This window comes from Camelus ferus, chromosome 3 (assembly GCF_009834535.1).
Source record: "Camelus ferus isolate YT-003-E chromosome 3, BCGSAC_Cfer_1.0, whole genome shotgun sequence".
NCBI lineage: Eukaryota > Metazoa > Chordata > Mammalia > Artiodactyla > Camelidae > Camelus > Camelus ferus.
This window is the reverse complement of record NC_045698.1, coordinates 86,203,854-86,492,211: the sequence shown is the minus strand read 5'-3', so window position 1 is coordinate 86,492,211 and position 288,358 is coordinate 86,203,854. Positions and strand designations below refer to the sequence as shown.

The following is a 288,358-nucleotide window of genomic DNA, read 5'->3' as shown; positions in this document are numbered from 1 at the left end:
ATACCATACACAAAAATTAGCTCAAAAGGAATTAAAGATTTGAATATAAGACCTGAAACCATAAATTCCTAGAAGAAAACACAGGTGGTAAACTACTTGACATCAGTCTTGAGGAGGATTTTTTGGATCTGACTCCAGAAGCAAAGGCTACAAAAGCAAAAATAAACAAGTGGGAAGATAGTAAAACTAAAAACCTTCTACACAGCAAAGAAAACCATCAACAAAATGAAAAGGCAACCTACAGAATGGGAGAAAATATTTGCATATCTTACATTGAATAGGAACTAATATCCAAAATATATAAAGAACTCATCCAATTAACAACAACAACAGACACAACCCAATTAAAAAATGGGCAGAGAATCTGAAAAAACATCTTCCCAAAAAAGACATACAGGTAGTCAACTGGTACATGAAAAGATACTCAGTCTAACTAATCATCTGGGAAATGTAAATCAAAACACAATAAGATACCTCCGCATACCTGTTTGAAGGGCTATTATCAAAAAGATAAGAAATAACAAATGTTGGCAAGGATGTGGAAAAAAGGGAACCATTGTGGAAATGCAGACTGGTGCAGTCACTATGGACAGCAGTATGGTGGTGTCTCAAAAATCTAAAAATAAAACTACCATATGATCCAGCAATTCCACTACTGGGTATTTATCCAAAGATAAATGAAAACTTACAATATGCATCCTCATGTTAACTGCAGCATTATTTACAATAGGCAAGACATGGAAATAGCCTAAGTATACACTGATGGATGAATGAATAAAGAAAATGTGAGCTAGAGAGATGGACGGATGGATACATAGGTAGATTCACACACGTGCATACCTACATGTATATGTATGCAATTCAGCCATAAAAAGAATAAAATAGTGCCATTTTTGAAAGCATGAATGAACATTATGTTAAGTGAGTTAAGTCAGACAGAAAGACAAATACTGTATGATCACATTTACTTGTGGCATCTTAAAAAAAAAAAAAATTGAGTTCATGAATACAGAAAACAGATTAGTGGTTGCCAGAGGCATGGGTCGGGGTCGGGGGTGGTGAGCAAAATGAGTGAAGATGGTTGCTAAGAGAATAAATCTTTAAAGTTCTCATCACAAGGGAAAAAACCCTGACTGAGAATGGATGTTAACTAGGCTTACTGTGATGATCATTTCACAGTATATATCGAATCATTATGTTGTACACCTGACACTAATATAATGTTATGTCCATTACAGTTCATTTTTTAAAAATTGAATGCCCACAAGTTGCCTGGCTCCTCTGGAAACACTGCTGCTGGGCTTGTAACTGACTAGGCCACGAGGAAGAGGCCCTTTTATACTATACGTGGCGTTTTACGTTGTCACTCTTAGATCCCAGTCACAGCTCGTGCAATATTGGTTTCTCATTCTGTGCCTGTACCTGGGTTGATGTAAATGACTGTGTTACAAGTGTTCCTATATCCATGTGATTTGAGAAAATTACTAACCTCAGCAGCTTCATCTCTGAGATCCCAGGGGTGCTCTCCCAACTCCAGGAGACAAGTCTCTTTTGAAACCAGCTGAGGTTTCAGGGGACAGGGCTTTGGCTGTCTATCTGTATTTAACCTCTGCCTAAAAACACCACCATGGAAACATTTTCACATTCATGCCACTGTGCAGGTTTTGGCAATAGATGGCTACTTTGCCCTCCTGGTACAGTGTGGGCCCTATGGCACCAGAAGAGCACAGTCTGAAAATAGAAACACGGACTGTTTTGTGGCCATTGAATAGGAAGGCTAATAATAGCATTGTTTCATTGTTTGGCAGAGACTCAAGGCTACCCTAGCCAAGGAGCAGCACACACTACAGTAACCAAATCATAAAATTTCTCCAGGGAATGGTGCAGCTTTTCAGAACATGTTTTATATTCTAGGATTGCTAGGGAAGGAAATAGTTCGGAAGTTGTTTTGACATCAGCGTGGTTTGTTTCCAAGTTGAAGGCAGGGGGGTGGGTAGGGGGCGGCTGGAGAGATGAGCCAGGAGGTCTGTGGCAGAAGGGATGCAAAAATGTGTGGTTAAAGAGTTCCTGACAGGTGGTGAGAGGGCTGTGGCTCTGGCGGGGAGTGTGTCCCTGTCAGGTTCCCAGGGGACTCTCAGCATTGCCTTTCACACTCCCGTTCTGTTTATTTCTGTTGAACTTAAAGAGTGACCTTTTGCGAACTACAGTTCAGCATTGACCCACATGCTTTTCTGAGACCTCATTTCCCTGAATGCCTTCCTTGTTCCTGCAGAGGACAACTCTGTTCGAGAAAATAGGAAGAGGCTGAGAAGAAAGAGCACTGGAATGGAAATCTTTGAGGCATGGAATCCTGCCTGCTATTAATAATTTAGAAGTGTTTTTAATGCCCTGATATGGAAAGAAGGGTTTGTTGTTGTTGTTTTTTTTTTTTGACACCAAAGGCATCTAAATATTAATTTCAGAGGAATTGGTTGTTACAAGCAGTTAACATCCATTTTGTTAGTTGACCTCCCAAGGAAGGTTAATGCACTAAAATCTGGTCATTAAGTATAGTAACAAATGTTTTTTCAGGGAGGTTATTACTATCATAAACTCTAATCCATGGTTCACAGGCAGCAGCCTCTAGTGCGGTGCTCTGACTAATGAAGAATTAACTATTTCTGAGCACTTAATAAAGATTTTTTTTCTCCCACCAATCAACATACTCTACATGATCCTTATAATTACTAAAAGCATTAAGCTCCTGGTAAGAGTTGCCCACATGTCAGACCGGAATTCTGCTCTGAGTAAATGACAAATGGCAAACCTAATCCCATTTCACTTAATTTTTTTTTCCTAACATGTTCACTGAAATAAGAAATAATGGAATTCCTAAGTATTAGAAAAAGATGGTCTGGTATGAAGCATGTGCCAAATGAGAATTGATGAGGTCTTTAGTCATATTTTATGGTGATAGAAGATTTTAGCTGTGGTTTAGTTCTTGCTAGAATTCAGAAGTTAATGGGCTACAAACAACAGTTTTTTGCTCATTGTTTGTTTTATTTTGTTTTTCTGTTATTAAAGAGTACGCTTACCCACAAGAATGCAGGAGGCAGAGTTGTATGAGAAACACTAATATCTACATCACAACAATAAGAGGGAAAAGGTACAACCTAACCTTTCCAAAAAGCCTTGGGGCAGTGTTTTGCTTTTCAATGGAAAGGTCTTCCAGACTTAATTAAAGTCACTTTCCCGCTGAGGACGGAGCACTGGGCTTTACTTTGAAGGCTCAAAGAAAGTTGCTCAGACCAATTTCTTAGAGACCCGAATTTAAAGCAACACAGCCAAACCATGGGTCAGCCTTTAAGAAGAAGTAATCTTTTGGAATCAAAAGTCTGAGCAGTTAATACACTGAGGCGATAGGTGCCTCTAAAGACATAGGCCAGACTTGATAGTGTAAAATTTAAAAAGAATCGCTTACTTTTCCCTCAGACGATCAGCTCTCATTCACGTAGAATCAGTCTTCACATTTCCAAATAGCCTTTCCCCTCCTTATTTTTAACCTCAGCTAAGTCCTGTCTTTGAGACAGATGCCCCTGTATTGAACAGGGAAACCTTACTTAGCCAAAATAAAAGGGACACTGTCTTGGGGGGGGAAAAGTATTTTGGAAAGGTTTGCATTACATATGAAAGCTTTAAAGAGGCCAGATACACTGCAGTAGCTCCTCATGTTGGAATATTTTTTGTGGAAGATTCACTACAGTGTGCCCAGATAAGTGACCATAACCAATAGGGCTGGATCATCTGCACACATTATGACTGTATCATTGGCATGCTTGGCAGTTTGCTTGCTTGAAAATAACTGCATTAATTTCCCACTTCCCAGTGACGGCAGATGACTTAGCCTTTCTGAGCCTCAGTCTCCCCATTCGTAAAATGATATCCTAATATCTTTGAGGAATAGTTGTAAAGATGAGTAATTATACCTGGTAGAGAGGGCCCTAAGACATACTAGTTAAAATTTGCCTTACACTGTGTCCATTGCTTTATGTATTTTACATTTTATGAAAGTGACTAGAATCCTAAAACATGCCACAAAAAACCTTTTGGGTTCAAAATGAGAAGCAAGGGAGGAATAACACATTAGCCTGACTTCTGAGAACTGGGCTTTTACTGAGTCCAGCTCATCGATCACAGCCCCATCACTGGACACAAAGCCTCCCTGGTTCCCTCAGCCAGAAATAAACCTTCCAGCCTCTGTGTTCTAATTTGCTTTGTACTTCGCAAATACCATTCTTCACGCTCATTCTTTGCTCAGAGTTATTTGTAGACAGATCTTGGATCTGTATTCCCAACGCTTAGTGCAGTGTCTCAAACACAAGGACTAAAACGGATTCATGAATTTCACTAACCTCTCTCCTGGGTATTTTTCCTGCCTAACCCATGGTGGGTGAGTGAATGAATTACTTTGGAGGTCATCTGCTCTTTCTTTACTCTCTTATCATCTATCCTCCCTCTCACTTTTTTTTTTTCCCCACTACTAAACGGAGTCTCTAGAATTTTGCCCTCTCCTTCCCTACTATTTCTCCTCAGTTGATCAGTTGACAGTAAAAAGAGAGCCAGAAGGCAGTTGTTTGGATGGCTGGATCATTTCTGAGCTGGGTGTGTGCAGATCAGGGGTTTCCTGCACTTGGAAAAGGATTCTAAAGTGAATACAGTAAATAGGAGCTGAGACTCCATAAAGATGTATCAGAGTGTCTTCTGAAGTCACTGGGTCCCCCGTATCCTTATTGCTGTATCTCTCACTGCCCACAGAAATCACAGAAAAGAGAGGTTAACATTCTAGGATTACTAGTGATTTGCTGTGCTGACCTTTGGTATGCTCTTCAACCTCTTTCAACTCTAGTTTTCTCATCAGTAAGAGCTTACCCAAATTCTAACAACTTCATAGGCTTACTTAGCAAGTCACAAGGGAAGGGAGGTAAAGAACTTAGTTGAGACAAAAGTATGATATAAAAAATATTACCACTGGACCTGGACATTCAAAGAGGATCAGATAAGCTGGTGTAACTTACTTTTCCTTAATGATTAATATAATCTGAATCAACATCTTAATCATGAAAAAAAATTAGATTTGCTTGAAAACAAAATAATATTAAAATCAGGAAGGAGCCATGGAAAGAAAGTTTGATTCATTGTCATAATAGAATAAGAATATTGCCATGGTCACTCTCATAATGCTCTGTGCTCCCCACCCTCCAAATGAATATCCAGTTCATTTGGAATAATCAACATGGTGAGATGCTAACAAATTACAATGATTTTCTTAGGTAGATAAGTGGTAGACATTGAGTCTATCCACTTAATACCCACCCCCTTCGCCTCAACATGTGCACGTGGTCGTTATTTCAAGGTGAGCAGATGGTCTCAGTGACTCTTCGCAAACCTGACCATATGTAATTTCCCTTCTCTCCACCAATTCCAGTCAAGGCAGTTCTGAAATGGAGCGAATGAATTTAAGTACAGAGTTGACACTGCATTGAGTACCGGTACTTCCTTCTAAGGAAGAGGAATGGGAATGCTTGGAAACACCCAGTCGAAAGAGTAATTGAAAATATGTTCAATGTCTTCATTCTCTGAGACTACGTGTGAGCAAGTGTGCATCTGTAGTCGCTCTTTCATGAGATGTGTATGTTTCTGTTTTGATTCTGAAGTTTCCCTCTGCCGCGGGTAGATTTCACAGAGGGGTTCCAGCTTGTAAAGGTTAACGGTGCAGAAATCAAGGCTTTGTGCATTTTTGCAAAGGTCACACTCATCAGCTGTTCCGGAAAGACTGCTGGGCTGGGCCATGGTAACCACCCCACGACTGAACCATGGCTCTGGGTTTCATTTCCTTGAGAACCCCTCCACAGTCCCTGGTTGTGTCACCGAGAGATAGAGAGGCTGCTCAGTCACTTGAAATTCAATTTGTACATTACTCAAATCCAGCCCATCTCTTTCCTTCATGGTGTTTGGCAGCTGCTTGCTGGCACTCTGCATTTCTAATGCCTGAGCTGCAGGAAGCTGTTTAATAAATGGCATAGGTTTTGATTAATGTAACAAGCTGAAAATAGACCATGATGTAATGCATATCTCAGCAAGAATCACAGATCAAATTGGACAGTTTCAAGGGACCGTGCTGTAGCAGAGAGTTTTCTCCAAAGAAATGTGTTTTATGTTTCTGTAGCACCTTGAAGGGTCAGACTGGAGAATGTGTACATTTTGGACCTGGAAGCCTGCCCTGGGGGTCTACGAATAGCAATTATAGTTTACCACACAAGAAGCTCCAGAGAAAACGAGATACTTGACACTGACTCGGGTCTGTGAAGGATTATCTATACTTCACTGGAAGCCCTGATACTATTATTTTTTTAAACCGCAGATAGTAACAGAAATGATAGTAAAGTTCTGGTGGTATCTGTAAACTCAGTTATTTAAGTCATGCACTTAGTTTCATCTAATGATCTAAACACCTCACATAGCCCTATTCAGCAAGGCATTGATTTAAACTTTCCTCAGTAGGTAAAATAATTGGGATTCATGTTGCTCAGTTTTAGAGAGATCAGTGAAAAGAAAAACAATAGCCTCATATGCCAAGATCCCCTTATATTTGCTGAGAAATGGTGTATTGTGTAAAAGAAATGTGGGTCATTGTTCTCAATTAAATGTGCAGTATTAGGGAGTGAGGAATAGCTCAGTGGGAGAGCACATGCTTTGTATCCACAAGGTCCTGGGTTTAATCCCCAGTTAAAAAAGAAAAATAAAATAAAGAAAAAGAAAGTTAGCAACATTGAAAGGTTAGAAATGAGTCTAGAACATACTAAAAGGAAGCAATAAAGGAAAGGACTTCATTGCCCTTAATTACTGCTTACTGAATTCATACATTGTGAGTTGCTTGAAATCACTTTGAGTAGTGAAAGTGTGGTGTGTGTGTGTTGGTGTGGGGATAAGAGATAGAGATAAGGTAGAATAGGGATAGAATAGGGGTAAGAGATGAAGGCAATCATTCTCTCTTCCTACAAACGGAATTAGATTTCAGGAAAATTTTTTACATTTCTATTTTCCCTCCAGGTTAATTTCACTTTGCCACTATGAGAATTTGTATAATTTATAAATGATCTCACACTCTGGTTACTGTAAAGAAGTTGGCTTGTTAAGACTCACACTGCCTGCAAGGGAGAGCCAAAATTAATATTGTTGGGCCTTTTGAGTCATTTTTTTTCCTGAACTTGCCTGTCTAACCAAAGTACTTTCTTATGGGATATTCAACTAACACAGCCAAGGTCATAGAATCAATAAAAATAAGTTAACTTAAACAGAGCAAAACTCTCCCAGCCACTGACCACAGGTCTCACCAAGCCAATCATTTAACAAGAGATTATCAGCAATTAAATAAAATCTATCATCATGCCATGAGGAACAACGAAAATTGCTTAAACCATACTATCCAGACACACCTTGTTTTATTGTACTTCACTTTATTCCACTTCACAGAAATTGCATTTTTTATAAATTGAATGTTTGTGGCAACCCCACGTCCAGCAGGTCTGTCAGCGCCATTTTTCCAACATCATTTGCTCACTTTGTGTCCCTGTCAAATTTCTGAAATTCTCACAGTATTTCAAACTTCTGTTGTTGTTGTTGTTAGATTTGTTATGGTGATCTGTGAGCAGTGATTTTTGATGTTACTTTTGTAATTTTGGTGGGGAGGGGGCGCCATGTACCACATCTGTATCAGATGGTTAACATAATCGATAAACATTGTGTGTGTGCTGACTGCTTCACCATCCAGCTGTTCCCCCACCTCTTTCCCTCATCTCTGGCCTCCCTCTTCCCTTAGACACAACAGTATTGAAATTAGGCCAATAAATAATCCTACAGTGGCCTCTAAGTGTTCAAGTGAAAGGAAGAGTCACACATCTCTCACTTTATATCAAACACTAGAAATGATTAAGCTTAGTGAGGAAGGCATCTGGAAAGCCAAGACAGGCTGAAAGCTAGACCTCTTGAGCCAAACAGGTAGCCAAGCTGTGAATGCAAAGACAAGCTCTTGAAGGAAATTAAGAGTGCTACTCCAGTGAACACACAAATGCTTTGAAAGCAAAACAGGTTTATTGCTGAAATGGAGAAACTTTTATTGGTCTGAATAGAAGATCTAACTAGCCATGACATTCCCTTAAGTCAAAACTAATCCAGAGCAAAGCCCAAATTCTCTTCAATTCTGTCAAGGCTGAGAGAGGTGGGGAAGCTGCAGAAGAAAAGTTTGAAGCTAGCAGAGGTTGGTTCATGAGGTTTAAGGAAAGAAGCCGACTCCTTAACGTCAGAGTGCAAAGTGAAGCAGTAAGTGTTGATGCAGAAGCTGTAAGTTATCCAGAATATCTAGTGAAGATGATTAATGAAGATGGCTACACTAAACAAGAGATTTTTAATGTAGACAAAATAGCCTTATCTTGGAAGAAGATGCCATCTAGGACTTTCATAGCTAGAGAGGAGAAGTCAGTGCCTGGCTTCAAAGCTTCAGAGGACAGGCTGACTGTTGTTAGAGGTTAATGCAGCTGGTGACTTGAAGTTGAAGCCAGTGCTCATTTACCATTCCAACAATCCTAGGGCCCTTCAGAACTATGCTAAATCTACTCTGCCTGTGCTCTCTAAATGGAGCAACAAAGCCTGGCTAGCAGCACATCTATTTGCAACTGCTCAGAAAAAACATTCCTTTCAAAATATCAGTGATCATTGGCCATGCACCTGGTCACTCAAGAGCTCTGATGGAGTGATTTGGGGTGAACACATATAGAGGGAGACACAAGGCCTGCTAACACAGCATCCATTCTGCAGCCTGTGGATCAAGGAGTCATTTTGACTTTCGAGTCTCATTACTTAAGAAATAGATTTTGTAAGGCTATAGCTGCCATAGGTAGTGATTCCTCTGACGGATCTGGGCAAAGCCAATTGAGAACCTGCTGGAAAAGATTTATCATTTTAGATACCATTAAGAACATTACTGATTCATGAGAAGAGATCCAGATATCAACTTTAACAGAAGTTTGGAAGAAGCTGATTCCAACCCTCATGAATGGCAGTGAGGCGTTGAAGAGTTCAGTGGGGGAAGTTACTGCAAATGTGGTGGAAATTTAGAATTAAAAGTAGAGCCTGAATTGCTGCAATGGCGTGATAAAACTTTAATGGATGAATAGTTGCTTTGTATAGATAAGCAGAGAAAATGGTTTCTTGAGATAGAATCTACTCCTGATGAAGGTGCTGTGAAGATTGTTGAAATGACAACAAAGTATTTAGAACATTACATGCACTTAGTTGATAAAGCAGCAGCAGGGTTTGAGAGGACTGACTCCAGTTTTGAAAGAAGTTCTACTGTGGATAAAATGCTATCAAACAGCATTGCAGGCTACAGAGAAATCATTCATGAAAGGAGGAGTCTGTGAATGTGGCAAACTTCATGTTGTCTTATTCTGAGAAATTGCCAAAGCCACCTCAACCTTCAGCAGCCACCACCCTGATTAGTCAGCAGCCATCTACATCAAGGCAGGACCCTCCCCCAGCAAAAAGATTATGAATCGCTGAAGGTTCAGATAAAGGTTAGCATTTTTTAGCAGTAAGTGTTTTTAATTTAGGTATGTACATTATTTTTTAGACATAATGCCATTGCACACTTAATAGACCACAGAATAGTGTAAACGTAACTGATATATGCAGCACTGGGAAACCAAAATCAGTGTGCCTCACTTTATTTCGGTATTTGCTTTATTGTGGTCTGGAAGTGAACCCATAAGGTGTGCCTGTAATGGTTTGAATGATGCACCTTAAAAAGTTATGTCCCCTGGAACCTGTGAATGTGGCCTTCTTTGGAAAAAGAGTCTTTGTAGATGTATGTGAGTTAAGGATCTTGAGATAAGATTATCCTGGATTAGGGGGGTTCCTAAAGCTAATGTCAGATTTTCTTGAGAGGAGAGGAGGGGAGAAGACAGATGCACAAAGGAGTCAACTTGAAGACTGAGACAGGGAACGCAGTGATGTGTCTACAGGCCAAGAAGCACCAAAGATTGCCAGCAGAGACTAGAAGCTAAGAGAGAGGCATGAAATGGATTCTCCCTCAAAGCCTCCAAAGGAAACAACTCTGAATGCCTTGAGTTTGGACTTCTGGCCTGCAGAACTGTGAGGGTATAAAACTGTCACCCGGGTTGTGGTCCTGGGAATTCATATGCATGACTGAGAGCATTATGTTTGTACGACGAAAAAGAGAACAAGCTGGTAGAAAAGTGGATTGGTGACACATTGCATGAGGTGTGTCTGCAATATATTCTTCTTTAAATATGTGTTATTGTTCACTTATACCCTGCTTACCTAAAATATGTAAATGAGATGTCTTACCATCAAAACACAGGTACATTAAAAACAAAGATGATTAACAAAGAATAAGGAAACCCCAGCCTGCAACAAACTAGAGAAGTTGAGAAGAAAACCATAGGTGAGAAAAAACAAAAACTGGGGGCGCAGTGATCTCAATATCCAGCAAAAGGAGTACCGAGTTTTTAGCTAAATTTAATAAACTTTGTTTGAAAGGCAGTGATTCTCATCAGTAAATGGTTATAGAAATAAGCATACACACTTAGAAGTGACATGCAGTCTGTTCTGGTGTCACACATGCCTCTCTGATGGACACAAGCTCATATGCGATTGTAAATAAGGAAGCAATGCGAACCTAACTGGGAAGTCCTACTAGTTCTTATGTGAGTTTTTCCTAGCTCACTCTGTTGGTCAGGGTTCTCCAGAGAAACAGAACCAATAGGAAATATATGTTTATATTTACATTTAATTTATACCTATATTTATATAGAGAGATTTATCACAGGAATGGGCTCACATCATTACGGGGACTGAGAAGTCCCATGATCTGCCATCGGCAAGTTGGAGACCCAGCAAAGCCAGTGGTGTAATACGGTCTAAGTCCAGAAGCCTGAGAACCAGGAGTGGGGATGTCAGAGGGCAGGAGAAGATTAGATATGTCAGCTCAAGCAGGGAATGAATCCACCCTTCCCCTGATTCTGTGTTCTGTTCCGGCCCTCATATGATCGGACCACATGATGAAGGTCATCTTCTTTCCTCCTTTACTGATTCAAATGCTTCTCTCTTCCAGATGCACCCTCACAGACACACCCAGGTATCTGGGCGTGCCTTAGCCTGGTTGAGTTGACATCCAAAAATAACTATCCCTCACATGAATGCTTTATGTCACTGCGTAATAGGAGCTGAATGCAGCAAACCACCTGAGGAGAGAGTTCTTCCCGGGGTGCCCCTTCACTGCCTGGTCTTCCTCTTGGCTCAGTTTATTCTGAACTTCATGTAGGGACTTTGGACTTGGTTCTTCCTCAATCTTCATATGTTTTTTCTTATCACTATAATTTAACAAACTTGGCTCTTCCTTGTACTCTCTTCTGTAGAGTATGCTTTACTTTAAAAAAAAAAAAAGGATAAAGTCCTATGTTTGCTAAGGTATTTATTTCTTAGAAATTTGGAATGTCTTTTTAACTGTGTTAGTACTTTAGGATTATTATTCTTGGTGCTCTGGTTATAAAGTTGATCTGTTTGAATGATCTGACCAACCCTATTTAGCCAAAAACTCTATTATTTTCAGGGTATGATTTTTCAGAACATGAAGACTTTCAGGAACATGTATATTATGTAAGAGTAGAAAAGCTTATAAGCAACACCTCCCTTTTTAGACATTATTCTCTAAGACAGGCAAAGCAAGTGATCTCATTTTAGTTCCACTACTCCCCACCCACGCCAATAATCTCTACGCTTTCTCTAACCAGCAGCAAAGACACTACTTTTTGCCAAGCTGATTATTCAGGAACTAATAAATAAACTTATGTTTCAGGACATCACAGTTATGATTGCAGAAATCATCTGAGTTCAGCTCACTCAGATTTACTTAATATGTCTATAAATCTTTAAACTATAAATATATCTTTTAAAGGGCAGCAAAATTTAGGAGTAGGAAAGAATTAAATTCATAATGTGAAATAAATTAAATGTAGTTGACTCCATTTTTATCATAGTCTACACTATGTCGTTTTAGTGTTAATTTCAGTATTTCACTTGTAAAATGGTGAAACCCTGAGTCACCTGTTGTTTGGGAGAAAATAATCTTGTTTGTTGGTTGCTCCCGATCCCTTTGGGTTGCATACTGACCCACGCCCCACAGTGATTCAAGCTAGACTGTGGACTTCATTGTACCAGGATTGGCATACTGATTGCAGAGGATTTTCCTTTATTCAGTTTAAAGTTAATTTTTAAAAGTCAAAGTTTTCATTGACTGTATTAACAAACTCAGTGACCTCAGTTTATATTTGAAAAGCACCATAAATGATACAGTGTCATATTGGGACAGGCTTAAGTTTCCATCAATGTGATTAAAATAGTGATAATATAACTCCAATAGGCAAGAGGCTCACGGCGGACCACGTTCCATCAGTGTAATGGTTCCTAATCCAAATCATCCGATAATTCAGCTAGAATTTTGAATAAAGATTGCATTCAAGTTTTCAGGCAAAAAAGGTATACAGAGGCTCATTTGTGCATGCATAAAATATAATTGACTTGATAATAATTGTCTGATGCTAGCAGAATAAAATATAACCACTTAAATGGCTTGCCTGACCACATAGACCTGACAAAACAATCCTCAGCCAAAACCAATCATTGTCGCAATAGTCATGCATTGTGGACTCAGTCAAAGAAATGTGTATGCAGACTTGATGGCCTTTGTGTTTACTAGGACTTTTCTTCTTCTTTTTCCGGGTCCTGCAGAGCTGACTCTAACCCCCTTTGAAGTCTGTGGTAACCCTATGATCAGAACAGATGCATTGGAGTGGGATAGGAAGGAAAGGAGAAGGGAGCTCATTAAGTGCTCACATTTTTAGACCATTTTCTGTGGATTACAATGATTGTTGGAAGAGTTCTAGCTCTCTATTCAGAGATTTAAAAGTTAACATTTTAAGATACTAACTTACTATTGTAGTAACATGGGGGCTAGTGTCCTGGAAAGGAATAAAAGATTTTCCAAAAATAAAAATAATTAATATAATATCAATGAATTTGAAAAATAAAAGTATCTAAAATGTATTTAATATGTTCCTTGCTCCTTTTTGAAATCTTTGATTTATGAACATGAGCACATGACTGTATGTTTTTATTCACTGTGCACTTACCCAAGTAGCACGTTGCACAGGGTTTATTTTATTTTATTCATGTAAACAACGTTTTTGAATGCCTTCTGTGTCCAGATTCAGTATGCTAGAAACTTCAGATATAGTGACGAGTCAGATAGTTTACATTACAGCGAAAGAGACAGAGAAAAATTGGAAAATAAATGAGAATTTGAGATTGCACTCAGGACTATGAAATAAAGAAGAGAAGGCAGTTGTATGGACAGAGCAAGAGTGAGCATTTACTTTACATCGAGTGGCCAAGGAAGGCCTCTCTGGGTGTACCATCCTGGCAGAGGCTGGAAGAAGCCAGGAAAGCAGAGGTCCAGGCATCAAGAACAGCCAGTGCAAAGGTCCTGAGGAAAGTATAATTTAACTTGGTAATTCCTAGTTTGTGTGCCATCTCTATCATATTATCAGCAAAAGCATTATGTCTTCTGGGAAGTAGCCATTCTGTGTTTATAATTAAATAATAAATGAGGATAAAAAATATCATGATTACTAATTGTTAATATTTATTGCTCTTCATGTACTCCAGAATCTATTCTAAATACTTTCCCTATATTACTTAATTCTCACAACAGCCTTGCAAAGTAAGTGAGGAAACTGAGGTTCAAGGTGGGTAAGTTGCCCCTGTGTTACACAGCTGACATTTCAAACTGGCTGACCTGGAATTTGAATCCAGGATTTCTGACGTTAATGATCCCCCACCATTAACCACCTGTTATGGTGGTTACTCTGAATTGTGTTCCTCCCCAAATCCGTATGTTGAAGCTATAACACCCAGGACTTCAGAATGTAACTGTACTGGGAGATAGGGTCTTTAAAGAGGTGATGGAGTTAAAATGAGGGCATCAGGCGACCCAATCCAGTATGATTGGTATCCTTACAAAAAGAGGAGATTTCACACCGAAACACACAGAGAGGGAAGACCAGGTGAAGACAGGGAAATGACAGCATCTATAAGCCAAGGAGAAAAGCCTCAGAAGAAACCAATCCTGCTGGTGCCTTGACCTCAGACTTCCAGAGAACTTGCAGAACTGTGAGAAAAGAGGTCTCTGGTATTTCTTATGGCCACCCTAGCAAACTAACACACCATCCTACAAGGCTAGCAGAACAGAAATGTAGAACAGTTGTTCAACAGCAATGTTATGAGAAGAAAAAAGTTGACTTGAGCCCAGGTCACTTGTTTGTGTTTTTAGCTCTGCCATGTACAAGAATTTTAAAAGGAAACATCGATAATGCTCTATTTCTTCATTTTCTGTGGTCTGAGTATGATGTTAATGATGTAAGAAGGCTGATTGAGACTTTTGTAGGTAAATCAAATGATTTGATTTGTCTTGCCCACACAGCTAATCTTTATACTTTTCCCCTGAGTAGTTGTCTCATGAAGATGGAAAAGAAACTCACAGTATAAGAATCATCTCATTATTCAAAGACCCTCAATGTTCAAATTTTCAACTTAAAGTATTGTGATGATTCTAAATGTGTATTTGTGCCAGTGAGTGATTTGTTTCTGCTCAGCTCCAAATTAACCCTTTTTGCCTGCTCTTTGAAAATGGACCTGTGCCCTTTAACTATGTTCCCTTTACTGACAAGTATGATGCTAAGGGGCCGTGTTGTCAGTAGAGAGCACTGGAGACACATTGCAGGAGGAGAAGGATTTGCTTCCTGGTTCAGGTGTCCTGGCACCTCAGACTCCTGAGCATGGGCATTTTCTCCACACCTGGCACCTGCAGCACAGGTGGATTCTCCAGGTCCAGCTCCTGCAGTGCACACTGCTCCCTCAGTGCCCAGCTCCTGCAGCACGGCTGGCTTTTCCAGCACCAGAATCTTTGTGTGCTCACAGGTTCTCCAGTGCATGGTCCTTGTAACCTCCTACAGCACCTGCCTCAGGTGGTTCTACACTAGAGTACCTCCAATGGGACATCTTCCCAGGTACAGCTTTCCCTGGCATCCTAGAGGCTGGATTTCCAGAAAGTTCCACTAGCAACTTTTCTTCCATCTAGCAGATGAGCCAAAGCCATGCGTCTCCAACAAGACATAGATCTCAGCTCTGGGGGGTTTCTTCCTTGTTTTTTTTTTCCCCTCTCAGCCATAGGGGTAGTAATATGTTACATGCTTTATTTTATATTATTATATACTAGTCTATCTACCACTGCTTCTTTCTTTAGAGTTCTCTCTGTTCCCTACTAGCCAATACCTCAGTACTCAAGTCTCTTAAGTTAATAGTTTCTACAGTAAACTTTCCCTGTTCAGATTCCTGTGTGGTTTCTCTCCTGATTGGACCCTGGCTGATAACAGTACTTAAGGTTTTGTTTGATGTTCCAAGTTAGATTGTCATAAGAACAAGAATCATATTATAACATTACTTTTTACTTCAAGGGCAGTAAAAAAGTAACCCTCCCTCTCATACTGGTAACCCTGGAGAATACTAGCCCAGGACCATGGTACCTTGACTGGCTTGTGGTTTGTACTCTGCAGCACATGGCTGACCATCTGTGGTGGACCATAGCTCACAGTGTTCATGAAGTTGATGTTCCACAAACATTAAGATGAGACCCCAATCCTGATAGTTCATCCCATTTCTCCTCCTTCCCACCTCCCCCTACTTCAGACCTTCCTCATGTCTGCCCCTGTCCCCAGCCAGGAGAGCCTTTTATTTTGTCATTAAAATCTTAAAAGACAGTTGTCTCCTGAGCTACAATCATTTTGGTGATTATTTTGACTGTACCAGAAAGGATTTTTTTCCTCTTCAGTCCTAATTTGTGGTCCCCACTCTTTGTTTATCATGAGCCCCTGCTTTATATTCTAGGACTATAAAATTACATATATACATATAAATACACATACACAGGCATACCTCAGAGATACTGCAGATTTGGTTCCAAACCACAACTATAAAGCAAATAGCACAATAAAACGAGTCACAAATTTTTTTTGCTTTCCCAGTACATATAAAAGTTATGTTTACACTAGGCTGTAGTCTATTATGTACACAATGGCAGTAAGTCTAAAAAAGGGACATAGGGACATACCTTAATTAAAAATACTTTATTGCTAAAAAATGCTAACCATCATCTGAGCCTTCAGTGAGATGTCATTTTTTCTGCAATAGTAACATCAAATATCATTGATCACAGGTCACCATAACAAATACAATAATAATGGAAAGGTTTGAAATTTGGAGAGAATTACCAGAATGTGACACAGTGACACAAATTGAGCAAATGCTATTGAAACAATGGTGCCAATAAACTTGCTCCTCTCAGGGTTGCCACAAAACTTCTATTTGAAAAAAACAAAAAGGCAGTATGTATAGTAAAACAAGGTGTGCATGTGTATAAATCTTCCAGTGCTCTCTTTTCTTGATGATTTCATGTTGGTCATCCTTTTGTAGTACTATGTCTTACATCTTCCTGCATTTTTAAGTCCTCTGAGAAAGTAGAAGTGCTAGCTTTATTTCTTCCTTACTGCAGATGTTCACAGTGGCAAACTGCTGTAAACACAAATCCATTATCTGAGTCGGATTCAGTCTGTTGGTAGTTTACTGTGTTGTCAGCACAGGATCGATCTGCAAGTGCTATGTCTCCTTGCCAAGATCCTCCAGTTTCCACTACATTTATATGATGATTTTGCTGTGGGAAAGCTTAGATCTGAAAAGGTGCATGGAAATGATGTCTCTCTATACCTCACCGGGTCAAGCTCCTGTTTAATGTCAAGAATTGGGTGTGTTTAATACTGAATACATCAGTCCCTTCCATCTTTCAGTGTAAATTTATTCCACTGAGTCCAGGAAAAACGATATAAATTTTCATTAAAGAAAACACTCTATTATGACAGCACTAAATGAATCATCTACAATCACTTTTAAAAGGCTTGATTTATTTCCTGCACTTGGGAGGCACTATGTTGTAAAAATATTTTCACTAACAAGTATGAAATATTGCAATATATATTTTTATACATACTGCCGTGTGCTACTAATGTGTTTCATTTTTGTGTGTATCTACATGCACGTGTATGTCTGTAGTGGGCCCTCCAGGTAATTTTTTGGTCACATTTACCTCTTTAATAAAAAAAAAAAAGGAAAACAAATTGGCCAAGCAGCCCAGACATACATCATGTTCATCAGAGCGGAAGATAATATTTTCCTGAAATGATTCATACTCTCACCTTCCTGCAGGAGTGTTCTCCACCCAGTGACATAGTGACATAGTGAAATGTCACTGAAGTGAAGGCTATTTCATTTAGCCTTGAGCAAACACAGAAGCTGAACTGTGGATATGCAGAGTTCTTTTTCCTTCTAGGAGACATGGTTTTTAATGCATGTGTAACTGGAGCTCAGCTGAATCCAGAGAGCTGCTGCCTGATAAGAGCTTGCTTTGAAAACATGTGCAACGGAATGACTTGAATAACAAAATCCTGGGCAGAGTGTTCCTGAGCTAACTGCATTTGCACTCTGCAAGGAGATCAGTGCTCCCCCTCATTGATTTTCCTCAGTGGCAGAGCCAGGATTATGCACATTGTGAAGCTGTGTTCCCAGATTCATCCAATCTGATTTCCTAGTCAGCACTAAAAAGGCATAGTGCTCAACTGGAAACTGGAGGTTATACAAGTATAACCGGATCAAATTTGTCCCTCCGCTGCCTGCACAGTGAACAGGAGCACACTAACGTATTCCTGGTGGGATTCAAGGGCTGCCCAGGACAGGACGAATTCTGCTTGTGTGCAGCTTCTAAATAAATGACAGAGATGCTGAAGATGCCTTGCATACTTCAGCGTACCTCCCAAGATATTTTCCAAATGCGCCAGAGCTTCTTTCTGGAAGACCTGGAATGCAAAGTAAGCATAGAAAGATATTATTCTCTTCCTAAATTCACAGATTGACTATAGTCATTCCGATTTTGAAATCGCCTTAACATTTATAATTGGAGAAGGTGGATGGTTAGAAGGCTGGAAAACTTAAGGGTCTACCAAAAAATTGAGGGTCTTCTTCACTGTAAACAGTTGGTAGCTCTAATGGTTAATGGGTTTATTTTGCAGTTGCCACCATTCTTACTTTCCTTAACTTCATGGAACTTAATGTAATTCACTTTAGCACTAACAGCCAACTGTAGTGCTAGCCAAATGAAAATACCCTGAAAAGATGACTTCAGCTCTTCCCCAATTTTAACCTGTTAGTAAGGGGTGGTGGAGGGAGGAGCACTGTCTCCTATGTTGAATTTTCCTCTCTTCACTCCGCTTTGAGGTTGGGGAAGGTGTCTTATTACAGCTAGAACTTCACATTTGCTTTTGAAAAAATGATGTAAAATAAGCCATTTCCTACCAAGACTAGATAAATGATTACACAGCTGCTTGCCTTTCAAACAGAATTTGCTTAGAATCTGGGCTTGCCTGGGTGCTGGCTTCATTATCAAAGAGTGCTGTCACAGCTCACTCTGTGTGTACTGGGGAGCAGGGCGCTCTCTCACATGCCCACCTCTGACCACTGCTTACTCTAGGGAAACGACGTCTGGGGGAGAAGGAAGGAGGGTGAACACCAGAGACCTTCGGATAGACCCACATTATCCAGGATGAACAGTTTCCACTTCACAGACTTAACACACACATTGACCTGGCAGATCTCCCCTGCTATCTAGGAAGTAAAAGCATGTTTCCAGGTTACCTAATCAGTGGACATTTTCCTAGTAAAAGATTAACCAAGTTGATCAGTTTTTCAGTGGCAAAGTAAAAAGTGAATTCTCTGTTCCAAACCCCAAAACTTACCCCACAGATCATCCTTCCTCTGAATCACTCACAAAGGCTTTTTATCTTTATTTTTTAAGCAATGCATTGCAAATTCATTCATTTATTTACTTTTAAAATTGAAATCTGATCGATTTACAGCATTTTATTAATTTCTGGTGTACAGCATAGTGATTCAGTTATACATATATATATTCCTTTTCGTATTCTTTTTCATTACAGGCTGTTACAAGGTATTGAATATGGTTCCTGAAGCTATACAGTAGGACCTTGTTCCTTATCTGCTTTATGCATAGTAGTTAGTATCTGCAAAGACTTTTTAAAGATTAAATAAATATTGTTTCTCCATATAAATGTTAAAGAGACCAACTCAGCCTTAACCACTAAAAGCTAACACAGCTTGGTTTGCTTATGTATTTCTGTACTGCAAGGTGCACAGTATGCATTTTACTTGCTGGCACTGACAGTAAAATGTATTTTTCCATTTATTATTTACAAGTGTCAGTGATTTTCAGGTAACTGTGATGTTGGATTAATTACATTCATTAAAAAATTTTTTTACATTAGTATTTAAATGATAGTAGTCTAAGTACTTTTTAACTAAAGTAACTTATATATATCCCCTATAGTAATTTTGCGATATTTGAAACTTACATCAGAATTGTTTTCCTTGAGTGCAAAAGAACACATTCTTCTGTTCCTCCCCAGGGAACTTTCCCGTTGGGAGTGGTCTCTTTAATAACGTCTTCTCAGAAAGTCGTGTTGTTATAACTGGTGCCGTTGATTCAGTGATAGTAGTCTAAATAAACATCACGAAGTAATTTGATAATGAATAAGGAGGAGGAGATACCATTGTTTAACCTCCAAACTATGCTAATAAGTAGGGTGATAGACTGGCCATACTGAATAATGGGACTGTTATTCTAGCCCAGGGGGCTGTCTCCTGGGCCTCCTGGGAGGATTTGCCAGGCCAGGCTGTGTGTTGTTCGCGAGTGCACTTTGTGGAGACCCCAGTATCTGGTTACAGCACATTTATTAAAGGAAATCACAATTTGGAAGAAAAGCACATTCGCTTCTCTTTCAAATAAGAAGCATCCCTGTGTGTTACTTTCTGTTTACTTGTTTTACCTAGGTCAAACCGAAGACTAATTGGAAAAATAATTATTCAGACAAAGAACTACAGCATTGAGGGAATTTCATTCCTTTGAAATTTCTGTTTTAAAGGGGTCATTTTAACACCGTCAGAAAAAAAGATGTTTTCTATGTAAAGCCTGAACATGCTGATATATTGTTATACACAGCATAAAGTTAGGGGTGTTTGAACAGTGGAAATAGAAATCATTTGTAGTTATTCAACCCTGAATACTTAGGACATTTCATTTCTTTTTACAGCAACCATATTCAGTCAATAAAAGATCAAATGCTTTTGGTTACTGGACTGAAAAAAATCAAATCCTCCGAACTTTTAGCACTTGATGTTCCTTGAGTACTTGCTCTCAGCTATAGCTCATTAAATGAACTGATTCACCACTGAGTCTATAAATTGAAACAAAAGCAAAGACCTTTTTTTTTTTCTTCACTTTTCAAAGTAGATGGCACCAAACTGAAACACACCTAAATCTGGGTTGTTTACACATTTTTTCTGTGCCTCTTGCGTATTCTGCAGAATGAATACATGTCCATTAATCTGGCAATTTTTCAGTACAAATCCAATTAGGAATTCTCTGGCTAGGAGTGGTAAACCTGTGATTATTGATTGATAACCGGAGATTGAGGGGAGATGATACAAAAGGTAAAGGAAGGTAGATAAGCTGGGTCTTTTGTAATGGCATGACTTGCATTTACTTAACAGTTTTTATTGAATTTTGTTTATTTCATTTCACACAAAAAATACAGCATTAGGCACGATTCTAGGCATTTTATAAATATGGTATGCAGACAACTCTATGACATGGATGTTACCGCTTATCCTTAAAGGGGATGAACCAGGCCACAAAGCTCACAGAGCTAATAAACAACAGAGTTGGACTTGAATCCAGGGACTGTTACCTAGAGTTGATCCTCTCAACCAGTATACTACACAACCTCTTGCCTCTTTTTTAATGGATGCTAAGTAAAGAGCTTTTTTTTCCTGTAAGGGTTGCTAAATGAGGAGTCCCAAAGAATTTGAAGTGGATTGCCCAAGAAATATAGTAGCTAAGGTATTCACACACCCATTTCTGCAATCTCCTTGTAGTGTACATCTCATTAGATAAGATGCAAATCTAAAACCCTGTGCATTCTGGCACATGTGAATGCTGATTCACTCATTTTAAACCAAATTTCCACCTGAGAGGTAATACTGGTAATATTACTGATTCTCTATTTCGATCTTATTTTTCCTGTAATTTGTATCCTAAATCAAAGAAAAGGTTAGCAACAATTTTGGGGTCTTAAAAAAAGCCAAGATGGTATTTCATAACAGCTCTGCAGTACTCTCTAAACAATCTCAAAACAATCTTGAAAAAACAAAGTTGGAGGACTCGGACTTCTTGATGTCAAAACCTAACCACAAACCTGCAGTTATCAGGACAGTGTGAAACTGGCATAAGGACAGGCATATAGATCAACGGGACAGACTTGAGGTATAGAAATAAACCCTCATAATTGCTGTCAGTTGATTTTCAACAAGGTACCAAGACATTTCAGTGGGGAAAGCATGGTCTTTTTCAAAAAAATGATGCCAGTACAACTAACTAGCCACATGCAAAATGATGAAGTGTTGGACCCCTACCTCATACTTCACACCACATACAAAAAACAACTTCAAAAAGATTAAAAACTTTATATAAAGGCTAACCTATGAACCTCTTAGTTGAATACATAGATGTAAACCTTCATGACCTTGAATTAGTTGATGATTTTCTTAGATACAACAACAGCACGAATAACAAAAGAAAAAGATAACCTGGACATCATCAAAATTAAAATTTTATACTTCAAGTGACAACATCAAGAAGCTGTAAAGACAGTTCACTAAATGGAAGATGTTTGCGAATCATATGTCTCATAAGGGACTTATATCCTGAATATATAAGGAATTCTTACAACTCAATAATAAAAAGATAAATAACCCAATTAAAAGGAGCAAGAGATCTGAATAGACATTTCTCCAAAGAAGATATTCAAGTGATCAATAAGCTCATGAAAAAAAAAAAGCTCGACATGATTATTCATGAGGGAAATGCAAATCAAAACCACAAAGATAGACCACTTCACACTCATTAGGATGGCAAGAATTTTTAAAAGTATGTTGGCAAGAATGAGAAGAAATCAAAACTCATACAGTGCTGCTGGGAATGTAAAATGTTGCTACTGCTTTGGAAATCATCTAGCAGTTTCTCAAATGGTTAAGTACAAAGTTGCCATACGATCCAGCAATTCTAATCCTAAGTATATACCTAAGAGAATTGAAAACACAAAAACACGAATGTTCATAGCAGCATTATTCATAATAGCCAGAAAAGAAGTTTACCCAACTGTTCATCACCTGATGAATAAACAAAGTGTGGTTTAGCCATACAGTGGAACCGATACATGCTGTAACATAGATGAAACTTGAAAACACTATGTTAAGTGAAAGAAACTAGTCACAAAGGACCACGTATTGTATGATGCCATTTACAAACAATGTTCAGAATAGGCAAATCTATACAGACAGAAAGTAGGCTGGTTGACTGGGGCTGGAGGTAATTAGGAGGATGGGGGTAATGGCTAAGATACATGGAATTTCTTTTGGGGGCAGTGACAGTGTTCTAAAATTGTAATGATGGTTACATAGCTCTATGAATATAATAAAAGACACTAATTGTGCACTTCAAATGCATTAATTGTATAACATGTGAATTATGTCTCAATAAAGCTGTTTTGTAAACATACTGAGCTATACAGATAAAATCGCTGCCTTCGTGGTGCTTACCTCCTAGTAGGGGTAAGAACATGTCAAGTGGTGACAAGTGCTATAAAGAAAAATACGAAGTTGGAGAGTGATAGGGAGAGGTCATGGTGAGATACCATTTTATTCAGGGTTGCCATTGAAGTCCTTTCTAATGAGCTGAACTGAAGAATTCTGTACGGAACATAGAACACTGTAAGGACTTTTTACTTTAGATCAGATGAAAACTATTAGAGAGGGATCAGAACAAAGAATTGCTGGGACCTGACTTCTGTTTAAAAGGACCATGCCATCTGCTATGTAAAGAATTGGTTATAGGTTTGCAAGAGAAGAAGCAGTGAGACTGATTAAGAAGTTATTTCAGTAATCAAGGCAGAAATAATGGTGACTTGGATCAAAGTGGTAGTAGCAGAGATGATAAAATGAGTTGACATATATTTTGAGAGAAAGAGATTTTGAAGATTGGGCTGGCATAATTTTGGATGTGAAAGGAAAGAGGAGTTAAGGATGACTTGAGCTATACAAAACATGGACTCATCATTTACTGAGATACTGCCTTTGGTTGGAATGGGGATAGAAGAGTGAAGGAAAAGATCAAATTGAAACGATAAATTACATCTAGAACATTAATTATGACATAATCAAACTGACTAGTCAGATGAAAGCAATACAAATACACAGCACATGAAGAAAATTCTATTCCAAAAGGGAATTCAATGACCACAAGATTCTTCAAAATAATATCATATTGGACCACATAATTTTTTTTTACTATTTGTAATTCATGTTTTATTAAAGTAATAAAGTAATTTATTAAGTAATAAAGTATTATTAAGTAATACTTTTTTAATTCAAACAATATGAAAACTAAAAATGAAATACTGAAGTCTTTCTCCTCCCCCAACAGGGGTAACAAAACGGTGTTTTGTTCTTACCGACCTTTTTATGAACATATATTGAAGTGTTATATGCAATATAAAGGGATATATTTAAATGGAAATTAAAATGTTCAGATTGTTGTAGTCTTTCACAAATGTAAGAAAAACATGAGTATTTACAAAAATTCAGTTGTCACACAACTTATTGGAAAGTGATAGAATCAGGTTATGTAAAAAAATATAAAACAAAAAAGAATGCATTTCCAATGCCCAAGATCACAGCACAAATTTAAATATAAATTTTAGAGGTAATGTTAGTTTATTTTTTTAAATCCAGATAACTCTCAACTTCATGATAAATTCAGTTCTTTATGCCATTTTCTGTGAGTTATTGGACTTTTTCTTTTAACGAACTATTTCTAGGTTCATAGCCAAACTGAGTGGAAAGTACAGAGAGTTCCCATATACTGCCTGTCCGCCCATACACACAGCCTCTCCTGGTAATGACATCTCGCACCAAAGTGGTACATTTGTTACCATTGGTTAACCTACACTGACACATCATTAGCTCCCAAAGTCTGTATATTACATAACTTTTCTTTCTTGCTTTTATATATTCGTGGGTTTTGACCAATGTATTGACATGTATCCACCATTATAATATCATAAAGAGTAGTTTTACTGCCTTAAAAATCCTCTGCGCTCTTCCTGTTCATATCTCCCTCCCCTCCGAATCCCTGGCAACCACTGATCTTTTTCCTCCATAATTGTGCCTTTCCCAGAACATCATCTAGGTAGGATTATTCAGTGTGTAGCCTCTCAGATTGGCTTCTTTCACTTAGTACTGTGTGTTTAAGTTTCCTCCATGTCTTTTCATGGCTTGATAGCTTATTTCTTTTGAACGCTGAGTAATACTCTATTTTATGAATGTACCACGGTTTATCCACTTACCTACTGGAGAATGTCTTGATGGCTTCCAAGCTTTTGTAGTTTTGAATGAAGCTGCTATAAACACCTGTGTTTCAGTGCAGGTTTCTGTGCAGACATAAACTTTTGAACTCATTTTGGGGAATACCAAGGAGTGCAGTAGGGAAGGAGAGTTTTTTCCAACTTTTAGGGTCCCTGGCTGGGCCTAAAATTAAGTGTCATAAGATAGATTAACAGGAGAAAAGTGTACAAATTTATTTGATACAAAATTTTACGTGACACAGAAGCCTTCATAAGGAAATGAAGACCCCTAAAGAAATGGTTAAACCTGAGTGTTTGCATGCTAGTTTTGATGAAGAATGGAAAGTCGTGGAAAGATAGGATGGGGCAAAGAGTATGAGGCAAGTGTAGTGAACTGGGGAAATTTAGCAAAGCCTGTCCCTTCAGATTCTTCTGTGTGTCCCTCCATCTTTACCGATAAGGTTGTTGCCTTCCCCCCAGTCTAGGGAGGTCACCTCTCATATGAGGGCTTTGGGACCTGTCTCAGGGGAAGAACAGAAAGTCCTTTCTGCACTTGCCATTTCTCAAATTCCTCCAGCTTGAAATATGCAATATGCCAAGGTGCCATATTTTGAGGTAGCGCGTACTGAATCCCATCATCGTTATTACTGGATTATGTGGTAAGAGTCTGTTTAGTTCTGTAAGAAACTGCCAAACTGTTACGGACTGAATGTTTCTATCCTTCCCAAATTCATATCTTGAAACCCTTCGCCATCTCCATCCCCTTCCGCAGTGTGATGGCATTGGGAGGGCCTTTGGGAGATAATTAGGATTAGATGAGGTCTTGACGGTGGAACTTTACTGAATGGGATGAGTGCCCTTATAAGAACCTCGTAAGAGAGAGCCTGCTTCCCCTCTCTGTGCTTTGCCATGTGAGGATACAATGAGAAGTCAGCAGTTTGCACCCCAGAAGAGGGTTCTTATTAGAACCTAACCATGCTGGCATCCTGACCTTGGACTTCCAGCCTCCAGAACTGTGAAAAATACATGTCTGCTGTTTACAAACCACCCAGTCTGTGATACTTGGTTATAGCAGCCCAAATTGATGAAGACACTTCCAAAGTGGCTGGACCATTTTGCATTCCCACCAGTAATGGAGGAGAGTTCCTGTGGCTCCACATTCTCATCAGCATTTGGTGTTTTCAGTGTTTGGGATTTTGGCCATTCTCATAGGTGTGTAGTGGTGTTATTGTTTTAATTTGCAATTTCCTGATGACATATGATGTTGAACATCTTTTCATACATTTGTTTGCCATCTGTATATCTTCTTTGGTGTGGTGTCTGTTCCTGTGTTCTACCTATGTTTCATTTGGGTTGTTCATTTTCTTGTTTTTGAGTTTTTTGTATATTTTGGATAACAAACTTATTAGATGTATCTTCTGCAAATATTTTCTACCAATCACTAGCTGGTCTTTTCATTCTCTTAAGGCTCTTTATTTTTAACGTTTAAGGTGTTGGGTTCACTGAAGTGACAAAACAGTTGGAAATTTTTTAAGTTCTATAATAAAATCCCATTTTCTCCCTTACATATTAATTAAAGTCTTGCTAGTCTCATTCTCCCAAACTTAATTCCTTAAATTGCCTAGAGTCATCTTATACTCACTTCTCGAAAAGTCTGAGTAACTAGATATCCCCCGTAAGAACGCACCTCGTGTATGTTGCCCTTTGCGCCTTGAATGTCTGACATAAACATACAGGAAACTTCTTCACTGTTATCTGCCTATATTCTTTGTTTAATTTCCTTGTCTTGAAATTTCCTTTTCAGCTTCCCATTTGCTTCAGTAGTTCTCCTATTCCCCGCGGAGCCATAAATTTAAAATGTACCTTAATTTCACAACCAAGGGGGACAAAGAATGGAATGTGACTTTTTTCACATAAAATATAGTGCTAGGGCCAATAGCAAGGCACATTCACTTGCTCATTTGTGTCATCGTTTTCAGGCATTAGCACCTTCTGTATTAATATATGACGTAAGGAAATTGGTGGAAGAAGGGCCTGTGTAAAGACATTTATTTAGATTTCAAGTGGTTTGAAAAATTGAAGCAGAAGTTTAAAGCTCAATATCAAAGGTCAGTATTTTCCAGGCCTGTCTGTGGATCAGACATAAAGAGTTATGAGAACTCCTGCTCACTTAGGGTGTTGGTAGAAATCATAGAACAGTGGAAACCACTGTTGTCCAGGAAACAGTGTTGCTTTTGAAAGCCTCATCTCCCAGAGACCTGTCTCTCTGAAACAGATGGAAAAAGCCAACTTGGCCATTGTGGTGAAGCTTGAATATCTCAATGCTCAGCACAGGCGAGAAGACACTGTGGAAGCAAAAATGACTAAAGCCAGCCTGCCAAGCCAGGTTGGTTTTCTGATTTTAAGAGTAATTTGCTCATCCAATAGATGTTTATACGTTCCCTACTTTGTGTCACTTAACTCATAGAGAAGGAAAAACCTGTTTATATGAGCACATAAAAAGACACCAAGAGCTGTGACGTGAGAGGAACAAAAGTAATTTTATGAGTTCTCAGATGGAGAGGGTACTCTCCATTCAGTAGACGTGATCAGACCGACTTTAAGGAAGAGATGCACCATGAGCTGAGTCTTAACGAAGGTGAGGAGGAGATGGCAGGAAAGGGTAGTTTGGATGGAAGAGCATCTTGAGGAGAAGGTGTGGACATATAAGTCTAAGTCCTCTGGTTCTCTTTGGGGAAGGAAGACCTGTTCAGTTTGGCGGGAGCTTCAAATATATATGAGGATGTAAGAGAGATGAGAAAAGAGGTATGGAAAAGTGCATCAGGACTGTTGTATTAGTTATCTTTTGTTGCATAACAAAGTACCCAAAACTTAGCAGCTTTAGGCAAAAAATAATGATTGCTGCAGTTTCTGTTGTTCAGGAATCCTGGTGCAGCTCAGCTGGGTGGTTCAGGTCAGGTCTCTCATGCGGCTGCAGTCACTGGGTCTGTGAGTCTGGCCTGCAGTCACCCAAGGCTTGTCTGGGGCTGGAGGTTCCATTTCTAAACTCATGTGGCTGTCAGCCAGAGGCCTCAAGTTCACCTCCATGGGAACCTCTCCAAGGCAGCCAGTTTCCCCTAGAGTAAGTCATGAGAGATGTAGAGAGATACAGAGAGAAAGACCAGAGCAGCAGTTTCTAGTCCCTTTCGTCACCTGTTCTTGGAAATTACTGCCATCACTTCTCCAGTTCTATCCATCACACAGACCAACCCTCCTACAATGTGAATGGACTACATAGGGGCATGGATATCAGAAGGTGGGGATCATTAGGGACCATTTTAGAGTCTGACTAGCACAAACATCATTACAGTTGTGCAGATGGGGCCCGGCACATCTCTAAGGCTTCATTCATATTGCAAATGTGATGGGAGAATTTTTGAGCAGTGGAGTATATGATCAGATAAACAGAACTTTATGCCTCCCACGATGTACTTAGTGACATCAAAACTCATGTGATAGATAAATGATAGAATGAGTAAACGGCTGGGTGAACAGCTGGAAGGATACTGCAGGTCCAGATGAGATCTCATCAAGCCTCAGCTGGGATGGAGGTGGTGGGAGGGGGAAAAAGGGCCAGATGCCCAAGTCAACAGCACAAAGGCTGAATCAGCAGAACTGAGTACCTTTCTCCAAAATAGTTCAAACAGAGGGCTAATGATGTCTGATGTACATGCTCTATGCATATGCATATGCATATGTGAGAGATACCGAATGTTTAATATTTAGGTGGCTGGCAAACAGAGAAATGAGATCTTTATGAAGATCTATATAAAAAGAACATAGTTTCAAGGACTAGCAGCTCTGATGTCATCTCTCCTTCTTGATTTCCTAGGAGGTCATCTAGTTTCACGAAAACACAGAAGGGAAATAATAGCATACGATGTACTCTTTTCAGTCCTGCACATTTCACTCCTCACCTGCTCAGAAAGCCAATAAGCCAGCAAACGCCTGGGCCAGGGCCCAGAACTGGCATTCACTGCAGCCCTTAGATGCAAGTCAGACCAATTACAGGTTGTGAAGATACTGCAGGTTGTTTGAAAATATTGAGTAGGTCAGATCTTCCTGTGAAATGGAGGCTGCCAACTTCTTTATTAGTAAGAAGACCCTTTATTCAATTATTAATGTATTTGACATCTGTTTCTGGAGTTCAAGGCAGTTTGATGGAGATTTTGAGTCTTACCAAAATGAGTCAGAGGCCCCGTCCCCTGGGGATCCAGAGTTTACAAGGGAGATAGACTCGAACAGCTAATACAGGGCAGCAATGTTACGTGTCATACAACACAAATTTCACAATAACACCGTTTAAACTGCTCATTGACATTTTTTTGGATCTCTCACTGGCAGCGAAGTTCAGGAATGGTAAAAAAAAAAAAAATGCAGTAAGACTTTGCTGTCAGCTGGGAAGCAGTATTTCTGGGCCAGCGTCCAACTGCCAAGCTGGCCTATGACACTATATATAGTTTAGTTGTTCCAAAACCATGCTCCAAGAACTTAAAATATCACACCCCCTTTTTTTAAATCATGTTCAGAAAAATTAGTTAAAATCCCAGGAGCTCCTTGGATGAAGAGAGTGTTAAGACGATCTGAACTGGAATCAGTGAAAGGCATCCACTCATCCAGAGGTAGGCAAAAATACCAAAATGTGCCAAGGGGCAGGCAGAAAGGGAAACATCACAGGAGACTTTAGAGGTCAAGGGTGGGTCAATGCCACTCTGCAGGCCGCCTGAGCAGAGCTTTGGCCATCAGGCTGATGAGTGGGCAGCTTCCCTGTGAAGAAACTCAGCTGCAGCAGAGCAGTAGGAGAGCAGAGGCACAGATAGTGGAGAGGAGTATGAATAGGAAATGATCACCTCCTCGGACTCACAAGAAAGGGTTAGTGCTGACTTCCTGCCACCCCACAGGAATGTGCTCTTTACAGATTCTAAAGGCAGCGTGTAAGATGGACACGCTGAGGGTGCTAGTGAACATGCTGGTGGCAGGACCTAAATAGGGCCCTGGAGTATAGAAGAGTCAGTAGTGTGGTTTCCTGGGTGACCAGAAGAGGTGCGACAGTGCCAGCAGGACTACCTGTTCTTACTCGACCTAATTTAAGGGAAGAAATCACCACCACAACTCGGTGATGATTTCTTCCAACCAGAATAACTTCCCCTCGTGGACATCCCCAGAGCATCTTGAGTTTACCTGTCTCACAGCACAGGGTTAGAATCACCTGCTTATTGTATGTCCCCCTGCCCAGACTATAATCTCCTTGAAGTAACCATTATTTATTATTTTCATTGCCCAGTACAGTGCTTAGCATATAGGGATTATTAAATGTTTACTAAATGGGACAGTGATTAGGTGATTCATTGTTGGGCTCTGTTAGAGTGTAGGATGTTACATTGGAAAGACAGAGTAAGCCTGTAGTGAGTGTTTATCATTGACCCAGATTCTATCCCCCTAATTCTTTTCCTTTGAGGAATTCCCAGTTTCCTTTATGGAATCCACCACTGTTGAGTCATGGAAGGAGGCAGATCTATGTCCCAGTAAAGATGACCAGTTTGCCAACTGTACTTTCCCAGCCTGCCTTGCAGCTAGAGCGTGGACGTGTGACCTAAGTTCCATGCCCCCTGCCTGGTTTTTTAATAAGGAGTTTGTAATGCAAGCAGCAGGGCCTGAAAAAACTTCAATTTTTTTTTTTTTTTTTTTTTTTTTTTTGGCATTGTGTGACAGTTGCAGAATTCGTGCTTGGGGCAGCAGCAGGATGATGGCTGCAACAGAAGATAGTGCCCATGGCAACAAAGTCAGTGATAGGAACCACCTCTTTTGGTGGCGGCGGCAATGGTGTCCTCAGACAACCAGGTCCTTGGTGTGATTATGAGAATTAGCTCTGGCAGCATAAACTAAGCCTGGTTCTTCAGCCCTCCCAGCAGTTCTGTGAGTTGCCCAATACCCTTTTTCAGAAATACCTTTTTTGCTTAAATCAACCAGAGTCGGTTTCTGTACCTTGCAGTGTTGGAACCCTGACTGATAGAAGACTACATCCTGGGAGACCAGGTTAGAGCTTTCTGATACTATCTGCAGGCAGCAGGGATCCATTTACAAGTTTTAAGGGAATTGTGGCAATCACAGAAGGGCTCTGAGAAGATCAAACTGTCAGCACATAACACAAACTAGAGGAGGATAAGTCTGGAAGAAGAGAGGCCAGGCAGGAAGTTTTGCACCTATACAGGTGAGAAGCAATGCAATAATGAGGGGCTGAGCTAGGAGATGTGTAACTGCCCAGACGGCAGGCAAACAGAAATCAGTCTGTTTCTGATTCCCTTTCTAACCAGAGTTTTCACAGGAAGTTTAGTCCAGTAAGGGAAAAAATGTACTTCAATGGGAAATGCATTTTGTTAGGTCACACCTTTTTGATTATCTGATTCTAGTCTTTCATTGTGTTTGAACTCTTTACAACTCTGTAATTTGTAGACAACTGATAACAATGCAAAATAATGCTTGTCTCCAGATGTGTAAATTCTCCCTAATAGAAGTTCAGCTGACTTCCTTCCCCATGTGGAAGAGGCCAGTTTTGCCTCTCTTTGCATGTTCATGTCAGCATTTCTGATCAAAAAATGTAACCTTAAAAAAAATTCTCCCTTGAACTGGTTGAAACAGCTCACTGGTTGCCTCATTAATGAGGTAAATAAAATCTAACTTGTGTCCCTATTTATATCTGTATTAAGACTGAGATTTAATCTTTTCATTGAAAATTTTAATAGCCATCCTTTCTTTTTTGTAAGTGGATTCTTGAAGCCAAAGCTCTAAATAGAGGTGAATGACTGTTACTTTGCTGGTGTTTAGCACTGGAGGTAAATTTCTAGTAAATGATAGAATTACCCTAAAGAGACCACTTGCCAAGTGCAAAGGCCAGTGTTTTGAAGGTTAAGTACAAACAAAATAACAAAGGCATTGTGCACTCTCTGCCTTCCAGAAGACTCTTACCTTATTGCAGAAAAAGCAACTTCCTGTCAGGTGGCAGAAAAAGAATCCCAATTGCTTCCATTTTATCAGGAGTTACCACAAAGAAATGAATATCTAGTTTTTAAGAAATGGAAACAGGCAAATATTTCTTTTTCACAAAGCAGGCCTATTCATATGTAAAGTATGCTACCCATGTTCTAAGTGCATAGAAGATCCAGTAGAAGTGTGCAAGGTGTTAAAACCGCTGTAGATCGTTATCCCTGTAAATGGACAGCTGTTTATAGTGCCAGTCTTAGAGCTGCGTGCCACATCCCTTTCAGTGAACTCCAGAGAAATGACCCGATTCTGTGGTTATGTTAGAATTTTTTTGTATGTAATATTGCTTAAAATAAATGGGCCACCAACTGAAAATAAGAAATCTTTGAATCCATCTCATTGGAATGGAATTTGGTTTTGTACTACAATCATAAAATGTAATCTCGCAGTGCAAGATACCCTTCTCTGAGTTCAGGAATACTAATCTACTTTTTACATAGATGTATCTCAGAAGCTAACATTCGGAAATGTGCTCGCACAATATGTCACAATATGTTGTTTAACAAAAATATAGAAAAAAGTCATATCTGCCGCAAGTGAAGAATGTCATTAATGCATCAGCTGCAAGTTGTTCACAGGCTTCTGACTTGGCAGTTGGCTGAAAAGAACCACTTACTTAAGCAATTCCTTACAATTAGATTCTGCTTGTTGCTTTTGGCTTCAGCACAAAGCTGCTTTCAAAAGCAGGTGACAAAATGAATTCTATAAAGGCTGAAGTCTACGACCTTATTTTGGGTCATTTGCAACTTCACAGATTGTTAGTAAAAAATGTAAGAGCATTAATAGGCTGGTATAGTTTTCTTAACCCCCCTGAATAGAGTGATTCGCAGAAAGACCCTTGCCATTCTTAAAGCCAGACTGCCGGAGTAGCGGTGGAACCAGGTCACTTCCCCCCGGGGTGACCCAGGGTGCAAATCATGGTTCCACCATCTCCTAGCTGTTTGACCCTGAGCAGATTACTTAAATTCACCATGTCTTGGTTACTTATTAGTAAGTCCTAGAGTCCCTGTGAGGAGTGAGTATGTAAGGTGCTCAGAATCAAGTCCGGTCTGTAGAAATGCTGTATAAGGGTTGTCTGATGGTATTAAGATTTATTTAGTGGTTGAAAGAGCATTCCTACAAACTGCAGTGGTTCTAGCTACTTTCCAGTGTACGGAAGAGAGGAAACAATCCTCAATTTTGCCAGCAGCTGGAGAAGACTAAGACGGCTGACAACCCACTCCTCTGTTCTCATATTTCTTCTCTCCCCTCCTCATTTCTGGGAAGAGTGCCCAATAATGAGAACGATTTGTTTTCAGGAGCCTCCCACAAGCTGTGCAAGGGATGGTACCTGGTCTGAAGCCCATCCTTCATGGGAAATTCCCTGACTCATCTCAGCTCAGTGGGAATGAAAAAAATTTCTTTTGATCATTTTCTGTCACATCCCAGCTCATAAGCACAATAAAAGTGGATACCATCTTCTTTTCTCTCTCTTGTGAGATAGTAAGGGAGTCTGAGAGTGGTTCGCACATCTTCAGGCTTGTCTTCATAAGTCAGCCCTAAAAGAGGTCCACAGACTTCCTGTTCCAGGAACAGGCTGTGTTCTGTTAGCATTCCGCTAAGAAGGTTAGCATTCCGCTGATAACCCCACTAGTGCGCTCAGTAGGGAAATGGGCAGTGCCTCACGGATTCCATCTCCCCAAACAGGAGGGTCTGAAGAGGCTCAGGGAGCATTCACCCAGAGCATGAATGGGTTATATCACTTCAGATAACTCGCAACTCAACCTTTGTTTAACATTCAAGGAGAATTACGGGGATGAGAGAGAAAGAGAGAGAAAGGGAGACAGAGAGAGAAACTTAAGTAAGCTATGGTGAGGACAGCCTAAAGGTCAAAATTGTAATATTAAATAAATCTTACAAGATTTTATAAACCCTAATTTATTGTCTATGTGCAACTGACATTTTAGCTCTTGGTTTAATACCAGACACTTCAAAGTATTCTTGTAGAAGAATGGTTGATAACCCTCTTACACAGTATAATTGGAATTCTGCATGTTAGAACATTTGGTTTCTGAAAGATTTCTGTAAATGTTAATAGCTGTCTTTTAAAATGGTGTAAGTGTGAAATGCTATGAAAAGCAAAGGTTTAAATGTCACTCTGTCTGTAATTTTCATATTGTAAAAACTAAGTAAGTTTTTTTAAATGGAAAACCTAAAAGCCTGCTACAAGTTTGAAGATATAACGCATTCATCCTTCCTTTTCGACACGGATATGACATTTAGCCAAATGAGCCAATTTTAGAATTAAAGGTAATCAGTTTTTTTCCTAAAGTTTACTATTGAACACTTAGCCTAGACTGAGAAGCAATTATATTTAGAGTGTCTCCCACTTTCTCCCAGATTATGAGATTATGGCTAAAGATCTGTCTTTCAAGCTTGTACCTGATGAGCCACCCTGATCCCCTTGATCATTGCCAACTGGGGTTTCGTTCCTGAGTACAGGCCGTCAGGCTGAGGCTTTCAGAACAGTGGTGGAACCAGGTCACTTCCCCCCAGGGTGACCGAATGTTTGGCCATTACAAAAACTGAACATCTTCCCCCCGCTCTTTTCCTCTTTTCTTTTGCTCTCTGGTTAGCTTTCTCTCACATTAAAATATTTACTGCACGTGAGGAAAGAATTTTCATTTTCCTCCCTTTACTCTGTTTGGAAATCCAAATTCTACATCACCTCCAGTGATACAGTCTGAGTCTGCAGTTCAAGACTAAGTTCCCTATAAACAAAACAGTTAGTAGGCCTGATTCACCCAGAATAGGGTCTGAACGTTACTCAGAACCCCTTTTGGCCTACATACTGTTTAATGAGCTAGCATAATTCTGAAAAGTCATGTTGGTTATGTGGGTGCTACTAGAAATCTGTTACTTTTCATAAAGTACCAGAGGTTTCAGAGGAATCAATTAATAAAAATGTAAATGAGATGGCATTTAAGAATTTTCCTTCAATACATCACACTCATTACTGCATTTCAACGTTTCGCTGGTTGAAAGAGAAAGGAGCCAAGTCGCAGCTCAGACCCCAGGAAACACACACAGCTCACTTCCCGCTGCCCTTCTCTCCTGTGCACACAGGCCCTATGTCTCAGCATCCTGACATAATAGAAGAAAGCTGGCTAGTAGTGCTGGTTTAATATCCACTGGGCTGTTTTCACAGAACCATTTGTAGCATCTGCTGATTGCCCACAGCCTTTACCTCTGTGAACAGAAACTAGCTTTAGGCTAAGCCAGTAGTAGAGTCAGGGGCTACAGAACTGGCCAAATTCAGTCTTTTCCACTGGGATAGATTAGAGATGAATGTAGTCTTACCCTCTTTGATACTAACATTGACCTTAATAATATCCCTTATCGTGATAGCACCTGAACTGTAAACTGGATACTCTGCTTCCTCCTTCTCCATAAAGAAAGAAAAATAACCATCCTTCTATGTGAAAATGGGACTTTTGCGGGGGGAGGGGGATCATATCCTGGGAAAGACCTTAATAGATGATTAGCCTTGTTATTTAATTAGGATACCAGAGCAGTGATTCTCAAACTTTGGCCAAAATCAGAATCACCTCCAGGGCTTGTTAAAACAGATTGCTGGGTTCCACCCCCAGAGTTTCTGATTCAGTAGATCTAAGACAGGACTGAGAATCTGCACTTCTAGCAAGTTCCCAGATGGTGCTGGAGCCGTAGATTCGAATTCTACACTTTGAGAACCACTGAAATTGTGTGCTTTTCCAGCACGCGAGCTGAAAGATAACTGGGTTATAGCTAACGACCCTAAATAGCAAACTTACTGAGTCACCTAGGGACATATTTTATATCCTGCTTTTCCTGGTTTACTAGAAAGATAAATTACATAAAAATAGACATTCACTAAATGACTCACAAAGATCATTTCAAATGGAATGGGTCACGGAGTGGCAAAACTCCTTTAAAATTTTCTTACTAAATTACCATGGACATGCTGTCTTTGGGACCTTCATTACTTTTTTTTCCCTGAAAAACAAAAATGCTAATAACTTCCATTTGTTAATTTCTTCTTACAACATTCCTGGCTCTGCATTGTGTGGTTCCCATGGGTTGACCTCATTCAACCCTTACTGCAGTCAATGAGGAAGTTTTATAATTCCCATGTGACAGATCTGAGCACTTGGCTGAGGGAGATTTAAAAAAAAAGTTTTGGAAACAGTGCATTAGATACTCTACAAGTGAACCTTGGAGCAAACCAGATGACAGAGAGCATTGTCACCAGCTGACTGATCTCTTTCTACACCCTGTGCTTGGGCATGAGGCCATCAGCCACATTGAGAGACCTCGTAAGAACAACCCTGTAGCTCATTTGCTGTTTTCCTGTAAGGATGTTGTCAAGGACATCATTTACTTCATTACAAAGCGTCTTCTTTGTGAGGGTCTGCTGGAGAAACTTCATGGCTCTCAGTGCCAGGACGAGTTGTGTTTCTTCTCAGCCCTAGGTCTGATCTACAGACAACATCAATCATGTCCCCAGGCATGTCCCCTTTTGGCTTTACTTTTTCATCTTCCAACATCCACATAATAATATTTACTTTTTTAGATGTTCTCAACAATAAATATAACGAAGACAATTTGAGGAAACCGGTAACAAACTTGGTGTCAGCTTAGTTGAGCATGTTTCCTGCAGGAAGATGCCCCTGTTCCCACTGAAATGGAAAACAATGGCAGGAAGTAGGAGTAACTGTGAGGGGAGGAACAAATGACCTAGGACCTGTATATGTTGCAAGGGCCACAGAGAATTTGTGCACATCTAGTTAACGTGAGCAGACGTCGTAGACTGTCGTTGTCATTGTCATGCTTGTAGCATGTGCTTGTAGCATGTGCTTGTGCTCCCCATCCTCTCATTCCTCTTCCTGTTTAATGTTTCCTTACATCCCTGTCACCGTTCCTCACAGAATCTGGAGGAGGGAGGAAGTTCCTAGATTATTTGTCAACAAAAAATAAGCTTTGTGTCTTGGATAAGGTGGTAGACGGGGGGAGGGCACTGATCGATTCCGTGCAGGGCTGTACATCACAGAGTAAGAAAAAAATAAGATCCTATTATGTATAATCAGCATGTTTTCTAAACTGTTTAAGAAATCTTATCTAGCCTTCTCTTAAAACATGTGAGAACAGCTTCTGGCAGCTTGTTGCTCAACTATGCAAATCCTAGAGCAAAGTCAACAAAGAAAAGTAGATGCTCCCCTCAAAATTTGCTAATAAATTGTAAAAGGAAAACTTTACAATGGAAAACTCTGGCAGGTGCTGCCTTACCCAACTCAGCATTACCAATAATGGGATCAACAGCATCGTGTAAAAAGGATACACGGACACAATAACACTTAACACTTACCTCATACTCCTTAAAAAAAAAAAAGTGTGTGTATGTGTGTGTGTATAAATGTATATATGTGTGTATATCCTGAACCTAACGATAATAAGATAAACCCAAACTGAGGCATGTTCAACAAAATAAATGACCTATACTCTTCCAAACAATATAAAAACAAAGAAAGGTCAAGGACACATTCCAGATTAAAGGAGAAAGAGAGTCTTAGAGACTAAATGAAATGCAAGATCCCGAAGTGAATTCTGAACCAGGGACACAGTGACTCTAAAGGACATCATTGGGACCATTGCCAAAATTTGAATAAAGCTCTGTAGATGAGATAATGGTATTGTATCAATGCTCAACTTCCTCTTTTTGATTATTGTACCATTGTTATGTGAATGAATATCCCTCTTCTTAGGAAGTACACGCTGAACTATTTAGAAATAAAGAGACACTGTGTCTACAACTTAGTCTCAAATGGTTCAGAAAAATCATTTGATCATTATATACATATGTATGTATTATGTGTGGATTTAGCCCATGTTCATTTTGCAGCAGAGTAAATATATATATATACACACATATATATGAGTTAATATCTATCTTTCTATCTCTCTATATAGATATATATAGAGAGAGGGAGAAAGAATATTAAAATAATGAGGTAAAAATGTTTAGAAATTCCAGTATCTGGATGAGGGGTATCCTTTGTACTATTATTTGTTCTTTGCAGTTTTCCTTTGTGTCTGAAATTATCACGCAATTAAAAATTGTTTTGTTTTTCTAAAGAGAGCGGCTGGAGTGTTTTGCTAAGCAATAGCAACTGAAGTGTTGTTTGTGTTGTGGCACAGAACATAGCTGCAAAACAAGGTCATTCGCGTGACAAGCATCGTCATCTTGAAAGCACGATGCCTAGTGAAAACATTTTTTTTCATGCATAGACTTGAATAAATCCTTTAAAATTTTTTTGAAGCACTGGGGTCTGTTATTTACAGCACAGAGTGCTCTTGTGATAGCAGTGTCATGCATGCCACGTCCAGACATGCTTAGACCTCAAAAAGCCTTTCCCCCATCCTTTAAAAGACATCGGAACATACCAGAGCATCCACGTTACCAGCTGGAGTCATATGTCTGTTTTCTCTGACAGGGGTAGTGTCATTATAATCCAGTAGGCTCTTGTGAATGCGGGGCAAACGTTAGCTCTGATTTTTATTGTGGAGCTTGAGGGAAGAGAACATTTGTTCCTTTTCATTCCTGAATATTTTTATGGTGACATTTCTCAATCCATGGGTTTAGGGATGGCGCGTGCGCGTGTGTGTGTTTACTGCTTTCTTTTCCCTCAAAGAGACCATCCAGTGACCTTGAAATCTGCACTGGCATTTTGCTGGCAGGAAGGGAAGCTCTCTCTTCTCATTTGCAAAATGAATAACAATTTGATCATCCTTAAACTTCTAAAAGGTTAATTATGCTCTCTCCATGAGTACTGAATAAAAACCTGTTTTATCGCTGCCCAAATGAAACCCACAGGGTTCACCCTCCCTCTAACTCTGCCGGGAGACCAAGTCCTTCCAGCTGTCAATTAACCACTATCTACTCCTAGATCTGTGTGAGCTGCAGTAGATTTTCTCATCCCAAAACTATGACAGTCCTCATTTACTAGACTGTGTGGTGACTTTAAAAATGTCTCAGCAGGAAAGTGTTATCTGGCTGCGGGCAGGATGGAAAGAAAAGGGAAGCAAGAGGAGCGAGCCAGAGAGAAAGAAAAAGATAAAAAGGTGTTGGATTGCTGAAACTTGTTTCACACAAGAGCAAAACAGCAAGATGAAAAAGCATGCGCCAAGATATAAAATAAAAGATAATAAATAAGATAATAAAAATAACCACCATTAAAATTAAAAGCACATTTAAAGTGTTTAAGCTCTTTTGTTCTCAGAGGCAGTAGATTTCTGCTGATCTAAGACTTCTCAAGGAGGGTCCCTGTCCCTGTACTCACGTGTACAAGCACCTGTGGTTCAGCACTTATGGGTGGGGTGGTTGACAAACCTTGTACAGGACAGGTTCAACATCTGCCCATCTCCTGTGTTTAAAATTTCTAAGTTCCTATTCTTTCTTGGCCATAAACAGCCTCTTTAGTTATAAGTCATAAACGGTATCTTAAAAAGAAAGTCTGAGTTACATTTCATTTTTATTACAAGAAAACCTCGTTTTTCAAAGGCAAGGAATGTCAGACAGTGGAGGTGGGTGGCTGGGGCAGGGATTTCTGCCTTCTCCCTGATATTCATGGCTCCTTGTTTTAATTTGAAATTTTTCACCTAAGCCAGCCAAGTGTTATTATATGGGAAAACAAGAGAAACAGGAGAAAAGATGGAGCAAGCAATATATTTTTTTTCTAAAAGAAATATGTTATTCTGTACAACACTTGAGATGTTTTTAAGAGTAATGTAATTATTGAGATGCCACGTAGGGCCTGATCTTTTAACCAGATTGAAGTGGGTTACTGAATGTGTATAAAAGGGCCTCTGTGTAGCTTTACCCCATGTTCAGTATGCAATAGAGTAAATACTAGTGCGGATGGGGCACCAGGTCTCTTATTTCTCTGTAAAATGATCTAGTGGAGACTACAACTTTCCAATGATTTCATGAAAACTGGAATCATTTTCACCAAAAAGCACTCATGCAAAGTGTATAGTTTTTGTTGTTATTCTTCCTCAGTGTGTGTGTGTGTGTGTTGTAAGATATACATAACATAAATTTACCAGTTTAACCATTTGTACAATTCAGTGGCATTAAGTACATTTACAGTGTCGTATAACCATTACTGCTGTCCAACTCCAGAACTGTTTCATTATCCTAAACAGAATCTCTGTCGACTCAACAACTCCCTGTTCCGTCCTTCCCCCCCATGCAATGGCCTGAATATTTGTGGCCCCTCAAAATTTGTATATTGAAATCCTAATGCCCTATGTGATGGTATTAGTAGGTGGGGCCTTTTGGGGATCCTCAGGGGCCCTCATGAATGGGATTAGTGCCCTTAGAAAAGAGACCTCACAGAGCTCACCAGGCCATCCTGCTGTGTGAGTGTACAGCTGGGAGTCTGTGATCAGAAGTAAAGAATCCCTCATCCAACCAAGCTGGCATCCTGATCTTGGATTTCCAGCTTCCAGAACTGTCAGAAATAAATTTATATTATTTATAAGCCACCCAGTCTGGAGTATTTCATTATAGCAGTCTAAACAGCTTAAGATACCACAGTCCCTGGTCACCTCTATCCTGCTTTCTATTAATTTACCTTTCTAGGTACCTTATATAAGTAGAATCATAATGTTTGTTTTGTGTGTGTCTGGCTTACTTCACTTAGCATAATATTTTCAAGGTTATCTATACCATAGCGTGTGTCCAAATTTTGTTCCTTTTTAAAGGCTGAATAATATTCCATTGTCTGTATATATCACATTTTGTTTGGCCTTACATCTGTCAGTGGACATTCACGTGGTTTCTGCCTTTTAGCTATTGTGAATAATGCTGCTATGAACATTGTTGTACAAGTATCTGTTTGAGTCCCTACTTTCAACTCTTTTGGATATATACCTAGAAGTGGAGTTATAAAGTATATAGCTTTTGTCTGCAATAGTTGTGTTAGCTAGGTCATTATATGTGAGGTAAGAAATAGAATAGAAATTTTACTTAGCAAATATTGGATATTAGTTGCTTGGATTCTATTCTAAGATCTTTTACATTGTTGTCTTTTAATTATTTGAATGTTTGCAGGGAGATTTTGAAACTTCAGAAAATGGGGAAAGAAATGGAATCCATAGAATTTTCTTCTAGCAGAGAGTTGAGGTCTAAACTAAAGCACTAACATGGGTGAAGGATACCTTCCTCTGAGTTGTGAACAGAGCAGGAACATTGTTTTTCTTAAGAATAGTGTCATTTGGGAGGGTCAGTTGACAAGAGTTCCATCTCCAGCTTCCTGTGTACCTTTTCTCTCCTAGAGTCCTAGAAATGTTCTCCACTGCCCACCTACAGTGTCCTTTGGCAAACTGCCTCCCTCTTCCTTCTCTCTTCCCTCCAATCTGCTGTGCCCTCATGAACCAGATAATCCCACTGCTCTGCTCCCTGCCAATGCTAGTTTTTCTAGGATTAGGCCCATGGTCTAAAGAGGATCTGTCTAGACTTGTTCATTGACCAGTGGCTTACAATCCAGCATTTGTATTACAAACATGAGCTGAACTAGCTGGGATCCTTTCTCAAGAATTAAAAATCAGGAAACAGAGACTGAGTCACATACTCTCTGAAGCAAAGGGCGAAGATTGTCCTAAGAATGCTATAAGGACTCCTTTGAAGAGAATGTTTTAAGTCAAAGTCACATGTAGACTGAAGTTATGAGAGAGCAGAAAACGTTAGATACTAGTGGGGGAAAGTGGCTCAGATACACAGAGAGTAGAAACATCATGTGAGAAAGAGAACACGCAGCCTGTGAGGAGGACGGCAGAGCTGCTTGTAAGATCTGCTTTATGCCCAAGTCTTGCCATTTCAAGGTCTCTCCATGTGTTTCTTTACCAACGGACCCTTTTGTCAAGCTAACTGCAGTGACTCACTGTTCCTTGCAGTTTAACAAGCCCGACTGAAACGCTCTTCTGTTGCCTTTTCTTCTACATCTGCCTCCTTCCAGTATCTCTTTTTTTTTTTCCTTCTAAGCCCCCTTCTTTCATTTTTTCTCTTTTCCTTCCCCCTCCCTGTCTATGCCTTAGGCATCCTGTAATTGCCCTTCCTTATAGAAGGCCCAAGAGAACTGAAGAGAGATAATACAGTGGCTTTTTTTTAAAAAAATAGCAGCTTTATTGAGATATAGTTCACATACCATAAAATGTAATACTTTCCAAGTGTAAAATTCAATTAGATTATTAGTTGTATAATCATCACCACTGCCCAAGTTTGGAACATTTTTATCACCCCAATTGAGTCTTCCCGCTTACCCTCCTCTCCCTAGTCCTAATGTACCAATCTACTTTCTGTCTCTGTGGATTTGCCTGTTCTGGATTTCATGTAAATATGCTATGTACAAAATACAACCAATACAATATGTGACTAGCTTCTTTCACTTACCATAATGTTTTCAAGATTCATCCATGTTGTTGTGTATATTGGTACTTCATTCTATTTTATTGTCAAGTAATACTCCATTGCATGGCTATGCTACATTGGTTTATCCATTGGTCAGTTACTGGGCATTTGGGTTATTTCCAGTTTGGGGTTATTATGAATAATGATGCTGTGAACGTTGTGTACAGGTATTTGCGTAGACATATTTTCAGCTCTCTTGGGCGTACATCAAGGCGTGGAATTGCTGGATCATATGGTCTAATGCAGTGCATATAATTGCCTTTTGCTCCCTTTTTCTTTCTGTGATATTTTAAGACCTTCAAGTTTCACTACTATCATTCTCTATTCTTTTTATCTTCTTTGTGTGTTACTGCTTTCAGTACACTTTTCCATTTTTCTCTTCTCTGCACTTTTACTAATTATTTGAGTTCATTTTTTAAAAATCATCCTTAAGTCCCTTTACTATATTTCTTTTATCATTCCTTCCTTCTCTCTCTCTATCTCTGACAGTGCTTGAGGAGAATCCGCTTCACCTCAAGGAAAGTAAGGCTTGTGTGAAATATAATTGCATAAGGCCATTCTATAGAGTAAGAGCTTCAGAAACAGAAGCAGGACATATTCAAGGGTGCGTAGACATAAGATGATAATAGCTTACATATGAACGACTACTGTGGTTCTATTTTTATTCCTCTGTTTGCCAAATCTGACCACAAAACTTGATGTTGGCCTGCAGTCTCTTCCATCTCTCTGTCCAAACAAGCTGCAAATATAATGTGACTCCCAGGTAATTGCCGCAGCCGCTGCTGTAGGGTATGTCACCCTTGGCAGCACTAACCCTCTGCCTCGGGCACCATATGGACAGTGACAGGCAAATCACCCTGATGAGATGAAGAGCTGTAAGTGGATTGAGGGAGGCCTTTGACTTGTCCCAGCCCCACTGCTTCCCACCAGGACATGCCTCTGTCTTAGTCTCACTATAAACTCAAGTTTGAAGCTGAAAAGCACCAGTTTTGCTCATGGAGATGATTCAGTGTTTTCCAAGATTTTGACAGCTGACCAATTAAAAACTAGATGCCACAGTTAACAAGCTCTCAGTAAGCCGGATGTAGTGCTCTAGAAGGCACCAAAGCACCTACTACACAGCCATTCTCAGTGTGAGCTTGAGAGAAACTCACTGATAATGACATTGATGAAGATGCTGATGACCTCAGGGATACAAGGCAATATTCAAGTCATTAACCAGAGGGCAGTGAGTGCTGTTTCTTCCAAACATTTCCAGTGAGCCTTCCATTTCCTCTATTTCAGGATTTCTTGTCTCCAAAATTCTGAAATTTCATCCGTTAATGATTTGAATCCTGCCCAACATCCCTAAAGTACTCATCATCATCTTCACCAGCTTAATTGTCACTGAACATTTCTCAGACTTATACTAAGCATGGACAGATATTGGATAAAGTAACATGGCCAATTTGGTGTGTAATTTGAAAAGCATAGTTTCATTCATTTTCAGTCAAACCACAGAGTTTATACCATTACTAAGATGTTTGTTTACAAGCCCATCATTTAACCTTTCAGACTATGAAAGAGGACACAGGGATATGTTTCAAAAGGGAAAGCCACACAAAGTCATATTCCTGAAATTCGTGACGGTTACCTTTTTGTAAAAGCTTTGTAAATTTTCCAGGATCAAGAACAACACAGAGAGGCCTGGGTCCCAGATCGATTGGCATTGTCCTTTACTTACCGTTCTGATCAATATTTAGTATGTCAGGCAATAGTTGGGTGCCTATAATGGATGTGAACCATGTAATGGTTTTTATTTTTATTTTGCTCTCCTTATTAGCCAATGTACCAAACCCCTTTCCCAATAAGAGGTGGAACCAATAACAAACAGGAATTTTTGCTTAGTGAGTACGTCCTTTTCTCTGTGTGATCAGACTTTAGCGAGAGAGGTCTAAAGCAGTGGGCATGGGCTGCTGGACTTTCTAAGTTGCTATAAAAAGTGCACATCAGAGAAGTTCTGGATAGCACAGCATGATGCAAATTGCTACCATACGCATCACTTACAGGACCATGCCTATCTCAGCAGTGGTGGTGGGAGTGACATCACTAATGCTATGACTTGAACTGCCCTCAGGGAAACAGAGCTGATGCACCAGCAAGGGTGGTTAGCAACACACAGAGACCCAGCAGCGCACACTAGATGAGGTCGATCTTCCCGATGGGAAGCTGTTGCAGGGGTTCTCAGTTTGATTTCTCAAGTTTTTTAGCTAGTCCACATAAAAAATTTATATGAAAAACCTGGGACGTTTTTCAGTCAGTGAGGGGAAGTGGCACAGTGAACAACATTTTATTTCGTTCTTATCAAGTAAGAAGTCAACAGAAATGAAAGCTTTTATGGTATCTGTGTTAATAGCTAACGATTCCGGTCACCAGTTCCGATAGATGGGTTTTTCCCCACATCAAGCAATTCTCGGACACCAGCTGGGCATCCTGCAATTCAACTCAATTCTGACATGGTCTGCCTAGAGATAGCATCAGATCCCATAGGTTAAGGGCTCAGTCCTACAAAACTGTCCCCTTCCTCCCATTTTGGATGCCGCTTACAAGTCTAGGTTGTCCCCTGTGCTTCTAACCAGTCAGTTGTAGATCGGAAGTTCCAACCACCCCATCCTTGGGTTTGATTAATTTGCCAGAGCCACTCACAGAACTCGAGAAACATTTTACTTCCTATATTTCAAGTTTTATATAAAATGATGTAACTCCAGAACAGGCAAATGGAAGAAACACAGAGGGCAAAGTACAGTGAAAGAATGTGGAGTTTCTATCCTCTCTGAGTCAGCCACTCTACCCACACCTCCACATGTTCACCAGCGTGGAAGCTCTTCACATCCTTTCTTTCTTTTCTTTTCTTTTCTTTGGAGGTTTCATTACACAGGCATGATTGATTAAATCACTGGCCATTAGTGATTGAAATTAATTTCCAGCCCCTCTCTCCTCCCTGGGAATCTTTGGTTTATTAACTTACTATGTTTTTCCCTACTCGTGCAAATTCGTGAAAACAGAGAGCTAACTGGGCTAACACTATGACGAAAAGCCAAGCAGAGGGAACAGCATGTGGGAACTCCTGAGACAGCTGAGAGCTTGGTGGGCTGAGCTACTGACAGCCTCTGCGGCGTTATGATTTATCTGGAACCACTGATGCCTCCAACTCTGAAAACTGAAGCAAGGAGTTGGACAAAAGAATGAAAACACCGTTAGGAAAGAGAGTCCCCAGTGTGCAAATTAGCCCACATACACAGAGGAACGGTAGGGACTGAGAAGGGAGAAATCGACTTCCACTGCTCTGCAAGGCACACAAAGAGACATGTTCTCATTAAATTTCATGCTTATTTTTTGTTCTTCATTTTCTGTATAAGATGGAATGAAAAACATCTGCCTTTACAAAATTCAGAGAGAAAGTTGTAAGGAAAGAAATAAGGTGGTTTCAGCATGAATCAGCAAAGTCTAGACTCTCAGTAACTTTCATAGTTTTTGCTATTGGCAGGTACTTGGTTAAGCTGAAAATGTCATTGTGATAAAAATGAACAAAAATACGTCACGAATGACTATCCTTTTACTTAACATTGTTCTCTGGATGTGGTGGTCATTCAAAGAAGATTACCTAATTCATCAGTTAAAACAGGAAATACACCAAAAAAAAAAAAAAAAGCACAGGCATATCTCAGTCATTTTAACACTCATTTGCCATTTTTTCTGATATAAAACTTAGATCAGGGACCTCAACACTCACTTTCTTAAATCACTTGCAAAATGCATCAATTATTTTTCTGTAGAAGAAACTTAAACATATTTATGAAGAAATTTGAATGCAAATTGCTTCTAGATTTCTAGGGTCTCATCCCCACAATGTTCATAGTTGTCTTTACCACACCCAATCAACTGTAATTCCTCTATAACAACTCTATTAAATATTTCTAACACTTTAAACTTAGTTTTCATTGAAATATCAAGTTTCTTTTCAACATCTTGTTTTATGGTTCCCATAAATTTGAATTAAACTTTATGCTTCCAATAGCCTTTACAACTTGCTTAAACAGGTTTGGGAACAAATGTAACCGGCTTCGTGGGAAAAGGGTACTGACCATATTGGAACTAGCATTTGGCCAGGAACTAACCATGTTCACTCTGGGTGCCTCTTCTTGACATTTAGCAATGAACATGGGACTGTATATATCCTTCTGAATTAGTGTTTTCATATTCTTCAGATAAGTATCTGAAAGTGGAATAGGTAGACCTTTTTTTCTTAATGTTTTGAGGAATCTCCATAGTGTTCTTTACAGTGGCTGCCCCAATTTGCAGAACCCACCAAAGCACGAGGGTTCCCTTTTCTCCATCCTCTGCAATATTTGCTATTTCTTGTGTTTTCCGTAACAGCCATTCTAACAGTGGTAAGGTGATACCTCATTGTGATTTTGATTTGCATTTCCCCAATGATTAGTGATTGTGAGCATCTTTTCATGTGCTTATTGGCTATCTGTATGTCTTCTTTGGAAAAATGTCTATTCAGACCCTCTGCCCATTTTTCAATTCAGTTGTTTGTTTTTTGGTGTTGAGTTGCATGTGTTATTTTTACATTTTGGGTAATAACCCGTTATCAGATACATAATTTGTATGTATCTTCTCCCATTCAGCAGGTTACGTTTTTTTTTTCTGATGATAGTTTCCTTCTCTGTGCAGAAGCTCTTTCGTCTGATATGGTCCCATTTCTTTATATTTGCTTTTGTCACTCTTGCATCTGGAATCAGACCCACAAAAGCATCACTTAAGACTGATATCAATGAAGTTACCAACAATGATTTCTTTTAGGAGTTTTATGGTCTTAGGTCTTACGTCGGATCTTTAATCTGTTTTCAGTTAATCTGGGTTATAGTGTAAGATAATGATCTAGTTTCATTTCATTTCGTGTGGCTGTCGAGTATTCCCAGCACTATTTATTGAAGAGACTATTCCCTCTCTACTCTGTGTTCCTTGCATAACTATACATTTGAAAACTCATCAAACCACATTTAAAAGAACAAGTTTTATCGTATATAATTGTTTCAATAACGCTGACTTAAAAAAAAAGGAAAAAGATAAATAAATCCCCCTTAAATATGGTGTGTGATCTTTTTTTTTTTAATGTGTTGTTGCATTTGGTTTGCTAATATTTTGTTGAGGATTTTTGGGTCTACGTTCATCAAACGTATTGGATTGTAATTTTCTTTTTTGTGGTGTTATTGTCTGGTTTTGTTATCAGGGAAGTTCTTTGTAAAATGTTTTAGAAGGCTTCCCTTGTCTTCATTTTTTTGGAAGAGTTTGAGAAGGATAGGTATTAAATCTTCTCTAAGAATAAGTATTGATTCTTCTTCCTTGAATGTGTTGTAGAATTTACTAGTGAAGCTGTTTCATTTACCTTATTAGTAATTGGTTTGTTGAGATTCTCTGTTTCTTTTAATTCAGTCTTGAAAAATTGTATGTTATTAGAAATGTATCCATTTATTCGAGGTTGTCCAATTTGTTGGCGGATACTCATTCAGCCACTCCATGTCTTTTGATTGGCTAATTTAGTCCATTTACATTACAGTAATTATTGATAGGTATGTACTCATTGCCATTTTGTTAATTGTCTTCTGGCTTTTTTTGTGTGATTCTCCTCTGTTGCTTTCTTCTTCTCTTTCTCACTTGTCTTTTGGTGATTTTCCTTAGTGTTATTTTTAGATTCCTTTCTCATTTTCTTTTGTGTATTTACTATAAGTTTTCTTCCTTACATTTATCATGAGGCTCACATGTAGCATCCTATGTAAACAGCCATCTGTTTTAAATTGGTAGCAACTTAAATTTGAACACATTCCAAAGCTTTATCCTCTTACTCCATCACCTCACATTTTACACTTTTGATGACACGTTGTACACCTTTGTATTTTATGTATCCCTTAACTTGTTTATTGTAATTTTAGTAAATTTTAGTACTTTTGTCTTTTAATCTTCATGGTTCTTTTACAAGTGACCAATCCACTATCTTTATTATGTATTTACCTTTTCCAAAAATATTTCCACTTTTGTATGTTTTCTTATTATTAATCAATGCCATTTTTTTCAGCTTAAAGAAGTTCCTTTAATATATCTTGTAAGGCTAATTTACTGGTGGTAAACTGCTTTAACTTCTGCTTATCTGAAAAACTCAATCTCTCCTTCAATTCTGAATGATAATCTTGCTGGGTAGAGAATTCTTGGTTGGAAGTTTTTTCGTTCAGCACTTTGAATATGTCATGCACTTTCTTTTGACTTTAAGGTTTCTGCTGAAAAATCCATTGATAGCCTTATGTGGTTTCCTCTGCACATAAAAAGTTGTTTTTCTCTTTTAGGATTCTCTCTTTATCCTTAACTTCTACCATTTTAATTATAATATGTCTTGGTGTGTACCGCTTGAGTTCTTATTCTGCCTGGTCTTCCTAGACCTAGCTATCTGTTTCCTTCACCAGATTGGGGAAGTTTTAAGATATTATTTTTTAGAGTAATTTTTCTGGCCCTTTCTCTCTTTCTTCTCCTTCTCGGCCCCTATGATATGAATGTTATTCCACTTGATATTGTCCTGAGTTATATACCCTTAAGATATATTCACTTTTTAAATTCTTTTATCTTTTCAGTGCTCTGTCTGGGTGAGTTCCATTGCTGTGTCTTTCAGTTTGCTGATTTGTTCTTCTAGCTCATCCAATCTGCTTTTGAACCCTTCTGGTGTATTTATAACTTCTGTTTGGTATTTTCTTATGTTTCTTTTGTTATAATTCTCACTGTTTGTCTATTCTTCTTCTAAGTTCAGTTAGCATCTTTATGACCATAACTTTTAACTCTTTATCAAGTAGACTGCTTATCTGTTTTGTTTATTCCTTTTTCTGAAGTTTTGCCTTGTTGTTTTGATTGGAACATAGTCCTCTGTCTCCTTATTTTGCTTAATTCTGTGTTTGTTTCTATGTATTAAGTAAATCAGTGAATTATCTCAGTTTTGAAGAACTGGGAGATGCCTTGTGGGACTTAAGCAAAATTCTGTCTGGACACACAGCCATGAACATAAGAGGCACTCTCTATGTGGGCTGTGTGTGCCCACCTGTTGTGGCAAGGTTGTGTTAGCGGCTGGGTATTGGTGGGCTGGGCTAGCCCCCAGAGTAGCTGTGGGACCTGGCCATGGTGGCTTGCAGACACAGTAGGCAGAGTTATCACCCAGCAGGCTGGAAGGCCGAGCTGAGGAGCATAGGTGGGCAGAGTTCTCAGCAGGGCACACCCCGGCAGTAACAGGTGGGATGGTGATTTCCACAATGGCTCATGCCAGTGCTGGTATTAGCACAGTGGCCTGCAATCACAAAAATGAGTTTCTCCAGTGTCTCCGAGCCCAGGGAGCATCTCAGCTGGTTCCTGTCTCTCCAGCATATGCTTCAGGAATATTAAGTGGGTCCCCTTTACCCATGGTCCATGCACTTTCAGTATGACATTTTTATGCTGCTTTTCAAGTCAAGTGAGTGTGCACATGAGCCGTTAAGAGCGAAATTTTGGTTGCCTATAGTTCTGTAGTTTTTTTGCATGTGTTCCCTGTTGGTTTACAAAGCCAGATATTTAGGGGGCTCATCTCTCCTGTGTGAGATCTAGGGGTTAGGTTGCCTGATGTGGAGCTCAAATCACTTGCTCCTCAGGGAAATTAACTGTACCTTTGTGATTATTCCCAATTGTGTTTCACTGCAGCCGGAATGTGGCTTTTTCCCTTGGTGTGATCATGTCTCTATTTTTCCTACCCATCTCAGTGTTGTCCCTTTACCCTTTGTTGTGGAGACTCTGTTCATTCAGTTTTCAGGTACTTTTCTGAGAGAATTTTTCCACATGTAGTTGTGGATTTGCTGTGTCTGTGGGAGGAGGTGAGTTCGGGATCTTCCTACACCACCATCTTGAACCCCTCATCACATTATGCTTATTTTATTAGGTCTTCTTTTCTCAATAACTTTAAAGAACTGGGTAGCATAATTTTTTAAGAGGTGGGCAAATGAACAAAGCAAAATATTAAGTAGTAGTTGTGACCTAAGACATCATTAATTTAATACCCAAGTGTCTTTAATAATGATGGTCTACTGCATTCACACATTTATAATAGATAAATAATGCAAATTCATTGTAAGTATTTCTAATCATGCAGAAAAGTGTAAGAGATATAATAAAAGCACTAAAATCCCCCAACCCACTGACAACTACCATTAACGTAAATTTATGTATTATCTTCTGCATGCATAAATAAGATTTTGATGGTGTACTGACTTCTTTCCCTGTAAATAACTCTGTACTCAGATTTGCACTTCTGCAAAGGAGTATGATGTATATAGATGGGTCTTCAGATGGCATCTCCTGGGGACCTTTCAGGGACTCCCTTCCACAAATCCAATTTAAAGTAAAGTAAATACTGTGAAACAGATACAATGATGTCCTATTACAAACATCTTGGCATTTGGATATAGTCTGTCTCATATTTTTTCTCTTGGTGCATGTATGTGTACTTCCTAAATAAAATGGTCTCTTTCTACCCCCTCTAAAGAATTGATAAATGTTTAATTATACTGCATTCCATTGATTTATTGCAGTGAACTGAATGGAGGTGAATTAAAGAGAGCCATATGGGAATTGTTGAGTGGTTGTTAAAACATGTCTCTACTCTTGTGGCAATGTGGTGCCTTCAGTCTCCCAGACATAACAACAAAATAAAAAGACTTGTAATCTTCTAAAATAGCAAAATCTCTTAAAGTCCCATCCAAGTGAAAAATGTACTGCTTTATCAAAAATGCCCAAAAATAAATAAATTACACCCCCATGACTCTCTCAGTATTTGAATAAACCAGAAACAAAGATTTTTTAAACTATCTTGATAGGTATACATGTTCTCTTTATTCTCAAAATTATCACTCCTTCGTACTGTAATCTATTCTTGAAATCCTATTACTTCTAGGAATAGAACCACTGCTGGTAAGTATTTTAAATACCAAAATCTACCATTAGAAGTCAGGAAATGTGGCATTAAATAGTTCAGTTGTTTAGTCTATTACGATTTCTCACTGATGGGCCACTGTGGGTCACTGGGTAGGGGGAGGCGCTACAATTCGGGCTCTTTGAGAAAGCAGCAAGAAGACGTCATCACTCTCTCTGAAATGAAAGGTTCTCCTGTGCCTGATAATTGCCACTAATAATCCCTAAGGTGTATTCCTTATCCAGCTAGGGGATTTTTAAACTTTTTTTTACTGGAATGACATTTTTTTCCTCCTCTAGTTAGAAATCAGAGCTTTTTAGTACGTGTCATGATCAAGCTATTGGAATGTGTCCCACAAAGGGATCTACACTTTGCAAAGCACCCCAATAATCTTCAGAAATAACCAGGTATCCAGCATGACAGGGGAAGAAGAGGTGTAGCCTATCGGAAAAGCAATTCCACTAAATAGAATGGGGCCTAGGGTAAAAAAAAAAAAAGATAAATTAGAGCCCTTTCATCTGTAGAATCAAGATAAACAAAAGCAGTGGAGAAAACTTAAACCCCTATGGTGGCTGGTAACTGGCCACCATCTGGCTTCCATAAATCCCTTGGAAGTGGAGAAAGCATTTCAGGTGCTAAATGGGACAAGGCTTATAGCCCATATGTTGAAATCAGTGCATTTACAAATAAGCATACCGTTAATTACAGTTACTTGTGAATGGTAGCAGCAACAGCTATTGCTTCCCAATAATCGTTTTCCTGTTATTTAGTACCAGAATCCTGACTTTATCTGAGCGCATCTATAAACTAGACATAGAACTCTGTTTTTCCACCACCTTTCAGTTAGATGTGACCACATGATGAAGTTCTAGCCAATGATACAAAACCAAAATGTTATCTAGTATTTACAGAAAGTTTCCTTACACGGCAAGGACTGAGCCTTCTTCTGTCTTTCCTTGTCCTGCTATACAGAATAAGAAAATGTAGACCCGTAGTAAGGAACATGGAACAGAAAACTAGAGGGAACCATGCCAGTCCTTGACTCACTACCTCCAGATTTACTTTACTTAAAAGAGAATTAAACTCTTGTATTGTTTAAGCCACTGTTGTTTGAGGGCTCACTATTATTTGCTGCTGAAATGAATCCCAGCTAATACAGGTTGAAAATGAATAGATTTATATAATGCCCAAATGTGCTGGCAACACAGAGGGATCAGCCAAGGTTGTTCACACAGGCTAATGGGAAGGACTTCAACCTAAGTGCCCTTGTAAGTAAAAGGGTGAGAGGGTGGCACTGGGACCAGAGGTGCCATGCCCAAAGTCCAGGAAGACAGTTACTGTATTTGCTCCCCACTGAGCCTGAACACTGTCTCCTAAGACTTCTCAGTTCCATGGAGATTCAAGCCACTTCTACCAACCTTTGGACTGGACATAAGCTGAGAGAGACATATAAAGGCCCTACAGCAGTGTTTCTCAGCCTTTTATTTGACACCACTTCTGGTAAACATAAAAAGCTCCAAGCCATCACTCTTGAGATAATGATACATCCCTGAAGAGTTAGTACCCCCACACACCATGCCCTTTGGGAATAACTAGAACAGAGCTCCCATCAGCTGTCTGGGCGCTGCCAAAGGTACTCATTAGGGGGTTTTGTTCTTTGTGTATAAAGCAGTTCTCAGTGTTTGGGTTTTTTTTTTTTTAATCTGCTTCAAGAAATAGAGTAGATGATATTCACAATGTGAAACACCCATGGGCATGCCCAGAGTGAAAAGAAATTCCCAGCTTGCTCACTATAACGCCGTCATTTTCTATCCCACTCGGGAAGGCATAAAGGAGTTGGGATAAGAAGGATATTATTACAAACTGTATAATAATGATGTGACAACTTTGAATTCCCTTTAATATATAAAGATATTAACTCATATCAAATTTTTGTAAATAACTGGTCTCAGTTAAAGATCATCTGTAACAACGCTCATGAATACAGCTTCAACATGCCGTGACACCTCCAAGAAAGTGGCTCATTTATAAAACTCTTCTTTTGCTATAATCCGTACTGAAGACTCCAGACTCTCCTCTGTGATTTCCAAGCCTGAGAGAGGCTTCCAATATAGAAAACTATTCACCAGGTAAACAGCTGAGCAAGCTTCCCTATGCAAATGAGTTCTGAATAAAAATCTCTTTAATGATAATAATGAGGATGCTGATCAGAGCCAATTATTTGAAGCTTCATAACTTGTATATTAACTAAACATCCTCATAATTAAGCAAGTTAGCCTAGGGAAATGCTATTCATTATCAGCTCTAGTGTATTTTGGTTTTGAATTTTCTGCTCTAAAATAGTCCCATGAATAGGAAGTGAGCTTGTATGTGAGTAACTGGAAGCTGAAAGGAGAGAGCTTAACAAATCGGGGGTGTGATTATCATTATTGTCATTATTTTAACATAACCAGAAGTCTGGAGGGAAGCTGTCCAAAGCTGGTACTGTGGCCCCAGGTAGCTAATAGGGATCCAGGCTCTTTTCTATTTCTGCTCATCACATCCTCAGGGTGAGGTCTCATAGGGGGCCAAGATGGCAGCCCCACCCCTCCTTCATGCCCCATTTCAAGCAGGAAGGGGATGGCCAACGGCAGCCACCAGTGGAGTCAGCTTATTTTCTAAAGAGCTTGCCTAGACATTCTACCTGGCAACTTCCACTTACACATCGGTGACCCAACAGATCACATGGTCACCTTTAGCTACAAAGTGGGGCTTGGGATGTACTATGTTATGGAACCTGTCTGTGTTTTTTATTCATCCCTAATGCATCCTTGTTGTTTTTGTTTAAATGTCTCCTTTCTCCTTTTTTATGATTAAAAACATTCTGGAAAGATGCTATCATCATACTTTTTAATATTTTTCCTAACCTACAATGTTCTGATCAGTTGGCCCTTCTTCACAAGTCAAAGGGTGCAGGTTTTTATTTGTAAGTAATGGAAGCCCGCTTGACATCTGACAGTCAGGCTCACTGTGTCCTGCTCTACACGTCAGTAACAACTGGAACAGTTCTGGAATTAGCACTTCGCTGTCAGTTTTGTTAATGATGTTTCAGGCAAAGAGGAACACAACCTACTCTTCTGGGGATATGATATATTGACTCTGCATAGCTGACAAAAGGCAAATGTTGGTTTAATGCCAAATTCACCTTTCAGATATGTCATAAGTTCTAAACAGCTGAAAAAAGAATTAGTAGTGCTTAACTCTATATTAGAAAGTTGTGTAAAGCTGAATTTGAAAGTTAGCTTAAGAAGAGATTTTTTAATTATTATCAGTCATCAGAAAATCTCCATTTCAGGTGACATACAGAAATGAACAATAGAAATAGTTTCTCCTCAGATAACATTTTCCCAACCAAAATGAGAATTGACAATTGCTAATATTTAAAATGACCCTTGAAATAAGCCTAAACAAAGATTATAAGCTTCAGGAAATTGACAGAATGGTTGACAATGGTCTGTGTAAATTATACACTATAATCATTTTTTGTAGGAAAATGGGTCTTCTCCTCATAGTCTGTGGGTCCCATGCTATATTTTGTCACTTTTAAAGCAGCACATTATGATGGATTGTTTTCTTGTCGTGAGAGCACAGATCTAAGAATTCAAATGAAGCCTCCAGCTTTCTTGTTAGAATTTCTAACTGCTGATTTGCTAGTAGAACAGCTCAGGATATACTGTGATATTCCTTGAATCTTTGCACAAAGGCATGCTGACCATATTTGTCCAAAGTGTACAAGCACAATAAGAGCACACACATAAGGTCTGGGAAGCTACCAGACCTTACGTGCTGAAACGCCTGTTCTGTCTGTCCACTGAAACAGATGCACTCCTAATCTTTCCCCCTTAATCAAATAGATTTAATAAGTCTACAGTATAAACAATTCAAGTGGATCAAGAACATATTCAAAATTTTTATAGGTCCGTTTGATATGCTAAAAGCATCACTCTCTTGAAACATTATGTTAAAACATAAATCAGGCATAGTTTTCAAAAGAATGAAACAATGACACATCATAAGGGCCTTGTCAGTCTTTTCACTTAGAGCAAAGATAACTACTTTTTCCCCATGCAGTTTTTGGGATTTTTTTAAGTAATTGTTTTCAATTGTGGTGAAATACATGTAATATAAAATTTACCATCTTATCCATTTTTAAGTGTACAGTTCAGTGGCATTAAGCACATCCACATTGTTTGCAACTGTCGCCAGCATGCATCTTCAGAACTTTTTCATCTTCCCCATTTGAAACTCTATACCTGTTAAACAATAAATCCTCATTACCCACTCCTGCCCAGCCTCTGGAAAACACCATCCTACTTTCTATCGCTGTGAATTTGACTCTTCTAGGAAGTTTATATAATTCGAACCATGAAGTATCTGTCCTTTTGTGACTAGCTATTTCATTTAACACATGTCCTCAAAATTCATCCATGTCATAGCGTGTATTAGGATTTTCCTCCTTTTTAAGACTAATATCCCATTGTACGTATATACCACATTTTTATCCATTATCTGTCTGTGAACCCTTGGGTTGTTTCCAACTTTGTTGGTTGTGAGTAATGCTGATATGAACATGGGCACACAAAGAACTCTGTGAGTCCTTGCTTTCAATTCTGTTGTTTCCCATACATTTTTAAATAGTAAAGCCGAGTACTGGTGTTAATTTCCTATGTGCGGGGAAAAAAAATTTCATAAATGTTCAGGAAGAAAATTCAGTCTCGTGAGTATCAGAGAAACAGAAGATAGTAGGAAGAATAGGCTCACCTCGGTGACTTCCCAGCTTTGTAACCAAAGGACCTTGTGGGAGACATTTGAGCTCTGGTTTCCTCATCTGTAAAATAAAAGCCTCTAATTATGTGATTAAGGCTCCATTCCAGTCCTATAATTCCTTGGTTTGATGGCTCTAATCAGCTCAGGACTTCTCACCAAGCCTTACGTGATAGTTCATAACGCTCCAGGACCTGATCCAAAGTTTGTGGGATTTTTATTTTTAAGTTTACTTTTTAAGCTCTGAAATTTCTTTCCCACTTGTAGGGAAAGGGAAACAAGACATTCATTTGAAAAGCAATTGGCATTTTTCAAAAGTATTTAAGAGAAAAATGAGTGCCCCAGGGCATAATCCTTGTGGGTTATATTCTTTCTGAAAGGAAAAACGTATTCACTTGTAATATCACTGTAAGTGTTGTGAGAATTTGCAGCATATTATCGCGTTGTTTTTCAAAATTGTCCACTGGTGTGCTCTTCTTAAGATACGGTTTAACTCAAAGAATCTCAACTAGTATGCTACCCAAGGGAGGTTTTTCCGGTTACCTTTTACTTCAGCGAGGTGGTGTGCGGACGTGCGATGGTCGGGCGAGGGTAACCGTTTTCCTCTCTATTGTGTAGTGAACACCTTCAACTCGTCCCCCAGTTTGGTTTATGTCTGAGAGTTGAATTACCAGTTTGGATGACTCTTTGGTTCAAATAAGCTACATTATTGCAAACTTTCCACTTCGTTTTCTGTTGAGTAAACACAGAGCTTGCGTTCAGGCTGTGGTTTTGCAGTCTGACCGAGCCCACTCTCGTCCTGGCACAGAGGCTGCTGACCGCCTGCCTCCTGGGCCTGGCAGAGCATCAGGGACGGCAGAAGGGGCTGGTGGTGGTCAGACACATCAGGGCTGCGGCAGATTGCTGGACTGTGGGCCTTTATGTTCTGTGATTGGTTTGCACCCTGACAGGTAGCACGTAGGAAGCGTGTGATTGGAACAGAAAGTTAAGCTTTATGCTGGATGTTTTATTTCTGGTCTACACACATAATTCTGCCTCTCCCTCCTCTTCCAGTCCTGTGGAATTCAAGCATGCCTGCCCACCCAGCCTTTGAGCCACTGCCTAGTGATGCCTCTCTGTGCCTCAGCTTCTGCATCTGTAAAATGGGCATTATAAGAGTGCTACCCCTTCGGTGGGTTGTGAGGATTAGATGAATTAATACAGGCCAGATGCTAAGATGCTGTACCTGGCACGTGGTGAGCTGTGGGCACGTGTCCATGAGAATTAATATTCTCCCTTGATCTTGGGCCCCTGACCACCTTCACAAGTTATCTCAGTGCCTGGATTTTCCATGGAACCTCTTCCATGGTTCCAGGCCCTTTCAGCTTGCTTCATGCTTTGGGACATCTATGCCTGAGTCTGACCCATTTCCAAACCTTTCTTATCACACACTCCCAGGCCTCCACCCTGCGTCTATGACCAGCTGCCCCATGCAGTTCTAGCATTAACAATAGTCAAGGTTTGATTGGGATGAAAAGCTTTCTTTTTACAGCCTGACCTGAGGGGAGATTGGCAGGGGCACTTGTAGCCTGGACATTGTCTACTGGAGAACCTTCTAATCTGCTGAAAACTGAGCAGGTTGGAGCCCTGTACCAACCCCTGCACCCCTCTCCCCTCAGGTCCTCCTTGATAATGCATGTGGGGTGAAGCCGTGTCTCTTGTCCTGAATCACACAGGATGTCAGTAACAGAGCCAGAAATCGGGGCTAGCTCCTGGCTTTCCCATAGTTATATTCTACCCACTCAACTCAAATGCCAAAAAAAAAAAAAAAAAGGCACCGCAGACATTTCATCAACCTGTCTCTTCTGTCAAATTACATTATTCTCAAATTGTGTAAGCCTTATGTAAACAATATCGCTTCACACATGGGGTTCCATAAGTACATTTTCTGCGTGTTTCTCACGCAGCAGGTTTTCTATGGATGGGGATATAAAAAGTGCCAAGATTTCAAACTTAAGAAAACACTTAAAGGGCAGCCGTCCAGCAGCATTAGAGTCATGTTTTGCCCCGAGGCACAGGCGTGTAAGTTTTGTGCAGCTGGGCTGTCATAGGTGGTACTCATTACCCCGCGCTCAGAGCGGGACCTGTTCCTGCTCCGCTGATTCACTGAGACCCCATGGCTGATGGACTTCACTGCCGTTGGAAGCACATTATTTTGTACTTTCTTGCTGCCTCTTTCTTCTTTTTGACACTCTTCTGCTCACTTGCTGTTTCATTCACTCATCAGAATAACCATTAGCTCTCTATTCTCCAGCCGTCCCCCCCACCCCGCCCCAAACATCTTATAATACCACATATTCACACATGTTTATTTGAAGTTATTATATCTAGGGAAGGAGAGTCCCTTTTAAAACTCCCTTAAAACCCCCAAATTCATTACATAAAAATGGTCCTCCTATCTATCTGATTTGTGTTTATAGGCTTGCTGAATTTTTATCGTATTTTGTGTAAAAGATGGTGTTTCCTCCAACTAGTTAACTAGCTACAAGTCCTTCAATTAGCTTTCACTATAATAAAATGAAAGCATTTAATTGATTGTTAAATAATTGAAAGCAGGCGCACTAAGGTGTATTGCCACAATTTAATATGTTGTACCATAAAATGATGCTAAAACCCTGACAAAGAACAGCTTTGGAATTTAGCAGCAGGTATTATAATTTATATATTATGCTGATGAAGACATTATGTTAAAAAAAATAGACTTTTCTGCCTCCAATCCTTTCTCTAGCCAATCTATCTAACCCAGAGTTGCCAGCTTAATCTTTGGAAACACCACTTTGTAAGCATTACATTACTTTCGGGAATCTTCCGTGGTTTACCATAACTTAGAGCATTGGTTCTCCACCTGGAGGGAGGGCTGGTTAAAACAGATTGCTGGGCCCCACCCCAGACTTTCAGATCTGGTAGACTGGGGTGGGGCCTGAGAGTTTACATATGTAACCAGTTCCCACATGAGGCTGAAGCTGCTGGTCTGAGGCCCAACCCTGGACAACCATTGACATTGAAACTCAGATTTTAGTATGACTTTCAATGTCTTTTCTTATAATAACAGGGCCTTTTTTATCTCTTTAAATTATTACCGAGTCCATCTCGTTCTGCTCACCGCACGACAGGCCAGTGAATCAGGAGACAAGGTGTTGGGGCAAGGAATAATGACTTTATTTAAAAAGCTAGCAGACCAAAAAGATGGGGAAATTATGTCCTAGAGAACCATCTTCCCCAAATCAGCATTCAGGTTCCTTTTATACTAAAGGATGGTTGTTGCAAACTTTACGTCGGAATCCTATGTTCTTGAGCTGTCCAATAGGTCAGGTCTTGGTGTCCCTGTAAACCTCCAACAAGACAAATATTATTTTCTATTCTGCAACTTTTTAAAATCTTTATGTGAATGGGAAAGTGTTATACCCTTAAAGGTCAGAGCCTTGAGAATAAGCTATCCTGTGTATTTCAGGCTCTAGGCAACACTCTTTTACAAAAGGTGCAGAACCAGCAAGACTAAGTACAGGAGATAGAGCACAGGGTTAGAGCCAAATGAACAGATCTAATACGGCATCAGGTCTGTTCTTCCCTATTACCAAATGGTCATCCATGAGCCCCCTTCACAGGAAACTGCTGTGTCAGTGAAATTCTCTTTGTCTTCCCCAAAATTGATGCTTCCATCTGTATTGAAATGGTTTCTGCTGCTTAAAACATATGCCTACCCTGGGGACCTTCGCATCCTATGGGGTGTCAGGGTTTCTTGCATCTCCGATTATGATAAACATTGGTTTTTCTCTGCTGTGTATTTGCCCCCAGTACAGGTTACCTTGTATTATTACTTATTTACCTATAAATGTGATCAAATAAAGTAGTTTGCTGTGTGACACAACCAAAAAGTTTGAAGATCTTAGGCAAGGTTCACATAACAAAGCCAAAATTGACTGCTTTTTTATTTTTACTTAAAAAAAAGAAAATCATGATAATGGTCAGTCACCAAGCAGTCTTTCTGTTAGAAGCAAGTCGGCGATGTAGTTATCCCACAAAGCTCTCTGCTGCACGCAAAGACCTTTTGCCAATCCATTAATATGGATATGTGACTTTTTTCTCATGGCATGACTGAAAAATAAAACTGATTTCCACAAGCCTTACACAAATCAATCACCTGGTGCTCTTGATGGGTAGATTTTTTCAGCTTCACGTCCCAGTTTTGCTGCGGATGTAAGTCCAGAGGTGGATTTCCTGTGAAGACAATGGAGCTTAAACGTCAAGCTCCTCACGTGTTTGATGGAATGAGCCCTTTCTGTGGCTTGGTGAGGAGCCCCAGTGTTCTGTTCGTGAGATCATCTATTCCTGTAAAATTTGCAAAAGTTAACTATTTCTTAGACTTTTTTTTCCTAGAGAGGGCCCCCCAAATTGTATAAGCATCAGAGCCTGGGTTGGACTCTGGAACCAATTCAGAAGCAAAATTAAGGCTCTCAAAAATAAATGTTTACTCTTTCCCCTGGTTTTCTATTTTGCTTTTAATCCATAAGTATAACTCTAGAACTCTTTAATCAAATGAAGACACATATTTTGCCATTTGGAAATTTGTGACCATGCTATTCATTTTTGAAAATGGACAATATTAATTTGTATTGATTTTATGTGATCATATCATAAATAACATTATTTGAAATACAGGCAATTACCATTTAACAACAGTTATCTTTGTTAAATCAATATGGAGCCCAGGGAAGTAATATCATATTTTTATGAGCAGTGTGAAGAACGAAAAAGCCTAAACCAATCAACAAAGCATTGCACATTTGCATAAGAAGAAAGTGTGAAGGAGTGATGCTTTGGTAGCAATGATAGTACATGACACAACTCTTGCTGTCACAAAGAACACAGGTTTAGAAAGATTAAAAAGTACAAACTGGAAAAGTTAAAATTGTATTTTCTTAAGTTTATGATGTGAGAAGAAGACTTAAAGATACTAGAATATTTCTAGGACTTAGGTAGATTTGTTTCAAAAACAAAAAAGTAGTGTTTGGTGTTTTCTTTCAAAGCCATTCATTGTGAGCAGTTTGTCATCACAACCAGCTCTGGCACTTGGCCAGTTCTTTTCAGGGACTGGCTTTAAAACAAGTGGCCATTAAAATCTTACCAAGTCACAATAGAAAATTCTTACTGTGGTTCATTCTTGATGCAAAATTTCCTTCAATTACTGTATTCATTGAGAGATTATAAAACTTCATTTCATAAACCAAGTCATTTTCATAAGCAGTAAGTCATAACTTAGATTTCTCTTTACTTTTATCAGATACATTTTTGGTTTTCCAGGGAGAAGTTCCTAATTGTTTTTCTTCAAGCAGTAAATAGTTGCTAAGAGCAAGGATTTTCATTGTTACCCCTCATTTCTTGAAGATATAATGGAAATGAAGTGAAATTTACATTATTGAGTACATTAAAAATTAGGCTTACATTTTTAAAGCCAAGAAACACAAAATGTTAAAGTTCAGGGTACTAAAAATTACTTAAGAAGGCACATTATACTTTTGATGAAATAGACACTATTCAATAATCGTTATGTGCACAGTGGCACAGAGAAATTGTTCCATAAATGCTGTTTGAATGAATGGTAGATGAATGTGTAAGTTACCAAGGATGAAAGTAAGAAAATTGTGTTGCCGTATACAACTGAAAAGGCTTTAATACATTAGTAATTGAAAGACGGCTATTGACAACACATTTAAATGAAAAAGTTCGGACTCATCACTGGAGACAACTTGAGTCTGAGTAACAGACCTTACTAACCAGTCCTCATCCACCGTGCATTTCCTAGTCAGCTTCCCCAGGTTTACTGTCCCAGAAGCCCAAACTACACCCCTTTTTCTCCCTGTCTAGTTATTTCTCCAAAATTTATTGTCCTTTGTTAAAATGGTACATGAGCCATTGGAGCTACCAACTCTTTGGGGTTTTACTTTTTTCTGAAGTCCCCATGCATGCAAAAATGTTGACATAATTTGTATGTCTTTTCTCCTGTTAATCTGTCTTTTTCAGTTTAATTCACAGGCCTCATTTAAAGACTCTAAGAAGGGAAAAGAAAAGTTTTTCCTCCCCTACTGCTTTGGGGGTTGAGTTTGTGTCTTAGAAAGGGGCTTAATGACAGGGAATGCTTTCAGGTTTGTTTAATACTTTAAATCTGTGTCAATTAGGAGAACAAAAAAATGTTTCTGCTCCACTGCAGCATTGTTTACAATTTGTTATAAAATTTCTTCGCACATTGGAGTACAGTGAATGTATGCACTTGGCTTCCAAGCTGACTGAGCCCAGGTCCAGGAACCAGCAAAAACTGTAGTATTTGAACAGAACTCATCTCTGAATTTAGAACAGAGGCTGCTGTCTTTCTACTGTGTCAGACTTCCTGCTGGTAGAGAGCATCCCTTGGTCCAGAGATATTGATTATAGCCGAAATAAATCAGAGACTTCTTTGCCTGCTTGTGCTAAGAGAAATCATACTCCACACTCTTGACAGTCTGCCTGGGCTGAGATCTGTGCCCAGCCAGCACGAATCATTTGTAAAGAGAAGTGGAAGGGCAGTCTCCCAGCACAGCCACAGTCCTTGAAAGCCTTATGCTGAAAGAGTGGCTCAGGCCCCAGATTAGCAGCATCAGCAGCATCTGACCACACCCAGACCCACTAACTTAGAAACTGAGAGGGGTGGGACCCAGTAATCAGCGTCTTAAGCTCTCCTGGTGGTTATGATGCAAGCTAAACACTGAGATAAACGAACCCTCTTCTCCTGTATACTGAGCACTTCCTACTACCAGGCACAGTTCTAAGCCTATCAGTACATTCAGTCTTCACACCAACCGTATATGGTGGATACCATTTTTACCCCATTCTGTAGATGTCAAAAGTGAGGCTCAGAGCCCCATCACAAAACTGAACAAAACTGAACCTGGTCAGGTGCTGGCACTGTGCTATATTGGGTACTTCAACACAATAAGGGTCAAAAACAGATATGTCTCTATGCTAATGGAACCCATAGTCTAGAGTAGCTACTAAAGGCATAGACATATGAGAAGGATGAGGCAAATTTTGTTGCATAAAGAGATATCTGAAGCATAAAAATGGTTCCAAGGTGACTCTCACTCAGGCAACAAGGTGGTGCTGGTCAGTGATCAGAGGCCTCAGCTCCTCTTCACATGGACCTACCCACAAGGCTGCTTGAGCATCCGCACAACGTGATAAACAACCTAAGAGGAGAAGGTGGAAGTGGAAGGGGCAGATTTAGCAAATAAAAATACAGGTGACCCAGTTAAATTTGAATTTCAGAGAAGCAAAAAATAATTGTTTAGTGTTAATGTGGCACATGCCATATTTGGGACATATTTATAGTAAAAAAAATTTTATTGATTTCTGAAATTCAAAGTTAACTAGACATAGTGTATTCCATCTGGCAACTCAACTTTCATGACCTGGGTTCAGAAATCATACACCATCACTTATTCAATACTTTTTGGCCACACAGAGCAGCTCTGATTCAGTGCGGGAGGAGCCTGCAGACAAATGTTAAAATTAGGACATAAGGGTCACTGAGATCTTGAAGGCTGACTGAGATATCAGATCTGCGACCTTGTCACCGAAATTTTTCCCTAAGGATCCATTCAGTTTTCTCAAGTTTCCCAAAAGGAAGAGTCATCTTCCAGCATCTACTACTACAATTTTATAGTGTCAATCACAAAATAAGAATAAGAGTAATTTCCCTTGAAGGAAGGAGGTGAACAGTGTAAGACTTTTTCAAGCCACTTCCCCAACAGTGAGATCAATGTTTGCATATGTGTCTTACTTTAACATCTATTAAAAATTATGTCTCTACCTACATATGCAAAAGGCTTTCAAACAACAGTGGATATTTTTCTTATATTCCATTTACAGTCTTAAATGACCACTGTGAGTATTTTAATCACCCTCTATGTGGACTTCTTCATCCCCTAAAATGAAATATGACGTTTCTTTGTCTTTTTCAAGATCTTTCTCAAGTTCTTTTGAACCTTTATTTTCTAGCCTCATAACATCATTAAATGAGAGGCTTCTGTATTTTCATGTATCGGGACCGTACTCAGTGCATCATATTTTATTGGCTCTTTAGACTTTGGAAAGCAATTGAGCAGAAGGGGAAATAGAATTAGCATTTCTTGAGGACCTGCTAATGTCAGGGAACTCTTCATGCCTTTTAAGCCTCATTGAAAGTCTGCAATGTAGGTATCATATCTTGGTTTCCTTTTTCCCACTGAATTTTATTCCACCAAAATACAAGCTGAATGCACCATTTTATTGAAGATTTTCAGAGACCAGGATTTAAATACCTATTTTCTTCTGCCCAGCTATGGGCATTTAGGAAGAGCAGGACCTGAGCCAGTCAGAGCAGAGGTGGAAAGCAGTAGCCTGGCTTTCATGATAAGGCTGGCCAGGACCAGAAATTGAGGATGTGGAATACTGGAAAACGTTGTAGGAGCATCAGAAGGCAAGACACAGCTCGATAATGGGGTGAGGGCACTTGTATTCTAGTGATCAAAAACAAGCGTTGCCTTTTCCATATCCTAAAACCTTCAGTTAGAATTGAAAATCACATCTCAACTCCTACAAAAGGATTCTTTCCCTTTTTTACTCTGCATTTTATTATGAATCGTAGTAAAAACTCTTATTCATTGAGCATGTACACGGGTGAAGCATCTTCCTAAGTGCCTACATATAGGGGCGTGCTCCCACATGGGTGCCCATATAACCCTAATCCTGACACCAAAATTGGCTTTCTTCCTCCCATTTCACATATGGGAAAACTGAGGTTCAGAGACACCGAGTAACTAAGCCTAAGTTTTCAAAATGTTAGGTGTCGCAGTTGTAGCACAACCAAATGTTCTGATTTGTCCAGGGAGGAAGGGTTTCCTGGGATACAGGACTTTCAATGCTAAAACCAGTACAGCCACAGGAAAGCCCCTGAGGTTGGTCACCCTACATAGTTGGATTCAGACTCCAGATCCTTCTGAATCCGAAGCACGTGTCCTTTCCATTACTAAACACTTTTTGTTGTTGTTGTTGAGTTGTGTAGCACCTATTTACTTCCATTACTAAAATGTTTAGCACAGCGCTTGGTACGTAACAGCACTAGTAAACACTGAATGAATGAAGGGATGCGTAGGTGATTTCTTTAAGGGTGGTTGTGTAATGATCATGGCTGTGGTATTGGTGGGAGAGGATAAAGTCATGGGGTTTTTTTTTTTTTTTTTTTTTTGGCCAATTTACTTTAAATAGAAAGCTGTTAAATGTGCTGATAAATGCTTAACGACTCTTGAGGACAGGAGAGGATGAATGTATGGGGGAGGGAGTGGGTTGGCAGCTCCAAATTGTAACGTTTGTTGATTTCCTATGATGGCCAGGTTTAAGGTGCTCAGGCGTTGTCACTGAACATGGAATTGGGAAGAGATGAAATAGCACATCATTATAATTCCATCCTACAGGTGTGATAAATGTAAATAACCTTAAAACGATAGGTAATAGAGAATAATTAAGAAGTGGTAAGTTTTGATGTATTAACTTTGAGTGTAATTCATTTAATTGTAAGTCTACATAATTTAATTTTTAGGAATGACTATGTTTAAAAACCAGCTCACCAAATCTTAAAAACTGAACAGTCCATTCTTAGAAATAATTGGTTCCATTGGTTGCAATGCTCCTGGCCCACGTAGCAGCCCCGAGATTTCTCCCACTGGAGAAATTACTAGTAAATGAGTTGGCTCAGGCCAATACCATCATCATGCCTGGACTGAAAAAAGAAAAAATACAGACATCTCTCTATGTGGTATATAAAAAGAGCAGGACATATTTTCCAGAGATAAAGTACCAAAATCAGTGGGGTGAGACTTCAGAGGATTTTAGAAATTTGGTGGGCAATTAACATTTATGAAAGTATTTCTAAGGTTGGCTAAATTTCATAGAAGAAAGCAGTATTTCCACATAATTTTGGTTGACTGATGAAAACAGACCTCAGCCAATTTCCAGGAGAAATGTGATGATATAACTCAACTGATGTGTATTTTTGTCGGCAGTGCAAGGATTTAGTTATAATATTGTTATATCTACATACTGAAATATAAATAGCTGGAGAAATCTATAGTGCGTGTGATAGTCTGTTCAGTTCATACAGCTATTTCTTGAAATGAATGTCACATCGTAATATAAATTCATAATTAGGAATAGAAATAATTAGGAAGAAGAAACTACAAATACTTCTCTAGCCTAAAGGAGACTTATATATCTTTGTCAAAACTTTGACCTCAGGTATAATAAGATTTTTTTCCATTGTTGTTGTGAGCTGAGCTTTATTTTGAAGAATAATTAACTCTAAAATTATGTCTCTGCAAGTAAAGTAAAATGAACCCCAAAAGAAATCATCCTTCACTATCTAAGCAGGAGGAACAATGACTGAACAAACATGCTTTTCCAGGTAGATCAACTTTGCTCCTCATTTTTTCTAGGCTAGGTTCAAGGTACATGTGATTTTGTGTTTGGTGACAGTTATGTCCTGATTCTTAGCTGCCAGGAAAATGGGCTTCCAGAGCATCTCTGTGAGAACTCTCAGGATGAAAAAGGATCATCTCCAGAAGATCCAATCGAGGTTATGTCATGGTACTGACCAGTGCATGACCAATGCCACCAATACCTATGAAGATCTTTAGGACCTTAAAAAGCAGCCAGGTTTATAGGGTGCCTTTGGCTCAAGAACAACATGGACATAACAGGGCCACTTGAGGCTGTGCCCCCGTGGACTAGCAGGAATCGCCACGATTCCGTCAGTGGGTACAGATGCGTCCTGGACACATGCGTGATACTGTGCTAGGCACTGAGTTTCTATCCCAAATCAACCAGTTGAGTCCCCCCACTCACTGCATTTCAGAGAATCAATCAGACCCTGCCTGGGCTTAACATTCTTCAAGGGAATCAAACATAATCTTCTAGCAATATCTTCAAGTAAGATTATACAGTCACAGGAATCCACTGACAAGATGGCAAACTTTTTTTAAAAGTCGGAGTTATTGAGGTAGTTTATATGTTTAAAGAAATCACCATTTTTAAGTGTCCACTTGATGAGCTTGACAATTACATACAGTTGTGTGACTGTTAACATCACATTGGTTTGAGCTATATTATACCGTTACTAGACCACTTCACCTGTTAGGGAGAATATTTTTAAGCCCAATGAGTTGCATAAATACGATCTGCATTTAATATTTTGAAGGTAGAAGCATTAAATGTGTTCAGTGGAAGTCTCTAAATATACTTGAAGGATTTTAAGCCTGTATTGGCCATTCTTCATTTTTAAAATGCTGCCGGGGCCTTGAAAAAAAGCGAGGTACTCCTGGTCTTTCTCATATGCTGAGAAAGCTGAGCCTGGTTTTGTGGCAGGTTTTGTGAACAGCTCAAACACTATGAAAAAGAAAGCGTACGCAGCACTTTTTTGCAGAAAGTTGAGTTGGATTTCATTTGCATTATCCATGTTGTACCCCCTTTCTCTTGTCACCCCAAGAGTAACAGTGGCAAGAAGTTAAGTTTCATAAAGTAGTATTTGAAAGCTAGTGGGTCCATGTGTTTTAAACATCTGAGACAAAGGAAAGAGCCAGACACTGGAAAGTCAGCTTCTCCTCCCCCTGCCCGCCTCACCCCACTTCCCTCTCCTTGAAACTAAGTGGGGAGGGGGGCATATTATTACATATTATTGAGGGTTTTCAAGGCTGTTGTATGTCTGCATCATAAAAATACTCCACCTCAAAGAAATTGGGCCCAGCATAGGAGGAAAAAAACCAATCACTTGGGCAAATGACCAAGCAAAAATTATGCAAAAGATCTGGCAGAGAGTTGCAGGTATGGATAGTAGTGAAAAAATAGGACCTTTGGTGAATCTTTCCCCAGTTCAGTTTCCAGTGACTCACTATGGGAATTGGTGCTGTGTACTTTCCCTTTCCCTGCTCCTCTGTCAGATGTAAATAGGATGTATCTTGTGAGGTTGTTGGGAGAATTCACTGAGAAGAAACTCTTTACCGAGCAGAGCCTCCAGCACAGGGGAGACACTCAGTTACTTTAGTTCCTTCCACCCATCCTCCTTAAAAATTAGTAACAAAATCCACTTGAAATATTCAAGACCATTTACAGGCCCCCAAATGCACATTTAAAATCAACCATATTTAGTAAGAAGATTGTCAGGAATGCTGACTCTTTGCAAAAGTACAAGACTATTTTGAAAGTACCGATCCCCTCTGGGTGGATTTTGTGTCTCATGGCTTCTTATTTCAAGCAAACAAGAGCCTTTTGTGGTAATCTCTCCCACATGAGCCATGGGAACAGATTGTCTTCAATCGAAAGCAAACGAGAAATTGCTTAAGTACAGGTAGTGACTATATGAATCATAAACCACTTTCTCAGATAACAGCCATTAAGTAAGTCTGTGTACAAATTTGACAATTTTTATTTCACTACCTTTTGACGGTGCTTTCGAAGGGTTTCAGAGAACAAGCTCTGACTATAGCTTTCAAAAATTCGTCACTGAATGTTTGTTAACCTTGCTCCTGGTGATAGCTGGAGAACTAAGATAATGCCTTTCAAATGGAGATAAATTACCATCTTTCAAAAGATTATCACGGTCTTAATCGAGTTTGCTCCAACAGCCGAACAGCCTGTGACCTTGTTAGTTATACAACAAACATATCTGTTACTTTATGATTCTATAGGTAGTAGGGTAGAACCTTCCATGTAAATGTTTTCTTTTTTTTTTTAATTGAAGTATAGCCAGTTTACAATGTTGTGTCAGTTTCTGGTGTACAGCATAATGTTTCAGTCATACATATACATACATATATTCATTTTCATATCCCTTTTCATTATAGGTTACTGCCAGATACTGAACATAGTTCCCTGTGCTGTATAGTATAAACTTGTTTATCTATTTTATATATACTAAATGCAAATCCTAAAATATTTTCTGTGTACCAAAGGATGGATTTACTCCAGTTAATGCTTTTGGAGATAAAATAGAAGATTCAAAGTGTTTAAAAAGAGTATATCACGCTAGTTCAGATACTGTTCCGATTTTTTTTAGTGTTTCATGTTGACGTAATTTCAGAATCAGAGAAAATTTGAGAGAATAATACAAAGATTATCTGGATAGCTCTCCCTCGGATTTCCCAAATGTTACCATTTTCTAGATGCATAATGTGATTTAAAGGAAGAGGAAGGTAATTCCAAGTTCAGAAATAGGCATTGTGTTATAAAATTCTGTGCTAGTGTGCTGTCATACGTATGTATATATTATATATATATTGTATGATAAAAGCATAGGGATTTCACAATTAAAACATTCAAGAGACTGTTAGAGCGTCCCCATTCTTAATTTCTTTGAAAGAAATCATTTGCCAATTTTTACATATAAGTGTAACTATCTGCAGGTATATGAAAAGATTCCAACATATGGCCCAGTTTATGAAAACTACAATTACTACATCTTGGGAAATTAAAGTACTTTTATCCTGAATATAATGTTACAATAGCATGGAAATCAGCACGCCGGGTGTTTCAGGATGTCAGCACATCAGTGGTGCCGACTTTCAACAGAAGGGAGGGAGCGTTTGAATGGTATTAATTATTAAATGGTAACATTTAATCCTAGATCCTTATTATCTGTGCCAAGAGAAAACATCTGTGGGTGCTTAGAACAGGCAGATTTTGGAGCATCCATACAGATTCTGTTAGGTTTTGATGAAGCCTCCCAGGGAACAAGGTAATTTGGGAAACTAAGCATTTATTCTCTGCGTCACACTCCTAACCTCTCCGCAAACAGATGACTCTGTGGTACCGAGAAGGGCTTTATGGGTTACCCACGTGGCAGGGAAGGAAAGGAGAGGCCCTGCCTTTCCACTCCTGCCTTGTCAGGGCTATTTGAAATGAATTCCCTGTCAATCATCGCAGGAGAGAAAACTCAGTATCACTGTCTCAGCTCCTCTCACAATGGCCACCATCTGTATGACAATATTCATTCATGCTGTTTCCTGCCGCCCCTTGCCTCTCTGTTTTAATGGTCTTTTGTAAGTCTTCCTGACATTTTATCTTTCTTTTAAACATTCTGCCAAGATTATGTCTGAAAAGAAGAGGGGGGAACCCTCCATTTTTCACTTGTTAAATCTGTGGCAAGGAAAACAATTCAGCACCATTCTCCAAACACTAAGACTGTTTCAGGACACTCAAAAGTCTCCAGCAAATGGCTGGGCCCAATCAGGGCTGTGGTCCAAATGCAAAGGGACAAAGTGAATACACCTACTTCATGCTCCTCAGACGAAATCAGACTTTTAATTGATAATCTGTTTTCTCCTTTGCTGAAGTGACAGTCTTAAGGAAAAATACATTTCCCTCTTAGCCTCACACTCCTCTCTTGAAACTAATGTATCAGTGTTCATTTCCTTAGGTTTCAATGACTTGCCTAGCGACAGTCACCCCAAATGTAGTGCTAAAGATGCTGTAGCTGATCAACAGAAGGAAGTTTATGAAAAAGTCAAAGGAAATTGTGTTTCACAAGAGAGTCCAAAGAGTGCTTTTGAACTTTGGACTTAATTCACCATTGTAAGTCTGATTTCCATGTTAGCAGATTTCTTGTCCGCGATTTTCGTTAGCTAGATTAGTTGGGTGTGCAACCTCTCCCCCATTTCTGACCTTTCCTTGATCTTTTCACTTCCTCATATTTGAATCTTGCTTTTCCCCCCAAGATTTGGATAATACTTAGGAGACAGAAAACTCCCAGCACCATGTCCAGAATTTTTCACTAATCTCTGTATAGTGTTCATAAATCCATGACCAAGACTTAGACCACTCTGCAGATGTATCTCAACCCAAAACAGAAATTCCTAATCTTTATTAATATTCTTATCAATCACTGAAGAACATCCAAGAGTGTAGTTTTTATAAATTCACTTAAAATCTCCTAATCTCACTTGAAAAGTCTGTAAACTCCTGGGAGCCTTTCTCTTCATTGTCCCAATGTAAAGCTCGCTGTTATCAGAGTATCTTGTCATTGTCACCTTTGTCATTCCATCTTCTCATCCCTCATACTTTTGTTGTCCCATGTGACATGTTCTCAGTACATTAACCCCTGTCCCATCAAAGCCCCTAAGACAAGCTTCTTCTGTTCTAGTTATTCTACCAAAATGTTCATGTGGCTTTTATCATTTCTCCACACCACCCCTACTAGGCAGGGGATCTCAAATAGAGCCACATTAATTGTAATAGATTGTTTCTTCAGCTTTCCTGTCTACCTGCTATTACAAGTTGTAGACCCCCATACAAAGCCCACAACTCAACTATGGGAACTCCCAAAGTTTGTCTCTAAATTTCTTATAAACGAATATAGTTTGTAATTAGATCTTGACCTTAAGTATACTACTTCCTGACCTGCAATAGAGGGTTAAGCAGTGTCCCTCGAAAATTCATGTCCACCTAGAACCTTAGAATGTGATCTTATTTGGAAATAGAGTCTTTGCAGATACAGTTAAGAGAAGGATCCAAATGAGATTCTGCTGGTTTAGGGTAGACCCTACATCCTATGAGAGAGTCCTTATAGGGAGAGAGGAAGACACACAGATTCACAGGGGAGAAGGCCATGTGAAGACAGAGGCAGAGGTGGAAGTGATGCTCCCACAAGCCAAGAAACACCAGGAGTGACCAGGAGCTGGAAGAGGCAAGGAAAGACTCTCCCCTAGAGCCTTTGAAGGGAGAATGGCCCTGCTGACACCTTGATTTTGGACTTCTGGTCTCCAAAACTGTGAGAGAATATTACCTAACTCTTGAAAATGTGGTATAGATTAAATGAGATAATGCATGTGAAGAACCTAGTACAAGACCAAGTTCAAGTCTCTGCTTAGTCACTTGCCAGTGATGCTAGGGAAGGTTACTCAAATTCTCTAAGCCTCAGTTATCTTCTGAAAAAAAGGAGATAAGAATTTCCACCAGCCTTCACTGAAGAGGTTTCATGATGAACAAATGACGTATAAATATGAAAATGCTGACATACAAGGAACGATCGTGAAACGTGGGAATCTGTGCTCTTTCCACCTCCTGCCCCTGAAATGACAGGAGGTGGTAGAAATGGGGGAGAGAAACCAGATTATCAGGCTTCTCTTCACTAAGCTGTTTTGATAAGAAGAATGACCATCAGACCAAAGAAGAGCTCTGGCAGTATCTTTGGGATGACTTCTGGATCTTATTAAGCTATCATCCTCTAAATGTAGTTTCCAGAAGTGTTGATATTGACATCAGTAAGCCATCACAATCTCTGTGTTGGTAGAATTGGTAAATTCATGCAGCCAGTCCAGATCTTCCTCCCTCCCTCTCGTCTTTCTTTCCTGTTTGCCAGTATTGCTTCCCACCCTCTCTCCCTCCCTATTACCATGCTGCTCTGACATCATGACTGGGGATAACTCTGAAAAGAGGGCAGCCCCCGTCCGCTCCCGGTGATTCATCATATTCTAGACTTGACTTGTCAGGGAGTACTCTGAATGTGTGGACCTGGGCATGGTGGCAGGCTTCACTAAGAACTGGGACAGATTGCTTGAGAGAAAATATGCGGCATGGAAACCAGGTAGTAGGTATTGGTGTACTGTTCAGGAAATCACAATGATCCCTAAGACCGAGGTGGTGGCTGTAATTTCACAGGTAGCAGCCACAAGACCACTAAAAGTATCATAGACGAATCAAGCCTGGGAAATATGTGACAGGAGCACAGCCTTGTTATCAGCCTTTATTCAGTGACCCTGAGTTTCCCACCGTCACCTGGGAGAGGGGCTGGCATCTGAGGGGCTAGAGGAAAAGCACAGGAAATACCCAGAGATGGAAGCCAGAAGGCTGCCCAGGTGATGCCCACCACTGCTCAACAAAGAGATGGTCTGGGGGGATTACAAAAGTCCAAAAACCCTTTCAGGGGGAGAGAGAAAGGGCTAAAAATATTTAAGTGTGGAAAATAGATGGCTGTGGAGTTGGACTGTCCTTGGTGAGAATCTGGCTCTGACACATGAGTGGCCTTGAGAAAATCATTTCCTTTCGGTTCGGTGGTCCCAAATGTAAAGTGGAGATTAACCTACCTTGCAGGCTTGTTGTAAGATTTAACTGAAGTTATGTATGAAAGCATCCTGGGATGAAAGATTCAGAAAAAATGGATTCTTTCCTTCCTTCTCTCCTTCCTTCTCCTTTTGCCCTGAGTTCCTATAAAATCACCTTCCCAAGATAAAGATAAAAAAAAACTTTATGTTCCTCATGAAGAGAACAATCTCTTTCTTGTTCCTTTAGTATTAAAATTCAAATGGTCTTTTTCTTAGTAAAAGCTAGAAAGGGACATTGGTAACATCTCTTGTAGGCACGCCTGTATTTCTAAAACTGGCAACCGTCTGATCATAAGCTCCCCCTCCACCTGTCACTGGGTGAAAGTATCCCTTTACTGTGAACAAGACCTGGGCCATGTATATTATACGTACACTTCGATGCTCCCAAATGCTAATTTGTGACAGACCAAGAGTACACAGAAAAGAAATGGTAAAAACGGCAAATTAATAGTTACCTAGTTATCTAGGGATCATAAAGCTGAAAAAGATATAAAGAAAGACAAGGTAAATGGCCAAGAAGTTAATGAAAGTTACCTGAGAGCAGGGAATGAATTAAGGCCTTGAGTGAGAGATTTAGACTTAAAGAAGATGGATTACTTAGGAAGACTTCAGTTTCAGGTAACAGAAAACTCAACTCACATTTGCTTAAACAATAGATTTATTTGCTCAAACAATAGATTTATTTGCTCATCTATCGGGAAGTCCAGACAGAGTGAGGGCTTCAGCATTGTTGGGTCCTGTGGTTCAATACATTGACGTGAGTTGGGTTCTTTAGTCTTTCTACTGCAGACTGAGTGTCAGCTCAGCACCGTGGCTCAGTCCACAGGAAGGATGGCCGCAGTAGCATCAGAGCTATATTCACAGTGCGTGGGAGAGAGAAACAGGCTTCTCATAGTTCAGAAACCTCCCGCCAATCTGTCTTCACTTTTTATTAACTGGATTTGGGTTATATACCCATTCCGAATGAGGGAAAGACTCATCCTTCAACCAGTCAGGCTCTCCCCTGGGCTGTGTTGGGGTCAGCTTCCCTTGAGGAATTTGAGCTGCATCAGGGGGCTTAGAGACCAAACAAAACTGGAATTGATCAGGAAAAAGAAAGTATAAATAGGTCGAGGATCGGCCACCAACCTATGGAAGGTGAGAGGGGGTGAAATTTACAAATTTGAGGGCCAATTTTTCATACCTGGGGCAATGTCACCGAGACAATTACCAGCAAAGTCAGATCTGGATATTTTTCTTAGTCGCAAGCAGTATGTTTGCTTTATTGTTACGTTGTTTTGTTTGAACTATACTACACTGCCTCTTAAACAAGTAGTACAGAACCCCTCCCTCACAAGCACATACAAGAAGAGATTTCCTATCCTGAAGCCCGTGCACTCAGTCAATTGCCAAGTCCCTGCATCATAACATGAACCCACTACAGCGGGAGGTCCTGGGAGTGCCGTCACCCTGGCAAGGTCCGTGGTTCCTAACCTGGCCGAGCAACAGAATCATCTGGGAAGCTTATTAAATACACACCTGCCAGAGATACTGACTCAGTAGGTATGAGATGAGGACTGGACATCTATGTATTTTTTAATCCTGGATGAGAGGGAGTTGGAGACTGGAAGCCTAAAGACTGGGATGGGAAGGAGCATTATTTCACTGTGTGTTTCTTTTTCTATGCTTTTTAACCCTTTATTTAAGATTTTGCATATATGGTTAATCTTTTTTTTCTTTCTTTATTGAAGTATAGTTGTTTTACGAAGTAGTGTTAGTTTCAGGTATACAACATAGGGATTCAGTTATACATATATGTGTAATATGTATTATTTTTCATATTTTTTCATTATAGGTTATTACAAGGTATTGAATATAGTTCCCTGTGCTCTCCAGTAGGACCTTCTTGTTTATCTGTTTCATACATCGTACACTGTGTACTTTTCTGCGTGGTTTGCATTTTTTTTATCATGTGTACATTATTCTATATTACTCTCTTCCTTTCCCTTCCTTTCTCTGTCTTCTTTTAGGCCCCTGATGTTTCTGAGGTGTAGCCAGGGCTGAGAACTCTTCATCTATGTGCTCAAATAGCAAAACTTAGGATTCGATACTCTTGAGGCCAAAAGTATTTAGAACATTTTTTCAGAGTCATAGTGTAGTCACTGCCTCATTAACAAGAACCCTGAGGCCAACAAGGGAAGGGGGTCCGTGCTGATGCCTGACTCCGGGTCTTGGACTCATTTCTTTTCCGGTTTCTGCAATGACCACAGAGTCTCAAATACACCCCACTTCTTGAAATGGAGACTGTAGATGACCAGAGAGTTTTGTTGACAGACACAGAAAGGGAGAATTCTACAGGAAGTTGTTCAGCTTCCTTTTGAAAAAGTAAGCAGAGGCACCACGTGTAAGCAGAGGCCACAGACACAGATGTCTCAGTGACAGAGACCACAGTAAAATGATGCTGTTTATTTCTTTTCTTTTCCACATCATCCTGTATACTTTATTGAAGTACAATCAGTTTACAATTTTGTGTCAGTTTCTGGTGTACAGATACTGTTTATTTTAAGATCTTATTGTAGGTGTTTTTTTCCAGAGTCTCTTCTAAGTGACCAGAGGCACTGCTTCTCTTTGAATTACAACCCCAGAAGTAAGAATCGCTAAGTGGATGTGTTATAAAGCCTTTCTCACTAGCAATGTGAAGAGATTAGAAGGTAGATGGAGAGAGATGTGTTTAGGAATCATTAAAATGGTGGACATTGTTTTCAGAAAGGGACAGCCTTTGTTCACTCTTTTGTAGCTAGTTATGGTCTGATGAAAATCAACCACAAAGGCAATTCAGCCTAATAGTCATTTTCACAAGAATGGACCAGACCACTTGTGGACACAGTAATTACTCTCTCATACACCTTTACTTCATACAGGATATTTTTTAACCGGCATATAAATTGTCTGGCAAATTTTGAGGTATGTCAGATATGGGAAATCGTTCTTTCTATAAGGTCAAAGTCATAGCTTGTCCTGAACAACCAACTAAAAACCGTTTAGGTGCACAGTATCCCTCCATCCCTCTCTGTATTTACACTGCATTTTCTTTCACAAGGGCTTCCTCTCCTTATCACCCCTGTGTAGACATTCCTCATCAGCCCAGCTTTAGAGGAAAGAGCTTGTCTGTTTGCAAGATGCAAATGCCAGGTAATTCTTGAGTAGGAGAGTCCAGATGTCTCACCCCTAAAATTTGTGCAGTACAGTGAGTGACTCAGTCTGAGGAAATGTTGATCTGAGCATTTGGCACCAAATTTCCTACAGCTCCCTTAAAGTGGCCTAGCCTTGGCTTGGACTTGGGGCCTGGGGGTTCATCCAAGATGGACAAAGGGTCCAGGTTAGCTTCCAGGAACTAAGAAAAAGATAGTTGAAGAAGGGATACCCGCATTTTCCTAAAGCCATTTTCCCCATGAAGCGCCAACAGGAAGAAAGCCAAATTTCATTTTCTTATTTTTTCTGTTCCCATCCATCCAGCTGGGCCTTAAATTTCTCAGTATACCAAATATCATTATTTTTATGAGCTAACCGAGTTCTTCAGAGTACATTCTTCTTATTAAGTGAATTTGGTATTAAGCATTCTACAGTGCTTTAAAAATTAAAGAGTTTTTTTTTCTTTAGTCCAAAGAAGAGGGTAGAAAACTAACTAGTTCCTGTTGTGATTCAGATACATGTTGATTTTTATATTATCTCATTTCATTCTTGTAACCATCCTGCAAATTAGTTACATTGTATTATTCAATATTAATGTCCAGATAGGACCTACTGCATGTCTTCTCTGTTCTCAGGACCCTTGCAGGTCCTGGGGACTTTGTGATCCCTCCAAGAACAGTCTGGTGGGCAGGACAGCATAGAGTGGTCATTACAACACAAACAGAAAGGTGCCACAACAGATACATGAACAGAAGACTGCAGGAGCATGCCTTTTTAAAATGTAAATCTCTTTTATGCATGCACCAGTCAAAATAGTAGTCTTCACCCCAAAACAAATTCCCAGGTATTTGGAAAGGACTCCAGTATTTTGATACAATCAACTTACTGAAAAACAGAAAAGTAATTAACTAGGAATATAAGCTGCTTTTTTTTTTCTTTTAGGGAACATTGGAAAAGTTTCTGAATCAATCTCTCTCTCTCTTTTGTTTTTCTAATGAAGTAACTTAAAATGTTCTCAAGAGACTTCGTTTATTCATTCATACTCCTGTGTTGTTTTTTAAATAATTTAACATAGCTTACCAAAGTGCATACAACAGCACAGGGTACATGAAAATACTCAGTACCAAAGTGATTCTCTCTATGTCAGTTTCCTCTTAGTATCCACTTCCTGTTCCCCACAAAGAACCATTTCCTTCTTTCTGGATTCAGTTCTGTTTTAGGTCACTGTAGCTATCCTGGCAAGCTTGGGTTTCCTCTGGAACTGATTCAGGGCCTCACATAGGTCCCAGACTGCCTGACCTGTCTCCCCGTGGGGTCTGTGTCGCCTCTTCCACCGGCACAATTAAGTCTCCAAACTACTTAGACAGGAACTTCTGTCCCAAACAGATCTGTTTATCAGAGAGCTGTTGGATTGCATGTACAGAAGCCTCAACAAACAGGATATTCCATCTCAAATTTATGGCCCCTTGGCACACACAAGAAGGCTTCCCAAGGAAGCTGTGACTCTTAAGACTGCCAGACTCCATCATCCACCACGTTGCCAAAGGGAACAGGCTTGGCATCCGCTTGACTGGCACTTCCTGGTTAAAGTACGACAATGAGTGCCTTTTTTGAATTTGTGCAGCTTTTGGGTTATTAATTTCAGGATGGGAAATCATTAGTATTCTTAATTTAAAGAGGAAATCTTTGGACAAGAGTCTGCAGCTATACATCAATAATAAAGATTTTTCTCTGAATTATGATGTTTCTACCTGCCTCTGAGATTGGATTTTTTTCCCCCTTTTCGTTTCTAAGCCTTGAGATTTACCTTAACATACTGACTCTGTCAGGTTCCTGTGGTGAATTGATAATGAAATTAGGAGAGACAGGGTCCATTGACTTAGAAGACCTGGGCCATTAGTTAAGTCTTCTCTCTGTTTCTGCAACTGGCTTGACACCCGCTTAGTCACCTTGGTTTTGGCACTTGCCTCTGACACTAACACTTAAGAGAGCAGAGCTCAGAATGGAGATGAGGAGGAAGCATGGTAAATAGATGCTATAAAAAAGAGGTGAAAATCAATACTTCCATTAACATCTAGAAGCAGACTCTTCAAAGGACATTTATATGTTTAACTGACAGTAATGTGCCAAGAAGACTAGTTCCTCTAAGGACCACAAATTATGTAACTATCACTGTGATATTATTTCGTTTTCTCTTTATTTTGACAAGAGATTTCACCAATAGAATTTAAAACTAAAACAAAACAAAACAAAAAAACCCCAAGCAAACCAAAAAGCTCTGCCTGGGAAAAATATTGAAATAAAGATTACATTTTTCAAGAATGTAGCTACAATAAAAATTCTAGTTACATACATCAGAGTTACTAGTAATGTGCCACAAAATAGATATTTTCTTGAAGTTTATCATAATAGGATTGATTTGTACCTGTATCTCCTTTATAAGACCATTAGTTTTGTAATATGTATATTAGCAGTGAATGGTTAATTTTCTGTTTTGGTGTTATTGTATTATCCTCTCATCCTCAAGTCTAGATTTAATTCCTGGCTTCTGCATTCCCTGTGACTTAGAGAAGACAGTCAACTCTTAAAATGTGTGTTAATTTCCACACATGTAAAAATGGTGTTGGGAGGAATAGAGAATGGGTGTATGTGAGTACCTAACACTGTGCCTGGCACACAATAGAGTTTCAGTAGCTCTTACCCCCCCCAACCTCCCCCCTCTACTTGGTGTTCCATTTCCCTCATGTTAGTCCTCCTACCTCCTCTGCTTTACCATCTCCACTCTACACCTTCAGAGGGAACACCTCTGGACAAAGGATGATGGTATTCAGTGACTTTGGATTAGGGATTGAGCTGGTGGCCTTCCCTCCAGTGAAGGAGGCTGGGTATCTCTCCCGAGGCTGCCACCACTTCTACTCCCCTTTCTTCCTTTCCTCTTGCCTGTGCACAGGAGCCAGAGTTTGGTAGGCTCACCCGTCCTCATAGACAGCGTGGGGCTTGGGGCGTTTCTCTTTCTGAGGACAGAGGTATTCAACCCAGCAGATCAAGAGATGTAGCTTGTCAGCTTGGATTTGAAGGACACAGTTACTCTAAACTTGATTCTGATCTTCAAGATAGGGCAGGTTTAGAACAAAGTGCTGAGAACCTTGGGAGAAAACGAGCAAAAGACAGGAATATTAATCAGTATCTGACATGCATCCTAGACTATGGAAAGCACATTTCAGAAATTTCAAAGAAAATATATGAGGATTTTCTGAAAGGGTATAGCTAGGTCCAGAAGGAGTAGAAAATGAAATTCTAACTACATAATAAAAAATAAGCCAAATATGGAAGAAAAACTAAAAAAATCAATATGGTTGCCCAGAGAACTCTCCTTTGAGCTCAGATTTTTAAAAGCATGTTTGAAAGATCAAAGACCTTGTAGGCAAGAACAAAAGCCATGCCACAGCACAAACCTAGAAGAATAGTGTCATAAAGACTAAAGTGAAAAATAAGCTCAATTTTGCTCAGGAAAAAAAGGATAACAAAAAAAAAAAAAATGACATTTACCAATGTGTAAGAAGCAAGAAGAACTAGGAACTGTTAGTCACATTTCTAAGAAATTATGATATAATGTTAACAAGACAAAGAGAAAATAGAATTACTCGGCTCCGATTTTGCTCTGTCTTCTATACCAGAAGAATGAACTTCAGAGTAAAAATGTAAAGATGCCTGGCAGATGTACCTGAGGACTGAAAATAAAACATGATAAAACGCAAAGCGGGATGATTTTCCATGGGAGAACGCAGCTGTGTCAAGGATCACAGAGGTAGCATCAGCCAGAAGCTGGACCACTCCTGCAATGGTCTCTCCAAGAGATGATGAAGGACTGAAGGGAGGCATTGCAGAGCGTCAGAGAAAGGTCTGATGGAGGGAGGCTGAGGAGGTAGAACTGATGAAATAACCCACTGCACTTCAGGAAAGATGTGGACGTGCTGTTTGAAGTGAGCACAGAGGAGGAAAGGATTTCATCTGTGGAAACAAAGCAGACAGGATGAGGGGAGTAGAGACTGTGGGTGGAGAGCAATCACATGAACCTAGTGGTGGAGACAAAAAGTTGGCATGTGTTTAAGACAGGAAGAATCCAGGTTTGCCAGAATCTTAGGTAACGTTCAGGGAAATAGCTGGGTATACAGGAGACATGGAGGAAAGGATACAGTCTAGGTGCAAAGGGTTTATTACCTATCAGAAGTTCAAAATGAGGGCTCCGCACCTGCTGAGGAGCTGCAGGTGAATTTAAAAAAAAAAAAAAAAGAGCTATTCATATACCTCGTCCTGTGGACACCATGTAATTAGAATATGTAGCTCAAACCTAATGGAATCAGAGGTCTGTGAATTTCTTTGTGTTTTTGTGTGAGATTGACAGGTTAACAGTAAGACTGTTGAAAATGGACAGTACCACTCCTATTAAAGAAGGTATCTGGGTTATTTTGAATTGCAGGATGCTAATGTGAACAGAGAAAGCTTCCTGGTCCCACCAGAGCTTACGATAAGGCTTCCTCAGTTAGACCAGGGGTCCAGGATGGCCTCTCTAAGAATGTGGCTTGGGCTGAGAGCTTGCAGATAAGTGGAAACTAGCCTGAAGAAGTACTGCACACACTGGGAGGATTAAGGCTTTAGTCAGATCTGGGTGCCTCACTTTCAAGAGAAATGTTGCTGAAGCTCTGTCGTATGGGGAACCGGAGACGGCTAGCCAGGAGTCACTGACTTAGGAGGAAAGCTGTTTTATCAATTCTCTCTTGCCTCGAGGGAGAATCTGATCCAATTCTTAGGTGATCCATATCAAGGTCAAGCTCAGAGGCTCCAGACCCAGATATCTAGATTTGATTCCTGGCTCTGCCATGAATTACATTACTTCCTATGTATAACAACAGAAGCAACAACAGTAATACATATGGCACAGGACTGCTGGGAGGATTAAATAAATAAATACTGGTCGTGTCTAAAACAGTGCCTGGAACACAGCAGTCATTTAATACATGTTGGCTATTATTATTGCAAAACAGATGGGTATGTATCATTTTGTAATGGAATGTTTTAGTTATCCAAGTTGTTGTGCAATATTTGAAAAAAAAAGAACCTGAAATGTTTAGCCAGGGATGAGACGCTCATTGGAAGAAACCAGGAGGAGCTGACACCTGCCTTGAGTGGGCAGATAAATTGTATGACACCCACTCTTTTTGACTTTGAGATTCCACAATTTCATGTGCAAGAATTGGTCTTCATTTCAACTCATAGATGTGTTCCTGGTAGCAAATTATTAAATATCCTGTAGCACTTTCCTTGTTGGGACCAAATATCTGTTCTTTAGATTCATAAGACCCTAAGTCTTCAGTTAGGACATAGCTGTGTGTTTCAATTTGTGATGAGTCAAATCTCTGGGAAAACTATGTATTCAGTCTATAAGATGGAAACAGAGAACATGGGATTTTTAATACGCTTTCATTCCGAAATGTAAAATCAGGGACTTTTAACTTATTGTCAAATTGCCACAACCATCTTGTAAATGCTTCTTGATTGTTAGTAAAATGATGATACTTTATCATCAATCAGCAATGAGCAATAAGGGTCAGTTAAGAAATACAGATTTTTTTTTTTTATCCTTTCAAGGGTTTTCCTCAAAATTCTCGATCTCAGTGAGAGCACTGATAATCTGTGAATTATCTGGGCTCTCAAAATGCAGAGAAGAATCCAAAAAGATTTAGAAGAAAACATTGGCCCATTTTACTGCGAATTCAGCCAGGCTGATTTGCTCAATGGTAACAGAGGAACAGCAACTACACTAAACATCAGAATGGTCAGTGCAATTAATGCAATTAAAGTAATTAGTCCTGGCAGCTGTGAGGTCAAATAGAGGTAGCTTTGTAACAACAATCTGCCACTGCAAAATTACTGACATTTCCAACTAAATTATATTCTCTAAATTGTTGCCTTAATGCTAAATAAATAAAGTTATGCTAATGTAGGGACTGATTACAGATTGAAATTAGCACAATTGCTTGTTATACAGTCTGCTAGGGTTAACATTTTTAAAAAACATAATTAATAGCCTTTGCTTACTGTCTCTGGTTATAGATCCTGCAGCTCATTTGCATTCTTTTGCAAAATGCTGACAGTGCTAAATGTCTAAGAAGAAAGATCTCATCTGGAGGTGGAAAATGCATTTTGCACATCATCAAGCTAAAACTTGTTATGGTTTCAGGCCAACCTTCATAACAGAGATGACCAGAAAGAGAATGGATCAGAACGAAGCTAGAATCCGTTTTTCTTTTCAGCCTGGTGATCCAAGCCTTTTCTGGAGTCAATGTGAAATGTAATTGCTCTTTTGACCTCTATCTTCTCTCTCCCCAGGTCTGAGGAAGAGCTACACTGGTTGATTATTGCAAGAATGAAAGGCACTCTGACCTTGTGGACTGAACGCCTTGCGGCTTTCAATGTTGCCCATTATACTGAAGGCAGGCAACTCCTAGAGAGAGGCGGAATCGACAGGAGAGCTGCTTCCTGGGCAACCTGCCAGAAAAGGCTTCAGCAGCAGCAGTTTAGACACCACCAAACAGCTCAGGCAGCAAAGGAAACAGCTGGGGAAGGGGGGTGCGGCTGGGGGGTGAGGCAAAGACAGAGTATATAAAAATATTGTTAGCACACAGTTTAAAGAGCTCCCGGGCATCCGTGCTATACAGCGCCTTTGCTAATCCTGCCCCTCATCATCCGCCTGAACTGAAAACCGACCTGGGAAGGAAAGCTGAGGAAGGAAGCAGCAACCAATGTAAGTGCAGCTACTGATTTCCTAAAATAGGCCGACACTCACTCAAAAGACCTTATGATCATCCTCCCATGTAAATAGGAATGTAGTGTGAGTTTCCAGCAAAAAGTAGGTCAGGATATGGCATTCCGATAATTGTTCTAGACTCTAAATGATTCACTACAAACCTGGTGGGATTATTTTTAGAATTTATGATTCACAGAAGGATTAGGGTGCCACTCGGGCTGAAAGCAACACACTGGCTCCTTCTGGCTCTCTAGTTAAACCTGATTCGTTTAAAATCAGCTGTGGGTTCTTTGCATATCTGCTAGTTCTACTCCAACAGTTCTATTCAACAAAATTTTATCGAGCATTTATTACGTGCTTAAGCCCTGTGGGAGAATAACTGACATGTGGCACTTGCCTGTGCATTAGTGAGACCATCTGGTTGACCAGTCAGACACAGCAGTGGTGCTATTTGCTTTGATATTTCATTCCATCCATGGAGGGAGCAAGGCATGGTGTTGGATATTCTAGATTCAAACTTTCATTTAAGTCTTATAGTAATCTTCAAGTTCATACTGTCATCCCCATTTTAGGAAGAGATGATTTACTAGAGTTTTAAAAGGCTTTGTAGTCTGGAATTAGCCAGACTTGGGTTCAAACTCAATTTTGTTACTACTCAAAATCTGCAATCTTTAAAAAAAAAAATGTCCATTTTTCTGGGCTTTGGTTGACTTAGTTTCCATAGTGAAGGAGACTAGATGGACTTAAGACCTTTCCCAGCTCTGTGTTCTATACGAAATATTGTTGAGGAACCACACATCCTAGATTTTCTGGAACACCCCAACTCCAAATATTATGGTCCATTATGCCTATGAAATTATTTATGCCCATCAAATGCTGAATTTGGGCACCACAATCTCCCTATCTATACATAAAAAGAACTATCAGAAGTAGGGAGAGAATAATGAGTAAAGGCAGGGGAGAATAGTGTTAAAAGATACTTTTCAAAGAATGGCAAAATTGTGACCCTTGTACAGAGATAAAAATGAGTACATGTTAAAGATTTGATTCTATTCATTAATCAAAGAGGGAACCGACAGATGTTATAACCTGTTCAAGAGAGTCTAAAGAGACACATTTAAAGATCAGGAATATTGAAATGAGTACACAAATGGAACCAAACTGTTTTTTTTCCAGAGGAGTGGAGGGAAATCAGTTGAACCTTTACCATACAGGGAAGCATTTGCATGTCTATCAGTTACCTGTAACATATAAGTTGTAAAATAGCTCAAGGACAGTGAAGGCTAAAATCAGATAATGGGAAGGGTGTGCTGTGTGCAGACAATGCATAGGTTCCCATGAAACACAGTTTTTTTTTCCTGAAGGGGATATAGCTTGGAGTCGAACATGCTTTCATTGTGGTTTCCGATTCTTCAATAGCTTTCAGGGGAAGGATCTCAGTGGGGGCGTGGGTGTGGACCAGGATCACCTGGGGAACTTTCAGATCAGAATCACCACCTCCAGACTGCATCGAAGAGTCTAACGAATGTTCTAAACAATTAGAGGGTCTCTTCAACTGCTTTTTGAGGTTGAAATTATGATCGAAGGAGACCTGGAAATTCAGCTTTGTGCAGTATTTATAGGTGTAGTATTTCTTCCTGATCCTTTTGTGACTTTTTTTGATGTGGTTTAAGGGTCTTGAAACTGTTAAGAGTTCAGTTCACCAAGGGCTAAGGACTGCTGTGCACACTGGAGGCACAGCAAAGTCAAAAGGAGAAAAGTGAGAATTAAAGAAATAAAAAGAGGGAAAAAGCTTTTTTGCAGTGGGTTTGCTGCCAGAACACAGGGGTCATAAAAAACCACTGCTAAATCTAAGGCAAAATGGGAAAGGAATAGTCTTATATCAACATGGTCATCATTGGACATGTAGATTTGGACAGGTCTACTACTGCTGGCCATCTGATCTACACATGTAGTGGACTGACAAAAGAACCATCAAAAAGTATGAGAAGGAGGCTGCTGAGTTGGGGAAGGGCTTCTTCAAGGAAGTCTAGGTCTTGGATAAACTGAAAACTGAAGGCTAGCGTGGTATCACCGTTGTATGTCTCTGCAGAAATGGGAGCCCAGCAAGTATTATGTGCGCATCACTGATGCCCCAGGGCACAAACACTTTATCAAAACCGTGATTTCAGGCACATCTCAGGCTGACTGTGTGTCCTGATTGTTGCTGCTGGTGTTGGTGAGTCTGAAGCAGGGAACTCCAAGAACAGGCAGACCCCTGAGCATTCCCTCTGGCTTGCACGCTGAGTGTGAAAGAACTAATGGTTGGTGTTAACAGAATGGATTCCACTGTGTACTCTAGGGCCAGAAGTGATACAAGGAAATCATAAAGAAAGTCAGCACTTACATTAAGAAATCTGGCTCAAGCCCAACACAGTGGCATTTGTGTCAGTTTCCGGCTGGAACAGTTACAACTTGCTGGAGCCACATGCTAACATGTCTTGGTTCCAGGGATGGAAAGTCACCTGTGAAGATGGCAATGCCAGTGGAGCTTGGGATCACACTGCTTGAAGCTTGGGATCGCATCCTGCCACCAACTCGTCTGACTCACAAGCCCTTGCCTCTGCCCCTCTAGGACACCTGAAAAATTGGTGATATTGGCACTGTCCCTGTGGGCCAAGGAGAGACTGGTGTTCTCAGCCTGAGTGTGATGGTCATCTTTGTTCCAGTCAATGTTACAACTCAAGTAAAGCCTGCTGAAATGCACCTTGAAGCTTTGAGTGAAGCTCTTCCTAGGGACAGCGTAGGCTTTGATGTCAAGAATGTGTCTGTCAAAGATGTTCGTCAGGACAGTGTGGTTGGTGGGATGGCAAAAAAATGACCCACCAGTGGAAGCAGCTGGCTTTGTGGCTCAGGTTAATATCCTGAACCATCCAGGCTGCATCAGTGCTAGATACACTCCTGTGCTGAATTGTCACACGGCTCACATCGCTTGCAAGTTTGCTGAGCTGAAGGAGAAGCTTGATCATTGTTCTAGGCGCAAATTCTTGAAATCTGATGAGGCTATCTCGTGGTTCATGACAGCCCACTTGTATTGATGGCTTCTTTGACTCTCCTCCTCTGCCCTTTTGCTTTTGGTGAGACTTGAGACAATCTGGTTGCCACCAGTGTCATCAAAGCAATAGATAAGAAGGCAGCTGGAGGTAGCAAAGTCACCAACTCGGCCTAGAAAACTCAGAAAGCTAAATGAATATTATCCCTAGTGCGTGCCAGCCTGCTCTTCATCAGTGGTGGAGGAACAGCCTCAGAACTGTTGGTCTCAGTTGGCCATTTAAGTTTAATAATGAAAGACTGGTTAATGTGAATAATGCATTGTAAAACCTTCAGGAGGAAAGGAGGATGTTTTGTGAACCATTTATTTTGTGTGTGTGTGGCAGTTTTAAGTATTGGTATTTCAGATCGGTACTTTTTAATGGGAACACGTTGACCAAAACTCTGTCACAGAATTTTGAGACTCATTAAAAGAAAGTTTATTGAGGAAAAAAAAGTGAGGGGTAAAGAATAAAATGAAGAATGGAAACAGGGAAAAGAAGAATCAGCTGGTACAGGGGTGGCCATGGATGCCCCTTCCCTCTCCATAGAGCTACTTTGTTAATAAAAATACCATTTCAAATTCATGCCCATAAAGAGTGGGAGTCAAAAGAAGCTTTATTTCCAAAGCTCTGCTTTGTAGATTTCCCACTTCCACGGACAATCTAACATGGTCATAGTTTTCACGAATGTATTGGAGTGTATGTATTCTAATTCCATTATAATAAATGAAATACATGCTGTTCTTGCAGTTTTGCACTTTGAAGATTTTTCCCCCTCTCTCCCACACTTCCCTCCCTACATAAAAATTAAAAATAAAGGGAGTGATCAACTGAACATCTAAATTGAAGTCTTTTCCATTTGCATGTATTTTTAAAAACACAATACTGTATTGTAACGGTACTGGACTAAAGAAGCTATAGTTACTGATAGTTCCAAAAGGAAAATTTGTGAAAATACCAGTTCAAGTTTTTAACTCAGCAATGAAAATGAAATGCAAAAGAGAAATGAAACGTGGAATGTGGAGAACTCTGGCAGTTCTAGGAAGACTGTGAGAATCGCTAGAGAAGGAGCATTCAGCAGGAGGAAAGCTGGCACAGGGTCAGGGCACACTAGACCTTCTATCTAGTGAAGCTTTGTAACCTCCCAGGATATTATTCTGGAGTCACTCTTGAAAGAAAATTTGAAGAAGCTCAGTAGCTGTCACACTCAAAGAGGTCAACTCAGAAGGTGTTACCAATCTCAGATTAGGCTGCTCACCATTCAAAAGCCAACCAGTTGAGAAGTGTCGGTAGAAAGGAAAGATGCTTTAATCAGAAAAAGCTGGCAAGCTGGGGCGATGGTGAACTTGTGTCCAGAGACCATCTCTGAAGATTTTGCTCAGCCATGAGTGTTCTAAAGGGAAAAGGGGAAGAGATCTGTTAATCATTGAGATAGGGAGTCAGAGTGGTCCCCACCCCCCACCATGTGCAGGCTTGTGGGAAGCAGTATTATCTTGACTAAATTCTCTGGGAACTGTGGACTCCAGGAGAGGAAGGAAGGCCCGTGGGCTTTCAAAGTGACAGAGTACAGCTGGGCCAGCAGACTCCCAGTTGGCAGGGAGATCACTGTGTTTGGACAAGGCCAGAAGGGTTCAACCAGCCAGCACCATGATGCTAATGAAAGAATGCTACTTGAACCTCTCTAAAGTCAAAGTTTCATAAAAATTCAGTCCTACCGAATAGTTCAGTCCTACCGAATAGTTTCTTTCTTTTCATTGTTTTAACCTAAGGGATGAAGAAAGTAAATCAGTGTCAGATTAAACCAAAAAAAAAAAAAGATTCTGGTAGCTCCACACAATATATTAAAAATGAAAATAATCGTTTGCTTGTGGGAAGAAGAGAAAGCTCATAAAACTTATAGACGCTTCCTTCTAATCATACACATTGTTTAAAAGAAACTTTAGAGCTATTATTCCTTTCGATCTTCCCCCAAAGCTACAAGGTGTACAAAATCTACTGAAATTGCACTGCTTTCTAGCTGTCATGGTTTAAATAGTAACATACGCATACCTTCCAAGTTTTGAAAGCCCATTCAATTTTTATATAAAAGCAAGTTACCAGAAATGGGCAGAGAGTACAGTACTAAATATAGCAATGTAATTACTGTCATATAAATAATCTCCTCTCTATAGTGTTAGAACAATGAAATAAAAGGTTTATCTTGACAAAGTTTGAGTAAGTAGAGGTGGAATTGATTCAGAATCTCCATAACTTCTCCATCCACTGGCATGGGAGGGGGCAGAAAAGAGCTCCTTTAATTTCAGTATCAGCACGTCCTTCCTGTTCATTTGCATTTGGGGAGTTTTTCCACAATGTATTCATTTGCTAGTGAGATAATGTGTCCCCGCCTGATCAGATAAGAGGCGGATAGAATTACTAATGATGAAAAGAGGCAGCACAAGGGCATGAAAGCAAAGCAGCCCTTCCTTTTCTCACCTCATCTGGATGGATCTGAACTTCAACCATCTCTTTTTTTTTTCATGGTGATAGTGGGGCCATTTTCCAAAACTGGGCTAGGACATTGCAAATTGTGTTCTACAGATTCTTTTCTCTGTAAAGTGCCATTCAGAGAAGGAATGTGATGTCATCATGCTGTTCTCTTCTGATATTTGTAGGGACTTGTCAGTTAATAAATTGAGGGCAATTTAAATCAACTGTCACTCAATATGCATCAGCTGTTTCCAGGTACTGCGGAAATAGCACCATGGAGGTCCGCTCCTTTGAAATAATTCTAGAAATATATCTATCTAAAAACATTTCTAATAGAAAGTTAGAAAGCTTGGATTCCCAGAAATGTTTAAATTACTGATTGGAGTAACAGGGTGTTACTAGTAGCTAAAACATAGAATGTAGATAGAAATACAGGTTAAATGGAAGGAGTAGAGGTGATGTCTTATCCTGCACGGGTTTTAGGTAAATGTACGATTTATGTAGAGTGCTCAGTGGATTCCTTAGGACAAGTCCTAGTTGGGAAGCCACCACTGGGCATGGAGCAGCAAGTTTTGAGTTCAGGAGTCTCTGGCCTGAAAACCAAACAATCCCCTTGGCCCTCACTTTCCTTTCCTGCAAGCTTCCAGAGTCTCTCGAATATGAAAACTGTCCTTTTTGGAAAAATACGGGAGAGCAACAGCTTCTTGATCAGCATTTCATTGATACGGATAACATAGAGACCAAGATCAGACATTCTTACAGAATGAAAGGGGTGCAGGAGTACACGCCGAGAAAAGATGGTTTTGCTTTGACTTACCTAGGAGACGCTGTGAAGGTAGCTTGGAAGCGTGAAGCGCTCACTGGCTGACTTGACTGGGGAAGGCTTAGATTCCTCTCATCTCTTACCTGCTGCCCTTTGGGTCGAGTACTACTCTGGGATAAAGGAGGGCTCTAGAGTGAGTAAAAGCATGCCAGATTTGAAGTTCCTCTGCTCTCCATCACCCAGAAACACCATAGCTCTGAGATGGGTACCAGTCCACTGTTGTTCCCCCTGCCCGCCCGTGGTGGTGAAGCCTTGTTTGGTATTGAAATCATGCTGAATAACGATGCCCTGCGTGGCCTTGTCACCCACAGAGAGCGAAAGGAACTCTGAAATAGTCACAGTCTCACAAAGAAAGTAGTGTTCCTTTAGTAAAACGCCAGTGTCCACCAAACAACTGTTACAAAGGAGATGTAGCTCCTATGACGGGAGAAATTTTTCCAGGGCTATTTGGCCAAAGATGATAGTATAATAGCAAGAATCCTAAAAATGAGAATGCAATTATGAAGGAATCCTTTGGAACCCTGCACCCCCATATTCTAACTGTATTCATTTCCCAAAACTATCAGACCATATTCTAAAGACTAACACATCAACCGAACAGCATGGTACCACCTTTTTTCTTTTTTTTTTTAAATTTTTTAATTGAAGTATAGTCGGTTTACAATGTTGTATCAGTTTCTGGTGTGTAGCATAATGTTTTAGTCATACATACACATGCCTAAATTCCTTTTCATATTCTTTTTTTATTATAGGTTATTACAAGATATTGAATATAGTTCCCTGTGCTATACAGTATAAAAGTGTTGTTTATCTATTTCATATATAGTACTTAGTATCTGCAAATCTCGAACTCCCAGTTTATCCCTCTACCCACCTCTTCTCCCCTGGTAACCATAAGTTTGTTTTCTGTATCTGTGAGTCTGTTTCTGTTTTGTAAATAAGTTCATTTGGCTTTTTTTTTTTTTTAGATGGGGCTATGATGTCAGCATGCCCAGTGCAATATTCAAGAAAAGGTAACTAGATTTTTTTTTGTTTTGTTTTGCATTCTTTCTTATTGAAGTATAGTCTGTTTACATTGTTGTGTCAATTTCTGGTGTATAGCATAACAGTTCAGTCATACATATACATACATATATTCATTTTCATATTTTTTTCATTATAGTTTGCTACCAGATATTGCCTGCCTTGAAGCTCGGGAACTAACATTTATTGATGGCTTTGCAGGTACCTAGCACAAGGCTTAGCACTTTCTCATATGCTAGGATGCTAGAGAGCAGGCTACTGTAGGACAGCTTTTATTCTCTCTGTATCTACAGGACAAGGACACTGGCTATGATTTAAAAAAAATAGAGATCAGGTTAAAAAGATGGATACATCTGAGGGTGTGCATTGGGGACTGTGAAAGAAAAATGACTAGGGATGAAAAAGGAATGCAAAGTAGGACTGAGGGCTGGACATGCATAGGTCAAGGTCTTAATTTTTTTAGACAAACTGAGTGCCCTGTGGACATAATCCAGGGTCTCTAGAAGTTAGAATGGAAGCAAATTGCTCTCTTCATTCTAAAATGGTTATTTTCTTTAAGAGCTAGGCTGAAAAGAAGAACTGAGAAAATCAAAGTTGCTAGCATATTTCTGAGCCAGTGCTTGAAAGTATGGAAGATTCTTAAATCCATGCCCTTCCCAGGTCAATAGGTTCAAGACAAGCCCGTGTTACATTGGTTCAGAGTCCCTGCGGGATTCCCAAGAGTTTAATCCTACACATTAGCAACACTGGGAGTTAAGATTCTTGCCTGACTCCATGAGCTCTTTTCCCAAGTGTTTTGTAAATCTCTGAGCAGTATGGTGGAAATGAATAAAAGGAATCTAGCTGCATTTCCTGAAAATGTTCCATATTCTAGCAAAAATAGTTATAATAAACTTTCCTGTAATTCCCAGTGAACAAGTTGGCTTATTCAATTGAATAGACCTTTACTGGGCACCCCAGGTGTGAGGCATAGTGCCAGGCGCTGGGGTGGGGGGTGTACTGTTGTGATGATAGTGGTGATGGGCTGCTGATGGTGAGAAAATTACTTCCTGGGGGCTTACTGTGCACCGAACATTGTTCTAAACTCCCTATGCGCGTCCGTCTGAGGAAGTGTTTATGACAACCTTACTAGGTAGGTCTAACCCCCACAGTACAGAAGTGGAAACTGAGGCATGTTGGTGACTCTACTTCCCTGAGGCTCAAGGTGGTAAAAGTCAAGTCTTGAGGAAAAACTCCCTGTCATTGCTTTGTTTTTCCCACTCTCATTTTATTTATTTTATTTAATTCTTTTTTAATTGAAGTATAGTCAGTTTGCAATGTTGTGTCAATTTCTGTTCTACAGCATAATGTTCCAGTTATACAGATACATACATATATTTGTTTTCATACTCTTTCATTATACGTTACTATAAGATATCGAATATAGTTCTCTGTGCTGTACAGTATAAACTTGTTCATTTTTTATATAGTAGTTAGTATCTACAAATCTCAAACTCTCAATGTATCCCTTCCCACCCTGTCCGCCCACTGGTAACCATAAGTTTGTTTTCTATTTCTGTCCCACTCTCACTTTTTAAAAATTGTAAATTTTTATTGAAGTATAGTCAGTGTCCAATGCTATGTCAATTTCTCCACTCTCACTTTTAAAAGTATGAGCAGAGAAGTTGAACTCAGAAGTTACCAGGGAAATAAAGTGGACTTTTACAGAAAGTCTAGATGTTGAGAAAATAAGCCAATTCTTTATTATCACATCATATCATATGAAATCATATCCTATTAGATTACCTTGATAGTCATAAAGATATATTTAGAAGTGTTGCAAACAGCCATGAAAAAAATTCTCTTGGTTGTTGATTTGTATTGGTTAATGGGTAGCTGCTGAAGCCAGCTGGAGGCAGCAATAGACACAAGACAAGCAGTCTTTTTTTTCCCCTTAAACCTTAAAAACCTTAAAATGTCTGACAGAATGCTTCTAATGAGAAAATGGAAGTGAATGTGTAAAAATAAGCCTGTTTGAAAACATCCTAATGTGATTATTCATATTGTATTTGAGTCTCCTCTAGTTTAAAAAAAAAAAAAAAGGAAATTATGTCTACTGTGAAACCTCCAGAAATGTTGTTTGTTTATGTCCTAAGATAGTTTTAGGAGCATCTCTCTTATCAAAATTTTTAAGAATCATTTCCATCTTGGAACCATTCCTTCATTAAAATGTCCATATATCCTTCCATTTAATTTCCTTTAATCCCACCAGAAACACATCAGGTACCACTCACAGCCTCAAGAGTATATACAAATTTGTTACACCATCTTTAGGGAAAAGCTTGTCGATTTTTAAAGTGTTTATGCTTACTTTATTAACATTATTTAAATAGTGACATAACCAGTGTTGATTTGCTGCCACTACCTTGGAAATGTTTAAACATTATTACAACTTAGCTCCACATTCCAGTTTTATCTCTAAAATTAATGCTTTTAGGCTCAATTTATGCCTGTCAACAAGTAATGATCAGAGATGTGAGCTGGCTCATAATCCAGAGGTACTAGGTTACAATGTGTTACCATGGAAACTGTGTTTTATTGCATTTTCTCTTCTTGATTTAAGGCATTTGACAATCATAGCAACTGTTTGCCAGTCTTCCCACATCATAAAAAATTCAAAAACACAACCAATAGAGAAAAAAAAAAAAGAAAAGAAAAAGAAGATGGGAGGAGTCTCTACTGTTCTTGGACCTCATTAGAAACATAAAAAAGAAATGACAGCCTAATATTTAACATGGACCTTTTGTGAATAGTTTATCTTTCAGAAAGTCCAGGAGTGTTGGAAAATTCAATCAGTGGTTAGTCATAGAATGGACCTGTCTGCCTGTGGTTCATTTTGTTTATTGCATCATATATCTTTTATGATCACTGGGACTTTAGCCTGAAACAGCATTTTCTTTAACAAGAGCCATGTTTCCGTTAACGTTGTTTATTGCATCTAAAACATTACTCTTTGAAATCACGGTACATTTTCTATCGAGCAAAGGTCTGCAACTGAATCGTGCATGAATGTGTTTATTCAGAATCTAGAGTTTAAAAAAAAAAAAAACCTCATCCAGTTCATGTAACATTAATCACTTTGCCAGTGTTCAGCTGAGGTCATTGCCACATTCCTAGCAGTATTAAGGCAAGTCGAGATTAATGATTAATCACGTACATTAAACCTTGGAAGGGGAGCACGTGAAAGGGATCTCACGTTAGACCCTGTTTAAAAGACAGAGAAGGGACTGTGGTGAAATGGGCTAAGTCTGCTGCAGCTTGACTTTACAAAGTGCTTGTTTTTACTACATGGGGTCAGTACAACGTCTGTGAATCTCAAGGCTTCCTTTTCCTATTTCTTCTAGTTTATAGGTCAGATTTAAGGTCTTTCTGACTGTTCAAAATGAAGACTCATTCACTAAACTTTCTTTTTTTAGTACATGCTGATCACCAGGCACTGGCGAGGAACTATCCACGCAAAGATGACCCAGACACAGCCCTCCCTTCCCTGCTCCCCCCAAGAACCACACGATCCACCCAGGAAGAGCGGTACCAGATGTGCACAATCTGAGCAGAGTTTTGTGGGAGTACAGAGGAAGGAATGATTAATTGTGAAGGGAAGTCAGGAAAGACTTTACTGAAGTTAACTTTACAGGGGGAAAGAGGTGAGCAAAGCTGGCCAGGCAGAGGGAATGACATAAAGATCCTGTGAGTATTCTCAGACTAATTAGTGATTTGATGAGATGAGAGCAAAGGCTTTTGTAGAAGAGCTGAGAAGGGACAGGCAGAAGATGAGATTGTAAAGTAAGGGGGAGACACATGGCCAAAGTTTCTGAATGTGAACTTTATTCTAAAAGCGATGAGAAGTCTTTGAAGAATTTTAAGCAGGAAAATTTGGAGCATCAGACTGTAGTAGAAATTGGATACAATTTCGGGTGAGGGCAGGTTGGATGGCAGATTAGTGGGTAAAAAACTAGAATTACTGTCTTCAAAAAGGAGGAGGATACAGTCAGCCATTAAAGTGGTAGCAGCTTAAGTTTGGCCGTAGAATGGAGAGAGACATTATGGGACCAGATGTGACAAGAATGGTCAGCTGAGTTCTTGGAGGGAGTTAAGGATAGATGACAGAGAAAAAGGAATCTAAGATGGTGCCAAGGGATCTAGCTGGGGTGAAGAAGCAGATGGCAATGCCATTAACCAAGGCACCTGAGGTCATGGGACCATTAAAGTGATAACTTCTAGTAGGATGTTGGACAAACTACTATGTCACTGAGGAATGACATTGGTACTGGATACGCTGATTTGGGGGCCATTAACTTATACTTGGTTGTTTAGGTCATAAGGGAAGGTGAGAATGTCCAAGGCAAGAAGGTAGAAAAAGAAGAAAAGACAGTCCGAGGAAGAGTTTCTGGGAGAGAAAGTATTTCTCACTTGTGTGATGATTTTCGAATTTAGAAAAAAAAACAAGAGGCTTAAGGAATTTTTATGTTTTTCTCTATCTAAATAAAGAGTAAACCTGGCACACAGAATAACCATTTCTACAAGAGAAAATTTAAGAACAAATATTTGATTAAAAGTATTTTACTACTGGTTGCATATAATGTATAATGCAACCTGTAATTAGGATGCTGGTGGGCTCACATGTAGAAAGAAATGTTTCATATAAGAGGTTAACACTATTTTGAAGCATTACCGCTTTAAATGTTCTTAATATGCATATTTAAATATGTTCTTATATTGTATGTGACAGATTTACATACTTCCCATGTTACCATCATACACTTCCATTAAAGATTTATTTATTTTTAAAAATACATTTTATATTCCCATAAAAAGGAGAAATTAAATCATAAAAATACACACAAAGTTAGTGTTTATAGTCTAACTACTACTCTCACAAAAAAAAACCATTGGAGTCGGTGGCTGTCTTTCCCGTTGAATAAGGAGAGAAGGCCCAGGTATGAGCTTAATTTTTGCTCATGGAGTTTTGTATTTCAAAGACTAAATTTTCCTAACTACAGAGATAAAACAAATGTGAGATGCAAAAATGTCACCTTCTAACAGAGCAGGAGGTTGAAATTGTATTCATCTAGGCTTGGCCTCACCTTCATCAGTATGGAAAATTTAAGAATTGATTTCCATCCAGTAACAAGAAGTTACTGGAAAAATCAGTAGTATGTGTAGAACTCAGAAACACCATTTTGGGGAGGTTTATGCCTTCCAGCTAGTTTTCTGTTCATTCATATAATCATTGATTCACTCAGTAAGAACTTACTGAGCAGACATCATGTCCCAGGCTCTACCAGTAGCTCTAAGATGGCAACATGTCCTTCCATTCTAGGAATTTATACTCTTGGCCAAAAGATGAGGTGAATTCTCAGGTTGCTGTTGTGATTGGCTGTGCAGGCTGGGCCCTGTACTGCTCTAGAGGGAGTCATCACAGATAGGCTATAAAATAGCCCTGGTGCCACCCCAACCCCAGCTTATGCTGGTGGACATCTGCATCTCCTTGGTCACAGTGATTAGCTCAGAGATAGGCATGCGACCCAGTCAGAGCCAATGAGATATGAAGAGATGTTCCTGTAGGAACTTCTAAGAAAAAGAAGTTCCACCTCTCTTTCTGACAGCTACCAAAGGGAGCCCATTTTCTGCTGGATGATGAGGTGTGAGGATATGAGATCAGAATTTGCTTCATGTGTTTTGCTACTGGGAGCTGTGAGCCTGGAGTTACTGAGTTCTATCATGGGGGTCCTGAAGAAAGCCCCAGTATGGTGGGCAGAATAGGGGGAGGGAGCACCCAGGTCCTTAGTGACATCATGGGAGCAGTAGATCAAGCCTCTTACAAACCCACAACAAAGTCAGTTGCATAAGCCCCTACGTTCCTTTTTTCTGCTTAAGCCAGATTGAATGAAATTTCATGTCACAGTTACAAGAATCTTGACATAGTCCCCAATACTGATACCTCTTGTATAATATATAACTTTTGTGCCTATTCAGATTATCTACTGGTCATGTTCTTCCCCATGTGTATTCTTCTACCTTAGGGTAAGGTGGATCCCAGTGGAGTCAGTGGGAGGATGGATAAGTTCAAACTCTTTGAGAGATTGACCTCTAAGCTCAGAGCCAACTGCTTTCCAGTCTGTTAGTTCTCATTCAACCTGATACGGAGATGATGACAAAGAAAGTGAGTATTTTTAAAGTATTTAACATTTGGAGCTTGCCCCCCAAACTGACTTGACACTATCCTCCTAGATTTGGAGGCTTTTTGTAGGAAAGTGCTTAGCATTTATTCAATGCTTTACAAAGATTTTGCTTAAAAATGTTTGCATGTTTTTATTGTGGTAACAATATATAGAACATAAATTTACCGTTTTAACTATATCATTTAGTGGCATTAAGTTTACAGTGTTATGCAACCATCAGCACTATCCATTTCCAGAACTTTTTCATCATCCCAAAAAGAAACTCTGTCCCCATTAAACAATAACTCGCCCTCCTCCCTGCAGCCCTGGTAACTTCTGTGCTACTTCCTGTCTATGAATTTGCCTGTTCTCAGTACCTCACAGAAGTAGAATCACACAGTATTTGTACTTTTGTCTCTGATTTCACTTAGCATAGTATTTTTAAGGTTCATCCATGTTGTAGCATAAAGATTTGCTTTCAGATGTATTCCTCTCCCTGTCCCCCTAAAAGTGTTTTAATTTCTGCTCTTCAAAAAATAATATGTACATATTGGGTTAACTTTTAAAAATTAGAACATACTCAGGAACTGACACATATTTTAGGCCCACAAGGGACCAGTCAGTGTTAAGCACGTAACAGATACGACATTGTCTAGTGCTCTCAGTCCTAACTGTTGTGTTACTTTCAAAGACCCAGCGTCACAGGGGCACGTGATACGGTACCCAGGATACAATCCCATTTCTCCTCACTGTGATATTCCATAGACTTCACATCACACAATGGTCTAACCGTAAGCCTATTTCTAGTTTTTGAATAGCTTTAAAATTTCCAGGATAAAAGATTTCTATTTCTAGTTAGGTTTTATTTGTGCTAGTACATACACACTAGTTCACACTAGCGGGGTTTGCTTAAATCTTTGGCATGAGGCCACCCTCCAGACACCTACTGAGTGATTGATGGTCTCAACTGAGGACTCAGGCTTTCTATGTCCAAGCCAGGGTGCACTCCACACCCAGAACACACATACACACCTTCCATTTGTCTGCACACCTGCTGTGCCCTCCACACGCTAACCCCTCCGTACACTTGCACTGAACACATGGTATCCTTGGCTTCTCAGAGAGTCAGACAGGAGTTCTGGTGACTTCCAACAACCTGTAGGACCAGCAGAAATTTTAGGACCAAGATGGAGTTAGCCTCTGCCTCGTCTGCCTTCTACAATCCCTTCAAGTTCCCTCTTCTGATTTTAATCCCTATCAAAAGTAAATGCACAATTATATGTGATTTTTCCAGATATGCTTTTCATTATTACAGAACTCACCATTCTTCCTGCCCCCTGTGCTACTATTCTAGCTACCCCAGAGGAATCCTGCCCAGCAGCCCGAGAGCCGAAGGACCAGGGCCGCTCTTCAGATCAAGTCTTCTGTGATTGTCTGGAGCTGTCTAAAAAAGGATGGAAAGCCTTCTGAAAAAGGTACTTCGTCTTCTAGAGGTTGAAAAAAGTGGGTCAGAGGGCTTTTTTTTTTTCCAAAATCTAGGGCAAACCTATTTTTTGGTTAAGGACTTTATAAGACATTGCTCAATTTATTTAATGAGCAAACCGCATTGCCACATACCCAGTTCCTCTGAGAGAACTGTTCCCCTAAGTTTGGATCTTCGCTAAATGTGCAATCATGGATTCTTCACTCACATATACTTTAACCTTGCTGATGGCTCTCTCAGGACACTGCAGGGAAATTAGCGTGTGTACTGGCAAGCGAAGACATAGTGCAGTTAGCAAACCTGGACTGGAATCCCAGCTCCAACACTTTACTTCCCGTGAGGTTATGAGCAATTCTCGGAGCCTCCCTCTAGCAATCATTTATTTATTGCTGCGTTAACAAAGCAGTCTAAAATTTAGCAGGCTAGAAACTAACTTTTGTTGTTGTTGTTGTTTATTGTGTGGGTCAGCAATTTGGACTGGGCTCCCCTGGGCAGTTCTGGTCTCTCCCAGGATCAACCATGCAGATAAAAGTCAGCTAGTGGCTCGAATGGGGCTGCCTGGTAAAAGATGGTCTCACTTACATATTTGTCCGGGGCATGTCCATGTTCCGCCCCTCACCTTTTTGGTAGACTAGCTTGGCTTGTTCATGCAGTGGTCTCAGGGTTGCAGCCACAGCCCAAAGAAATCCACGTGCAGGCACTTTCAAACCTCTGCTCACGTTTGTCATGTCCCATTGGCCAAAGAAAGTCTCACGGCCAAGCCCAGATTCAAAGAGTGGACAAAGAAACTCTACCTTTTGTTGGGAGAAAAGGCAAAGTCACATCACAGAAAATCCTTAGTATGGAAATGGAATTACTGCAGCCATCTTGCAAACAAACTCCATTCTTTCTTTACAAAATGGAGACAATCACATATGAAATATAACATTACTGTGAAAACAGATTTACTCCCTCCTCTTTGTTAGGTAGGTCACTAGGGCATAGAAATGGAAAGAGTGTGGGCTAAGGTAAATTCAGATCTCATTATGGAGGGTTCGGAATGCTCGATTGAGTTAGGGGATGGTGTTTATCTCAGCCATCAGTGAAGACTTACTGACACATCATGCACAAGTCAAATGACATGATGTGAATTTGTTTAAGCAACTGATCACTATATAAAATGATCTGCTTCACTTACTTGTTTTGTTGTTTATGATTGTTTTCATCTGTCCAGGAGATTATAAGTACCATGAGACAGAATAAGGACTTTGTCCAGTTTTATTGTCTGTCCTCAGCATGAAGAGCTTTGTCTGACTTAAGACATGCTTGCTGCATGATTGACTGTTGTCCAAGTCACTTCAAAATTCCTCCTATAACGTGACTTCCAGACTTTGCACTGTGCTCACCCAAATCAAGATGCGTAATCTCCTCTAGTTCTCAGTGTCCTCTGGCACTGTACACAATCCCCCTGGTATATTCAATGACAGAGAAAGAAAGGAGTATCTCTTGATCTGGTTACTTCACTTTTGTTAATGCAAGCTAAGATTGAATTTCTTGGCTCATCTGGAAGTTTGAGGTAACTAAAATTCCTAGGGTTTTCTCCTACAAACTACTATTAGTCCAAATCATAGTGTTCTCCCCTCCCAAATTTGTCACCAAAAATAATTTTTAAAATACCATAAACGTAAAGTGTGTTGCCCTTGTTCAGTTTTATCTTCGGTTTCTGGCTCATCATTCTAATTTGTCTAGATTGTTCTGAGTCTCCATTGTGTCATCAAATACATTGGCTTGCCTTCTCAGTTTTGTACCACATTCAACTTTGATAAGCACACTTCCTCTGTCTTCAGCAAAGTAGATAAGGATGTTGGGCAGGGAAGCCCTCATCTGGAGACCTGCCACTGCTGTTCCATTAGAACTCTTCCTCTAAATGTAACCAGCCACACACCCACTCAACTCTCCTATTCTCCAGTTTTCACTTCTCTGTCCTTTCTGAGCACGTCATTGGCATGTTATCATATGTCTTGCTGAAATTAAGGTATCAAATGTTTCTAGCATTCCCTTTTGAAATTTATGTATGCATTTATTTTACAATACCATATTTTAAAGATTGAAGTATAGTTGATATACAGTATTATATGTTATAGGTATATAATATAGTAATTCACAATTTTTAAAGGTTATACTCCATTTATATTATAAAATATAAAGTAAAATATTGTAAACTAAAATAAAATTTATAAAATCCCCCATGTTGTACAGTATATCCTTGTAGTTTATTTTATACCTGATAGTTTGTACCTCTTAATCCTCCAATTCCATCTTGCCCCTCCCCCTTCACTCTCCCTGCTGATAACCACTTCTCTACATCTGTGAGTCTGTTTCTTTTCTGCTGTATTCACTAGTTTGTTGTACTTTTTTAGATTCCACATATAAGTCATATCTTACAGTATTTGTCTTTCTCTCTCTGATGTATTTCATTTAGCATAATGCCCTCCAAATCCATCCATGCTGTATACCAGAAACTAATACATTTTTAATCAACTGTACTTTAATTAAAAAGCAACCAACCAACCAACCAACCCATTTAAAATATGGTCAGAAGAACTGAACAGACGTTTTTCCAGAAATGGAGATGCAGATGGGCAACAGCCATCCCTTCCCTTTTGTACATACCTATTTAACCAATCCCTTTTTTAAAAATAATAAGATGTTAGTTAGTCATGGCTTGTTTTCATCTTCTTGTTGACTGACCTGCATGCAACTTACCTGCCACTGGATACTCTTTCTTTAGCTTACCTCTTAGAAAGAGGATGTTTCCGGGGGAAGACATCCCTGATTCAACTGACGTTCCGTCCTTCTACTGGGACTCCTCCTATTATCTCCTTACATCTTTGCAGACTGCCAGGATCCCCTCTCTTCTGTAAAGTCAGTCTCCCATCTTCATTGGATCATAGCCATTACCACTGCAGTACTGGTTCTCCAACCTGATTTCATGTCAGACTTGTCCAAAGAGCTTATTAAAACATAGATTGCTACGTCTCACCCCCAGAATTTCTCCTTCAACAGGTCTGGCTTGGGAGCCAGTAATTTGCATGTCTAACAGGTTCCCACTGGTGCTGATGCTGCTGGCCTGGGGACCATATTTTGAGAACCTCCAACCTAGTATACATCCCATCTCATTAAAAAAAAACAAACAAAAAAACAAAACTTCCCTTGGACTTTATAAACACCTCCAAAAATGAGGCTCCCATTCCCTCTTCCCTTTTCATAGCCAAACTTCCTCAGAATATTACCGACTCTCACCATCTCCATTTTCTCATCTCCTGTTCACTCTGACACCAGGGAAACACAGACATGTGATATGATGAGCCAAGAAATGTGGATGATCTTTCGAAGCAAAGAATGGCAAGCAGATTTCCCCCTATACCCTCTAGAAAGGGACATAGTGCTGTTGACGCTTGGATTGTAAACCACTGAGACTCGTGGCAGACTTCTGACGTAAAGAACTATAGGGTAATAAATTTGTGTTGTTTTAAATTCTTTTGGGTGGGGAGGTAATTAGGTTGGTTGGTTGGTTTATTTTTAGCAGAGGTACTGGAGCTTGAACCCAGGACCTCGTGCATACTAAGCACTCACTCCACCACTGAGCTATAGTCTCCTCCCAAATTTGTGTTGTTTTAAGATGGTAAGTTTGTGGTCATTTGTTACAGTGGCAAGAAAATTAATACAAGCCTCATCTCCAGAAGTAACACCAACATCTACCCAGTTGCCCAAGCTAAAACCTTACAAGTCATCCCTGATGCTTTGCTTCCCTTTTATCTACCTTCTACCCACCTAATCTAGCAACAGGGTCTGACAGGTTTACCTGCAAAACAGATCTTGAATCTGTCCATTTCTCTCCACCTTATCTGTCAACACTGGAGTCCAGACCGTCATCATCTTGTATCTGGACCACGACAGCAGCCTGCTAAGTGGTCTGTCTGTTTCTGTCCTGGTCCCTTTCTAACTGATTCTTAACTTGTTAGTGATAATGATCTTTTGATAAATGCCCATCACTTCTTTGCTTCAACTTCTTCAATGTCTTCCCATCACAGTTAAGGAAAATCCAAGTTTCTGAACATAGTCTACAAGGTCCTTCATGACCTGGCTCCTGCTTGCTGCTCTAATTTCACTTTGTACATTGACTCCAGCTCACTTTGTCCACCACATTGGCATCATTTCTGTTCCTGTAACATGACAGACTCACTCCTTTGATTCTCTTCCCTTGTATGGCTTCTTGTTTTTCATGTCTAACCTCAAATATTACCTCCCTGGGAAGGCCTTCATTAACCCCTCCAGGTAAAGCGTGCCACACCACTGTCATCCTCATTCTTTGTCAGATAACCCTGTTTGTAATTAGTGAATTTGTTTGCTTTGTTTTCTTTATTCTCCCGACTAGAACGTAAGCTCCATGAGGCTGGCATGGCTGATTCGGCGTCACACCCCCAGGCACTACCACACTGCCAGACTGGTGGTAAATAGATGCTCCCCAATGCAGGAATGAATGAAGGAGTGGAGTGAGTGAGTGAATACTGTGATCACAGGGGTTTTTTCCATTGAGGTGAAATGTACAAAACATAAAATTGACAATTTAAAGTGAATAATTTAGGGGCATTTAGTACATTCACAATGTTGTTCAACCACCATGTCTTAACTAGTTATGAAACATTTTCATCACTCCAAAATAAAACCCTTTACCCATTGAACAGTTATATCCCATTCTCTCCATCCCTCCACTCTGTACAAAGGCCAGTTTGCTTTCTGTGTCTGTGGATTTGCCTATTCTGAATATTTCATACAGATGGAGTCATACATGGATGGATACATTATGTGTCCTTTGGTGTCTAGCCTCTTTAGCGAGGACGGTTGCAAGGTTCATCCACACTGTAACATGTAGCAGTACTCTGTTCTTCACGACAGCTGAATACTATTCCTGTGTGTGTGTGTGTGTGTGTGTGTGTGTGTTTATCCAGTCATCTGCTGATGGACATTTGGGCTACTTCCACTTTTTGGCTATTGTGAATTAGTGCTGCTGTGAACATTTGTGCATATTTGGAATGTAGGCAGTGATTTCTAGAGCATAAGCCTCATTCAGTCCTTGCCTGTTTCTGATTTCCTCTGTATCTCTCGTGCCCCAGGATTTCGCAGTCAATGAGAGTAGCTTAATGATCATATCTGCTTAATTATCATAGAATTCTTAATCAGGTTGTTTGTTCTGTGGATTAATACAGCGGGTTCCAAATTTAATAGGGCTGGAGACAGAACGAGGGGTAGGCTGAAAGAGATTAAGCAGAAGAGTGGTAGGTGTAGTTAAAATTATGACTTTTTAAAATCATGCACATTACAAGATAATCAATTTACTCATCCAGTGATAAACTTTATGTTTCCCTCAGAAATGTTAGTAGCTACCAATGCTTTCTGAATTAGGTACTTAGAATCCCTTGGTAGTCCATTCATTGCCATTTCCAGTGTTAAAAAGTTTTAATCCACAATTAGACATATATTAAGCCATTAAAATATCATTGCATTTTAATGATTTGAATCTATGAAAATATGTAAATTAGTAATGGCTTATTAAACTTTACAGTTTCGGGTGATTGTACAAAAAGAACTGTACATATAAAATGGTAGAGGGGAAAAAGCCTTTTGTGTATTTTATTACATCATCCTTCAGCGAGGATGACAACAATGAAAACATGTGTGCAATTCCCCATTTAAAAAAAATAAACATATTCAGCTATTCTGAACAGAAACGATTTCCATGAAAGCCGAGTCCACACAGTCATTTGGGGTCTAAGCATGTCATCTTGATCCCTGGCACTCTGTTTTGTGCTTTGGAAAGCGCTACTCAATTCAAAACAGAAATTTGGAAAAGGCGTCCTCCCTGGAGCCCTCTGAGAGCCTGTAGTTACGGTGGTTACTTAAATATTATTTCCATAGCTACGCTGGCTTCTAGCCACAGCTGAAATGCGTGTCAACGAGCTTGGTGTGAAAATGGGCAGGGAGGGGGAAAAAAGAGGAGACAGAGGACACTAATTTTCGTTCTTCGGAGTAGGAGGTATAATGTCTTTATAAAGTAATAATTAAAAGAAAAACAATTACTGGAGCCTTATCTGGACCGTGCAGCTGTACTTCCTCCTTTTGCATTAGCAGTGTTCCTAAGGTTATGACAAACCATGAAAATTGCATCTTTAGAGGAGTTTTATTCCTTTTCCTATGATTTGATTGAAACAGACAGCTACATTTTGTGTATATATAATTAGGCAGTAAAATAGGCTTTGAAGGCAGGGTTCCATTTAGTATGTGAGTCACACGCACAACTGCCTTTCATTCACCAGCCAAAGACTGATCTTTTTAATGCTTCAACTCGCTCAACATGTTTTCTGAATGCTACATCTTCCACGGAGAGGGGGGAAAAAAGGAAAGAAAATAAATCAGCTTTGCGCCCATATTTCTTGCTTTTTTTCATCTTCTTTCCAAAGGGAAAACAGTCTGCAAAGCCAATCTAGGAAGTCTTTGGTGATTTAACCTTCTGACAAACTGATTTTTATCGTCCCCCTTCCAGATTGTCGTCGGGCACAAGTGAATGCTGCACCCGTTCCTGGCGTATCTAATCCCTCTCATAAAAGGCCATTGTGGCAGTAAAACTGAGACCAATGGCTTTTTCATTCTCCACCTCTCAGCTCTCCAAAGTAATGGCGCTGGGTCTCCTCATCGTGTTTTTCTTTTCAGATGCATAGTTTCTCCCTTTAACAAGGTTAAAAAAAAAAAAAAAAAAGGGTAGGGGGCAGGGGAGGGAGGATGGAGGGAGGAGAAGGAATCCAATCCCATTTTATTAGTGCCATCCTTGTATGTGGTTACTAAGTGATTTCCCCCACCCCCGAACTTGAATTAGGAAGAGCATTTGAGATAACAGCCTGTTTTTATGAAAGAGATTTTCCTCTGAGATTTTGAGTATGATGAGAACAAGCCTGGATGTATTTTTTTTTTCTTGTCATAAAAATCAGGGCTATCAACTGTGCATCCTTATGCCTTATCCGATTAAAAAGCAGTCGCCTATTAATCTCCATCCTTTCATCTCACTGTGTACCATTTGCTCTTTCCTGTCCCGTTCTGGCAAACCCAAAGATGGAGAGAAATAATATCAAGCTACTTGGCTGATTTATGCAAGTGATAGTTTGTGTTTGTAGCCTGCCTTTCATCTGAAGACCTCAAAGGGTTTTAGGAACATTATTACGTTGACAGGGCCCAACTCCAACATAAAGGGCACAGAACGGCCATAGTCATGCAAATCTATGTTTCTAGAGTGATTAGTACCCTGGTAACCAAGAGAGATGAACTAGTTTCTCATTTTTGATGTGAAATTTGATGTCCAGGCAAGAATTTCAGTTTCCAGTTCAGCTCCCCACAGCCCCCCACGGGATAAACCACTCAGTATTCAATTTACCTCCTGGGATGTCCCCCCGGGGAGTCTACTCCCCAAGATGAAGGGCTTTACATGACAGGGAGGTGTATATATTTCTTCAATTGGCCTAATCTAATAAAGCTGGACGTGATTTATATGTGCAAAATGTTGCCATGCTAAATAATTCAGAATGAAACTGCCTTTTCTAGTTGTGCTACAAATAGGTGTCAATCTGCATTTGATGGTGCCTGTATCCCACAGGGACTTTGGACCTACTGAAAAGAAATACATTCCTTGTGCTGGTTCTGAGGAAAAACATTGGGGACAGTGCCCCTAACTAAGCCTATGCGTCCAAATCAAATGAAAGCTTTCAAAGCAGGACTCTTCTTGCTGGTTCTGTTTTTGTGAGTAGGAGGAGCAGCTTCCATTGAAGACTGTGGCACCTGTCAGGGTTTCCCTGTAAATCTGATACAGAGACTTCTTACTGTAGGAGATGTATATGTACGTGGTCAAGACCCTGTTGGAACAATCAGTTTCTCTTCCTAGCAGTCCCTGCTTTTTGCTGACTTTATTCCTCTTTACAGTTCTCCCTTTTTTAAAAAAATTTTTAACTGAAGTATAGTCAATTTACAATGTTGTGTTAGTTTCTGGTATACAGCATAGTGATTCTGTTATATGTGTGTGTGTGTGTGTGTGTATTCCTTTTCATATTCTTTTTATTATAGGTTATTACAGGATATTAAATATAGTTCCCTGTGCTATACAGTAGGACCTTGTTCTTTGTTTTACAAGAGTAGTTTGTATCTGCAAATCTCAAACTCCCAATTTATCCCTCCCCTCTTCCCCCACTGGTGACCATATGTTTGTTTTCTATGTCTGTGAGTCTGTCTCTGTTTTGTAAATAAGTCCATTTATGTCATTTTAGATTTCACATATAAGTGATATCATATGGTATTTTTCTTTCTCTTTCTGGCTTACTTCACTTAGAATGATGATCTCCAGATCTATCCATGTTGCTGCAAATGGCATTATTTCGTTCTTTTTTATGGCTGAATAATATTCCATCACACACACACACACACACACACACACACACACACACACACACACACACACATGTATGTGTGTGTATATATATATATACACCACATCTTCTTTTTCCAGTTATCTGTTGATAGACATTTAGGTTGTTTCCATATCTTGGCTCTTGTAAATAGTGCTGCTATGAACATTGGGGTGCATGTGTCTTTTTGAATTAGAGTTTCCTCTGGATATACGCCCAAGAGTGGGATTGCTGAATCATATGGTAACTCTTAGAATTCTCCCTTCTTTCTACCTCACAGTTTCTCTCCCCACCTCCGTCTTATTCCCCTAAACTGTGGATTTTTTAAAGAATTTCTTTTCATGAAAACAGTATCTTGAGCCATATTTTTATTGTGGGTTTTCTCAAATAAAGTCATAAAGTTTGCATTCATTATTTGCTTTTAACCGTATAGACAGACACGTGGACCTATGTGGTTAGAGCTCCACATTTCCATAGCTTTATGCTTCTGAAGAATTTCAGCGATGGTTTGCTTTTACATGATAAAGCATCACATGCATTATTTCCCAATTGGAGCCTCTTGATTTATGAAAATGAAATAGCAACATTATGAAAATGATCCAGCCAATGTTGGGAGTTTCTTGATAACTTCTGAATGCCAGTTTTTATTATTAACTTAGCCTAATTTTACCAATGGATATGAGAAAACACAGGAAAATGATATCCTGTGCCTTTATTGGTGAACTAGCGAGACCACAGTAGTCAGTTACTTCTTCAGTCTTTAACAGCTGACTGGAATCCCAGCTTTGTGTTACCCTGAAAGCAAAAAGCCAGCAATGGAGTCAGAGATGTCCAGCAAGCCCTCCTCCTTTGGGTCCCTTGGCCACACAGAACCAGGACATGATGTTTCTGGGGCTGGCCCTATTTTAGTTGGGCAGTGCTTAGTTAATATTCCCTTTAAGAAAAGCATATTTGGGGTGCTTATTTTAAACCCAATTCAGAGAAGTGGTCTACTTTTAGGAAAGGAGCTCTTCATGGATTTTAATGAAGGACTGGGAGCAGTCAGAGGTACAGTTCTTCCTGCCTCCATCATGTTCCCTCATTTTGTCTTCTAATATTTTCTTCATAGTATTTCTTACTATCTGAAGTGAGCATTTGTATTTACCTGTTTACTTCCTTATTATTTCTCAGTTTCACTAGAATATAAACTCCATGACAGCAGGGACTTTGGTATATATAACCCCTATCTATATCTTTTGTCTATAATAGAGCTTGGCACCTGATGCGTACACAATAATATTTGTTGAATGAATGAATGAGTGAGTGTTAGTAATATGGTGAGTGTCCAGACATAGCTTCTTCTAAACAGATACATCAACATTGAATAGATTTCTGATTCTGTAATTCTATAAATATTTAACTAGTATGGAAATGACCTGATTACTTTATTTTGATTATTGTTTGGTATAAACATCAATTCACTGGAATTAATTGCAAGCCAATATCCAGTGACTCTCTACGTCGACCTTATCATATCTACACTAGAATGAAAAATCACATGCAAATAAGTGACACAGAATCAGTGCAGGATACTAATGAGAGGTTTTAATTTTGAAACGAAGTTTAGATGTAGGGTCTGAGTAGTTAATTGTATTTAGATTCATTGATAGTTTGTGGAATTCATGCACTGCACCCGTACCAACTAGTCTCTGAATCAAGGATTGGTCTTGCTAAATCCAGTCCTCTTACTCTTGCTCCCGTCTTTGAAGGTCAGTGGTTGAGCATGTGAACTTTGGACTTTTATGAGCCAAGCTCCAAGTCTCCCACCATGCCTCCATTTCCTCCTCCCTAAATGGGATAATAGCTCCATCTCCATTTTGTAGTGTGAGTGAGACTTTAAAGAGAGGATTATGTAAAACACCTAGCTCCATGCTTGGCATGTAGTACTCAATAAAAGTTAGCTATAAGCGCTAAGTAATAGAAGTATCATTATTCTCTTTTTCTGTTATTCCCAAGCCAAGTTTGGTTAGCTAGTCTTAACTTCTCAAATCTATTCCTTCTGTCTACATTATCTCCAGTTCAAGGTCTCCCTCCAGATAGCCTTTAGAATTTGTTGGACCCACTTCTGCTCTTTCATTGGAATGGATCATTCAACACATCTGCCTTTATTAATGGCTGTCCATGAACTTCATTTCGTCTCCTAACCCAACACCACCAGCATTATCCATCTTGCCCATTTCTGGAATCCCAGATTTTTAACCCAGCCACCACCATGAGTCAGTCTCTACTTTGGACTTAAAAAATGGTTTCAAAGATAGCTCTGAGTAACTGAAATATTAGAACAGTCATGCTGCTACCTCAAATGTGTGGTCTTGGGCAAAACATACATAAGCTTAGTTGCAGTGTTTTCAGCTGCAAAATTAAGGGAGTCGGAGTAGAATATTCCGTAAGGTCTTTTCCGGCTAAAAAGATTTGATTCTAATTATGTAATATATTCTTTACTTCCATACTTGCTCAGGTTAGATTTTCAAATAATTTCTACTATAGCAAAACATTCAACCTCACTATTGTTTTATTAAATATTAAACTAACTGATCCAGATTGAACATTTGCTATTACGTTCTCATTGCAACATCTCCTATAGCTATCAGTTTCTGACATACTCTTAGGCTGATATGTATAGAACTGATTTGACTCCTCTGTCAATTCATACTGGAAATGCAATTTCAGTATATAATGTTAGTACATTTATTATACCTGTTTGTATGACCCATAGCAGTCAAGATGGGGTATCATCCAACTACAGGCTTACTTGATAGTTTCACTAGTCAACATATAAAATGAAAATGCATTGCTTTTATAGCTGGCTTTATGTTTTCAAAGTACATTCATACATATTAACTCCTATGACCCTCACAAACTAATGAGGTAAGCAGAGCAAGCCTCATTGTCCCAATTTATAACAAGAAAAACTAGGGCACAGCAGAAAACTTAAGTGGCTTGCCCTAGGCACCACAGTTGATTAGTGACATCTAGGACAGGAACGCGGGGTCCTAACACTGAATTCAGGGTTCTTTCCATGGTGCCTGTCCCCATTCACAGCCAGCTTGTTTATCTCACTAAGTGCTAATCATCAAGCCCTCTGCTGCTGTAAGGGATCTCTCCTACCCACCAACCACATCGCTTTATTTGTGCAGAATTAGTCAAGGAATTATTATATAAAATGTAAATACGTGTATATATAGGCACACACACACACATAGATATACACACATATGTATTTATATTCATGTGAAAAGCTGATACAGGTTATTTCCAGTTTTCCGTTTTAGATGCGATGTGTTGCTGGAGATAATAAAAATTCTTGCTGTGCTTGGCTTTATTGCCCTATTACCTCCTCTGGTCTGGATCTTAGTGTGGAAATCATCTCATAATCAGCTAAAAATAATAAGCAAATGCTAGGATTCTTGTGAAGAGTGGGTAGCATGACCGATAAGGGAAGCAGAGAAAAATACTTACCATTTGAACTGTGAAGTTCATTCTGTTTACAACCCTGAATGAACTGTTAGGTGAGATGTTTACTCTCGCCGACTTCCACTCACCTTCAGTTTTATTACTATAACACCAAGGGCCTTGGTATTCATCTCTTTCATCTTCAAAAGCCTAGATGTTTTAAAATGTTGTCCCATCTTCAATCTTCCATCACTCACCCCTTTCACACTAGTGAATCCTTCTATCATAGTAGTTGTCCTTCCATTGCTTTTGGTTTGCAGATTTTGTAAAATCAGATTTCATTTGTTTCCTGCTCAGTTGACTACCTGTCTAGTCACAGCTTAAACCCTGTAAAAGAAACATAAAAAGAGTAGAAAGTACCATATGTCCCCTTGAAGTATTGAAACACAAGGTATATTAAAGAAGGAACTAGAGAAAAAATATATGACAACCTACAGAAAACTGGACCGTGTAATACACACTGCAAAGAAATAGTGAAATCAGAGAAGTCACACATTATTTGAACTAGAAACCATGGTGGGTTTAGACTCACTTTTTAACCTTGGAAGAATTGTATGATTTGGATTATGGAAACCAGTGAAAGGAATAGTGCATTATAGGTACAGTCATATGATGTTGGTTTTAGGAAGATAGCACAGAATCACAGAAAGGTGGGGAGGAGGGGCTTTGGACTCTAGACCTGGTTCAGATTCAAGTTTCGTGTCTTCCTAGCTACAAGTAATAGGAGTTGCCATTTGAATGCCTATTTTGTACCAAGTATTATGTGACACTCATTATTTCATTTAATCCTCCAAATAACTTTGCCAGAGTTAGGATGCCTGACATGTAGTAAGAGCTCAATAAATGTTTGTTAAATTATTTAATACTAGAAGATGGTCCTTATTTTGTTTACAAGGAAGCCAAGGCTCAGAGAACTTATATTACTTGCACAAGATCACACAGCTCACAGTTACTTTTCTGGGTTGGTTATGGGTTAAATGAAATACTCTGGCTAAAGGTTTAGTACAATGCCTGGCACACAGAGAGCACTTAAATAAATATTAGGACAGAAAGTCTCACAGAAGTAAACTGATATGGGATGAAAAAGGAACAATAAGGAGAGCAGTAGCATAACTATTTTTGGATTTCCAGCAGTTTAAGGCAATGTGTTCAGAGTTGATAGAACTTCAAATGACCCATGTAAAGCAAATATTTGATGAGATGTTTGCTTTCATGCTCAGCCATGGCCACTGTTACTTAGTTTTTTTCTGTCTAATGATTTGAATCCTAAGCATGAAAGAGACAACTAAATGACTCTTCCTGGAATAACCTTTATTTTGCACATTTAACAATGGTTTAAGAATATTTTCTATAGGGGTATAAAATGTTGTTTGATACTCCCAACTCATATAATACCTTAATAACTCTTTGAAGTGTTGAAATCAAACCATAAGCTTTTTGAAAACGACCTAAGTATCCATAATTAGTCTGTTCAGGCTTCCATAACAAAATATCACAGACTGGGTGGTTTGTAAACAAGAGAAGTTTATATTCCACAGTCCTGGAGACTAGTAGTCCAAGATCAAGGTGCCACCAGTGGTGAGAGCCCACTTCCTCAATGAAGCACTTCCACCATGGTGGCTGTCCTTACTGTAACTGACCTGGCGGAAGGGCAAGCTGGCTCTCCAGGATTTCTTTTATAAGAGCACTAATCCCATTCATGAGGGCTCCAGCCTTATGACCTAATCACCTCCCATAGACCCCAGCTCCAATACAGTCACATTGGGCATTAGGATTTCAGCATATGAATCTGGGTGGGGGAGGACATAAATATCAGTCCATGGAATCCGTCAACTGGAGATGACATAATAAATTACAGTGTTTCCATCCAAAAGATATTATGCAGCCGTAAAAAGAATGAGATAATTTATATGTTACTGACATAAGATATTTATCATTTATTCTTTTTTTAATCATTTATTCTTAAATGAAAAAGTAGTTGCAGAAAAATTGGAATAGTGCAATTCCAGGTTTGGCAAGGACAAAACTACATATCATGTACATGCTTGTAAGTGCATGGGAAAAAGTTATGGAAAGGTACCTAGTAAACTACGGGGAGAAATTTCTACCAGAGTAGGGAGTCTGGTAGAGTGACAGGAAGCTTATGCCTTTTTACTTTATATACATTATGTATTGTATCCTCTTTTTTTTAAAGCTATTTAAGATGAGCATGATTATTTTTATTTCTTCAATTTAAAACTCAACAGGGATTATACCAAGATAGTGGCCTAAATATACTATATAACTCCCCTTACACCCTAAACTCCATTGAAATGATAGAAAATTGCCTTATTTACAAGGGCTGCAAAACAACATGGGTTGCCATGAGAGGACCATAGAGTTTGAGAAATTCCTGAAAGCTAGAAATCAGTGGCAAGAAGAAAGCTACTGCAGAGGTGGAAGCAGTAATCCCATCAATGACCTGCCAGGTTAAAGGTCGTGCGGAGTCCCAGCATGAGCCTCAGGGCACCTGAAGAACCACTTTGGAAAAAGCTGCACGAACAGGGTGCAACTCCTTGCTCCTTTGCCACATCGATGAACCGCAGGAAACAGATTATTACCCTCATTGCTTTTGAAACAAAACAAGAAACTGAAGTGAAGCCCTCTAGCATGTGAGTCCACGTCGGAGAGGAAGCCCTGCATAACACAAGGTCTGCTGAGTTGGGGGTTTGGGGGCGGGGTGTATGCGGGCTTCAACAGCGGGCCTTTCTTTTTATGTAGTACTTGCTACTAGAATAAAATCTTGGAATCTAAAAAACTAAAATAATATAAAAAAGAATAAAACCTTGAAGAGGGGTCCCTGAAGTGGGTGTTCTTACAGGTTTGCCCCCGAGACAGCACCTCAGGTAGCTTACGAATGCCAAGAGGAGCTTTCAGCCCAGAGGAGAAGCCAGGAGTATATTCTTCTTTCCCAGAGGGCGTGATAGCACCAGATATTTGAAGGAAAACATTTTGAAAAAGAGGCCTTGAATTCAGGAAACAGAAGAATGAAATCCTGGGGGAAAAGTCTCAAATAATAGAATTGTGTGTTTAAACTAGAAAAAAAATTAGTATTGTGAAAAATTCAAGAGCATATTCGTGAAAGAATAGGCTGATAGGAAAAAGGAACATTAAAATTTTCAGAAGTGAAAATTAGGATTATTGAGGGGGGAGGGACAAAGTAGCGACAATTTAGGGATTAACAGATGCAGACTACTATATATAAAATAGATAAGCAACAAGGATGTACTGTGTAGTACAGGGAATTTATAGCTGTTAGCTTGTTATAACATAATGGAATATAATCTGCAGAAATACCAAATCACTGCTGTACACCTGAAACTAATAACATATTTTAAACCAACTGTACTTCAATAAAATGTTATGATTATTGAAATAAAAATCCTCGATAAGAGAAGTAGTAGAATGGATATGATATGATCCAATCAAGGAGCAGAGACATTGATCCCAGTATCTCTACCAGAATGCAGGACAAAAGGACAGTGTGATGGGCTGAAATGTGTTTCCCCCCAAATTCATATGTCAAAAGACCGAACCAGTCACATAGTCAGAATATGACTATGTTTGGAGATATCGCCTTTAAAGAGGAAATTAAGGTTAAATTAGGTCATATGAGTGGGCCTTAGTGAAGTCTGACTGGTGTCCTTATAATAAGAGGAAATTTGAGCACACACAAAGACATACCAGGGATGCCTGCCCACAGAGGAGAGGCCATGGGAGGACACAGCAAGATGGCAGCCATCTGCAAGCCAAGGAGAGCGGCCTTGATCTTCCAGTCTCCAGAATTGTGAGAAAACAAAGTTCTGTAGTTTAAGCCATCCTGTCTGTGGTATTTTATTATGGCAGGCCTGGCAAACTAATCCAGACCAAAACATGGAAAGTATGAGAAGATAGTTAAGAAATACAGAAGATACAGCCAGAAGGTTTAGCATTTATTCACTAAGACTCCCAGATAGGTAGAACAGAGATAACGGAAGAAAGAACAGAAGCAAGACAAATTCTCAGAATTAGAGACAAATAAGAGTCTTGACAGAAGAGTTTCAGGTTTGCTAAGCAAGATTCATTTAAAAAACAGCCGTAAGTACACACATTGTGAAGTTTAACAAGTAAATCAGAAAAAAAGTGATGTGAGATTCTCTTTGAATACAGTAATGTATTTGCAACCAAAATGCACAGTGAGTTTGTTGTAGCCCAGCCAGCCTTTTTGACATCTTTTCTGTCTCCCATTGATAGAATCAAAGTTTAGAAGCTGCTTTCTACAGATCTCTTATTTCTTTTAAGTAAGGAAATTGAGCCTTAGAGAGATTAACTGGCTGGGTGTTTTTAAAGACATAGTTTCAAATTTTTGGACACTCTCTCAGAGACCCCCCTCCCCCAGATGGATCTCTGTTCCCTCCCTGTGAATCTGAGTGGGCCTGTGACTGCTTGGACTGAGACAGTTTGGCACGAGGGCAGCCAACTCTTCTAGGTTTCCCAGGACTCTCTGGGTTTTAGCACTGGAAAGCCCCCAAGAAACTCTTCAGAACTAGACAAAGCAGGATAGTTAGTGACCAGAGAAGTGAGTTAGGTGCCTTCTAAGGTTAAATCTTAAAATTCCGGGAAGCTATTACCGCATTCACTAGAAGACTCACTCTTGGAGCTCTGAGGTGTCATGTAAGGAGTTTGACTATCCTGAAGCTGCCATCTTGGAATGGCCAGGAGTAGGTGTTTAGATCAACAGTCCCAGCTGAGCTCAGCCCTCCAGGTATCTCCTCAAGGTGCCAGAAATGTGAGTGAAGCTGTCTAGGACCCTCTAGGCTAGCCCAGGCTCCAACTGAGTGCCACCAAGTAGCCTCTTTTGGTACCACATGGAACAGAAAGATTTATCAGCAAGGCCTGCTCTTATTACTGACCCTCAAAACCATTGAAATAGATTGGTTGTTATTTTAAGGCCCTAAGTTTGAGAGTTGCTTGTTACATAGCTGTAGATAATTAGAACAGTGGCTGAAATTATCAATAGATTCTCAGGTCTACGTCAGTTCTGATCCAGTGTCGGGTCTACCACAACTCAGCATTATGACTTTTTTTTTTCGTCCAGAATTTGTATAGATCCTCTTCTAAACTGAGACATAGCTTTCTAGGTATTACATACACTTATTGGTCTATAGTAAGTAGATGTTAAAGTAAACTGTCTTTTGAAAAAGGAATGCTTTTTTTTAAAAAAAAACATATTTCTGGCTCACAATATATTTTTATATCACTCTGCCTCTAATCAGGGAGGGAAACCTAGTAGTAATTTGAGCAGGGAAATTTTAATATAAATAGTTATTCAGTATAATGGGATTTTAGTAATGAGGGACTGGCTAGTAAGAAGTTAAGAGAACTTTAATGAATGTAAGAATAAAAGATATATAATATAATATCAGAAATAATACAATATAGTGTAGCTACTCTCCCTGGTGCTGAGAGAAAACACCCAAGGAAGAGTTCTCTGGTCCCTCACACTCAGAGCTGAAACCCAGATCTTTTGGAGACAACATGGCCTTGGCTCACTGGATGGCAAAGAAGTCTTTGTGGAGCCCTGCTAGCAGAACTTGCAGGAAATCTGCACCCTAAGGTGTTGGAGAAAGCTGTGCACAGGAAAGTATCTCATAAGAGGCATTTAGCTATGATACGAGTACCGGGCTGCCAGGGGAAGTTGCTGGTCACTGTGTACTGCAGGACCAGTGTATGCTGCGGAGCTTGGTGCTGGAGAAGCCATCCATGCTGCACGAACCTGCCAAGTGATGATACTAGAACCAGGATGCAAAACCCTTCCCTTCTGCAGTGTCTCTCCAGTGCCCTCTACTAACAAAATTTAACATTGTGCCAGCTGGCAAGAAAATCTATTTAAAGGCTCAGATCTACTTTTACCAAGTTGGCAAAAAGGGTAAATTCAGAGCTGAGTGGCTAAAAAAAGATAACTGACAGTTATTATGAAATATGCATCAAGATTTCGCTTTATCATGTCTGGAACTTCTCATATCAAGTTCTATAAAGGATTATCCAGATGTTTCCAAAAGTGAATATTTTAGATAGGGATGGTCATATGCTGAAATATCAAACTCATTTTCCAATCATAATTTTTATGTGAATACCATTTTGTAGAGTACCAAACCATTAAATGTTGTTTCCAAAATTATTATTAAAAGCCCCGTTAGTGATGGTAAATAGGCATAAGATTTCTTTTTAAGGATGTTGGGGCTATTCTAAAATTAGATGTGATGGTTGAAAAATTCTGTAAATATACTAAAATTCATTGAATTTTACACTTAAAATGGGTGAGTCTTATGGTACATAAATTCTATCTCAATAGAATTTTTTTTTAAATAGACCCTGTATACTCAACTTTTCAAATGGAGAAATAGACAATACATATTTAAAGATCTGAGAAATGCTAGGTAACCTATTTTTCCACTGCTAATTCATTTAATAATTTTAATACTGTTATCAGATATTATACGCATATCCAGTACCCACATTTTTTCCTTTTTATAATATTTTTTCCTGAGCTACAGTATTTTACGACGCCTATAAATCTTTTCTGATTTTTCTTAAAAATGATATACCAGTCCCAATGATTTTTTTCCATCAGAACATCTTTGAATGTTTTGGGAAATATTTTTAGAATATTTTGTATAATCATCTTTAGATACAGTTTGATTCTATTGGCAACAAAATGATATTTATTATCCTAGGAACTTCTTTCTTACTTCGAATTTATTCTATTGAATTTAAATAAATTTTCTGAGATGGCTGCTAAGGTTGCAGATTATTTTTGCTTTATTTTCTTCTTGAAACAGTCTCATCTTGGAAGTTTTGTTTGTGACCTGGGGTTCTAACTACCTCGGTGCTAGAACTGTAAATCCTGGGCCCTGTTTTCTAATACTGACCTATGCCTCTGCTAAGGAATATAGGGAGTCCATTACTTGGTTCCTCATTTCTAGAATGTAGAGGTTAATGACTTTGTAGAATTAGGTTCATCCCTAAGTGACCATCCAACTTTTTAAGAAATTTTGAAAATAAAATATAAAAAATGGGTCCTTTTCAAGAATGACCCAATAAGTTTATTTTTTGTATCATCAACTCTATCACAGTGTCTGCAATATAAGTGGTATTTAATAAATGATATTTAAGTAAATGCATAAAATAATGTTACAAAATAAACCAGTGAGATTTGATGAGAGCATCTGCATTTTGTATTGAAGCCAGTGCCTGAAATATGGATCAATGACAAACATTCACTTTGGGCTTACAGATAGCTCTAAGTACAGAAGCCTTTTACCTTAGACACATGTGACCCAGTGGGATGTAAAGTTGGACCATAGAGAAAAGCCCCGAAGTTCCTTCTTATTTTTATCCTCTAAACCCTGTTAAGAAACGGGGAGACCAATTTACAATGATACACTCATTAAATGTTTTGTACTTTGACAAGATAAATCTGTTCTACTATCCCAAGATTTTTCTGGATATACTGAATTATTAACAGCTCTAGGTGTCTGAATAAAAAATTCTAATCATCTCAGCCTCTGGTCCATGAGCTATTTGACATCTACTGCCTGCTAGGACTGTCCTGATGTCCTAGGACAGCACTGATGTCCTTATGCTGCTGCTGCACGAGGGGCAGTCACCTTGTTCAAGCAGCTCCCCAAGTCTCTACTTACTCCCTCCACTTTGAGTTTTCTGTGCTAGAAATATTTGTACATAATGGATGGTCTTACTGTTGACACAACTGAGTGGTCTTCCTCCCTGTCCCTCCTTTCTCAGCTAGGATTTGTGTCCATCAGTGAACCTCTAAAACCCTAACTCCTCTCTCTACAGATGCCTTTCTCTCAAAATGGATGTTGAAAGCTGTTTCACATTAACAACAGTAAAAGTCTCCTCCCACACGTAGAAGTCTACTCATGTATAGAAGTGCGGGGTAAGTTCATTAATTTCTTCAAACTACCCTTCTCTATTCCTTTTCAACAGCAAGCTTCTAAAAAGAGTGGGCTTCATTCGATCTTTCCATTTGCTCCCCTCTATTTCTGTCCTGAACCCGCTGGTTTTTGCTACCATTTTGCTTATGTTGCTCTTTCTATGATCACTAAGTCTTTCCCCCTAGTAAAAACCAATGGAGGCTTTTTCAGTCTCACACTAACTTGATTACCCTCATGCATTTGGAATTGTTGATAATGCTCTCCTTCTCAGATGTATCCCTGACCTGTTGGTTTTTTGTTTTTTTTTTTTAATCTCTCTGCTCACTCATTCATCATTCAAATAGTTACATTTTCTGCTGCAAATTTCAATGTTGGTGTTCTCCAGGGAGACCATTTTTGACCCTATGTTCTGTTTGTTGACATTAACTTTGGCTTCAATCGACATGTTTTCATTCATAAAGAGCTATCATTCAACAGGTTTTCATTCATAAAGACCTCTCCCTGCTCTGGTTAGTTTATTTAATTTGGCTGTAGTAGGTTCCTGTAGAAATTGTACTTTCTAAGTTGAGAGCTTTTAAGTTCAGAGTTGGCTTATTGCATATTTATTGTTGTCATTTGTCCACTAAATATACTTGTTGACTTGAATATTATTTCAAGACACCTTGAGCTGCTCATTAACCATTATGATCCCCTACATTTTGGGGGAATCTTTTCTACTGTCCCCCATGTAGAAGTTCGATATAAGTTTATTAAATTAACAAAATTTTTTGAACATTTGATTCCAAGAACTCTGCCAGGCATCATGGATGATGGATGATATAATTCATTTATTAGTTTCTGGTCCTTTTCTGACTACCTTTTCTTTATATATATAAATATGACTGTAAATTAACTTATAGGAGTTTCAAGAGTTTTCCATAGGTGTACTAAAGCTAGGTCATTCATTGCCTTGTGATAAATTTAAACTCTTCTTCATAGGGGATAAAGGCTGTCCTCCAGTCCAGTCTGGCTGAGAGCACCCTTTTATACATTATAAAAGGCCGCCCTTTCTCAGGCTGATGCAGTTCAGTGCCAGGGCACCTAGCTTGGTGAGCAAAGCATGAGCTGGATGCCAGCTTCCATTGCTCCCTCACCAGAACACCTCTGTGTGGGTTCATAATGGCCCCATCTAAAGTAAGGCTGCAACCTCAAGCCCGACCTCCATTCCTCCCCCTCAGGGTCCCTGTGACCTAACGGAGCTGGACTAGCACTGCTGTTCTGTTCTTTTTGCCTCTCCATCTGTGCTCATTGTGTCTCCTCTTCCTGGTGTGGTCTTCCCTCCACCTCCGTCCTACTGTGGGACCACAGTCTGACCTCCTTCTGCCCTAGGGCCTATGCTCATTCCTTACATAACACTAGCTCTTCTCCAAAGGAATGCTTCTTGTACTTACTATCCTAAACTAAGTCCTTTCTGGAGTTTGGCAAGTGTCTTATCTCAGCTATGAAATCTGAAGCATCTCTAGAACAGAGATGATGTATTATTCCTCTTTGTATCTTCTGTGAACCTGTATAACACAATAGAAGTTTGTTGAATGAATATCCCAAGCTGAATCACAGGAAATGAGTTAATATTTGTAAAATGCTTAGCACAGTGCCTTTCCCAGAGTAAGTGCTATACAGGTGTTTGTTAAGTAAAATTAAAGGTTGATAGGACATGAGTTTGGATTTGAGAGGACTGTTGTTATTATAATTAATGATAATTGTGTCCATAATTTATTAATAGACTCAGAAATACTTTCCTCTTTTATCACTGGACTTTCAGTAATGTGGAACCGTAGATAGAAACATTGCTTTCTTTTTATATTCTGTTCCTTTTTCTAATTACATATCATTTCTCTCACAGTGATAGTTAAATCTCATTATATTTAATGATTTATCCATTTTCTGCTATAACAGTTTTATCAGTGACTCCTTGTGTTATAATCTCATTATTTCACAAAATTATACCCTATTTGTTAAGAATAGTAGCTGTTACCATGATTTCATCTTCTTCAGTGCTCTTTTTAATCTCAGTGTCATAGCCTTCTTTGTGAAAAGATTAAACATTTTTCCCTTCATTTAGTCTAATTCTGTTCAATGTGGCTTATATATAGCGTCTTTCACTATATTTGCTATTTTATTTAAAGAATTTAATTCTGTGTCTGAACTGTTGGCTTCATTTCTACAACTCAATTTCTTTGAATAAGATAGAAAACATGCACTGAAGAAATCTAAATTACCAAAGTTTTTCTTTCTCCCAGTGTGTAATATACTTGTAATGAAATATTAAATCTTCATTTCTTAATTTCTATTGAGTATATTTCTATATGGGATTTATTTTTTTCCTTCCTTATTGAAATATAGTTTATATAGAAAGTTACAAAGAGTTCAAATAGTCTCCCAAGTGCATATTGAAAATATAAATAGAACATTACAGATTTTTACCATATATGGCCCAGCAAGTGAATTTGACCTAAAACAAACAAACAAACAAAACAGTGAGTAAACAAATGGTAGGAAGCAAGTATAATCTGCTGCTTGTTTGTATACACAGCATTATCCTTTGAGACAATTTTACCCTATTGGGTTAACGCCAAAAATGTTCCAAGGCCAAGGAATAAATTGTGTTTCTGAATAGCTCTTCCTTCTCTAAGACCTAGTAGATTTATTTCTTTCACTTTTATTAGAGAAATTCCCAAATATATATGTGTGTATTACATAAAGAATATTATGATCCAGTGTATATATATATTGCTAGTCTCAAAAATGAGCAGTAATGTCATTTTTAACCTCACTCTGCTACCCATTATAGTAATTTTTTAAATATTTTACATTCACTGTTGTCTGGAGCCATGTTTTGGTGGCAGTCAAGGGCAGTGGTTAAGCATCCACACTCAGGCTGGGCTTCCTACATTAAATCTTGGCTCCCCCAAGATTTGGCTTTGCTACTTGAAAAAGCTTATTTTTTCTCTGTCTCAGTTTCCTCATCTGATGATGACACCTCAGGGGGCAGCTATGAAGATTAAATGAATCAACACATATGAAGAATTAAGAAGAGATTTCTGGAACATGGTAGGTCACAGATATATTTCCTATTATTATTCGCTATCTTAAATTAGAACCCTATTTTAAGTTTGAAAAAGTTGTGTATGCTTACGGCATTCATGGATTTGGGGGGGATAACCATGTAAATTTTAAACAATTTAAAAAATTATAGATAAGATGCCTTAATTATGAATAAATATATTTTTTCTCCTTTGCTCCTAGATGTGGTTTGACATGACTACTTTTCAGTATTAAACTAGAAGTGTTTTAATTTCATATTTTAAGTTTTTTAAATCTCAGAGGAAAAAATTCTAGTTGGGATAGTGTTTAAGATGTAAAAATTAAAGCACATGTCAGAACAATTTGTTAATTTAACTTTTGTGGGAGTTCCTCTAAAATCAAAGGAAACACCACAAGAACCCACAGACACAGAAAACGTTGCAATAGCATTAGAAGAGTGGGGACAGTATAGCTCAGTGGCAGAGTGCATGCTTAGCATGCACGAGGTCTTAGGTTCAACCCTCAATACCTCCATTAAATAGATAAATAAACCTAATTACCGGCCCCCCCAAAGAAAAAACAAAGCACAAGTGAAGGATTAAAAAAATATTGTGAGCTATCTTTAAAAAAAAAAAAGGAAACTATGGTTAAAAGAAATGTCGCCGTACTTTAACTTTTATTTGTAGCAAATCCCAAATATGATCATTACATTTTAAATGTGCTTAAAAACAAAGCAAAACAAAACAAACAAACCAACAAAAAAAACCAAGGTTCTTCCCTGGATGATTTTAAGAGTCTTGAAAAAGGAAGACACAAGGAAAGAAAAGAAAGGAAAAGAAACAAAAAGGTGATTAAAATGTTTTTGGAAGGAGAGGGTCCATAGAGCAGGCTGGCTTGCAGTGCACGTGGAGCTATAGAGAAACCTGAACATACTGGCCCAGGAGTCAGCCAATCAGAAGGCTGAGAACCATATTTCCATAATGATGATTGGCTGGTGGACTGGTGGCTCAGCTGAGCTGAGGATGGGACGGAAATGCTCTGCTGAGAAATAGCAAAACAACTTTCTGGCTTTCTGTTGTTTATTGCATATTCTCCAAATGATTGTAGTGATTCATCCTTTAGGAAAGCTTGTTTTGAAAACAAAAGAGGCACAGTTGTTCACAACAAAAGTGATACTCAGCAGCCAAGGAACTGAGTATAAATGTACTCTTTTATTTTTCTTTAAAATAAACTTAAGTCTCCTGATTTTTTTCTAACCAAGTGTGTTAAGACTTCCAAGGAGATACCTAAGGGTTTAATTTAAATTACAATTTTGACCGGGGTTACGATTTCTGATAAGCATCATCTTTGCTTTATGAATCTGTCAGCTTTGTGAAATATGCACAAATATAATGTAGTTTGTAAAGTGTGGGAAAATTCTTAAGTCCTAGGACCAAAAGTATATGAAATTCTCTGACAATTAAGGGGATTCTGCTAATCTCCAAAAGAAAGCTCTATTAGGAAATCTTTTTATTGCAATCTATATGAAAGCAAGATACATTTACCTGTGTATTTGGTGTTATTCTCACAAACGTTTACACATATCTAAAAATCCACAGTCATTAAGTCATAGTGATTTTTTAAAATGACAAGAGGAAAGGGGAAAATGGGAGGCAAGGTGGAAAGATGGAGCAGAACACGGCTGTACCCTGCTGCCTTTTGGCCCTCTCCTGCTTGTTGGTTTGTGTTTTGTTTTAGTTGTTGTTTTACAATCAAATAGAGCAATGACAACATTTCACGTCCTCGTTTTAAACGTTGGTCTTACATTCATTCTTTCCACAAACCATCTTTCTGGAAATGAGAATAATTCCATAATGCAGATTAAGCAGAAGTATTTTTCAATCTTTCCCAGTGACCATTCCTTGGCTAGCTAACAGACCAGCCACTCAGAAGCAATTTTCTTCAGGCTGAAATTATGTGCTGACCGTAGCAGATCACTTCCCATAATAACCCTTCCCCCACCCAATGCTAAATACAATCTGTCTCCTACTCACTGTAATAACGTGCAAATGACTGTAATTTTGCAGACAAGAAACAGCCCAAAGTGAAACGTGTCTAAACAGAGGTCGATTTGAAAAATCAGGGCTATTACCTAAATCTGTAAAATACATATTGTAATAAAACCAACAACAGCAATCTCCAATAAGTAGTTTTTTAAAAATGTAGCTTGTGTTTTGATCTTCATTATGCACCCGGTCTCCACTGGCATAAAAGAAAAATCCTTTTCCAGAAATGGTTTCATTACATGCGATGAAAATTGCCTTACTTTGCTAACTGATCTGCAGTCCTTGCTTGGGCATCGGTTCAGATATAGTAGCACACACCACACTGTAAGGGCTGGGCCAAGGGGAGGTAAAATTTCAGACACTTAACACTGACCTACATCGCGTTCTCTCCATGTGAGCAGTATACAAATGCTTTCCTTTAGAAGAATGTGCTGCTTTGCAATATTTTACTGGGTTCCCTAGGACTACATGGCATAAAAGGGACATGATTTGCTGCTTTTCCTTTGGGATTATTTTCAGCTTGAGGATTGGGAGGAGGAATGGATAGATACCTGTACATAAAGGGAAAAGCTCCTCCTTCTTTAACAATACATTTCTTCATTATTAAATTTATTGTAGCCATGAATTGGAGCATGGAAAATGTGCTTTATATCATTTCAATTTGTTTAAGCAAAACTATGTTAGAAAGATTTTTGGAGATAGATAGACATTGTTCTCCTTCCTTGGATGTAGGGTCCCTCTGTTCCACTCTAAGGAGCTTAAATGGCATGTGAACTAATAGGGCAAGGAAATGACCTGAAAAGTTAACACAGCTTAGTGTTATAACATTATACAATGTGTGTAAATGTCTATATTCACAAAATGTATATCAGAATGTCTGAGAATCTTCCACGATGAGTCCATGGCAGGGTGAACACCATAGGTGTCTTTCTTCCCTAGCGCCCCCCCCCCCCCGGCACCCCTCGTAGGATCTGAAATATTTCTGTGCTGGGTCCTCTCTCTCCACTTGACATCTGCTTCTTGGCACTTTACTTTGGTCCTTTGATACTTCAGGATATTGCAAAAACGACCAATGTTTGACCAAGAACACTGCTTATCTCTTTTTGGGGACAATTGTCTAGAGATGGATCCTCCACAGAAACTTGAATTGGATTTAGTAAACATGTATGAAAAGGCAGAGAGAGTTTCCTCTGAAAGACCTTTCCTAGGTAGGAAGTTAGGAGATTACTCCTAGGTAAAGGGAAGAATGGTCTAGTGTTTGTGTGGGTGTCTTAATAAATCACCAACTCCATTTTCCCTAAAAACCCAGTCAGGTCACCTCCCCACAGCAATGAGGCAGGTCTGTTGATAAACAACCCCAGACAGATAAAGAGTCTTTCTTCACAATCTTCTTGGGCAGCCAGGTTTCTCGTTATGTCCAAATTAAGTTCCTTTTCCCATAAATTAAGCCCATTTCCAGGTAGGTTTTAATTTTTATAACTTTGCTTTCTGCTTTTCCCCTTGGTCTTGAGTAACTCTCTAGTGTCAAGGTTGGCATAGATTTAGAAAAGCCACAGCCAGGTATAGGCTCCCTTCCAAAAAAAAATTCAAGAAGTTATTTCTGATCCTTAATAATATACCACAAATCAGAGGAAACGACACTGAAGAAAGACCACCGTGTTTTCCTGTTAGTGCCTGAAGCCTCTGGCCGCCTCAGCATTGAGCTCTCTGTCCTTAAAAAGGGGTAAAAGTCTTGTGCCAGGACCTTTTAATGACCTAGTAATTGAAGCAGTATGTGCAGGGGCAGAGCTGGTGGTGGTGGTTATTGGAGGTGGGATAGCATTCTCTAACTGCTCCCTTTACACTATCCTTGTGCTCCTCCCACACCTTCACTCCTCCTAGACTCCTTTCCAGACAGTTCCTCCCCTCTACCACATCTCTGAGTAGCCAGGCACTAAAATGTGAAATTACAGAGTATGCATATTATACGAGAGTGTACTAGTATGGTCAAGTATACACATGTAGACATTAGTTCTCGGACTTGTATGCTCCCTGTTATTCTGGTAAGAGATGAAGATAACATTTTCTTCTCTGAAATATGGTAGAACTTCCCAATTTTGTGAGGGGAGTAGCTCTGATTTTCTAAGCCAGTAGTTAATTATCTTCGTTTCATTCATCAATTAGCTGATAGCCCTCTGCTGTCTCTTGATTGGCCCCTTTGTCAAACAAAACAAAACAAACACGCACAAAGCCAGCATAACAATTCTTGCTGATTCAAGTCTCTTGGCAGAACTTGGAGGGCAGGAGGTGGGGGTGGGGTGCAAATGGAGGGTGGAGATGTTGGTATGGAAGGAAAATGCTTTAGTTTATCAAAAATGGTTTGGGTTAAAGATGTGATTGAATTGGTCATACGCCTCTATCTTTGACCGAGTGGGGTTTATTAAAAAGGTTTAAGAATTAGGGTTAGTTGTTGAAGTTAAGGTTAGATTAGATTATTTAAGTATTAAGAAGCCCAAACTTGGTTTTAGTTACACTAAATCTATGCTGCAGACCCTGTGATTTGCTTTTTCCAAGGAAGTGTGTTGGAGGAGCGCTTCTACCTTTTCGAACTTTATCAGGTCTTTCCAAGTCCAGTTGTTTTAAGAGCTAATCATTGATTTTTCCAAGCTGATATAACATATGGGATAGCCAGGGGCTTCTAAAGGCTGAAATGTAGGTGATACTCCAGGGACACAGGAAGTGCCTAAGAATGATCTGGTCCTTTGAGGGACCACTCGTCTAAAAGAAGACAAGTTAAAAATTAATGTGTATCTCCCATTATCAGTGGGACACACACAAATGGTAAAATCTGTACATTCAAAAATATAAAACAAATATCAAAGTTAAAATAGAGGAGAATTTTATTTGTTAATGTGTGGCTTTGATTTGAATGTCAGTCTATTTAGGAAGTTGGAAGGACTAGTATAGACTGCATTCCTCTAGTTTATATACCCCAGTGAAGGATGGAAACTGCTGTATATTACTATTTGCAGCATCAAATCTAGTTCATCTTGGGTAGTGAAACAACTAATTGGCATTTTTAAAAAAATGAACTAAATATACTGAAAGCTCAAACACGAATCAATAGACATTATTTAAAACATGTGACATAAATATTTTTATTGATCCGCAAAGTCATCGCTGAATATTTACATCATAAGCTACCTTCTGCTAGCTCTAATTCACTTTGTATGTCCATTTGACTCAGTTAAGACACATTCTTAAATTGCAATTGTCATGTGGAAATTACAAAGCCAGTGGTACTGGGTCTTTAAAACTTGGGATCATGACGCTTTCAAATATATTCAGAGTACCCTTTGACTTAAAATTTTCCATATTACAGCTCCTAAAAGTGATGGAAAATAACGATGAAAAATTAAAACTTAAAGTACTCTAAAGGCTTAATGTATATAAATACATTAGCTTAAGTATATTAGCTGTTACAGGACAATGCTGAACTTGTTATTTCATATTAACCTATCTTGTCCTGTGACCTCAGAGTCTCATTAACTTGGTTGGCATTTGTCCTACAATAAATTCTAAAATATTTTTGTGTTCTTGGTGGATTGCACCGTGCAGGGTTCAGAGGACTTTTACACCCGCCTCTCCCCGATAGTGTTAAAGATTTGGGGTAAGGGGAACTCTCAGAATCGCTTGGTTTAATAATAGTACTGGAACTATTTAACGAGTTAATCTTCCTAGTGTATTTATCTCCCCTAAATAGATTTTTTTTTTTTAAATGAGGCTGGCCCGAGGTGTTAATATTGTTGGTTGGGACCTTATTTTATTTTATTTTATTTTGGAGCTGCTGAGGACAAGGTGGAAAAGCTTTGTTACTGATTCCAGGGAAGAACCTTTCACGTAGTGGTGGTTAAATGGTTGCCAGCGTTCACACTTCATTGCTTGTGGACCAGAAGACTGGAAACAAAAGGGTTACTTGTTTCCCCACCACCGCTTTCACCCGTAGATCGATTTTTCTTATTTAATCAGCGAGTAAAATGAGAGACACAGGGAAAAAAAAAAATTGGAAGAAGGGTAAAGTGGTGGGGGAGGGTTGAAAGCTAGAAGCTGCAATACAGAAAATCAGTCTTGGGAGTTCGCGCTGCCGAATCCTTGCAACGCGGAAGGGAAGCCAGCACAACACTTCGTACGGCCAGCCTCCCTTCTCTCCAAGCTACGCGCTAGTGGCTCATTTGGCTTCCCTCAGCCACCGAGCGATCACATACATTATTTCCCCCAAGATAACACAATCAAACTTGTATTTACCGACATCCTCTCCTCGCAGCCTGTTTGAGATTTGTTTTAATAAATAAGTGTTTTATGTGAATGATGTAGTAATTGAAACGGGCGCACCATTTTTTTTTTTCCATCTTACTGCAGGAGGTTCCTCAACCCCAATCTGGTTGGAAAATAAAACGCTTTGTCTCCACAACCACCCCCCACCGCACCCCCACCCGCTCTCAGTGTGTGTTTTATACGTGTGTATATCTCAACCCCCTACAGTAGCCAAGAGAAAGCAGCTAGCCAATGAGAGAGCCCAGTTTCATAAAAGCTGCTCTCTGATTGGCCGGATGAGAAAGGGCAATGGGAACAAAGAAAAGTCCCTTTCAGGTATAGAGGCTGAGAGCTCCTTTTGCTCCACTCCCCCTGTGTGTGTTGTGTTTCAGTCCTGATTTCAGTGTTGCAGAACAAGCTTGTGTGTGTGCACCAGGGGGATTTTTCTTTTCTTTTCTTTTCTTTTTTAATTTTTGCTTTTATAAAAAATACACAGGACGGTCTGTGACATTTGATGGTCCATCTTCTTTAATAATAAATTTGTTGAAGAGATTATAATTTCCAAAATAAAGCGGCTGCAACCAAACACATTCAATGCAGTTAGAAGGAAAAGGTCAACTCGATCCAATACAGACCGTAAGTACGGTTGCGTGGTGTGTCTCTATATAGCACTTAGCGGGGACTTCATGCAGGGGAATGTGCGAGTTTTATGCATTGAAATGAGGAACTAGTTACAGGGTTTGGCTTTTGCATTGAGAACAACAACCCAAGAAGGGTGAATTTTTATTCAGAGGAGGGTGAAGCATTTGTAACTTCTTCACACAAATTAAGCTTGACTGGGCACTCGGGGTAACTTAGAGTAAATTACCTTTTGGGCTCTAACCCAAGGAGAATAAAAGTGACACAGTTACAAATCCTGATATGCAGTGTCCATTCTCTAGCGCACCTCACTCCTCCCTCTCCTATCCTAGCTGGGCAGGACCCTTTTCCAAACCGAGCCAGGAAAATGGGGGCAAGGGCAGAACAAGTTGATTTCTGTCTCTTGTCACATCTAGTGCCCAATAATTTAATATTAAACAAGGGAATAGTCACCCATTACATGTAATGGTTATAATTACCATTTTCCACCTCCTTAAAAAAGCAAGCAGCAAAAACACCATTAAGGAAAAAAAAAAAGCCCCACCCAACCCAAACAAACCCACAAATAGTAACAATGGTGTGTTTATTACAGGACCTGGCTTGGGAGCTAGCAAAATGTTTTTCTTTGTTTAAGACATGACGGGGGTGGGGGTCCCTAAAATCCAAGTAGCTTGGCCGTGCCCTCCCCCCTCGCCTAGTCGTCCCCATCCCTGGCCCCTTGGGAAAACCGACAAATTGGAGATAAGTTGAGGAAAGGTTTATAAGGTGTTTCTTTAAAACATCTGCTTTGCTCTTGTGCTCATTACATTTCACTCCTTCCGAACTTCCGAGAGCCTAGATCTGCGAGAAATGTTTCACATTCATAACTTGTAGCTGCTCCCACTGCAAGGGGGGGGGGTGGCGGGGTGGGGGGAGAGTGTGTGCAGGGGGAGGGGAGAGACCTTCAGCTTTTTTTTAAAGACCAGATCAGTATTTTCTTGATACGCTTGTCACCATTTTTGTTCTCACGACAACCAATTGAGCCCTTGATCCTCACGTGATGTGAAAGGCTTGCACTGTAACAAAATCGCTCCTTTTAGATGGTTGGTTGTTGCTAACTCACCCATCCCCCTCTCCCAGCCCCGACATTTCCAGCAAAGCGACTCTCCACTTCCAATCCATCAACAATTCATTACTGCTTTTAGCTTCCAAACGCCAGCTAATTAAAAATACTAAGCCAAGCTCCGGGGCCATCTGACTAAACACAGGAGGGGGTGGCTGAGGGAGGAGGAGGAGAGAAAAATAAGTAAAAGGGAGACGCACCGTTTGCCGCGACTATAAATGGGAAAAACTGTCCTGAAAAAGGTCGCCTTAGAAAAAAATCTTTTTTTTTTGACTCTAATTATCGAATTACCACATGACTGATTGGCTTGAGCGACAGCGGATTTTTTTTCCCCCTCAGGGACTATACTAGGAACTCGGTTCCTTTTTCTTGAAACAACATAAAACAGGAAAACATCACATCCTTTAGGTTTCGAAGACTGAACCAATTTTAAACGCCGTTATTTCCCCCACCCTGCCGCTCCCCGCCCCGAGCGAATGCTGTTATAACTGGTTTATCAGTTCACTGAATCATCTGCTTAACCCCCCCCTTCTTTTTCTCCTCTAGCTCGTTTTCTCATCCCACCCTTTCCTCCTCCTCTTCCCCACTCCATAACTGACCCCCCCCCCCACGTCCCCCTCCTTTCCTCTTAAGTTAGTTCAAGAAATCAAATCTGTCAGGACGGGCGGAAAAATGCCACTTCCCAACTAACAGGCGGAATCCAGCCCAGATTTTCAGTCCTTTCTTCTTATTCTTTCTTCCCTTTCACTAATTTATCCCGATGTTAGCACATTCTGTCTTGTTACTAGCGGACGCCTGTAGGTTTGCTACATGGGATCATTACTTACTGATCACGGTGACTCTGAAGTCTGGAACTGAAGGCGGAATGAGAAGTTGGGAAAACTTTTTTCTCTAAGCTCTCTCTTTTTTAAAAACTATTATTCTCGATGCTTGTTAAGAGGGAAAAAAACCCTTTGGTGCTTCTGTTGTGAATGTGAAACATTATCTTCCAGCTGTACAGTGACACATTTTTTTAAGGAGAAAAGGACTGATCCGTTTGCCAAAAGGGGGGGTGGGGAGGTGGAATAATGTTATCGAGTGATTATTCTGGCTGAGATGTGTTATTTGGTTCCTTCCTTCTTGATCATTTGGTGTTTAAGTAAAATGAGGCACAGGCTTGTTTGCCGAGTGGAGTGGGAAAGGCATTTTGATTTGCTGGCCTAATTAAAAAATGATAAAGGATTAAAGGTAAGCAATGTCTGTGTGTGTGTGTGTGTATGTATATTTATTTATTTTTTCTTGACAATCAACTGTTAAAAAGGGGCTGATCCCTTTTAAAACCGTTTTAACTGATCTTTGTCAAACACACACTCATTTGCGGTCATTGAGGCCACCTTGGCGCAGATCACTTAAAGTGTATGTCTTAATCAGTTGCCCTTACAGTCAGTAGCACCATATTTAACAGCTTGAGCAAGTCTGTGACCTGGGAATACGGTAGAATTGTTTAGATGTGATTTTTTTTTCTTCAAAAGGCAGATATTTAGCCTTTCATTTAACACTTTTTTTTTAAAATAGAGAAATGCTCTTAAAGACGTGTGTGTATATTTCAAAAATAAAATTGTATAAACTGTTGGGGAAGAAAGGATAGGAGGGGAATATTTGTATGGAGGGGGGAGATTATTGGATTTTTTTTTCCTGTTCCTTACTGGGAACAAAAAACAGATTGCCCAGACAATTTGTAAAAACAAGTAATAAAATTAGAAATGAAGAAAATTTAGTAACATCATTCTGAAACTAGCCTGAGAACTTCCAGGGTCTGGTCTTTTAAACTGCAAGATCTAGGACATGTATAAGGATGTTTGAAGCGTGTTCCTTCCTCTTGTCTGAGTGTTCAGGCTGTGTTTCTGGGGTTGAGTTATATGTATGTTCTAGAAAAAAAAAAATCCTTAACTCTTTTTTAAAACCTTTCTGGAGTTGACTCAGATCGTTAAGATATTTTAATGCCTTTTAAGAAGTGATTATCCTTGTGTTCTTGATAAAGGGCTTTTCTTTTGTAGCTACTGTAAGATGCTTACTGGCATGGGTATGTTTTTCGGGTATGGTTATTTTCTTTTAAACCTGATATTGGACTGTGGAGACAATACATGAGCCACCTTACTCTCCTTCCTTCCCTGTACCCCTTATTGACTCCCCAATATTAATCGTTTTTTATTCTGGTAACACCCAGACAAGAAATATTCGACTTTTCCCCCCTTCACAGGAAAAGGTGGACCTGGACTGAAGGGTGTAAAATCCCTGGACACATTCCTGGGGCAGGAAAAAGAAGAGGAAGATTAGAAGATTTTTTTTTTTTTTAAGAGAAAACCCAGCGGAGCTAAACGAATGTCCCCTCATCTCCAAAGGAAAGTTCATCGGATTTTTATTCTAGAGAGCTCATCTTCAGGATGTCAGTGAACATTTCTACGGCAGGAAAAGGTGTGGATCCAAATACGGTTGATACATATGACAGTGGTGATGATTGGGAAATCGGGGTTGGAAATTTAATAATTGATTTGGACGCTGATTTGGAGAAGGACAGACAGAAATTTGAAATGAATAATCCCACCAACACCACAACCAGCAGCAGCTCTAAGGATTGTGGAGGTCTGGCCTCCAGTGGGGCCGGCGCTACCGCAGCCTTAGCTGATGGCCTAAAATTTGCTTCTGTTCAGCCCTCGGCTCCCCAGGGGAATTCACACAAAGAGACCAGCAAATCAAAAGTGAAAAGGAGTAAAACTTCTAAGGATGCTAATAAATCTCTGCCTTCTGCTGCCTTGTATGGGATTCCCGAGATCAGCGGCACTGGCAAGAGGCAGGAAGTCCAAGGGCGCCCTGGAGAGGCAACTGGCATGAATTCAGCGCTGGGTCAAAGTGTGAGCGGCGGCGGCGGCGGCGGCGGCGGCAACGGCAACCCGAACAGCAATAGTATCAGCACCGGCACCTCCGCTGCTACCGCGGGGGCGGCCGCCTGTGGGAAGAGCAAAGAGGAGAAACCAGGTAAAAGCCAGAGCAGCCGAGGCGCCAAGCGGGATAAGGATGCGGGCAAATCCAGGAAGGACAAGCACGACTTGCTTCAGGGCCACCAGAATGGCAGTGGCAGCCAGGCCCCTCCCGGGGGGCACCTCTATGGCTTTGGGGCCAAGAGCAATGGAGGTGGCGCGAGCCCCTTCCACTGCGGGGGCACTGGGAGTGGCAGCGTCGCGGCTGCTGGGGAAGTTAGCAAAAGTGCCCCGGATTCAGGGCTCATGGGAAACTCTATGTTGGTAAAGAAGGAAGAGGAGGAGGAGGAGAGCCACAGGCGAATCAAGAAACTGAAAACTGAGAAGGTAGGATAAAGTCGCCTTCCTCGATCTCCTGCTTTCCTCTTTGTGTGCATTTGTGTGAGTGTGTGTGTCGGGGGGTGTGCATCTGTGTGCCTTACTCTTCTTACTCGTGCTTTCTAGTTCTTTGTGAGATTTCTCTTCTGTGCATCCTTTCCGTGAACATTGGGTATGGGTGAGCTGACCTGGGGGCCGTGTTTAGCTCTTGCTTCTGCTGCTGCTGCTCGTGGTGCTCCTGTTTGGGTCCCCAGGTGGGAGGGCTGTGTGTTCTAAGCACCTTTTACCCTGCAAAAGGGCTCCTGGCCAGGCAAGCTGGTTGCTGTGTGCTTTTAATAGACAACCTGCTCCTGTGCCCACTTAACTCTTGTCCTGGTTTCTCTCCTAAGGAGAAATGTCTTCTGTTTTAATTTTCACGTTGGAGTATTTCTGGTAATGTGTCCTTAGGTGCAGGGTTCAGGTTCCCTCCCCGGAGAGGTATGTCGAGGATTCTAATTTACGCAGTACCCTCCACCCATTTATTTTTTTCGTGATGTTCTCCAAAATAGTTCTGTCAAAGGATAATCATCCTGTTATTGGTCCTGAATTAAACCTTGGTTTTCTAGGGTCATTGGTTTCCTAACTGTGTAGAAAGAATGGAATGGTTTTGGTGGCTGCTACGACTCTCTCCTTGTTCCCTGGCCTAGTTCTTAGCTGGTGATGTTATCACTTGGATTTCTAGATTGACCAGGGAGCTGGAAGGTTAGTAAGAAAAGTGAAATAGACTTGATGGATTGGTGTTCTGAAATGTGAAGACATAGCCAAAAGATTCTAGAAATATGTGTTGCATTTGAACGTTGGGGAGTGTTGATCTAGGAATTTTGGACCTTTCTTTCCATCTTTGTCATTGAAAGTCCAGTTAGACACTGCCTTTGAAAAATTGCCCCCAGTGTTGTGCTCCTTAGTTCTGGAGGCAGAGGACTTACTGGTCTGGCAATTCTTGTGCATTAAGTAACATCCCAGAACTGAAGACTGTTCTGTCCACGGAGCAGGTTGGGAGTGAGCTGGGGGAGTGAGCGTTGTTTCTGTAAAATTAATCTTTAGCTTAAATTTAGATTGTGCCTTGCCGAAGCAAAATTCCTATCATGTGGTTTGTGGCTTAGTTGTCTGGATATATGCTTATTAAATAATTTGATTTTTGCTATTTCTAACTTGATCAGAATAGGGAAATGTCTTTGGGTGATTATTGCTGTGTACAGTAACTCACTGCTCTCTGTTTAAACCTTTTTAGTTTTGTTTCCATGTGTTCAAGATTTAAATGGGAGTACTGGAAGAAAGTTTTGACTTTAATGATTGGAGAAGTTGATGAAGGTACATTAAAGTGCAAAAGCCTCTGAACGCTTCACTTCTTTTATTCTTATCCCTTTGGTCAGACAGCATTTTGCATTGATGAATTTAAATGTGTTTACCAAAAAAATCCAGGTTTCAATTCTAACACTTGATGTGTAGTTTCACATAATTTCTGTTAAAAGGCATTCTGAAGTCTTATTAGTACAGTAGGGCGTTTACTTTTGTTGCCAATAGTCTTCAAATTGCAGTTCTAATCTGCTCTAACTATCTAGATGAATTGCCCTAATCCAGTGCTCACAATGGCTGTGGTTAAGGAGTCAGAGCCATTTGATTGGATTCACTGCTGCCTGGAATGTGGGAGGTACTGCCCTTTTGCATTCCCCTTAGCCTTTTAATCTTCCAGCCAAATGTTCACATTCAACAATTTTGTTTAGCTGGCAATCGGAACATTTCAGTATCTCAAAGGCTGCTGTCATGGCAACTGAGATTAGAGCGTGGTGTCAGTTCTCCAGTTTTTGTATTCTTTTCACTTTCCAGTCACAGAGGAAACTGGATGAAAAAAAAATGGAAGGATTAAATTATTCATATACATGCAACTCATCTCCAGTCAGAGCAGCATAAATGTGATAGTATGAATTACATAAATGAAGAGCAAACAAGTCATGATGGGTCTGGCGTGGGGGAGGGGAGCAAGCACAGTGCATGTAGAGTCATGGCTACTGGTGTGGTCACAGGGACCCGTGAGGGATGGCCAGGAGGGGCTTGAATCCTGGGGTGTTGGCCATTCTCTGTCTAGCTGGGGTATTGGCTCAGGCTCTGGAACACTATTCCTTCTGGCTTTCCTCCCCACCCCCACCCCACCCCAGGAGGACTTTTCTTAAGAATGCTTTCCTCCTTGGGACACAGAGATGGCACTCCCTTGTACAAACACCACTCAAGGAAGTGACTCTAATTCCACCAACTCATGGTTGTGTAAAATTTGATTTTAATTTAGAAGATCCTACCTGCTGATGAGAGGATACCTCTTTCTGAGGGAAAGATTTAGTAGCACAAGCTTTACCTGACAATGATTCGACACTGAGGCATCCTTGGAGAAAGGTTTCTTTGACGTTTTGTTCAATGTTTTAATTTCAGCCTTGCTTGCTTATCTGGGCTTGTGAAGAGTCAATATCTCACAAGTGAAGATGATTAATTTTCAGCCATCAGATGTGGCTCACGAGGGGCCAAGTGCAAAAACCAAAGAGGGGTGTAATGGGGTGTGTGTGCTGGCTTTTTCTTTTTTCCTCCCTGGTTGGATGGTTCACAGAAGATTCATAAGACTTGCTGTCACCGGTTACTTTTCACAGCATGCTTAAATGTCAATTTTTGGTCTGTTTATTCTGTTTCTTCACTGCACAAAGTCATGTAAAACATGATAAATTGGACCTTATGAAACCTAATTAAATCAATGAGTGTTCTACTCCTTTATGTGGAAACCACAAGTATGTTGTAAAAGTCGCCACTCCCTTAATACGTGAACAAAATCAAAACATGCCATAATACTAAGATGTTTGAGCTATATTTCTATAGCCCATTTAGTGGTTAAGCCACCAGTGGCATGTCTGAATAAGTAGATTTGACGGGTTGGCTTTTGGTTGTTAAAACCTGCTTCTCCACCTGCCCCCTCCTTTCTTTTGAAACATAATAGCCTGTATTGAGGCTCTCCTGCATGTATCCTCCTTAGCTGTCGTACAGTTTTGACTTATCAGACACAGGCATTCGGCTGGGCTAAATAGTTAGAGTCTTTGGGTTTATTGGATTGCTGGGAAATTCAAAAATCCACAGAAAAATTCTTAAAAACAGCTGAGGCTTCAAATACACATGAAAAGCCCAGGAGATCTTATAGTTGTGTCTTAGGGTTCTGACTACTCCGTTATACGTTCAGAAGAGAGAATGATTTTTCTAATAGCTGCTTGCATTAAGCTGGTCCTTAACAGCCTAAATGTGGTGTCTTCAAATGGACCTGTCTATAAAGGATATCATTCATTTGATTTTATTCTCTTGTAGAAGCTTTTTTACACTTCACTAGGGAATTCTGGCACATTTTCCAAGTGAGTGTGAGCCATTGAAGAACATATTTTGATTAATGAGTTTTATGGAGGATATGCTCCCCGCCCCCCCCCCCCCCCCGCATATAGTGCCCCCTACAAATTCTGCTTAGAGAGTGCAGTTTATCTACTGTGAAATAAAAGGGCAGAAAGGTCACTTGCTATAATTAAAGAACAAAGTCCATTGTTGTTGGACAGCAAACTGTTTTGAAAGCTGCATAAGGGATTTAGCTGTTAAAAACGTTGGGAACTAAGGGTGGTTCCCAATCAGCATTGATTCAGCTCCTTTCTTTTCTATAGGCTTCCTTGGAGGGTGACAGCGCTTTTGAGGTGGGTGCAGAGGGGCTGCCCTCTCCCCAAGGAAGTTTTCTGTGAGAACCCATGGAAGCTTGGAATACTTGCGTGACCAAGCACATCACTGGGTATTGAGCAGAGTATTTGAAGTCTGCTGAGTTTGCTGGAGAAATTTTAAAAATACTCACAACAGATTAGGATTTTTCTACACGAGATAAATACTGTTTGGCAACTTTTAATAACTTTGCAAATAGTCTGTAAAAAAAGGGGGGGCAGGGGGGAGGAGAGATTGATTGCCCCAGTGTCATGAGGTTAAGAATGCTCTTCAAGTGAAATTGCTTGGCTGCAAGATGGTTTTAATTAGAGTGTTATAAAGACTTATTTTTCCTAAGCAGCATTTTATAGTTAGTAAATGAAATGTATGCCGAAAGTGCTAAGCAGAAATCTCCCTAACCACAGAGGTGTTCAATAACCAGATTCCAACAACATGGAAAGAACCATCTGTTCTTGGTTTTCAGCATGAAAAACAAGGATTGAATAGCTGAGATTTGCTCCAATTTTGACTGTGTCTCTGTGTGCGTGTTTTTTTTTTTAATTTAAAAAAGTTCACCTGGTACTTCATAGGAACTTGAAATTGCAGTAATATGAGCAACACTGTGAAAACACATGTTCCGACATTTATTTTAACCAGTTCTACTTTTATTTAAAAGATTTCCAGAAGCCCAGCCATTGAACACTTTATAATGGTTATTCAGTTCCTGCAGGCAATCACAATGAGGGGTCAGTTTCTTCAAAGATCTAACTATTTAGTCAGTACCTGAATTATTTTGTCAGTGTTCCACCCTGGAGGTGGCTGGGAGAGGGGGCGAGCAAGGGCTCTCCCAGGCTAACTCTGGTCAGCATTTGTCGGTTAATCTAATTGTATGTGGTAGCATCCTGGACTGGTGTTTGCTCTCCACAGACCTTGCTCAGGTTCAGAGCTCTTAGGCTAGGATTGCAGATAATGAGGAAAATATTCTCTTAACGATAGTAACTTTGGAGTCCTTGACTTTTAGATGCTAAGCTTCTGGGTTCTGGTTTTCCTAAGAGCCCTGGGTAAAACATTATCCGGCCTTTGTTTGAGGTCTTTTATAGAAGCTAATGACCGGGCTTGTGCCTCCCTGAGATAAATGACATTATCTCTGAGTGGGCTGACAGGAAACAGACATGTTAATGGTGAAGCTGCCGGGAGGATCTGCCCGGGTTCTGACAAAAGAGTGGAGAAGGGACCCCTGGTTGTGGTCATTAACACATCATGCATTCTTGCTCCTCCTAAGAGGCCCTTGATAATTGGAAAGCCATTTTAGCCACAAGCACTTAAATCATAAAGTGACTACTCCCAGTTCCTTTGCATTCTTAAAAGTAGCAGAGCAATGTGTTTTTTGTTAACAAGTGTGTGATCTGTTTTTTTAAAATGGTGGCAGTTCTGGGCAGCGTGGCAGTGACGTTTGGGAGGACTGCACATCCCAGTTTTTATCAGATGAACTCTCTGTCTTTCACCATTGCTCAGTCATCCCTCTAATAAACCAAGGAGGGGGGTACAAAAAAAGAGAAAGAAATCATTTGTATACTTGAAGAGGTCTCGTGGGAGAGGGATAAAAATCTCTTTTTTACAAGTTGGGGAAAAGATTTTGCTCAGTGATTTTGCATGTGATGAAACCTGCCTTTTGAAGTGTATGTTTAAAAAGTCATGGGTGTAATTGAGTTTCAATGCAGTTTCGACTCTCTGCTTCTTGAACGGAGATAATTGCCGTGTTGAACACACTCTAGAGTGTAGAAGAGGTGGAAGGATCATGTTATTCTATTCTTTAATATTAAGCATTGGAAGTTTTTCCCGGTAATTACTGTAGCACAACATAGTTTCAATTGCCAGCACTCTGAACGTACCAGTGATCTGAACATCAAGGGTTTTTGCATTAATACTAAACAGTTTATTCCTAAATTACTTGTGTTGCGTTCTTGTAGAACATGGAAGCCAGAATTACGGCAATACTTCTTAGCAACATCGGAGTGGAAATAATCTTTCTTCCCTAAGACTGTTGTCAATAAATAATAATGCCCTCTTAATCTGTACATTTAAGGTTATAGGGAAAGAGAACAGGTGACTTCTCTGTCCCAAGAATGACTAAAGTCATCATCATTACAGGTTCATAGAGGGATCATACTGGGTAGTACCCTGTGACTGCTATTTATTTCATAGGTGTGTATATACATGTTTTAATTGCATAGATAAATGTTGGGTTGGGGGTGGATTGGGAGTATTTAGTTAGTGTGGGCTTTGTTCTTTAAAAAAAAAACAACCCACCATTGATTTTTCTATTCCACTCTCCTGCAGAGTAATTGGCCCCACCGTGTCCATCCAGGTCCCACTCCCAACTGAAGTTTCTTTAGTGACTTCTTGCTTTCTGTTGCAATTTCTTTTTCATTTAAGCTGAAGGTTTTGGCAGTTGGAACAAAGCGTTTGCAGCTGAATGAAAGATTGTTTAACAATTCATAGTAGATTGACCATCAGTTGGGCTGTTTGTAATGTTACTTGGAGTGCTTAAAGGATATTCAAGACGGGGAGATTGTCACTTTGCTCCTGAAGCTGAGTTTTGCGTATCTGCTAGATTTTGGTTAGAAATACCTTTGGGAATGTATTAAAGTAGATGATGGGTTTTGCCTGAAGAATTGAAGAGATTACAAAGCAAATACTTCTATTTTGATAGGTCAGTGGTCCTTGAACCACCGGGAACTCGTCTGGTACTCAGAAGGCTTCCCCCCTGCCCCGTGAAGCTAAATGAAATGTTAAAACTATATTTTTGTTGTAATAGAGACCTCAAAGGGAAGGGTGTTTCGGTTAAAACAAATGGGCTTGAAGTGATGAATAAATACTGCTGCTGGTTTTTCAAAGCTACCCTTTCTTCTTTCTCATCCCCACCTCCCAGTCCAGTTTATTATTCACTGTGACTGTTCGAGCTCAGCCACTGAGCTTTTTGCGATTCCTGGGAATCCTCCTCCTCAGCAGCACCTTAAAAAAAAATGTGCCTATGAGAACACTGAGGCATATTCCAATAATGCCATATGAATGCAGCATTCATAGTTTAAAAATATATTGATGATATATTGTGTTGTACATAATGCTTTCAGAAAGCAGGTATTTAGGTTGTGGAATTGGCTTATTATGTTAACCAGAGAGCAGATGGCATGGTGCCACAGATGTATAATTTTACTTAAAGGGACTTTTAAGGTTTTGATGTGTTTCTCTTTTCCTCTTATTTCCCTGATGGCTTCTTTTTATTGAAGGGTAACTTAAGGAGACCTGGTAGCAATTTTACTGCCTTCCCCTGACAGTTTGAAATAATAGCTTGGTCTTTGGTTGCACTGATCTTCTACCAGTCAACTTGATTCTGGTTTTTGTCATGTGGCAGTGAATTAAAGGAAAAAAAAAGTGTTTGTAGTATGTTTTAAGAAATGGACTCTTTTATATGCTTCAATTAGCAACAGACGACACAGTTCCAATTGGTCACACTTTCATAAACTCCTAGAAGTCACTGTTCGTCCTTCTGATTAAAGAAAACTCCTGGTTTGGTTTCTTCAGGAAAGCACATCTGGCCCTCTGGCAGCTTTAGACCCACTTTTTTTGTCTTTCGCATCAGTCACTGAAGGTTCAAAGGTCCTGTCTAAGTTGTTCCTTTTTTAGGTTAGCAAGCTTTCACCATACTGGAGGGCTGTACTTTTTTTGGTGGCTATACCTACCACGTGCTTGAATTCACTTGGCCTAAAAGTACCATTTGTTTCTCTGCCTGGGTTTTACAGTTTTATCCATTCTTCACTTAGACCATCATCAGGCTGAGTTGGAAAGCATCTCTTAACTTTTTTTTTTTTTTAATACAAAGTGTGCATAGCCAGACCAGATTACTTTTGGATTTCCTGTCACCTCCTTGGCTGATTTATGGATGGCTCATGTTAAAAGCAACAATAATGTTTGAATTGGAAGGGTTGAAGCCTCGGGTTTTCATTCTTCACGGAGAACTGTTTATTTGTGTGTGGTTTACCACAGTACATGGATAATGCTATCAAATCTGTGCTTTATTATAGGCTTATGACGAACACAGCAGCACTTCAGTGATGTCTTTCTGCCTTTTCGTTCTTTGCCAATTCTTTTGTGATGGAAATGAAATGAGAACTGCATCTTTGCAGCCAAGGGGAAAATAGGCACAACAAATAGAAACTGTCGCTTGAGCCAGTTCAGAAGTAAGCAGTGGTGATTTAAGAAACATTTTTCTCCAAGTAAGTGAAATCCATGGGGGAAAAAAAAAGTCCTCCAATGTAACTTTTCCATGAAGATCTGTGGAAAATGAGCCGCATATTTTGAAAAACGGAGGCTGTTCCAACAACGAGGCTTTATCCCTTTATATTGTTTCCCCTCTGAAGTAACTGAAAAGCGGTCCACCCGCTCTTCAGACCTTTCCCAAATCTTTCAGCTGCTTTGAAGGTGGAATTTGAGTTCAGTGATACTGTTGGCTTCTGCTCCCCAAAGGGAGCAAACATGATTTTAAAACAGAGCGGTTGAGCTTTTCCGCATCAAACTCCATTTGGCCAATTGTCTCCATTTACATTCCGTGCCCAAATCCTTCAGCAGCCTTTCCCATGATGCCGCAGCAGATGCCAGACACTGAAGTAGAAAGCGAGCAGCTGTTTCCATTACTCCATTGCTGTATTATCCTCCACAATCTGCTTTCTTTCTCTCTCCCCTCCCCCCCTTCAAAAAGAAAGAACCCTCCTCTCCCTCCGACGTTGGCCTGCTCGGGTTCATCAGCCTGCAGTCTCTCTCTCTTATCAGGCCCCCTGATTTCCTGCGAAGGCCCGGTTTATTGTTTGGCGCGAGGTGGGGGCAGATGGAGGGCCTGGGCCCCCCGGGGGGCGTGGCCGGGCTGCGCGCTCCCGATGGCGGGGGCGCGCAGCCGGGGCCGCGCCCTCCTTCCCTCCCAGGACCCGTTTATAGCTCTGAGCGCTGTAAATCTGTCAGCTCTTCACGACGCCTTCACCTCTTTCTTCATTTGCTCCGGCTTCTAGTTTGACAACGTTCCCCTGAGGCGGAATTCTAATCTGCTTCCAATTAGTTGCAAAATGTGACTGAAATTTCCACATTATGACTGCTGTTTTACTTGCACGCACACATCTAGAAACAAATTAATGCTCTTGAATATTTATTTTTTGGGCCCTTGGATTTACTTTAAGAGGAAGAGTTTCCAACTCTTTGGATGACTTCCAGGATTTGCATTTCCCCCTCCAAAGCCTTATATACTGGGTATATATATATATATTTTAAGCACAAGTATAGTAGGGTTTCCACTCCGTCTCTTAATAAGCCTTTTCTATCTTTTCAACATTTCTCAAAATGTGTTACGTATGTTTAAATTACACAAATACATTTTGTAGTATTTCTAAAATAAACAAAGCAAGAATGTTTGCCCAAGTTTAATGGAAGGTTCCTCATGCAGTGTTTTAAGAGAACCCAAATACACACAAATTTACTTCTAAATATAGCTTAAGTATATTTGGCCAAAACACAAAAGACTTGTTACACACTTTTAAGTTCTTTCGTTTGCTATTCAAAAGATAAACAAATTGGACGATTAATTGGCTTAACAAATATAAGGGCAGCATGAAAGATGTCACTCTGGACACAAACATTATCCTACAAGTTTGTGCTTAGATGGAGCACACCTTCTGGAAGCCATTGGAATTCGGGGGCTGCGGTAGGCACAGTGGATGGCTCCCTGACTTCACTGCCTCTTAGCCTACATAATCTATGTGGTTGTGGGGTGGTTGTGCTTTGAGGGAGGTCAATCACCCCATCTCTCTCTCCTCTTTAGTGATTTTTTTTCCCCCCAAAGGTATTGATCCATCTGATTTTATGTAAATATTAGATTTGTTTAAATCTTGGTTGCTGGGAAGGTCAAATTTAGCTTTATTTACTACTTGCCGGAAAAACTACTTTCTCATGTACTGCAATTTTAGTACCAAAGCATTGGAGTGTCTCGGGTTTAGTATTTGCAGAAAGGTGGTACTCTTAAAGAATGTAAACAGCCAGATTACTGTTGTATTTTATAGTAGTGTTCAGTCCTCAGCATCTTGGCAGATTGATATCAACAGTAATAATGCGCTTTAAAGAGGTGTGAAGAAATTTATTGATGGTCAAGTGGTTATGTTGATCACATTACTTTGTATTAGTTTCTAAATAACACCTTCACATGTAAATAGATCCTTTTTTTTTTTGTCTGCAGCATGGTCACAGGTAATCATTAAAAGCTCTGTGTTGATTGATTTATAATATCCTTTTTGAATGTGCTATTTTCCATCTCCGTAACCAGGAGGTGGAGCATTTATTTCACTATGTTTAAAAAATAAAACTTATTTTGAATGATGTATTCTGTATAGAATATAAATTATTTAAATTTCTTGATTTAAAAACTTTCAGCTGTGGCGGAATTCCACAAAAGAAGTAGGCACGCTCTTTGTATTGCTGCTTTTCTTCTTAGTCCATGACTTGTAGGAGTAGAAATGGCCAGAATGAAATCCTTCAAAATTTAAAATGTGGGCCTTTTAGATTGTAGAGACCTCCTGGGTTAAAAAGAAAAAGAGAAAAGAGTGGCTCCACAGTGAAATGCTGACAATGGGCTCGATTGTGCCGGCCCCTCGAGTCCAGGGGTTCACTAATTACCCTTTAATGAGGTCGGTCTGCCCCAGCCTTTTCCCTACCTTGGGAGGAAAAGCACACAAGACAGTTGGAGTTCAAGTGGATCTTGCTGTATTTGCAACTTAGCATAACTGCTTTGAAGGCCCCCAGGGCGCTTAATTGGGGCTGGGCATTTTTGTTTTGGGGGAGACTCCACACAGCTCCCCCATTGTGTGTGTAGAAGCCACGGTGTGTCTTGGAAACATTACATGCTTTTGTTGATAGTGCATAGTTTTATAAACTCCAAATGAGCTTATTGCCTTTTAACCATTGGGAGCACTAAATAATAGAATAACCTAGAAGTCTCTGGGTTGGGTATCCGCCAAGCAGTTTTAAAAAAAAAAAAAATGAATGAATGGTTTAATTGTAGAGGAAACCATTTGTTTACACATTAAGATTTATTCAGGCACCAAATCCTATGGACCAGGAGGTGAAAGAATGAGGCTGTAAGGTATAGGAACTGAATGCTCAGTGTTATGTTTTGTGATCATGCTTAGCTGTTTTTACTCTTGTTTTTTTTACAAAAGAAGAATGAATTGTTGAATGGTGAGAACTGCTTGGCCAAGTGTACTTTTTAAGCTGTAAAGAGAGAGGGGAGGAAGGCGGAGGCGGATTGTCATTTCTTTGCTGCCTGATCAGGAAGCTAAAAACTTAAGGTTCTCCGAGTTGAGAGGGGGACACTGGCTGGTGCTGAATTTTCCTGTTCCAATGAGGGGGGCTGGTGATGGTTCTAGTAGAGGTAGGCAGGAAGAAGTGGGGAGAAGGTATGTGGGAAAGGGGTGGTTGGTGGAGACCCTTTGTTAAAACGGCCCTAGACAGTGCATTCTCTTGAATAACTGGGACCCTTTACAGAAATTCCGCACTATTTCATTAGTTAATGGTACTGAATAGAGAAACTCTCCAGCAACGGCAGTGAAGTGATACATCTTTTTTTTTTTTGATGCAGAGGCAGGGGGAGCTGTTGCCGGGCAGCCAGAATTTCAGGGTGTCTTTTCTTTCTTTCTTCTCCACCCTCCCACCCCAGGGTCGAGGCTGTATCTTAACAGTAGAAGACCAGAAATCCCGGCATTTGGTCCCATTGTAGTTGTAGTCCTTCTGACCTGTTTGTGAACAGTGGGCTTAAGGAAATCACTAGTAAAGCGTTTTCTAGAAGTTTCATTTTGAACACTCCCAAATTCACTGTTTTTTTTTTACGTTAATCTTCCTGGGAGTGAAACCCTTTATCTCAAAGTATTCCTTTGTGTATAAACTGTCACCCTAACGATAACTTCGGCTACTTACGAGTATTGTTTCTGCATGATATCTGTTTGCTGTTTGGCCATGAAGAAGCTTGTTCATTCAGTAACATTAAAATGTCTTGTTTGTTACTTGATGCATATTTGATAAATTGAACTTTCAGTTATGTTAAATTGGCTTAACATGATCTTGTTTTGGTTTTCTCCTTACTAAGTTCTGGTACTGTCGTTTTGGCACGATCCTTTTGAAATGTCTTGATTTTCCAGTCTAAACCATGGCTCATAGCTTCATTCTACACATCTTTCTCTTGGGAGGTGGTGAGCAATGAGGGGATTGTAGGAATGAGGAAGCAGAGAGGATGCAAATATTTAGTTCTAAGTGGTTTCGGCCTTGTCAAACTAGTGACTTTTTAAGGTGCTGTTGTTCATTCAGGATGCTTCTCTATGAACATTTTCTATTTTAGTGAAAAAAGAGACTGGGTTTTACTTCTGTGAGCATCCGACATCATTTTTAAAACTTCAGACTTTTAAATCTCGTAAAATTTAGCACTGTGATCGTCACTAAGTAGACTAAACTTGTGTAAATATGTTTTTTAAAAATCACTCCCCCCAGTCACGTTTTACTAAGGAGGTACATCCCTACAAATGCTCACCTAAATGTTTTTATTTCTTTGGGTGTAGTCTGACTGTTAATATGTGCTCAACCTAGGTTTACTGAGCAAACCAAACAAAAGTGCAAAGATAAAAAAACATAGCTCACATTCATATTTATGACAGCCTAGAGGCTTTGCAAAATTGAAATCTCTCTGCAGTTTTAATCCCTCCTGGAAAGTCCCCTTAAGGCTCCTCCCAAAACCACCCTCAAATTGTCAGTACCTCTACAATGTGAATGCTCCTGAGGATTTTAAACGGCACCTACACATACCATGTATTTCGGTGAGTGTCGTCTGTGTTCATGTGTACAGAGAGAACTGGGAACTGGTGCTGAACTTCTGCCCTTGTTAACAAGGGTCCCCCTTGTGTCTGGTTCCTCCTCTCTAACATGTTCTGTATACTGTTTTAACTGGATACATTTTTATTGCCGGTATAAATGTGAAACGAAAAATGCTGACCTTTTAAAGATGCTCTGAAAATGATTTTTCTAAACCTGCTTACACCAAAGTCTAGTACTTTCTATTTTAGTTCATATTAAAGTCTTAGTTAAAGTCTCCTTTGAAAGGCTGGCATATGAACCCATAAGCCTGCTGTAAATTCGTGGACATTATTTCCTTGTAAAAACCCGTGTTTTCCACTCACCTGGAGTTAGTACAGCTACGGAGTTACTTCTGCTGATATTCCTGTCCAGTTTTAGATTGGGGGAAGTTCTGTACCATCTACAGCTGTTACCCTATGATTGGCTGATGACACGAAATCACTTACCCTTGTTGGAATTTCAGCTGAAATCTTAAACACATTGAATTTTCCTTTTTTGACACTTAATAGTGAAATCTGATGAGATGTGTATGTAGCTTTTCACACTTGAAAAATCTAGAAAATGTCCAGTGTATTCAAATCACATTTTTACTGGTGTTCAACACATAGATACAGATCTCTTCAAATCGCCTCTGAATTTGGTGAGCAGCTTTTCAGCACACACCAGTAGTAGGAGGAAGTTAAACGGGGGAGGAAAAATAGGTACTGTTTTATCTTTTGTCAGTTAAAAAAGTCCTGCAAGGTTTTTGAAGAATTTCATCTTGGCTCTTTTGTAACTCACTCTGGGGTCTAAGGAGCAATACTCACTGTACAAATATTCTGTGCGACGAGGTCTATTTGCCTCCATGTTATCTGAGCCTGAATGTGCGTGCATAATTGGAGAGATTATTGGAGAGACAGTGTTTTGCTGTGGTAGATGTGGTTTAAATCCTAGCACTGAGCATAGCATTTACTTTCTCAGCTTACCCACAAAATCTGTGACTAATTTAGTGAATGTGAAGACTGTAGTCCAGATGGTTAGGTTTAATTGTAAAAACTGGAAAGATTTCAAAGTACCCTTTGGGGAAGTGTGGGGGGCGAGGAGAGGGGATCAACAACTGAACAACAAAAGAGAATGAAAAGTGACTGTAAGTCACTAAATATAGCATATTTGTACATTACACATTTATAAATACACACACACATATATGTCTGTATATACGGTCAAAGAAAACTTGAAGAATTTATTATACCAGTCAGCATGAACAGCTTCCAGGATCAAGAAGAGAAGTGACTTTTAATGTTTAACGATTTAGTATGTTCTCTTTCAAGTGTTTCCTACTATGTGTGTGTTTGGCCTTTTCTGGGCTCAAAATAGGTTTCCTCTCAAGTATGCTGAGAAGATACCACTTCCATATCACCCTCTATTCCTGGTTAAAGAGCACTGGCAGTTATCTCATCAAACAGAGGAAATTACCACTCTTGCCCAGGCCGTGGTGGGTGTCCCCTGGCTGGGGTGCTCTCTGAGGCCCGGGTGGCGAGATGATGGTGAGTGCTACGGGGTGATGGTGAGTGCTGCGGAGAGACCAGTCTCTCTTTTTTTTTTTAAATTGAAGTATAGTTGATTTTTTGCACTTTTTGTTTGTTTGGGGAGTGGGTAGTTAGATTTGCTTATTTACTTCTTAATGGAGGTATTGGGGTTTAAACCCAGAACCTTGTGCTTGCTAAGCATGCACTCTTCCATTGAACTGTAGCCTCCCCCACCAAATATCCACTGATTCTGAACAGTTCTTGCCATGCTCTTTTGAGTACAGGCATCTGAGCTAATGCTTTTAAAGCTCCTCAACACCTTCTGGCTGCTTCCTCTACAGACCAGAGCTTAAAGGATAGAATATGTCCCCTCCTCTTGTAGTTGGGACACCACTGACCTAATAACTTGGACCAGTAAATTAGCTTTGAACTTGGTAGGCTAATAGGGCTCTCCAGCGGACTTAACTTGTATTACGTGGGGTTATAAGGGGAGATAGAAGGAAGGAGAGAAAGGTATCAGGGACAGGAGAAGGGTTAGACCGCGGGGATCTTGAATGGCTGGGGTTCATGGCATAGTGATCTGCAAGGCAAGCAAATGGAGACATGTCCAAATATATGTATGTATATATATTCTAATTATTACACATAATCATATGTAATATATTACATAATAATATAATATATACAATTATATTTCATAATATTGCACAAGCATAGAGAAGTGAGTTAAATTTATATGTGTTATGTTTACCATATACAGTGCTTTAATATTTGATTATTGAGCCCTCAGCATTTTAAAATGGCACAAGGAACAAGCCTGAGGTTGTCTTCCACGGTAAGGAAGATAAGCAGGAGGCCAGCCATGTCGGGCTAGTGGTTTCAGATTATGGAAGACTTGTGTGCTATAGGCCAAGAGAAGGTGCTTCCTGAGGAGAAGTAAGTGTAGATCTTGGAGGTGATTATCACCCGTGGGAGGGCTAGATAAAGCCAAGGTCAGCTACCCCAACGCAGAGGTGGCCTTTGTGTTGATCCCCTTGGTTATGTTACTTTTAAAAATATCTTTCTTTTACCATCTGATATCTCCCCATCTGCCTAGAGCCTAATTTTTCTCCATTTATCAAGAGCTTTGCTTTATAGTGATCCATTGACTTAAGTGATTAAGTGATGTTAAGATTGTGCCACTGCCTTACTGTGAGAAGACTTTTAAAGGCCCAAGAATGGTGCTCACATGTGGGGACTGTGTAGTGGGAGGAGGGGCGGGGGGGGGGCTCCCTGGTGTCATAATCACAACTTTGGGACAGTCATCTTTTCTGCCCTCAGAGCTGACTTTTTTGTAAAGCTGATTTTGGAGAGAACCTCATCTGCAGATGTTTGTTTGTTTCTTTTTCTTTTTTCTTTTTTTTTTTTTTTAGTGGAGGTACTGGAGACTGAACTCAGGACCTCATCAGCATGCACTCTACCACTGAGCTATTTCCCTCCACCTAGATGTTTCTCAGCATTTGAACAAGGTGGAAGTGATGAGGTTGAATTAGAGGCTGACATTGCTTTTTTTTTCCCCCTTCTTCCTGATTTCATGGTGGATATTGTGAGAGACTTTTATAACTAATATAAGGAGTGAGGTTCAAACAGGGACCTAACAGGCAGGTGAGAGCCTGAGGGTTGATACTGCCATTAAGTTACGGGGTGAGGCAGACTTGATAGTAGTATAAATGTCATAAATCTCTATTTTGCATATTTGTTAATGTGTTTTCATATATATGCACATTTATGCAAGTTGGGTTTTATTTGCACATTTCTACTATATCTGATGAATTTGATTTGAGAAATAAAAATAGTAGAAGTAATGTGCATAACTGAAAGAGATCTGTGAGGGCAGGTGTAGAAGAAGGTCAAGGCTTCTGGCATTCTAAGGACACAGGTCAGAAAGATGAAGGGTGATAAACTCACCGGTATACCTGTCAGCTCACTGCAGCCCAGAGTTCTCCATAGTTTGTGCAAGCAGTGGTGCCTCTTACGTCTTCTGAAGCCTTGATTTAGGGAAAGAAGAGGGTTTTAGGGCTGACAAAGCACATGGTTGTATATTTTTTTCTGTTGGAAACCCTGGAACATCTCAGGACCCAGTGGAAAAGAGATTTGTTAGAAAAATGGAGTACAAATTTTGCCTACTTGTTGAGAACCTCTTGCTTTGACATTACTTTAGGACTTTGACTCAAGGAATTGGGTGGAAGAGATGAGTAGGAAGCAGGGTCTGGTGTAGGTATGGTTTTGAAGCCCAGTTACAGGGTGGAGAGCTGGGTCAAGTATGAACTTGAGATGGGAGAGAAAGAATTACGCTGACTTGAGGGGAATCAAACCCTGTTCTCCCCATTTGATTAAATATTTGCACTTTTTTCTTTGGACATGCTTGCTAGTGTCTCAGCTGACTGCACATGCATTAAATCCACCTAGATAATACCCATGGAATGTGTTCTGGGCAGACTGTGTCCGTACTGGATTGGGAGTCAGGCGCAGGTCAGGTTGTGGAGGGCCTAGTTGGCCATGGTAGAGACTCTGAATATGATGAGAAACATATGGAATTTTGAGCAAAGGAGTGACATGATGTGGTTCGTTTCTAAAAACTTGCCCTTGACTGCTGTGTGGAGAAATGACTAGAGAGAGAAATAGGGAAATGAGTTACCGAGACTTTTTCATTTGTCCATGCGTGAGAGGATAGACTCCTTGGTGGTCGTGGAGGTGGTCAGAAGTGCCCATTGTCTAAGATTGTGAGGACAGGACTTGGTTACAGCGTGGTGAGAGGATGAGAATTGAGGACAATGTCTAGGATTTTGGGGTGGTAAAATCAAGAGTTGGCGACACACTTTTGATTTACTCCGCAGCTGTGAAGTGACGATGCCCGATTGAATGGCCAGTGCTGGAGGCATTGATTGGAGGAAGTGGGTATGAGGTGGGCTCTAAAGTTGTGGGACCAGAAGAGGTCACCTAGAGAGTCCAGTTGGGGAAGATGGGGGCCCAGGGCTGAGCCACGGAGCATTAGGGGGAGCCAGCACTGCATCCAGTGAGGAGGAAGAAAACTGAACCAGTCTGGTGTTTCTGGAAAGGAGTGAAGAAATTCTAGGAAGAAGAGTGTAATCAGATGTGTCAAATGATGCCAGGAAGTCAGGTTAAGGTGAGACTCAGAATTGATTCCTTCCTGACTTTGGAAAAATGACTGTTTTTGGTGATCTTAACACAAGTGGTCCTGGTTTGAGGGGTGGGTGAGGGGAGTAAAAGTCTGACTGGAGTCTTGGATTTTTCTTGGAAGGTGAGGACAATGTTTAGCTTTTATGTAAGAGACATCATTCATTCAGGGAATATGTATCTATAGCTGTCATTTTTTAATGTCATTTTAATGTCGCCTGTATGCTCATGGGAATGATACCGGAGAGGGAGAGAAGCTCATCATTCCAGAGAAAGAGGGGATAAGGTGCCCTGGAGTAGGCGTGGGTCTGGGGTGGGGAAGATCTGGTGCACGGGTGCATCTGTGGGCCTCTGAAGCTGGGGCAGGTCCCCCATTGTAGTAGGAAGAAAGTCAGAAGATGAGAACAGATAGCAGGGGGTGTTGGTAGGTTTTGTGGTGGAAAAATGAGCAAGTTTTCTTTTTTATCATGGGTGCCAGGGTAGCGTTGCTATGTTTAGGGATTCTTTTTAATGCAGTTACTTCAGAGGGTGATTCAGTGTTCATACCTTCATTCTCTGCCTTCTCCTGCAGCTGAGAGAGCTTTGACTGTGTTCTGACAGTAGAACTGTTAGAAGCGGGGAGGTGGCCATGTGGGCCTCAGTTTATTCTTTCGTTCATTCCTTCACTCAGCACGTATTTTTTGAACACGGATTATGTGCCAAGCACAGTCTGGGTCCCGGAGGTACAGTCAACAGTCTCTGCTCTCATGATGCTTATATAGCTAATTCATTTGGGACAAATAAATACATTTTGCTTGGTGTTAAGTGCTGTCATGGAAAATCAAGGGAGGTGGTAGGGAGGGTTGGTGGAAGAGTTTGTGTTTGTTTACATTGGAGGAGGGACCTGATATCCTGTGAGGAGAAGCCATTTGACCCTCTGGGGAGAGAACTTTCTAGACCAAGGGAACAGCCTGTGTCCAAGCCCTGGAGGAGGGAGAGTGTTTGGTGTGTTCTAGGAGACACCAGGGTTGCTGGAGCTGAATTGGGGCAGAGTGGGGGCCGGGGGAGGGGGCGAGCAAGGAGATGAAGCTCAAGAGGGCGCCTGAGGCCAGGCTCCCGGGAGCCGTGTGGAACCAAGTAAGACTCTGAGATGAGGAGGGATTGGGGTTGTGAGCAGGGCAGGGCCAGGCTGGGACTTAGGTGACAGAAGGGTCTCAGTGTGTGGAAACCTGGCTCTGTTCCTCCAATGTTTTGACTTCATTCTAGTTTCTAAGTGTTAGGGAGATGGAGAGGGTTATCTTGTGAATTTTATCAACGGATTTCAGGTGCAGGATCATAAATAGTAAGTTTTTTTCTCCCCCCAGAGAGTGGACAATATGGTCCCTTCCTCAGAAGACATTAAAAAGAGACTATTACTTTCCTCAGAGCGAATGATGACTGGATGTCTCTAGTTGTACACACACACACACACACACACACACACACACACACAATCGTATTAAATGGTCAATCACCACTAAAATGACTAACTACAGAAATTTAAAATGATCAGTCATAGTATAAATAGAAACGCTGCATTTTTTTTTCTTGCACCCCCTTAGGGCTCTTGTATATTCTCTAGGGGCTTAACACGCCTCCTACTTTGGAGACTGATCTAGAGCCCTGAGAAACTAGTTGCGTTATTAAAATAGTTTTTATTTGACTTAAAATTTAAAAAGCAGTATATAAATTGATGAACTGTACGCAAATATTATATAATGGAAGGTAGGTGGTTTTACTTCCCCCTTAGACCCACTCCCCAGAGTCAACTCCTTTTAACAGTTTTGTATGTCTTTCTTGAAATAGTCTCCATATGTTCAAGCCTGTGTATTTATATATCTCATCTCCTTATACAGATCAGAGCATATTAAAGAAACAGACCTGCACCTTGCTCTTTTCACAGACCTGTTGTCTTAGATATCAGGTTCCCTTTCTACCTTTCATTCCAACATTTTTTTTAACAGATTCTCTGCTAATAGCATTTAGGTGTTTTCTAGTCTTTTTCAGTTATAAAATGTTCTGGTAAATCTTATTTTGAATGCGTTTCAAAATTGTCTTCAAACTTGATTTCATCAGTTGCATTCCCATCAACAATGGAACCTGTAATGCCTACATTTGTATGATTTAATACTGTGAATTCTAATGTTTCTGGCTGTAATCTGTGATAATCTATTAGTCCACTTTTACAATTTGCCCCTTTCATGTTTATAAGCTGTTGTATCTCCTACATATTGACAGTTTATAACCTTGGACTGATTTTCTAGTGAGTTATTGGTCATTTCTCACTGATTTTAAAGTATTTCAGTTTACATTAATAAATACACTTTTCTTCATGTTTTGCAAATACTTTTCACGTACTTGCAATTTTTCCCCACCCCTTCTGATTTATCTTTTGATGCTGTTTATGCTAATTTATTTCTTATATAAATGTCTTAAATTGTGTAGTTAAGTTTATAATTTTTTTTCCCTTTTATGGCTTCGGGGTTTTGGTGTAGAAAGACCTTTCTCCAAGATTATTAAAAAAAATTTTTTTGTACTGTTTTTATGATAGTTGGCAATCTTTATGGTTTTCATCTGGAAGGTGAACATGATTTTTCATCTTTTTATGGCTTTTGGGGTTATATTTCAATATAAGTAATTTTCGATCCAAAATCCTTGAACCCTAGAATTGAAAGCAGTTTCTTAATCAGAGCTGGGCATCTGAATCACCTGAAGAGTGATTACTTTTTTCCTTTCCCCAAATACCCAGCCCCAGAGCCCCTACCCATTTGAGGGGGGCTTCTTTGTGTGCATTTAGAAAAAGCTTCAGATAGTTCATTAGAAGATGTCTTTTTTTTTCTCTTCTCTCCTCTTAAAGGCAGATGTTAGGAAGGTTATTAGAATTTCCTGTGGTTGTTGCTGTTCTTGTAAGATTTGTTAATAGAAAAGTCACCACAGTATTGCTTTAAATATGGCTTCATCAAGTGTTTTACAGGTGGTTAGTTAGTGTACTTGGTCAGATGGGAGGTAGAGCAGGACGGACTAATGGTTTGCAGCTCCAGCCCTAGGAGCATTTAGAGCCAGGTGAATGCTCTTACTAGTGTTTCTTAGACTCTGAGAACAAAGGCATCCCTGCACCATGAACTGCTTAAGTAGTAAAGAGGAGTCATGGCTTTGCTTAGTTAGCCATTTGGTTTAGGAGCATGAAGTTAATTGCAGTGGAAGCAGGAGGAACTGTTTGGGGAGTGTGTAAAGCATGCAGTTTGAGTATTATGGCCGTGAGGTTGATCTCTGGAGGTCATCTCTGCTGGTCAGCTAGGCTTCAGAAAATTGCCAGCCTGCTCTCACGCCATCTCAGGCAGCAGAGCATAGCCACTGAGTCCTGCTGATGCTGGCCACATGTGACCCTCAGGAGACTGTGTCCTGTGGCAGGCGCTTGACTGCAGTTCCTGCCTGGGGGGTGACCCAGGGGAGAAGCTCTGGAAGTGAGGACTGAGAGACTTGCTCTCACTTGACGCTTGGGCGATGACTTCTCTATGACCCTGGGCAGAGTTTCTATTTGGACCACTGTGTCTTAGTTTCCTCTTGGAGTAGTTTTTCTGAATGTCCTTTTTGTTCCACAATGAGTGTAATTCCCCGCACTCATACTTACTGCACTGGAGACAGGTGTCTTTTACTTGCAGCGCTTCTGTTTTGTTGCTGTTAGCTGCGGATGCACGTTCCCCCTGCCAGCCTGCAACCCTGGAGGAGGGCCTGGATGCCACTGGCCTCAGCACCTAGCACTGTGCCTATTCTAGGAAATGCCCAGTAGCTATTTGCTGACCTCGGTTCTCTCTTAGGGTTGCAGAGAGAGGATAGCCTGAAGCCAGACTCTGTTGGGTCCATATCTTCCATCTTTCTTCCGTGGAGAGATCACAGGCAAAACTGTTGCTGGAAATTATCTGGATTTTTGTATATCTTGCATTTATGCAACATTTAAAATTCTTTAAAGCACCATCACCTGTATATAACTGGTTACATCCAACCTGCTTTCCTGGATCTGGTAGAGCGTGTCTGTTGAATTTTAAAGACTAAAGGTAAAATGCCTTACCCAGAAGGGCTATGCTGTGTCAGAATAACAGATTGCAGTGGCATCCTGCTTGCTGGCAGATTTTTGTCTGATGATTTCTTTGTCACCCACAAAACCCTCAGGGACAAAATGGAAGGCTACTCCTAAAAAAAAGAGTCATTATTCAAGTGAGAGAGAAATGTCTATTGTAATTTACAGCCTACGTGTGACTTTGGGAAAATTGTTTAAACCAAATTAACAATCCTATTTGGAAGAGGAAAAAAAGGCCAGTTCAGGATTTTGGAGTTTTGTAAGATCTAAGGAACTCAGGGATAAATTTGGTATATAATCATTGATTACAGTCATATGTCATTGGTAGTCATAACTGTTGTTAAATAGAAGAGTGGTTTGAGTTTTACCTTGAAGTTGCCCATTAAACTCAACATGTTATTAAAATATATTTTCCAAAAAAATATGCTTGCCAATATACATTGAATAGGTGAAATATGTGTGTGTTGTGAACGTCTTTTTCTCCTCTTCTGGTGTTGCTGCGTTAGGTAGCCAGTGCATGGTTCTGGTTCTTCTAGGGTCTCTGCTAAGGTGCTTTTTTAAAAAAAACAGCAATGTATTTTAGTGGAGGTCCTGGGGATTAAACCCAGGACCTTGTGCGTGTATTAGATGCATATATTAGATCCTGTATTAGACATTATCAACAAAGCTTGGGAATAATTTCTTTCTGAGACCGCCCCCCTTCCCCCTAGTAAGTTTCCCAGGTGCAGCGTTTACTCAGAAGGCTATTTCTTTTCTAATATCAAAGATGCAATCAGTAATTGTTAGTCTTTGTACAAGGCCTAGCATCTAGTTGCTGAAGAAATGTTAGTTGAACTCATTAACACCTTAAATTATGTTTAAGGACTTCTAAAACCATACCCTGCAGGTTTTTATGACAGTCTTCGAAGGTCATCAGGAAACAGATTATTGTCCTGGTTTTGTAAGCGAAGAAACTGAAGTTTAGAACTAGGGCAGTGCCTTTACCTAAGCCAACGTGTGTTGAGTATGCACTGTAATGAGAGAGAAACACGACTCCTTCCCTTGACTTCACCACTAGGTCAGTGCTTCTTAGGGCTATTCTAGGTCGTGATTTTATTGAGCATATATGGACTCTCTCTCCAGGGGGAAAAAAAAGGAAGAAGGAAGTGCACCTATGTGCAAACACATGAACCTTTGCTTCTCTAATTACAGGATTTCTTAGACTTCACTAAGTCTTTGAACCCTAGGTAAAGAATTTTTGGTTCAACAATTGCTTGTCAGCAAGCCCTTGAATTAAGTGACCTACTTAGGGGCCAAACAGCTTGATTACCGAGAAGCAACAGGAACCCGATGCCTCTTGTTTCTCCCCTAATGATTTTTCCCACTACCCCATGCTGATTTTGAAATGATCAACAGCAAATGAAATATTAGGAAAACATGCTAAACAGAAAGTTTTCTACAAATAAAAATGCAAACAGATCTCTTAGTGGTGGAGGATACCCAGGCGGTGCATTTTGTAGTAGGGCTTCGTATATTAGGGAGCCCGCGGGAACCCTTAGTTGCCAGCTGTTAGGTTTAACCTGATCATTTACAAAAATACAGCAGTCCTCACTGGTGCGTATGTTAGAAACTGATAAAACCAAAATAAATGCTGTGCCCGTGGCATGTATTTTTGCGAATGCTTTCTCTGTGTGGGTTGTGAGAGCTGGCTTAATTCTAATTGTAGAACTATCAGTGGGGTTTATATCTGTCTTCCTGAGGTAGCTGGAAGGAAGATACTTATGCACTTAAGGTTAGTGACCACACATTTTGATTTTTGCTCTACATGGGAGAGAGCCGTGCTGATTTGAAGCTCATTAGTGTGCAGGTTAGTACTAGTCGCTTCTCTTAGTTAATTAAATGTTGGAGGGCCGTGGAAGTGGAAGAGTAATGTGAGGTTTTACCAAATTTCTGATTTTTGGAGGTAGAGACAAAGTCAATAGATTGTGTCTACCATGCATCTTAATTTAAAAGTAATTCACTGATTCCATAATGCCTCCATTTGTTTCATTCCAGCGTTTAAAAAAGGGACAGGAAGAAGGCTTGCCTGTCGTTCCTCACCAAATAGCAGTTTTGCAGACCCTTACAAGTTCCCATATGTTAGTGAAAAACATTTCCCAAGAAATTGGCAGCATTGGACTTTGTAGCTGATGCCAACTACTTCCTTGGGCCAATTCAACAGAGAGGAGAGGGGAAAAAATGCCTTGTTTTAGTGGCTGAATTACTCTGACAAGCTTTCACATCGCCCCTCCTCTTATTAATATTCTTTTTGATGTGAGCTTGTAAAACAGAGGATTGGCTGTTAATCTCCAAGATCTCAAGGGTTTTTGGCGGTGGCCCATAATTGATGTGTTCACATGGCTGTTGTCTGACTACTAATGATTAGACAGCAGTGTTATCTCCCAGCTCCATCAATGTTGCTTATAAATCACACTTGATAAACTGCAGTTTCATTACTTCAAAGAATCCCAACGTGTCTCCGTACTTTGATAGAGCTGCTGGAGGCGTCTCATGTTTCCATGACAGCTTAGATTAGGTTTATTTTTCATTTCTGTTTGACAAAATATTAGACTTTCCAAGGTACTTGGAGAATGATAGGCAGAGAAGGATTACCTGCTCTCGGTGGGCAGATGTCCAGTTTGGGGTAGCAGGATGTATTTTTGCCTCTGCTACTCTGGCCCGGGTGAGATGGAGTGGGGCCCTGCAGCCTGGGGCTGGGCCGCTCCGAGAGAAGAAGGGAAGAGGAGGAAGCTCTCAGAGTGTGGGCCTGTGCTGACTGTGGCATGGCTGCAGTCGGCCATCCAGAACTGTGAGCTTGCACTGTAACCATTCAGTCACAGTGTGTGCCGACCCCCTGCGTCACGGCATGACTCCGCTCTGCAGAAGGGCGAGAAAAAGCCAGACGGTTTTACAGGAGGAAGAGGTAACAGCCACAGAAATTGTATCTGTTGTCCCCATTCATTGCCCATATGGAGACACTTCGCTGGCCACACACACACACACCCAGAGCCCCCTCTTTGCCCAGAACCCTGGGCTCTGCAGAGACGAAAGTGGGTTGCACGTTGCATACACACAAAGGGCTAAGGCTGGACCCTCTGCTGAGTCTTGGGCCCTTTTTCTGTGATAAGTGCCCATGTCCTTGAGCTAACTTTCCTCATCTTTAAAAAAAAAAACAAAAAACCCCCCCAAAACTAATTTCTACCATCATTTTTGCATATCCTTGAGGGCTGTGTTCTTCTAGAGCCCCTTAAAATTCTTTTTGCTAATATTGGTTAATTAATCTTCACTTACATCTTGAGATCAAATACTAGATTTCAAAGGAGTACTTATTTGTGATTTTAGGAACTGGGTTTCTTAAAAACTGGGTTTTAAAAACCCCATTGCTTTTAAGAGACATTTATATCGGTTTCAGATATGTCAGAGATTAACGATTTTATCGAACTGTATGATTTTTATTCAGAATAAAAGTATATGGCCAATATTGGGAGTTAGAGGTTTTGTTAATAAATTGTTATACAGACTTACCAGAGTTCTAGTATGTAAGAATGTAGGCGAGCACATGTAACAGCAAAAACTACCTGAAACAAATTCCCCCACTCCACCCCCTAAAACAAAACAAGAGTCCCGAAAGATCTCAGTGCTTCAGGTTTATTATTAAAGATATTTAAAATTGTTGGTTAAAACAACCACTTGAGAGATGTGCTTTTTATATACTGCTTGGTATTTTCCATACATAAAAATGTTTCTCTAGTTCAGCTTCTTTACTGGAGTCCTTACGTTTATAAGTATTAGTGTTGAAGAACGCAGGTACTTAAAATGCTTATCTTAAAATGATTTGTGGTCAAAGGAAATGCCCTTTCTGGAAAATTAAACCAAACAATTTAAATGTAAGTTGTTTTGGTTCTGGTTATTAGATGTTAATGCACTGTGGGAAAAATTCATGATTAACTTAGAGATGATAGTCTTTCAGGGATGTAAATGGATGCTTCATTTAGTTTTGATACATACAGGAACTGTTTTAGAGTTTCTCATGTAGCTGTGAAATATGGAAAAAAAGTCTATTCAGAGGAATTGAGTCTGTTTTTGATTAAATAAAATATGTATGTATATATAAGAGCTGGATGGTAATATTAAAAATAAAAATAATTGGAATATTTTAAAAGATTTTTTATACCATATTTAAATGATTTTTGAAGTAGAATATGTATATTATCTATGAGTTTTGTGAAGCTTATTACCATTATGGCAAAAATAAGTATGCATTTTTTAATTTTAAAAAGATACCAGTTCTTCTTGACTGATGATTTAAGTCATAATTCAAATCAACTAGATTTAAATTTAGCTTAGTTTGATGCTCACTCACTTTGCAGGTGTTTAGCAACTAACTGGAATTTACTGTGCTATTAAGGGAGTGCATAATAGAAATATACATTTTACTGTAAATATGAAAAGCTCCGTCACCCACCTGGTGCTTAGTTTGATGTTAGTATATAGAATGTGTCCTCCATCATTTGCTTTGTTTTTGCGCTACATCATACAAAAATTTCTTATTCATGGGTTACATGTCCACTAAAAATTTGTGGCCACCTGTTTATTTTGGAGCTGATCTTTTATGGTTCTATGTGAAGAGGATTTAGAGCAGGCATTCTCTGATAGCTACGAGATTGAGTGAACTGCCCTCCAAAATTAGTCTTAGTAGTTTGTTATAGCCATCTAAAATCTGTTCTGAACTGAGACATGGTGAAATGACACATTCTGGAACTATGGAAGCTAAGATAGCGTGACCCTGTCTCCCATTCCCCCAATAGCCCTCATTCCTCTCCGACACTAAAGAGTAACTAAAATGGATTAGTGACGTGTGCTAGCATACATAGATGACCAACTTATTTTTATTTATGTCTGTGATTTCTTTTGAGACCTTTCACAGAGTTTACTTTGATTCTTGAAGTACCCCTACGGAATAGCTAAGGCCAGCCTTCTTAATGCCATTTTAGAAGATCCTGCTTTCACTCTGAGGTTTAGGATTCCTCCCAGAACACCAGTCTCTGGAAGAGAAAGAATCATTGTGCCTCCCAAATAATATCAGATCATATACCTGATTCTAAATAACTCACAGTGTTCAATTATAGATTCATCTCCAGACATTTTGAAGTTTTTCATTTTTCATTTCATTTGAAAAACTATCCTCCGGTTTCCAGAGAGGGTTTTGAAGGTATCGGTTTAGCTACGTGACACATGGAACAAGTCCTGAAAACACTGCTGTTGAGGGTGGTGAAAACTGTGTATGCGGGGATGACAGGGACCGCTCGCGTTGTCTGAGCACTTAATACGGGAGGGGGACAGTAAGGACTTTGGGTGATCTCATTTCACGTGTCTCTCACACTAAATGCAAGTCAGTAGTATTATATACTAAGATCCCCAATTTATAGATGAGGAAACTGAGGCTTAGCAGAGCTAAGTGAAATTGTAAGACGATTCAGCTGGGAAGTAAATGATCTAAGAGTCAAACACAGAGACTTTATTAATGACATGATCTTATTTGGTTCAGAAGGGTTAGTGTGATGCTTGGCATGAGACCTTGACCTGTCTGTCCTGATACTCTGTGGGAAGTAGCTTCTGGGATGGATGATCGCTTGATTCATTCCTAGTTCCCAGCCAAATGTGTTTGAGAGCAATAATTTCATCTCATTCATTCACGTCAGAGGAAGTTAAGATAAAACATCTTGGTTTTCAAGATTTAAGATGTTACCGAAACCATATTGTAATTACATAGGATACTTACAGTTTCTCTGTTCTTATAGGGATTGAGAGGTATAATTGATCAACAATGTTGTTATTTCAAAAAACTTCACTTGTGTGTAAGTTCTGTGCAGGCAGGGATCTTGGGTGTCTCGGTTATCATTATATTAGTGGCCAAGCTGTCGTAGTAAAGAGATGCTCAATAAATATTTATTGAGTTTTAAAGTTATGACTACTCAAGTTTGAATTGAAGTGTATACCTCTTGTGTCTCTTTTCTGGATTATGACTCCTCTGAGTTTTATTGGGAGAGTTCAGAGTAGTAGTACATTAAATTTTTCTTCTTTTTTCCTCATTCAGAAATGGATCTATGTGCTGGCTTCTTCTCATGCCTGTGCTTCTCCCTTCTTTTTTCCTGCTCTCTTCCAACCCCTCCCCCACCCCGTAACATACATTAGAGTCAACCGGGGAACCTTAGTGAGCTATTGGCAGTACAGGCATCTCCCATTAACCCGACCAGGGGCCAGCACACACTTTTTCTGTAAAGGACCCATAGTAAATATTTTAACTTTCTGGGTCCAAATGCTAAATCTTACATAATATGTAGGTACTTATATGATGAGGGAGAGAAAAGTCTCTACAGATTTTTCTTTAATCGATGAAAATTAAAATCAAATAATAGTAATTGAGTCCAATTTGTTGGTAATACAGGTCTGCGAATGAGAAGAATGGAATTCTCTTTTTAGGGGTGAGTGGTGGTATTATTTCACTTAATATGGACTCAAACTTAATGGTTGCTGTCATTAAATTGATTACAAATTTCATTTGTGAAAGACATTCTTAGCTTGTGGACTGTACAAAAAAATTGGCAGCAGGCGGGATTTGGCCCACTGGCCTTTGTTTGCTGACCCTTGAATTAGACTGTGGACTGAAGACGTCCCAAGCAAGGTAGACTGCTTCTGATAATCTCCCTCTGTAAAGGCCCACTGCTTGGAGACTGGGAAGGGAAGGTGTTTGCATTGGGGGAGTTGGGATTTGCAGGCGGGAGCAGGAACACAGGGAACAGGCGATATGCTTTGAAGGTACTTGAGAAGGAAGATGGAAGAGGAAGAGAGTGAGTTTATCCCTGTTCAGGGTCCATCAGTGATTCTCAAGGGGATGTGCCTTGGACCCTTCGGGACATCACTCTGGGAAGGGCAGGATGAGGTGGGGGCATCTGAAAAAGCATATTCAGGATGCCCGCTGGTTTTGTGATACAGCCTCCTGAAGTGAAATTCTCATTATCTTCTCTGGCTGCTGGTGACACATGCATTGCAGGAGCTGGCATTTGGGGGTGGAGTCTGGGTATCACGGATCAAGTCATCGAATGGAAAAGAGGTGGCTGCTGCCATGGTGTTGGGTCATTATTTCTTCACCTGGTTTGAAAAAGAAAGTTCTGGGGAGGAGTTTGGGCCACATTAGGGGGCTACCAGCCGCTGTTAGGGTGAAATTAAGGGCTAGCCCTTAAAAAGCTAGCAGTCATGGTCTCCTGGTAGGTAGAGGGGAGAGAGGGGCCCCGAGCCAGCTCCCCAAGGGTGGGCACTGTCTCCTCTTGAATTCTCTGTGGTGTTGGCCACCAGGCCTCCCAGACGACTGTGACCTTAGAGCCCGTCCCCTTTGATTTCGGTCACTCACCTCTCTCCTGGTTTGCTGTGACCTCAGCAGCCGTTCCTCCTCTCTTTCTGCCCCATCAGCGTTGGGTGAAGGGTTCTGCCCCTTCTCTGTATTTTTCACTTTTTCCCTGAGCCATCCTGTCCTCTCTGCTGGCTTCACCACTTTCTCTCTGCCAGTGACTCCTCTCTAGTCTAGATAATTCTTTTGAGCTCCAAACAGTTCTGTCCATCTGTGTGCTGGATGTGGCCCCACCGTCCTCTGCCTATCCTCCCCCTGCCAGGGACTGATGCCCATACCGACTAAAACAGACACCTGGGGCTGGTCTTTGAGTCTCCCCGCTTCCCCCGCCTTGCTGAGCACAGCCTCTCCTCCACCCGCACCGCAGCTGCTACCTCTCCCATGGACAGCTCTAGGGGCTTTCTAACTGCCCACCTTTCCTCCCCCAATTTCAGCCCCCGCGTGTCTCTTCTCCCCACGCTCCCTGTGTGCTTTTTACCAAATGAACTGTCAATCCTCCGGTGCCTCTCCTCAGCACTGTCTTCTACCTTGGCAGTAATCCCCCAGATTCTTTGCCTGACCTGGACTCTTCCTGAGCTGTCTGTTTCTCCAGCCTTAACGTTCCATCTTCTTCCTGACCCCCTAAGCCTCCAGCCCCTTAACTGACTGGTCCAGAATGGCTTGACTCTGCTTGCGCCTCCTGCCCTTCCCCAGGCTCAGCCCTGCAGTTCCTTCAGATGTGTCTTGCATACTCCCCATCCCACCTGTTGGTGGTCCCACAGAGCCCTGGGCCTGACTGCCCACCCGCGCCTTGACCACACACACTGACTGCTCTGCGGCCACTGCTAGTCTCTCCTGCAGCCTCGGGGCCCTCAGGGCACCTGGAGCAATGCTCAGCACATTGTGGAACCTGGCAAAAACTTTTTAGATGAGGGAACGACTTCCCTGATGGTGAGGTGGCTTTAATCAGTAGTCCTGATAAAGAGGGGAGCATGGGGTCAATACACCATCTCCCTGTCACACAAACTAGGTCCTAAGACGACCTTGGTTTGTCCATTTCAGGACTTCTGCATGAGGGGTTGAAGGAATAGTCCTGATCTTGTGCCTTCTCCCTTCTGCATTAGCATGTTTTCTTTTCTTCTCAAGTGGAATGGCTTGGCATCTTTTTATTAAAAATCAGTTTTTAAAACAACCATGGAAGTAGGACATGTTCGTGAGAAAATTCATGCAGCACAGGGGCTATAAAGTGAACGGTGGTCCCTCGCCCCCTGCATGTTTTTATATGGGTTACTTTTCTGGAAGGATGCATAAGACACTGTTAGAAGAGAAGATCTCCGTGGAGAATGACCTTTTGGCTTTTAAAGGCTGCTCTGTTCTCAGGAGGGAGGATGGAAATCTGGGCCTGGGAGCAGCTTTTTTGTGGGGAAACTTTTGAGTTACGGTACAGGGCTTGATAGAGGACAGGGCCGCCCGCGCTGGGAGAGTCTATGGCCTCTTGTTTTGCTCCTGACCCTGAGACATAACTTAACCTCTGAAGACTTCAGTTTCCCCAGTTTACAAAGTCGGATGAGGAAACTCTTGCCTTTCAGTCGAGCTGAAATAAGAGTGAATGTGAGTGTCTTCAAGGGGTCCTTGAAAACGGGTATGGAGAAGGCTGGGAGAAGCTTTGTAATTTTTTCTTGCTCTGTAACCTTCCATCTCTGCGATGAACTAGGGAGAGCTTTCCTGACTTGTTTGAATGGTTACGAAATTAAAATTTCAAAGCTTTCATTAAGAGAGTGTCAGCTATTTTGAATCAGTGGTTGGGAGGTATGGAAATGAGGGATAAGATATTCATACGGAGCCTTAGACAATTTACGTGAGCATCCTTTAGGTTTTGCGGGGAGAGGAAGGAAGCCAAAACTTCCCCTCCTGTGCCTGGCCCACCGTGCTGCCGAAAGGAAGGCTTTGGCCCCTTCCAAGGCACCGTCTATTCCCATCAGGCACTTCCTCATTATTGAATTTGTCACGACCAGTATGTATTGTGTTTATAACTCAAATGTCTAAAATATTAGTTGAAAATATTCCTTTTAGGTGGCTGTGGGTGAGACTCCCCTACTCTAAAGAAAAGGAGTGCTGTTAGTTGAGAGGATTAGGAATAAGGTAATTTCCCCCCCAAACAGGCTTTTCTTCCCTTCTTTTCCCTTCCTTTCTCCTTTCTTTGACTCATGTCTGTGGCCAGAGAGGGGTGAGGGTGAGAGGCTCCAGCCTTTCCCTAACTTCAACCTAATGTCGAGGAGAAATTGAGATCATGCAAAGACAGGCAGTGCATTGGCGGCCAGTATCTACCCTCGAGTCAGAGTTTTGAAATTGATGTTCATTTATCCATGTGAAGCACAAACCAGAGTTAAAAATCCAGTTTTACTGGACTTCTTCTTCTTCTTCTTCTTTTTTTTTTTTTGGTTTGACCCTTCAGGATTGGGGACCAGATCTAATTGAAAGAAATGGAAATTGTGTGGAACTTCGACACTGAGTGTATAAAGGGATTCGTGAAAAGGAATTATCCAAGAAGATAGACTTTTTTAAAGTACCTTCACCACTGCCTCCTTTCTTTGTGGCTTCTTTTTGTGTTTTAAGTGTTTTTGGAAATAGGCAGGATGAGAGGAAATCAGAGAACCCTTACGAGTAAGAGGACAACACTGATCATCACCTGCTGTTTAAAGCAGGCGCAGCTCTCTGAGCAATGGATGATGTCAGTGGCATTTCCAGAACAGATGGAGAATCTGTGGCTCAGCCATTGGACAGTATTTTTTTCCCCCTCAAAGAACACACATGAGGCTGAGTGTGTGACAGCTGATGTGGTCTGGTGGGAAGTGCCCAAGGCTGAGTCCCTGTGTCCCCTCCACCTCCTCACTGTCCTGTGGAACTCTGCCCAGCTACAGGAGGGCCTCCTAGGGGAGAATTTGGTTTGGCTTCAAAACAGTAACAAAAGAAACTTATTAAGACATTGAGTCTTGAGTAGTTTAATTATACTCTCTTTCCATACTCAGGACCTTCTCTTTTGCTTTGAAGAATTGTCATGAATAAAGAATGGAGTTAAAAAACATCATTGTTGTTTAAAATATATTTTACACCTATGGCTGGCCCTTGAGTGACTCGGCCTTGTGGCCTGCACGTGGGGCCACTTCTGGAGGGATATACTAACAGTCAGTGACCTTCTCTTGGCTGCCACCCCTGAGTAGTGCCACAGAGGCCCCAGGTTGGCATCCTGCGATTCCAGCGTGGCTGGAGTCCTGCCTAGAAAGGGAAACAGCTCTCTTGGGACCAGAGACCTGGTCCATCCCCAGGCTGATCCCCACCTGTTCAGTGGCTCAGCCTCTAAAAACACTTGAGCAGCTCAACCTTTGGCTTTTTATTTCCAGCAGTCTCTGGTCTTCACACCTGGGAATGAGAAAATGGAAATAAGGGTATGATTCCTAGTCACTGTACCTAGTTGTTGCTTTTGGAATCGGATGATTTAAAACAGTAACAACAACAAAAAAAACCTGAGCTTTGGTTTCAGCGAAGTGTTCAGTGGAGGTTTCTGGAGGGATTGCAGTGTTTGCTTGGGCGCACCGAAGTGCATCATTCTGAACTGTGCCGTGAAAGGTGATTCAGGTGTGCGGCTTCTCACATACAGAAAAGGGCAGAAGTTACCTGGGGAGGAAGGTGTCTGAATCATGTGTCGTGTTTTACATTTAGAAGAGTTTCTTTTGCTGTTTGATCACTGTAGGTTCAAATTCTGGCTCAGCCAATGACCTTATGTGACCTTTCCCGTTTCCTGTTCCTGATTTGTAAAGTATTGAAGAAGAGAATGCACAGTGTAACCCCTCCCACGTTACATGTGTTAAGCTAGCTGCTGCTGTTACTGTTTTCACAAGAAGGCCCAGGGACTTTGAAGTCAGAGAGGTTTGGCCTTGAAATTCTTTGGGTCAGTTGCCCATCCTTTGAGATCTTCAGTTTCTGCTTCTGTAAAATGGGGATGTGAGGAGTGTGAAAGGAGATAGAAAACATATGGGGCCTGGTGCACAGTAGGCCCTAGTAAGAGCTTGCCCTGTTTGGCAGCGAGCTGTAAGCATGCATTACCTTGATAATGGTTCTAAAAGGAGAAGTCTCCCCTGCATGTAGTCAAGACAGAATTCGGAATGACTGAAATACAGTTGTTCCAGGTTTGTCCTTCAGGGATGGAAAATTCACCCTTGGTGATCATTTTGGAGAAAGGATCAGTGCTTGAGGAAACCGTTTTTTAAGCTTACCTTGCTTTGCTAATGATGCGGTGATGTCAGGCAGAAAGAGTGGTTAAAATGCAAAGTGACAGACTGTGGCAGTGGTCACCTTTAAAGAGCTGTGATTTACCCTACACAAAGTGCAGTCTCTGTCTAATGCTTTTCAAATTAAAGAGGTGACTGTGGGCAATCTCATAAAACAGCCAAATACCAGGATCTGGAGAAAACGTGAGCATTAAGTAATCGTGTCCCAGCGTGCTCATAGAATGTAAGAATACTGACTCTGAGCAAAATAAAACACCATTCCCACTCTGGTTGTTGGCAACCCAAGAATCTCAGGATTGAGGGGTTATGAGCGAGACGAGCATGGAGATTTGTGGCAACAAGATGGAAGAAATCGGGCAGGCTCCCCAGTCAGGGTTCAGACTTGCCCCCGGGGTATGGGAGGGAATTTTTCATTGAGACCTGCCTATCTCCTGGTCCTGAGCTTCCCCTCTGCCTGGCAGGACTAGCCGTCCCCACAGCAAGGCCACCTGACTGCCCCTTTGTTGGGTCTTAACTGGAGGGGGAGTGTCCGCCGGAGCACCCCCAGCCCCGCCCTGGCGACCCCTCCTCACTTGTCAGTTTCAGGTACACAAGACCGTCCCGGCTGACACAGTCAGTGCTTCAGCGATGCAAAGCCCTTGCCACCAACACTCCAGCTTGGGAGCCTTCCTTGCTCATCAGCACTTGGGAGGCTCTTGAAATGAGATGAACAGAAAATATTGCCAGAATCTCTGCTGATTTCTTCCCCCAAGTCCTCTGATTACACACACACAGTGCCGCTATCTGTGTAAATAACCTTTTCTTCCCCGCCTTCCTCTCCCCTCACTGCTCCCCCACTCCCATGCTCTTAGGCTCTCTCAAGTGATAAATAGCCAGGCTACTGCTCAGTGTGCACCAACACCTGGGAATAATCACGCAAAAATAACAGTGAGAGACTGCCGCGCGTCTGTTCTTGACATTAACTTTCCTCAGTTTGACAGGCTGCCACCACCAGCTGTTAGACTTATGGGTCTTTTTTTTTTTTTCCTTCCCCACTGGAGACGGCTGCTTTCCTCTTAAGGGCTATAGTAGGTTACATCAGTGTCCCGTTAAGATAACAGAAAAGAGCTTCGACAAAGGAACCATTGCCACAACCAGCCAGTTCTCTCTTCTAATCTTTTATTCCAGCTAATAGTAATATTTGACTAATAATTCCCTGCCCACTTTTTTTTAAAGGGAATATCTGATTATTAACTGTTTTAGGGTCCTTCCCTCCAGAAAAGTATTTATAATCGCCTCCCTGGAATTGCCTTTGAATGTATCAAATCTTAGCATTTGGCTTTAAAGGGCCAAACCATCTACTGATTTCTTTTCAGTTCAGGTCTTTGGCATATTTGTAATAATGATAATACTGTTGACCATGGCAGTAGCTTTTATTTATACTTCGTACTAGGTCCTGGGCTAACGTTTCAATGATGTCAGGTGGTAGTCACAATAGCAGTGAGGTGTTGTTTCCATGTTACAGATGAAGCCACTGAGTCCCAGAGAGAGAGCAAGCAATTTGCCTCAGTTATGTTGCTGAAAGTAGAGCTGAATTCCAACTGCAGAGGCTGATCGCCACACCGCACTGTCTTCCACTACATGCTGTTTTTTTGCACTCAGGCCACCAGGGCCAGCCCCTTGGACGAGGTTCTGTGGTGACACTTGTGATTTTGCTGGATTTGTGTAATGATATGATTGCTGCTGCAGTCTTGCCCACTCCCTTGTTTTGCTAGAAGCCTGCACTGTGCAGGTGTGCAGTGATTATTTATCGGGCATGGGTGATCAAGTTTAGGTGAATAAAAGGAGACTTGGGAGAGCGGTGCACGAAAAAGAGGTACAAGTAGAGCTTAGTGGAAGGAGACTCTGTAGAAGTGGAGGACTCATCGGGCCCTGTGATCAAACAGGATGGATTGAACTGGTGGACGGCTGCCAGCTGCCAGAGTAGGAAAGGAGCAGTATTTCCCCAGGCTGAGCTTCTCAGGGTTAAGCCCTTTTTCTTAGACTTTTAACACACTTTAACCGCACTTAACCATGCATTTGGAGAGGATTATAGATTTATGTTAAACATAGTAGGATATAAAAAGGATCTTTGTAAGGTTGTGTGCAGGGTTAGAGAACTGTAATATCAGACCAGGGATTTTTTTTTCTTCTTTTTTAAAGCCAGTGTTGACTGAACTCAGCACTATGCCAAGCTTTCGCTTGACTTGAATTATCTCCTTGAGTCTTCACTGGGACCCTGTGCGGGGTGATTGTTATTCTTACTCTCATTTCTTTGATCCAGACACGGAGCCTTAAAGTAGCCAGGTCATTTGCTCAGGGTCTTGCACAAGCAGGGCCAGGATCTGAACCCAGCACAACCCGAGGTCCAACACCACCGAGTCCAGGTGTAGGCTGCCTCCTCACCAGACTCCCTTCTTGAAACCGTTGCTGCTTTCCTGTCTTAAGGAGCCTCACTAGTTGACGAAATATTACATTTCAGTGTATGATCAGTGAGTGACCTGAGCAGTCGGGATGCAGTGGAGTTGCCCTTTTGTATAAGGCAAAAGTAACTAGCGAAGTTCTTTTCAAATCCTGGGTTACATGGTGCCTGTGACTATGAGTTGGACACCATGAAATACACAAGAGAACCAAAACATTTTTTGCAGGGAACTTCTCCCGCTGGGGGCATTCACTGGCAGGAAGCAATGGCTACATTCCAAATGATTTCCCTTTTACCCCTCTTTTGTCTCCTAGTGTGTGTTGAACCCCTTCTGTCAGGTTCCTGCTTGGAGGATGCTACTGTTTTATGCTCACCTGGGCTGCCAGTAGAGATAGCTTATCGCCCTCACACAAACATGGGCCACAGTTTTCTCTAGAATGAGTTAGCTGGACTAAATGACCTTCTAGCTAAAACGTCCTGTGGTTGTCTCAGAAAAGCTGGAAATGCCAACTCAGCTGCCTGTGCCCGGCCAGGTCCCTGGAGGGGTGGGAGGTGGAGGAGACTCAGCCCTGTGAGTTGAGGCTGTTAAGGAATGTGGGCCCAGCATAGCATGTTATCCAATTATTATGTTAACAGAGAATGGAAATTTAGGCTTTCCCCTAATCTTTTGTGTTGGCAAAAAGATGAGAATGTGTTTAAAAGTAGCATACCTGCTAAATAAAACACCTCTGGGAGTGGCTGTAAATCCCTTCCCCTCTCTGGGTGTTGATCTCTGGGGACCAGGAAACCCCCCAGTAGACCACGTGGGTGGTCTTTGTTCTTCACTCCAAATCCTGAAATCCCAAGGGAGAAAAGTTCCCTTTTCTCTTCTCACTGGTTGTAATGATGATGATGATAATGATGATGATCTGGTACCTACGGGAATATGAGTTTTGAGCCACACTGAGGAAGCGAATGCAGTGGAAAAACTAAGAGAAATTCACTTGTAAAACTCAGAGAGTGGACCCTTTAAAACTCTATTACCTATCAAGTCTTCCTATCAAGTTTAAGAGTTTCAGACCATTATCACATGGGGGGACTGTTTGTGATTAAGTTCATATTTATTGTCCAACTTCTTTGAACCTTAGCTTTCTCATTTTAAAACACGTGTGGACAGGGCTCCAAGGTCCTATCTATAAATGTCATCAACTGGACTCTTTTCAATGCATTTGGATTATGTTAATGGAAATAAACACAGTTAACTCACTGTTGGCTCAAGATACCATGGTCTTTCCCATCAAGCCACCTAGAAGCTTCATCTTTGAAATTACATATATATCCCAAATAGTATGCGAGTGTGTATCTCCGTGCAAACAGATTCATAAGCAGAGTTATACTGAAATAGGGATTTAGTCTAGAAATTCTGTTGTGATAGGATTCGTGATCACTATTAGCAGGCCAAAGAATACATTTTCCACTTGAGGAACATGGGCCTCAGAGAGGTTAAATGATTCTCCCAAGTCACAAGCTTACTTAGTGTGGGAGGCAGGGCTACTGGTGTTGGCGCGCCCTGTCCCTGTAAATTCTGTTGTACCTGTTGCTCCAGGGTGTCCTGATATGCAACATTAGAGTTGATACTAAGACTCCTTACGAATGAATGTAGGCTGTTGATCAAGGATATAAAGAATGTTTTCAGGATACTGTTCTATTTTGTCTTTTCAGTTTATATGTGTAGCACCAAATTACAGTCAATCTACAACTAACCGTGCAGATTAAGAGGTTGTTGGGAAACATGCAAAAAAAAAAGTGCAGTAGCTGGTTTATAATTTTCCTCTGTCTTTTTAAAAATTCTTTTTTAAATTTTTAAGTGATTTCAATCTCATACAATCTTTTGGTTGTAATTAAGACTACAAGGTTGTATTGGATCCTCCCACTCCTTAAATTTTCTTCCTCAGAACCCCTTTTCTTCATTTGTCAGCTCAGTTTTAAAATAGGAACTATCAGTGCGAACTTTGATCCACATTAAGCTGCATTTACACGAAAGCATAAATCACCAGATCTGGGGTTTGGGGCTGTTAAATGCTTTTCTTTCTTGGGCTCTGTGATCACGAATGAAGAACAATAAAAAGCATGGAGCAAAAGAAGTTTTATGGCAGCTTTGAGAGCAGGAAATTAAGTTTCTTTAACGTGCAGTTGGCTGAAGGGCTGTTCGATTGCATCTTGGATCACTCAGGCAAGTGAACGTCAGTTTATCATTTTTGTGAAACGCAAACTGTAGAAATAGTTCCTACAGTCATATGAACAAGGCGCCCACACAGATGACTGCTTCAGCTGTTTAACTAGGAGCACACTTCCTCATATGACTTATCTTGAAATACACTCTTTTTGTATGTGTGTGTGTGTGTGTGGTTTTTTTTTAAAGAACAAAGACTATATAATATTATGTCTGTAGCCAAATGTGGATTTCTTAGAAATGTTAACTGGGAATACATGAACAGACTAAGATGGTGTTTTACCAGGACACCTTTCTCTGTGTCCTTGTTACACATCTAATTTGTTCGCCCAACTGATAAAACATGCGAGGTATCACCTCTTCTAAGTCGTGATGTCTCTTTGCAGCTTGAGGACGTAGGTGATCTGAAATCCCCGGCAGACACGCTCTGCATTTGGCTCTTTCACATTTGATAACCTGTCAGCAGGGCCAAAGCTCTTCTGTAGCAGTCATGACAGTTATTAAAATGGGCCAAATGCATGAATGGCTCGGTTGGCGATCTGCCTGTTCAGTACACGCATAGCCTTCGGTTTCATTATGGCCAGACTCGTAAACTTTTTGTGGTGAAGGACCTCTTTACTGCTCTCCTCAGGGTCAGGGTGCAGAGGAGCTAGTACACTGCACGACCTTGTAGAGACTCCTTTCTCTTTCCCTGGACACAGAGAGGGCTGCCGATTCCTCATCAGACTCATCGGAGATCTTTACTCACTGAACCACTCAAGGGCTTGTGCGTTGGAGAAACCCACGTTCTGTTGAGCACACAAATTTTTTCTCTGTTTATATGAATTCTGCTAGAACACTTAATTAGGAGTTGATGCTTAATATATGCTAATAATACCCAGCTTCTGGTTTTCAGTGTGTGTAATCAAGTTTATGTATTTTCTATATTCGGCAGAGGAAGTTAATATATTTTAGTAGTGATTTAATTCATTATGTTTTATAAAGTACTTGGAAAGCCAATTTTAGTCCATCTCCTTTGCTTAAATGTCCAGTGATGCATATGTGGGTATTTATTGGAGTTTCTCCTTTGGAAAACATTGTAATTTTTGCAAATAAGATTTCATTACGAGTGAGCCACAGGCTTGATTTTACAAAGCAGACTTCATTCACGTCTCCTTCTATTGGAGAAGGACGTCGATGACCTGCCTCTAACACAGGCAGCTAGAGCTCCAATGTTGACCTCGTTGGTCACAAAAAAATGAAAATTCTCATTTCTGTTCTCCTTTGTATTTTGGCACCAGTAAAACACACAAAGCATATTATCATTGCCAATGGCATTTGGAATGGTGGTCTATTCTGCAAGTGATGTAAACAGATTGCATGGAAAAGAGCTCCGAGATGCAGCACCACTGCAGTAAGCCTGTCTGTCTTTCAGGTTGACCCCCTGTTTACAGTGCCAGCGCCACCGCCGCCGATTCCCAGCGGTCTCACGCCTCAGATTCTGCCCTCCTACTTTTCCCCATCTTCATCCAATATTGCAGCACCGGTTGAACAGCTTTTGGTTCGGACTCGTTCCCTGGGTGTCAATACATGTGAAGTTGGAGTAGTGACAGAGCCAGAGTGTCTCGGGCCCTGTGAACCCGGGACCAGTGTGAATTTGGAAGGGATCGTGTGGCATGAAACAGAAGAAGGTAAATACAATTTCTTTTTATATATTTCCCCGTGCCCTCTTCGTCGTGATTGTCTGTGTGTCTACCTGTAAGGGGAGTTTGCTTGGTGGTGTTCAGAGAGGAATGAAAAGTGGTTCTTACACTCTCTTGATTTTTCTGGAAATAAGAGCTATGTTTATCTTTATGGTCATGGCTGCTTTTAAACACTCGAGATCGGTCTGGGGTCCATCAAAGTGGTTCTCCGCTTTAAGTGCTGACATGGAAGGGCTGGGAGAACCAGGGGGAAGGGTGATCCTCTCCCCTAAGAAGTATCATAGTAAATAGCATGGGAGGTCGATCTCAAGTTCATTGTCTTCTTGGTTTGCCAACTGATCTGTCTTGATGAGGCTGTTTTTGCATCGTGAAGGCTTATATTTGCTTTCTGAACTGAGTCAGGTTCTTGTATCTGCCGAGGGCCATTCCCATGATGTGGTTGTGGCTGGTTGTTACTCACAGCTAATGAAGCCAAGGTCAAAGGCTTAAGCCCCAGTTGAGCCAGTCACCTCTCTTCTAGGGCTGGAGACAGCACTTTCCCTGCCCCTAAACTCAGCAGGCCCTCTGGCAAGTGCCATCCACAGGTCACAAGAGAACCAGGGTACAAGAGAAATGGATCAGGTTGAATCCTTCATTGCTACTGGAAATAGTGATAGGTGTATGCTGTGCTAACAGTGGTTCCAGACCATGCTTGGCCAGATCTCATAGCACGTGATCATCAAATGTAGCTTGTTTCAGATGGCCAGTGTCCTTGATGGAGGCCAACAGAGAATTAGAAACTAAATACCAAGGAGAGAGCTGCCGTTGCTCCATTGGGGACTGAGCAGAGTAGAACATATGTGGGAGAAGGCATGCCCTAGGGTGCACTGGGGCACAGAGGAAAATGAAGAACATGGGAAAGTTTTTTCCCTCTGAGCTAGGTTGGTTAAGGATAAAGGAGATGATCATTGTCAGTGTCCTGGGAGAGGAGTTAAGGGCAGCGATGAGGGTAACAAGAAGGGTCTGAGACTCAAAATCATTGTTTGGGTTCCTCTGTGTCAAGGGGAAAAATAGAGGGCAGAAACTCAAAGGCGAGAAAGTAAAATATATGCAAAAGAGGCTGAGCGGATGGGGAAGGGGAAATATTAGGGGTAATAGCAGCAAAAGAAGTGACTGAGAGCAAGTAGTTAAGAATCAGGACAAACTGGGGACTGGAAGGAGAGAATAAAACTGAAGAGTGACAATCAAGTGACAGGTGTAAGCATAATTCTCGGAAGGCAGGAAACAGCCCAAGCTGTTTCATGATAGAAAAACAAGACTTTTCAGAAAAATCTTTGAGTCCTTCATGTTAACGTTGAGTATATTCTAGTAGGATGGATTTCATAATTAGATTAAAAAAGAACTTTGAAGATAGCTTCAGTAAAGAAAAATAAAGATTTAATTTTTTAAGAAGGTACCAGAAAAAGGGCATGAAAGCAGTAGATACAAGAGGCTCTCTTACTTGCTCAGATAGAACTGATAGTTAAAATTTACTCTTGGTTTGAGAAATTTGGGGGACTTGGGGGGGTCCTCCTCTTTGTGCTTTTAACTGGAAAGCCATTTAAAACAGTACTGTGCAACCGCATTGGGAGGAATTGCTGTAAGAGGAGCTGGAATTAAAATTCTCCCTGTCTTGCTTGCCTGTACAGATACCATCCAGTGCGAGGGGGTCCCGTGTGGGGAGCAGACTTCTTCCTCGCTGCCTCTGTTTGGGTTGCGTACAGGGCACCTTCCCTAAGATTTTCCCCGGAGCAGAAGTGGTGGCTAAGGGCTTTGGACTGGCATGTTGGTGGGAAACGCGTAGAAAAGGAATCAAGACATTAATCAGGTTAATTAGCGTAGGTACTGATTTTCAGGAACACAAAGAGTTGGAAAGAGGAAGGGTTCATTTCCATCAACTTGAAAGTCAGATTTTCTTGTACTTGGGTAATTGACTAGGGTGTCTTCTCTTTCCTAGTTAGGACTTACCACTCATTATTTTATGACTTGTCATGATTTTATTTATTCCAGTGTAGGGTAGGACCAAGTCCCTGCAGTGTGACCTCCCTGGGTGGTAGATGTTGTCAGAGCAGCCACAAACTTTCTGGAACAGCTCTAAAGCTTGAGTTGTTTTTCATTTTGCTCTAAAGTCTGCTGGGTTTTGACTTTTAACCTTGGCCTCTAAAAAAAGATGGGATTATTTAGGGAAAAAAATCCTGTGTGTTTAAAAACTATAGCAATACAGGAGTGGATAAGAATTCTGGTACTCTGGGCAGGTGCCGAAAGAGCTTTCACCGTCGGTGTTACTCAGTAGTGATGTACATAAAGCCACTCCAGTTCTTGCTGTTCTCTGAAAGTCCATCCGCAGAGTCTGATGTCCCTGCTCTGGTTTGCTGGGACCTGTGCATCCCTGTGGATGGCTTCTCGCCATTCATCCAGTGGACTGATAGCTTTAGAAGCTTTTCAGGCACCGTAGTGGCGCCCTCAGCAGCTCCAGCCCTCTTTGAACTGCCTCCCATTTTCCAGGATGTGGAATGCCTGGGTGTTTACTGTGGTGACAAGAAAGAGATCAAGCTGGTAATAGAGTTATTCTTGCTGAATAAACTAAACTTCTGACCTCTGTAGAGTTGAAGAACCCGCCTTAGGAGAGGCCCAGGTCATGAGATGTGTGTTTAATGTGTGAACATTTTCAAGAGCGTTCCATTTGCATTTTTCTCTCAGTACAGTGTGTTTACAGCACTTGTAGCCGATTTAAAAATTAAACCCATTTGACCATTAATTTTTCCCTTTTGGGAAAAACAAAGAAAGAACCAGAACAAACACATTTGGAGCCAGTTATTTGGCAGAGCTCAAAGAGATGGATTTGGGGAGTAGGGGAGGGAAAGGAAGCCGTGGTGGTTTTCTAGGACGAGGTTTCGCTTACAGAGACCTTTGAGTTGAGCACTTACAAAGCTGTCGGTTGCCTCTGACTAATGTCCTATAGATGGAGTTGAATAAAATCTCTTCCTGGGTATTTTCAGTTCTAAGGGCATTATAGTACCAGTTGTTTTTCACAAACATGGTTTGTTATGTGTATTCACACATGTATGAAGTGTGTGTGTGTGTGTGTGTGTGTGTGTGTGTGTGTGTGTGTTTTAAGATCCTAGGGATTTTAAAAGCGCCTGTCTGTAGTTTGTGGGAAAGTGTTGAGTGTTCTTGCGATTTCATTGGAAGGTGGTAGGAACAGCAACACTGGAACGTGAAATCCCCACTAAGCACCTAATTGTTTTTTGTGCTTGGAATTCCCATTTGAGGAGGGTTCTTTTAATCACAGACTTCCCCCCTCATGTTACTGCCAGTACACGAGGTCCTGGTTGCCTGAGAACCAAATTGTACTTAGAATAAAGTGTGATGAGAGACGTTCCCTCTGGAAATAATTAGTGGGTTTCAGATCATACTTAATAGGAGAGAAAAACTATTACTGCATTTGGATGTATACTTCTTCCACTCTGATCCTTCTTTAAGGTGAATGCATAGGAGCAATGGTGTGTTGTACAAAATTACTCACAGATGTTGGAAGGAATTTCCTGAGCATTCATTCCTGACATTTGGGACACACATGCCAGTGTGTAGTCATTTGTTTGAAAATTTGCTCTTGGTGGTGGGTTGGGGGAGGGTGGAAACCAAAAAAAGGGTGTATATAGCAATGTGTGGGAAATACATCAGTGCTGAACCTGGCTGTTTTAGCTTTAGAGAATGTGTTTTCCTTTTGATATTTATTGAATCCTGATTTTTTTTTTTTTTTTTTTTTGGTTTTTTGTTTATTGGTTTTTTTTTTTTTTCTTTCCCTACCCAGGAGCATACTTGGTTTGGCTGGGTCCATTGTTCATTGTTATGACTGTCATTTACCACGGCTTTGCCATTCTGTCCTAGAGTAAAGCCACCAAAGAAAAGGAGGTGAAAGAAAATGGGTATTTGCCAACGATGGCCTCTAAAACATCTGTAGGTTATAGATCAGTGATTCTCAGATTGGTGCCTGTGAGTCATCTGGTAAGCTTTTAAGACATGGTTGGCGCCCAGGCAGCCCTCCCAGGCCTTTCCTTGGTCTGGGTTGGCAACTTGGTCAGGTTTGGTGACCCGACATCAGTGTTTTTTCAGATCTCCCCAGGAGATTCTGCTGTGCAAACAAGGATGAGAACCACTGTCTCAGGGGAGAGAGGGGATGTCCTGGCCCTGTGCAGGCTGCTGGACCTCTTCCCTTTAAGGAAGTTGCCTCATTTTCTCAGGTGAGACATGGACCGAGATACTTGCCTTATTTACCTCACAGGGTAGATAGTGTCTGTCAAGGTGTGTCTTGTGGCAGGTGAGCATAGCTGTTTAATCACTATGCTAATGAGAAAAAGGGTCCAGCTCTAATCCTGAACAAACTCCACAGAGCTTTTGAGGGACTTCATGTACCACTCATGCTCATTTATTAATATAGTGGGCGGACCTTAGTTATTTTCTCCAGTAAGCCAGACACTGTGGCTTCATTTCTTTGTGGTCTGCTGAATTTTTTTTTTTAAATAGTTCAGAAACCCAGAGTGTAAAGGAAAGTTGATAAAAGTAGCAAATAAAGGATTGGACTCAGAAAACATTGGGAGTTTTCTGAGGGGATGATGGAAATACAAATGGCGACTTAAGAGGAAAAGTCTAGTGGGAGGGGAGGAGTGCTTGTTTCTATCACGTCCTTCCCCTGACGTTCTGCGTGTTTTCTGAGGAAAGAAAAGTGATCTTGGGAATTAACGTTTTAATTAACTGGAGAAGTAAATGATTCTCTTTTAAACCACCAGAGATGCCCTTAAATTCTTCTGCTTTTCCTGCATCTCCAAAGTCATAAAGAGGGTAGTGTTTAAATGTGCAATAGAGGGGATTTTAAGCTAATTCATTAAAAAGAAAATGATGTTACATCATTGATGCTTGATCTAATGTGTGGTGGTGTTATTCCTGTTCTGAAGTATTTACTTCCCAGCCTTATTGAAAATAGAGCATTTCTTTAAAATTTTTGATTCAAGAGATTAAGTTTTAATCCAAGCTTACTTTTTTTCTTGATGAGGGAGGGTCTGACTATGATGTTTTTTGGAGGAGAGGGAGGGTCTGATGCTGTGAGGTATGAGGGTAGGTGGTCCAAGCTTTGTATTTTCAGTAATTGAGCACAGAGGCGGTACCTGAGTGAAACATTGCTATTTGTTGAGATATTTCCCAGTGAATTTATAAATTTGGCTTTGACTCACAGGCAGAGTGAGATGCCCACTTTCACTTCTGCATTTCACTGCCTGCCGTGTCAGTGATGAATAACAACTGTGCAGTGATGGGGAACTTTAAGATGGCTGGTGGGCATGCACGCCAGCAGTGCTCTGCTACGTGGAGAGAAGTCAGCCCCCAGGATGTGAGTTTGGTAGGTGAGCATAGTTGTTCAATCACCGTGCTAATGAGAAAAAGAGTCCAGCCTTAATCCTCAGCACCAACTCCACTGAGGTTTTGAGGGACCAAAAGAACTGCTAGTTACTTCCACTCTGTATTGGCCAGGGACCTTCCCCTCACCTTCCCCTCATCTTGTAATGGTGGTGGCCAATGAAAGTACAGATTGTTTCTTGAGGTTCATCACCATTGGTATTAGAGCAGCTCAAAGGGTGTGCCTTCCAAAGTGTACAGGTGCTGCCCATTTTCACCCACAAAGGCACCCTAGATAGAAAATCAAGTCCATACATTTTCTGGACCATACACCATCCTAATTACCTCTGATTATTCTGTGCACAGTGGTGAAGTTTTTAATAAAATTGGTTCATTACAACTACCAAGCTCATATAACAATTTTTTTTTAAAGATTACTAAAACTAATGGTACCAGCTTCATGGAAAAATACAGAAAATAAAAATGGAGAACAACAGGTCTTCACACAGTAGACACTCAATAAAGATTGTTGACTGAAGGTGAGAGAAAGGAAGGGAGCAGGGAAGGCTTGCCTGGGCTGCTTTCCTGGGTTTTGCTTTACTCCTGGACCTGTTTTATGCTTTCCTGATGAGGTAATGTGGCCAAAATTTAGATACGATGAGTGACTGTGTGTTGCTGGAAAGCCATAGCATAGACAGTCACTTCACCTCTTGCCAGTGTAAAAAATAAGATGCCATTGGGTAGGATTCAGCTTAATGTTTTTGGACCAAACATTTATTCTTTTGTGTTATTTGTGTATATATTTTGGTGGTGACAGTAGGTGTTAAGTAATGAAGCAGTAAGTTTTAAACTCACTGTATTAAAGGCATTTTGTTACCCCTTTTTGGTTGGTTGATATTGTAGTGTGAATACAGAATGTAAAACATTTTAAACCTAACTTTTCTTAGGATTGACGTATGTATAGTGAAAGATTTAAGAAGTTGTCTTGAAAGATTTGGGTGTATGGTATTGTCCTGTGTGCTTGCTTACCCTTTTCCTATAAAGGGGTTGGTAAGAAAATCTTATCTTAGTATTATAGGGACTTGGAAATGAAGATATTATTTTCCAGTTACAAAATTCACACAGTCTCTGGGGTTGCAAAGAATAGTTGTTGGCCCTTCTGGGCATATTGATTAAGATATTCCATTGATCTTTTTTTTTTTTTACTGAATTTTTAAAATAGCAGCTTCATTTGAGATGTAATGCACATAATGTACAGTCCACTGATTTAAAGTGTACAACTTAGTGGGGTTTTTTTTTTTTTGTATTCAGAGTTGTGTAACCATCACCACAATTACTTCTAGAACACTTTCAGTGCCCTCCAAGAAGCCTTGTACCTGTTAGCAGTCACCACGAACTGACCACAATCGTCCGTTTCATTGACTTCTGCATCTTTGTCCTTACCTGATTCTAGGTTGTATTTGTGTGTCAATATGTATATTTCATGGATAAGAGAAAAGGTTGTTTGTTGAACACTTATTTTGTGCTGGACATCGTGCTGGCTTTGCTTGCCAGCTAATTTCCTTCAGTCCTCAGGACCAAATTCAGAGTAAGCGCACTCTCATTATGTTTTAAAATAGCAGACTTAGGAAGGGGTTCACCCATGCAAGGCAGCACACGTGGTAAGGGAGTTTGGCCCTCCGGAGCCCCTGCTCTTCACAGCTACCGCTGGGTGTTCTGGATTTCCATTACTGCTCAAAAGTTCCAGTATGTCTCCTGAAGTACTCTTCAGAGAAAGGGAATAAAATGTGATGTAATAGCTGGAGTTTTTATTTTTAAGCACGGAATGATCAGTTCTTCATAGGTCTAGCATCTGATTTTGGCAAGAGTAACAGTCAGCTTCAGCTGGGTTGCTGTGTACAAACCATCCCTTTCAGCCCCACTATGCCGTAAGCGTCTCTGGTGCACAAATCCCATCTGTTCTGTTCGCTGTTGGAACCCCAGCACCTGGCATGGAGTAAGTACGCCATACATATTTGTTGAATGTTGAGTAAATTCGTGGAACAAAGTGATATGGTCTTGCTACCTGTTTAAGTTTGAACAGTGTAGCTTTCTCGTCAGGAATGTGTTACTTTTAAATCAAGTTTGGCCTACACAATCTGGAAAATAGAGCTCCAGAAGCTACTTTGTCCCTGATTTTTTTTTTTAAGTCATGATAAAACCTGATGAAATTTTATTATATTTCAGCTTCCAACCTTGCTATTATTAACCTCCACCAAAAAAGGAGAAAAAAAATATTTGATGTGCTTTTTTCCCTTCAATCATTTATATCCTCAGTGTGGTTTTAATGTTTTGATTGGGAAAGGACTCCATGGCCATTTTAGGCCATTTGGGGGAAAAAAAAGTAAAAGAGAAAAATCATCTACAATCTCACTATTCAGGCAGCCACTTCACTTTGTTGACTTTCTTTCCTAGCTTTTTTCATGTGCGTTAAAAAAATTATATTTGTTAGTACACTTGTGAATATTCCTTTCTCTTCTCTCAATCTTAACATTAAAGTTAAGCATTTCTGATGTTATTAAAACACTTTCTAAGACACATTTTTCATTGCTATAAAATATTACATGGAGTGGACACAAAAAATTTAAAGTCCTCTAATAGTGGATATTTTAGTTGCCTTCAACTCCTTAGATAACTGTCAGCACTGCATAGTATATTTTTGTGCATGAAAGTTTTTGTATTTTATGGGTTTGCAATTATTATGGATTTTCCAGAAGCAAAATTGCTGAGTCAAAGGACACAGACATTTTTAATACAATGGAAGACATGAACCGCTTACCACTTTCCCAAAAGGCTGTACCGGTTCACACCACCCCAGTGGAGTGCCCTCCTTGGTTGCCCTTCCCTACTTTGGACTCACCCACATTTTGGTGACAAAAGGGATGAGGTTGTAAGTCAGAGGCATAGCTTGCAGGGCTCACACCCCAGGTCCTGTCCTAGACAGAAAGGAAATGGGACTTTTCCCTTGGAGCAAAAATCAAAATGGTCCAGGCTGAGAAGACAGGTGTGCAAGTGAAGGGATGTTCCCATGAGAGCCGGCTGCGGGGCTCTGCCTCGTGGAGGGCTCTGCTTTGGATGGTAGGGAGCTTTAGATTTCACTCCTGCTTGTGCCTGCAGCGACACTTTGCAGCTTTTTCCCCCCAAGTGAAAGAAGTTAAAAGAGATTTTTAGATCTGAGGAACTCAAACACCCAGGGGAGAAAATTAGTCTGTCAAGCATCTATTCTGAACAGGGAGGAATCGAAGTCACTTGTGTTTCTGTCTCTGCAAACATCTTTCTTTGGGGTTCTGCTCCTTTCAGAATAAGGACAGACGAAGAATGGAGTCTTGATAGAAAACCTTTGCACCGCACGATTTGTTGGTAATCATAATCTGTGACTTGATGTACCCCAGCAGTTTGCAGATTCCTCTCGGGCACACCCAGCCCTGCCCTGGCCCCTGCTTCCCACAACCATTTGCTCCCAGAGCCTCTTCTCTTGGCTGCCTCTGTACGGCAGCAGCAGGAGGAAGAATCGTCCAGGTAGTTTTTTAAAAACATCTACCAAAGCATTCCCATATGTACCCTTTCTCAGGCTTTCTGCTCTCAAATAAGTTGGGCTAATATTTCCCAGGCAAAAGGAAAATAAGCTATCATATGCGAGAAGGAATATCATAGGTTGCAAAAAGCCATTCTCAGCAAAGAAAGTTGGAGGAATTAGGCTCACGGTCAGAGGTGCAGAATGTCTAGCAAAGTCTGATGTCACAGTCAGGAGACCCAGGAGGGGGGTGGATAAAAAGTGATGTGCGAGAGGCAAGGCCCTTACTGCTCATGTGATAATTGCTTATAACTGAGCAGTAAATCGAGCAATTCTAGCCCTGCCATATGTATATTCACCCAGATGTATATTCATTTCATAATTATGCCTTTTGACTCAAATATGTTTTTGAGACCCTTTCATCATATTTCAGTCCTTGAGTGTGAGAAATGTGGCTGTTTCCTTTACGTGACACATGACACATTTGGCAGGTCTGAACAATCACCGCTTTTGCCTGGAGAACTTTACAGTTGCTCTGCCAGTGCTATGTAATTAGCATCTCATTTATGTGGAAAACTCCTATAATTAGCCCTATTATTGCTACAGGAAAACTGAGGTCTGGACAACCTAAATGAAATGACTGTGTGTCCTTTCTGGAGTTCTCGATTTCTACCTAAAATGATCAGCCTTGCCTCGTTTTAAGTCTGTTTGTGTGTGTGTGTGTGTGTGTGTGTGTGTGTGTGTGTATGAATGTAACCGATTATTTTAAAAATATGCTAAAAGGCAAATAAACATTTGCTTGTCAGTTTGAGGTTTTGACTGAAATGTGGGAACTTTATTCGGCTTACAGAGGGAATTTTTTTTTTTTTAATATTCACCAAATATTTTTACAAAAATACCCCAAATGTCATTTTTGATTCCTTAACTCTCAACAACAAATGCCCAGCCCTGCCCGTGCGTCACTGGCAGTGCCACATGTGCCTCTGGCCCAGTGAGCATCTTGTACCCGCCAGCCCTTCGGGACTCACGCACATCTGCACAGTTTGTATGTTGTCACGTTGGTGTCTCCTTGATGGCCACGTTGACAAGCCGACTTTTGAAGGAAGTCAAGTCGAAAGAGCTGACTGAGAACATTTAACATGTCTTACTTCGCCTGAGTAGCAGCAGAGACTGGTACAGCAGATAGACAGCGAAGACTGCTTTCCACCGCTTTCCCCGGGTTCAGGAGACGATGTGGCCACTCTTCAGAAGATGACCCGCCACCCAGTTTCAACCAGTGCTCTCGGAGAGCTGCTTCATTCCAGCACCTCGAATACACACCTGTGGAATTTCTTCTAGTTCAAACAGACATAGAGCGAGTGGATGCCGGAGGAGCAGAAGAACCGTAACTGGGACTAGGGGCATGGCTCGGGTGCTACCTGAACCTGGAACCCAGCTGGCTGCAGTAAGGGAGTGTGGGAGGGTGCTCTGAGTTCAAGGAGTCTTCGAGTCCTTAGGGGCAGATAAGTTAGGAAGCTGTAAACCAAAACTGTGATGATCTTTGCAAAAGCACTATTGCCATGTTGAACTTGTCTCTTCCATGAAACCCCTGCTTGGCAGGGTGACTGCAAGGTTAGCACATTCACAGGGCGTTCTAAGAAATGTTAAGTTCCAAGTTGATCATGGGACAGATGACCCAGTTAGGGGACTAGGGGCATGAAGGGTCTGTTTTCAAAGAAGCGGAATGCAGAATGAGCTACCTGAAATTACACTGACTGCATATTCATCTTTAGTGATTCGGAAGGTGACCATTAACGTCAAACCCTCAGTCAGATACTGGAGTGTCTCTGAAGTGTGTACCCTCTAGGACATCTCACTTTATATCTGTCTCTTGAGTTAAATACCTTCTTAAAATAAATATCGTCAGTATACCAGCCCTCTTTGCATTTTCTTGAAGTAGCACATTTCCAGTATGAAATTTCGACAAAGCGTGACATATGTTGCAGTGTGACCGTTAAGTATTTGAGGCTGTGGTTACCATCCCTTTCCTCATTTTCCCAAAGCGAGGAAAACGGAGTAAGGGGAATTTATGACTTGAGTGGAAATCAAGGCCGACTCTAAAGGAGAATCCCCTGCTGCAGAGTTCCAGTAGCTTCAGTGATGGCTTGGGAAAGATCTCGTCTCTCCCACTGATGCTCACCTCAAAGTTTGCAGAAGAAAGTGGGCTGGACCGTACCAGGCTCCTCCGCTGGGAACTCAGTCAGGACTGGAAGTAACCCAGATCCCCTGGGGTCTGGGTTCTGGCTCACTGAGAAGCCTTTTTTCCCCCCACATTTTGCTCCCACCCAGACCACCCTTGATCAGTGGAGTCCGGCTTTACACTACCTTTCACCCGAGGGAGATGCTGATATGCTGCCAAGGGGTATCCGCCATTAACCTGCGTCCATTTACTCGGTGTAAACCTTTTCATAGTTTGGAAAGCAGCGAAAGGAGTCTGGTGTTTACAGAGGAATATTAGGGGGTTGTCAGTAAGCCTAACTTCATGCTGTTCTTTTCACTCCGCAAATTCTGGCAGCTTCCAGTTGTTACAGTTCAGTGTTTGGTGTCGTTGCCCTATTTGTTTCATTCTGATAGTGAATGAAAAGTGACAAGGGAGAGCAGGAGTGCCAGGCCAGTTGGTAAGCATGATATGATTGATTAGAACCCTGAATGAAAACATTCCAGGGGGGTCAGTTTGCAAAGAAGGCAGCCAAAGCCTTTCTTCTAGTGCACTTGAACTTTCTGTTTTTTGTTACTTGAATCGGGTAGACAGTACAAGACTGAAAAAGCAGGCGAGAAGCTATGTGTCTTTATAATCCCCCGTGGTAACTAAACAAAAGGAGCATTTTATATTTCATTCAGAATATTGTGTTGATTAAGGCTTTCCGGAAGGGTATGATTGCATAGATCAAGAAGCACCTGGGATTTTTTTTTTTTTAATTAAAAAAATTCTTCTTTTTCCGTCTGGCTACAGTGGTTCTAGTATCTGTCTATTTAGCAGATTTTTTTTTCAAAATGTATTGTTACAGAGCCCTTAAGAGTTCTTGGTATTGCAGTTTGTGACAGATACAGGGTTCTGGAGAAAAGACATGTGGCTAGAACACAAGAATAACCTGATTATAACAAAATGGTGTGATTGCTATAGCTTGGCGGTTACTAGAGTATATTGGTGAGAAGAGAAGAGAGACTAGTGGAAAGGAAAAGGGAAAAGATGTGACTGTAACTAATATTGGTAACTCCCGCTTCTCACCACCCCCATGTGTTATAAAAATGTATGTGTATGTGATGGACTAATGGAGCTTTTTTAGAGTGCTCCTGTGGCGTCTTCAGCTTTGGCTGAAATAGCTCTTGTTCACTGTCAAAGCTGCTATATTTCACACAAGCTGAATAATGTGATGTCGTTCAGAAATGCCTTTGGACTTGTGGGGAAGCCTGGCCTTTGGACTTGTGGGGAAGCCTGACACGGTACTGGGGAAAAGCAGAACCCTAGAAAAAAGCCGGAGAACCAGACCATTGTCTCACTTTCCCCACCATCTGGCCGTGATCCGTGGGCCCGGGGCCTCATTTCCTCACTTGTGAAGTCGGGGTGGGGTGGGGGTGGAGCACATCATCTCTTGAAGATACCTGACGTCTGGGAGCACAGGGTAGTGAATAACTTAAAGTGTTCTTGACAGAACGATTTCGGGCTTAAAGGATTCAGGATGGAATTCTTAGGAAACAGTCAGTCTTGATGGCATTATCCTTAAATCACCCTCCGGGTTAGTGTCAGGTCCTGTTGAACAGGTAGGTCCAGCTCAGTCTGCAGAAATGAATCTATTTCTGGAACTCTTTATTTGCTCAGATCATTTCTTGGACTTTTAGCAGTTGTGCACATGGAGTCTGATCTGAGTTGGCAGACATGTATTTTGCACTCTGATAGACTCCAAGGCAGAATGAGCTCATTGAAGACGTTATCTGATAAGATTCCTAAAAGGTAGCCTCACAGTTTCATTAGTAGGTTTCGAGCCCCTGGTCGTTTGCCGGCTCAGGGTCCCAGGACTTCTAGTGCTACTCTGTCTACCGCTGTGGTGAGACTCCCTGTCGTGCCCAGATCCCCACTGTGATAAAACCGACTAGATGCATGAGAAGGAACATGTACATGTAGTTTAGTTTTCTTTTAAACTTTTAATCGGATTATACGTGTATATAGTTTATCAAAAAGCCACCTAGGTGTCTGAGGCCCATGGCAAACCCAGCAGTTTCTCGTCCCCCTTTCCCTCACCCAATTGCTCCTCACCAGAGGCAATGAACTGCTTTCAACTCTTTTCGGTGGTATTTTTCTCTGTATTTTGAAAGCAGATGTTTATATGGCTATTTCTTCTTTCAGTTTGAGGGTTTTGTATGAACTTCTTGTTACATTTGCCTCTTACGGCGGATACCCTATCTCCTGGGTCTAGGCATTCTTATTTCTCTCTTATTTCAGTCCCTTCGTTTTGGTGAAGTGTATCTTCCAGCAGCTTCCTAAGAAAAAATTCATGGGAAGTAAAATTTCTGAAATCTTGATGTTTGAACAAGGTTTCCTTCTACCCTCTCACTTGATGGATATAACAGCTCAGTGAAAAGTTGGTTAAAATCATTTTCTTTCAAGACTCTTGAAGACATGCCTTTGTAACTTTGAGCTCCCCACAGTGTTGCCTTTGACAAGTGCCAATGCCATCCCTACTTGAGATCTTGTGTTTGCTACTCTTTGCTACCCCATCTCTCTCTCAAGCCTCCATCTTTTCTTTGTCCCCAGCGTTCTGACATTTCTCAGTGACATCCTTCTTAAATTTGTTGTTCTGAGTTTGGTCTTCTCCTTGGACACTCAGGCCCTGGAGGGTTGGAAGTTTTGTAGTGGTATTTCTTTGGAGAGGATGTAATTTATGTTTCCCTGTTCTCTTTCTGGAGCGCCTTTTATTTAGAAGTTGAACCTTCCGTATAAACCTTCTATTTTTCTGATCTTTTCTCTCCTTTTTCAAATCTCTGGCTTAATAGGTTATTAAGTATTATCTGATTTGGGGAGATTTTCTCAACTTTATCCTTCCGTTTTTCTATTGAAAAACAATCTGTTCTTACAGAGTTTTCATTTCTAAAAGTTCTTTTTGTTAAAAAACCTATTCTAGTTTCATGAATACAGAGTCTGCTCATTTACTTAAGGATATTAATTATCTTCCTTCTCTCTTTGTTTCTTTTTCTCTCAGCATTGTTTCTAGTTTCTCTCACTTCCTTTTTTGGTTGGTGTTTGTTTTGGCCTCTTTGGTGTTGGAGAGTTTCTTCAAATGCCTGATGATCCTTGGCTGGCAGTCTGAGTGATGTTCTAAGAAGCTGGTTTGAAGGTCCATATGCTTGGGTAGATCTTTTTGATGACATAGGGAGATCTGGTTGGATCATTCCTCTAGGGGATCCCCCAGCTGGGGGTTTCCACATGCCTCTTCTCTTGCTTTGATCAGTTTCCCCAGAAAAGCCTTTTCCGATTTCCTGGCAACCAGCTTTATTTGGTCCTGATTTCAGGGGAAAATGAGTGAAGATTTCACTCTCCATTGTATAAAAGAATTAATCTTCTTGTTTTTTTAGTAGCTATAATATTATCTCCATTATACAGATGAGAAACCTCTTAAAGAGCCTTAAGTTCCTTTGTTGATTTTTCTTGGTACTACCATGTATTTCATGGACTGAATTGAGATAATTCCAGTTAATTTTACAGTGTCTTAGATTCTTGTGTACAGCATGGTGATTCAGTTATACATATATATATATTCTTTTTCAAATTCTTTTTTATTATGGCTTATTAAATGATACTGAATAAAGTTCCCTGTGCTATACAGTAGGTCCTTGTTTTTCATCTGTTTTGTGTATAATTGTTTGTATCTGCTAATCCCAAACTCCTATTGTCCCTCCCTGCCTTCCCTCTTTGGTAACCATGGTTTGTTTTCTATCTCTGTGAGTCTGTTTCTGTTTTGTAAATAAGTTAATTTGTATGATTTTTCAGACTCCACATATAAGTGATATTGTATGATAGTTGTCTTCCTCTGACTGACTTACTTCTCAAGTCACTTAATTTATTTTTGTCATGCCTTACTTGGCCTATTATGATTTTTTTTCCCCCAAATGTAGCTTTAGCTATGCTTGTTTTTCAGACAGACTGTAAGTTTGGGAAGTTAAAACAGTGGCATATAAATGAAACAACAAACCGCCTTTTTTTGGTTTAGCTATTGGTTATCTAAATAAAAGAGATTCAGTAGCTTTTGGAGTGGACAGATTGTCCCTTAACCCCAGCTCTACTTGTCTCCCTTATGGATTCTAGCCAGATCATGATTTTGAACTTGAGCTTTGTGCTTTTTGTCTTTATTTAGCAACACGGGTTGTTGACCAAGCCGTTGTTTTTTTTTTTTTTTTTTTTTTTTTCACAAATTCCTTTCAGTGTTTGTAGCGAAACCTTTATCTCGTGGTTTTGACTAACCCTTTAACATCTGCACCTCGAAGACACTGAAGCTGAGACAATTCTCACATAAGTACTTCCTTCCATAAAGAACAGATGCACTGAAGATGCCTCATTGAAGCCAGGGTCCCTTGGCCACGTCCTGTGGCGGAAGCAGGCCCTGGGGCAGGGTGTCAGGAAGGGCTCTGTTTGCTTAACCAACGCACAGGCAATTACTTGTATTTTCAAGTTTTTCTTCTCAGCCTAGGAAGGAGCCTTTTCCTTTAGTCCATCTACTTTAGTATACTAAAGGGTACGTACCTTCCTTGTTGAGTCTAAAGGCTGTAAGAAATGATTGTAAATATCACATCAATATCTTACTCTGAGACATTCATTTGTCTGTCTGGTTCAAGCACATATCCCTAGTGCCAAGCCCATGGGCGGCAGCCAGTAAATCAGTGTTGTCTGAGTTGATTGCACGGGGAAGAGGAAGGAGGTCAAGTTAGTGCATGACATTAGCACTACCCTCTCTCCGCCCATCCCCTTCCCCGTCTTGCTCAAGCCCAGGGGATCTCAGAGGGCTGTTGAGTGGGTTTCGCATGCTTCTACCAGTCCAGTCGATAAGGTGACAGGAAGTAGGCTACAGGAAATGTTTTTATATCCTTAGAAGTGTTATCTTCGAGGGGCATAGTTTGTAATGCTGAGGGAAAAGAAGCCTCCTTTCAGAGTGTCGGGAGTGAAACAGGCAAAGCTGCTAATTTGTTTTCGGCTTCAAGGAGATTTAGAGCCTTGGCCTCCCTGGCAGTAGCTCGCCGTGGAATTGTTTTCCTGCTCCTTCATCTTAAGTCTCCTGCACGGCAGTAGGAAAGGCTGGATGTTTACAGAACTGGCAGCACCAGATTCTTCTTTCGCAGACAGACTCGGAGATTTGTTGCCCGGGACTTTTCAGACTTAACGGTGTGCTCTTGGGAAAACACACCAATCCTTTTTCATATCTGAAGGCAACCACAGAACCTCCCCTGGGAAGGCCAGCTAACCTCCAGTCACTTACCTGCTGGGAAGGGATGCGTCAGAGCGAAAGTTCTTGCCCACTCACCTGGGCAGAGCTGTTATTAGCCCTGCCTGAAGGAGACAGCAACAAAAATAACACATCCGGCAACCAGCGTGCGAAGTGAGCAGATGCAGTCAGATTCGAACTTGGCCAGGCTGCACCCTAGCTTTGCCCACCAGTTGGAGGTATGAGCGTGCGAACCGAGATGACAGCCCACTGTGGTGAGGATGGAGCTTCCAAGATGTCACTTCTGGCCCCCAGTTAAGCCCTTGGCCAATTTAGACTACTTTTATAGGAACCTACCAGTGGCACTTCGGAAGAGACTATAGAAAAAGAAACTCTAGCAGGTGGTTGGTTATGTTTGTACACTCTTGGTCAGAACTTTATTATGGAGATTTCTGTAGTTAATCAGATTAATTTTAGTCTTCCATAGTTCCCTGAGATTTGGTCCCAAAGTGGAGGCATTTGGGTACTGAGAGTTGAACTTGTAAAATTTCTTGGTAACGCCTGGATCAGCATTCTAGGAACTGCTTCATCGCCAGCTTTCCTTTTTTTGGCATGGGAAACTGTGTGAAGAATGCCTTCTTTGAAGCTCAGAGGCCCACAATGAGCTACGAACTCTCTAATTGAACTTTACAAGCCGAAGGGGCCGCGTCGGACTTATGGGCTGCGTTTGAACCAACTTCCAGTCACCATAATTTAGTAGGGGTGAGCTGCCAAAAGCCATGTGGGGCTTTATTTGATCCATTTGTGAATTAAGAGCCTGCCATAAATTAATTACTATATATTGGGGCTAATAAAATCTGCAGGCTGAGAAGGCCTTTGGGTTCCTGCGTGGAGGGGAATCAGGACAGAGCTACTTCCTGGTGTGGGAGCCGTTCCTGGCCCGGGGCTTCCACGATGCTGGGAAGGGATGGTGTTCTTGCTCCCATGTCCAGCCACGAGGCACCCGAGCTGCTGTGGGCTTTGCCACCATGGGAAGACTGTGCTTTATTGATCATAATAAGCTGTTCTGTCTGATTAAAGTTGCATCATGGAGTCTGGTTTTTAGGAGCCCTATTGAGAATTCGTTGCAGAAGAAGCGATTTGCTTGTATTTTCCGATAGTTAACAGGCCAAGCAGATGGGCGAGCAGATCCGAAATTGTTGGGCTGGCTGCCTGCCATCGGTCTATGAATTCTGATTTGCATGGATATGTAATAGTTTGATGCTTCCCTTTTTTGGAAGTTCTTGCCTCTGAGCCCCGGGGGAGATTAAGCCTTGCGTTTCCTGTGGCAGGCACCCTTGGAAGGGATGTCGCCACAGTGGGCCTCACAGACCCTGTACCAGGTCAGGCACATCAGGCCCCGTGTTGTCAGAGGAGAGGGCCAGCCCGGCGGCCCATGGCGTTCCAGGGAAAACTGGTTTCACTCACCACTTGCCTTGCGTTTTCAGGTGTTTTCCTTTTCTTTTAGGCTCTGTTCACCAACATACTGAGTAACTAAAGAAAGGGTGTTAAACTTACACTTCCAGCAAGGCATTTATATACAAATGTGAAATAAGCCAGAGCTGCATGTGGGCAAAGATGATCAGTCTGAGTTCTTCTTCTTTAAAAAACTTGTTTTGCTAAATATAAGGAAAATGCTATTTAATTTTTTTTTTATTATTTACTAGTTTTATTCTTAAAGATTTTTTATTGAAGTCTAGTTGATTTACAATGTTGTGTTAGTTTCATGTGTACAGCAAAGTGATTCAGACATATATATTCTTTTCCATTATAGGTTATTACAAGATATTTAATATAGCTCCCTATGCTATACAGTAGGACCTTGTTGTTTATTTGTTTTATATATAGTAGTGTGCATAAATGTTATCACCAGACTCCTAATTTATCTTTCCCACCCCCTTTCCCCTTTGGTAACCATAAGTTTGTTTTCTATGTCTGTGAGTCTATTTCTGGTTAGTAAGTTCATTTGTATCTTTTTTTTTTTTTTTTAAGATCCCACATATAAGTGCTATCATATGATACTTGTCTTTCTCTGTCTGGCTTCACTTAATAAGATAATTTCTTGGTCCATCAAGAAATGGATGCTGCAAATGGCATTATTTCATTCTTTTTTGTCTGAGTAGTATTCCATTGTATATGTATACTACATCTTTATCCAGTCATCTGACGATGGAGATTTAAGTTGCTTCCATGTCTTGGCTATTATAAATAGTGCTGCTGTGAACATTGGGGTGCATGTATCTTTTCAAATTAGAATTTCCTCTGTATATAGGCCCAGGAGTGGGATTGCTGGATCATATGATAACTTTAGTTTTTTAAGGAACCTCCATACATTCTTCATAGTGGCGGCACCAAATTACATTCCCTCTAACAGAGTAGGGGGTTCCCTTTTCTTCACACCTGGAAAATGCTATTTAAACCATATGTGTAAGGTATAAAGAACACCATGAAAGCAAACATATATTTCCTGCCACCTAGTTGAAGAAACAGAAAATCGCAGTTTTAGGACCTTTGAAAACACCTGGTGGCCCTTCTTCCTTCATCCCACCCTGCTGCTGATCCTCTCTATAAAACGCCTTTCTGAATTTTGTGTGTTTTATTCCTAGGTGTTATAGCATTCCTCTGTAAAGAACACATTGTTTTGTTTGCTTTTGAACTTATATAAATAGAATCATACAGTATATTTTTCAACGTACTCTTTTCACTCAGCATTAAGTTCTAGTTCATTTTCACTGCTGTATCAGGTTGGTGGAATATACCATTATTGTTTATCCATTCCTGTGCCCATGGACTTTTGGATTGTGGCCCGTTCTTTGCTAGTTTCAAACATCATCCCTGTGAACATACTTGTGCCTTTCTCTTAGTATCTAAGCCAGTTTTTAAACAAACCAGTCTACTTTAAACAGTATGCTGGGTTTAAATTTTTTTTTTTTAATTTTTAAGGTTTGTTTTGCTGAGAGAGTATGCCACAAAATATTTCAGGTATTACAGATTATAAAATGACCATTCATTTCACACTTGAAAGAAAGGTATGTATTTACCCAGTGGTGTAAAAGACCAGTAGCTTGAATTCTATGCTCTTAAAAGTGCTCCAGATAAAAGTCCCAGTTGCTGCAAAATGCATTTCATTAATGTTTGTTAAAATGGCAGACTGAAAAGTCAGATGGAATTTTAAGATCAAAAAGATAAAAGTTAGGAAAAGAAAACCAACAAGATGTACCTGCTTCATTTACGCGAGCTCTATTCACCTCTCCTTCCTGGGTTCCTGGAGCATTTATTGTTTGCACGTGCCACCAGGTGTCAGGTTCTGTTTCTCTAGTGACACTCACTAAAGGCCTTTGATGGCTTCTCTTCAGCTTCATATAAAGTTGAGAACACGCTAGCTTCTCCACAAACCTGTACCAGCCTACAGGTATGTCTTCCAGAAGAAGCCGTGTTGAAGCAGCGGAACCCTCCCTGTCCTCTGTAGCCTCATCTTGCTGCCCAGGGGCCTTTGCGTCGCTTTTTTCTCTGCCCAGAGCCCTCTTCTCCCAGATCGTCCGCATGGCCAGCTCGCATGTCTTTCTAGCGTTGGTTCAGATGATGCCTTCCCAGAATAATAATCCTTAACTCCTACCCCCAAACTAACCTCTCTCCCGTCACTTCCTAAACCCTATACTGCTTTATTTCTTCAAGGACATTAGTACCTAAAATTGTAGCTGCTTCCTTGCTTATTACATGTCTCATCCCACGTGGAATGTGGGTACGGAGTTTGTCTTGCTCACTGCAGTATTCCAAGCACCCAGGAGCACCTGGCACACGGGAGGAAGCGTAAAAATGGATTTTGAGTAAATGAATTTTCCTTAAATAACAGATAGCTTAAGGATATTTCTGAGTAAAGGATGGCTGTAGTTTCATGGAATGTATCCTCCTAGAGACAAGAGACTTTTAAGCAAGTCATCAAACTTGTTAGGCCTTATTTTTCTCAACTGTAAAATGGGGTTATGGATGTAGTAAGTATAAAAACATTAATAGATACAAAATTGCTTTTTTAAAAAATGGAAAAGATGTGTTATCATTATCTGTATTGCTGACATTATACAAACTGCGGGGGGATACTAGCCCTTAAGGTTATTGAAGGGAATTTGGGTTGAAAGAGGTTTAGAATTTCCTATAGGAAAACAGCCTTTAAAGATAAAAGGACCAGTCACATTGGAAGGCTCCAGAAGACTGTCTCTTTCTCTCAAACCCTTGACTACAAGCTTAGCCTCTGGAATTTTCATCAAGAATCTGCATGCTTTAGAGTGACACGTGCACCTAGCTGACGTGAACTAGAAATTTACTAAGAACATTTAAATTTTCCTCTCGATACTTAGGTATTCAGAGTTCTATAAATTTCACCCATTGTAATACTTTGAAATATTCTTTTGTTATTTCATTTAGTGTATTATTTATCTGACCAGCTGAGTTGCAGTCTCCTTCAAAGGAGAGATTGTTTTGTTTGGAATTTGTTATTCTGTTGGACAAACATAATCATGTGCTTGGCAGAGAAAGGGTGTTTGGATAAAAGCTTATTACGCAGTTAAAATACTTTTTATTAACTTCAGGTTCTACTAGACCCGTATTTTTCCACCTAGACTGCACGTTAAAGTCATCTTAGGAACTTTGGAAAAATGCCCTGGCCCAGGTCTCATGTCCAGATACTCTGACTCAGTTGGTTTCAGATGGAATGTAGGCACTGGTTTTTTTTGTTAGTTTCTTTGTAACTTCTTGCAGGTTATTCTGATCAACGCTGGGGGCTGAGAACCAGTAAACTAGAATAGATCATTGGTTCACAAGTGTGGCGGTCCAGTGAGTCGCCTGGGGAAATGAGAACGAGCTGGTGCTTGGGGCCCACTCCTAGAGGCTCTAATTTAAATTGGGGTGGGCCTCCAGATTTTGAAAAGACTACTGAGGTGGTTCTAAAGCGCAGCAGTTTAAGAGCACTGCCCTCAACTGTGGGCTTCTTGAACGTAGCACGAGACGCAGAGAGGTCTGTGCAACTTTGCCCGATGATACTATTGACCTGGAATATGTACAAAAAAGCAGACCTCCCCGACCCAGAATCTGCAGAGGAATGCTTGGGAACCCCAAGCTCCACGGGTGGTTTTATGATCATGCAAGTTTGGGAAACATGGCCCTCACCCAGTAAAAACTCTATTTCTGACCATACTGTAATTGTGGGTGAATTTTCTTATAATTGACTTGGTTTGTCTCTGAGCAGAGAAACTGGCTTTATAGGCGCTCACTATCTTATGAATAATGAAAACAAAAGTGTTTCAGGCTTAGGAACCTGTATATAAGCAGCCAAAGGTATCGATTTTGTAATTTCATCAAACAATTGGTTTCTTTTTGTACTTAAGTAATCAGAAACTACACACTACATAAAATCTGTGAAATAATAAGCCTACTCAGAGATGAACGTTAGATCACAGGAATGTGTCTCAAATGTTGATTTTCATGAGCAGGGGATACGAGGGGTAAACGAAAGCAAAACTGATGAAAAAGTCTCATTCTACCTGAGGGTCTTCCCTTTTCCCGACACCCCCAACCCCTGTGCCGAAGTATTTTTAAAATTTGGGGGCTGTTGCCTGGTTTGTGTATCACTGTAGTTCATTTACATGATTTGTTCTTGCAGAGGTAATCTAATATACTCTTATATTAAAAATTAAGTAAACAAGCAAGGTTGAAAAACCAAGAACCTTGAATAGAACTGCCTGCATTCTGTCTAGCACTGTGGGAACCACTAGAAGTTAAAGGTCTAGGAGCATCTGTTGTGGTGGGAGGATAAATATGAATGTTTATTGTCTGAATAATGTGTAGCTGGTTTAATCTACCAACTGGTTAATCAATTGCACGATACTGAAGAGTGGGAGGTATATGTAATACGTCATTCTGTCTGGTGTTTCCAATCATTTGTAAGAGATTTGCAGTCATTTGTAGGAGGAAGCTGTCCTTCTCTATGTGAATTAAGAGATGGAGTTTAATAATGACAAGCATTCCCAACTTGGTGCAGAATCCATTTGAAAGATGCACAAACTGCTCACATTGATGGTGGGGATGGGGTGTGTCGGGACTTCTAGATACTACGGTTAGGTCCCTTGCATTGGATATTGGGGGCTCCAGAAATTTACAGACTGCCTGTGCCCAGTCTCTCATGTTATATTTTTTCTGCCATTTTAGAAGCCAGGCCACTGCACTTTCCCCTTCCTTATTTTTTTTTCTTAGAGAGTCACCTTAATTTAGTAGAACTTAAAATATTGTCATCATATCCTGACTACAAGCCTATGATAAATGGGTTGGGTTCCCACTTCTCTCTGATGAAAGAACTTTGAGGAGACGTATTTGTTTTCTCTGGGTTTACTGTGAACAATGTTAAGATCTGAGATTTTGCCTTTTAGCTTTTGAGATGCTAACATCAAAAGGCCATTCCTTCAAAGAACTTCATGTTGCTATTTAAATGGTAATTACTTTTCTCCTGGTTTAGCTCTGGGCTTGATAAATTCAACAGGCTTAGTATTTTAATTTTATATTTGTTCGTACTGGGAGATGAGTGTCTGAGTCAAAAACGCTAAATTCTGATTAGGAAGACAGTTGAAGATAAATAAGTTTCTTCTGTATAACACAGGGAACTCTATTCAATATCTTGTAGTAACCTGTAATGGAAAAGAATACGAAAACGAATATATGCATGTATATGTATGACTGAAACAGTATGCTATACACCAGAAATGGACACATTGTAAACTGACTATACTTCAATTTAAAAAAAAAAAAAAAGACACTTGAACCCCTAGATGGAGGATCTGCTCTAGTGTTAGCTTGGGAAAACCCTTAACCTCTCTTCCGGTAAAAATTAGTGAATGACCTTTTTGCTTTTTGTTATTCATTTTGTACGCATTTTTCCTTTAGTACTAGAGACAGTTTTCCCCAGCAGTGTAGCCTGCTGATGTAATTGAGGGCATAGTTTGATTCATTCTTTAGAGATTCATTATTTTCATGGAGGGAAAGGTATTAGAATCGTGTTTTTCAAAAAAGTGCTAGTCCCAGAACCCAGATCAACCGAATCACAGTAAGTACTTAGGGGTCAGAGCGCAGTACAGTGATTATGAAAGAAGTTTTCCCTCGTGACCCTAGGCGGAATCATGGATACAAACCAGTTCCACATTTTATTTAGGCAAAGAAGAAGTAAATCAAGTTTATTTAACGAGGTGCTCATGATTAATATTTTATGTTGTATTTCTCAGTCAAGTATTTAGGGGAAGAAAGAGCCTTTCAACTTCTTAGTAATTTTGCTGGCTAATTCCTAGATTCACTCTCTTGGTAGAAGTGTAGAAAGGAGCCCGAGGGACAATACCATCTGTCTGTTGCTTAGTCACAAAAATAAAACCCAGTTCCTGTTTTCTTATAAATACTTTTGGCGAAGGGCAAAGAGAGAACTGACCCTTGAGGTGCTGTGAGAGTGGAGGAGGAGAAGGCTGGAAATTGGATCTGTCGTACTCACCACAGGCTGGGGTCGTTAGTAGAGGCTTAATGTGGAATGGGATTTGTTTCTGTGGTTTCAAATGACCTCTTGGTTATGGCAAGTTACTGAAAAACCCCAGGTGGCAAGGTGGGTCTTGGCACATCACCAACCTAAGGACTGAGCGGGAGGCCTGCTGGCAGACAAAGGCGTCTCTGGGCTTGGCTTTCTATTGTGCCTGTCTATTTCCTGACCGATTAGTTTCGAGCTTCCTCTGAATATTTTATCATCTCCTTGGTTTATAATCAGGACCACCCACCTGATTTTAGCCCGCTGACTTTCTTCCCCCTGCCTTTTTATTCCCTCAAGCCCACAGTGCATGTGTATTCATGTTTTTGCTTTCCATTCACGGAGATCTCCAGCTGGGAAAATATAGTGTGTACAGTCCTCTCTGCCTTCAACTGACATTGCTCATAAATTGCGGCAGAAACACTGCTATCAGCAGCTTAATAGCAGGTAGAATGCAGCTCTACATATCAAGTCTCAGCAGGACACAGAAACTATGGTTACCACACTTCCAAAAGGAGAAGGGGAGGGGGTAGAAAGTTTTCTATCTAAGAATAACTGAAACAACATTGAAAACTGATTCACCGAAAGTCGCCTTTGGAAAAGGACTTACAAGGGCTGACTCGGGGTAGCTCTGTTGTCACTTTTTGCTGAATTGATTTTTGAAGACCTCACAAGAGGTTATTGTGGTGGAGCAGGGTAGAAAAGGCAAGCTTGTTGGCTTCTTTTTTTCCTTTCTCTTTCCTCTCTCTTTCTCTCCCTCCTTCTGTCCCTTACACCTTCTCTCTTCTCTCCCTCTGCCTCTGCCTCATCTTTTTAAAAGAAAAGAAAAGGTCTTTGCTAAACATAATGAAAAAGGGTACCAGTTAACTCGTATACTAAGGTGGGGTGAGCAGGTGGAGTTAGACGCTGCCCTCAAGCACAGCTACCCTCAGGAGAGCCTGGGTCCCTGGCAGAGGAATCCTGCCTGTAACATCGCTCTTGGTGTTGCCTCTCAGCTACAATTTATTTCATCCAGCACAGCGACCTGTCCACTTATTTGACCTCTGGTAAAAGAACACACAATTATATAGCATATCAAGATGTTAATATTTTAAGCTATGATGTGAAAATGGATGCTCTTTATTATAGAGCCTTTCCAGTTAAAAAAAAAAAAGTAAAAAAAATAGATAGCTGCTCCACTGTGAGAATTTCCAGTGCTTTTAGCACATCATTTTATCTTAATAAGCAAGATTATATTAATATTTTGAAAAGCCCCCAATTCCCCTCGACGAAGAAAGGATTGCTGGCCTCTGTCATCTTTTGTGAGTGGCCATAGCAGAATTCTGCCTCTTGCCAGAAGAGATTAGTGTGGATGGTGAAATAATTCTTGCTTTAAACCGAGTTAAGCTGTTGTATTAATACTCCTGTCAAAGGGCTCAGGCAGATAAAAAGTTCTCAGCCTCATTCCAGGGCTCCTTGGTGGCTTTTCCCAAAGGAATAGCATTAATACCTCCTACCCCAGAATGTCAGAAAGTAATTAATCACAATCAGTATTCTGCATTTCTTTACGGGTAAAACTCAACGTGGTTTCTGCACATCTTATTTTGTATGAGGTACACTTTCCTTTAAAGTCTTGTAGCCTTGCTTCTCTGATAAGAATCAACCTCACATGTTTGGAGCAAAGCTGAGAATCAGTATTTTTAATAAGCACTCAAGGGGATTCATACCACCCTGTGAATTTGGGGTGACATTAGAGTCTCATAGGCCTGGGTTTGAAATCCATATATACCATCTCCTACGAGCGAGCATGTGTGTGTGAAGAGATTGACAGATTTTTCTGTAGTCCAGCCAGGAACCCAGATTCAGAAACCTGCCCTATATTTCTTCCAAAATTGAAACGCTCAGTCCTTTTTAAAAAAATTATAGTTGACTTACAATATTATGTTAGTTTCAGGTGGACAGCATGGTCATTCAGTATTTTTACAGATTATACTGCCATTAAAATTTACTGTAAGATAATGGCTATAATTCTTTGTGTTATACACTATATCCTGGTTGCTTATCTGTTTTATGCACAGTAGTTTATGTCTCTTAATCCTGTACCCCTATCTTGCTCCCTGCCTTCCCTCTCCTCGTTGGTAACCACTGGTTTGTTTTCTATATTTGTGAGTCTGTTAATGTTTTGCATATATATTCATTTATGTTATTTTTTAGATTCCACCTGTAAGCAATATCATACAATATTTGTCTTTCTCTGTCTGACTTCTTTCACTAAATAGAATATTCTCCAGGACCATCGACATTGTTGCAGATGGCAGAGTTTCATTCTTTTTTTTATGTCTGAGTAATGATGGGCACTTGGGTTGCATCCACATCCTGGTTATTGCAAATCATGCTGCTCTGAACACATCTGTGGGAACCTTGATTCTTCCCCTTCACAAAGCCTGTGGAATTTGCTGTGGGTAACGCAACATTTGGTTTAGGTGCTGCCCACCCGTTCTTGCCAGGCCCCTTGGCCGTGTGCCATCTCCATAGGCCATAAGGGGTGGAGACTAACAGCCGTCCTGAGAACACCTCCCCTGACAAAGCGAAGACAGTGAATGCCTGGGGCTGTAGCCCCGCCTTGGAGCCACCATTGGCTACCTGTGGCGCCTTGTGATAGAATGAAGCAAGGGAAAAAAGAGGTTCTCAGTGCAAGTTTAGATAAACTCTATTTCATAATGTTATTTTTGACATCACTCCGTCAGCAGGTAACATGCATGCGTGTGTGTGTGTTAGGCTTCAGTAAACAGAGGAGGCCCTGGTTCCCCTGGTACCTGCCAGAGGACTTGGGTTGTTGCTCAGTGCTCTGGCTCTTTCTTTGCCCTTTTCTTGACTCCTCTTCTCCGAAGCAACTTCTTATCTCTTGGATGTGTGTTTGTCTCCCTGTGGCAGAATGCCACAGAGGCTACTGGCTGTGGGGCAGACCCCTTGGCTGTGTGATGGACTCTGAAGGGGCCCCCTTGCTCCCTGAGAGCCCATCAGCCGTCCTGGTTGCCACTCGCCTTGGGTGCTTCTGTGTGGACACTGAGGATCACTGGAAGAGAAGGAAGTCAGAGATCCAGTGATGGTTTGCCTCAGTTCTCCTTAGTCCTGGGACCCGGGGCTAGCCATTTATCTTCTCTGGGCCTCAGTTTCCTTCGCCATGAAGAGGGCAAGTTTGGAATGGGTGATCTTCAAGATTCTCTTGTGCTGCAAAATTACATGATTTTTTTATTTGTTTTCTTAAATGGGAGTTCTGGACATGACATGATGAAGCTCAGTGTGTCCATTGTATGCCTTGTCATGCAGATTTCATGTCCCAACAGATTAGGGGAAAAGGCCAACCTGTTGACTCGAGGGCCAGGCATGTATGCTTCTCCTCTTTGTCCCAGTGTCTGGGGCATACTGGGTCATTGTCAGAAACTAGAGCCAGACCCCCTGGGCTCCAATTCCTGGCCTGTAGCTTACTGTCTTTGTGACCTTGGGCAATAACTTACGTACTGCCTGCTTTATGTCAGTCTGTCATTTGTAAACTAGGGATAATTTATTCCCCTTCACGCTCCTACACAGGGTTGTTAGGAGGATTAAATGAGTTAATGTTGGTGAGACATTTCGAATAGTGCCTGACGCAATCAGCACCACATGCGCTTGTTAAATTAACAGACACACAAAAGTACAGTTCCCAGGGTCATAATACTTGTTCTAGGCAAACACAGGTGTGCTTTTCATCAGTCTGCCGAGCGTTCCCTACAGTTTGGGATTCCTCCTGGAAGACAGGAAGACCCCCATGTTTGTAGGTACTCTTACAGTCTCCAGCAGTGGTGTTCATGTTGCCAGTGCGTCCTTTCTGACAGCCACATCAGGCTGGCAGGTGTCTTGACAGCAGGACCTTCCAATACAAGCGACCATGAGGGGAGGGAGATGGCTGTGATCAAGGAATGAATGCATCCTCGGGGTCTGCAGTGAACAAACCCTGGTTCCCAGGAGACCACCTTGCTTGTCAGACACAGCTTTCCTGTGCATTGTGTGGGCCATCAACTATAGAAAGAGGTGTCACTGGGAACAGTGCCTCATGAGTAAATATATATTGCCTCTTTACCGGCCCCGAAACCCATGTCAGTAAATTTCCTTCTAAAATTTCTTTAATATGGGTCGTGAATGCATCCTAAGGAGAAGTCATCTTGAAGGATTGATCTTAAATACCTCATGCACTCAGGGGTCATGCAGTTCACTTTTTTCCTCAATTGAATTCCTAATTTCTATTAAGTAAATGGAAGTTTACATGTCTGTATTCCCTTGCTCCCCAGGATACCCTCTGCATCTACATGGACCATACTTACTCATGTGTTGATTACTGGCAATTATAAGGTTGCTCTCATGGCCGTTTTGTTTCAGAATAGAAATTTTTATAAAATTATTTTTAGTTTTTGTTGTTCTACTTTGCAGAATATTTGCCTGCACCCCATGATTTACATATATTTACCAAATTTCTATTTCAAAATATGCCTTCCCAGAAAATTAGGCTACTTAAATTAACTAGAATTAAACAACAAATGCCACGATTTGATGAATAGATTAAACACACACACACACACACACAAAACCCAATTTGTGTTCTGATCATTTGAGTTGTGAAGAGACTAGTCAAAATGAGTTCTTGATCTGCTGGGGGTAAGAAGTGCCTTTACTGTATCATGAAGGCAAGAATATTGAAGTGGTTGGTGTCCTCCCCGACTCCTTCCTTGTATGAGGAGTCAGGTACCTGACTCATAATAGCCTGAAGATGTGACATTTTTTAAAAAAAAACTATTTGTATCATTGGGAGAACATGAGATACCCAAAAGCACACTGGGAAAGAAAACCATCATTCTGCATTTCAGTTGGCACCACAAAAGTCCCTATTAGAAGTCACAGGCCGCTTGTTGAGGACAAGTGATGCATGTAGCACTTCCAGTAACGCTCACTTCCAGTTAGTGGACCACTCACCATACTAGTTCCAGTCTCAGTAGCACGCTAACCAAAGGGCAGGTGATGTCATCGAGGCCAGCGAGGACCAAAGCCAGAAAACAGCACTCAAAACTATCACCTGAGTCTTGCACCCTTTATCGTCACATGAATGTGTAACCTGGGATTTGCATTGCTGAGCAGTTAAGTTAAATAATTGGATATCCCTTGAAATCAATTTCTGGTGATCACACAAGCAGATTGAAAACCATGGCTCGAAGATTTACATTCAGCAAGTAAAATTTACGTTCCCTGAAAGGCAAAGAAGGCTGTCATTTCATGCTTCCTAACCTTCATTGTCTATTTCCCGTTGGTACACACAAGCAGCCTAGGACACACCACTGTACGTCCCATTATGGAGTGAGAGCTTTCTGCTCTATCAACTTTGTTGTATAAAAGCTCTGTTTTCTTTATTACCTTTATCTATTATATCTGTAAAATTTATTTAAGCAATGACAGATCTCTCTTTGGGACCCAGGGTCTAGGAGAATAACCAGTGGCAGGCTATTGGGAGATTTGTTGGATCTGACCGTTCGTTAAATTGCAAGGGGTGGTGGGAGGGGCCAGCAGTCCTGATCTGCCACGGCTGGGCGGGTTCTCGTCTGTGTTCAGCGTGTCTGCATCAGGTGAGCAGCAAATGTACCTCATCAGTTGCTTTTGTGATAGTTCAATAAAAGTGGATGGCTTTTGAAATCCCGGAGGAAGGCTCCTGGTTTCGTTAACTAGTAGTTCACAAAAATTTCTCATGAAAAAAGAGGCCATACATAAAGCCACATCATTTACATCTCTGTTATCATCAAGCTATTTTAAAAGTGGAAAGAATCAGCCAAGTTAGGCTCAGAATCAGGTAACGAATAATGCTCAGCTTTGCAGTTTTCACTTTCATATTTTGATCTGTGTAGAGTTATAACACAGGGACTCTTTTATGCTTTTATTCATTTTAATGTTTCATTTGCCTTAAACACCCACTTACTGTACCTGCTCTTTGCCAGGCACTTTGAAAGAGATGGTGCTTAGTCTCTCCGAGAGGTTGGCCAATAAACTTCGGGCACCCTAAAAGTCACGGTAATTTTTGTGATAGAAATATCCACAGATGTGGTCAGGCAGCCTCAGGGCTTCTTAGAGTTCAGGCACCTGAGCTTAGACTCCAGAGATGAAGGCAGGTCCAGGCTTTCCAGGTAAAAAGTAGGAGTAAAGCATGAAGTGACCTGCTGTGTGCCAGGGACATCTAAAGGCACTTGGAGGTGCGAGGCAGGGAGCTAAGTGGGAACAGCGGAGGGAAGCCAAGGGCTGACTGGACAGTGGTGTGGATGAAGAGGGAGGGGCTGGAGCCAGGGGTTGGTTTGGAGTCAAAATAGGCATGAGTTGATGACTGATTAGACAGTTCGTTAACAAAAGTAGAAGCCTTCGGGTGTGAATTGTGACCCCTTTGAAATAACAACTCAAATCCTAAGAAGTTAGAACTGTGGTCTCCAGTGAGTCCTAGAACCATCCCTTACTTAGTTTTATACTATGGATGCCTTCTAAGCAGTTAAACATAACTTGCATCATGAAGAGTTTCCAGATTGCATGCTTCCCCCAGACTACTGTTTTCTCTGATATTATGGGAGAGAAGAGCAGTTCAGCAGATTAAGGTTTATCACCATCCATGTGCTGGTAAATAGTTAACCACTGGCTCTGGGGTGGGAGTTCCGGGGGCGGGAGGAGTGTAGTGCTGGCTGTTGTCTGCGGTATATACATTCTCACCGTGATCAATTTCAAGCTTCTGATGCTGGTGTCTGATGTGGAGCTGGGAAGAGATGCGTACGGTCTACAGTTAGCATCTACAGCTCATGCCCCTGCGCCCGCCACTGATCCTTACATGGCTTTAACCTTGTGGGTCCCCAGCCGTGCACGTGTAGTTCCTTCATGAAATCTTTCTGTTAATAAACTTCTGTTTATGTAAACTTATATAATGTGTTGAGGAGTGTGGTATCAAAAGTCAGACTGCCTGTGTTCAGATCTCTGACTTTCTGACTGGGGGCAAGTTGGTCAGTTAAACTTACTGTTAATTTGCTCATCTGTAAGATAGTGATGATAAAAGAACCTGGCATGTAGGCTCTGAAAAATAAGTGAGATAATCTCTGTAAAAACACTTCTTGTGACCTCCACACAGTAAAGCACTCAATCAATGTTCTTAGATTTATTTTCTGTCTTTTCCCCCCTGGGGACAGTAACACAACTGTTAACTGCCTATTGTGTAAAATACTGCTGCTCTTACTAGTTTTGGATTGCTGTCTTTGAAGCTTCAGAGGGGAACCCAGATTCAACTATACCAAGATTCAGTGAGCAAATCTCGAGTTCACTGTGTCCAGAGGCTTAAACATTTTAGTGATCAATTTGGTCCCTTTGCAACTTTCATCTTTATTGACCCAAGACTTAAAATTTGTAGCCTGTCTTTATATACGGTGACTACTTGAATATTTTAGCCAATTTTTCTCTGAATCTTTTCCTCATTTATTTCTGGGCAGTGAGACCCAGGGAGGACCTCTTGTATAATAATAAGCTACACATGCAGTTTTGTTTTGAGTACTTTACCAAAAAAATTTTGGCCCTGGTAGCTTGTGATATTTATGAGTTTAATGTGCTTTGATCACGCATTCTTGGTTGAATTAGAAAAATTCTGATTTTCTTTAAATATTACATTTGAGTTGAACTGAATGGCAGCAGAAAATGTAATCCACTGTACCAAGAGACTTGTTCTCCTAACTATCACCTTTGGAGAAAGCTGGTCAAGTCTGGTAGTGCACTCACATACCTTGGAGGCAGTGTACAAACACACCAGTGGAACAGAATTGAATTGAAAAGTGGCTTTCTCTTCACTTGTTTGGAAAAACATGTTCTAATTTATATATACTCATCCATATACTGGGATATACTAAATAAAATAACACAATCCATCTTGCTGCCAAACATTGCAGGATTTTGTGACCAGAAATCTTTAAATCAAAGGGAAGTAAAAGACCAAACCATTTGGGTTTTATACTTTTTTTTCTGTATCCCAGAAACTTGATTTCCACAGTGTCAATGTGTGGTGTCTCCTTGGAAGCCTTCAATCTCTGGGCTGCTGGGAACAGTTTGAACACGTTTGGGGGGACCTGGCTGTATGGCTGGCCTGATCTGGGCACATGAAGGACAGTCCTGGGTGCCCTAAGGCTTACCCTCTACCAGGCTGCTGTCCTCCCTTCCCCCTCCCCTGGGAGGCCTGGGTTTGGGTAAGAAGAGCCCATGGTTTGCCTGGTTTTTCTTTCAAAGAAAACGGGAAAGCCTTTGGACCAGTAATCCTGCAACCCTTGCAGCCTGCTGCATTCCTCAGTGGAAGTCTGAGTGTAGTCTTGTACCTTCACCCCGAGGCCATCTAGTCTCTTGCCAGCGGCTTACAAAGCTAACTCCCAGTTTCGGAGGAAAAAGATCTTTAGTTATTTTAAGCAGAGGACATCAGAAGAAAATAATATGTTTCTACCTCATTCCTCCATCAAGTGCTTTCCTGCCCCATGTACTAATAATCCCCACAGATATTTACCATGAAAAACCTATTTATTTAATATTGCCTATGCCGGCTCCCAGGTGTTAGCATTGCCCCGCCAAACACTGCGTGTTTGCACTGGTTTTAGAATTAGTGATTCAGGGACTGTGGTGGGTGCAAATTAGATTTTGGTAGATAGATAGATAGATAGATAGATAGATAGATAGATAGATAGAGAGAGAGAGAGAGAGGGAGAGGGAGAGGGAGAGGGAGAGGGAGAGAGAGAGAGAGAGAGAGAGAGAGTTCACTCGAGAAAATTACGCGGCAACCTGGAAAGATGTTGAAATGTTGAGTCAGGTCTTCGTCCAGTGAAAAGAGATGGATAAAACATACCCTGAAGATGAGCAGCAATTAACTGTGCATTACTTTGTGGAAAAGACTTCAAGCTGGCTGTCCTGCAGGTCAGAGTCAATAAAGACTGAGTTACTAACAATAGCCTTTCTCTCTGGCTGAAGCCTTGGACTTAACCCTCACTTCATCAGACCAGGGAAGAAGAGAATAATGCAGACAATAGGAGTCTTAGAGGTTGACTTGGGCCTAATGCCCAAGGAGGCTGTAAAAGCTGTCAGAGCCTTGATCGATTGGCTCTCACGCCTTGGTCCCCCCTCATTCCCCTCCCCCGTCGTCTGCCCCTTCCCTGTGCAAAGCACTAACGTTCCAGCCTCTTCTGAGAGGCCTGATGTGCCACCTGGGGTCAGAACTTATCAGCCTGCAGGGCTAATGTTTCAGATAAGGCCAAAGTGCAGTCAATAATTTATACGGAAATTTGTGCTCAGAGTCGCAAGGAAAGCAAGTTCTGACTCGAATTCTTGTTAGTCCAAAAAAAAAAGAAGTCCAAGTCAACTTCAGATCTTCCTGCTAGCCTCACTGTTGTGTATATTAATAACACTTAAATTGAAAAAGAGGGTTAAAGTCGTCATGGGAGACTGATGTAGCATTTATCACGTGGAGCTCAATTTCAGGAATTCCAGAATCGATAGGTGAACTGGGGAAAGGAAACGCCAGCAATTTGGAATGTATTAAAAAACAAAAGCAAATCGTCTCTAGTGACTTTGGAAACTAGTAAGTGTCCCTGGAGAGTGTTCTGAAATTGAGGTGGGTGATACAACATGGAGCGAAATGTTAGTTAATTTCAAGGTCTAGAAGAGATACAGGTATCAGAGAGGAGGGAGATTTCAGTTAGATTCCTTTAGTACCTCATCTGATTGGCAGAGAAATGTCACTCCAAGTTAGCTGAGGTGGCTGCGTGTTACTGTGTATGTGGGATTGTGTGTGTGTGTGTAAGAACATCTCCACGTCTGCATAAATACACGTATGTACACACGCGGGATGCAGAAATAGCAGAGCAGTGACACCGCGCGAGGCTGGTCAATCAATAACCAGCTAAGTTTTGTTCTGCTCCAGCAAAACGATGACTTGCTCCAGTAAGTGCTAACAAAGGCCCTTTTCCCCGCGCTCTGCTCTGGGAGAGCACTATTAGTCACGCTTCATTAGGCTTGTTTACAGAAAAGAGCTGGTCTCTAAGCACGTTATTGAAATACTTGTAACTCTGTTGGGCTTTTTTCTTCCCTGAAAGATAAGAACTTTGGAATGTGGGAGGGGGGAGGGTGGGAAGGCAGCCTCTCTGCCCCTCATCATGAAAACTGGTCTGTTCAGATGGGATCAGAAAGATGAGTTTGCCTGTAACCTCTGTCTGCAGCCCCACGAGCCTTGCTGCCAGGTCTCGTTTTCGTTGTCAAGGGGTGGGGGGCCTTGGATTTTGCTTTTTGTAATTCAGACAGATGTTGGGTGTTCAGTTCGCTGTTCCTGAAAACTTGACATGAGGTTTCCTTACCCTGAGTCCAGAGCAGAGTCTTTGGTGATTTAGAAACTGGCTTTCTCAGTGGCTTTATTATTGAGAGGTGAAATGAGGAAACGGTTGCTTTAAACAGTGGATAGGGTAGGAAGGATGACTTTATATTGGCTGAAATTGCTGGTGGATATAGAAATAATAAAAAGTCCTTAAGGTTGGAATTTGCAGACCATAAGACTCTAAGGTATAGCTACGTCACATGTGCACTGGGCCAGGTCACCAGGAATCTGGGATGATCAGTACCCATGCCCATATTCGAGGGTGTTTTCCCTGGAAGCAGTGCAGGTGGGCTTGCTTGCTGCTGGCTGTATTTCTGAGTGGAGGATTCTTGGTATTTGGTATCTCCCTCCATTCTTCAGCTGGTGGACCTGGGTTACAGGACAGTTTAAAAGGTGAGGAAGCCCAAGTCCATTTGCTGAGTGACTATTTTGTGTCAGTTTCCATGTGAAATGCTTTCCCTAAATTACCCCTTCTTTGAGATGCATATGATTCCTCCTTTATAAATGAGGAAACTGAGGGTCAGAGAGGCTTAGTTCAAGGTGAAGTAGCTCCAGAGTGGGCTTTGAGCCCAGTGTGTCTGTCTCCAGAGTCATCTAGTCAGGCGTGTGGGCTGTTCCATTCCACCACCAATCACTCTTACTTTCTTCCCTAGTCCAGTCCTCGAGGTAAAATTGACTGCAGACTGAGTTTGACTAGACTTAATTCCTTCAGTTTTGTTTTTTTTTTTTTTTAATTACATTGAACCTGAGCACAATTGCATAGCCTCATTTAGCAGAGTATGTGAACTGTCTCCCATGCTCCTGCTGGGCATGGCCACCTCCAGGTGAGAACAGGGAGGGTCGCCAGAGACAGAAACCTCACTCACCATGCCTTTCATTGTGAGAGTGCTGACTCTGCTTTCCCTGACGTCCGCATTCCTTGCTTCCTTTTTAGATTTGCAACGATGGTGAATTTTAGGTGGCACACAAAATAGACCCTTTTGTGTGCCACGTGCATGCAGAACCTCCCCGTTGACACACACGTGCGCGCGCGCGCACACACACAGCTGAGAGACGCAGTTCCCTCTTTCCGCTGCTGTTGTAAATTGCTATTTTAAATTTCAGCAAGTGGAATAATAGCAGAGTGATCATTACCAGTAAATGCTGCAGGCCTTTGAAAAGAATGGCTTGTTCAGTGGTTTTATGATTTACGGGGACACAGCTGGTGGCCAGCAGAGCTGTCGGAATGTGTGCTCTCCTGGGCCCGGTAGAGCCACAGATGAAAAGGGCCCAGAGCTGGCACAAAAGCAAATAAGCACTCTGCCTTTAAATAAAGCATCATAATTTATATGAAGCCTGGCTCTTCAGTCCCAATGAGATACATGCATCAGTAGCAGCTTTTTGATGTAAGCAGAATTGTCAGTTGGTTCCCACTGTCGCCTTGTAGCTCAAGGACTGAGAATGGTAAGAAATTACTTTGAAACGCAGTCCTCAAATCTATAGTTGTGTTACACATACCCTGACATGCAATTTACTCACGTTGAAATCCGAAACTGCTGGTCACCTACCTAGACTGATCTACAAGAGGTTTGTGGGGAAGACAGGTGATGAGAGGGGCTGGGAGAACTGATTCTTCATATTCCCTTTTCCGAGCCTACCCATTTCCCCAGGTGTGTGGCGTTTTCATGCTTAGATTTTATTTCCTTTGCATCTCACACTTTCATTCATCTCGGTCATCACTTTGCCTCCTGCCTGCTCCTGCCACCCGGGGACCTTTGGGCAAGAAAAAGACTGCTGCCTGCACCAGGAAGTAAGGAAGGGGCAGGTGTCTGTTAAATGACTTTCCAAATTCTCAGCATCCTGCACCTTTCTTCTCCCTTTTTAGCCTTTTTTTTAAGGGGCAGTGGTGTAGAGGGGGTGTTTTTGCCTTAAGGATAGTTTATCTTCCCTCTGGTTTTGCCGTTCTGTTTACCTGTTTTTCAAATTGAAGAAACAGCGTTGAGGAGAGCCTGGCTGTAAAAGTTGAGGAAGAAGCTGGAAAGATCCCATAATTAATATTAAGTGCAGGAAACGACTGGGCCTGATGATTTGAAAGGCCTGCGTTCTTTCAGTTGCTTATCAGTTGCTGGCATGTGATGCTGAGGGTGGGAGTGTGCAGAGGCTGTTTCCCTTTCCTTCTGGGGGATCCTGGCTGTGTGCTGACTGCCCAGGGCCCCTGGTACATAGCTGCCTCCAGAAATAACACTCTTACAGGAACGCTATGTTAGGCTGTGATAAAATTGCAACCATATCATTATGTAGGCTCGTAGTAGGCCTGGTTCAGTTAATACTTCTCATTTACCTTTCCCGACCTTTGAAAGCTTTTATTTAAAGGGAGAAAAAATAATCTTCTAGCAAGCAAGTAATTGAAGCTTGTAAGACAGGATTGGGGGCAGCGAGTCCACTGGTACCGAACCCTTGTCTTCCCAGGGAGAAAGGGAAGGGCAGGGGGCAGGGGGTGGATGAGAAATCGTTCTCCTACTTTAATGAGGAAATTGTGCCTCAAAAAGGGAGAGGGCCTGAGGAACCTGCTGGTGCTAAAAACCATTCATCTAAGCACATCTGATTTCACATGAACTATTGCACACCTGCAAAGGAGCAGAGAAAATTCAAGTTTTGAACTTTGCCCCGGAAACCAGAGTGGTGCTGATGCTTAACTCCTTGTTACAAGCCTTAAGGCATACGTTGCTGAAATGTTCAATCAAACATAAGAAATGAAACCTCTTTGCACAGATGTGTGCATACATACATACACTCCCACCTGTACCTGTTCAGTTAATGCATTTAAATTGCTCCCAATGTCTGTCTCAGAGACTGTACTTTTTCAGTTCCATCTCTCTGTCTGTTTCTCCTTTCTGCCTCTTCCCCACCTTCATCTTTTATCTTCTACCTGTTGTGTTTTGGCTGAGCCTTGATGGCTCACGATCTGAAGAGCATCCTCTTGGAGATGCCGGGGGTGTGGGAGGGGTGGGGTAACTTTTGACACAGCCTGGGTGTGTCTGGGACTTCGTGCCCTTGTTGAAGCAAGCTTGGGGAGGTTATCCTCTCCCCAGCAGTATCACCTTAAACCTGTCTTCCTGTCTGTCCCCAAGTGGGGACTCTGCATAGAAGCTAGTAGAAACCAAGGAACAAGGCTACATGGTGTAGTGAGAATGGTGGATATATTAATATATATTACATTTATATAATTATATATTATTTATATATAGTTTTTTTTTTCTTCAAATAACTAGCTTCAAGCCATCAAGGACAGTGTTGCTTTAGGATGTGTATGTCTGCCCAACTTAAAAGCAATTTCTTTTTGTTATTGATCATGTTTAAAATTACTTTCTAAAGCTCTCCATGTGATTTTTTTATCATACTCTTTGTACCCCACAATGTCTATAGTAACACCTACAACATGAACTATGAAACTTGCAAAACCTAAGAGCTGATTATTTAAAAGAAATAAAGCATCTATCTCTTCAGTAAATACTAATTGAGCTCTAGTGATCTATTTTTAAATCTAGTGATTAAAAATAATTATATATTAGGCCCTCCAAGTTTTCATGAATGCTTAAACTTAGTTCTGCTTGGTCAGTGAACATATTGTCCACATCCACATGTGCGGTGCAGGCTCCCTTGCAAATGTATGGGAAGGCACTTCTGTGTCCCCGGAGCTGCCTTACAAAAGCCTTATTTCTGCTCCCTCTTCTTGCCCACAAGACTTCTTCCCAGGCCATTGTATTTTCTAGAAGTGGGAAAGGATAATGTTACTAGGGAAGCGAGAAAAGAAAAGAAAAGCCACGAGAGCTTCTTTGCTCTGACCAGTCAACTGGATATCGACCACCTGTCTTCATGGGAAAGAAATAGATGGCAGTGAATAAGCAAGAGTCTAGTTTTCCAAGAAGCTCAATGATTTTCCCAAATCAATACAGCTCATCAGGCCTCAGAACAAAGGCTGCGGGGGAGGTGACAGTGATGGAAGTGGCTCTGTGTTCTTTTGTGTATTAAACCATAAGGCCCATGGGGAAACAAGGTTTCTTTAGCCAGGATTTTTACCCTCTTTTAGGGATTATTCAATATTTTTAGGGGGGAAAATCCTTTCAGTTTTTTTTTTTTAATTTCCATAGGTTGTACCCCCTGATGATCAAATGTACTTTTGAAAGAGATAAGCACAGTCAAGTAAGAAAGAAGACTATCTTTTAAAATGGAGATTAGAGTAGCATCTTGCCATTGCTTTTTGGTATTGGTTTAGCATACTTATTTGGCTTAAGGTCTTCTATTTCTTTTATCTTGTTATTTATGGACAGACTTGAGATGAACCACAAAGAATTGTCTGAGTGTTCAGATTAACCTCTGGCAAATGAAGAATCATCACTATCCTCCCATAAATGAACCTTGTTCTTAAAATCCTGAAAATAACACCAAGCCCTGCTAGGAATGCTGAACTATCATCGGAGAGGTTATAATTAACGGAGATAGAGTGGTGCCAACATTCTCCAGCCGCCGACGGAGAACATCTATCGAAACCAGCAGTTTTTAGCGCTTGATTCCTTTAATCTTTAAGCTCGCTGTGCTTTCATAAAGCAGTACATTAACACCAGAGCAGTGTGTCTCTGGGGTTTATGACTGGGGTGGCGGCACACTGGGGCATAAAGTGTTTCATTACGCTTCCCCTTGTTAGTACTGCCCTATCTCCAAGTCCATTGCCTACACTGTTTGTTCAGATAAAGCTCCGTGTTCAGGGTGACTAATCGCTGCACTGTGTTCCAGATGGTTTGATTACAGGATGTGGTTAAAGTGACTCTTCAAACATTGAGCCCAGCAGTGGAGCTCTTTTGAAAAAAATACTGCATTTTCTGGTCATATGACAACACTGGCTTTTCATGTCCTGGTGCTCCCTGTAGCCTTGGCAGAGGTAACAGGAAAGTCCCTCTGCTTTTTGGCTGTCACGTACTTCATTAGCAACCAGGTTGTAAATTTAAAATTTCCCCCAATAATTATAAAGTCAACTTGGTCCTTTGAAGAAAGACCTATCTGACGATGAGATGCTCTGAAGCCAGAAAAATGAACAAGGGTACTATACACAAGACTCAGTTGAAAAAAGGAAAAGTACCAGTCCTGGATACAATGAAACCACCACAACAAAATATTAGAGGGAGGGAGTTCAGGACAGAGGACTAGTGGTAAATCATACCTTGTACAATAGTCACATTGTATAAAAATATAGAGTAATATGATATCCTAAATGCATGAACTTTATCTGGTACTCATGAAACAGCATATTGTGGCATTTTTGTTGTCCCTAATGTTTCTGCTAAAATAAATATAGAAAAGGAAAGAAATGTGTAAACTTAAAAAAAAAAAGATTATGGTATAAATGGGTTCCATTTCAGTATTATTAGAGTGAGGTTTCTGTTTTCTGCATGAATGCACACCAAGTCCGTCCAGATGTGGCAGTCTGAATAAGAGTGCAAAAAAAAAAGGACACCCCACTGATGTCTGATTCCAAATTCGGCATTTGCAATGCTTGGCAAAGACTTCTGTCCCAGGGATGAGGCACTTTAAAGACTCTTTCAGAGTCTTTAAACTGTAATATAAACAGTTATGCTGATCTACTGGGAAATCAGACATTTGCCCAGTTCTTGAGAAAACATCTTCACCAATACCAGAAACAGTCATTCATAAACCATATTTATAACGTCTTCGGAGCGAAATCTCTCCACAGAGATTTTCTGTCATGTATAAGCTAGTGGGGGATTATGCTTATTGAAAAAGTATGGTAATGATGTAAAGAAGTCACTGAGTAGGAGTCAAATCTCGACTTTCTCCATTCACTGTCGAGTAGCTCCAGCGTGTTGAATGAACGCCCTCTGTGTGTTCACAGGTGTGGTAGGTGCAGACCCTTCTCCTGTCTTCCAGGAGCAGAGTCTAGTTGGAGGAGACAGGCTGACTGTGCTTGCAAGTGGAGGAAAGTGTTCACGTGACTGCATTGTAAATTAAGACAGTCTCAGCAGCGTTCAAGCAGTAGCAGTTTACTTGCTATTCGTGTCATAGACTGACTGCTGGATGGGGGTTCACCTTGTCATAGGTTCCCAGATGAAGGAGATTCTGCCATCTTCTTATGGCCTGCAGGGTCACTGTGGTCTTGTGCCAGCCAGCCGGAAAGGGGAGATCAGACGAACACGCACAGAAGATTCTTTTGGGCCAGGCCTGGCACTGGAACCCAGCGGTTCACTTGCCTTTCATGGAACCAAAGCACAGGGCCATGTCTAGCTGGTAGGGAGGCTGAGAAAGCATCTCGCTGTGGACTCGGAGAGGAACCATGGATTCTGGTGCGCAGCCATTGGGGAGAACAGTTGGATGGAGTGTGGTGGAGACCCGGGAGGGAGTGGCTGTATTGTTGGGGTTCTTTTGGTCACTTAATTTTTTAATTTGTTTTTAACACCTTCATTGTGGTATGGTTCCTGTACATTAAACTACACATATTTCAGATGTACACTTTGATGAATTTCGATAGATGTATACAACAGTGACACCACTACCACAATCAAGATAGCTAATATGGGAAGTGGCCGTTTTTTGGTGGTGTGCTTGGTCTGTGTGTCTGGAAAGGATTCATAGAGGAGATAATGTTAGACTTGGTCTCTGTTTGGTCCTCAGTTCATTAGGAACCTTAACTTTCCTTGGGGATTTGGATGAGGCCATCTTTAAAGGCTTTTTTCCCCAGGGGAATTAAAAGTGTGACATCAGGAATTGTTGAAGAAGCTTGTTTAGGCTGGAGGGAAAAAAAACAGAGGGCAGCTGGAGGTGGCAGAATGTCGACATGGCCATTGTCCTTGTGTGACTGTCAGGTGAACTGTCTATAGGGTATCACAAGGTGCAGCCAAGGTCTGGGTGTTCAAAGATTTTAGTGCACAGCCAGGAACAACTTTTAAACAAGGTGGCTAGAAGAAAGCGGGACAGTCCTGGGTAGTGGTGGGAGCCCGCCCAACAGTGATGAAGCAGGAGGGAAAAGGGACACACAGTATGAGGGCTGTGCACGCCTCACCTCACAGCTACCACATCCTTGTATCCACGACAGTGCTCTCAGCCTTCAGTATCTTGTGACCTACAGGTTTCTACTCTTATTACCAGTTTTCCTTTCCATATTACCAATGCAGATTCCCAAAGCAAGTCGCTGCTTGGTTGCCTCTGTTTCAGTTACCCATCACTGGAACAGTTAGCCGAGGCCAGGGTTAGGGTCACTTGTCCAGAGGCCTGGTCACCTCAGACTTCACTCTGAGCAGGGCAGGTACTCTGTAAATCACACACTGGGTCTCATTCATTGAGATGGATTAAGGGGTCTGCTCTCTAGTGTGGGTGACATGCAAACTATACTTCCACTTCTGGGATAATACAGGATATGCCTTTGTTCTGTTACAAGCTTGCAGACTTACAGGTATAGAGTTTGGATGGAGTTACAGGCTAAACATGGTTGACTCCGTAGCACCAAATAGGTGTTGCATACCCTGTAGGTGCACAGTAAATGCTTAATGGGCCTGGCCATCTCTCTGGGAACACTCAACTGCTAAGTAGTGACAAGAGGAAATAACACAACACTGTGGATAGGGAATCCTTATGGGATCTCAACAAAAAAATTATTTGCAACACAACCCAATCCCCATCACTTCAATACAGCATAGGTGTAGAAAAAAGTCACACTGCAAGCATCGTTTCGTTCAAGGCAGAACTCCATGCCTCCCAACACAGCTAGCCCATCTTCCCAAGAGACCTATGCCCAGAGCAAAACTGAACACACAAGCATGGGCCAGCCCAGAATGAAGTTGGGTTATAGAGGTAAGGAAGCGGGCGGGAGTGAGGTTACAGAACATAGACAACATTCTTACTAAATATCCCATAGGTAATACAGCAGCTTAGATGGTGTGTTGGTGTCTAAGAGAGTCTTGATACAAAGAAAACCCTGTGTGGTGAGCACACTCAAATGGTCCATTGCTCTCTTCAGCTGTATTTTTACTTTATTGGTTATAATCTTCAGATAGTTTCAAAAATAAAATGTTACAGGGAAGGCAGTATTAGCATTTTGAGAAAGACCATGCCCAGTCTGTTGGTGGAAAGGGACGATAACAAACCTGGTGGGATACATGAGAATTTAAAGATGAAAATGACTTGTATAGCATGTCCCTAGCACCTAGCTCATAGGCCAGACATTTGGAAGAATAAATGTGCAGTAAAATACTAAATCTTTTTGGAATAACTGTACACTTATTTCTAATTTATATCTGATAAGCACGAACCATAACTATGCCTAGATTTATAAAATTTAAAAATGGACTTGTAAAGGGCTAATTTTCATGTTGGGCATTTAGGCCTTTAAAAAGTATAGTCTGCTTTATACGGCCATGGATTACAAAGTGTTCACGATGTTGAGACGTCAGCAAAATGATAAGCCGTTTATATCGTTTAGAGCTAAAACGGTACCTTCGTACTTGGCCCCTTATAATAGCATGTTGTCTAAACATAGACTTCCTGACAAAGAAACAGGACACTTTGTAGTTTATGTGAGAAGCATTCCTTAAGCCTTCATTGCAATGCAGAGATTTGGCCCTGTAAACATGTGCGTGTGTATATTCACGCGTAAATTCTAGGTGGGTATAAATATTCTGTGACATCATGGACTGGATTGTGCATATAAAGAAAAATAGACCAAGCACACGTATTTAATTAGAGAAACTTCAAGATCTTTCCACAAGTAGAGCATTTATTTTGAGCACTTTGGGGATTCTAGAAAAATTAGGCCGACTTATTAAGGCCCTATGAAGTTGAAAATGGACTTTTCTTTAGGATTTTATTCCCCCTAAGTGCTAACAATGATGATTTTAACAATACCCCCTTTGGACTTAGATAAGGTCTGCTTGTGTGGCTTCTAGAAACAGTATCAGGCGATGTGAATAGTTTTGCAGCGTGGAAGTTGCAACTTGTGTTTCACCTACGTGCCAGCTTCACGCAGTTAACCCCTCCCCCCCCCACACACACACAACCAGTGATTAACTGCGTGTTGGGGTCCCTTCTCGCCGGACCCCACTTTTTCCTTTGTCCTGTTTTTGAGGCCACGAATTCAGTGTCAAGCGTTGGGAGTGGGTTTGCGTGTTGGGTGGAGCTGCGCGGCGTGGGTCGTGGTGGGAAACCCGGCCCTGTCACACGGACAGTAGTAGCCTTTCATCACAAGGACCTGCTGGCGTTGATTTACGGAGCCGGGCAGCCCGCTGTCCCCGAGAGAACCTGCCCCCGCCTCGTGGCTGGCCCGCCACCTTGGCCGCCGCCTCTTCCCCAGGCGATGCTCCTTTATCCGCCCCCATCGCTGCCCCGCTGCTCCGGGCGGCCGCCCTCGGCCCAGCCAATCAGACGCCGGCGTTCCCAGCAGGCGCCGGCCAATCCGAGGCCAGCGTTTGCTGGAAACGCGAAACCCTTAGGGGAAAAGCAATAACAAAAGCCTTTCACTGCAGACAAATGTTAAGTGTCTGTGCAGACTTTTCCTGTTTTTAATTTTATTACTGTAAGAATGGAGGGTTTGTTGTTTCTTTCATGTTTCCTTTCAAGCAATTTTAATTATACATTTGTGCTACATCAGGGACTCTGGAACGCAGTGATTCAGCCTATTGCATCTAAAGTTAAAATGCAGTAACCTTCTGGCGATACAGATACATTCCTGCACTGTAAATATAGCTGACATGCTAAAGAATTTTAAGCAGCTGCAAAGGTCTTTGACACCACACACAGTGCCCCAGAGAGCAGATGATGAGAAAAACAGTTCTGTGTTCCCCTTCGCCTTCTCTCCCGCCCCCTCCCTTTTCCTGAAAGGATGTGCTCATAAAAGAATCCTTTCCTCCAATTGTTCTGTCTTGTGCAAATTTTGACCAAATGCCTAACTGCAATTGATTCTCATCTCAGTATGAATTTTTATACTCAATGGCTTAAAAAATTTTTTTTTCCCCTAAAGGAATTAGAATGGAATCAACTGTGATTTGAGGGAGTGCTTGCTTTGCTTCATGCAAACTACCCCCACCCCAACACACATACTATTGATACAGTGAGTAAATTCAGCTGTCACCTAAGTAATAGTAACACAGACCATATGGGAAACAATTTTTAAATCTCTTTTTGAGAATTTTGAAAGAAATCCTCTCTTCCTCACTACTTGAGTCCCAACCATTCAAATATTTTACCTGCTGTTTAAGACGTTCCCAAGGAAATGAGTCTTACCTTATGAGGTGTCCCTTACCATAAAGGAGTTCAATACAGGTTTTCTGCAGAATTCAGAATGGCGATGAGCAGGTGAGTAAAACAGCTAGAAACAGACTTTGAGTATTGTCTCTTGGTGTTTCCAAGAAGTGTGTGTGAGTTGGGGAGGGGGGTGTTGAGTAACAAAGGCACACTTAAATACTTCACTTTTTTACCCTCATATTTTATATATGTCTCAAAATCTAAGTCCTTTTTATATATGCTTTAAAGGAGCGAGTTAAAAAAATTTGGAACCTGTCCTCTAGAGAAATAAAAAGGATGTTATATTTTGTCTCCCTGTGACATTTGGTATACTAAGTGCACTTAAGTTTAGTAATTCACAGATGCAGTGCTAAATTAGATTGTCTGTCTGCAAAGCAGTTGGGAAAAGCAGAATGGCTTGCAGGAAACAAGTGTGTTGGTTTTGAGATTTTTTTTTTCTAATCCTCTGTGGCAAATGCTTACTAAAGTTGATTCTAAAGATAACCCCAAGGGCAAACCTATTGTGCACATTTATTTTCTAAAGAGGGCTATTTTGGGAGTCCTTAATATGAAACAAGACCAAACAGTGAAACAGATACCATAGGGCTGATTCTTGTCTCACAAAGCCAGAGAGGGAGGATTAGGAAGAAGAAATCGTAGCTGATTGCTCTCTGGACTCCAAGCCCCCGCTTCCCCCTACCCCCAAACCTATTTTTGTGCATGCACATCATTTCTTTTTCTAAATAAAAATCACCATTATTTTGTACTGTTGAACTGGAAACAAAACCAATGACTTTCAGTCACCTTCTGGTTTAAACACTGGTAACTGGCGCTTAGTTTTTGTTGGCCGCTTGCCAAACGAAAGCAATTATGTGTAATAATAGAAAAATTAAGAGGTGAGTGTTGCTGTTTTACAGCAGGACATGGCAAAAACCATTTCCTTCTGTCAGCAGTATCTTGATTACGCTCTCACACGCAGTCTTACCCTTTTGTACCACATGCTTGCGCGTGTGTGCGCGCGCGCGCGCACGCACACACACACACACACACACACACACACACACACACACACACACACACACACACACACACACACACACACACACACACACACACACTGTTTCCTGTGGGTTTTCACTTGAGGTCACTGAAACCAGAAAGAGGAAGAATGCAAACCACAGCTTTTGAAAGCAAATGAGAATGGAGCTTTGCTGGTAAAAAGAATAGTAATAATAAATGAACTGGAAATAGAGTAATTGGTGCTAACCTTGGTCCTTCTTCATTCCCCACTCCTGCAGGTGTCCTCGTGGTCAATGTCACGTGGAGGAACAAGACTTACGTAGGGACCTTACTGGACTGCACCAAGCACGACTGGGCCCCTCCCAGGTATGCACAGGGCCTTTGATTTCAGGCTCTGTTTTCTCTCCTCCTTCCTCTTCTTCCCCTCTCTTTCCCCATCCTCCCTTTGCAAGGAAACCATAGAGAGAGATTAATAATACATAAAAGTCTGTCTGTAATTGAAACCAGGCAAAAGAGCAATGAACAGTTCAGGACTGAACACAGTAAAATGCAGATACTGGGTTTCTTTTCTGTAGGGAGTTCTCTACTTCCTGCCCCTTCTCTTTCTCCTTTGTTCTCCTTTCTCAAAACAGGAATTTGAACTAGATTTGAAGCTTAGCTACCCGAGTTGGTTTTCTTTGGTTTGCTGAGAGTGGATGTAAGCCTTCGGTAGCCTGTTCTTTTGGGGGTATTGAAATTCTCAGTGGAAGAGTAGGATGTCTTTTCCTTCTCTGGGCCCAGCCCTGGAGTTTCTGGGGTGTTGACTGCTCTCTACCACCTCATGTGCCTCGTGATTTCACCTGGCTCCTTTGGAGATGCCCGTTTTGACGTCTGTTCCTTGCTTCCCCAGGTTCTGTGAGTCACCAACCAGTGACCTGGAGATGAGAGGGGGCCGGGGCCGAGGGAAGAGAGCCAGGTCCGCCGCAGCCGCCCCGGGCTCGGAGGCCAGCTTCACAGAGTCCAGAGGGCTGCAGAACAAGAACAGAGGCGGGGCCAACGGGAAAGGGAGGCGGGGCAGCCTCAACGCCAGCGGGCGAAGGACACCCCCGAATTGCGCGGCTGAGGACATCAAAGCCAGTCCCTCCTCCACCAACAAAAGGAAAAACAAGCCTCCAATGGAGCTTGACCTGAACTCCAGCTCCGAGGACAATAAGCCCGGGAAACGCATCCGCACAAATTCGAGAAGCACCCCCACCACCCCTCAAGGGAAACCAGAGACTACTTTTTTGGACCAAGGCTGCTCTTCTCCGGTGTTGATCGATTGTCCTCATCCAAACTGCAACAAAAAGTACAAGCACATTAACGGCCTCAGGTACCACCAGGCTCATGCGCACTTGGACCCGGAGAACAAGCTAGAGTTCGAACCTGACAGCGAGGACAAGATCTCGGACTGCGAGGAGGCGCTGAGCAACGTGGCCCTGGACTGCAGTGAGCCGAGCGCAGGTGTTTCGACCTACGAGCAGGTGAAGGCGCCGGTATCCCCTGGCTCGGGGAACCCCCCGGGGACCCCCAAGGGAAAGAGAGAGCTGATGAGCAACGGTCCGGGTTCTGTGATTGGATCGAAGGCTGGGAAGAATTCGGGCAAAAAGAAGGGGCCGAACAATGACCTGAACAACCTCCCGGTCATCTCCAACATGACGGCCACCTTAGACAGTTGCACTGCCGCAGACGGAGGTCTGGCTGCCGAGATGCCCAAACTGGAAGCGGAGGGATTCATTGACAAGAAAAACGTGGGCGAGAAAGAAAAGGGCAAAAAAGCCAACAGTTGCAAAATGGACAAAAACCTCTCCAAACTCAAAACTGCCCGGCCCATCGCCCCCGCCCCGGCCCCCACGCCCCCGCAGCTAATCGCTATACCCACCGCAGCTTTTACCAGCACCACCACGGGGACCATCCCCGGGCTGCCCTCCCTCACGACCACGGTGGTTCAGGCCACACCAAAGAGCCCTCCGTTAAAACCCATTCAGCCAAAGCCCACGATCATGGGGGAGCCCATCACCGTGAACCCAGCTCTCGTGTCGCTCAAAGACAAAAAGAAAAAGGAGAAGCGAAAGCTGAAGGACAAAGAAGGGAAAGAGACGGGGAGCCCGAAAACGGAGGCGAAGCTGGGCAAACTGGAGGACGCCAAGGGGGCGGGGAAAGACTTATCCGGGCATTTTTTAAAGGACCATCTCAGCAAGAGTGAGGGGCTGGCCAACGGCCTGTCCGAGTCGCAGGAGAGCCGGATGGCCAGTATCAAAGCCGAGGCTGATAAGGTTTACACTTTCACCGACAACGCCCCCAGCCCCTCCATCGGGAGTGCCTCGAGGATGGAGTGCAGCGCTTTGGTGAACGGGCAGGCGCCCATGGCCCCGCTGCACGTGCTGACCCAGAATGGGGCGGAGGGTTCCGCCGCCAAGACGAGCAGCCCCGCCTACTCGGACATATCGGATGCTGCCGATGATGGTGGTTCTGACAGCAGGTCCGAAGGCATGAGGTCAAAGGCCAGTTCCCCGTCCGATATTCTTTCTAGCAAGGACGGCGTTGTCAAAGGGCATCCTTCAGCTGCAGCACAGTCATCGCAAATGAAAGAGTCCCACTCTCCCTATTACCATGGCTACGACCCTTATTATTCTCCTAGTTACCTGCACCCTGGGCAGGTGGGCGCCCCTGTAACTGGGAACGGCGGTAGCGCCCAGGGAATGAAGATCAAGAAGGAGTCCGAGGAAGATGCAGAAAAGAAAGACAAGGCAGAGCAGCTGGAGGCCAAGAAAGTGGACCATAATTCTGCATCCTTACAGCCTCAGCACCAGTCGGTGATCACGCAGAGACATCCGGCCCTGGCTCAGTCACTGTATTACGGCCAGTATGCCTACGGGCTCTACATGGACCAGAAGTCTCTGATGGCCACCAGCCCGGCCTACAGACAGCAGTATGAGAAGTACTATGAGGACCAGAGGCTGGCTGAACAGAAAATGGCCCAAACTGGGCGAGGAGACTGTGAAAGGAAAAACGAGCTCCCCTTGAAAGAGCTGGGCAAGGAGGACAGTAAACAGAAAAACATGCCGTCGGCCACAATCTCAAAAGCTCCTTCTACTCCGGAGCCTAACAAAAACCATTCTAAACTAGGGCCGTCAGTGCCTAATAAAACTGAGGAGACAGGTAAATCGCAGCTTCTCTCCAATCACCAGCAGCAGCTTCAGGCCGACAGCTTCAAAGCTAAGCAGATGGAAAACCACCAGCTTATTAAGGAGGCTGTAGAAATGAAATCTGTCATGGACTCTATGAAGCAGACAGGTGTAGACCCAACCTCGAGATTTAAACAAGTAAGACTGTGGAGCGTGGCCCCCTCAGGGAGACAGCAGTGTGAGACTCATATATGGCTGGGCTTGATCTCATTTGATTTCTTCCCAGAAAATCAACCAAGGGTTCCTTAGGCTCGATGCCTCTTCTCTTGAAAGATATTTTAGAAGGTTTTCTCAGGAGTTCTTGTGTCCTTTTAAAATGTACACTGCTCACTAGTTCCTCTTCATCTTGTGTAGTAAAAAGAACCTGGGCCATGTGCTTTGGAGACTCGTGTTCCCTGCCATTAACTAACTGAATCTGACGAGGTCTTTTAATTTCTCACTGAGTCCATAGTGCGGGAATTCTACCCCGTGGTGGCTGAGTTCTCTTCTCACTCCGAGATTCTGAGTCTGATCACTCAAATAATTAGTTCTTTGGTATTTCCAAATTTATTTTGGCATTTTCTAAGAATATTCAGATGGGGTCCTTAAGTGCACATTTCCCCCTCATCTTTTTCATGAAACCCAGGTGTCTTGAGGTCCCTAGACTCCTGTGTTATGCTCTCTGTTAAGGGCCCGAAAGTAGGGCTCAGTGCTGCTCACTTGTGAGGCGAGCCAGGGGTCTGGGTGGACGGGTCACAGGCAGCCACCCCGGAGCCCTGTGGTCAGTCAGCCAGTGGTTAAATGCGCGAACACCTGAAAACCAGTCACCATGAAATCAGACACGTGCTAGTGCTTTCTGTCACGACTCAGAGACATCCTGACTGACTACTGCAGTCCCACAGGCATTAATTCTGGTATTTCCCAGCTTCCCCAACCCCCACGCTGCTCCCATGCTTAGATGTCTCCTGTGACCCAGAGCAACAGAATCCATTCTTGGTACCCATTTCTGCCCCAGAGTTGGGCCTTAAGCCTTAAATACCCATTGGGTTTATATGATGAATGGGATGGGAGGGTCACAAAGGCCATTGAAGGATCTCAGTTTCCCCACTTATGGAGGCCTGAATCCGTCTGGGACTTCACAGGGCTGCGTTTAGGACCATACAATTTGTGGGGGTCGGGGGTTATGGATGCTTCAGTTTCCTAATAGAAAAACCATAATATGTACTGTTAATCTGAAATTTTACTTTGATTAAAATGTCAGCACATGATGGGACGTGATCCAGTTACATTAAACCTCAACTGCAGTAGATAAAGAAAACTATGAGGAAACCACAGGTTTCCCTACCCCCGCCACCACCCCGATATGTTAATTGATGTAGTAATTACTTATATTTACTGTTATCAGCGGGAGCTGGAGTTTTTAAAATTCTTTTTACCTATGTGAGAGAATAAAAGGAAAATGAGAGTTAGGTGAAATACGTCTGTAGAGGTTATTTAACGTTAACAAATGACCTTTAACAGCCCAGCTCTGAATTCTGGCAGAGCTAAGTTTGGAAGCCCAGCTCCATGCACTGGGCAGCAGTGTGACCCTGATATTACTTGAGCTTTAAAAGCTTTAGTTTTGTCATTTGTAAAAGGAATGATTAGCAATGCCGGCCTCAGACAGTTATTACTTCACGAGAGGAGGCGGTACAGCTCTTTGCTTGGTGCAAACATAAACAAATGTTAACGTAGTAGTAGAAGGAACAGTAATAGTGCTGTTGTGATGAATGGGTATTTCGGAAAAACTGAAATTGTAAAACAAATCTGTTTCTGAAAATCAGGATCCAGATTCAAGGACGTGGCATCATTATGTCTACCAGCCCAAATACCTGGATCAGCAAAAGTCAGAAGAACTTGACAGAGAAAAGAAATTGAAAGAAGATAGTCCCAGGAAAACTCCCAATAAAGAGAGTGGTGTGCCCAGCCTTCCTGTGTCATTGACAAGCATCAAAGAGGAGCCCAAAGAAGCCAAGCGTCCAGATTCTCAGTCCTTGGATGAGAGCAAGCTGAAAAATGATGATCGGAAGACTCCCGTAAACTGGAAGGACTCTCGAGGAACGAGAGTGGCTGTCTCCTCACCCATGAGTCAGCATCAGTCCTACATACAGTACTTGCACGCTTATCCTTACCCACAGATGTATGACCCCAGCCACCCTGCATACCGGGCGGTTTCTCCCGTCTTAATGCACAGTTACCCTGGTATGTGTTGTGGGTTCTCACTCTGTGGGTGGGAGGAGGCTGTGTTCAAAATATCAGCTGTTTTAAAACTCAGGATAAATTAGATGCTTCAAGAGTAGCATTTGTTTTGCTTGTTTTTATGCTGCTTAAGTCCCAAAGATGAAACTGATTTAACATAAGATTTTTTTTTTTAAGATGAAATGTTAAGAGTCTTTCTCTGTGGTTTCCATAGGCTCCGAGGGTCGGCTCTAGCTGTTAGACTGACAGATACTTTATTGCCTGTGAAAGTATTCAGAGCACTTACTGTCATAACCGTTACTGTTACTGTTCCTTTCACTTAAGCAGACACATAAATGTATGAAATGGCTCTAAGCTCAATTCTGTTTATAACCTCCCTTCATCAGGATGAATTAACTGGGAGAAGAGAATCAGAGAACCTAAATACAGTTTAATGATGGTGTAGCCCTTTCTTAATGTAGTTCCCTATTTTAAGCTCTCTGACTCTCATCCCAAATTCATGTAATCCAAATTTTTTTTTAAAAAGATGTCGCCCCTAACTTGGTGTGGCGTTTATTGTTTATCTGCAGGGGCCTATCTCTCTCCAGGATTTCATTATCCTGTTTATGGAAAGATGTCAGGGAGAGAAGAGGCAGAGAAAGTCAATACCAGCCCTAGCATCAACACAAAAACAACCACGGAATCGAAAGCACTGGATCTGCTCCAGCAGCACGCTAACCAGTACCGGAGCAAGTCTCCCGCCGTAAGCCTCCTCTTGTTGTTACTTAAAAGCACTGTGTTTTTGAGGGGAGAAAAGTGCTAAGCTAGAAGACAGTCTTGAAATATAAATGGTTTTGGGACCCAGCTGTGATTTCAGGATGCTGTTTTATTCTAGTATATAAAGAATGGAAGGTTGAAAAGTAAGATGCTTTCATACACAGGGGGAAAAAATTGTCAGCACGTGTAACATAGTAGTGATTTTTCCGTTGGAACATTTATACCTTGCTTTCCCAGGAGGACCCCTGCTAGCCAGATATTTAAATTTATAGGGACCGAGCTTTGATGTGCTCGTGTGCCAGAGCGAGTAACTTGGCTAAGGAGTGGCGGCTGCATCTGCTGCTTTGGCCTTGACTCATGGACGTGTCCCTATAACTCTGCTGAAGTAGCTTGGGCATGTGTATTTGTGCAAGGTGGCTCTGCTCCCACCCTGCCCTCCAAAAAAGGGCGATTGCTACTCCTAGAGACTGTTGAGAAGACAGGTTAAAAACAAAAGTTGTGGTAGTTCTTGCCTCCAAAAGAGAGGTTTGGAGTAAATGGAAATACAGGTTCTGTGACTGTGAGTCTGTCTGCCTGAGACCCTATAAAGAGAAAAGATGATGTATGAATCTTTTCCTGAGAGGACTTACTGTGCAAAGGGTTTTTTTTTTTTTTTAAGTAAGAAAAAGGACTTTAAGAAAAGAGTGATTAAGTTCTAGTGGGTAAAAACATCTCAGAAAACTTGAGCCTTAACACAGTTATGATTTGGGAGAACCGGAGCTTCTCTGAGTGGTCCGAAATTGAGAGACTCTGGAATCCTTCAGAGGTGTAGGACAGTCATTTCCTCTGCTTGCTCTCAGCATGTGATAGTAGAGTGTCTGTTTTCAATGGAACATAGTAGATAAAGAAAGGTTTAAAATTATGACATAGATTCTTCTCACAAAATTAATTAGAGTAGAAGAGTAATCAGAAGGCTGGACCTTAAAGAAGTCTCTACAACTACATTTTTGCCTCCATCCCTCTGTGACAGGTGTGTCTGGGAAGCAGGTGGGTCTATTCTAAACCTGCAGTTGTGAGTGAATATAGAGATCCTCTTATGTCAGTCGTTTGAGGAAAACATGGATGCTGTGTTGGCTTAATTCCAGCTGAAACGAATGCCTGTCTTTTGAAATGATCTGCGATTAATAACAAATTTTACATATCTCTGTATGTACTTTTTAATCATTAGCACGTATCGCTGAAAGGACAGGTGGTTTATGACTCCTACTAACTGTTTTGTTGGAGGATTAAAGGGGGACCTCTGTTTCTGTTGCAGCCCGTGGAAAAGGCTGCAGTGGAGCGGGAGCGGGAAGCGGAAAGGGAGAGGGATCGTCACTCCCCCTTCGGCCAGCGCCACCTGCACACGCATCACCACACCCATGTCGGCATGGGCTACCCGCTCATCCCTGGTCAATATGACCCTTTCCAAGGTCAGCAGCGCTGTCGTCCCTGTGTCTCTGTTCACCCCACTTTGGAGAACAGTTGCCAAAACCACCTTTCCTGCCTTAAAATAAAAAGGTTGAGCTTTGAGTTAACAATAGCTCTAGGAGGGTTTTAAAATATATTTCTTTTAATTTGTTGTTGTTTTTGGTGGGGAGGGTTTTTAATACTTTTTCTGGTATTTCCTTGTGACACAACGAAGGCTATTCTCACACCCTCCATTCAGTAGAACACAACATCGTGTTCCACTGAAATGGCTACCACTTAATAATTGTCACTTGTTGTTATCAGCACACCCTGTTATCTCACACAGGGTGGCGGCCAGTGTCTGGGGCAGTGACTGCAACAATCAGAAGATCAGATAGCTGCTTCTGGGAAATGTGGAAAACAGGGAGGGTCGGTGGGAGGCTCTGGGGAAATTGCTTGTCCTGATCTACACAGGCCTGGAGGTTGCCCTCTTCCCCATGGTAGTAACGGGAGTCACATGATTGGGCTCAACACTTCTTAGAACCTAATTCAGGGACTCTTACAGCCCTTCACTGCTGTGACCCTTTCAGTAAAGAGGAGAGACATTTTTAAAAAGCCACAGAATCGACGTGGGGAACCTCCGGTTCGTGGTGTTTTAGTGGCGCGTGAGCCCTTCCTCCTGGCTCTGTCACCTCCTGGCAGGTGTTTACCAGCAGATCACATGGTAGCATCTTGCTGTCTGAGTCAGCTTTGGCTGCCGTAACAGAATACCGCAGTCTTTAAGGCTTTAAAGGACAGGAATTCCATCTTAGTTCTGGAGACTGATGGTCTGTGATCGGGTGCCAGCGTGTTTGTTTCTGGTGAGAGCTCTCTTCCTGGCTTGGAGGCGGCCACCGTCTTGCTCTGTGCTGCTGTGCTCTCTGTGCATCCGGAGGTGGGAGGGGGCGAGAGAGACTTACTCTCTCGTGTCTCTTATAAGGACACTAATCCTATTGGATCAGGGACCTACCTTAGGGCCTCATTTAACCTTAATTACTTCCTTGCGGTCCTGTCTCCCAATACAGTCACGCTGAGGGTTAAGCCTTGCACATAGGAATTTTGGAAGGACACAGTTCGGTCTGTAGTGCTTGCCAAGTTGCCTCTTACTCTACAGTCTGAATACAAGATAATGTATTTGCAGGTACTTCCAAAAATAGGAAGTGCTCTACAAATGTGGAGGTCATTTTAGTTTATTCAACTCAGGTTACTTGGTGGCAAATAGTGGTATTAAAAGGGAACAGAAAGAACATAGAAAGACAGTCATCTCCCTAAGGTTTGCATCGGTTTCCTCTATTTTTTTCCAGAACTGTTTTCTATAGAATTTAGAAGAATTTCCTATTAGGCAGCTTCCTGCCATTTGAAGCTGTTACATTTTCTTACTGCTACCTTTCTCTTGCAGGGTAAAAGTTGAGACTATTTCTAACTTCAATTCAGTGATTCCATGTACCTTATGGGATGCATTGTGTTCAATCACTGGGGAAAACGTTAACATGATAAAAGTTATTATGAAACTATTGTATTCTAAGCAAATAGCATGTCGCTTCTATAATTCACTGTGACTTTTGATTCCTGTTGTTACCTGGTACCTATTATTTCTCCTGAGCTTCCTATTCATGAATGCGTGCAAACCATTTAGCACCATGCAGAGCCAGAGAGATGGGATGCTATATTCTCTTTGAATAGCTATTAAGAAAACCGCAGAGTATTCAATGAAGGGATAGACTGGTTAGACCAAGCAGTTTGTTCTCTGTCCTTACTGTATGAAGCATCTCATGTATATTTAGGAAAGGACAGATTGCCGCTTTGGGGTCTACAGCCCATCACTACTCTACCTTTCCAAATGTCACAGGAACCCTGCATTTTATTCCCCATCAGGCTTGACCTCTGCTGCCCTCGTTGCCTCTCAGCAGGTTGCTGCACAGGCATCTGCATCAGGAATGTTTCCTGCACAAAGAAGGTAAATATTCTTACATTTCAAATCAGTTTTCTGGATGGAGACATCTTAATGGGTGGGAGGAAGCAAGTGTAAGCTTTTTAGACCAAAAACTTGGCTCCTAAGGGTATGATACTTTCGTAGTGACTGTGCTTATGATCCCACTGTGCTTCACAGGCGCCTTCTATTTCGTGAACCTCATTTTTATAGCTGTAATGTAGATAAGTAATTAACTGAGCAGTTTTTAAGACAGTTGAAAGTTTCTTAGGTTATCTTCACAGCTTTGTTAAAATAATCCACAATGACTCCCTTTGTCTTATTGTGTTTAAAAATAAAATTGGAAATGGAGGAATTTATTTCCCTGATGCTGGAGGTAATGTTTGTTCTTCGGTATTTTTAATTATCCCTCAGGTTGTTTCAAAAAGGAAAATAATTTCTTTTTCATGATGCATATATCATTTCCCTTGTGTCCATTCACTTGCTATGGAATTGGATTCCATGAATTGCATAGAATTAAAATAAGCCTATCAATCTTTCGGTTTTCATATTTTCAGTGTCAAATGTGGGTAGAACCCGTATGCTAAGGTTTTCTTTTCTTTTGCAGAGAATAACAAGATTGGAAATGTACATTGTCATGTGACTGGATCACATGGGGAAGCGCTTTATACAGACATCAGTTCCATGGTGTTAATTTGAAATGCCTTAATGGCAGGCAAAAACCAGTCATTTCATTTTTGTAAATTACAGATTTTATCACAGAGTTGCAAATGTTGCTGTAATTAAACTTCTGTTTTATATATATATGCGTATACATATATGTATATATACATATATATATATATATTCTTTACTTTTTGTATCAGTAACCAGGCTCGCACACACAGGGTCTGCTGCCAAGTCGCAAACCACTCAGCAAAGGAAATTTAAAAAATGTATTTGTCATGTTGCAAAGTGTTAGCCACAAAAGGCTGCTTACTTTCTTTTCCTTTTCAATTGTAAATAAATAATGTTATGTATCAGTGTGCCTGAATCTTGCATATCCTTCCTATATTTCCCGTAAGCCCCTCTGAAAGGCTAACTGTGATGATGACACTTTGGTACAATTTAGATGTCTATTTGGTGGCTCCCGTTAAGACGCATCAGTGTAAAATGTTCCTGTAGTCACTGTTTGTACTTGTGTATTGTGGGAAAAAAGTACTTTTGGAAGGCATGGGGTTGCCAATACCACAAAAACTGTGTTGTATATAATGTAAAGATTAAAATGGGGAAATAATGAGCATCTGTGAATAATGAGGTGTCATTTTTGATAATCTTGAATGGCAAATAACCCAATAGCCTGCATACCAGAGACATCTGTGATTGTTCTATTACTTGAATAGTCTTGCAGTCCTTTTTCTTTTCTTTCTTTCTTTCTTTCTTCTTCTTCTTCTTCTTTTTTTTTAATGTTTACAATTATCCAGTTTTAGAAGAGAGAGACTTTAACGCCATTGCCTGGTTACTTGTTTTATGCTGTAATCTAGTTTATTTTATGTAAAATGTATATTGAATGCTTTCCTTTTTTATACCTGCCTTAAATAATTTGGCAATCAGAATTAAAAAGGTTTTTTTTTTTTTTATAATGGCTTCTTGTCCGTCTCATGTTATTTCTAGCTGGCTGAGAGCAAGTCTAATTTTCAAAGAAAGGTTCCTTCATATTACAGATGTCCAATGCATTAAGATCTGGTACACAGATACTAACTTCTCTTATATGATACCCAGGTTTAACAACCAATAGTGGGTTTAATTCAGTGGAAACATGGGTGGATCTTTAGTGGGTATTTACCCCAAACATGGAGCATAATATCACTGCAGATTGGTAGATAACAGCTTTCTCTGGTACAGAATGATATTCCAAATATGTTGGTCTTGTGACTTGTGGACTGTAGGTAAAATGTATAAAAAGTTAGTCAGCTAGCCATTTATTTGACTTGTCATTAAATTGTTTTAGTAGCATATGCTATGCCACATGTACAGAATTAAATGCTTCCTGTTTTTTTTTTCCTTGCCTCTCCTTCTCTCCCTCCCTCCTTCTCAACAAATACTTTCTGAGCACCTGCTTTATCCAGGCACTGTCTAGATGCTGAGATACAGCCATGAACCAAGCAGACAAAAATTCCTGTCTTCAGAGAGTTGGCATCTTCTAGTAGGTGGGGTAAGCCTAATAAAATATATAAGAAATAGGCGGAGTATGTCAGATGCTTGATCAATGCCCTGGCAAAAAATTAAGTCTGGGAGTGGGCTTGGGGGCTGTGTGGGAGTTTGTAACTCTTAAATTGAGTGATCAGGGAGGGCCTTACTCAGGAGATGAGGAAGCAGTCATGCACATCTCTAGTGGGAAAGATTGGCAGGGGGAGGGGGGTTGTCATGTGTTTGGATGGATTGATTTCGATGCTTCATTCCAGCTGTAAGTTTTAATGATTTTACTGTAATTGCTAATGACAGATTTTCCACTTGGTTTTCTAAGAAGTTCTTTAAGTTGATAGAATTTGTCTTGATAGAATTTGGTTCGTTCTCTTACGTCGAGGCCTTTGCTTCACACGTGAGGAGGAATTTGCAATCAAAAATGCTTCCTCTACTTTTGGAAGCCACCATCAAGCGGCTTTCCTTTGGAGTTTCATCAAACATTGTTTATGGGGTTTATTACTGCACTTAAAAGGAGTTCACAGATTTTTCATCATTTTTTAAGTTACCAGATTTTTTTCAGTTCCTAGACCACATTTTGATGTATCCTGGAAGGCGGTGGAATTTGTGTCACCCCAGTTCAGTATGTTTCCTCTGTTCAGAATATCGTTTCCAAGATGCAGTATGTGTTGCCCAGTTCTGGAACTCACTGAACAGTTCACTATCAAAACACAGGACCAGAACTTAGGTCAACTTAACATCTTCACCAGCTGTACTATCACATTCCTGGGGGTGGCTAGGGGATGCTGTGGATTCCTGAGGATTTTCCTACCTTCAGTAATAAGTCTTTTTAAAAAAACATGTGGAAGCCAATCTTGCCTGAGCTGCACCATGATGAGATATATGCTTATTTTGTACCAGGCTTTTAATCACTTCTAGTTAGGGGCCTAAATAGATAGGTTACTAAATAGGTGCCTCAGATCAGGCTTAATTTTGCTCCTGTAATAAACAAGAGTGCTGATAAACACAGAGATACATGACCAAAAGCACAAGGTGATTTGAGTAGTCTCTCCCCCAAGGCTTTTACTGGAACATTACTCATGACTGGTTTACATTAATCACTGAATGAAGTTTTGTTTCTTCCCCCTTATTGTTCCAGTGTTGTCTCTGCTGCTGACAACAGGAATTGCCAAAGGCCAGAGTTTGTTTATATTGTGTGTGCCATTTCTCTGGCTGAGTACAGAGTCAGTACTGAATGGTAAATTAAAGATTCCCAAAAGACAAGCACACTTGGCTCCATTATATTACTATGATGAATCTGCCATTAATACGGTTCTAATTGTTTTACTTTTCCAGACATAAACTCAGTCCCCTTAGTGACAAATAATAGGGTTTATTGATTTTACTAAACATTATTCATTCTAGGCCTGCTCTTATCAGCTTGTCCTGAACATATGCAAAAAGCCTGCAGTGCTGACATGGTACAAATTAACTTCATGGAGAAATGAGAGTGAAGAGTTGTTTACAGCTGTCGTTCCTGCGAATGCAGAATATTAAAAACAAGGTAACAGGCTCCGTGTAGAACTGGTTGTTCCCAGATGAGGTTCTCAGGTGGCTTTTTCATGGAAACTTGCCGCTGATGGTCAACCCAGGTGCTTAGCACTTACAGCGGAAAAGGACTGTCTTACATACTCACCCTGGCTGTGACCCTGATGGAGTGTGGTTTCAGCGCAAGGGTTTGAGAGTCACCAGAATAAATAGCTCTGATTGATACAGGATAAAACAGCAGTTTAAATGATAATTACTGGTCACTCCATTCCTTCCCTGACTCTGAAAAAGAGATGAAGCAGGCAGAGCCATTTATTACTGTTTTTGTCACTAGTCATCCATCCCCTGCTTCCTGCACAAGCTTGAGTCATAAATGTTGTTTGCTTTCAGTTCACTTTAGGAGAGAAAACAAAGTGAAACCCACTCATAGGAGTGCCTTCATCATGGTTTCTTTTTTAATTTTTTTTTTTTAATAAAGTCACTCTCTAAAGCAGGTGTTCCCAGCCTCGGCACCATGTACATATTGGACAGGAAGATTCTTTGTTGGGGTGGGAGGTAGGAGGCTGTCCTGTGTGTTGTGGGATCTTCAGCTAGTCTCTACCCACCACACGCCAATAGCGGCTTCTGGTCACACCCCCCACCCCCAGTTGTGACAACCAACTGGTCATATGAAATTCAGATCTCCTGCCTAGCCCGTTCCAATGATAGACTGCTGAATTTCCATGCTCTTTGTTGCTTTAGAAGATGTAAAAACCATCAGTGGCACCAGGTAATCCTAAGAAAATATAATGGGGATGCTCATTTGACCAAATGGATAAAGTTGGACCAGACCCTCTAGCTTTTTTAAGAGAATTGGATGATCTGAAGTTTAACATAATAATTAGTACTTTTTATAGATTGAATTCATTTTCAATCCAAAAACCTGTCTGAGGGCTGAATTCAGCCCAAAGCACATCAATTAGCAAGATGTGCTTTATATATGTTGTTGAAAATCTTCACGCTAGCTCTGTAAAGTACATATTATTTTTCCCTGGAGCAAAGACTTTACAGTTAGAAAACCTGGAGAAAGGAGGCGTTCTTAAGTTGCTGCTGGGACTGAACTCAGCTTTCCTTCCCATCAGGAGTGCCATTCAGTTCATGCACAGGAATCAACTTTGAGAACTTCTCAGATGCAGTATACATTTCAGTAAAGTTTTTTCTTTTTTTTTCTTTTTTGCTTAGACATTTGAAACACAAGGCACTGACAATGCTGTGAGTGTGTACCAGTTCTCAGTCTAGGTTTATGTTCTGATCACACTGGCCAGGCCCTGGCCCATCTTCAGTCATCCTCCTGTCCATGGAATGGAGGGTGGGTACAGGGGAGATCACACTCCTTACCTGCGTCCGTAGGAGAAATGGCTGCTCATGGTGATGCAGGAAAAACAGATGTGGGGCTTGAGGAGGGCTGCGTCAGGCTTCGGTTAAGCCCCTGGGACGTGCCCCGCCAAGTGTGGGTCCTTGGCTTCGCCCAGGAAAGAATTCAAGAGCGAGCCATTGTTGAGTAAAGGTAGATTTATTCAGAGAGATACACTGAAAGGCAAGAGAAAGGCCATGAGGTGTGGGGGTTGGGTGTTCAGATTTAAAGTAGGTACACACTCCATAGACAGAGTGTGGGCCATCTCCGAAGGGAGAGAGAGAGAGAGAGAGAGGCCGTGAGGGGCAGTGTTGACCATTTTTATGAGCTTTGGTAGCTTCATATGCAAATAAGTGGAAGGACCAGTCTAACTAGCCTGGGGAAGGGGCTGGGATTCCCAGGAAGTTGGCCATTTCCCACTCTTTGACCTTTTGCGGCTAGCCTTGGGACTGTCATGGCACATGTAGGCATGTTATTCACCATGTTAATATATTACAATAAGCATGTAATTGAAGCTCAAGATCTTCTAGAAGTCAACTCTCCCACCATCCTGAGCCTCAAGGCCTACTGGGGGTTGAATCTTTCACCATTTTGATGTTAATTACTGTAGCATTCCTTGAATGGCTGTGCCCTGCCCCCTTCCTGTCTCAGTGGCAGCTCTCTGGCTTCTTGTGTGTGAGACCCCACTACTGTCTCAGCCCAGCTCTCCAGGCAACTCCTGAAAGTGGATCAAAGCTGACCCGCAAAATGAAGCCACTTTGACATCTCTTTGAGAATTGAGTTCTTGAGGAATGGAATCATGGCCTTACATCTTTCCGTGGCATCAGAACCCCCTCATTTCCAAGTTAGGAGACTTAACACGGCACTGTGCTTTCCATTATTAGAAAATCTGTAAGTTATTTTCTTTACCTTCAGTGTTTTATAGTGATTGTTATTCCTTGAGTTGGAAAGGTTGGAGCACTGTTAATTTTTGACTCATCTTTCTATTGATTTGTGGAGGTTTTCTTTTTCTTTTTCTTTTTTTTAAACTTTGTCATCACAGCCCTGCTTACTCTCCTGCCTTGCTCTTTTTTCTTTTTAATTTAAGTGTAGTCAGTTTACAATGTTGTATTAGTTTCTGGTGTACAGCAGATGATTCAGTTATACATTCAGATACATATTCTTTTTCATTAAAGGCTATTACAAGGTATTGCATATAGTTCCCTGTGCTATACAGTAGCACCTTGTGGTTTATCTACTTCATATATAGTAGTTAATATCTGTAAATCCCTTAACTTCCAATTACCCCTCCACCCTTTCCCCCAGTAACCATAAGTTTGTTTTCTATGTGAGTCTGTTTCAGTTTTGTAAATAAGTTAATTCGTGCCATTTTTTTAGATTCCACATTTAAGTGACATCATACGGTATTTTTCTGTCTTTTTCTGGCTTATTCACTTGGTATGACAATCTCCAGTTCCATCCATGTTGCTGCAAATGGCATTATTTTATTCCTTTTTTAAGCCTGAGTAGTATTCCACTGTGTGTGTGTGTGTGTGTGTGTGTGTGTACCACTACTTCTTCATCCAGTTATCTGTCAGTGGACATCCTGCCTCTTACAAGGATACTTGATTAAGTTGGGTCCACCCACGTAATCCAGGATTATCGCATTTCAAGGTCAGTGGATTAGCAACCTTAATTCCATCTGCAGTCTAATTTCCCTTTGCCAAGTAACCTAACATACTCACAGGTTCTAGGGATTAGGAAGTGGACATCTTTGGGAGGGCATTATTCTGTCTACCACCCCACCCAGCACCATGTCCTCTCTGCCTGGATAGTAATAAGAACATAGTAATGGCCGCTAGCATTTATGTAGGATTTACTGTGCTCTAGACACTTATTGCTAAACACTTCACATAGAACAGTTCACTTAATGCTCATAACAACCCAAGTGCTATTCCCACTTCGAGATGAAAAAACTGAGGCACAGTTGTAAGGTACTTTGTCTGAGTTTGCACCTCTGTATAAGTGACAGGGGCAGGCTTCATGACCATTGTGCTATATGCTGCTTCAGAAAGAGGATCTTAAATCCCCTAGGCAGTTAACAAAAGCTAGCCAGCTTTCCTTAAAAAAGAATAATGCCTTTCTCCATTGCACGCCCCCCACCCACCCATAGTCATGTGCTCTCTTTCCCCTGCAAAAGTTCCCTAGAACTTAATAGCCTGTAAGAATTAAGAGGGACCTGTCTTGTCCTCAGACAAGTAGGCTGCACTCTGGAGAGAAAAGAGGAGCTCAGGACCACTCTTACTGAACAGAGATACTGGGATGGGGGTGGTGGTGAGGAGCCAGGAGTGTTAGGAAAGGCTCGCATCAGGCACCGGTGAGCGAAGAGACAGCACGTGGCAGTCCGTGGACAGAGGGTGAATCTTACCATTTCAAGAACAAGCAAGAATCCTTGAGAAAGAGAAACCAGGCTGTAGCCCGCGGTCAGGGCTTAGGGTTACTGAAGGCTTTAGGTTGAGAAAGAGCCTTGACAGATTCTGAAGAGAGCCTTGCCCTTGCTGGAAGGGCAGGGGTGGGCGGTAACTCCAAGGTAGTGCCAGCACTAGGCAGGGCCCCATCCTCTTTCCTCTGCCCTCCCCTCCCCCTGGCAGAGAGCAGAGCGCTTGGTAAGGAAGAAGACAAAGGAATGGCCCCAGTTCCCTGCCCCTCCACCAACCCTCCCTGTGTGCACAGGCTGACCTGCTTACCCGTGGAGGATGGATGCCCTGACTTGAGCAGGGATGGGCTAGCGCTCTGCCAGCAGGTCTAGTGACTGGAGATGCTTTTGGTGGGGTTAAAGTCCTTCCAAAGAAGGCATTTTGGAAGTGACTGAAGCAGAATTCGTCCAGGAAACATCTTCTGAGCATTTCCTAAGGGGCCCAGTGTTTCCCTGGGGCTGAATGCTCAGCCCCTGCGCTCACAGCCCTTCCAGTTGTGGGGCACAGCCCTCCCTCTGCATCAGCCAGACCCCTGCAGACCTTTTGTTGACTAGGCCAGTCTGATGTGAGGAGGAATATTCGCTTTGGGGACTCTGCCATCAAAGCTTGTAAACCTTTCCACATGATGTGTTCAGCCTTAGAAATCCCCAGGTGCCTGTGTGTCTGCCACTCCCAAACCCCTGCCGTCCCCCCCACCCCGTCTCAGTGATAAGATACAGAGACAGGCTATAAATGATGGATTTTACGACAGCAGTTCTGGGACCAGACTGTCTCCCTGTCCATGCTGCCCCCAGGCTGGGCCTGAAGCAGGACTGGCCCCAGCAGGCAGCTAGGGAGCAGCAGATGTGCCCAGAGGTGGGGAGTTTTGGTGACTCATTTCTGTCCCTCAGCCTGGATTCTGTGGGTTGTCAGTGAGGGGCAGAATCAGAGGCGGAAAGTGCCACACCACCCAGGGAAGCCCCATTGCCTATCCGTGGGCAGCCTGTCATGGTTACTATCTTGAGAGGCTTCATGCTGTTCAGTGCAGTTTCTGGAAACACAGTGTGACCGTCGAGGGGGCCCAGGAACGTTCCTGTCACTGACCCTGCTGGGTGAGGTGGGCTGAAGTCATGTCAGTGACCAAGCAACGTCCCCCAGGTCAGCTAAAGGGACGTCCTTTTCATTGCCTGGTGGTGGATACTCATGAACTGGTGCTGAATATGCATGTGACATCCTCCTAGGAGGCCAAGTGTCTCTAACTTTGTCCCACTCCATATATGTGTGAGTGTGTGTGTGTGTGTGTGTGTGTGTGTATATATATATGTATCATATATATTATTTGCTCGGGGCTCTGAGGGCCTCTGACACTTGCTCTGAATGCTTGGCAGGTCACCTGTGCCCTACTTGCTAATGCCACCTTGCCTTAGTCAAGGACTTCGTCAGCTGTAAATAACAGAAACCTATTCAAGCTGGCTTAAGCAAAATGGGCAAGTGTAATGTAGGGCAGAGAGGTCTTACGGGAGCAAGGGTGGGACGTGTGTGTAAGCATCAGGGGGGCTGGCGCTGGGACGTGGGTCATCTCCAGGCACCTGGGCAGCCTCCCCCTTCCTCTCCTCCCCCACCCCCACCCCCAGTCTCTCTCTGACTCTCATCATGATCTCTTCTCTCTGCTCTTTCTTTTCCTCTATCTCTCCTCTCTCTGCACACTGGCTGCCTCTGGTTCTCTAAGCACATGGCTTGCCTTGCTGAAAGTACGGTCTGGCATCTCTGTTCTAATTTCAGGTTCCCAGGAGAATCAAAGTGGCCCAGCTGGGGTCCAGTGAGCCAAGAGGGTTTTGCAGTTGAGAATAACTTGCCTTGCTGAGGGACTCCAGGTTGCAGGGTCAAGGGGTGCGGAACAGATCGCTGAGCTGGCTCCTCAGTTTGGCTTCTTTTGGCCAGCCCTACACCACCCTGTGTCCAAGGAACATTTGTGGCCAAGAACAGAAGCCCATTCAAGCCAGCTTAGTTACAAAGATGGTTCATTGAAAGCTTACGAGTCAGTCTCATATTATAAGAATATGGGAAGGAAACTGGCAGGTCATAGTGATGGTGTCTAGAAACCCCTTCAGTCTCTCCCCAGGGTCATGTAATCTCCGCGTACCTGGAGAGGGCGTGGGAACACTAGGCTGTCCCCCTTACCCCTATCTTGTCCTGTGTACCTCTTCCATTTGGCTGTTCCTGAATTGTATCCTTTAGGATAAAACTGTAATCATACGTATAGTACTTTCCTGAGTTCTGTGAGTCATTCCAGTGAATTATTGAACCTATTTGTGGGGGAGGGGAGTTGTGGGAACCCCCAAATTGTAGTTGACTGGGCAGAAATGTAGGTAGCCTGGGGACCCCATTTGCAACTGACTTCTGAGGTGGGGGCAGTTTGGTGGGACTGAATCCTTCATCTGTTGGGTCTCCGTTCCCTCCTGGTAGTATCAGAATTGAATTGAATTGTAGGACCTAGTTGGTGTTAGAGAATTGGTGTGTGTGTGGACACAGCCTTGCAGTGGTAGCGTCCTAGAACACAGCCAGGTGGGCTATCACATAGTCTTAAGACAGAGCGCTCACAGACCTAATGCACACAGATCACACAGTTCATTGGAGCAATTTAAACCAAAGCATACAGTTAGAAGGTAGTGGAAAGAAGTGGAATGGACTGACACACTTAGACTGGGAAACAAGCAAATGGGAGGGCCACATCCCCTGAATTCCGTCACACCATGTTCTTCTGTCCTGTTTCTCTCTGGGCCACATCAGTCGTCCCCACTGATGGTGTGGTTACGAGGGCCACAGGTGAGGATGAGGAAGAGGAAGAGGATGCCTGAGTCAGCCCCACTTACTCTGTTGGAGAGCCTGGTGAAGGGCTGTTGCGTTAGTCTCCTGAGCACGTATGGGCTTTATTTGCGTGTCCAGGACAGAGGGCAGGTGGGGTTTTGCACAGGTTTCATCACCAAGTGGCTAAAACAGGACCTCGTGGCTACTGAGTCCTTTGTGTCCTCATGTATACTTAGTATATCATGAATATTCAGTGTTTCCTTGCCTCATATATATTTAGGGTATCATGAATATTTATTATTTACTTGGTTCTTCCAATCCTGTCTGTCTGGATTCACACATACATGCTCTACTTGTTTTATCTAATGTATCTCACAGGTAAATACCTTAATGATCTGTACTTAACACATCTAATGATTTGCATCAACCTCATTTGTTTTCTTGTTTTCTGTAGTGGAACTGATATTCTCCGTGTGGCAAGTGCGCGTGGCGTGAAGTCTGAGAGATGGATGTATATGTTTGGGTGGGGAGGAGGCGTATTATTAGGGTCTTATAAGCTATTGTAAGGACTTTATTTTTACTCTTAAAGGGCTAGAGGAGCTGTCTGTTTAGGTGAGCTTACAATTTCATCACATGCATGAAGATTTTAAGAAAGGAAGGAGGTAGGAAAAATTACAGAAGCAGGTGCCAGCAGATTCTTTGTAGAGAGGTGTAATATAGAAGTGCAGAGAATGCGCGTTATTGGGGGAGGATCGTAGATATTCATTTTACTTCTTTGTCTACCAGCTATTTCAGTCTTGTCACGATGGCAAAGGAATGAGAACGTGCAGGAGGAGGCAGCCACCCCAGGATGTGAACGAAGGTGCTGGGCACAGAGTGAACAAGAATGGTCCCAGAGAAGAGGTACAGCCAGCACTAGATGGAAGTTTAATGGGGGGAGTTTGCAGGGTAGGAGGAGATGAAGTAGTACCGTTAGGATTCAGAGGCATTGCTGGTTTTAACTAATCATTCAGTCTTTGCCATGACCTTGACTTAACTCCCTGAGAGGTCTTACTCCAGTTATTTCTTGTATGTTTCCTCCTGCCTGTTTAAATGGATTGACTGACACAGCATTGTATACCTTAATTATACATTTTTGTGATTTGGGTTAGCTGGGGCAGAACGTTAACATATTTACCACTTGGATAAAAATGTTGCAGTGCTTGTTCATAAAGCAATAGCATATAGCAATGTCAGCTGGAGTAGAACCCTAAAAAGTCAATTTTAGCTCTACTGAAAAAGTCACTTAAAAAGTTTTTGTGGAATATCATTGGTTTTACTTTTTAAAGAGTCTGTCTTGTTGGAAAGAATTTTGAGGTTATTTCTTTCTCACGCTTCTGTAACATAGAACACACAATTGCATGTTGTTTATTTTTAAATTGCATGATATGTTTCTTAAAGAAACATGTAAAACTTATGCAATTACTGTAGTATACTATTTATATTTTTGGAAAGTATGGTTAGTACGTGGAAGCATAAAAGTAATTTCATCTTTTTTTGTAGTGAAACATTGCTTGACTTGTAGTGGTATGTTATTGCCTTAAATATACCTTGACAAACTGGTTAGCTGTACGGGAAAAAAAATAGCCTGGAATCCAACATAACTTTTTATAACAAAATTAATTCCAGGAGAATCAAACATTAGTGGAAGCATCACAGTACTAGAAGAAAACATGGATAATTTATTTATATTTTTAGAGCGGGAGTGATCGTTCTGTATATAGCATCAACTTCAGAAGCCATAAAGGGAAAGGTTGATAATTTGATTGCTTTAAATATTTAAAGATTCATTTGTAGAATAACATTATAAATAAGGCCAAATAGCAAACAAGAGACTGCAGGTAATATTTGCAATATATACCTTAGGCGAAGGGCCAATTTTTATACTCAGATGACTTTTAAAAGTGCTGAGGCAGCACCCTCATAGAAAAGACGGACAAAAGAGACAAACAACTAGTTAACAGAAAAAGAACACAATGACTAATAGAAATATAAAAAGATGGTCATATAGCACAGTAGAGGGCCAGTGGTTTATTTTTCCCTTAATAGGACCGCAAAGGTTAAATGTTGGTGAGGGTGTGTGTCAGTCTCACTACACTGGTAGTGAGAAATCTGTTAGGGACAAAGTTGGCACTGTTTGTCAAAAATGTAAATGCACATAGTAATTTCCTTTTTGGGAATTTAGCCTACAGCCATTCTCAATTGCACAAAGACACTGTACAGAAATGTTCACTGCATGATTTGAAACACCAAAAACTACTTAAACGTCCATCAACATGGTCTAGTAACGGTACAGCCACAATATGGTGCCTTGAAAAGGATGACATAAGTCTCGTATTTGCATGTTGTGATGGCTCAGCGCATTGTTGAATGAATGGATGCGGGATGTTACATGTAGGGTATAGGAGTACAGTCTCTTCTGTAAATAAATGAGTACATATTTATATACGTGTGTGTGTTGTATGCTTGTGTGTTCGTATCTGTGCATGTTTGTGCTTTATATTTGTATTTGGATAGAAAACCTGGAAAGCAAGCCTCTCAGATTAACAGTGGTGAACGGGAAGTGGGGAGAAGTGGCCTAGAGGAGGAAGGGACTTTATTTTTAATTAATATAATTGTGAACTGTCATTTAAAAAAAATGATGGACATGAATTACTTTAAAAATAAGCTGTTATTTCTCTCACCAAGAATCTGTGGCATATCTGTCTCTGTCTTATCTCTACTTCTCTTGCTATCTCTTCACTATTTTTACTTGATTCCTCTCTAGTTAGCTAATTTAATATATATATAAAACAGTAAAGGAGGATGTTTATTAGCTAGTTGTAGAATATTTCACAGCGATGCTAACTGCTTTGACATTTATTATACAATGTCTGTTCTTCCGTATCTGTGTACGGTATTTTATTTTAACACAACATCATACGCGTACTCTTAACATACGTAAGAGGAAAGTTACGTACTCAGTTGGAGTAGCAAACAAATAGATGTCTCTATTAATGATAAGTACCTCTTATAGTACGAAATATTTCAGAGTTAAAAATAGAACATAACAATTGTGAACAAAGTCTATATAAAGTTGTTTCAATAGAGGTTTTATCTCATTTTGTCATAATAGAGTTTCATCATTTTAAGGAATTCTGTTGTGATGGGCATTTAGGGGTGAGCAACGGACTCATCCGCATGATGGTAGCCACTATGAAAAAGGTGGCTTCAAGCCCTTGGAGACAGAGCACGTACAGGGCTTAGATGTTGAGCAAGAAGTGAGTTTGGTGAGGAGTTGAGGTTAGTTAATGCCCAGCATAATAGAAAGGCTTCCTTTTTTTTTTCTCTCCTGCTTGGCATCTAGGAGCAAGGAGTAACAGAAGCTACAAGTAGACTTAGGATAGCTCTTGGGTAAGTGACACATAGTCTCTTCCATCCCTTAATACCTCTTCCTCTCCTTTTTACAAGGAGAAACGAGGATGGTTCTTAAAGTAAAAACAGCCATGTCATATTTCCATTTCATATACTCATACGTATTTCTATGCCCATAGAGGTAAGCTCGCATTTTCAAAATTTTGCACTTGCTTAGAAGATCTTTGCCTCTCCTTTCATTTCAAGCTTTCTGGATCATTTGTTTTAGGTGTGTCTCTTTTATGCACAGTAGAGATTAGTTTCTCTATGAAATCCAATATGAAAATCTGTTTTCAGTAGTTAACATTAGAACACTTTTATGTATGGCTCTGAAAGATGATTGTTTCTGTTCTGTCATATTATGTTATGTTATGTTATGTTTTCTCTTTGTTTATTTTAAATATTGTTATTTACTTCTGATATTTGGCAAGATTTGTATTTTTGACAAATATTTTGTATTTTTGTATAAATATTTTACCTCTTTTGTATTATATAAAGGCATAATTACTTCATACAAAGTACACTTATACAAATTACCTTATAATAATACAATAATAAATACAAATTACCTTATACAAAGATCACCTTTCTATATTAATCGCAGTTACTGTCATCAGTGATAAAATTAGCTCATGTTCTCTCCTTTGTCCGTATAGTCTCCCTCCCTCAACTGCATATTGTCTTTTATTGTCACCTTTTTAGTGCTAATTATATTTTCACTTCCACCACTTATTTTGTCAGTATTAAAATATATTCTTTTGTCCTCACTTGTTTTCTACCTCCTATAGTCTTCTCTCAATTTTTATTTTATTATTTTTTAAAAACATGTTATATAAAGACATTTTCCAAAAGTAGAAGAAATTATAGATGACTGGGTCCTTAAATATCCAAATTATTTTTCATCTTAAAATGCCCATAGCTTTGAGTATGTCTCAGTGTTGATTGTTCTAGTTTAATTTTTCATAATACATGATCTGCTTTTTGATTATGTAGGTACAAGTCACAAGTCTTCATTTATTTCAGGAAAGTTCTATCACCAATCGTTTAAAAATACTTGCTCTGTTTTATTTTCCCTTATGGAAGATTCCAATTATATATATATTGGATATCCTTTGACTTGTGTATCTACTAGATAAATTTTATCTTTTATAATTATTATCTTTCCAACTAAAATTTTTTTCTTTATTTTTATCTCATTTTATTAGCTTATTTCCTATAGTTAATGTTCCTTTTTGGATTTTCTACAATTTCTCTTTCTCCTTTGCACTTTTCATTAAAAAAAAAAATCTCTAACTTTTTTCTTGTAGTTTTTCCTGAGTTCTGCCAGCATGTGTTTTATCCTTTCTTCTCTGCTGTGCGTTCTTCTATTTTTATAGTTTTCCTTAATGGAGGTAATTGTTTTATTATTATTTTTTAATATCACAGTCAAATTTGTGATGATAAATTCATCTATTTTTCTGAGTGTTTTTTAAACTGTTGCTAAGTTCTGATGCTTTCAAAAAATTCTTTAAAAAAACAGTGTGCCAATTATGCTATGCATGATTGATTGGGTTTGGTGTTCTCAGACCACCTATTTATAGGATGTTTTGTTAGGGGTGGGCCAGATGGAATTCTAGGCTTTGTAACTCAAGATGCTTTCCTTTGCTGCCTGAGAGACATTTTGCTTCAATATGGCATCTCTGTGCTGTGCAATCGGTGTTTCCTCTTCTTCTCTGACCTAATCGCATGATCTGAGCTCTGTTGCATCTCAGCCATTCCAGAGCCACACCCTCTTCAGTCTTTCACTTAGTGGATCCCTTTCATTTTAAGAGTATTTGTGCTTATGCTTGTTGGGACCTGCTACCAGCGTCACTCCCTTCAGCCCTCCCCGGGCTGCTCTCTGCTGCTTCCAGGAAAGCTTCCTTTGGGGCTGTGCTTCATTTCAGCTGTCTGAGGCAGCATTAGTAGTAATTATAAGTTTGTAGTGTTGTCGGTATCCAAGTTTAAAAAAAAATTTTTTTTCTCATTGTCCTGGTTGCTCAGAACAGTTTCTAGGAAAAGAAGTTAAATAAGTCCTGAGCCAAACTGTCACCTTGTTTATGCTAGAAGTCCTTATTCTCATGTTTTAAATATTTTCACTTCTATTATGTAATTTTTTGATTACACAAATCATATATAACTAAATGATTATATTAAAAATTAATTTAAGCAAAACAGAAGAATAAAAGAAGTTAAAATAAAAGTCTCCCCTCTTAATCCTCCTCCCAGCTCTTAAAGAGTAACCATTTTTCTTTGGTTGGTATATATCCTTCTAGACATTTCCCTATGTAGGTATATGAAATTGATATTGTATATTTTGAAATTTATACCGGTAATCTTGTCCTTTTTAATACTCAGGGTTTTTTTTTTCTGCTTTCAGTTCCCTTTGCCAATCCTACCATTAACTTTGTTTTTTGTTTGTTTGTTTTAGTAGAGGTACTAGAGATAACTTTGTTTTTATTCTATAGCTGCAGTTCTTGCTAATAAAATTATTATAAGATTTATCAGTCTTGAAATACAGCAGTTCCTTCTATGTTCAAGGACAAAATGTTCAATGAAAGTTGAACGTTATGATTGTGGCAATTTTTCCATTTCTTTTATCTGTGCTTTCATTTAAACCCTTCTCTTTTCCAAAATCTGAAAGCAAGAACTGAAGTTATGCTCTCTGCCATCTCGCTTTTTTCCTCTCTCCAGCTTCTTTTTTTATTCCTAGCAGATTCTAAGATCCTGTCTTGCAAACACAAGACAAAACCTCTTCCTGTGAAGATTGTTCTGGAGCAATACTCTTTTTGTTTGTTTGTTTTTGCTTAAAGTAGCCCCATCACCGCCGAATTATAGTTAACTTTTTTTTAATTATGAGAATGATTTTAATTTAAATATTCAAATTCACCTTTCTGAGGTTGAACTTTATGACATATTTTGTTTTGAGCAGTCTCTTTTATGTTTAAACAACTTCTAATCAAAACCATGAAAAAAGTTGCCTTATTATGTATAATTTTTCCTCCTTAGTCGTCACATATAGTCCTATATGAAATGAGAAGATGAAAGAACGTTTTTATTTTTGGCAGCCCGTGTCTTCATGCTGAGTCCTTAAATTAGACTCACTGCACAGCCTTTGCTCAGAACTCTCATTTTCTTGTGCCAAATAAAGTAGGGCCGCCATCACTCTTGTGGCCACTGTGTTAGTCATCTGATTGAAAGGTTGGTCCTTGACAATCTATCATTTGGACAAAATAGTCATTTGGCAGAGTCTGGATTTTCAGAGTTTATCCTCAACAGAGATAACAAATAGCTGCAGAAGGGGAATTCTGCACAAATGGAATTGCTTGGAAACAACAACAGACTTGGAAGGCAAAGAAAATCTAAAGCTGTCGTCCTCAGATGTGAGATGCAGAGACGTCTCAAAGTGTCTCTTACTTCAGAAAATTGTTCTAGTTTCTGTATTATCCTCTGGGCTCTGGGGATGCCTGAAAGAACAGGCAATGTTTTTGCAGGACATGGTCACATAGACATTTTTCTGGAGGCAAAGATCTTTAATTTTAATTACATCCCAAAGATAGAAATGAATGAAGTTTAGAAGTGTTACTAAGCACGTTCGTTTTCTGTCACTTTGTTTCTGCGCATTGTGGTCATTTGTTGTTTCTGCCTGGCATCCATTTCCCCTTTTTTGTCACTTTCCTTCAGTGTCCCTTTGGGGGCCTTGCTCTCGGTCGCTCTCAGTCCAGGTGGAGCCTGGGGCTCAGATGTGGTTGATCTGCATATCTGCCCTCCTGGCCAGATTAGTTCAGGAGTGAGCCCCTGACTCACTGGGAGCCTGTGAAATTTGGTTCTGAGAATTTGCAGGAACTCCTGAGAGAGGAGCACCTTGTTTTCAGTGGCGTTGCTGAGCAGATGGAAGATAAACCCGAGTCTGACTGGGGCCTCCAAGTGGTGAGGGCTTTCCTGAAAGTGCAGCTAACGGGAAATACAGTTGAGCCAAGGTGGGTGGGAAATAGTCATGATAACTTTTGAGCCCCCATGATACCTTTTTAATCCAGGCAGGTCTAAAACAGCCTTCTTCTCTATCTGAACCAATAAGCACCTTGCCCTCACTATTTACTTGTTTGTTTATTTTAAATGGAGGTACTGGGGATTGAACCCAGGACCCCATACATGCTAGGCACTCTGCCACTAAGTTATACCCTCCCCCTTTTGTTTATTTAAATCAGTTTGAGTTGGAATTTTGTCACCAGAGGGACAAAGTCATGGCTGTCATCTCTACTAAACTATGTATATATATACACACTAAACTATATATGTAGTTTATATATATAACTATATATAAATTATATATATAAACTACATATAGTTTTTTTAAATTGAAGTATAGTCAATTTGCAATGTTGTGTCAATTTCTGGTGTACAGCATAATATTTCAGTCATACATACACATACATATGTTCCTTTTCATAGTCTTTTTCATTATAGGTTACTACAAGATATTGAATATAGCTCCCTGTGATTGATATATATATATATACACACATATGTGGTTTTTGAGTAGGTGTAGGAATAGCCTCTGTACAATCTGATGTGCGTAGCAATAAACCGAGAGTCATTTAAGAAACAGAAGTGAGCATTGTGCATATTTAAGTCTAATGACATAAAATACTTTTAAATAACTAAGAACACAATTAATTCTTCGTTTTTCTAACATGTATTACAGTTTAGATTTTGTTCTTGGCCTACTAGGTTTTGCTCCTGAAAAAAAAAAAAAGCCTTCCTGCCAAAAATGCCTCTCACGTGCATTGCGTTTTTGTCTGATGTATGAACTAGGCCATGGGGACGCCCCCGCTCTACCCTGGTACCCAAAGAGGAGAGTAGACGAAACAAGACAGTCTGGAGGGCTCCCAGCTCTGGCCTCCGGATTTTTCTTATTTCTTCCATTTGGCAATAAGTAAGAAAGGGTGCTTGTTCTCTTTAACTCAGTGAAGTTTTAGGAGAGAGAACAAAGAAGCATTTTTGAAAAATCTGCTCATAGTTCGAACAAAGTGGGTTCTCTTATCTAAGGTTCAGACACAACCAAGATAAAAAAAAAATTCTTTCATGTGGTCTCTTTCAGGTTTTGAGAAAAATCAATACTATAGTCACACTCATGTTTGCGCGTATAAAATATTGACTGAAGATACGGGCTTTTTAGTCCTTATGTGAAAACGTCCGTCTTAATCGTCAGATGGGTTCTAATTGCCTCCCCTCCCCTCTCAGGGAAAGAGTAACGTGAGCACAGCTAAAAGCAGAACCATATAGTTATTTTATAACTGGCACTAACAAATTTCGCCAATTACAGAGTCCATTCTGTAAGCAATGGATGTAAGGCTCCCAATTAATCTAGTGCACCTCCAGGCAAGGTCTAAATCAGCTGGATACAGCGAAAGCAATTTGCACACAGCTAAAAGCAAATTGGAAAATAAGTGTTCCACGCCGCTGCCTATCTTTCCAAGCCAAAGACACAATCAGTATTCTGGCAGCAGCCCTCTGTCATGTTATTTGCAGCTATCAATTTTGATTATAACAATTATTGATTAGTTAGGAAAGTGAATAATCTGAAGCTCAAATAAATGACTCTGCTGCTCCAGGTCTCCTCCCTGCCCCTCATGAGGGGGTGTTGCTCTGAGTCCAACGTAAAAATTTTACCTGGGGGGAGGGCATAGCTCAAGTGGTAGAGTGCATGCTTAGCATGCACGAGGTCCTGGGTTTAATCCCCAGGACCTCCATTATAAAAATAATTAAATAAATAAACCTAATTACTACCCCCCGAAAGAGTCCACCTGGATGTCTGGACCAGTCCCTCCATTTCTCCCTCCACTCCCCAGCATGCACACAGTCCTAATTTTGCAATTTGCCTTAAAGACTGATCTGACCGGAAATAAAACTTGGCCAGCATCTTATTTCTAATCAGAGAATTTCACGACCGTTATTGAAAAGGTCCCTAGATTTTGCAGATTTGGAATTCACTTAACCGTTTTTGTTCAGTTGGGTGAAGAAGTGAGAGAAGAAATTCCACGGAAAGAGAGGAAAATAGAATTACAGGGAAGAAAAGAAAAATGATCCCTGTATTGTCAGATCAAGCAAGCAAGACAGTGTGGCTTAGTGGAACAAACAAAAAGGTGGAATTTGGGATTAAAAGGCATGAAAGAATCTTTGCCTTAAGATTATCACCACGCTCCTTAACTTTGTGATTTTGTACAAATCAAATAACATTGCAAAGTCTTTGTTTCCTAATCTACAAAATAGAAATGAGAATAACACAGTGAGAATAATCCTTTCTTCCTTAGGTCATTTTATGTTTTAGGTGGAGTGAGTTAGGAATGTGGAGACAGCTAAGTAAGGCACTCTTATCAGAAAGGTTCTGCAAGATGATTATAAGATACTACGTTGAGCCCTCCCCAGCAAGTTCTATCGTATTTGTTGAATTAACCATGTTCCCCTCTACTCAGTTTTCTCCTGTCAGATTCTGCATGAAGGAAACGCCAGAGAGGTAAGCAGCATAGAGACGATAGATGTGAACGTAAATACATTCATCTCTCATTTTATGAAATAGATGCGTGCTAGCAAATCTGGCTATAAGGTGAATTTCTGCCAAGCAAATCCCATTTCCCTCTTGATGTCTTTATAAAATCAGATATATATCCACAGAAAAGAATTTCCCAAGATACTCAGTCAAAAATTATCACAGGCCAACAGTAGTTACTTTGAAGTGCGTTCAGAATCTTGAAGTGTTTGGCATGATTTTCCCAACTCTGGATTTCATCTGGAATCTATCTTTGCAGAAAATGTTGATTAATAACTTTAAAAGATCAACAGCTCTTGGAATGAAGCTCCCCTCCTCCTCTGGTCTAAATGTTTACACAGTCCCCAGACCCCAGCTGTAATAATACACATTGCTAATAGGTGGTGTACCTTAGCAGGCAAAGCTGTACAGTTCCCAAAATTTTGGCAAGTCAGTGGATTCTGTGCTTTATCACTTCCTTAATCTAAAAATTCAGCATATTGGGCTTATTTATAAAAGGCTACACAGAGCTGGACACCACTGGTGTGGTACATTAGGTGGTCCAGTCTGAATGCCACAACCACAGTCTAAGGCACCGATGCTCTGAGGTTCCAGACAGGACGTGAGCCAAGAACTGAAGAAAGGCCAAACCTTGTTATTCTTAGCAGTTCCTACAGAGGAGCCATTAAAACCTCAAATAACTCATAATTAATCTCTGCTTGATTCTTCTTGTGGAAAGAATCATACATTTAGAGAAACATGCCTGTGGGGCTCAAACCTCATGGAGAAAAATAGCCAAATAGATTCATGGAGATCATTTTTTTTCCTATAGATTTCTTACAAATAATTTCAAATTGTGTAAGGGGTAAAATCTACTTTTATTTTCTCTCTAATTTAAGGAAAGGTATGGCTTACTTAATTTGCTCTGTATCAGAGAACATAATTTTTTAAAATAAATACGATCATGTAATTGCTAGCGAGTCTTTCACCGTATTTCAAGGGAATCTGTTTATTACTTTTGTAAACATTTAAATTAAACACCAGAGTGAAAAAAAAAAAGATCTGCAATGGTGACATGAAGAGGAATTCTAACTAGAATAGAGTTAATATTTTCTCAAGCATCCTATTTGAATATGCAAGGTTAATCATATTGGCCATATCTTAGAGCATCAGATCCTTTTCTAAAGGACCCCATTTTTTATTTTTGCTTTTAAATCTACTTTAACATATATTATGAAAGTACCAAGTACTGTATTTCAATATTTGGTACTTAAAATGCTTTAAGGATTTACCACATTTCAATCAATTGAAATTCTTTCTATGAATAGAATGGGCATAAAAATTTCCTTACTTGATAAAAGATTACTTAGCAAGGGCTGTGCTCAGATTAGGAATGTCCTTGAGTTATAGCTACATTTAAAATTTATATGACATTCACCATTGAATGTGGATCATTTGAAGAAGTATCTGTTTTTAACTCAAACGTATGAGATAGGCCATTTGCATAGTAGAAGGAGCATGAGATTTGGTATCAGAGACACTCAGGTTAGACCCTGAATCTGTACCCTTTGATTTTATGTCCCTGGGCAAGTTATTTAAAGTTGAATGGATATCAATTCTCTCATCTATAAGGTAGGGATAATACAACAAAATGAGTCTATATTAAAGAGATTTAAATAAGGTAATGCATTGCAAAGATAATACTTGCACAATAAACATTTTTCTTTCCCATCCCCTTTCCTATCTCAACATAACATCAGGAGGTGTGAGGTGTGCAGGATTCATCAACAGCTAACTGGGATAGATTTGCAAACTTTCTGACTTCTCTGTCCTCAAAATCGATCGAGAAATAAATAGAAAATTGAGCTGGGATAATTTCATTATTTCAAAAGTCAAAATCTTGACTGTAAGAGAGTGTTTATCTAACCAAACACCTTTGAAATTCTCAGCGGCAGACAACATACTTCAGCCGTATTTTATGGAAGGACAGAATGAGGGTGTTCGAAGAGATTTTAAGTATCGTCTGGTCCGATTGTCCAGCTGCTGCTCTGATCCCCTCTATTTTACAGCTCGGTCCTGTCTGAACCCATGCAGAGAACAGGCCCCCGTGGGGGTGGGGGTTGAGGTGTCACGAGGCTGGAATTTCATCTGCAGAGCAGCAGGCTGGGCTACAACCCAGGTCACCTTGTTAAATATGTTTCTTCTGCACTGGGCCCAGTCTGCAAGCCTTCGGGGTCCCTAGGTAAGTTGAGGAAGCGATCCCCCGCTTGTCCTGGGTGGTTATTTCTGTGCCTCCTCCAGGGGACCACACCAGTTGCCCAGGAACCTCTACCTGGAGTAGCTGCACCCAGCCCTGTGCCACCTTGGCCGATCTAGAGTCTAGACCATTTGCTACCCTTGCCCTTTGGTCCTTCATTGTTCTGGACAGAGTGACGAATTTGACATACCGATTTTTAAAGTGTTAATGATTATCTCCTCTCCTGAGATTATCTTCATCCTAAAGGTAACTTGTAAAGCTACAGTGGCCTCAGCAGCAGGAATGAAACAGGACAGCCTGGGATTTGAGCAGTATCGTGGTGGAGGGATCCTGGATAGCGACCTCCGCACCATACAAGGTATTTACCTTCTGTCTTTTAGTAAGATTAGTGTGGACAAGTGTTCATGGACACCAGGAATGGAGACTATCTCTTTCCAGTTACAAGATTATTCAGTGCATTTGAAATGCTTTAGCATAAGATTGAAATAACCCAGGAAAGACTGATTCCTATCACGTTAACATCTAAATGTCTCAGCAGTTCAAGGTTTCTAAAAAAGAAAAGCCAGTGCAACTGCTCCATGTTTAAATCTGGCACCTTTTTAAGTGGCTGTGAACAGGTAAGGGAGGCCCGCGGTGAGCCCCTCTGACGGGGGAGCTGGGAATTGTCACCCCATCATCACCAGGCTTTGCTTTTAAGAAGTAAATACCTGAGTAGCGGATGGGGCTTCAGCTGGAAACACCAGGCACAGCTATAGAAAATCTGTGTGTGGAAGAGCTCAAGCTAATGCTGTGAGAATCAGAAGGAGAAATTATTCAGAAAAGTGGCCTCCCAAAGAGACTGCTGTTGCCTATGCCAGTACCTGCCCGGGCCTGGAGGTGTCTGCTCTCCCCAGCCACAACTGCAGAGCGTGAAGAGAAAGTCAGACATTGTGAATTCAGTCTTTTCTTGGTTCTACCAGATGCTCTGATTGTTGGTGTCATGTTTATCCAAGTTGAAAAACAAATCAACAAAAGAATGTTTTTGTTGTATTTTCTTTCTGTGGTGAGTCCTCCTCTCGATGAACCTACAGACCATTTGTCTCATTTGGTAAATATGCGTCTTCCAAGTCATGCATCAGTTTCTGTCTCCAACTCTCTCCGTGGTAATTTCATTTAACAGATGACTTTATATACTCAGCCACTCAGCATTGATTTGACGGCTATGTGGAAGGCTTTAGCAGGAAGGTCTAACAGAGGTAAACACGTTCAGCTCTCCTCTCTTTATCCTCTCTCTTGCCTCCCTCCTGTCTTTAAGAAAAAAGATCATTTTCCTTTTTTGCAAATTTTCCCTTTCTTGCTCTCTTGCTCCTCTCTCCTCTTTTCCTGGGGCCCTTACCCTTGGCTTTATATGGCCAACTGTCTCTTCTTTAATGCTGCCTTCTCTTCTTTTTTTTCAAGTTCTTTTTTTTTTTTTTTTAATTTTTTTTATTGAGGTTTGAGTCAGTTATAGTGCGTCAGTGTCTGGTGTACAGCACAATGCTTCAGCCCTACATATACATACATATATTCGTTTTCATATTCTTTTTCATTATAATGCTGCCTTCCCTTCTCACAGAAGCATGATCAGCTAAAAAAATCTCAGTTGCTCAACCGTTTTACCCCTGGAGGCGTAATGCTGTCTCCCTCCTCTTCACCATCAAACTTCTCGATCTTTCTGTCACCCTTGTCCCTTCTTCCTCACCGGAGACTCAGTCCTCAACATTTCGCAGTCTCGTGTAGAGATCTCCTCTCCGAGGAAGCCTTCCCCTTTCTACTGAAAGTGCTTCCTTGAGTGGCACCTGGTGATTGACAGATCAGTGCCATTTCTCTGAAGCCTGTGTCCCTGACCATCTGCCACAGCCCCTGCTTTCTCCTCCCTTGGGTGCTGACACCTGTCCCACTGTAATGCTTTGCTTTGAGTTTTGAACTCTTGTGTCTCCTTTGTGGTTCTTCTTGCTCCTTTTGCCCTCAGACTTAGATTTTGTTTTCCTCAGGCCACTATTCTCTTTTGTCTTGCCTTCAGATTTCTTCTGTCCTCAGAACTCTAACTGCTGTTGTGTCTACGTTACCACTTACAAGCCTGTATTCCTATTAGTGACCCCTCTCCTATATTTCTGGCCACCTCCTTATGATATCCAGATGTCCCCACTTTGTCTTATACTTAATAAGTCAGAAATCTAAACCCCTTTCCTCCCACTACATCAGCTTCTTTTTCATACTCCCCTGTCCCTTTCCAGGTGCTACCTACCACCCACACTCACACCTTGGAGTCTTTTAACCCGCTCCTAAATGTTCAGGAATTTGTACTTCTACTGTGCAGTTTCCCTTAGATACACCTGTTACTTTTTGGCATCACGTAGTTTAGGTTCTCATTCCTTCTTGTTTTTACAAAAATAACTTCCTGAGTTGTGTCTCTGCTTCCTAGTTCTCTTGCTCCAGGGCACTCACTCTGTATGCTACTGTAGAAACCTATATGGTCTAGTAAAAATACATGACAGCGTATTTCTCTGTGTACTCTGGTAGAGATACTCCTATTCGAAAGCATCAGGAATTGGTAGCTTGTGGGTTAAAAAAAAGATTGTCAGTTAAAACAAGGAATCATGAGTGATGATGGACACATACCTTAAATATTTTCTTTTAACTTAGAGCACATCAGTGTGCATTACTCTTAACACTTTCTGGGCCAGTGATTCATATTCTGCACATCCTTTTATGAATGAACGTCTCAACCAATGGTTTCTTTATTTGTTTTTTTAAGTGGAAGAGGAACTTAAATTTTTGAAGAAATCTGAAAACAAAATTGTCCTGAATTTTTATGTTATCCCACCAGTCATTTACAATTTTTTCACCTACACCCAATTTGATGATATTAAAAAGCAAATTCAGGGAAAGTACAGATCTCTTTTCTTCAGTCACTTTTGTTTTATTAGTTTATTTTAAATAGTAAATAAATGACATAATCATGATAACAAAGGCCATTTGTATAAACTGGCTGACGAGCAAACACCAGTTAGTTACTCTTGGTAAATATACAATACAACTGATGAGAGCAGAAGTGCTCAGATACCCTGTTTAGAGAGGAGCCCATTAGTGATGAACGGAGCCATCTGTGTGTGGTGGCCAAGAATCGGGGCTGGGAAAGATCACAAGTCTGGGGATTTGGCTCTTTGGGGGTCTGTAAACCCTCCTCTGCTGTTGCTGGGAATGTAGTTTGGTGCAGCTATGGAAAACAATAAGGAGATTCCTCAAAAAGCTAAAAATAGACTTACCACATGCTCCAGCAGTCCCACTCCTGGGCATAGATCCAGAGAGAATCTTAATTCAGAAAGGTACATGCACCTCAATGTTCATAGCAGCACTGTTTACAATAGCCAAGACATGGAAACAACCTAAATGTCCATCAGCAGATGACTGGATAAAGAAGCTGTGGTATATTTATACAATGGAATACTACTCAGCCATAAAAAAGAATAGAATAATGCCATTTGCAGCAACCTGGATCGACCTGGAGATCGTCATTCTAAGTGAAGTAAGCCAGAAAGAGAAAGAAAAATACCATATGATATCACTCATATGTGGAATGTAAAAAAAGAAAAAAGGCAATAATGAAATTATGTACAAAACAGAAACAGACTAACAGACATAGTAAACAAACTTCACTGTATTTTCAAATTGCCCGGAGTTAGATATCTTTGCTTCTGAAATCCTAAAGAATACCACTAACAGTCTGTAGAGATAACTGACCTCACAGGAGTCTTACTTTGGGGTGGGGCTTGTGTGGTTGGAATCATAAGCTATTGCCCTACCAGTGACTTCTGCTATTGGCAGAGATGGCTACTAGTCTGCCACTCACCTGGGGGTCTTTTAAAAGTTTTTTTCAAAGAGGCTTAAAAGAAACTCACCTATGCAACAACAACCAAATTTTAAAAAATCAAAATGAAGACCTTTATACACGTCTGATTTCAATACAGAATTTCCATGGCAACATATCACTCATTGTTTAATGTTCAATAACTTAGAGACCAATTTGCCCATAAAACAATTGGGTAATGTTCAGATTCAGATTATAGGAATCTAGTTTGTTTATAAAATATTATGATCTTGAGCCTTTCAGTCTACCATGAGTTAATGTCTACTCTGGGAATTCGTGTCATATTCCCTAACTAGAATCACTTCTGGAGAGCAAAAATAATTTAATGAGGGAAAAAAATCATAAAAGAAATCGAGTGTACAAATCCATGGATTAAAATATAATTTAGAAAACTGTTTCTGACTTTGAGTTCATCTGTGAACTGATTTTCCTGAGTCTCATCCTCTATAAATACTGGTGCTGCCAAAAACCAGAATCAAACATTTTAAAATGTTAGCCCAAAGCCAGCCAGACACCATCTTGAGAGTCTTGGAAAAGTGATCCCCTTCCAAAAATCAAGCCCACCTGTTCAGCACATGTTTCCAGAGGTCCATTGGCTGTTAGATAATGAGAGGTTCGGATTTCATTGACATGCAGAGTGGATTCTGAATTCTTGTAGGGCCCTCAGACCAGGCCCAGAAAAAACCGGCTTGGACCTTTCCCTTGGATCTGTGTCACTGTGCTGTCACTGGGACTTCGGAAGCACTTGACAATGCAGCCCTGAACTCTGGTGCATGGATGACTTGTTTTTCCAAAAGGAGAGAAGGCTGGCATTACTATGTAAGCAGAGGAAGTTGACACGATCTCACTCATGGGCCTCTCTTCTGTTTGTGTCAGGGAATCCGGCTCTGCAGAACAGGCAGCCTTTCTTTCCGCCGCACACGGTTGTCGGCTTCGTTTTCCTCATTCTTAACCTTTGCCTTCTCCTTGGAATGAAGTGTGAAATACTGCCAAGACTCCATATTTTTTTCTGTTGATCTTCCTCACAACAGTCAGGAGGAGCAGGGTTAAAGATGTTTGTACACCTCCAAAAATAAGGCCAGCACGCAGGACAAGGTCAGAACAGCCCCCACCAGTGGGAAAAGGTTACACACCCAGATGGGTGCAGAGAAGAATGTTGCTTTCCATCTTGTACAACCTACATGGTAGCAACCTCGTTAAATGTCCAATTTAAATTAATGATGAAAATACCTTGTAAATAATGAAAGTCCCCCAAAGCCAAACAAGTACTAAGTGCCTTTAAATCAGTCTTTCCCTTTAAAATTGTCTTAATCCAAGCAGCACATTAATTATTGAATGATACTTAAATCCTTGTGAAGAATTTAATTTGCCTCATTTTATATGATGATGTATTTTTTTATTACAGCATATTGCTGTACATATTGTCAAATTATAAATAATTCTATAGATAGGATTATTCTGAGAAACAGAAAATTTGACTACTTGTAGCCAACAAGTAAATATACTGCACTACTCAAGACGTTTGAGAAGGTCTTCACCGCAGTCTCAGTTGTGATCAGAAAGCATTTTATTTTTGCTGGTTTGCTTCAAAGGGGAATGAGAGAGCTCTCTCTCTAAATGTATGGTGCCATTGTCAACTGGTTTATTCAGAGTATTCTGTTACTGAATTTCCTCTCTCATTTCTCAAGAAAGGAAAATTAAGAAGGAAACCACACGTTATATAAGCATTTGAGAGTAGGGCGGGCGGCGTCGTTGGATGGCTTGTGTATTAGGGCTCTGGCTCAAGGAAAGGGCCTATCTACCTCCTTCTCCCTTTATATAACTTCTTACCGCACCGCCAGATGCGAACCGGAGGGCAAAATTGTCGTGGAACTCAGTTTTCACCCCGTGCTCTGTGTGTGCTGTGTGGCTTTGGCAGCCTCGGGTCTTCCGGGATCCCGCAGGGCACTCTGAGCCTCCAGGGGGTCTGTCAGGAGAGAAACCGCCCAGGGCCACCTGCTGCTTCCTTCACCTCTTACCTTAAAGGTTCCTTTCCTCTTACAGATCTGTTTATCATCTCCCTCACCCTATACTCTTTGTTAATTATAACAGCTTAATGGCATTTTGGAAGACAAAAGAGAGGAAAAACCCATCTCCTGTAAGCAAATTAACCCAACACACATTAGTATCATTGGTTTTTAGCTACTGTAATCCCATCTCTTATAAGAGGGTTTTGTTTTCTTATATAATTTGTAATCATGGAGTATGTTTTGGGTCTAATTTTTTTTACAGTTAACGCAGAAACATTGTTGCATGTTCCTAGAGTCTTCATCATTATAATTTAAAATAGCTATATAAAACATAGAAAACAAATTTATGGTTACCAAAGGGGAAAGAGGGGGACAGATAAATTAGGAATTTATTAGGGATTAGCAGATGCAAACTACTATATATATATAGATAAACAACAATATCCTGTATAGCACAGGGAACTCCATTCAATATCTTGTAATAACGTATAATGAAAAAGAACATAGAAAAGAATATATATGTGTATAACTGAATCACTATGCTGTACACTAGAAACTAACACAACATAGTAAATCAAGTATACGCCAATTTAAGAAAAACAAATATTTCTAAATGAAACAAACTAATCCAAATGTTTAAAGCATCATGTGATCTGGGATCACTCTTTAATAAATGAAAATAAGCCTAAAAATAAAAAATAAAATAGTTATATAATAGTTCATGAAGAAAGTTCATCATCGAAGAATTCCTCCTTTTTTTAAAATTTAATTTTCTGTTGACTTTCTTTCACATATATGTGTAAGTAAGACTGTAATAATCATATTCAGAACCCTTTCCCTTTACTGTTTCAGATGTCCTTAGACTAGAGGCCCAGCATGGGTATACTGGCTCAGTGGACGTGAACATCCCATAGCTTGTAATACGCATGCCAAACTGCTCTCCAGAGAGGCTGTGCTGATTGATACTGCAGCAGTCACAGATAAAACTTCAGTTTCAGTGCGGCGGAGCTCATGTTATGTCTATTCAATGCTGCAGCCTCAGGAAAGAGCCAGAAAAATAGTACCAGTCGGTTCTATCCTCTGTGAAGAAATGAATATTGGTTACGGAAATCAGCTTCAAGTGATTATTAGGAGAGAAAACTGACATCTTTCACTGATAAGGCAAATTGGAGACCACAGTATGCCTAGATGTTCTGCTGTTGAAATTCTTCGTCTTTATTGTGTGTCTGTTGCTTATTCACATTTTGTAGGTATGGACTATTTTATTCATAAAGGTATCTTGATCAAGTCGTATTTCTGTAGAAAACTTATTCAAGTGTGGAAGCACGTGTCAGACTCTGACTCAGCCGATTTTATCATGCCCTGCACAAAAACCTCTCTAGACTCCATTACTTAGAGAGTAAATTCTGAGTTCTTTATCGTGCCATTTCAAGGCCTTCATTCCCTGGCCCCAGACTTCCTTCCATCCTAATCTTTACTGCACGTTCTCTGTATGCCAGTCAAGCAGTGATACGTGCTGTTCCCCAAATGCTCCTCGCCGTCCTTGCCCTTGCTCTTGCTCTGTCCTCCCACCGTGTCTTCGCTGTCCCATCGAAATTCTACTCTGGTTTCAGGAAGTTGAGAGTCAGGCCCTCCCACAATCTTCCCTGCTTCCTAGGCATCCTTTTCCTCCCAAATGCCTGTAATTTCTTCCAACGCTGGACCATGGTCAAACTTTTGTTGTTGTTGCTTTTCAAAATTTATTTCAGCCCATGATTTACTTTACCTCTTTAGCTACATTTTTGCAGTGTCCCCTACCCCCACCCCTGCTTTATTGGGGTATAATTGCGAAATGAAAATTGTGTATATTTAAGGTGTACAATGTGATGATGTGATATTCATGTACATGGTGAAATGATTGCCACAATCAAGCTAACTGATACATCCATCACCTCACATAGCTCCCTGTGGACTGTGGTAAAAGTTTTACTTCTGTCTTAAAGCGCTTTTCTTGTTCTCTCCCATAGTTAGTGCTCGTGAACTTGTCAAATCCCATTAAGTCGTAATATTTTTGAGGGGAGGAAAACTTCTTATTCATTTGTTAATTATTTACAATAATTAGCAATATGTCATATATAGTAGAATCGACTATTACATACAGTGTTAATAAATATTTGTTTATTTAAAGTGTATACATTGAGCTCAAGAGACCCTCATTAGTGTCACCCATCATTTAGCAGCAGCCATTAGAAGACAGACATAAATCTCGAGAGGAAGTAACTAGACATCTGCTCTCTCATGGTAACTGATGTGAAGAATCCTGACCCTCAAGTGTTTTGAGATCCTTAAGTTCCTCCTGAATCATCAAGGTAAAATGATGCTTATTAGACTCTTTCAGGCTGAAAAGGCACCAGTATATCCAGGTTACTTCAATTAGGGTATTTATTGTAAGGATTCATAAAGAAGTAAAGAATGATTAGAAATGATCTCATTTATCACACAGCCAGGGGTCCTGGAGAACCAGAATTTTCAGCTCTGTGGCCTTGTTTCCTTGTCTTTTTAGCATAGGCCTCTTTTGCTTCAGCTGCAGAATTTTTCCATTATGGTCAAGTAATAGTCAACTTCTGTTAGTCTTCGCTACCACTGCTCTCTTCAAGAATCACCTTGTTGGGGGAGGGTATAGCTCAGTGGTAGAGTACATGCTTAGCATGCATGGGGTCCTGGGTTTGATTTCCAGTACCTCCATTAAAAAAAAAAAGTCAAAAATAAAACAACGTAAGAGTGACTTTGTCATTCAAGTGGACGATCTGAATGGTTAGCCAAGCACAGCTGACTTGTGTCCTCCACCCAGCTTTCTATGGGTTGGACCACAGTCTACAAGGAGGAGACTACGTGCCAGAGCCTCCAGGCTGGGGTCCTACGTGTGTCCAGGGAATGTGGCCCAGCCAGCTGTGCTGGGATGACTGTGACAACAGTGTAAATTCTAACTGCTTTTTCCCACATGTGATTGACACTCAGTGTATTTTATCTCTTAAACTGGTTTAGTATTTCAATGTTAAATTATTTTCTAGTTTTGTAAAGTTGATTATGTTATATGTAAATTCTACTAACTTGAATTTTATTTAGAACATTTTCTAATTTTGATAGGTATTAGTGGATACTTTACTTAACAAATTGCTAACTTTATAAAGCACTTACTGTTGCAAATATATCTCCTGTAATCTTCTCATGTACTCCGTAAGCTATTTTTATCCCCATTGCACAGATAAAGAAATTGAGGCTCAGGCAGATGTCTTAACTTGTCTAAAGGCACGTGACAGAGTCATCAAACCACAGTGTGAACCCAAGTTGGTCAAAGCTCAAAGCCTGTGCTTGCACTGTGTTTCAGCAGGGATAGTGTAGAGTTTGAATTATTTAACCACTATTTTCTCTTAAAAAAAAAAAAAGATGGAAAACATATCAGGGTTTTATGTAAGTTTTAACTTCTTCACATTTCAGGATGAGTCTGGATATTTCACAAGTGAAATCAGGAGTAGTGAGGCTGAAAGGGCACAGACTGAACTTGGGCATTGTCAGTGCTGCTGCTCGGTCCACTGTGAGCGTTTCTTCCCCCACCCTTCACATGTCTGTTCTCAAGTATTAGGAAATGACCCAGAACACCTCATCAATGAAAAAGAATGTGCACCGTGCTGTGACAGAGCTTTATACTAAAGGACTTTCAAGAGGGAGTTAACTCAATGGTGAAACAACCATGCTCCCGTTTAAATAGCTTTTCCGAGGACGGCTTGCAGCTCAGGCACCACCGTCGCCCTTATAAATACCAACAAAACAAGTGAAGCAACAAACTTAAATTTGCTAAACTTAAAACCTTTTTGCAGAAGAAACATAATAAAACAGGACCCAGTTTCTTTCTCTCTGTCTTTTTTTTTTATCTAGAAGCTGAACTGGGTTCACAGTTGTGTTTCCGATTCAGTTATAATTTCAAAACTCACTATAGTTTCTCCTCAAATGCTATATTCCTTTTATCTGAAATTTCAGGTTTTTCTCTCCCGTTTCTTGGGATTTGCAAAGCGGCAAAATCGGCCAGTTTACATTCAAGATGTCTTGATCCTTTTCTCAGACTCCTGCCAGTGTACTTAACAAAGAATGATTAAAAGCTGTGTGTTCTGTTAGAACTGTTATAGTGTTTAAACAAGGAAGTCTGTGTTTGTTTAAGAGAATGGGGAAATGGTTATCTTGACAGATTAGACTGAAAAAACAGGACAGCCACAGTCTAGCACAGATGTCCACATTTGCCACTTGGCTGGCTTTTTGAGGTATTCTAAACAAAACTTGCTTGTGCGCTGGTGCCTGTTCTCTGCTTGACACCTGACTGAGGAATGTGATTAAGAGCCGCTGCCAGGGCCTGGGTGTCTCTGTGGGCACAAGTTCCCAGGTTTGAAATTTCTCAGAATCTGTTTAACTGTGTCATAATTAAACTCATGGAACACGAGAGGACTTTGTCTGGTTTTAAGACGCCGTTCCAGTGCGATTTCATCTCGCATCACGCAGTTCCCGTGGCTTCACTGCAGTCAGCATGCAGCTGAGCAGAAGCTGCGGGGATTACCACGTTATTCAATCCCTGATAAACGTGGTCTTCAATTGGGTGAAACATCGGGCAGCTGTGGTTAAGCGGCAATAGCACTAATGAAAATTCAGAACACCTGACTCAAGCCCGCCCTCCCCCACTCACGAGCTGTTTGCTCTTGGTTACGTAGTCATTTAACGCTTCCAGGCTGACGTAGATGAGACGTGATAAAGGCGGCTCCCGCTTATTCGGCGCGTCCTCGGTGCCAGGCACTGCTGCCGGCCTGACGCACGGTACCTCGTCTTCTCCTCAGAAGAGCCCGATAAGGTGGGTACACTTAGCTGCGCTGTTTCCTGCGCCATTTCAGAAAAGCTAAGAGTTCTGCCCAAAGTCCTCTTGGGTAGTGTGTAGCTGGGATGTTTGAACCCACGTCCGACTAGGACACTATTGGATTTTGGCTTTCTCAGGCAATGTGATCTTCAAGGTAACTTCTGGCTGTGAAATGAACAGTTGTGAAATCTGAATACCTCGACATGGTTTTAACTATGTCTACAAATACGTTAAAAAAAGCCCAAAACTGGGGGGGTGGGGGTGGGGGCAGGGCATAGCTAAGTGGTGGAGTGTGTGCCTCGTATGCATGAATGAGGCCCTGGGTTCAATCCCTAGTATCTCCATTAAAAAAGGAGTAGGCCTAATTACCTCCTTCTCCTCACCAAAAAATTTTAACTATAAAATATATTAAAAAAAAAAAAAAAAGGGAACATGGCGGCGGCTGCCGCGGGCCGGGCTCTGCTGCGGACCGGCCCCGAGCGGCCGCTGCGGGGAGGAGTTCGGGCGCTTTGAAGGCGGCGTCCCCGGCTCGGAGCGCGACCTCGGCCTCTCGGGGCACGGGCCGGGCGGGAGAGGGCCGGTAGCCGCGCCTGCGCCGGCACCGGCGCCGTCGCGTCAGCAAGCTGGTGGAGGGCGCGAAACGCCGGCCCGCAGACGGCCTGGAGCTCATCCTCACGCAGCCTGTGGAGGAACTTGGAATCCGCGGTGACCTGGCCTCGGTGAAGAAATCTGAGGGCCGTAATCACATCTTGCTTCCTCAGGGACTGGCTGTGTATGCATCTCCCGAAAACAAGAAGCTGTTTGAAGAGGAGAAGTCGCTGAGGCGAGAAGGAAGATGAGAGAAGATCCAGACCAAGGCAGGTGAGGCGACAGTGAAATTTCTGAGTTGTCACCTGGAGGTGGGGATGAAGAACAATGTCAAATAGGAGCTAAACCCTGAAATAGTTGCCCGCCACTTCCTCAGAAATCTTGGTGTTGTGGTCGCCCCATATGCACTGAAGTTACTAGAAGCGCCCATCACACAGCGGGGCGAGTAGTGGTGTGAGGTGACGGTAAATGGACCTGACACCGTGAGGGTACCTATGTCTGGTGAACTTTGAGAGGCCCAAGACCAAAAGATACAAGTACTGGTTAGCCCAGCAAGCTGCCAAGGGAATGGCCCCCACCAGTTCCCAGACCATTGGAACCTTTTCTCCCTCGAAAGCAGTGAAGCAGAATCAGAGGAGCAAAGGTGGGCTAGCACTGTAGTAACACTCCCAGCCCTGACCAAATACGGAACTTTAGCATATGGAGACACTGGGCACATGCATGCACGTACATGTTGAATTGTCTATATTTGCCATCTTCATCTTAAGCAATTAAGCACATCTGGCCTTATTGTGGCAGTCCTGCTCCAGTAGTACCAGGCTGTAGATTTGATAAGCTGAATATTAATAGACCAAAAGAGCCTAGATCCCTTTAGGCTATTCCTCCATTGTAATTCATTGGAACAAATGGAAGAGCTAGCTCATTCTTATCCAGACTGAACATTTGTATCTCAAGGAGAAATAAAGAGGTTGTGTTCTTAAAAAAATAAAAAATAAAGGGATGTCATTTTTAAACAAAAAGAAACTAGACATTAAAAAAAAAAACGCTCAAAACTTAGCCTTGGTTGGTTATAATCATGGGTATGCATTAGTATCAATGTCTGTTGTCTGTTGCCTGGTTGTATAGTTTTCTAGAAATATTAATATAAAATTCCCTTATCCTTTTTATGAAAATCTAGAACTGTCTTATTAAGTAGTAGTTGCTAAATAACATCTTGCAAGCTTGAAACCCTGGTATGTGTGCTTTCGACTTTTGAAGAACTTCAAAATATAGTACTTAGGACTTCAGGATCTACGTGTTCTGTCGTAAAAGCAACTGGCAATTTAGCTCTCTTGTATTTATTACTACTTACAAGGACTTTATTTTATAACATGGGTGATACTTGAGTGCAATCAATCTGAATTTAGAATTTATTGTAACGTAGCTTTATTGGTGATAAAGGAGGTTTCCATTGCCTTATTTTAATTACATAAGATTTTGATTTATTCCTAATATAGTCACGTGAGGTATATGAACATATTTTCCAAAATTCATGAGTACACAGTACTTACTGAAAATATAAAGTGCAAAATGTCACAGCAGCTGGTGGCAGTTCACTTTGGCTTTGGCTGTTTTTTTCACGTCAGTGGGGTTGGCTGTCAGGACTTTGGGACACCAGACAGGATTCCGACCATGGGTTCTACTGACCTTATTCTTAGAGACCAGCTAGATTCTTTCATGCAGAGTCTAAGAGGTCAGTTTGAAGAATTCAGTCTATACCAATTTTGATACATCTGCACATAGTTATTAGATAATCAAAAGTGTATTAAGTAATCAACTTCTTGTATGACTGTTTAAATGATTTATGGTATTGTCTTTGCTCCTATAATCTTGACCTGACAACAGTCAGCCTGGATGGCTTCATTCCTAACCTTCCTGACATAATCCTCTTCATTTACTTCTTGACCTAACCCTGTTCCCTTGTGGATGTCATTACTAACATTTGGAACAATCTTTTGCTCTACAGCTGTTATTTTTTTTCTCCTACTAATTCTGTTCAGAAGAAATCTCTGGGAATTTTACCCTTAACCATCAGTCTCTCCTGGATCCTTATCAAATAACAGGATTTACCCAATGTACTATTTTGTTTACCTCAAAAATAAGAGCCTGCTTCTCCCCAAGTAGGAATCTATTGTTTTATCTTACCCCTTCCCATGTTAATAACTGAAAGATCAAGGTCACTCATTTATCCCCATGCTGATAGGGTGCCTGGCAATTAATACTAACAGGTAACGAGGGGATTTCAGTGTAATTATTTCTTAGGTACATTCCTGGCAGCGTGTCGTAGAACTTCCCTGGTTTGATTTCACCTGGAATCCCTAAGATCAGGAATTTAGTTTCTGCTAACATTTAGGAGCAAATTGTGGCTGTCACTTTCGTTTTCTACCTAGCTCAAAGATAAAAGGAAATAATAAGTTTGGACATGTTGAGTCATGTTTAGGAAAAGGGAAGTCCAAGTCTTTGGATGCTGTTGGGTCTAGAATGAGTCATGTGACATGTACCTCTCACTGAGTATTTTTTCCTGGGAGAAGTCTGGGTAATGATCTGAGGCAGGCACGGAAGAGTGGTGTGGGAGGCTTGCCTTGGTATTAGAGGTGATGCATGGAGGACTGTGTGTGAAGCTCAGGTGGTATTTTTTCAGGCTCGCTGTCTGGATCATCTCTTTTCTGCTCACTGTCTCCCCCCAGCACTGGTGCTAACTTGCCCACCTTTTTGATCCATTGATTGTTCAAAGCTCAGGCCAAAGGCAATCACCAGGGTTGAGAGATAAAGAATGTTAGTAAGAGTGGTTTTTATAATTTTTTAAATCCTCTTTTTTTTTACACTTCTTGTTTCTTTTGAGGGGAAGGGAAGGTAATTAGGTTTATTTGTTTACTTACTTACTTATTGTTTTTAACGGAGGTACCGGGGATAGAACCCAAGACCTCGTGCACACTAAGGACATGCTCTACCACCGAGCTATACCCTCCCCCACCAAGACTGTTAAAGCAGAATTTCTCACACTTGATCCACCTTTCCAAAATTTGCTAAATCTTAAACAACAACAAAAAAGGAGTTAACCTACCTTTTTATTTAACTAAATCTGTTATTAAAGGAAACAGGATATCACATGCCAAAAATAGATGACTCAACACAAAAACTGAAGACAAAACAATGGTTTTTAGACTCTCAAGGCTATAAAGGTTCTGAGCTTGAGGCCTGCTCTCTTTTTCTAAAAAAAGGAGATACTCATTTTAGAGAGATGAGAAGGGTATTCTGGTGCCAAACTAAAAATTTCTCTGTGGTTTATCTGAAGGGATTGAGAAAGAATTGAGAGTTGTTAGTGTTATTTAATGCTGTGTTTTTGAGATTTCATCCCACACACCTTTAATAGGCTGAGTCTCACATGCAAAAAAAGCATTAAAAATATTGTTTTTAACTATCATCTGGACCAGGTAGTAGCTGGCAGTGGATTCAAAGAGTCAACATGGGTTTATTGAGTGTGTATCATTTGTGCAAGGCACTATGGGGAATAGAAATACAGCAGAATCATCTGACTGGGGTCTAGAAGACATACATAATAGGTATATGTTTCTGCGTGTGTGACTGTATTTAATAATTTGAGATTTGAGCCTGGGACTAAATTGACATATGAGTAAGTGTGATGTGTGACACAGCATTAAAGGATTCAGAGAGAAGGAACCATCATTCTGAGATGTGGTTGGTGTGGAAAAGCTTCATGAGAATTTGGTGCTTAAAGAATATATACGTTTCGGATTGACTAGCAGGTGTAAACAGGGCACTTGCAGAGAGACAGATGGTAAGCCAAAGCGTTACTTTGGGGTTCAGCGTTGAACCCACAGAGCCCACGTCAGATTTCAGGATGTGGTATATTGCACAGAATTGACTAGGAGAGACCACATGTAAGAGTTGGCTTGGGGTTTGCTATTATTGACAGAGAAGAGGCATTTCTTACCCTTAAACTGCTGTCTAGGAGTATGAGGAGGATGTATCTGGCAGTATGTATTGGATATAGGAAACAAGTAGCCCTCAAGAGCATATGGTGGTCATAAAGAGGGATGGAGGTCTAAGTTAACAATAGGGAGATACACAGATGGTCCACAGTGTGCAGAAACAGCATCATCAGGACTTGGAGGGGCACCAAGGAGAGAAGTGAGATGAGACTTCACCTCGAGGCCTGGGGCATAGAACAGGGGCTCTGCCAAATGAGATGGTTTTGTGGGGGCAGGTTTTTATGTTCTTGTTTCAGTGTAGATTTGAAAGCTTGTGCTCCATTTTAGCTGCAGGCAGCTAAAATTAGTTATGGCCCCCATATAAAAAGCCGAACCAGAAATCCAAGTCTCCATTCTGTACAAGGGTGTATACTGGAGAAAGGAACCTCTCTTTCCCTCAATACATGGGAGAGAGAGGAACGGGAAAGGGAGGTTATTGCATTGATCAGACTCTCACTCTGCATCTTGTATGTATACTTTTTGGAATTCAATTCTCACTGCAACTCTGAAAAGAAGGTAGTACAGAAGCCCATTTTACAGATGATGAAGCCAAGATCTACAAGTCTTCAGGGATGCTTCCAGGTAGGATGGAGGATAGCTGAAGACAGGAAAGAGTCCAGGAAGAGAGAAGAGAACCAGGAGAGGACTACTCTAGGGAAGCTCTTACGGGGCATTTCAAAGGGGCATCTCTTACTGTGCTTTACCATTTATTTATTTTTCATGCATATTTTAATTTTTTCTGTTGCAAATCCTTTATGTAATTAGATATTATATTGATTAAAACAACGAGGGCATGCCCAGTTAATTGGACTTAATGATCTTTGACAGTAAAATGATCCTAGATTTGGTGACATGACGTATTTTTGTTCCCCCTCCCGCCCAAGAAACAGGAGATGTTGTAGTTTTTTTTTGGAACGTTAAAATACTCTAAATGAAATTTCTGGGAGTGAAGGGGTGCCAAGTGGCTCACAACCATGGTCCATTGACTAGTTTCAACATGTTTCAGGGAAGTTTCAGTCCAAGCTTGATCAGTGTTAGTCCTCTGTATGGAACATAGTCGTCCACGTTGGCACTCGGAGTAGGTGGACTTAGTAAAGAACAGTTCCTGGATACACACTCAGAAATGCCAGGACCTTTGGGAAGGATTGCAATCATGGAACCCAGCAGTTTTTACCCATTTAAGTGACAGGCCTCCCTTCTCAGGTTCCACGAAGCACTTTAGAGGATTTGGAGGCACAGCTGCATTGGGCTGTGCAGGGTGCTCAGAGCATAAAGCGAATGAAGAGGCTGTGGAACTTCTGCACCAGTCTTGGGAGGATGGGACAGTGACAGCTCCTGGGTAGAGCTTGCCTGCCACCCTACCTTCAGGGAAGTGGGAAAGTCGCTTGGCTAATCAAGCAGCTGGGCTTCCTCTTTTTGTCCAGATCGGCTTTCCCTCCGTATAGTTTAGTATTCCTAAACTTCAGTATTACACTTATCTGAATCTTAAGAATTGAAAACTCACCTGAATCTGTCCTTTGGGACAGGTGTGTGTGCTTGTGTGGGTTCCAGCAAGGTCTGCCCCCAGATCCCGGCTACGGCTTTGGAGTGGAATGGGGGTTCCATGCACAATAGTGAGGAATTTCTTCGCTTTGTTTCCCTTTCTTTGCTCCCCCTGACTTTTCCCCTGTTCTCTCTGCTGTCCTCGTGGTCTTCTGATGCACCGTCTCTCAGCACCACTTCTCGTTCCCAAGCAAGTGCCGAACAGAATAGTATATCTTAGAGAATATTTTTTTTTTAATTGAAGTATAGTCAGTTTGCAATGTTGTGTCAATTTCTGGTGTACAGCATAGTGATTCAGTCATACATTTACATACATATATTCCTTTTGATAGTCTTTCTCATTATAGGTTACCACAAGATACTGAATATAGTTCCCTGTGCTATGCAGTTGAAACTTGTTCATCTATTTTATATATACAGAATATTATATCTTAGAGAATATTTCTTATCCAGAATCCTTTGGATTATTCCTCGAAGAGCCCTATTTGGCAGAACTGTTTCTCTTTTTAGAATCAGGGAATCATAATCTGAAAAGTTCATTCATTTATTCAACACATGTTTATTGAGTGTCTAGCATGTGCCAGGCACTGTACCAGGGAGGTACCTCAATACATAATACTGTTGGCTGCTGTTAAGAATCCTGGAATCTGTTGAGAAGAGACAGGCAGGAAAATTAATGATTACTTTATGCTATGATATGAATAAAGGTACGTCATTGAATTTTTTGAAAATTCCAGAGTCTAAAGAAGAAATCAGCTCTAATCCTACCATCCCTAGAGGATCACAGTCGACATTTTAATTTGTTTTCTTTAGGAATTTTCTCTATGTGTGTTTAGTCCTGTGCGTGTTTGCATAGCGAGGCAAATATTTTAACACGTTAACGTGTGCTTTCTCTCCTTCCTCAACTATCCAAAGACATTCCATGTTTGGCCCCATGTGCTAATCAAGTTAATGGGAGAAGGGAATAGGTAGGAGCTGGTCGGGGGGTGGCTATGTGGATTTAATGAGGAAGGACCCTCGAAGTTCAAAACAGTTTGAAACCCAGAGTAGAGGGGTCTGAGAGTGAGAAGAGAGTTGGGGCTGAAAGTGAGAATTGAGCCCTGAAACCACGTAGCATTGGCTGACATTTGAGGAAGAAGGGAGATAGAAGCAAGAAGTTATCCTGCCAACACTTGGGAGCTAGGCCCATGATGAAAAAAACAGGACTATGATCAATCCTCCCTCTGTCTCTAAGATGCTTGGAATGAAGACGTAACCTTTCAAGGCCTTTGTGTGAGTGGATGTGTGGTTTTGGGTGATAGTCTGCTGAGGTGGGCTTTACATCGGGAATAAGAAGGGCCAGTTTGTTCCGACTGTGTGTGCATGAGTGTGTGTGTGTGTGGCCTGAAAGAGGGATATGGTGGTGATAATAATTTTAAATGGTTTCATGTGGTTTCTTTTGTTTTTCTAAGCACTTGACCTTGGTCTTCCTCTGCCTGAGGCATCCACCTATCCAGCTGGCTTGAAAGCAGACTGGAAAAAGTGAGATAATACTCAACTTTTGACCTTCAGAAATAGGATTGTGCGGCAAGTCAGCTGTCTTGACAACCAGGATATGCTTTGAGAAAGAAGTGTCTAAATCCTTTGCCTCCCTACTTGATATATCTAAGTCCTCCCTTCAAGAGCTGGATGGTGAGGCATTTCCTAATGGAGGAGGGAGGACCAGACAGTAAGATGATGACTCTCTTCCAGCTCCAGAAGTTTAGTTTATAAGATCACACTCAGTGTTAAATCTGACAGTTAACTTAGTTAATGTCTTCTTAGCTGGTATCTGAGTGCTAGAGAGAAGGAACAGAGCATCTGTAGACTAAAGAAAGAAATGACATGTTTTCTCTACATACCAGAGTTGCATTATTTAAAATTACTTAATGCACACACGTACATACGCTCAGTTAAGATCATTACACTGAGTAGAGTGTTGTTCTTGCCAAAGTTTGTTGGCAAAGATCAGAAACCCCCTGAGGCTAACTCAGGCATGAGGGTAAGGGATAATTTAAGGATTTCAAAAGGCAATCTCATGGATATTCACAGACAAGATGAAAAGAAGAGACAGGCCCCGGGGAAAACAGACTGGGAAATTCAAGATCCTAGTTCACGCTTACTGCTGCTCAGAGGTCATGTGTCCTGTCTCTTTGCTTATGAAGCCTGTACTTGGTGCAACATTGCAGCCAGCCCTGCATCGACATCAGAACCAGTCATTTAAAGGTCTGTCATCAACTGACGGCTTCCTTCTGGACCTCTAAGCTCAGATTCCACTGAGACACTTTTTACCCAAATTAATTCAAAATAGATCAGAGATATAAAGCTAAAATATAAAACTATAAAACATTTAAAAGAAACCATAGAAGAAAATTTTTGTGATCTTGGGTTAGGCAAAGAGTTTTTAGGTATGACACCAAAGCATAATTCATAAAAGAATATAAATTGATAAACTGGGACTTCATCAATATTAAAAATGTTTGCTGTGCAACAGCCACTGTTAATAGAATGGAAAGACGAGCCACACTGGGAGAACATATCTACAAAACACACAGACATATATGTGTATCCAAACCACGTAAAAAAATTTCTCAAAACTGAATAAGAAAATGGGCAACCTAATTAAAATATGGGTAAAGTTCTGAAGATGCTTTACCAAACAATATATACAGATGACAAACACACGAAAAGATGCTCAGCATTATTAGTTACTAGAGAAATGGATATCAAAACCACAGTGAGATATATCATGCACCCACTAGAATAGTTGAAAAACAACTGGCAAAGATGTAGAGCAACTGGAACTCTCATATGCTGCCAGTGGGAATGCAAAACAGCACAGCTCTTTTGGGAAATAGTTTGTCAGTTTCTCATAAAGTTAAATATATATTTCCCATGTAAAGCAGAAATTTTACTTTTACATATTTACGCAAATAAAAAAAAAACCTCTACAAAATTTTTATAGCAGGTTTATTCATAATTTCTTCAAACTGGAAACAACCCAATGTCCCTCAACTGGGAACGCACTGAGTGAATTGTAGTACATCCGTACAGTGGGATGCTACTTAGTAATAAAAAGGAATGACCTCTTGATGTGTGCAACAAGATGAATGAATCTAAAATGCATTATGCTAAGTAAAAAAAAAAAAAAAAAAAAATCCAGATTTGAAAGATGACATACTATGTGATTTCATTTGTACAGCATTCTCAGAAAGGCAAAGTTATAGCAGTGGAGACCAGATCCATGGCTGCCAGGAGTTAGGGGTGATGTCTGGCTACAAAGAAGTAGCATAGGAAAATTTTGGGGGGTTGATGAGGTTGATGAAAATGTTCTGTATCCTAATTGTGGTGGTAGTGACGTGGCTCTATGTATTTGTCAAAATTTATAGAATTATACACTAAAAAGAATTAAATTTACATGAAGTATGTAAATTTCAAGAATTTAAAAAGAAAGTAGGAAGATACTCCAGTGAGAGAGGAGATATAATTGACACCCTGAGATCAGATTCCACCCTTGGACCAATAATTGATGCTACAGCACGCTGAGCTCTGAGCTGTTTCTCTGGGTCTTGATGGGACAGTAACAACTGGGTGGAAAATTGGACTGGTTTGCAAATGAACAGACATGTCTGGAAATAGTTTTACATGTGGTATCACTGAGTACCATTATTTAATGAGCATTTTCCCAGGTCGTTAAAATTATTTTGTCTGCATCAGTTGAAAATGTTGCTAGACTAACTTTACACGTGGCTGTCTCTGCTGAGTTTTGAAGAAAAATTTGAAAATGACTAGATCAAGGAGGCAAAGAAGAAGGGGAGGGTCTAAGTGTCATCCGGTCTCACAAGTGTCAGAATCAAGAACTTCTGGAGAACTCATTTTGAATATAACATTGAGCTAAATAGTTTATGTGTCATAAAAATACGTATTAAGATTCAAGCTTCAAGATGCCAAGGAGCTCCCTTGTTAGGGAGTAAAAGTAACACAGAAAATGAGAAAGGTATTCCTATTTTCTGCTTAATGTTTTTTACAGTCTCCTTCTAAGCCCTGTAAATTTATATTACATTAAGTATAAAAATAATCCTATTGAAAGAACCTTTGAAGTATCAAGATCTATAAATCTTCTTTGAAACATAGCACAGGTAATCTCTACCTTATTGCTACAAGGCAGAGATGTGACATGTTACTATTATTTACAGTTTTGGAGTACTTCCTTGATTTTTCTCATCAAGTATCTTTGTGCTACTGCTGAGCATTGTGAAAAATACTTCAAAATCAACATAACTAGCTATATGGTAGGGACATCGAAGCAGCAGCAATTCAGCCCAGAGCTCCTAGTTGACATTTAGGAATATCAAGTCACATTTTCCACACAATGAACAATTACCCAGGCTTTGGTTTACAGCATTAATATGGGTGAATCAGTATTACACCAGACAGTAGAATCAACATGCTCTCTGGCTATGCCTCCCAGGCGAACAGCCACATAGTTAGTATCACTAGGTTTAAATATGTTCCTTCTAGAATGGTATTTCTAGGTTAAGGCTGAGGACAGTGGCAAGATTGCTCGAGTGATTGTGATGGTGGTAGTTGGGGGACGGTAAAGAGTCAGTAGTTCAATCTCTTTTTATGAGGCCCTTGTAGAGGCAAATGTTAGAATGTTTTCATACTTCATTTTCTGATGAGCAAATACAGTAATCATCCAGGAGGCTCTTTAAAAGAAAAATAAGGCGGCTTTCAGTAATCTCCTCTTGTCATACTTTGCATAACAAATGGATCAGTGGGAGATGAAAAGCCAACAAAGGCCAACACGTGAAAATAAAATCGAATGACTTGAGGTGATTTGGGGAGAAGGGAACACGGTCATTGTTTGTAAAGGAAGGTTAATGATATCTTTGTACCAGGTGCAATTTTGTAGCATGCACATTTTGATGAATGATAGCTAGGCTCTGTTGTCACTTGTGACCTATATATAAAAGAGTCAAAGTGAAGTAGTTATCAGCATTTTATTGTCACGAGAGATTTTTTTTCCTGATTGGAGCCCCCAACCCCCGCCCACCCCTGCACCCTGCTAAGAAATCGCTAGCCTTGGAAAGAAATATTCAGAGTTCTGGTTCCCCCAAAGGCTATGATAGCATTGACTAGCCACAAAGTGATTACCTAGCTTTATCAGTCATCTACATGTGCCAATAGGAACTGAAGGGAAGGGCTTTAAATTTTTTTTAATTTAAATTTATTTACTTTAAAAATTATTGAGCATTTTCACATCTCAACTCCAAAGACTGTACAGTATCACTGCTGACAGTACATTTACCCAGAGACTGACTTTATGCTAACAAATATGGTGTTCAGATTGTCAGCAAAACTAAAATGAATGAGCTTAGCACAATTCAAATGGATCCTGGGCGTATCATCCATCAATTAAGTTCTTCCTGGCACTGTTAGGTTAATATCAAAGTGTACAACACCACATCATCCATTTTCTTTAGCATTTTTTGTGTTTAGTCCCAGAAAACAGTCCGTACGGTTTTCCTTATCTCTCTCTTCTTGACTAGAGTGACCATAGCAGTGATAAAGCAAAACCTGAGGAGATGTGACCAGGGACTGTTCCTGTAGCTTTGTTTTTGGTCTCTGGGTGAGAGGTGAGTGTCTCCAAAACACCCATTTCAAGGATGAAAGCCTGAAAGGCAGTGAGAAATGGAACGGTGGGAAAACGTCAGAGAGGTGGAGTAAACCACCCAGAAAACTCAGTCTGGACTCCAGCCATTCAGTTGGACTTGATCTCAGTGAATGACCGAGCGGAGGGAAACGTGGTGGGATTAAGTCCAGGAGCAGTTCTGAAAGCGGGAAGGCCATTCTGAAAAAGTAATTCCCACATTGATTCTAATTTACCTGCTTTGGTTTTCTTCCCCTCAGATGCATTAAATTCAGATTTCATTCAAGATGCAAGTCCAGCTCATTATCATAATGACAGAAATAGCCATCTTTGCCATGTACGATTCTATTTAGCAGAGAAGAGCCTGGGCTTACCGGCCCCTCTGGGATAAAAACTTGTGCTTCAGTGGGAAGCAAGAGAGCGTTAACAGGAGAATGGTGATTACAAATTCTGCTTTCTGGTGTGATTACTAGAGCTTGTAACTCTGGAGTAATGAAAGGGGGCATCCACGTTTTAGCACATTTCTTATTTAAGAGATCCCAAAGGTGAGTGAGTCCTCTATAGCAGTTATTCCTGATCTGGGAGCCACATACCCCTGGGGGTAGTGCAGGGAGCACAGGTTATTGCAAAGGGGTCTATAAATCCGAGTAACCATTACTATTATTGTAGTAAAAAATAATGTCACACATGTCCTATTTTAAATGCAAGTATATGCTATTCAAACAAAATCAGTGGCTACTAGAGGGGGGGTCATTAACATATTTTGTTATTAAAAATGGGCCTTCAGACAGATAAGGATACCAGCTTTATTCATAACTGCCCCAAACTGGAAGTAATTCAAATGTCCATCAATATGAGAATGTATGGTGTGGAGGTATAGCTCAGTGGTATTAATACTACTTAGGGATGACTGAGGTAGGTGAAGTTTCTGGAGGCTCTTCAGGGCTGGTTTGGAGTTTAAGATCTTTCCTCCTGTATGCTTGATGTTGTCTTGGGTACTGAGGGTCAGTAGGGGAGTTCTTCTCCAGCTGATCCACAGTAAAAGTAGTAAAGCTGGTCTTTCTCTGACACTGACTTTATGCATCGGTGGAGGTGCTGGTAATAGTGATGGTGGAAGACAGCTTTGGGTGTCTCAGCCAGACCTCCCATCTTCCAGCCACTTGTTAGCTGCTAATGGAAAACAGATTCCCCTTCTCCAGAGAACCACCCTCAGCTGATGGGAAGTCTCCCCCTTCCCCGCAGTCAGTGACCAAGGAAAGGGTATAACAAAGTTTGGCTCCTTGCCTTAAGGGACAATAACTCTACTGTGTGGTTTGTACTCCAGAGCTCTCTCTTCCTGTGTCTTCAGACCAGGCAAGACTTTCCCTGGGCCCACCCGCTTGTCTGGCTCCTCCCCTTTCTTTATTTCACTCCACCCTTCCTTACAAGTTTCTCTGGAGAGTATGTTCTTAATATCATTCTCATTAGAAGCTCCTTCTCAGGCTCTGCTTTTAAAAACTGCAAGTTAAAACACTAGTCTCGGCCAGTGGTTCTAAACTTCTGTGTGCATAAAAATTACCTGGAGGGCTGGTTAAAGATAAGTTCCTGGGCCCCCATCTCAAAATTTCTGATTTAGTGGGTCTGGGGTAGGGCCTGAGAATGTGCAATTCTCACAAATTCCCTGGTGATGCTAATGTTGTACCCTGGTCTGAATACCACACTTGGAGAATTATTTTTTAAGTAGTTACTCAGGTGGAATGATTTTAGGCACTGGGCAGGCATCTTGCAGATCCGTTCCTATGACAAAATATTTTTCCAAGTAGCTCTGCCACAGGCTGTAGGACCTGAAGTTTGTACTTACCTCCTTTTGGTTAGGAAGTTGAAGACTTCAGTAAAAATGCAAATGCTATCCAGAAGGCACAAATGCAAGCTGCTTCCATCCCTTGTGTGTTCACTCTGTTGTAGTTAGTTTACTTGGCCCGTTACTATTTAGCAGCGCTCCAAGAAAAATGGCAGGAAAGACAGGAAGGTTTTAATGAAGTCAAAAAATTAAGTCCAGTCACAGTCTCTCCAACTTACTGTAGTCACACAATCCTTTCTCCAAACAAAAACTGCAGAGGAAGCCCACTATATAGACACAAATGGAAAGGATTTCAAACCACCAGGGCTAAGTTTGAGAAACACTGATCTACACATTGGCGGTGCTGACTGGTCCAAAGGGGTCTTTAGCTCTTTCTCAGTTTGATTGGGGCCGGTCTGGAGCTGGTTCCATGTGGCACATGCATTTTAAGGAAACAGACCCACCATCTGATTTCACTGGGAAACCAGAGCTCTCATATTGTATTTCACGAGCTGCAGACTACTGCTGAGAAAACATGCGTTAGGAAAGGAAACAGGATTTGGCTCCATTGTTTATATAAATGATGCTTAGAAAAAGTCATGTCAGAAGCATACCCATGTCATGGGCCATGGATAAATTTTTGGATGTTTTCCCTTCTGCGTGTTTCACGGTCTTGCTTTTTATTCCAGTAAAAAGGCTATGGCATATGAAAAGGCTTAAGTAACTGCACATTGCTGCCTGTGATGGCTTGGTTTTGATGGATGATGTGGGATTGTGCAGCTCATTGCAAAGTAATGCTTTTAACTTTTAAATCAACTTTTAAATCAAATCAGTTTTAAGTGAAAATGTTTTACACATTTATGTTCCAGATTTTGAGAAAAGCTTTTTTTCCTAGAAAACAGCACTTCTTGAGACACACCTACTGGTGAAGGGGGGTAGGGGCTACCTCTCTTGCTCAGAATGTTTACTTGTATGGACTTCAAACTGCTGCAAGTTTAGGGCCCACAGGCCACTGTCTTAATGAAGCAGTTAATGATGTGTGAATTACAGATCCCTGACAACCCCTTTAGTAAAAACAGGACTGCATCCGCAGTATTCTGTGGCTGCTAAGTCATGATGGGCTGTCTGCTTAACGTAATGCAGTATCTTTCTTTTAAAACATTGTTCAGCTCTTTATTGTAAAATAAAACACAGATACAGAAAGCTAGATAAATGTACAGAAATGCAACATCATTAAGTAAAGCACCTTGCTTGCCTTGCAGCTGAGAAAATTCCTAACCAGCACAGAAAGGAGTGAGAACCAGGATCGTGGGTGGATAGGACACTGTTTCCACCCAGCTGGGGCTTGGAGGGCAGGAGCCAAAGAGCTTTTAGAGATGCTGCAGCATCCTGAGCAAGCCAGAGTTGTTTATGCTCTTTGCTTTTTGGCTGCTTCGCATTCCTGGGAGGTGCCCATTATAGCAAAGGACTGTGTGTGTGATGGATGTTTTAATAGCCTCAAAGTTGCCCTCTTCTCCCTCCCCACTGGAGGCACAGGAATGCTAGCTTTCCAGTGGATTTTCAAAGAGCCGATTGTTCTGAATGCTGACTGCTGTTTGGGAAGGGGGAACGCACGGGCCCCCTTTCAGCCCGATGAGCAATGCCCAAGCCCAGCTGTGGAGCGAGGCACTTTCTGGTTGCTGACCTGGACAGTCAGAAAGCATGAAAGTAAGGCTTGTGAGGGGCTGAAAAATACACCTCAACCACAACAAAGCCTTTTCTCCATCTAACTTGGTGGCCAATTTTAAGAAAAGAGAATTCAGTTTCAGCCTCAGTAGGTACTGGATTTGGATTCACAGGCCAAGGTCCTGTCTCTCTATCTTTATCCCTCTGATGAGAACATCCCGATCTGCCTTGTTGGGGCAGGGGTAGCTTTCCTTTAACCAGCTCCAGGAACTGTTTGTCTAACCCTCACCATTCCAGGGGACAGAGAGCAAATCAAAGAGCGGAGAGCGCATTCACCAGCGAACACAAACCTTTGCATTTGTTCCCAGAGCTCTGGGACCGAGCAATGAAGTCGAGGCAAACTGAAAGGGTATTGACATGCAAATGCAGCCCTGGGCTCTCTGCTGGGCTTCAGAAAAATGTTCCCTCCCTCCTGGGAAAGGCTGCCTGACTGGGTGGGGTCTAACTGGGCCAGGCCTTCCTTCTCCTGGGAAAAGCCCCTCAGGAAGAAGGGCCTGAATTAGCCTAGGGGAAGGTGGGTTTTGAGGGGAGAAGAGCACAGGGAGCATCAGGCAAGTCGGCAAAGTTATATGGTGACCAGTTGTCTTCATGTGCCTGGCACTTGAGGGGTTTCCCAGGATACAGGACTTCAATGCTCAGACCAGGGCAAGTTGGTCATCCTCGCTGAGAATGATTTGCTACCCTTAACCTTCTCAGAAAGCAAACAGAACCATTGTCTTTATGGAAACAGTGACATCCACTGTGAACCTTAGAGGCTCCTTATAACCTGTTTCTTCGCCCTCCTTTGGGCTCCACGTCTTTTCTGTAGTCCACTGTAAGGAGCAAAATTAACTAGTTAAATTTTCCTTCCTGTTTTCAGTCTCCAAGTTCCCACCCATGGGGAGAAGGGGAATAAATCTTGACAAGACTGTCCGTGGGAGAAAAAGAGGATGGGGAAGCGACTTTAATTATTAGGGGCCTAATGTGTGCCAGGTGCTAAGTGATCTGTTTCATGCTTATTATTCATTGGCCCTCTCAGAGTCCTGTGAAGTAGGTTGAATTTTGCCTGTTTTGTAGATGATGAAATAAGGAGCTGATACATATACATATGGTATAATTTTCTTAATTTCATTTAAGCAGAGGATCTGACAAGAGGACTGCTGGCTGGAGAAAGGAACAGTTACTGAGCCAGACTCTTTACAGACTTTAAAAAATAATGTCATTAAGTGAATTTCACATAGTTTTGCATGATTATTCTAAAAATGTATGATTGTTGCAAAAATCGTTTGCATATTGAGAAATACAATGTGAAAAGGAAAAGTTTTCCTACTTCGTACCCCTTACCTCTCTACTCCCCAGAGGCAACCACTCTTACCAGTTTCTTGTGTAGCTTTTTAGGTATTTCCACACTTATGGATCTCTCTCCATTTCAGTCCACAAAGGTCATCTGTTTTTTGTTTGGTTGGTTTTTTTTTTTTTTTTTTTTTTTTTTTTTTTAGCAATTAGGCTGCCCCTTATTAAGATATATGGTATTCTGATATATGAATGTATCATGTAATATGAAGTCTACTATCAAGGACATTAAGAAAGTTTTAATTTTTTTCCTATTACAAACAATACCATGATCCACATTCTTGTACACTTATATTTGTACCCTTTTATAGGTATATCTGAAGGACAAATGTCTATAAGAGGAATATATACTTAAAATTTGGGTGGATATTGCCAAAAAGCTGTTCAAAATTGTACCAAGTTTTACACCATCCAACGCAGTGTGAGAGTCCGTGTTTTTCCCCCACCCCAGAAAACAAAATGTTAGAAAATGTTTTCCTATTGACAAAGCTGGTTGCTAAAGAGATAAAATTTCATTGTTGCTTTAATTTGCATTTCTTTATGCCAGCATTTGAGTATCTTTATATTTGTTTATCGGGCAATACTATTATCCTGCAATCAGTGTGCACTTGTGACAGGTATGGGGTGCCAGGAATACAAAGATGAACAGGGCAAGACACCTGTCTTCAGGTACCTGACAGTCTATCAGGCACATAAAAAAAAATGCAGTGAAGAATTATAAGTATTGCAGAAGCAGCTCATATAGAGTACTGTAGGAGTCCGAAGAGCCATGTGGGCAGTTCTGCCAGGATGGGTCAGAGCTGTAGATCAAGGGTGTGGCTGAGCAGATCTTGAGGGTGGCCTAGTAGAAATGAAAGGAGTTTTGGAGATAGGCAGATTGGGATTCTGATTCTGGTAGTTATTGTGCTATCTTGTGCAATTTCTTTGACCTCCCTGAGTTTCAGTTTCTTTACCTGTAAAATGGGGATTATGCTGCTGCTGCTTCTCCTTTCCCTCCGTCTTCTCTTCTTCTTTCTCCTCCTCCTCCTTCATCTTTTCTAGGAAAGGGAGACTTTTGAGGTCCCAGGACCGTGGGGTTCAGTTAGAGGCTGCTGTGCAGTGGAGGCAGCATGGCGCTGTGGCCGAGCTTGGCGCTTGATCCTCTTGCGGCAGGTGTGTGTCTGGGTGAGCTGGCGACGGGAAGGGTAGATGATGCTGTCTGTAGGCGAAGCACCAAGTGCAGGGTGGTGTTGTCTGAAAGTTCTGCCCTTCTCCCACTGTTTGCCCACAAAAATCAGATGCTGTCGGTCAGGTGGGGCGCCCTCCTTGTCTTGGATGTTGGCTATGACATTCTCGACGTTGTCACTGGGCTCAACCTCAAGGGGGATGGTCTTGCCTGTCAGAACCTTCACAAGGATCTGCATCTCTGCATCCCTGTTGAAGAAAAAGAGTGGAATTATATTTCTTAAATGGCACTGTTTGGAGGATGATCAGGAGGGACCGCTGATGTACGAGTAACTACTCCATATGAATTTCATTGTCAGGACATTCCTTATATCTGAGGTAGAGTACTTCCAAACTTACTCAATTTTGAGTTTTCAAATATGAAAAGAATAGAGACTTCAGAACCTGGCCTTGCTTATTTGTGGTAATATCTTCGAATGACAAAATGCTCTTATTGTTACATGATGTAGCTGATGAACATTTACACTGTCGAGGACAGTAAGTCCTGAAAAAGAAAGTTTACAAAACTATAGGACAGAATGCTCTAATGACAATATAACCCGGCAAAGATGAAAAAGGACTGAATTACAGGTTGTGACTCAGAGATGCATGGGATGGTGGCTGTATCTGTGCCTTGGCAACTGCAATGCTGGAGCATCGATGGTACCAACAGTGCCCTGATGGTCTTTGTCAGAGATACCAACCTCACTTCTCAATACCAAAAGAAATGTCCTGATTCCCTGAAAACAAAATATTCCAAATACCACAACTCTTTTAGTTTCCATTTATTTTACACATATTTACTGAACTTACTACTGAAATGAATAGTCACCCCCTGGGGAGGCTCTTGAAAGACATCAGGCTGTGAGAACTTGGCTTTTATGACTTTGAAGGCAACAAGTTTAATTCTCTTTTGTGCAGAATTTTGTTTATTCTGTTTGCCTTGAAAGAGACCATTTAAATGATTCCCAGTGGGTTACGGTCCTTGGGGAAGGTCCACTGGGTCATTTGCTGAGCCGTGTATGTGTCTGCAAAGGGACAGTTTTCCCACCTGGGCTCCCAAAACGACCCATAGATAACGAGTCCGTGTCCAGGAGCGTTGGCTCACATCAAACTCTGGTGGGTCAACACTGAGGCTGCCTGTGGGAGACCACAGCTACACTCACCACTAGCGTGCCCAACTAAAGGGTGTTCTCCAGGTGCTGTTTGGTTTGCCCTACATGTAGCCAAGTTCTTTGTCATAATGTTGAAGAACAGTTTATAAACTGCAGGGAATGTAGAAGCTCTTCTCAGAATTCAGCCATCTGAACCCTCCAACCTAGAGGTCAAGGTGGACTGAAAGGCACAGTAACTTCCCCAGGGCTCGCTGCCTTCCCAGAAAGACCGAGGCCCAAAGTAATGACAAGATAAGAGTGACTTTTTTTGAGGTCCTTTCCATCGCAGTAGAGCCTCCCTACAGTAACCTGCACAAATCTTGAGTTGTAGATTGATGAATTGTTACCTATCTCCCATGTAACTGGAAATAAAAATTGAATGCAAAACTGTAGAACACAATCCTTGCAAGTATTTTGAAATTAAAAGGGTTTCTTTTTATGTTTTCTGATCGCTAATTCTAGATAAATTAACCAAAGCTAAACTTTTCTCTCTCTATTACTCACTGTTTTTGCTCTTAATGCTCTTATTTTACTGGTGTTTTGAGCACCTGGTTGATCTGATTTGGTTGACTCCAGTCCTGTCTAACAACAAGGGAGAGAAGACTGTCTTCCCTTAGTGTTGCCTGGAGAGTAGGCTCTGGTACCCAGGGGAGCTCAAAAGAGAGAATCAGGCTGAAAAATCCCTGAAAAGCTCTTTGATGTGTTGGAGGTGTTCTTAGATAGTTTTTATTGGAAGCTACGAAAATTGTGACTCTGGGCTTGAAGCAATCAATAAATCAAATGTAGCATCTGAGGTAGTTTCAGAGCATTCCCTGGGAAACTTGGCTCGTTCAGTTCCTCCTCTATCACTTAAAAGAGAGCTCTTTGTCTTTGGGGTTGATGAGTGGGTATAAAAGCAATTCCAGAGCCAACTGTCAGATAAAGCAAACTCAGTTCCTGCCCTGTAATGACAAGGTCATGCACTGCATAGAACCGCTTTTAGATGGGCTTTGAGTAAACTCAGATGAAGAAAAGCTTGTATCATAAAGAGTGAGGAAAAAAAACTCACCTCAGCTGCGAATACACAGCAATCAAAAGGAGTCCAGCTCTGGTGGGGACACCAGCCCATCACTCCGTTTCCAGGATGACTTTAGTGATTGAATGCAATGGCAGCTCTAAGGGCGACTGCAATAACAGTTTCTCATAAAAAATTAACAAAGAATTTATGGAAATGTAGGAGAGTCCCAAAGCAATTAGCTTAGATTTCTCTAGAGTCTGAGAAAAGCCTGGATAATTACATGCAGAAACTGCATAAAGTAGCTATTTTCATTATCGCTGGCTACAGAAAAGTCCATTTTCATCACAATGGGATATAATGATGTTAAAGCTAACAGGGAGCTATGTTTAAAGAGGTTACAACACAGTTTACCAAATGGTTTGATTTATGTAACTTTGGAGATAGACACTTCAGGTGACTGTTAAGGAGCCTGGAGATGCTCCCCTTGAAATTTCCAAAAGCCCCTGTATGATAGGAAAATATATTACAGTTTCTGAAAGCTAATTGTACATTATCACTAGGATGCACAAGAATGAATTTAATTTGTCTCAGAATTGAGAGCTAAATTGTACTACAAGCTGGCACATGAAACATGAATATCCATTCCGACTCAACTCTGTTGTAAATTGACTATTATGGACGTTTACCGGTGCACTTAGGGCTGGGGTCCCCTTCCTGAATGTCCTGGCACCCCATGGAAGCAGAGGCAACATTCAGAAAACCCACAGAGCCTTTACCAAGCTGACAAAGAGATGATGTGTCATTGTTGAAATGTCACAATTTTCAGTAAAATAAAATAAAATGAAGAGCATCATCTCTTCTGATCTTCATTTCCAAGCACTGGTAGTTTAATGACTCTTCCCAAGTCCAAGAAAGCCAGCTCCTCCTTGGCCAGCTGTAAAGAAATGAGGAAAGAGACTTAATACAGTGATCTTTTTTATCAACTTCTGGTGTCCTCTGCAATGACAACACACACATCTGAACATCCTTGTCTATCTAGAAAAAGCTGTAGTTAAGGCTGTGCCTGGGATTCGAATGGTTCTTGAAACCATTAGATTCTTGCTATGAAGCCCACAGAATATTAATAACTTTAGTTCGCTGCAGTGTCAAAAGGATCATACAGTCTCTGTCTTATTTGATAAACACTTGCTGTTTAAAGAAAAAAAAAAAAAAAGAAGAAGAAAGGGGTCATTTAAGTGTTTCCAACAAAAGCCTCAGCAGAAGTCCTAATCTGAATGGACACTGCTGTCTGGGGACAAATGTCAACACAGTTCAAGCTTTGTGAAAAGGACTGAAAAGACCCGCAAGCCCGCACATGGGCACGCTTATGGCCAGCATTAAGAAAATCAATCTAAAATAACGAAACCGCATTCACATCACAACCTGGCCATTACACGTCCAGCAGATGTGACAGTCATATTTTGACAGTTCAGATAGCTGATAACGGATGGCAAAAGCAATTTCTCTTGGACGTGGGACCTGGGTTTATGCAATTACAGCTCCTCTGTTTGTCTGGGCCATATTAAAGATGCAAAAAGCAGAGAGAATAAACAGCAGCCAGTATCTTGGTATAATCGATGCAAAACAATGCGAGTCCCATCAGTATCGTTCTAGTCTACTTTTAATTTTTGTTCGCTGCTGCATTTAATAATAGCCCCAAGAATAAATTAAAATCCTGCCATCCTTTTTGCTTCCTAGCTTGCCATCTTTTGCCAGCCTCTTTGTCATCCCAAACACATTTTTTTTTTAGCACATTATTCACCTGGTAAATGCAAGAAAGGAAGGAAGAATGAATAGAAAGCTTTGTTGTAAATGGCACTGGTGTTTCACTCAAGCATTGTGAATAGCTCTGACATTCAACACCCTTGTACCTGAAACTTCTGGACATCTCCCATTCTGGCAGGTCAAATAAAGCTGTTTCTTGGGCGATAGTTTTAAAGTACTTGTAACATGCTTTGATTTACAGATTATCAATTCTGCTGAGCAACAGAGAGACATATTTGGGAGTCGCATAAACAAATACATTCAGCTGTGCTGTGGATTAACCTAAAGTGACACATTTATTTAAAAATCTGCCTACTACTTGTCCTCATTGATTAAATGCCCTTAAGAAAGTAAGTCTGATGAAATACAAGCCATTAAGATGCAGCACACCTACTCCCCTCTTTTTGATGGTTGACACATTCCCCAGGGTGGGAGATTGGACGGCTGATAAGCTAACACTGAATTATAAGCACTTTGTGGAATGTCACTGGCAAGTGAAAGATCTACTGTTTTGCTTGCAAAGCAACCATATGCCTTCACGGCACAAAAACGGACACAGTGCAGAATTATTTCATCCTCTGCATGCAGCATGCAAACGAACGTGTACCCTGCGTGTGCACGTTCATGGCCAAGATCAGCTCAGCACAAGCATGCCTTATTCCTGGCTGCTGTCCCACTGATCACAAACATAGAAGGGTCCACCAAGGACTTTGTCAATGTTGTCAGAACTCTGAGGAGCATTGAGTGATTTTGCTGTGGCTTGTTACCTGAGCTTTAGCAGTTTTGGAATAGGTGGCAGGTGAGCTCAGATTTATTCTCTAGGACTGTGGAGACAATCCTGCCCAAGTCACATCTCAGGCGTGAGCTCTACCTGGAGCTGAAGCCTTGATGATGGTGAAGCGAGTAGCAGCAAGGCTAGTTTTCAAAAGAGAACTGGCATGAATGCTCCTGATCAGATGGGGAGAACCATTCAGAGTGTTTCTGCTGTGAGGGCTGTTTGATGCTGAAGTTTGGAAAGCTATTCAGGGGAGTTGAGAGCAGCCCACCGTGCTTGCCCAGACGTCTGAGCAGCTCTGCCTAAACTCTGGCCTCAGTGAAGGGGGGAGGGATGCACATCCTCTTTCAGAATGAGTGTGGCTCCAGGTCAGCCCTGAATGGAGAAAACTGCAGCTCTAGGACCTGGACCCTCAGCTACTGACACCTTGAGCTCTTCACTTCTCATTTACATTTGACTGCCTGCATAGATGTCACCTGGAACCCAATTTCTGCTCCACCTGCCCCTTTGTGCCCCATTTACACATACATTTTCCTCTCTTCCTAACTTGCTAAATGTAGTTTTAAGCAAAATCTGGGGTTGCCCTGTTCATTCCATGTGGCTCTCCTTGCCTGCTTTTCACATATACAGAAGAATGTAGGACAGATTGTACATAATAATAATAAGGGAGAAGTCCCATTGAGAGAGGTTAGTCATTTGTGGCATCAGAAATCATGAGAGGGAGGCTTTGAGTGGTTTATCAATGTCAGAAGAAGGCAGAGATCAAATTACAACTTAATATGCACAGTTGGGTGTGTTTTATTATTTATAAGACAGACTTCATTTTTGACACTCGTCTGAACGCTCTGTCATTCTTCTGATGGGGCTCCCGTTCTGCTCATCCCCCCTCACCCAACCTCTACCATTTAAAATATCCTGAACTGCTGCTGTCAGGCAGGCTTGGGCACACCGAGCAAGGCCATCACTTTCCCTACAGCATCCTTCTCAGAAGTCAAATCCTGGTTTCTCAGTCAGGTATTCCAGAGCTGAGTGAATTGAAAGGAAAAAGGAAAAAGCAAGCTCTTTTGGAGTTAATGTGTCAAAAATGGAGCTTGTACCCACTGAGGGGATTGAGAAAAATCAAAAATAGCAGACTCAGTCATCAAATATCTGTTCCTCTGTGGCAGGCACTGTGCCTAGGTACTGGGGACACAGAGAGGGTCCCCTGCCTTTATGGAGTGTGTGGTCTTATTAGGGAGACAGACAATAAACAAGAGACTTCCAGGATGGAACTTACGCTATGAAGGCCTGGAACCAGTAGAGGAGGGAGTCCAGGGATGCTCTCCAGGAGGAGAGGCCAAGTAAACAAATGTGGGCAGGTGTGTCAATCTCTAAGTTACTGTTATACTGTTTTTACACCCTGTTGGCAGGTCTCCAGCAGCTCATCATTATAGTACTGATAATGAGCAGAGTGTATGCAGTTCATGTGGAGAGTTTTCTTGGGAGATGGATTAGTTTTCTGGAGCTGCTATAACAGCACCACGGCCTGCGTGGCTTAAACAGCAAACGTATGTGCTCATGGCTCTGGAGGCTGGAGTCTGAGATCAGGGTGCTGGCAGGCGTGCTTCTTTCTGAGCCTCTCTGCTTGGACTGTAGGTCACTGTCTTCTCCCGCGTCTCCACGTGCTCTCCCCCGGTGTGTGCACATGTCTGTCCTAATCTCCTCTTCTTATGAGAACACTAGTCATGTTGGACTTGGATCTGCTCTAGTGACCTCATTTGCACTTAATTATCTCTTTTAAAGAACTTACCTCCAGACACAGTCACACTCTGAGGTACTGGGGGTTGGAACTTCAACTTACGAATTTTGAAGGGACACAATTCAGCCCATAAGGCAAGGAGGGAAACGTCTGATGGTAGACCTTTGTAGGGATGTAATTTGGGAAACATTATCTTATCCTCTGGTACGGGTAATGTGCGGCACCTGGTGCCTAGGAAAATCATGTCACATGACACCCTGAGGGCTCATTCTGCCTTTTTTAGTTGGTCTGGCTCCAGTGGTGTGGGTCCTGTCCTGAGTGAGCCTTCTGAGAACCTTGGACTGGGCTAGAGATTCTTTTTAAAGAAGTTTTACATCTATCAGCTCAACTTCGGGAGGTGGTTCTGACCACCAGTTCTGAAAAGGGGCAACTAGGCATTCCATATCTGAATGTATCTTAAGTAAAAGTATCAAGCTAACTATTAGAAAAATGACACCTAGTTTTAAGAAAATCTGTTGATACATTCATAATTTTGTACCACAGAAGGAAATTAATGGACAATTTATTGGAAACTGTGTGCTTAGCACTCTGCTAAGGAGAATGTAGAAGCACAAGAATTGATTTATTCTTCCTTTCACTCCGTAAATATTTGTTGGGTCTTTACCATGGGCTTCATTTACAGTGTCCATTTTTTGAAACATGTCTGAGTATCACTCAAGCATGATGTATGGAGCTCTTTTCACGAAGCCCTTTCCAAGGCACTGTGGTGCTTGCTGGGGGCATGGTCATGATAAGACTGAGACATCTGGGCTCCACAAGACTCGGAGGAGGCTTCCTGGAAGATGAGCCCCTGAGGATGGGATGGGAGGAACATGTAGTTAGAATCCATGCAGAGCAAAGGTGATGACGAGGATGGAGAGCTAGTTGTGAGTATCTAGGAGAGGAATTGGAAGGGAAAGGGAGGCTCCTGAAGGGGATGCTGACTCCCATGGACTTCTTAGACAGAACCTTTGAGTCTAAGTGTTTGTCTTCATGGATCTGATTAATAACATAGATATCAGAGAAAATGTCCTGGTCTTTGTTTTACACGTAAACACAGACACATACACATACACACACCTACTCAAACTGGTAAGTGCTTAGCCCCTGCACTTCCTTTACTTAGCTGTCACATTGTCTTAAGTGTTTACTTACCTACGTACCTCCCATACTGAGTCTGCATTTCTGGTGCTCCAGACCACGAAGTGCAGAGTTGTTAGGTTTTATGGGTTTGGTAATTTCATATGCTAATAAGTAGGAGGATTATTCCAACTAGTTTGGGGAACAGGCAAGGAGTTCCAGGTAACGTCCCCTCCACCCGCCCATTTTTTTGACCTTTTATGACCATCCTAGGAACTGTCATGGTGCCTGTGGGTGTGCTGTGAGGCTCAAGGTCTACTGGAAGTCAGATCTTCCGCCATCTCGGTTCTAACCATTTTGTCCTGTCCTCAACTGCTGCGTCATTCCTTCAATGGCTGTCCCTTACCCCCTTTCCTCCCACTTCATTTGTGCTAGCTGGAATGTGATTTTCATAGTAGGAGCTGTCTTAGGCCCACAGGCAGAATCTGTGTGTTCAGAATGGTGGAGCTATAAGACAGAAAAACCTTGCTTTCATCATGTTTGCAAAGTTGACATTACAACCCTAAGCAGTTTACCCGGACTTTAATTTGAAAAACAAAAGAAACTGTCATTTATTTAAGCCACTGTTATTTTAGATTCCTTGTTACTAGCAGCCTAAACTAATCCATTTATTATACTACATACGATTCTCACATATGTCCTGTGTTTTTACCACATATGTGTGTATCCTAGCCAGTTTTTACATTGTGTGTTAATATTACAGCTGGACGGTATCATACAGTACATATCCTTTTGAAATTTGCTTTTTAAAATATTTGACAAGATTTTTTTGATATTTATCCATGCTGATATTTGTAGATATAGTTCATTAATTTTGACTACAGGTCCTCAATTTATCTCTGTCTCTACTAAGGAATAGGTAGGTGATTTTCACTATTTTACTGTTGAAAAAGCACTACAACAAACATCTTTGTACATGTTTTGTGGTGTAAAAATGTGAGAATTTTGGTGGGGTGGATAGCTGGTGGTAGTGTTTCTGGATTGTAAGTACATACATGTTTAGCTTTACTAGGTCTTGTCAGAGTGGTTGTTCCAAGCAGTGTATGAAAGTATCTATTTCTCTGCATCCTGACCAATGTTTGATATTACTGGATTTTTCAGTTTTTTCCTATCCGATGAGTGAGAAATGGGATTTTATTGTTGTTTTCTACTTGTCCATTTTCCATGATGAAAATGGATCAACTTTGTAATTAGGAAAGATAAAAATTAAAACATCTGTCAGCTTGAGTCTCAGGATATACATTAAGTGGCTTCAGGGGGTCTAGACATGCATCACGTATCAGTGGGGAAGCTTTTTCATCCGTATGGTCCCCTCTCTCAGCTCGTAGAGCTGTCTAATTCATTATTGTAGAAATACTGTGGACATTAATGCAGGACAATAAAGATTTTGTTCTGGTTTAACACATTGTTTTAATGAGAGTTTCAAAATCATGGTGCTGGCTGAAGCCGCTTGCATTGGTGACCTATGACTCTCTGTTTCTGGGTCTCTTGCCACAAAATTGTCTTGTTCTGCTGCCCCTTTAGGGAAAACTCCTTTTATCATCTACTTCTCTAAAATATTGCAAAGTGGGAGCATAGTATATTGATTCACTTGGTCTCTCTTCTCCCCAGCAGTGAGAAGTGAGAGCCCTCAGTTACTCTCTCCAAGTGATCATGTGCCTCCTTCTATTTCCAGGGACATCCCCAGCCCATCTGTCCTCCCTTATTCTTCCTCCCACGGATGGCCCTAGATCTTGAATCTCTTCCCCATGGACCAGATGACAGCATATCCTGTAAAGTGCTGTCTTGAGGTGGCTGCTTTCTGAAGGGCATTTGTGCTTTAACAAGGGACTGTAGGAGGCAGAACTGCCATTGCCTTCT

At 41.0% G+C, this 288,358-nt stretch overlaps 2 protein-coding genes, 4 long non-coding RNA genes and 2 pseudogenes across 10 annotated transcripts; 4 read left to right on the top strand and 4 right to left on the bottom strand.

Moving 5' to 3' along the window:
- The first annotated feature begins 82,899 nt into the window (after positions 1 to 82,899).
- LOC106730499 lies at positions 82,900 to 121,561 on the top strand. The gene is made up of 6 exons (XR_001366963.2): positions 82,900 to 83,314; positions 90,649 to 90,693; positions 96,766 to 96,905; positions 98,258 to 98,378; positions 118,243 to 118,342; positions 121,338 to 121,561. It is a non-coding gene; the product is annotated as an uncharacterized LOC106730499 (long non-coding RNA).
- Positions 85,178 to 86,546, top strand: LOC102512326 (annotated as a pseudogene).
- LOC116662684 lies at positions 110,166 to 130,439 on the bottom strand. Its single transcript, XR_004318681.1, has 3 exons — positions 130,310 to 130,439; positions 110,371 to 110,691; positions 110,166 to 110,289 (listed from the first exon to the last, which is right to left on the bottom strand). It is a non-coding gene; the product is annotated as an uncharacterized LOC116662684 (long non-coding RNA).
- ZNF608 (zinc finger protein 608) lies at positions 128,085 to 229,206 on the top strand. 5 transcript variants are annotated; one of them, XM_032476616.1, is made up of 10 exons: positions 128,085 to 128,377; positions 131,722 to 132,826; positions 172,040 to 172,295; positions 218,290 to 218,377; positions 218,901 to 221,355; positions 223,020 to 223,437; positions 224,004 to 224,176; positions 225,485 to 225,638; positions 227,530 to 227,611; positions 228,192 to 229,206. In XM_032476616.1, the coding sequence occupies exons 2-10, from the start codon at positions 131,906 to 131,908 to the stop codon at positions 228,196 to 228,198; spliced, it is 4,554 nt and encodes a 1,517-aa protein (XP_032332507.1). In that variant the 5' UTR covers positions 128,085 to 128,377; positions 131,722 to 131,905; the 3' UTR covers positions 228,199 to 229,206. The 5 variants fall into 5 exon arrangements, with proteins under 5 accessions (XP_032332507.1, XP_032332506.1, XP_032332509.1 ...); XM_032476615.1 differs by lacking the exon at positions 128,085 to 128,377 and adding an exon at positions 130,130 to 130,709; XM_032476618.1 differs by lacking the exons at positions 128,085 to 128,377; positions 228,192 to 229,206 and adding an exon at positions 130,130 to 130,709 and having other exon boundaries at positions 227,530 to 227,615.
- LOC116662686 lies at positions 150,279 to 161,974 on the bottom strand. Its single transcript, XR_004318683.1, has 3 exons — positions 161,665 to 161,974; positions 158,657 to 158,659; positions 150,279 to 150,288 (listed from the first exon to the last, which is right to left on the bottom strand). It is a non-coding gene; the product is annotated as an uncharacterized LOC116662686 (long non-coding RNA).
- LOC116662687 lies at positions 193,202 to 209,680 on the bottom strand. The gene is made up of 3 exons (XR_004318684.1): positions 209,670 to 209,680; positions 202,982 to 202,983; positions 193,202 to 193,530 (listed from the first exon to the last, which is right to left on the bottom strand). It is a non-coding gene; the product is annotated as an uncharacterized LOC116662687 (long non-coding RNA).
- Positions 229,207 to 261,315: 32,109 nt separating the features above from the next.
- Positions 261,316 to 262,608, top strand: LOC116662682 (annotated as a pseudogene).
- A 16,078-nt stretch (positions 262,609 to 278,686) lies between these two features.
- Positions 278,687 to 279,052, bottom strand: LOC106730498 (ubiquitin-60S ribosomal protein L40-like). Its single transcript, XM_032468585.1, has one exon. It carries the CDS (start codon positions 279,050 to 279,052, stop codon positions 278,687 to 278,689), a length of 366 nt encoding a protein of 121 aa, XP_032324476.1.
- Positions 279,053 to 288,358: the final 9,306 nt, after the last annotated feature.

What these genes read in the sequence shown, in the direction of transcription:
- ZNF608 (XM_032476616.1), top strand. Translation starts at nt 131,906, where the DNA reads ATGTCAGTGAACATTTCTACGGCAGGAAAAGGTGTGGATCCAAATACG. An exon ending in CACGACTGGGCCCCTCCCAG is followed by an intron (nt 218,378 to 218,900) that starts GTATGCACAGGG and finishes TTGCTTCCCCAG; the next exon opens with GTTCTGTGAGTCACCAACCA. An exon ending in ACCGGAGCAAGTCTCCCGCC is followed by an intron (nt 224,177 to 225,484) that starts GTAAGCCTCCTC and finishes TTTCTGTTGCAG; the next exon opens with CCCGTGGAAAAGGCTGCAGT.
- LOC106730498 (XM_032468585.1), bottom strand. Translation starts at nt 279,052, where the DNA reads ATGCAGATCCTTGTGAAGGTTCTGACAGGCAAGACCATCCCCCTTGAG.